This window comes from Cladophialophora immunda (assembly GCF_000835495.1).
Source record: "Cladophialophora immunda strain CBS 83496 unplaced genomic scaffold supercont1.3, whole genome shotgun sequence".
Lineage (NCBI taxonomy): Eukaryota > Fungi > Ascomycota > Eurotiomycetes > Chaetothyriales > Herpotrichiellaceae > Cladophialophora > Cladophialophora immunda.
In genome coordinates this window covers 1,620,041-1,880,220 of record NW_015622543.1, presented here as the reverse complement: position 1 = coordinate 1,880,220, position 260,180 = coordinate 1,620,041, and the positions used below count along the sequence as shown (strand labels likewise).

Genomic DNA, 260,180 nt, shown 5'->3' with positions numbered 1-260,180 from the left:
TTGTGTGGGAGTCCGCTAACACTGGAAATGGACCCGTTTGTCGGCCTTCTCACCAATCGCGGTTTGTCGCCTGCTTGGGAATTGTTCAAACTTCTTGATCCAGACCTCGTAGGCACAGCAAGAGGCCAGTTGCTGATATAGGACGACTGTGAATCTCCACGTCGATGTTCTGCTGGCCCTGGAGACCCTTCATCCGTTTCCTTCAAGGACGGCACTGATGGTATCTTTCTACCACCGGTGCCATAAGCGGCCACGATGTTTGCAAAACTCAGGTCTGAAGGTAATTGACTCAAGCGCTTGATAGACTGCATGTTCGAGTCCATAAAGGAAGAGATCGATTGAAGAGCATTGCGTGACTCATGTATCTCGTAAGACGATGGGGTGTCAACGCCATGGGCGGCCCTGGCAGTATGCGAATCGGCCAGACGTGCGGGACGAGTGGAGGCTGTTTTGGCTTCCCGTCCTGACCCCCTTCCCACACGTGGCCTGTCGGCGTCAATTGCCTGCTTGGCTTGAGAGACAACTTGACCAAATACGATATCCTGATCCGCATACCGTGTTGAGCGGAATGGTTTTGCCGCATGGTTGGTGTTGCTGAATGCTGAAGCTTGAGCAAGGATGAAAAACGATCCATCATGTATCTTCCTTTTCAGCACATTCCATCGCGTCCTTGCGGGGTTCTTCTCCATTTCCGGGCGATAGATGGATTCTCTGGAGAGCCTCGAGTAAAAGGTGCCGAGACGTTCAGCAACACGCTCCAGGACCGAGAGCAGATATGTGCTAAGACTGACCAGTCTGTGTTTGTCGGTACCAGACTCGATGCACTCGATGACATCGAAGGCGTCCATACCCATGCAAACATCTTCACGGATTTCTTCCAGAAAGTGGACGTCCAACTCAGTCACTGCACGGGCGTACTGTAAGATCCCGTTCTCTTGGAGCTGGGCCTGGTGGTTATTGCAGACAAATGAGCCGATCTGCGCGATTTCGTTGGCGGCGGTAGCAGCGGCAGCAGAGGCTTGCGCTCTGGTGATGACACCAATGACATCCGGCACTCGGGTTTCTGATGCCCCAGAATTGACCAGCGCGAATGTGAGCTTAAGATGCAGCTCCTGAAGCTTGGCCCCAAACAAGGTTGAAAATCCATTCTGCATCAGCCTTGACTGAAACTGATAGAATTTCCTCACACCACCCATATTGAAGAGGTCGCCTTGAAACCAAGTCCGCGCATCCTGCTGGATGTAGTCCACCTCGAAGTGTAACGTGGTAAGAGCTTCCACGCAACTGCGTAGGTATTGATACCAGAGATCGTAGATGCCGCTGATTTCGATCGACCGGAAGTCCGGTTTCGCTGCAAGGTGACCGACGAAGTATTTTGATAGCAGACTCATGACCTCTGGATTTGTGGTGTGAGCCACGTCGTCAAAGGTCTTTGAGGCATCCAGTCCAGCACTTGCTTGAGCAATCAAGGTGCCTCCGGGATGAATTGGAAGGAAGTCAGTGACATCGTAAACACCACCATGGACACCAATGTACATCCTAGACCCTTTACGGTGGCCAGTATTCAGTGCCAATCTGGACAGAGGAATACGTGGAGTGGCATAACTGATTGGACGCGGCGTCATGAAAATGTCCAGCATGAAGCGTCTTTCGGCAAATGCTTTGACCAGCAAGCTGTCGGCCGACTCTTTGGTTGACGCCCAGTTTTGGTAGATGGCCTGGCGAATTCCCGATATGATCGTTTCGTACATCGACACGGAGCCACAGATATACAGATGGCCTCCAAGCCCACCTTGACTCTTTGAGATGACAAGATCGCAGACCGTTCGCCCCTGTTCTATTATTGTCGCGTCGAGATACCGAGGACTCATCTGCTTCTCGACAAGATCTCGAGACACTGGATCGTAGATAAGACCATTTCTGTCCCTCGAGAACGCAGTGTGAAGTTCGATCTGGCCGTTTTGTACATATTCTCGAAGTTCATGCTCGTAAGAGAATCGCTCCCGCGACTGTACCCCAAGGAAGAGGATGTTCCTTCCAACACTGGTTTGAGCTCTTGCTTGCCAGAAGCCTCTGAAAGGTGCAATTCCCGAGCCTCCTGCAAACATTGCGATAGGGCCAGTCATGGTAACAGGGAGCTGGAAATTGATGGGTCTAGAGATTCCAATAAGGTATTCTTCGTCATCGAACATCTCTCCGGAGGAAGAAGGGTCCGGGTTAAGGCATCCACTGCTAACTCCATGGCGCCGGTTGTAGGGATTGGTGGACTGCAGTATAGATGCCAACTGGGACTCAGTGCGGGCAACAGTCAGGTCAACAGTGCTCGGAAGCAGTTCATTTGAGTAATTAGAGATGCTGTAAGTTCGCGGTACCTCAACGGGGATTAATTTCGGAAGCCACGAAAGATCGGACAGATTAAATGCTCGGTCCCATATCGTCGAGGAAACTTCTGCGATGGCGAGTTGAAGTAAGTCTCCTATGGAGCCCTCGACTGGCCACATCTCGGATCCCAGAACTTTTAGCACGCTTGATGATGAGGCTCGAAGTGCCATGTGGAAGGCCATAACCGTCTCCTTTGTCAAAGGCGCCAAGTGTCCTCGTCGTAGAATGTCTTGCACCGTTAGAGAGGGTTCGCCGTCAATTCGATTAACGGATTTCAGATGCCGAGCAAAGCGATTCCAGTCTGGACTTTGTGAAACTGGGACTGATTTGTGGAGGAGCTCGTCCAGACCTAGAGCGGCAGTGATCTTCCCTACTTCCGCCCAGCTATTGACTGGCATAATGGCAAGTCGGTCTCCGGGTTGGAAGGTAATGCCAGTGCCTTCGAGACCGAAAGTTACCATGGCCGTGGACCGCAGATGATCCGTATCCACGAAGGAACGGGATAGAATTCTTGCTTTGAATCTGCATTCTTCGAACGACCCTCGCAGCTCGTGGGGTTGCAGGGTGACTTTACCTCGGAACGGTTCTAAACGTTCTCTCATTGATTCAGAAAGAGTTTTGTGCACCTCTTCCCATGGCCTTCCTATGTTGTCGGATGACCCAGCATTCCCGTTCGTCTCACTCCGACCAGTTTTGGCGACGACTTCCAGGAAGCCATAGACTTTATCTGTATCAAAATGAGTTAGCCAGCAGTTGCATTTTTGGAACAGGGCGACTGACAGCGGTGTGTTCCGAACCAGCCGCGCTCCGACAGATACGCCTCAAGAATGCCCTCCATCACACCCATCAGGCGTGGGTCGCCAGACTCTTTCACGAAGGCGGGGATCTGATAATGATACTCGATAGCGGCAATGAATGCTCGAATGTTCATTGGCAGCCAAGCTCTAAGATGGAGGGCTTCTCTCCCGAGGAAGCTGTCGTACTTTCTTCTCCCAATAAACGCATCCATCAATAGGAATACTGGCAAAGCAAGTCCGGACAATGCAGGAACACGTTTAGAAAGAGGAGCGCTGAATTTTGCATATCTCTGACCCCACTAGAACATAGTCAGTACTAGCCTTGAATTAAAGGAAGGGCGAATTACCTCGACTGGATTCGCAAAATTTTCGCCCGAGTTTGGATTGACGCTGATCTTCTGGAAGACGTGGACGAACCTGTCCACTATCGTTTTCAATTTGATTAGCTCTCGAAGCAGGCCTTCTTTATCCTTCACCATGACTCGCTCTTGACATCTTGTAATCACCTCGACTCCTTGAGTGAAGCATCCGTGCGTCTCGGCCATGCACAGGAGGAACATTGCCTCACCGCGATCGTTGAAGACGGGCCACCGTAGGTCCATATTTTCGCATCTTGCGACATATGGGTTGATGCTGGTGGGATCTCGAAGCTTGTAGTTGTATACGGAGACATCATACTGGGTCAAATGGGGTAAAACTCTCCCCATCCTTGTACATATCTGGCGAAGAGGGATAGCAATATTCCTAGGAATCCCTTTCGTCTCCTCTTCTTCGTCATCTGCTTCTCCCGACAAGTTCCGAAAGGTTCCCGGCGGCGCAGTTATGCTGATTCCCTCGTGGCCATCGTTGCGTTCTTCATACCGGTAAACGCTGGCAAGTATACCCAGGCAAACCACTGCAGCCCAGAGGGCTTGATCCGGTATGACGTCTTCTGTGCCATAGACGAGAGGTAGGGCCAGGATGGATTCGCGCATTTTGCCCCGCGCTACCACTGCCGGCATTCTCTCGCAGAGATCAGACCATATTCTTCCAGGTGACATTGAGAGTGCAGCAGGTGCCGCCGAGGGGTCTGGAGGGCAGAAACCGTGCGTGCTTGTTAGGTAACCGTCCCTCCATCCGGTCAGAGGGCCCAATTCTTGTGCACGCCTGAGGACTTGCCGGGCAGGAGCACCCAGAGCTGAAGCGAGAACATCAAGATCTGGGGGATTCAGATGGTCAGCATTGGTGAGACCATTTGTGGCGCTTGCCGACGGTGCTTCAGGAATGAGCAATTCTGTGATGGTTTTTCTTTCCTGAGCGACGAGGTGCTCTATTGATTGGCCGTCTGCGGGAACCTGTAGACATTAGCGAGTGTCTGAACTGGGGTTCTGCTTTGATCACCTACTCCTTGAGGTGTGTAATGTGACTGTGTGGACATTTGATAAGCTGCGAAAGCGCAGCCTCGTGGACCAACTCGTTGGGCACCAGCCGGGCATGACGAGCTTGGCCCTCCCCTATGCCCGCTAATGGGACATGACCTTTCTGACATGCCGGATGTCCCTCACCTATAACAACGGGCTTCGCTCAAAGCAAAAGGACACAACTGAACAACAAGAAGGATGATAGCGCAACAAATGCAAAGGGCTCACACGATGTACAGATTATATCGCAATGAAGACCCAGAGGCGACCAGCACCTGATTGACGAATGTTCGGCTGTATTTGACACAGGGCAAAGGAACGAAATTGGGTATGTGTGCTTTTAAAGTCTGGAGGGAAGATAACGTGATTTCAAGACATGAGGACATACCTATATAACATTCTCCTGAGAATGAAAGCATTCTGGGCACAATCACGAAAGGAGAAAGCCTGAAAGCAAAGGATCGGAAGGCCCCTGCCAATCGTTACGTGATGAAATCAACAAGTGGGCTTGTGCTTGCTCAACTGTTGGTCGTGGCAGCCGGCTTGGATATTTTCAGCGGTGACATTGTGGATAAACCGGTGCCCAGCCCTTCGTGCAGGAGGATCTCTAACACAAGGCTGCGGCCAAGTTATCTTGTAGACGACAGCACAGGATTTGTCGCCAGGCAAAGCGTTTGCTTGTATCAGGGGTCAGCGCTTTCGGATATGCGAGCGACGGAAACGAGATGAATATTGGCAGCCTCATTGGGCAGGATGGGTCCAAGGTCTCCGGAGTACCAAAAACTGCGCAGGCCACCAAGAGTCCACTGATGCAGAGTCGAGGGATAACCGGCGTCTGGGTGACTGTTGACAGCCACTGAACGTGGTTTGAAGACGGTTCCAGGGGTCCAGCACGGGAGCGGCCAAGAAGGCTTGACTGCCACAAAGTGTTTGAGGTTTCCCTCACCCCCTGACCCCAGCTTGGCGGGCTTGAACTTCAAGTCGGTGAGTCGACGATGGTAGCCGGCAGAGCTGAAGGGGGGCGTCATGAAGCTGAGTGACTCTCAACAGGAACGTCTATTGGAAGGAGGTAATGCGAGTCGCAAAGGAGCTACTTGTACTCGGTAGAGGCCAAGAGAATCTTCCTGCGCAGCCTGTATGCCCCGCCGTAGCGAGAACTTGCACACCTTCAACGGTGAAGCAAATATGCATGGATTCTACCTCTCGCTCCGCACTCATTCATTTCTGCGCACATAGCGGATGAGTATTTACCAAGCAGTGACGATAGTGAGAAATGCGCCATGTCCAAGGATGCAACCCCCTTCAGACCAGTAATTCATGAATTTTTCAAGTGTTCCGGCGGAGATTGGGTCCGCGTCTCGTGCCAAATCAACGATCACATAACTATTTATTCCTAAATCTTCCAGCTAACGACCACTGCCATTTCTTGTCAATACCAGAATCACCGAAAGACTCAAGGGCAGTTGACAGCAGAGCAGAGTGTAGGATGTGTGAGAGACCCAGGCGGTGAGCCTCATACATTTGTGCAGCTTAGTAGCAAGGCAAAGACGGACATATTTCCTTGAAACCTATCGAGCATGCTCCCTTGACCGCCGGTTCGCTACACGGGGTCTGAATGGAATCGAATATTCATGTCTACAAGAGACCTGCTATCTCTCTTCGGTGCTGGCGTCCGCTTGATGCCTCACCAACGAATTTTGCGGACAAATCTCGCAACCGCCAGGCCAAAGGCTACCTGAGAGCAGATAGAGTCATCGGACTTGGAGATCAAGAGGTAAGTGTGTCATATCAAGCTTCAGAAGTGTACAAGTTGGTGACAAGGCTGAACAAGGCTAGCCACTTTATCGCTATCCCCCAGCGCTAGGTGACAGTCGTACTTGCAGCATATGTGGTCTTTTTCTTCCCATAGCTGGGCCAACATCTGCGTCCCTATGCTATGCGCTCCAGGAATTCGTGTCAGTGAAAAATTTACTCCTACGAGATTTCTGGCCCGCCAAGGGGTTAAGCTGACACGTCGTTACTCCTCTCGGCCGTCTGGATTATGGGAGGCGGGGATTTCCACCAGCTTCACTGTTCTCAGTCTGTCTCATGACTAGCCGATGGACTCCTACTCCAAGAAAGATGTACGGTGAATGAATCTTTGAGCATGCCAAGATGATCGACGTGGAATGAGAGTTGGACTATACCTGTTCCTTGCTTATGTGACCCAGATTCGCAGTGCAGTTCCCCAACTTCCCCAAACATTGAGCATTTGCCGACGTCCTGTTGGAGTTGCGGAGAGCTGAGAGCCACAGCATGAAAAATACCTGCACATGAGGTTTTGGAAACTTGATGCTTGACACTTTTCAGGCAAGCCTTGGATGATGCCAATATCAATTCATGGAGAGGTAGGCTACCGGCGACACCCCGTGGGGATGGGACGTGTCGTACCACTAGGAGAAACCCGATCCAGACGAAACTTGGAGACATAAATGGCCTTTGGGTGATATATTCAGCCATGTTGGTTAGAATGCGAGAACGCTGATTGCGATGTTCACTTACGGCACGGCCATTTCTGACATCTGCACCTCTTGAAGCTCATGTACAAGATGAAGGTTCTTGTTGTCCTAGGCTCGCTTCTCGTAGCAAGAGCGTCGGCTCAAACCCAACCACCAGGTGTGACACAACCCATTGTTGAGGACTGTGGCTTCGGCGGCTCTGTGGTTTGTGTGAACAAATACGTGAGCGTCGTTTCTCTGCATATTCTCGGACACACACCTGACTGACGCTAAAGGCTGCCGTGCTTCCCTATCATTTCAACCGCTCAATAACGTCACTAGCTGCCGACTATGACTTCCGCAATACTACAGTGCCAAATGCTCCGTCTTTCGAGCTACTCCAGAACGCCTCCTTCGTGGTGTTCGACCGAGAACGTGGATTGCAATACCTGGGCCCGCAGCCGACGTACGAATTCGTGTTCCACGTCGGCGATTCAGTGCACGAAGCTCCTGTCTACGTGCCAAGTCTGAACAAGTTGTTCATGTCGCAGCTGCCGCCTGTCGCAGCGCCCGTGAGCACGATGTACGAATATCTGCCGCAACTTGTGGTCGACCTCAGCCAGGAGCCATTGACCCTCCAGGAGTATGTGACGGATCCCCCGATATTCGCGCCGAACGGGGGAATCTACCACAACGGGCAGATCATCTGGGCATCCAGTGGTGGCTTTGACAATCTCAATGGGACGGAGCAGCGTATCGCGCTCCACACCGTGGATCCCACCACGAACAAGTCTACCGTACTTTTGAACAACTACTTTGGGTTTTACTTCAACAATATGGACGACGTCACCGTCCACCCAACGTCAGGCGACCTCTTCTTTACCGATCCCGACTACCCTTGGTTCAACGGCCGCGTGGACACAGCTCCTCAGCTACCTACTGCCAGCTATCGCTTCAACCCCACAACAGGTGCATTATTCCTGATTGACGATACCATAGAACAACCCAACGGGATCGCCTTCTCGCCCGACGGTAATACTCTGTACATCACTGAGACAGGAGCATTGACAGGAAGCATCGACCCAGCAGTAGGGCCTGGAACAAAACACTACAACACGACGGGCAAAAGATCAATCTACGCCTTTGACGTGGCCAACAACGGCACGAAAATCAGCAATAAGCGTTCCTTCTACCTCGCGCAGGACTACATACCGGACGGCCTCAAGGTTAGCCGCGAAGGGCTGGTCCTCACGGCTACGGGTCACGGTATCGACGTGATCGACGACATGGGCCAACTCTTACTCAGGGTGCAGACGAACCATTCCGTGCAGAATCTACAATTCACCGGTCCAAATCTGGATACTGTTTGGCTGATGGGCAACCAAGGTATCAGCAGGGTGCATTGGAACATCACCGGCCAGATCCCAAAGTAAGGCTCGAGCAATGGATTGAGGATAGGCTTCGGAGTTCGAGTAGAGGATTCGGAGCTGTTATCTAGGAGATAGTACACACATCCCAATTAGACCAGTTTCTGACATCTGCTGAACATGCAGACAGACCTCTATCGCAATACTGATTGCTGCACCGATTGCACCGACAAGGCTGTGGTACTAACAAGGCTCGGTGTCCCTGCCCCACTCCCCGCGCTGTCCTCACTGGGGTATGTATGCGGAGAGCCGAGGTGCGAGGTATTGTTGTAGCACGGGTAACCCCTTGAGGTTGAGCCTGCTACAGTCAATGTCCGTGCTCGAGGGAAGTACATGTATAGTTGGTCTGTCGCGACGATGCCGCACCCCTCGCAAAGCCGCACCCAGAGTCACGATTGACAGTTGTCTTCGATATCTGAAACCAAAATGGCCCCGTTTGTTGAAGCCCTGAGAACCCGAGGCCCCTTTTTGGGCACCTTCGTCACGCTGACCTCGACACTGTCAGCCGCCATTGTTGGCGCCTCGGGATATGACTGCGTCATCATCGACATGGAACATGTCCCCACCTCAGCTCTGGAAGCCACCCATGTTGTCCACACGCTGGGCTCGGCGTCCAAGGGCACCTGCCTGCCTCTCGTCCGGGTGCCGTCCCACGGGGTAGAATGGATCAAATGGGGCCTCGACAGCGGCGCCGCCGGCATCGTCATCCCCATGGTCAACACGGTCGAGGAGGCCCGTCTAATCGTCCAAAGAGCTCGCTATCCGCCCCTCGGCCAGCGAAGCTATGGGCCAGCCTATGCGCCCTTCGCGGACCCGGCATCCGACCGTTCGGCGGGTCAGTACTTCAACAACACTGCCCCAGGACTGGCAGTCATGCCTATGATCGAGTCTGCAACAGGGGTTGAGAACGCCGATGCCATACTGGCGACGGAAGGTGTTAGTGGCGCATTCGTGGGGCCTTTCGATCTGCGATGTTCGCTGGGTCTGCCAGGTGGTGACGGGAAAGAAGATCGCTTTCTCGACGCCCTGAAACGGATCGTCGCCGCAGGGAAGAAGGTTGGCAAGCCTGTTGGTATTTACACCGGCTCCAAGGAGCAAATGGAGCGCAATTTGAGCCTGGGCTTTGAGTACATTCTCTACCAGGGTGACTCGTCCCTCCTTGCCAACGCGGCCAGGGCTTCGGTCGAGGAAGGAAGATCAGTCATTAAGCAGGCAAAGTCTTCGTGATCTCGATCATGGTCAGAATAGGCGACTGCCGTAAGCTGATAACGCATGTTCCCTATCAATTTGGGCCACTCTGATGAGTTCTCTTCTGCCGTGAAAATATGCTGGCCCGTCTTGAGTCTGCCCACCTGACTAGCCATTCAATCATTCTGAGTTCGACCGTTGCAAGGCTGAACGGAGCTGTATAAAGCGGGCTCAATGGTGGAGTATGAGTGGGCGCTAGCTGGTCACTGGCTGTTCTGCCAACAAAACCCATTCTTCGAAGACAGAGGCTGCAATTCGCCGAGGACAGAAGTTTCCGAAGCCCTGTTCTTGCTTCCTTTCGGCTAGCTCTCTGCAGGAGCAACGTCTTTGGGGCACACAAGGCGGTGATGGGTTGGGCAGCAAGGCGCATTCAGCCTAACCGACTGTCTGAGTGCTACGCCCCAACCGCCGCCACGTTTCGCCCCGTGAGCCAATGGTGCGAAGGCTCACAAGGCAGACAACCAAGCCAGCCTTACACTGAATTCTAAGGGCAATTATCTGCTTTTCTTCTCCTTCTCCCTTCGACTGAGTATGATAGCGTGAGCATTAGCCTGGCCCTCAACAGACACGACAGCCTCGCGCTCAGCGGGGTGGAAGAAGTCAGAAATCCACAATGACCGCTCCGTATAACCCGATCCAGGCGAGTTTCGATAACGCAGCCCGAGATTTCAAAGCTAGCCTCGGCGACAAAGAGTTGGTTGATCAAATCCTCACCGTGAAGACAGTCGACGACGTGTACGATTTCACCGATAAGCTGCAGAAAGAGCAGGCGAATTCAGGTCGACTCAGGAATCTGACCAAAATCCAGCCGTTCCTAGAGACGCTTCGAAGCTATGCCGGTGTGATAGAGGTCTTTATCCAGACGAAACAGGACGTGCTCTGTCTCATCTGGGGCCCAATCAAGTTCCTCCTGCAGTGGGCAGATAATGTGAAGAAGTCCTTTGACGCCATCCTCGATACTCTCGCAGAAGTCAACCTGCTTTTGCCAGAGTTTCAAGCTGCCAGAAACCTCTTCGAAAGCAATGACTTGATCAAGGATGTCTTGGTCCTCTTCTTCCGAGACATATTAGACGTCTACCTCATCACACTGAAATTCTTCCGCAAGACGCGTAAGTGTTTTCAGCCCGTTCCCATGATTCATACGCCATCAATAACAATTTTGAGCAGGCTGGAAGTTTGTGTTCGATGCCCTGTGGACGAAGCAGCAACGTGAAATCAACGTGGTGAAGATGCAGATCGAGCGCCATGCCAGGCTTTTACGTCGCGAGGTGTCGCTGGAACACATCCAAGAGGCTCACGATACATACCTGCAAACTCGGGATCACCATGAACGAACAGAAAAATCTCTTCGTCGACAGGAGTACCGGGCGATCAAAGCTGACATAGCTCCGCAGACATATGAGAAGAGGTTGGATACTTTACATGGCCGTACCTGTGAAGGGACGGGACAATGGCTGCTTGCAGATGCCACGTTTGGCAAATGGTTGGATAAGGCGAACGCAACAACACGCACTCTGTGGTTGCAAGGCATCCCTGGTGCCGGTGGGTGCCTCATTTGATTCATGTGAAGATCTTCCCTCTGGAAGCTGATAAAACTGTGAGGATAGGCAAGACGTTTCTCGCCAGCACCGTTGTCCACGAGACCAAGAATATACAAGGGACAAGAACCATTTATGCATTTCTGAGCGACACACTCCGAAGTACCCTTTCCGCACTTTCCATCCTGCACTCGTTGACATTTCAGCTGTCCGCGGGCCAGGACGATCTTGAAGAAGTGGTATGTCAATCTAACCACGAGGAGCTGAAGGGTAGCGTCAATGTTGCGAATGGTTTATTGAAAAAGCTCCTAGGCTATGCTGGACCGACATATGTCGTTGTCGATGGCTTGGACGAAATCGACGAGCGAGAGGGCTGTCGACTGTTGAAAGAACTCCTTAACATTTCGGAGGCTTGTCACGAAACTAGGCTCCTTATCAGCAGCAGAGCCGAAGTGGATATCGGACGTCTGATGAAAGACAGTCCGTTTGTCCGGGTGGACAGGGAAAACACTGAGAGCATCCAGAAGTTCGTGAGCCAACGCTGTCAGGAGTGGTTCTCTTATTGCAGCTTTCTGCCTGAAGCGCAGGTCGAGATTGAGCTTCTATTGGCACCCCTCGCGGCCAAGGCCAAAGGTACATCCATCACGGCTCAAAATACATTATGACTGACGCTGTTGAAGGCATGTTCCTTTACGCAGAAATAGTCCTAAGAAGCCTGGCTTATTTGGACGATGTGAGCCAGATCAAGGACGAGTTGACAGTTCTTCCGGAAAACTTGAACGCAGCGTAAGATCAAGGACTCGCTCTTGGGAAGAAACATGCCTAACAAACCGGGAAAGGTATGCCAGGATCCTCAGCCGTATAAATTGCCTTCACCCTCCACTCAAGGAGAAGGTGCGGACAATCCTTGGTTGGATTGGCTGTTCACCGACGCCTCTCACGGTTCCCGAGATTGAACAAGCCCTGGTCGTCAATCGTTCTGGTGTTGATGGTGATGGTAAGGTCATTGCTAGCCTCGATTTACCCAAGATCTGTGGGCCCATCGTGGAAGAAGTTGACGAATATGTTCAATTCGTTCATTTCACGGTGAAAGAGTAAGTCCAGACTCTCTGCAGCAAGTGGCATCAGTGAGAAACATATAAGACTGAACGGCGATAGATACTTCTTCAGTCCCAAGATCGACGGCTTTATTGGGCTACAAGATGCGACCTTGAGCCTGGCGACGTGTTGTGTCTCCTACCTTTGTCAGAAGCACCATGAGGCCGACTTGACAGACCAGGAAATAGCGGACAACATTCTCTCTGGTTCATATCGACTTCAAAATTTTGCTGCGGCGATGTGGCTTGAGCTGGTCCAGTGCTACTTTGATTTGAACAAGCAGAAAGAGCCGCCTGACAGCCTTATCCATGTCCTCGAAGTGCTTGTAAGGGAAAGAAGCTCGGAAACATACACAAGCGAAGGCGAGGAAAGCGACCAGCCGACTTTGAGGACCCTAGAATCGAAGTCCCCAGAATTGTACAAGATGTTGTGCAAAGCAATCCACTTCCGTCAGCTCTACTTGGAGCGGGATCTTGATGTGAACCAAGGTAATAGAACAAGTCCGCCATCGGAAATGTGTGTTTAACGATATCAACTGACTGAATGTCTTAGGTTCGGACTGGATAGACTTTGACCCTTTGACAATATCAGACCTCTCGGTATGTGTCCGTAACCAAATGAGGAATTTTTCCTGTCAACAGACCGGGCATCAGAACTGTCACTGTGAAGTCATTCGAAGACACTACGGTCTACGCCCCTTCAAATGCGGGCTCTTGAATTGCCCAGCCTACAGACGAGGCTTCGAATCGCTATCCTCACTGAGAACTCACGTGAAGCGACATGATCGCCCTTGGAAGTGTAGCCACCAAGCCTGCGAGTTTGCAACAGGTGGGTTTCTGTCACGCAAAATGCGAGACGCTCATTTGGAGCGGTATCACAGTGCAGAGAAGTCCAAAGGACAAGCCGAATATGTGGGCGCAGAGGCGGACGAGCTCAAGGCTCTTCTATTCGACCTAATAACAGCAGACAATGTGGACGCAGTGCGGAGTCTCGAGACTGAAATTAAGCATTTGCGATATTATCTGGATTATGGTAAGCTGTGCAACCATGCGGCTTCGGTTGGATCATGGGCTATGACCGAAATTTTCGTACGACCGACCGAGACCGAGGCTCGCCTCGTAGAAGGACTGAAATGCTCCATCGAGGCCACAAATATGGAGGTTTTTAGGCACCTGTTGCCGCGGCATTTTTTGCGTCTTGAGTACGACTCATCTGTGTTCAAGGCGGTGATAACCTCGGAATCAGAGGAGGTATACGAAGAATGGGAAAAGCAGATGCGCGTGACCACTCTATCCGGATCTGCGTCCCATTTTAGTCGCTATTATTTTGGCCGGCAGGGAGAATCTCTGCTGAGAGCTACTGCTGGCATTCCTCACAAAGAAGCCAAGCTGCTTGCCTTTTGGGAGAAGATTGATTGGGGCAAAATTCGGAACTTCCGTGAAGATTGTCTGCGAACAATCAGTCGTACAACGTGTTCCGTTAATCTCGCGAAATTCTTGATCGACCACGGCTACGATGTAGATGCGACGTCAGGTGGAAGTTTCACCCCTCTGCGATATGCAGCTCGGAACGCAACTGCTGCTGGTGCAGACATGATGAAGTATCTTCTATACTGTGGAGCAAATCCTGAAGCATCACATAGACAAGCAAAACGGAAGATCAGCGAGGAAAGAGGTGCAATGAATATCTCAAAGTGGCTTGGGATCTCTTGGGACGGGCTTGTTGCCCAAAGCAGAGAGCACCGGGAAAAAGCTGGGAAAGCTGGGAAAGCTGGGAAAGCTGGGAAAGCTGTGGCAGAGCTGGATCTTGATTCTTGAATAGTGCTCTGCGGCCTTCACCTGCGGAAGGTCACTGCAATACGAGCCAAGAGATATATTTCTGGGTCAGAAAACCCAAGGTCGAAAAGCTGTGACAGGAGCAACGAGATATAGATATTTCCAAGTGATGTTGAGCTTCGCTGTGGACTTCCTAATCAAGCAGAAAAGGAGGATATGAGTTCCTGTCTTTGATGTCAGAATATTCCCGTTGAAGCGAATTAGTATGACTGACCTCCCAGCGATGGGCTTCTATGGCAATTTGAGACTGATTCTCGAAGTCAATTGACTGGTCAATGATTTTCAGTTTCTCTTTCTGGACCCATTGAATATACTGCGATCAGTTAGCATACGCGCCCCGATCAAATGCACATTTTCTCACTCACCGTCTCAACAGATTTCGGGACGATATATCTGGTTATCACGACATTTCGGTCCTGTCCTATTCTGTGCACTCGATCCACGGCCTGAGCTTCAACCATGGGATTCCAATGCGGTTCAACCAGATGCACATAACTCGCAGCAGTGAGATCAACCCTAGCGAAATCACCCAATGTCAGCTTCCTCTAAAGTTCTGCATGAATGTTTTCCGTCGCAGCTCACCCTTCCGCAACAGCACCAATACTCGCGAGGAGTACCGTGCAGGTTGGGTCTTTGTTGAATCGACTGATGGATCTGCTCCTGTCTTCGAGACTTGACTTTCCATCAATCCTTGTGAAGCCGAACCCCGCATCGCGAAGGGCTTGCTGGATCATATCCAGCATTTTTGTCCAGAAACTGAATACAACGCTAGACAGCAATGAGCAAAACCCCATGATGGAAGGGAGATTCGGTACCTTTTGGTGGGCCGGGAGGACATCTCAAGCACCTCATAGTTCTGTTCCGCACGCAAATTCTTCAGGAGGGCTTCCACCTTCGCCGAGGGCCGTACGGATGCTTGAGTCGGGACAGAGTAGCTGAGATGATCACCGTGACTGGACGTCAACGCGCATTTCGGACACCTACTACTGATGCTGTCTTCGCCATCCTCATTTTCCAAAGCACAATTTGCACACATCGAGTGCCCACAAGTGGCTTCGAAGAAGTCAAATGTACCGCCATCAACCACTTCAATGTCTGAATTGCAGATATAACACATCTTCCTCGTACTCCGAAGCATGCTCCAGTCGACCGATCGATTGTCTCCCGCCTCCCAGGCCTGCAAGGCAGATCGAGGTAGGAGTGCTGCTCCATGGTCGCAGATCAGGCGAAGGAAGTTGATCAAAGAGAGCACATTATCCTCCTTGCACAACTTCTCTTTGGGCGACTCGGACTCCATCCTCGTTCCACCCTTGGCAATCTTCGCACATCTGTCCTTGAAGAAGTTGTACAACTGCTGGTCATGTTGATGTAGTTGAACTTCAGAGATTCTTTCAATGCGTTGGGGAAGCTCACAAGACTCTCCGAGCATTTTCTTCGTCCGTCGAATACACGTAGCTCGGATGAGATCTTGAAGCCTTTTCAGATTGCCTTTTCTGTCGCTGAGAGGTTTTGTTATCCAGAAATCAAATTTGGATTTGTCCCCGAAAGGTGGCACCCGAATAAAGCTCAGAAGGGCCCCAAAATCGTCCAGAGAATTTTGGATGGGTGTTCCGGTTAAGCACCATCGCCGCTCGGCGTGGATGGCGCAAGCGGCTTTATATATCAGCGAAGAGCGATTTCGAATATGATGTGCTATCGATCTGTGAGTAACAGGCTTCTCACAAATGACAGTGACATCAAGCCAACCTTCGTCCAGAACAACCCTGGTCCATTTTGTTGAATAGAGTGGTCCTTGTACACTCCAGTCAGACCGCAGTGTTTCATAAGTCGTCAAGATTACGTCCAGTTCTTCGAGCATGGAAGACAAACGCTGGCGACCTGACCCATGAAATACTGCAAAGCGCAGTTGACCCGGGTGAACATGCCTGAAGTTTGGTCAGATCGGTTTAGCGAGTGTCAGTCATTCTGTCAGGGTGACATACATATCGATCTGTTGAAGCCAACCAGGAATTGCTGAAATATTCATTAGCCACGAATTGCTGAGATGATGGAAGGAACATGAATGTACTGGATTTCGGTGTTACAATCAGCGTCGCCCGAGGTACTCTTTGCATTTGGACCTTTCTATCATTGTGCTTATCAAGGGATGAGCAGATCAAAGCTAGAACGCTCAGGGTTTTCCCTAGGCCCATTTCCTTGATGGATTGTCAGTCCGGCATTTGAAATGAAGTCGAGAGGACCTACATCGGCCAGACAGCCACCTAGCACAGCAGCTGGAGAATCTTGGCTCTGCCCGGTAATTATGTGACGATATCTAATGCGCATGTGTCAGACAATGGGGCACGATTTGTTGCTGTAAAGGCATTGAAGACTGACAGTGCTGGCTTGTCGGGTTTCGCGACTAACTCCCAAATCGATGGTATTGGCGCATTCTTGACGATACCAGACTCTTTCCAGACCATCGTAGAGAGCGCGACAAGTTGGTGGCTGCAGGCTCATTAGAATAATAGAATCTGGCTGCGGAGGGTAGCTCCTACATACTTTTTCAAGGTGGTCCGTAGCCGAGGACTGGGAACAAGCTCTTCAGGGACCGAGAAATCAGCAGCGGTGTCGAATACCCTCATGATCTTGCTTTTGTCGGTCTCGTTCAGCATTTCGGGGCCTTTGCTGACAGGGCTCTCAGGGGATATCGTCAATTCCTCCAGTGGTGGCAACCGGGCTCCAGGACGAACAAGATAGTGAGGGTTACAGTATTCTGTACCTGGCTCACATTCACCAATCCGAGGGTGTTGAAGGTACGTGCGGCCAACCGAGAGAAAGTGACCGATTTCGTCCTTCTCAGACCTGTATCCGTAGACAGTGATGCGCACAGAGTATTGGCGGTTGACGACATAGCTCTTAGCTTTGCGTGATTTGACTGTTTTGTTGGTGCCTGCTCCAACAGAATGTACTTCCAGATTTGGTCGTATTTCAATAGCAAGCTCTTGGAGGAAATCTCGAAGGCACGGCAGCTCGAGGAGACCGACATACTTGTTCGAGTCTTCGAGATAGAGCTTGAAAATGTTCCCATACTGCTTCAAGTGCACAGGCATTGTACAGTTTTTCTGTTCAGGGACGAATGAAGATATAATATCCTCCACAATCTGTGATAAAAATTAGACTCAGGACACAATGTAATGGGATCGTCTTACAACTCCAAAGCAAACGTCGTATCTTGGCTTCTCAAGATCCACCGACGATCCGGGCGAGCCTGAACTTGACGTGAGAATCGCCACTGCAATAAGAGAGGTATTGGCTGACTTGAATGATTGTCATCGTTGCCTAAACAGGTGCTGTAAGGCTTTGGGATTGACTCCTCCAACTGCGTAGATTCAAGCAATGCTTCACCCGTCACCGGAAAGGTAGTTTTGAGACAACTTCCCGGGGTAGCATCAAGACTGGGACAGATACTCAGTGCTTCTGATGTGGAAGGGTCTTCTTGCTCGAGGAAACCTGGATCAATATCGTCGAAAATCGCTGGAGTGTTTGGTAGAGTCCAGGTAGATGTGTCTAAATGCAGCAATGCCGCTGTATGGACCTGCGATCCCTCTCCGGCACTGTCTGATATCTCGTTCCAAGAATCCCAGTTCAAATGATTCAAGTCAAACAGTGTCTCCGCCACATCACGATATTGATCAGGCTGAGAGCGGCGTTTCTTGGAAGTTGTTGAATCCGGATCTATATCGTCAATAGCTGCTCTCTTGTCACCAGTTGATGGGCGTGGTGCCCAAGATCTAGTGGTCTCTCCCATTCTGTGTCAGAACTCACATAGGGACATTGTATGGGAAGCAGGATATGTTGACACCAGATCGTCTTTGTGCAAGATGCAGATAGTGCCAAGCCAAGACTGACAACAAACCAGGCTGAGGTCTGCACAGCCACTTAAGATCATGTTACCTCCCCAAATCCCCGGTCCGCCTTGCAGTTTGCCCGCTTACTCCTTCCATAGGCCTGGAAATGAGCACAACATAGAGCGTTGGCCGCATGTTGCGGGTTGGCTGGGCCTATCGTCAACAAGATGTCGTCTCCAACCAGCCCTCTGCCCTTCTAGAGTGAGCTAGCAGAGAGAATACAATCATGTCGGCATGCTCACTTTCTCTAAAATGAAGCCTCCGCTCATATATATTTTTGAGAGCCCGTCGTACTGCTTGTGCGCCAGAGACACTACTCGAGACCTTTGTCCTTGGACACCCTGGAATATCTACAGAGATGCTCAAGGAGGCGAGTAATTGGTCGTGCCGTTTGTAGCAACTTAGCCGATCCGAGTGCGGAAAGAGTCAACAATGAAAGTGAAGCGTGCACTTCAACTCCCTCGACGACCACGCTTCACAAAAGAGCACGACACGACACGACAAGACACAACAATAATGTTAAGCTGACACTTCGACAGGTGAGTCGTCTGTTCCCGTCTTCCTTTTGGTAAGTGAGACAACTCCAAGAACCTGACTAGAACTCTGCTGATCCCCCAACCCAGCGGATTTGCGCATCATGTCAACGACCGCGACGTCTCTGGTTCCCTCTCCCTCTTCTTCGAGGTCTAGCTACAATCCCGCCCTTCAGAATGCACAAAAACCCGTGTCACAGGTCACAACAGCCGTTACAAGTGCCCCCAGCAATGTCTCGGGAAGAGCGCAGAGTCTCAGCCTTTCTCTGTCGAATCCTTCGCCCAAACCTGCAGAGCTTCCTACTCCTCCGTCTACACCAGGAAAGTTCAGACACCCGTTGACAACAGAGATTCTGAGGAGGAATGCCGCTACAGCACTTACAGACAGAAGTGTTAAGGGTGCGGTGACCAATGCCGCTGCGCTGCTTGCCACATTCATCTTCAGTGATGTATACTACAGCAGGTATGTTTAAATTGGGGGTTTCAAGTGTCAATGATTGACTTGCAACCAGTGTTCCTCCTCTACTCAAATCCAGCGGCATCACGGACCCCGCTCAAATTTCGCAGACTGCCCTTTTCATCATCCGCCTTCTCTTCTGCCTGAATATAATCCTTCTCCTCCGACCCATCATGCCCTACATATCCAAGAAGGACCAAATCACAGATATCCCTTTGACACCCTCCCAACGGTCTCTCTTAGGCCTCCGTCCGTCCGTCCACCCAAGCCAAAGCCCAGCCGGCTCACCGGCCAGCTACATCACTCCTCCGCGCTACCGACGCCTCTCTGGCTCCTTTAGCGGCAGTCCCACAACGAGCTCTCAACTGGGTTATGGTTCTGCTTCGATCGACCGTCGCAGTATTTCAGCAAACTACTCCTCGTCCCCTCTGTCTACGTCCCGCTACACTCTCGGCTTCTCGCCCACGCCGTCACAATCCCTCCGGCGCACAGCCTCGGGTTCACCATTTTCCCCTTCTCCTACTGCGAGCCCACTATTCCACAAAGCTGTAAGCCAGAACCAGTCGTCGCAAATCCCAGACAGTGACTTTGGCATGAGCACTCGTTCTTCATTTGGACCGATCAGTGGTAGTAATGGAGGCCTCAGTCGATCACAGAGTATGCGTGAGAGAAGACCAAGACGAGAGAGCCTAGAGCCGAAGTCACCGTCCCCCACAAGAGCCTCGCAGGTCGTTCCAGGGCTGAACTATAAATGGTTATATGACAAGGGTAGAAAATTACCCAAGAGCGATTCCTTCGGCGTCTTCTGAGGTTGAGCGGGCGCAGCTTTGGTTATGTAGCGTTCAGGTTATCCAACATTCCACCTTCCACAAGTGGCGTTTTCTTCACAGAGCGACTGTGTTTCCCATTTAGAGATGGAGAGCTTACTCATATCAGGGAACGTATTCCTCTGCATTGTACAAATTTGGAATGAAATCACAAGCCAAGAGTCGCGGTTTGCAGACAGGACTTCAGGCTTCGATGTACAGCAGTACGGATCAGGCTTTCCTGAGGTGACGATAGAGAGACATGAAATGGTCTCCCGATTGTTCATCCCTCTTCCCGCTCCACGTTTCTCTCGAGCCAAAAGGGAAAAGCATTTTCATGTCCTTCATGTCGACTATAAATCGAGGATGAGGGCTCGGCCTCTAACAAACCACCCACGCACGCCAGACGCCGTACTTGATTCATACCTACCTAGTAATCGCCGGTGTCTGAAAAGGGCTCGCTCGTCCACAACCCCCGAGAACATTCGCCAAACCGGGGAAATAGAGAAAGATTTAAAACAAGGAGGGACGCCCATGCCTGAGAAAAGGGGACTTTCTAAAACGCCATCGTCGTGAACTGCATGTCTTGCTCTTCATCTCTCAACGCTTCATACCGCAGCACCAGCGCCTGGTCTACCCTGACCGACCACTCTCAAGTCCCAGATGTTGCAAATGCTCAGCGAGATCAGACTTCTCTTGTGGTGCCTCTGCCTGGTGCAGCACCGTCAGTAATATTGGTCGCACTGACACTTCTCACTCCACTTCCCACTCTAGAGACCAGACCGCCGAGGTTCAACCCCTGAACCCCTTGCACAATCCGACTGCCCACAGCGTCCACCGCTCCTCTTGGCTGGCTTAAGCTTGGGCCTTCTCTTCTGCCCTCGGTCGCAACCTGGAATAACTTCACGTTTGTCCCGTTCCAAACGCCAACCGGCCCAGCCATCACTCCACTTCCCGTCAACGTAGCTGCTGTGCTGGAGGTCGGTGAGATGGTCATTTCCGCGGTGAATATCAGTGACCAAAGGACGGACATGTACCAGCCGAGGGAGAGCGGCGACCACTCGAAAAGGTGTACTCGAATGGGGGATGGGGAAGCAAGGATCGCGGCGATAGCGGGGTGCGTGGCTGTGGAGGGAATCTGAGAGCGGAAGTCGGTTGGACTTGCAGTGGGGGAGTTTATCGTCGCGGGCTCGTCGCCTCCAGTAAGGGATGAGCGACGCGAGGAAGCGACCGAGGGAGGGTTTGTGGTATCGCCATGAGTCGCTCCCGCATTGCTAACTCGTGGTGATGCCAACGGATGCGTCGAGAGAACTTTGATTACAGTAAGTAGAGTGTGAAGCGGCAGTTCGGGTAGCCAGCTCTCTAGCCATTCTGTAGTGGCCGTGAACGAGCCACGGCCTGCGACATATGTCGAAGTACCCGAAAGGCTGGTTGTGCTGTTTTGTCGGGAGAATGTTGGGGCGTTCGCAGGCATCTTACCCCTGGCCTTTTCTGACATGCCCGAAAGCTGGACGGGAACGTGGTCTTCAGGTATGGATGACGAGGCTATTGAAGGTGTCCGAGAGGTCTGCATGGAGTGTGTTGACTGAGAAGGAGTCGGTGGCTCTTCATTGTCCGAGTCGTCCGAATCTCCTATGGCGAACGTTCCGTCCACTGCACTTTCTGGGTTTGGCGACATTCCACTGCGAGGTACCGGCGAAGACAGGTTTTCCATGGTAGATGATCTGGATACACCATGTGTGTTGTCGCCCAGAGCGCTCTCCTTGCGACGTTGAGCAGCTCGTTCAATTTCTGCTTGACCTCCTTCCAGCGTAAACTGTCTCAAGCCCTCGATACGTTTCCTTGACCGCCAGACAGCATATATCAGATTGGCATTGGACGCATACTGGTGCTCTATTATGGTAGTGATAGATTCCAGTAGTGCCCGGAGTAGGACATGGTTGCTCTCATTCGCAAGAAGGAAGCTTGGTGTGGACATTGACACGAGTAGCTGCACCAATCGGGTGCTTGCTGCCAAAGACAGATGTTGCACGTATGCTGCCATATTATTAATGATGGCTAGCAAGGCAGGATAAATTGCTTCGAGTTTGCCCTTGCTCCCTGTAATGAGTGTGTGAATCGACGTGATCAGGAAATCCGCATAGGTGCCTTTGAAATTTGCCAAACGAATGGATGGAGGCAACGTATCCTGTGCTTCAAACTTTTTGTTGAGATTGTTCCCAAAGGTTGACTCGACGCTCATGGTTTGGAGAACGAAAACGCACATTCTCACAATACCTTGCTTGGACGCGTCGGTCTTGTATTCGATAGCATAGAACAGCATGAGAATGACGAAATCGTGCGCACGATTGGACTCTATGATAAAAGCCCGGAATCTTTTGTTGCACTGGAGTACTTCCCAGAAGAGCATAATCATTTCTGGAGCCCACTTGACCGACTTCTGGCTTCCAGGTAGGTAGGAGGTCGTAGCCTGCATTGGTTGGCTTAAAACTCGAGTCATACCATCGGCGAGAAACTGAAAATCCTCCGGTCTATGTAGTCGACCGAGATAATGGCGGTAGAAGTTCTTCGGAGAAGGACCATTTCCGCTCTCTGGGACCGGATACAGCAGAAGGACGAGGAGGAGTTGCAAGCTGTAGACGACAAGGGTTTGCTTGGAGTCCTTGCGAACCACATGGTCGTAGGGAAGACGCCATGAGCCGAGATTGGATTTGATCGTGGTATTGATCAAAGAACACAGAACGGAGAGAACAATCTGCTTGTCTGGACAGGTGGCTAGGTATGTGATCGCTCGGACGCCTTGAACAGGAAGAAGATTGGAATGCGTGTACATCGCCTTGCTCGATAGGGTCAGAAGAAGCCTGAGGACCTCGCATCGATTGCTCTCGAGTTCTTTGTTGGTGGGTATGGAGGATTTGCAGCCCACACCACTCTGCCAGATTGCGTAGGTAACCTTGCTCTTTGCCTGCGGTAGGTCAGGGATCGTGAAACCGGCATAGAAGAGGAGATCGGTCAAAGTATCTATAAGTTCTTCCGCGAGTGGTTTCACATCCTCGAATTCCTGCTCACGATTGTCTGTAGGAGTGTTTCCCTCGATCTGATTGTCGTCGAACAGCACTTCGCCTGAGACCTGTGACCTTCTCGTCCGGCGCCGCCTCAAGCCCCAGAAAAACTTCTCTTCCCATTCTGCCAAGTCATCTACCTCATACACGTATGGCAGGAGTCGGGTCAGGACTCGTATACAATTAAGAGCGTCCCTTTCCGGGGCAAGATCAGGATCTGGGAACGAGGGGTGGTTCTTCAACACGATCAGGCGCGATGTAACGGCTAGGATCAGGGTTTCGAGGTTCTCGAGCGCAGAATCTCGGGTCCTGCGTATATCGGTATGGGAGAAGAGGCTGAAGACATCCTCGGCGGATTCAGGTAGCTCCCAGAACTGCGATTGTCAGCGCGCTACTTCACAACTAGTATAATGTCGCTCACATTTGTCCAATATGGGTCATTGGCTGCAATGTTTCGCTCCTCTGAGAGTCTGAAGATGCCTTGCTTGAATACCAATTTCGACTCTGACGCACCCATGGCTCATACCGTACATTGCAGATAGGCTTATAAGCGACTTAGGCACGGGACAGAAGAGTGACCTCTACAGCGCATTGAACAGGGCTAAAACGAAGGTGGACGGATGGTGTTGTGTAACTCACCACATGGTGAAGTGAAGAACCACAGTTGCGGGAGTCGGCAAGTCGGAGTCTGAATGACGACGAGCCAAGAAATTGTGGGTCGAGCAACATTGCGCATGTCGCAAGGCTGTCGTGCCCCTGGCGTTGCCCCCGAAGGACCACCAAATAATAGGTTGTGTATTAATGCCTGATGCTAGCTTGGAGATAGATTCTCTGCCGCTGCGATACTCTGTGGTTTGCGAACGTAGCCTATCGACCGATTCAACCCCTATCGAACCGAACATGGGACAGTTTACACCATGGCTTTCTCCACCCGAAGTTCACTACTGCTCGATTCCTCCGGGACATTATCTGTCTTTCGAGCCCCTTTCCGGTTACTATAGCTTGCGAGGGCTGGGAAGAAATATCCAGGGTGTAGAAATGTCTGAATGATTGTGGCAGAACCGACCTGGCTGGATCGCTCATCAGAGCCTTGTCAAAGTTTGGGGGTAGGGGCAGTACTAACACACTGTCAAGCCCGATAAAGAGACCTTGGTTCTGCATGATTGGGTTGCGCCAGCCATTAGCCATCTCGGCAACTCGATAGACACATCGAATTAAGATGGCGAGGTAAGCGATTAACTGGGCCACAACAAAGACCTGGAACTTCACATCGTGAATTAGAGAGCGCGCGGGATCGGGAAGCGGCTGAGATTTCAAACGTCGAATCGAGTAGTCGGTAGTGGTCGCTCCAAATATCAAGAGAGTCAAGACCTGCCAGGAGATGCCAGTAATCATGAGTCTGTCTCCGACATTTCGGAAACTCTCGTCGTCTCCGGCGGATCCTGCAATCCCTCCACCGGCTGCTTGTAGCGTCAGGGCAAGAAAATCGGCTGTAATGAAACCCCATGTGTAGTATTTCGGTCTGATCCTTGATAATTCTCTGCCGAGCTGCAAGACCAGGTGCTTCAGAATCAGATATATCGCGGCAGCGTTGAAAGCGGGGGCAAATGTGAGGCAACAGATCTGAATCTCGAAGCCGACAGAGTCGAAGGGATTTCGGTGCATGAGACATCGGCCAACATAGCCGATGCAGCTAGACACACATGCAAGGCACATTGCAAGCATGTAGGACCAGGTCCTATAGCGCCAGCCGAGGCCGAAGTTGACAATGAAGCAAAGGCCAAACAGGGCACTGAAAAAGGCGTTGGATGCTAGAATGGGATAGTACCCATAAATCGAGGCTTTGACGGGGCATTGTTCAGATACTTCGTTGCAGTCGAGCGGATTGACGTGAGCTGGGTTGACGGACATTATGAACGTTCGCTGGAGAGATTCAGCAACAAAGTCTATAAATAAGAAGGTATCCCTATTTTTCGAAGAAAATCCTGTCTCGCAGCTCTGTTAAGGGCAGATTGGAGAAGGGGAAATGGCAGTATAGAAACCGGCAACTCTAGGAGGAGTGAAGTGCCCCCAAGAGAGTATTTAACTTGATCCATGGTATCCCCTGCGACGACGTACCCCGTACCCCCATGTAAACAAGGCAAGGGATACCACAATAGTGTTTGCGCATAGGCCAAGCAGGCATTTCGCGCAACAGAGTTGTTTTCGATCTAGCGCAATTGTCGTATGGGAAAGTTGTCGAATCAAGATGGGCCATCAAAATCATGAATCATAGAAAGTGTTTAGCCAAACCAAAATACGAGTTTCAGTCCGATCGCTGGAGCCTGTGCAAGCCTGTACGAACCTGACTCGGAGGACAATGACAGTTTGTATCGGCAGATGTCTATCTAGCCTCAGGGCCTCTAGAATGACATTGTATGGATACTCACCAAGGGAGATGGCTGTGGTTTGATTTTGAGGTGGAAAACATACAGTGTCATGACGAGAATACCAAGGCAGACTATTCCCTTTACAGAACATTCCGCGAGGCTCAGGCGAGGCTGGCAGTTAGCCCAATCGTCGTCGTCCAAGCCTTACGGCCGAAGACCTCGCGAGGACTTCTGAGTTGTGTCAGATCAATACCGCAGCATGATATAGTGTCTGCACGGGTTCATGTGTTCATATCCTGGTAGAAACGTGGTTGAATGGAGCTTCATTAGGCACCTAGGCGCAACTTGGGGTTGGTAAAGTCTTTCCCATTTTAATCACTGCGCATTTGTTGTTGTGTTAGTCCAAGCGTAACATTCACGGCTGTTGTTTCTTCTGCCCTATACGGAGAAGATGCAGGCTGGGACAATACATGACCGCTAAGGTCGCTACCTCTTGGTTCATTGCTTTCAACATCGTCGACGAGAAGATGGTAAATAGCTGCGACTGGTTCGGATCGGATAAACAATGTTGCGGTCCGAGGCACCGACTGCGGCTCCGGGTTTCTCCCTTGTTCCCTTCCACGGGAGCATCAATCAGGATGCAACTTCGAACAGTTGAGGGTGCAAACACGCAAGGCTGTGGAGTTGATTGCCCCTCGGGATGCTGATAGATGGCATTGGCATTCCTTATGCTGAGGTGATCCATCGGCAAATGTCGAGTCCGTGCTGTCACGGCCTTAAGAGTCCTGGGAGCTTAATTGCCTCGGTCCCCGGCTGTGGTCGAGTCCCCCACAACTCTGCATGCGTCTCCTGCGCCCATCGCATTTGTGATCGCAACCACCTCGGGTCATTTACGATCTGGTATTTGAAGGAAGGCAAGGTGTTCTGGCTTATATTCGCTCTCTAGTTCCCCCTTGTTTTTCTCCTGTTCTGTTCGGCTGTTGTATTGCGCACGAGTTTGACTAGACCCTCAAGTCCTCCATTACCGCTGACTCCTTCACGTGCGAATCCAAGACCATAACCACAATGGTTTTCAACACCGAACTTACGCGCCGACTCGGCATCAAGGGTACATTCTAGAGCCCACTCTGCACGGGAAGCTTGCTCACAATCGAACAGTTCCCGTCGTACAAGGTGGAATGCAATGGGTGGGATATGCCGAATTAGCATCTGCTGTATCCAACGCAGGCGGTCTTGGTATCGTGAGTCTCTCTGGCACGCTTCGACAATTGTCAATGGCACTAATCAGACCCTAGCTCACAGCTCTTACCCAACCTACCCCTGAGGACCTGCGCAAGGAGATCCGGAAATGCAGGACCATGACCAAGAACCCCTTCGCCGTCAACATCACTCTTCTGCCCACGATGAACGCTCCGCCCTACGGCGAGTACGCCCAAGTCTGCATCGATGAGGGAATCAAGGTGGTGGAGACAGCAGGCAACTCGCCTGGCCCGGTCATTAAGCTGCTGAAAGGCGCCGGCATCATTATCCTCCACAAATGTACTACCATCAGACACGCTCAGTCGGCTGTGAAGCTGGGTGTGGACTTCCTATCGATTGACGGCTTCGAGTGTGCTGGCCATGTGGGTGAATCAGATATTACCAATTTCATCCTGCTGTCAAGAGCAAGACAATCACTCGGAGCACCGTTTATTGCCTCTGGCGGCTTTGCGGATGGCCAGGGATTGGCTGCCGCCCTGGCCCTGGGTGCCGAAGGCATCAACATGGGCACCCGATTCATGTGCACTGTCGAAGCGCCAATCCATGTGAACATCAAGCAGGCCATTGTGGATGCCTCGGAACATGACACCGAGCTTGTGTTGAGAAGATGGAAGAACACTTCCAGACTATTCAAGAACAAAGTTGCCCAGGAGGCTGTCGCGATCGAGAAGAGCAGCACAACGGGGAAATTTGAAGAGGTGGCCCCATTCGTGTCTGGGAAGCGTGGGCGAGAGGTCTTCATCAACGGAGACAAGGACTTCGGCGTCTGGACTGCTGGCCAAGTCATTGGATTGATTCACGACATTCCCACGTGCCAGGTGCTTCTATCGAGAATCGAGAGCGAGGCCGTGGAGGCCATTGAAAGGAGTCGGAAGTTCTACCAACCACAGAGCAGACTATGAGGGGCGCTCGCATCATCATGTTGGGCATGGGCGTTTCTGGTAGGCAGATTCGAAGACGAAGACTTAGTTAGATGTTGGGACTGTCCGAACCCAACTCCTGTGAAAGACTCAATGTCGCACCAAATCGACTGATTCTAAAAGTATGAAATTGGGGATGTTGACCGATCATCTCAGACGCTGACCGAATCGTCCTAGAGAACGGGAAGCAATCAGAGATAATATTATTGACCTGCCAAGTGCGTAAAAACACCAACTCTGATTCTTGGCCATGGTCTTTCGCTTACTTCCTCGTATCTAGGCCTTGTAATACTGGGTTTGGTACTTTCTCTGGGAAACATCTTTATAGGGATCGAGAACTTTGCCGCCTATCACTCAACTTCAATTGGCTCCATACGATGGACCTCGTATAGCCAACCCCATGAGAACCTTTTTTCTTTCTCTACGCTCAGATCCCGCTTCCCTAAGGCGTCCGATATTATGACAGCCTCTTCGGAGAAATAGCATTTTTGCCTCAATGAAGTCCGCAAAGATGGAGGCGGCCTTAGCTGACCGGCATAACGATGTCTACATCCTGCGGGCAGCGGGAGTCTTCACGGTCGTATGTTCAGGTAAGCAGGTGGGCTCACTCTCACTTTAAAAGGGAGGCCTTTCTTCTCAAAGCTGTCTCCCTTGATCGGAGTATGCTTCTAGACTTTCTCTCCTACTGATCAGTCACCACAATGGGAAGCATTGACCGTCCTCCAAAACCCTATTCAGTGTTGGTAGTGGGCGCCGGCATTGGCGGTCTGTCGGCTGCTATTGCTCTGTCACGTAGAGGACTGGACGTGACAGTTCTTGAAGGTAAACCAGAGCTGAACGAGTTCGGCGCCAGCATCAGCATCGATTCCCATGCAGTCAGGGTGATCAAGGACTACGGACTCGAGGAGCAGTTTAGGCCCTGCGTCACCGAAAACAGATATATCGATCTTCGGGATGGCGCGAACAATGAGACCCTGGGCGCCATCTTCCACAATGAAGGAAACCACAGCAGCGTCCTCTGGGGCACGGCGAAGTGGAGCATCCACCGCGCGGATTACCAACAGCTCCTCGCCAAAGGCGCTCAGGGTTACGGCACCAAGATCCTGTTCGATGCAGAAGTCACCAGTGTCGACGTTGACACCAACACGGTGCACCTCAAGGACGGACGCTCCCTTTCGGCCGACCTCGTCGTGGGAGCAGATGGGCTGCGCTCCGCGGTCCGCGGCTCCATCCCTGCAACGGCCTCCGTCGAGCTCATACCCTCGGACGAAAAAGCCTACCGATGCACGGTCGACAAAGACGCCATGGCATCGAACCCGAATCTGATCTGGCTGTTGACGCAGGGCACCAGCCAAGGATGGTTCATGCCAGGAAAATACATACTGTCTTGGCCCTTACCCCCGCACAGGCCGTATGATGTTGTCGTGTGCATTGGCGATGGTTGCAATGTTCCCTACGGCTACTGGGGGATCAAGGCCGATCCGGCGCAAGTCGCCGCCGAGTTTGGGGACGCCTGCCCGACGATACGAGACCTGTTGGCCAACATCGGACCTTGCGTCCAGTGGAGGGTGGCCGAGCTCCCTCCCCTGAGCACCTGCCGGAGCGAGAAGGGCGGAGTGGTCCTTCTCGGGGACGCATGGCACGCCATGCTCCCTCACGCCGGATCGGGCGGCTCTTGCGCGATCGAGGACGGCGCCGTCCTGGGTGAATGCGTCGGCTGGGCGTGGGAAAACGGGCGGCCGATCGCGGACGCCACAAGGGCGTACGAGGCGCTCCGCAAGCCGCGCGTCGAGCGCATCCAGGCTGCGAGTCACGACGGGGTGGTGTTTCTGAACGGCGACGACGCCCCGGCGCGCAATGCCTTCTTGGCCAAGCAGCTCAAGATTGACCAGGCCGAGTTGGCGCGACCGGAAGAGGAGAGGAGGGCGCAGCCTCGCCCGCCAGCAAACATGCATGCGCCTTTCCCGAGTCCGCCTTTCCTGCAGTGGTTGTATAGCTACGATGCCATCAAAGAGACACGGCAATATCTGGCTCAACAGGTAGCTTAGGCTGTCAGGGTTCGGTGTTTGTCGTATGTTACTCGGTGATGCCGGGTTGCTAGCAGATATCAATATATCTAATGACAGAGAGTGGCTGAACCGATGGCAGCGTAGTCGTTGGTTGTAGTGTTTTGATTTGTCATAATTTCAGTTCATGAAGCTATATATCCATCAGAAAAGTGTCACTGTACAACAAGTCGACCTTACGCCATTCAGATTTTCAAAATATTACCCCTTCCATTCCTTGCAGTGTAGCTTCATGACACGTATCAGGATTTCAAGTCAGCTATCCATGTGCTAATCGCGCATGCCTTGCACAGCAGTGTGCAATATGACCCTGCCGTCCATCCTTTGTCCTAGCTCATCTCTTCTGGTCTCGATGTTCCACTGGTCACCGTTGACGACCGCCAGGACTTTGAGATTACACCGTGCCGCTTCCACCAGCTTCACCAGGAGCTTGAACAGCGCCTTCCGGTGGTCCACCCCTTTGAACAAGTCACAACAGCGGTCAGCCCTGTCGAGGATGATGTGCACCTGATCCGACTCGCTGAAGAAGTCGATTGCCCGAAGCGCGACGCGTTCGAACGTGGAGAGTTTCTTGGTCTCATTATTACTCGCGGGCTTTCCCTCTGCAATGTGGAATTGACGTAGATTGTTCAACTCTGCGCGAAGCTCATCACATTGGCTTTTGTTTCGTAGGACCGTGCTCCGCTTGCTGAACAGTTGCAAGAGGACCACTGAGAAGGCGTGGCAGAGCGACTCGCCCCTCGAAGAAAATACGTAGCACCCATGAATGCGATCGTTGTCCCCGTTGCTGAGATCTGCGATCAAAGTCATGGCCACAGGAGAGACCCAACAGTGATCCAAGTAACGTATGCTGTTGTCGTTGTGGCCCGACAGGATCAAGAGGCAGGGGTGTTTGGAATTGCTCCAGGACTGATACTCGTTGCAGGCGCGGAACGCTTCGAGCCGTCTGCCCTGCATCTGCTCAAAGTAGGGAGCATTAAGGTGATCATCATTGTACAAAGCCCTGCGATATTGTTCGAGTTGTTTGCGATGGTTCTCGCCTGAAAAGCTGGAGAGGCCCAGAGAGTGTTGGATTTCGGTGAGTACGTGATTGTCTTGGGCTTTCAGCAGCTGGTCTACCTCCTCTTCCAGTCCTATGCATCATCGTTAGTGTCTTTATCGTTGAATATGCGGAGTACTGACTCAGAATGGTTGCTTTCTGCTCCAAATTTAGTTGTTTGATCAGGTGGATGTTCTTGTCGACCAGCTCATCGCATATCCGTCGTATCTCCTGTATCACCTTCTGTGTCTCTGTAATCTTGTCGCGAAGATCACTTGGCGAACCCAGGGCGCTCAGCCACCGCCGAAGTCCCTTGCGTTTATAATACTGCGTTGCCTCGATACAGAACTCGATGAATATCTCGTAAGCGGACACTATTCGACCTTGAAGCTTTGTGTCGAGCTCGTGGTTGTCGTTGTATATGTGTTTGTACAAATTTAACCCAGGTAGCCGATCGGTAATCTCATTAATGGCTGATGCTAACGACATTTCCATCTCGTTCTTGCTGGCAGCGACCTGATACTGGCATTAGCTCATTCTTGCAATAGCAGAAGCAGGTGGTCCCACTGCGAAGAGAACAGAAATCGTCCCGATAGCAACTCCTCCATATGGTGCAGCGAAATCCCTCACAACATCCAGGATCGGGGAGAAGTCTTTCACGAAGCTGCGGACCACAGACGCTGACTTTTGGTAGTTCCTCGACCATAGACCACAGCCCCTTTCATGCCTGTCATCGAAATCTTTCCTGGCTTCGACGGTGCTTTCCCAGAACGCATAGAACTCCGTCACTGAGGTAATTTTGACAGCATTCTTCTCGGCTCCCGAGTACGCCTTGTTCGCTACAACTAGCTCCTTGAATCTGGTTTGCTTAATCTCTGAGGCCTTGATTGTCTCCCTAGGGAAAAGATGGCGTCGTGAGCCGACAAGTGGATATGCGCTGCAACACTCATACTCACAGATCCTTTTCAGAGAAGCGCTTGCTGCTGGAAGACGAGATTGTAGCTTGACACGTCATGGCAACAGTCAGACCCTGACAGGTTCGAAAATCCGCACTCGCGAGTCAACCAAGCCCAGAGGACGTCTTCTGGGCCTCAAGAGCATGCTGCTTCCTTTAGACTTGTCTAGTGGCCTGACAATGCCACCTGCCGCGCGGACAGCAGGGGCCATTGAGGCTCATGGTTAGGGTCTGAGTCTCGGGCTGACACCTAGGCCACATTGCGGAGATCGAAAGGCGCTGGCCAGCTCATGCAGCCCAAGACTGACGGAGAGGTGCTCTACAGTGCTGAAAGTGTGATCGAGAGGAGTGCAATGGTGGCTTGGTCGTTTGTTAGCCAGGTTTCTCGCGAAATGGGAGTTGGCTCGGCCCCTAGCCGCCGTCAGGTTGCCTAACAGTTCGGCTGTACATAACTAGGCGGACATCAGGTAATAGCTCAAACCAACAGCCTCCCTCTCGAGCCAATCAACCATTCAACTGGACGAAATGCCCACTGCCCAGTCGCAATTCCTCCTGCAGCCAACCCATTCCGAACGCTCTGTTGTCGCAGACCTAGCCCCAGAGATATGCTTGAGGAGCTGGAGGGGCGCAGCGTTTCGGCCCTGGAGATCGTCCGAGACGGAGCTGCCAGAAAGTCAACAACTATCCTAGACAAGGATGTAAAGGAGGTGGGGATTCTACCTGACGCCCCCGGCAACTTGCGGACACAACTGTTAAATATGCAGCACAATTTCCTGGTGGTGGATGGCTCAGTCACAAACCGAGTTTCAAGAGCGCGCATACGCTGAGCGCGGGAAAGATGACTCAGGATACGGCTCCTAGTCTTCAGCCTCAATCGAGTCTGGAGGACAAATTTGCAGCCTTGGAGGCAAAATTCGTCTCTCTAGAGAAGCGCTATTGTGAATTGCAAGAGGAAACTGTTTTGTTGCGTAAGGCTTCGGCTGGGAGAACCGGTGAAAATGTGGGTGACACAACATCATCAAAAGTAACGTCTTTACCAGAAATGAAATTCTCCGGGCTGGGCTAACCTAGACAGGCCATTTCTATGAATGGAGTTGGAGACAAAGACACGGGCTCCAAAGACCCAGTTGGCAATAGCGATACAAATCCATCGCAAGAGGAGACAGGAGCAGGTCCCAAGTCTCGCGCGAGAATTGTTATCAATAGGACCGACTCCGCAACGCACGAACGCAGAGACTTCCCTGCGGAAGATCAGTCCACCAACGCTTCTGAGACTACAGACACCTCGTATGCATTCACTCTACGGAAAATTGTTGGAGATAGCGAAGATGATGATGGAGAGATTGACATTGTCGACCAAAACCTGTGGGAACTATTGAAAGGACTTCTTAGCCATTACCCATACCACACATTCCGCGGCTCACCAAGCACCATCGACTCACCTTACGAAGCCTTGGTCCTCAACTGGGACAAGCTAGAACAGGCCACCAAGAAAGAGTCTGGGAACGACGCCGACAGGCAAGCTCGATCGGATTTGAAACTTCTGCTTGACACGATCACCAACTCATCGGGTGATGCAAAGCTGGATAAGTATTTCAAAACCCGAGATTCACATAGACAGCAAAACTGTGTCACGTTCGACAATCTTTGGACGGTCTTCCCCCCTGGCGCCTTAGTCTATGGCAGACCATTCCAAGGCCAAGATCAAGTCTTTGTGGTCCAAGATAACATGGGGGCATGGCCGTATTTTCGAGACTCTGTACCCCGCGAGCAGGCCACATGGACTCTGCTGGCTTGGACCTACGATTGGAATGGAAGCATGTTCAAGAGAAGCTCTTTGAGGCTAGAGTTTGAATATTTCGATGGGACCAAGCCGATTACCTCCTTGCCATATTACCCTTTTGAGCTCCATGAGCAACAGGGGAATGTGAGGGACAATCTGATCCAGCAGGGCATCAAGTTTCGCAGCTTCTGCACGGCCACACAAGGGTCTCGGCTGTTCGATTACAGAGGAGATGCCCTGCTTGTCAAGAAAGGGTTCTCTGGAGTTCAAGCAGACGATGATTCGGTAGGTACCTCCCCGCGGACAGAGATCTATGTGCTCAATCCTGACTCAGGATGATGACCCTCGACCATTCCTTGACGCGGAACTGGAGTATCTAAGGCGCAGGCGAATTTCACGTTCGCAAAAGCATGCTCCACATCCTAAATCTGCAAACGTAAGTTTCATTAAGCATCTAACAGGAGATTGCTCAAGCTTTGTCTTTAGGTGAGCAGTCGAGTCATGGTTGACTTCGAATCATATTTCGTGTTCGGTCCGTCCGTTGCACGTGTTGGAGCTCTCTGGCCAGACGATGATAGTCCTCAGTGCAATTGCAATGACTGCCGGGAGAACGATCTTTTAAATGAGATCTTCCGAACCAAGTACGATGAAGAAGCATATCAAAGAGGCAAATGGGAGGATGAACAGTATATGCTTTGCCCTCCTCGCGTGCTCGGATACATCTTAGGGGACAAGCAGTGGGCTCAGCTACAGGTCTCCCTCCTAGCAAAGATCCCCGACAAAGACCCTGATGATGCTTGGTCTACAAGACTCAAGCTCGCTGACGACGGAAAAACCAAAAAGATGATTTTAGATTTGGTGGAGGGCCACGGGAAGAGCGACTTATCTGAGGACAACCGCCTCGAAGTCGACGACATCATCGCTAGAAAGGGGAAAGGATTGGTGATTCTCCTTTATGGTAAATCAAGCCCAGAGTAACCGTGCGCACGACCAGATATTGATATTTCACAGGGCCGCCCGGTGTTGGCAAGACTTCCACTGCCGAGACGGTAGCGCTGGCAGCTAGGAAGCCTCTATTTGCTATTAGCGTTGCAGACGTGGGCACAAAAGCAAAGAATGTTGAGTCCAACCTGAAGAAGATCTTCGACTTGGCTACCTCGTGGCAATCTATCCTTCTCATGTGAGCTCCTATTCATCTGTCTTCACTCAGCGTCTACCATGAGACTGACTTGGGTGGTGCAGCGATGAGGCCGACGTGTTTTTGGAGAGTAGAGGACAGGGTGTCGCTGCTAACACAGAAAGGAACGCATTAGTATCGGGTAAGAAGATGCGCCGGCTGTGGAGAGCTTGTATTGACCGGCTGCTGCAGTCTTTCTTCGTGTGCTCGAGTACTATCAGGGTATGTGATGCCTGTTAGGAATTATGGAAGACTGATGAAGTCTACAGGAATTCTCATGCTTACGACAAACCAAATCGCCAAATTTGACGTCGCCGTCCAATCCCGCATCCACGTCGCTTTCAAATACGTCAGTCTGAATGAGGACCAGACAATGGGAATCTTTGGGGGTTTCTTGGGACCACTGGCCAAGAAAGGTCTCGTCAAAGATTGGGATGACATCAAGGAATGGCTACTCGAAGATGTGGTCAAGATGGGCTTCGACGGTCGCCAGATACGAAACATTGTAACCAGCGCGCTAGGATTGGCCCGCGCCCAAGGCAAGAGCAGATTGGAAAAGACCCATATCAAACTAGTCCTCAACAACGTCAAGGACTTCAAAGACGAGTTCATCAAGCAGTTCGAGAAGTACAAGACAGAACAGGCGGGGGGGAGGGATGCACTTATCTGAGCAAACTGCTATGTCCGAGCCACGAAAGCGAAGGTAAAAGTTTGTGGATGATAGATTGGCAGGCTGTATGCGTAAATACTAATGCTGAAGTTCGATTATTGTAGGGAGAATTCCTGTCCAAAGTATATGCCCCTAAATACGGGAAGAATAGAGTGGAAGACCTGGTCCAACACTGCCCGTGGGGTGGCAAGGCTCGATAAGGCTGAACAAGGCTCTCAAACGGGATTAAAGCAGCAAGTGGAGTCGAGCCAAGAATCCCAGGCCGATTCGGAGCAACTTCGACTCGAACATTCGACATATTCCCGACGTCCATCAACGACAACTCGAGTTATCCATCATTGAAGTCGATCCATCATGTCGGAGGCCGGCTTAGCAGAGCGCATCGACGCCATCATCGCCGAATTCTTCTCGTCATGGAACATTTGGACGACTATTCTCGCGCTCGCTCTGGCAGTGTTCCTCATCTACCCGGTGCTTACAGGTCGTGACCCAGATACTCACCCATATCTGCTCGCAAGACAAGCACAGGTTGCACCCATTCGTCAATCAGGTGAGTCGGCCGTCTACCGCGCCATCGACATTCCACATGGCTATCCTCTCCGCTCCGGTCTGGGTGTCAAAGACCCAGGAACACCAAAGTGGAGTTCCGGCCGGCCTGGAGATCTACGGGATGTCTGGAGGACGGCAGTCCGTGGCGCGGTCAATGAAGAGGGCAACCCGACGGGCCAAAGAGGCAAAGTCTTGACAGTCCTCGGCCTGGAAAAGGTCATCGAGCATAATCTGGAAGACTTGACGCTCGGAATCAATGTCATCGGCCAGTACGTGAAGCGAAACAATGGCCAGTCTGTGGCAGTCTGCCTCTCAAATTCCGTGGAATTGTTGTCTTCCATTTTTGGTATGTTGAATAATATCTGCAGCCCCTTGGGTCCCTTGTCGAGTTTCTTACCGTCCCCAATTAGCTGGTTCGTTCTATGGCTTCTCGACAATTCTTCTCCCATACGGCCTGCCGCCTGACAAGCTCAACTCGCTTCTCTCCAAGGTGTCAGCCGACCATTTGATTGCCGAAGCTGGCACATTGGACCTTGAGACTCTGTCGTCGACAGCCAAAAGCATCAAGAACATCATTTGGGTCACCCGATCGGAGAACAAGCATATGGAATGGACAGAAGGTTCCCCCGAAGGGTTTGCGGTTAGCTCGTGGCAGGAACTTGTACAGAAGAACCAGAGACCCTCCAACTCGGAGGTTTTGCCTTTGGACAAGGATTCTCAGGTCCCACCCGTGTTGATTTTTTGCCCGACTGCTAGTGGAGGATTTGACCTGGTCAAATACACCTCAGAAGTGAGCTTCCTTTCTTCCCTCTCACCTTGGCCCTCCGCCTTTCCCGGCCAAGCCTCATCTGTCAATTGATCATCCTGGTATGCTGACCGGCCCCTCTTTCAGAACCTGATATCCGGCACCGCTGCACTTCTCGCTACCCTTCCACGCGCTCAAAAGCTTAGCCCGAGCGACTCGTTGCTCCCAACCACACCTCTAACAGACAGCTACACTCTTTGCTGGATCTTTGCCGCCCTCTATTCCAATGCAACGCTGTCACTCAATTCCGTTTCGGGAGATAATATCGATCTCGCTCATGCCACCTCCCAGACCTCTCCGACAGTTGTGCTCGCCTCTCCCGCGACCGTGCAAGCATACTTATCCCACCCAAACACAACCCTTCCTGGTGGATTGTCGAAGTACATGACTACACGCACTCTGCAGCAGGGGAATCTCCCAACAAAGCAGACGAACGCGTCCGACACCCTCTCGCATCTCCGTGTCCTTCTCATTCCTCAATCAGTCACGACCCCGGCATCAGGCCGCTTGTCGTCGTCGACACTGCACAGTATTCGCACGCACTTGAAATGCCGGATTGGATACGCCCTCACGAGTCCGTCTGTGGCGGGCGCGATTGCGCAGACCAACATCTTTGATTATCGTGATAAAGGCGATAAAGTATGCTGCGTCGGCGCGCCGCTTAGCAGCGTGGAGGTCAATTTAGCCGGGGAGGAGCCTGTCATGGGGTCGCGCACTCCACGAGGAGCAACGGTATGTTTCAATGCCTGTATTTGCTGCATCCAGCATTCCTCCTTCACACCTCTTCCTTTAACTCTAGGGAAGCGTTATGGTCTAGCTGTCCATCTCAATTCCAGAATCACCAGTGCTGATTTCTTGACTCAATGTAATACAGGTGACGATCAAAGGACCTGCGGTGGTGGGTGGAAAGATAACGCTCGAGAACATCCATGTGCAGGTCGATGAGGATTATACGTTGCTCCTGCTCTGAGCCAACCCCGTGCCACTCTATCGCGTCGACGGACGAAGTGGACCAGAGTTACCCCGTGTCATGAAACGTCCACACGTATTCAGATTCACATGAATGCGTGGGTTGGGGACATCTAGAGAGTGGATAGGCAGGCCGAGCTCGTTTCGGGAGGGTCCAGCAACTACAACCATACGAATGCAAGGGAAAACAAAATAATCATGCTAGTGGGAATGACATGAATTTGATAACGATAGAAAGAAAGAAAGAAAGGAAAAAAAGGTTGCTCATCATGTTCTCCATACCACTTGAATTGTTTCGTCAGCCAGCCAGCCAGCCCAAGCTCGGACCTTCAAAGTTGACGATCTATCTAGCTATGTGACTTTCTGCTTCACCTCCGTCTTGATTCCATGCTCCGTTTTGATGAGCGCCGCCAACTCGCGCCCTCTGACTTCGAAGAGATTCAACCGTAGAAAAGAAAAACGAAACGTGCTCGATGTCTTGGATACTCTTTCTGTTTTTGGTGAGATTTGTCTTTTTTCCGGATTTTTTTTTGCCCTTCTAGTGGAGGCGTGTGCTTTTTTCGTCAATATGCCCTTGCATTCCAGCTTCGTGTGACATGTGCCACAAACTCGGTGGTGGAGAGAGCTGCTGTTCATCAGCATGTATGTTGGAAAGTACTGGGCATGTTGAGGCCGAATTGCTTTCGCACGTCGTGAAAAGTGCGTGCTCCGAGAGTGTGTGGCCAGATCCATCCAAATCAACTGGGGCCCTGTTTCAATAATACCAGCTGGAAGTGCAGGCCGCTTTCGGAGGCTCGACATGGTACAGGCACTCGTAATTCACAACCAGCCCAGCGCCAACAAGTTCCGAAAGGAGCAATCTCGCCTCCGATACCGTGCAAATAAAGCCGGCAGCGACTTCTTCAGCGGTAAACGCCCTGGGCCGACCTAGTTCGCCATGTTGTTTGCCCAACCAAAGGTGCAGACAACGCGCGAGGGCGGATGTTTTCGGTGGAGGGACGGCATCGTTGAGGGGTGCTGCGGCAGAGCTGGAACGGCAGGCCGGAGCTGGAGGCGGTTCGGGCATGAAACTGGGTGTGTTCAGATGGCGCGATGTTGTATGGCCCCAGATATATTGGACCGGCGGAGCAGGTGGTTGAACAGGGTCCAACTGAGCCGGAAAAGGATCTGACGCAGAATGGTCGGCAGATGGAATCTTCCAACTGCTTGATGGTTTGACACCGGCATCCACATCATTCACCCACCCGTTGTTGGGCGCCAGATCCCCAACGAGAGTGCACCATTCCACGTCGTTTGCGCTATTTGCCGATCGACTGCCGTGGCAGTTGTCCGAGTTGTTCTTGATGTTGTCTTGAGAAACGACCCCAGCTCCACAGGGCTTCGCCGTAGTCGTGTTTGCAGTCCACAGTCCGTGAAGTACCATAGACACATCTTCCATGCCATCTCCAGCATTCCGAAACTCGTTTGCAATCAACGAGATGAGATCCCAAGACGATCCATCCCTAAGTCGTTGCGGGAGCTCCTGTCTCAACCAATCCCGGAAGAAACCTCTGAATGCTACAGGGGCTCCTTGATGCCAGCAGTAAATTTCGGCAATTCGAGCGAGGGTCTCCTTCTGACCAAGATCAATTGGCAAAATCTGATAGACGGTGGCAAGCAGGGGCATGTTCCCGTACTTGAGCGCAAAGTCTTCAAGCGTTTCCAGACAGATGTCATCAAGCCACTCACGGATACCAATGCCCGTGCCGTATTCACCCTCAAGTACTGCTTCGAATAGATCTTTCGGAAGGTCGTCGAGCTCGAAAATGCCACCTGCTTCCGGGGCAACTTCATGGGGGAACATGGATTCGAAAATTCGCTCATGCACAAAGTACTCCGTGCCTCTGACCATGACCGTGACAGGCTTGCCGCGGAATCGACTGCAAAAGCGACCAGAAAGCCTGAATTAGTTCACTGATCCCTCATCTGCCTCCTCACCAGCTCGTGGCTTACCTCGAATCGCCGTCTGACATTTGGTCCTCGAAAACCTCATGTGCAAATTTATTGCCAGAGTCGTTGTCCGAAGGGCTTTCGACTGAGTTCAAAGCCGGGTCGATAGGAACTGTCATGCAATTTAGCGTTGAGAGGTCTGAACGTAAGGGCAGCTTGAAGCTGCTGAGGGATCACACTCACTTGGAGCGACCGTAACCGGATCATCGCCACCGTTGGATGATTCAGAAGACTTGTTGCTGGCAAAGGCATCATTCAGATACTGTTTGAGGTCCTCGTCAGAATTGATGCGGTCAATCAGTTGCGTGAGCCTCTTGGCAGTTCTGTGGTCAATATCTGGTTTGACGGCCAAATTCAGATCACGAAGCTTCTGGAGGAGTTCATCATGAGACGGCGGCGGCGGAACTTCAGATATCAGAGTGGAGGGAATGGACATTGCTGTTGGGGGAAGTTGGCGCTTCATCCCGATCATGGCTTGTTGGTGGAAGCACAAGAGATGAGGGATGAGAGAAGATTGTGAGAGAAGAGTCGATCGAGCGACCGGATGGTAGTGAGGAGGTATTTATAGACGGGAGAGCTGGGATTCGGTGGCAGTGAAGACGAGAGATCACTGTTGACTTGCGCCGTAAGAATTGAGAGACTCTCGCAGTGAATTGCGATAGGGGATTCCAAGGACCAGTCAGAGAAAACTGAGCTGCGAGTGAGGCAGGAAACAAGAATTTTTGCATGTGCCTGAGTCTTTTGGTACAATCTCATCCAAGTCAATTTGAACAGGAGAAAACATTCACGGTTGTCTTACAAGATTGAAGCCGATCTGAGGCCAACGTGAAGGGTGTTGCCTCATGGTCCCCGAGAATTCACTTTGAATACACAAATCCCAACATATCATCTCTTCCCTTTCTTCGGTCTCGAACGTCCCAATTGACTTGATGGTCTCCCACCGGTTAGCATGGCTCGCTGCCTTAGATACTGGTCGACCACTTTCTGCACACTTCCTATGTCGTGCTCCGGTTTCCTCAGATAGTAGATTCTCGCCCTCCTCTTTCTCTTCGGCGCTCTCTGTGCTATTTCCATGCTCTGCACCAGTGGACTGTGCACCTTGATCTGCATTTCCATTCCGATACCTGTCAACTGGTTGCGCAACAGGACTGACGTGTGAGGCCCCGAGCCTTTGATTGACAGAATCACCCCCGAGACGGGCTCGCCCGAGGTGAAGGTTGCAAGCAGAATATCTCCAACCTTTGCGCGGTCCTTGTTGGTCTTGTCAAACAGCTTTGCCCGCGCTCCTGTGGGATCCAATAGAGCCAATTGTCGGCTGTCCACGATCGCAATGGGATCTTTGCAGGTCTCGGTTTCAGATCGGGGCGATCGATGTATTACTATCTCTCGTTTTCCTAACAAAGTCGTCAGCGCACCTAGCTTCTCAGTGAATTGCTTATCACTACCCACCTCTATCAGGTCTGTATCTTTCCGGTATTTGAGAGTGGTATCGCGGCGGTAGATCGGAGGGTACATCGAGCTTCTCAACGGGCCCGCGTTGCAGCGTGACTAGTGTGCGCCGAAAATGTTGTGGTCGAAGCTCTGGAAATATGGATCGCCAGCAGCATGCCGACATACGTGAAGCAACCGTCTTCGACATGTTCGAGAGCAGGTTATAAGGAATACACAGTGAATGGCATGGTCAGTTGCAAAAAGACATCGCAGCTCAATCGCGGACACTTTTCATGGATCAGGAAGAGGAAGGTGGAGCGACTTGGACTTGGGACTTGCAGAAAATCACCTTTTGGAGATTCAATGGTAGCGCAGACAGAAACTGCCATTTTCAGCAAGACAAACAAGAGTTCTCACAGCAGCTCGGTCTAACCACGCGCCTCGAGGGGGCACAGTAATTCTCCATGGCGCAGCCCGGTCAAAGCTTCCTCTACATTTGTAGGAGTTGCCGACGAAATATACCCAGTTCAAGCTGGGCAAAGTCGGCTCGGTCATTCAGCACCACAGGGTCAAGACCAAAAGGTACGATCACATTGATGAGATATCCTACAGCTCAATCGTCTGTGCTTACAACTACAAAGTAATACCGGCTTTCAATCCCACGTCCAATCCCGAGTTCGACGATCTCCTCTTGACATGGCGCCAAAAAGTCTTCATGCCAGCTGCGCTGGAAAACCACCATCGGGATCTGATTTACAAGGCCTCGCGGCATCCGACCCTCACCAACGAACCAGGAGTCACGGTAACAATGGATGACGATGAAGAGATCAAGCTGGAGCCAATGCATTTTTATGACAAGCCCAATGTACACAAAAGCATACTCAAATTAGTAAAGCTTCTTGAGGGAAACCACAACGACACTGATTGGAACAACCTGCCCCCGTTCCTTCATGGATTGGTCATGGCAAAGATCAATCTCCCCTCAAGTTTTTACGAGAAAATCACACGCAAAGCCTGCGAAGTGGGCAAAGAACGCATTATTTTACGCTGCGCGGAGAAGCCGGCGGAAACAGGCGTCAAGCTGTCGCGAAAGGGAGTGGCCCGGGAGTTGATGCTAGGTTTTCATAACCGTGCGGTCTCGGCAAATTTCCAGGGCGGTGAACTTGAGGCGGCTTCGCGGCGAGCCGAATATGTTGCACGAATGCTGGAAGATGAAGTGCACGGAGGTGGCAAGTTGACCAAGGGCGAGGTGGATGCGAGGAAAGACCCAGTCGTTCTGGCGGTGCTGCTGGAGCTGGCTGCTGCGAAGGCGGTAGACGCTCATGGTGGCCAGGACGAGGAGGGAAAAGTCGTCAACTATGCTACTAAGCTGCTTCACCTGGAAAGCAAGGCACTACATTCCCAGCTCGAGCAACAGACAGAGATAGAGCAGAACTACGCTCTGGTGGAGCTGTTGCCGATACAGAATTCGATGGAATGGGCGCTGAAGATCGAATCTGTCAAGAATTCGGATTTGGGGAAGCAGTTGCAAGCTGAATTGAGTAGCTTGACCAGTGTGGTGGAAAGCACAGTGCAAAGCATTCGAGAAAAGGTGGGAGACAAGTCAAGGAGGGCCTTGATCATGTATGATCAGCTTCATGAGTAGGGACAGACGACAGTCTCTGGCAAGAGTGCTACAGACTAAGCACATGGTATACCAGCAACGGGACCAGTTCTGAGGCTCATAAGATGGAGTGATGTTCATTATGACGGACTTACCGAGCTTCGCCGGCTCCATGCTGCGCATTTACACAAAATAATCGAATCATGTACTATTATTGCATCTCAATACACGACTGTATTTCCTAGCCTAGAATCCTTTGCTGTTTCGAGGCGTGCGAGAGTAGAGGTGGTTCAAGAATAATCTTCCGTTTGTCGTGGAGAACTATACTTCGTACAAAAGAGCGGCCTCGGCCCCGTTTCCGCCAATACCATTCAAGACACTTCAACCCGTCATCTCGAGGCCTCGGGCACGACTGTTGTCAATTCGTTTTAATCCCTATAATGACCGGACAATAAATCCTTGATATAGGCGCGTTTGCGCCCACTCTCATTTACCCTCGAACCCCAGGCCGGCTTCTCAAAATGGCGAACCCTCCTTCCTCCGACCCCTTCCTTGAAGTGCAGACCGACGTGCAGTCCACGCTCCAAAGTACACGGCACCTATTCTCCAGCTACCTCCGCATCCGTACGCTGTCGACGTCTGCCACCTCTCCAGAATTGCAGCAGTCGCGCTCAGAGCTGCGTTCCAACCTCGAAACACTAACAGCAGATCTCGCGGATCTGTTGGACAGCGTCAAGGCCGTGGAGTCTGATCCGTACCGCTTCGGCCTAGATGTCGCGGAGGTACAACGAAGGAGGCAGTTTGTGCAAGATGTGGCTGACGAGGTGGATGGGATGAGGAGGGAATTGGAAGGCGTCACTACAGATACACACGTCGCCGGAGGAGTATACCCTACATCGACCACTACTGCGCCCGGCGGAGGCAGCAGCACCACAAGAGGACCTAACGGGAGACTACCAAATCCCTCGTCCTTTGAAGATGATCACGATGACGAAGACGACGACGACCCCTACGGGGCCTTCGAGACTCAGCAGCAAGAGATGATGATGCGCGAACAAGACGAACAACTTGACGGCGTTTTCCAAAGTGTCGGCGTCTTGCGTGGCCAGGCAGAAGACATGGGCCGCGAGCTAGAGGAACAAGGTGCCTTGCTAGACGAGGTGGACACGCTGGCAGACCGGGTGGGTGGGAAGTTGAGCGTCGGAGTGAAGAAAGTGGGCGAGGTGATTAGACGGAATGAAGATAGCGTGAGCAGTTGCTGCATTGGCGTTCTGATTGTGGTTTTGGTGATATTGTTGATTCTAGTAATTGTCATTTGAGAGCAAAGGCGGCCCTAACTTTCGGTTGGACATCTCCAGAACCGATGAGCATACCTGAATGCTACGCGGTTGGTTCTTGCTAAGGACCACAGCGTTGGAGGGAAATCAGGAATCCTGAACGCCTGAAGACGACCCCGACCAGACCCCGACCAAACAGACGGCGTTTGAGGGAAGCCGCTGAGCCCATCCGTGGAAACCCGAAGAGAAGCAGAAGCCTCTTAACAAGCTTCTTCTGTGGACGACGATATCCCAGCCATATCCAGACGACCGGGACTAACATTTCAACCATTGCGCGGCTTCTTGTGCGGTCTGTGGTCATCCTCCTCTGCCTCCACCAATTCCGGAGCGTCGTCATCGTCACCATCGTCATCATCCTCATCGTCGTCATCGTCGTCATCGTCGTCATCGTCATCATCGAACTCGCCTTCTTGGGCAGCCGACAGGAAATAGTCCATGGCATCAGGCCAGAGATCCTCTGCCAGGGCGGCGGCTATCTCGTCGCCGCCTGGGAAGATCTCAACATCCAACATGCCTTCAATCTCATCATCTTCGCTTTCATCCTCCTCATCCGTGGACTCATCTAGTCCCTTTTCAGCCAATCTTTTTAATTTCTCGGCATCGACCACGCCCCTGAAACCAAACCAAGAAAAGAAACTTGGGCCGTGAACGTCGTCTTCTTCCTCCTCAAGCTGGACCAACTTTTCCCGGAGCTTCTCATGCTGCCACAGTGCCTCCCGGTCCACGACATCAATCACCTTGTCTCCGTTCTTGAGCTTTAGCGCCTCCTCTGCATTGTAAAGATCAACGGCGGCATCGAGAAGACCGCGAGTTGGATCCTTCTTCTTTCCTTTCCATTTGATCGGAACCGGCTTCGAGATGAGGTCACCAGATCCATTTCCGGTGTTACGATATTCGAATTCCTTGATCAAGGTGGTGTCCTCTATGAACTCATTGGGAGCAAAGTGGAAGGTGAATCGAATACTGCGAGGATCCCCTTCGGATTCCGACTGAATCTGATACCGGTCGACGGAGAAAGCATCGATGGAGGCAAGAAGCGGAAGGTCGTCTGGAGAGAAGAATTGTCGGATCTGCTCAGGTCCTGAACGAAACACGGTTGGCCAGAAATCTGGGATTCGCTCAAATAGGGCTTTTCTCTTTGAATAGAGAGGCCGTGAGAGGAATTCTTTTCTTCGCACTCGGTCAAAGTCAGCGAGCGGGATGGGCTCGATCGGAGTGGCTTCTTACATGAATCCAGCTCAATCCGAGCAAAGCCTTGCTCTAGATCTCCGAGGTCATTGAAAATTTCGGCGAGATCGTGTAGAGGTGGCGCCATGTTGTAAACCTCCACTGTAGAATTGGGAAGATACAGTTGAATATTGTCGCGGTCAAGGCTTTCATTTTCAAGTCTGGGAAGTTCACCGCAGCCACAAAATTTTGGGATATTCTGCCATGTCAAAAAGCGTAGGCGGTGAAGACTCAGGGCGGTGATTTTCCTGCGATTCGGAGCCACAGTTTTTCCATTCCGGTGTCGCTCCTGTTCGCACACTATCCTCCTCTGCCATTGACTTCTAACCAGAGGGCTACATGTCTGTTTCTTTATGATCCATATCTTTACGTTCTCGACGTTCAAGTCGATGCAAGCATGGAGGAATCGATACTCGTGCGGTCTCCAGCAAGCCAGTAATGCCAGCCACCTACCAAAAGGTGAGAAGATCGACATATCTTAGTACCCAGCGAGCCAGGTCGTTGGCATTCCATGTCCGTGGCTAGGTGCAAGCACAGGGTTTCATCACGAGGTTGTGATTGGGATTTTCTAGCCGGTAACTAAGTCCCCTTTACCCAGATAATGTGTTTTGTGGCGACGTGACAAGCCCCTGGTCATCTTACTTGTGACCCTTTTCGTTCAAGCCAATGTTTCTCGCCCAAATATCACCTTTTGACCCTGGGCTCGGCAAGACTCTTTTGGGTTCGGAGCGGGCTGGTCTCCAGGCGCATTCGCTTTGTTCCTTTGCCACGTTGCTCCCATGGGCCGCGAGCAGGCGAAGGGAAGCCTTTCGAGTCTAGAAAACTGCAAAAGCGGTGAGAATCTCCCGCAGAACAAGGGAGGGATGTTCGTCTAGCTGCCCTCGCTTCTCTGCCCCGACGCATTTCAGGTGGGACATTTCATTGGAAATGCGCTGCAACGAACTGATACTCATGCAGCACTGACGGTGATCGTTCCTCGTCTGGCCGCTAGGTTGTGTGTTAGGCCCGCTGCATGCACTCTCTTAGCTTAGTGAGCCAGGAAGGAGGGTTGAGGAGTTGATGCGTTCTCATCCCACCCTGGACTTCAAACCCTGGTTCCTGGATAAAGCAACCAACGGTTAACATACGAGCTACCGACTAAAACCTGCATGTCTTCACACCAGCAAGCCTGCACGCCATCGACAATGCTGCAGTCTCCGATGCTCATGCAATCAATATTGACAAGTTGCCTCTGTCGAAACCCTAGTGTTCACAATCTTCGCTCCTTGATCGGTACTCTACCGGTATCTTCTCGAGGAGGTTCATCGCAGGGGGCTCACTTACCCTCAGATAAGCTCAAGCGACTAACACGGGCACGACCCCCCGTAAGGCTTGAAATCACCCGGAAACGTCGTTCCCCAGCATGGGCCGCTTCCGTTGATAGTGGCGCTTTGGCAGCAGGGACTACTACCTACCGGCAATGCGCCGCGCTGATCCGCGACTCACCTTATGCACCACATTGGCCGAGGACTTCCCCCTGGACAGCCTCGAGATAATGTCTTTTCCCTGGTCAGTCTCGCATCTCTCGTGTCAGCTTGCGGTGTCATTCTTCGGCTCGTAGAGTAGGTCTGTTGGGCCTAAGCTCGTCATTTGACATCCACCAACCTCCAAGACAGACCGTCGGACAGGATTTCGAGGTGCAGGCCTGTGCAGGCCTGACTTGTCTCTTGCTGCTATTGCTCCGAACTCTGTGGAGAACCCCATGCTAAACATGGGTCCATCATGCGTGAACTCCTGCAAAGTCACGCATGTGCCCGTTTGCCAGCACAGACGACATGGGAAAGGAAATCAGGCTAACTTCGTGCCCTGGCTCTTTCACATCTCTCGCGCCTGCCTCGCCAAGCTAGCGTACGAAAACAAATACTCGTTTCGCTACGAAGCACCATGTGCAAAAGCCACTGCATGCTCCCGATAGGAGAACAAGGAAGACTCAAGTACCGCGACACCCGCGCCCAAGGGCTTTCATTTTCCTCCTTCGCAAGCGTTTCTTTCATTTCGCGTCTGTTTCACTTATTTTCTGCACGTTTTTCCCTTCCATAGTCGCGAGTTATCGTCCAAATGACCGTGTTCGCTTCAGATGCCGCTGCTTTGGAGGCAGCAGGAAAGAAGCAGGTGTTGAAGGTGGGGTGGACACCACAAAATATGCCTTTTTGCCTGTCGCTGACTTCTTGCTGTAGCGGGAATGGAACTTTTGGGCGTTGCTGGGTATGTCTGCGTGCACCCTGTGTACGTGGGAAGCCACGAGCGCTCTATTTGCTGGTGCTTACAGCAATGGTGGTCCTGCCTCTGTTGTATACGGGTTTATCGTGTCGGTGCTGGGAACTCTATGCATCGCAGGCTCCTTTGCTGAGATGGCGTCTATGTATGGCTTCGGATTGCTCACTCTGGAAGAAAACTGTCTGACTAGTGATCTAGCTCGCCAATTGCCGGAGCCCAGTATCACTGGAGTGCTGAGCATTCGCCTGCCAGATGGCGAGCAATCATCAGCTACGTGCAAGGCTGGGTTACCATCACTGGATGGGTCGCAGCTGTGGCATCCGTCTGTTACTTGATCGCGACCATGATTCAAGGAGTTGCAATCCTCAACTATTCCGGCTACGAAGCGAAACGGTGGCACGCAACACTTATGATGATTGGGTTTGCTGGAATTGCCGCTCTGGGAAACACTTACGGCAAGAAATTTCTGCCGCTCTGGGAGACCTTGGGAGGTTTTCTTCACGTGCTATTCTTCTTCATCGTCTTTATCGCCATTCTCGCCACTAGCACGAAGGCCAGCGACAAGGACGTCTGGGGCACATTCATCAACGCCGGCGGCTGGAGCAGTGATGGTGTCAGCTTTTGTATTGGGTTCCTCACACCGGCCTTCGCACTTGCGGGTGTGGATGCGGTCGTCCACATGAGCGAGGAAGCGTACAATGCGCCTCTCAACATTCCTCGCGCGATGATTTGGTCAGTCACAATCAACGGATTGGCTGGCTTTGCATACATCATCACCATTCTTTACGCCATCACTGATACAGATGCGGTTTTTGCGACCCCTACCGGGTACCCTATAATCGCGGTTTTTCTGCAAGCCACCAACAATCAGAAGGCGGCGACCGCGATGATGACCGGAGTCATTATTGTTTTCACCATGAACCTCTTTGGGTGCACAGCATCAGTCTCCCGCCTTATCTGGGCATTTGCGAGAGACCATGGTCTTCCGTTCTCCGGCTTCTTCTCACACATCACTCCTTGGAACAAATGTCCAACGAATGCCGTCCTCGCGATTTTCGTCTCCGTATCCCTGCTCTCCCTTATCAACATCGGGTCGACCACCGCTTTCAATGCCCTGATCTCTCTGACAACACTGGGCTTTTACTTCTCCTATGCGATCCCGACCGTCATGTTTGCTATCCGGCGATACAACGTCTCCAATCCTATCAATTTCGGACCTTGGACCTTGGGCAAGTTCGGTCTTCTGGTCAACGTCCTTGCGGTCGCATTCTGCATTTTCCTCATCATCTTCTTGCCGTTCCCGCCTTATCTTCCAGTCACAGGACCGAACATGAATTACGCCTCTCCCGTATTCGGATTCGTCATGATTTGTGCTACTGCCAATTACGTCCTGCGAGCTCGCAAGAAGTTTACCGGCCCTATCAAGGAGGTGAGCAGCGAGACTAGCAGTGAGGAGGTCGCTCATGAGACTGTCCTTCCGGAGAAGCAGACTGCCAGCTCGGAGTCTTCTTGAAGAAGAATCCTTGGTCCGTCAGCTCGTGTTGGATTGCTCGGCCCTGGCTCTTGACACCTAACATTTGATCAAGGTGTACAGTGATTTGGAGGACGGCTCAAAACTCACTTTGCCTGATCTGCACTTTGTACATATACTCGTACATACATCATCGTTTCCACAGAAACGGCAATTCAAAGTTCAAGCCAAAAGCAAGCATATTGAAAGATCTGACATCGTCACCCGGGACACTGACTGCTCTTGATTGTTAATTTGATGGTTTCCTACTGCATGTTACTCGTGCGCCACGATTGGCTCACTTGATCATTTGGTTCTCTGACGACGACCTGAGCGACGGAAAGGTGACATGTTGGCCAGGTACCACATCTCTGAGGGCCCAAATGGAGTCCAAGTAGACCCACAGGATGTAGGAAGGAGTGCGAGGCTCAGAGTACGCATCGTCCTATGGTGAATAACCAATGAGTACCTCTCCAACAGGAACACTGTCTCGCATGAGGAAGACGAACTTCCATAACAGGGCCCATCCTCTCTACGAGGCGACATTAAGTACTTGTAGAAAGAGAAGCATGGCGGAGCGTTGTATGGGTAACAGCTGTGGACTCTCTGTTTTCAAACACGATTAGTCACAGGTGCTGGTCGGATCGACGCCCACGTTATGTTGATCAGAGGATCTGTTCCTGTCAGTCATTTGATCGTGGTGATCAACAGCTCCACCTCCGATCCGCGACTACATCTCCTCAAATTAGACAAGATGGAGGACTTGATGGACATTTTGTGACGTTCTGGTGGGATCAGGACCCGGTTACGAGTGTAGCGCAATCTTTGCCGGTTGTCCACCATCCCGTCAGTGTGACCCAAGTAGATTTATACAGGTCGTTCACGGTGACTGTTACTAGGTTGAAGGATCGCCACTTCAATTTCCACCAAACAGAAATCCAACTGCTCTAGCAACGTCGCTCTTCGCCGTTCAGTATATAAATGAACCGCCAGTGGATGACACGACCTGAGGGACGACTGGACGTTACATGATGATCTTGTAAAAGGATTGTCAGTGCGTATTCGCGCGAGACAGGACGAGGTAGTGATATCTGACATCTTACTAATGATCTCGCTTGACTCGGCCCCAAAGAAACATGTGAGTCTTCGATATGCCCAGGGAATGACTTCCGAGTCCGAAGGGCAATTTTATTCTGGTGCCTGCTCCTCGTCACTCTTCCTGGGGAGCCAATTTTAGATCGTGCTCGCAATGCCAAGACTTGGGGACACAATTTCATTGTTTGCTTTAGTTTCGTTGGCACTTGTGGGCTTGACGATCTTGTGACCAGGTCGAAGCTGTACAGAGATCCGGTGCTTAAAAGGGCACGATGGCAGCTGTCTGCGGGCTCTAGATGCTGGGCTCTGTCCTCCGTACATGGCGCAACTGTGGCTGTAGGGCAAAGTGCAGCCACAGATCTCCTGTGCTCCGGGAGACCGAGATGGTGATCGGACGGTAGTGTCTGAGGCTCAGAGTCTGGACATGTTACAGGGGATATGGACCCAAATGGTCGCTGTCCATTTTGCCGGTTGCCCCTGAAGGGGACAGCCTAGTCCGCATTGGGAAACATCATCACTCCTGGCGCGAACCTTGGCACGTGGAGTCGCGCTCCTGGCCAATCGCATTCCAGGCTAGTCACTACCTCGCGTTCCACTTCAACATCAAAAGCCTGGCCAGGAGATTTGAAGTCCATCCCACAAACACCCGTCTGCAAAAGTCGCTTTCTCAGCGCCATCATCTGCGAGGCTTTCGCCGCTTACGCCATCCGATCGTGAAGCGCTGCTGCCCTCAAACTCGCGCCCCCTTCCTCCTCAAGCCACCCGAATGCAACATCATCCTCCTGATTTCCCCTCGATCATGCATAGGGCTGCCATTCGAACCTGCTTCATCCTTCAGGAATGTCACCACAAAAGCGCTTCGATCGTTTCCGGCTCCATAATGGCACCGAGGCCTCTTCTACCGTAGTATAGCCGTCAGCCCAATTTCGGTATAGACCCAACGGTAAGGGTGTTCCAGGTTGATGGGTGGAGAGACCTTTGGGCATCCCTTCCAAGGGCGCCTCGTCGCAGAGGGAATGGTACAGCCGCTTCGTCTGGGACCTCGTACATACATATGGGTCGCATTTTGACTTTGCGATTTATTGATTTTCCTCTTCTCTCTCTCTCCTCTACGCTTCCATTCATTACGGTGTTGATCTTTGCGTTTTGCAGGCTTTTGCTTGCGTCCAGTCCTTCCTTTGCGGGCCTCTTCAGCCCATACACTCCTTCGCTGCGTGATTTTTTGCCTTTCCTTTTCCAAATTCGCTCTTTTTCTCCTACTGCAGGTATAACGCCTACACCATGCATTCCAACATGTTCGCCGCCAGCTTGCTGGCCACGGCGGCGTTCATGTCGACTACAATGGCATCACCCATTTTCGGAGGTCGCTCTACTGCCGTGAAGAGGGCCTTCTCTCAACCAAGCCTGGCTGTCTACTGGGTGAGAAGAATATGAAAGGGGGTATTATTCTGCTTCGGTGCTGATTGTGTACAGGGACAAGGACCCAACCAGAAACGCTTGGCCGACTTCTGCGCGGATACTACCATGGACATCATTCCCATTGGTTTCGTCAATGTCTTCCCGGATCAAACTGGCGGCCCGGGAACAAATTATGGCAATGCTTGCGGCTCTGTCACCTGGAAGGCGCCCGACGGGACCCAAACCAATGTCTACACGACATGCGACCAGATTGCAGAGGATATTGCTGTCTGCCAGGCTATAGGCAAAAAGATCTTTGCCTCGATTGGGGGTGAAGCTTCTGGGAACTTCATCGCCTCATCGGACTCCGCCAAAGCCTTTGCCGACTTCCTCTGGGGTTCATTCGGCCCTCTTCAGGATCCTACCTTGGTGCAATATCCCCGACCGTTTGGCCTGAATACCGTTGTGGACGGCTTCGACTTGGATATCGAGTCGGGAGGTGATTTCGGCTACGCCGACCTGGTCAATGAGCTGCGAGTCAAGTTCGCAACGCAAAGCTCCAAGACCTTCTATATCTCGTCCGCACCACAGTGTGTGGTACCAGATGCTCACCTTGACGACGCGATCAAGAATTCAGTGATTGACTATGTGTACGGACCTCCTCCGCTCAACCCCCGAACAGTGATGCAGTGCTAACACAAACCAGGTTCGTCCAATACTACAACACCGATCAATGCTCAGCAGCGTCGTTGTTCAGCTCGGGTTCTCTCAACACCGCCACCGACATCACCTTTGGCTGGGCGCAGTGGCTCAAAGACAACTCAATGAACCAGAACATCAAGATGTTCTTGGGTCTGCCGGCGTCAAAGACGGCCGCTAACCCCAACCACTACCTCGACCTGGACCAAGCGCAGGCTCTGATTGAGGAATATGCCTGCTCAAGCACCTATCAATCCCTCTTCGGAGGTGTGATGATCTGGGAGGCCACCTACTCGGACAACAACCAGCTCAACGGTAAGAGCTACGCTGCCAACATCAAGGACATCTTTGGAGAGCTCTCTTGCGCGCCGCCGACGACGACTACCACCTCATCGACAACAACCACAACAACAACCACGAGCTCGACAACTACCACAACCACTACAACTACCACCACAACGACCACAACGACGACGACAACAACCACGAGCTCGCCAATTCCTACCACAACACCTACCACAACCACTACAACCACTACAACTACAACGACCACAACAACGACTCCGCCTCCACCGACTACCACACCGGCTGCTCCTACTTCGAGCTCGCCCTCGACCTCGTCTCCGACTACGTCAAGCACCACTTCAGAAGCTCCTCTTCCAACGACAAGCTCTGAATCCACGACTACGACCACGACCACGACCACTTACAGCCACCCTCTTGGCCCCATTGGTGGAACGACTACGTCGAGCAGCATCACAACGACTTCAAGCATCCCTCTTGGACCTATTGGCGGGACGACCTCGTCGAGCAGCACCACGACGACTACTAGCCTCCCTCTTGGCCCTATTGGCGGAACGACCTCGTCGAGCAGCACCACGACAACTTCTAGCATTCCTCTTGGCCCCGTTGGCGGAACGACATCGAGCAGCTCAAGTGCAACACCACCGGCTGGAACCACCAGTTCGTATAGCCATCCATTCGGCCACAGCTCCTCGACCACTTCCTCGCTCTATGTCAGCCCTGCAACGACCTCTAGCTCATCTGCAGCCTATACGAGTGGCTGGCAGTGGGGAGACTGGACTTCCACCTCTAGTAGCCCCGTTGCTGGTGTGACGACAAAAGCCTCGACCACAAACGATCCTGGAAACTGGGAAGACTGGGCGCCAACGACCAGCACAACCTCTAGCGCAGCTGGCGAGTACACAGTTACCGTGTGGACTACCGAATACACTGACATCGGGCCCAATGGCTTCACCAAGCATCCGTTCCACTGGACCACCTCGGTTCCGGTGGCAGCAGCCACGACGACTGGGCCGTTCGTATGGCCTACTCAAGCCAATGGATGCCCGCGGGGATTCCACACCACTGTGACCGTCTGCTCCGTGTGCGCTCCGACTCTGACGACGGTGACTTTGACAGTCCCCGTCCCCACGGCCACCGATGTCATGACTCAGACTGTCGTGCCCGTCCGGCCCACTGGAGCTGCCGCAGCGTCCTTGCACCCGTCCGGCACGGCTGAGACTTCAGTCGCTGCTGCTTCCGCCTCCCCATCCTGGACCAACTCGCAGCCGGCTGGAACCCTTACCTCCGTTGCGGCGGCATCGACCTCAGCAGGAAGTAACAGCGGATGGCTCGCACCGTCTCCTTCGTCTGGTGCCTCGGCGTCCTCCACTCCGGTCGCCCCCATCAATGTGACGCCCTTCACGGGCGCCGCGGCTCCTCAGAGCCAACTCCCGGGCACCGTGTTGAGCGTGGTGATCTGTGCCGCTGTTGCGGTGAGCGGACTGTTCTTGTAAAGCGTGCATTTGTAATGGATGGCTGGAATTTGGGCGCAGGCCAATGCTGAGTTGGCTGGCGATGTGAGCATAAGCGAAAAGGGACAAATGTGACGAACGAACCCATCTTGAAATCTATCTACTACAACATATACGCCCACCTTCGGCATGGCAAGCAGGCACAGGCATGTTTTGGATCTTTTCGAAAGTCTTTGTTGGTGATCCTTTTTCAAGCGATTCTCTTCGTATATGTGGATATGAAGAGATACAACACAGTTAGTCCCGGTATATAGCTGCAATCAATCGATCAATGCCGCTGCAAACAGTCATAGGAATGGATATCAGTTGATTGCTCGGCATCCGAAGTGCCCCTGAGGTTGGTCTGATGTATCCAACCGCGAAGTCGACGTGCACGCCGCGTATCAAACTCCATCAACAGAGCATCTCAATAGAATTCATCCCCAGGTCGTTAGACTTTGGGGCGCGAGATTGGCGAAGGGACTGGCCATCCACAATAAAAATAGTAGCATTTTGGTCATAATACTCGTACATCAGTTGGGTTGCACGTGGTGGACTGGTGGACGGAAGGGGAAAATTGTTGATGTGCGCCGAGTCGGAATTCCAATGCCCAAAAATCCTCTCATTCCGCCTCGTACCACCGTCCCATCACCTCCGCCGCTCACTTTCCGAGGGCTGCCCCTTCTTTTGTCGCGTATAGTCGCTCATTCTTGTAGTTTATTCTTATGCGCACGCTCCTTTCAGCATGACAGTCACCCGCACGCAGGCGGGTAAAACGCCCCGGTATGGGACCCCAAACCAGAAATCGTGTGCGGTGCGCAGGTACTAATTCACCGCAGAAAAACAGTGCGTCCGGATTATGTCGAAACCCCTGGCACGTACGGGAAGCCTCGACCGCGTAAATCCCTTGCCGTTGTCGACGATCATGGCGCGCAAGTCTCTTCCCGGCTTCAGGACGACGATGACACGGTGGCCGCTGCAACGCGACGCGTCAAGAGTGTGGAACCGGAAGCAATGAATGGACATGCCAATGGACATGCCAATGGGCACATCAAGCCGACGGCGAATGGGCACATCACCAAGACAGAAAGTCAAGAGAAGGTCTCTGCTGAACGACTGGTGGACGGATGGCGCCCTGGAATGGACCCCAGGGTCGATGCATCCGGGCATCTCGAATTTGGAGGGTCATTGGGCGTGACTGCGATGATGGTCGGCTTCCCGTTGTTGATGTACTACATGTGGATCGGTGCAACATACTACGATGGCAAGTTTCCTACTCCGAGAGAGGGCGAGTCTCTAAAAGAGTTCTTCTATGGGCTCTTCCGCATGGCGTACTATGGTGCATGGCCGTCAACAAAAGCCTGGGTCATATACTGGGTCTTCTGCATCTTCGAGAGCGCCTGTTATTGCTTGATGCCGGGCATCTGGACCAAGGGCAAACCCTTGCCTCATGAGAACGGACGCAGATTGGATTACTACTGCAGTGGAATGTGGTCTTGGTGGGCCACCATCATTGTCGCCCTGGGTCTTCATTTTTCTGGCCTCTTCAAGCTCTACACCATCATTGACGAGTTTGGGCCCCTGATGTCCGTGGCGATCATTTCCGCCTTCGCTGTGGCAATCATCGCATACGCTTCAGCCATTTATCGCGGCAAGCAGCACCGGATGACGGGGTACTTGATGTACGATTTCTTCATGGGTGCGGAACTGAATCCCCGCATGTTTGGGACTCTCGACTTCAAGATGTTTTTTGAGGTTCGCATGCCTTGGTACATCCTTTTCCTCCTCTCGTTGGGAACGGCTGCACGGCAATATGAGCTTTACGGACACGTCTCGGGCGAGGTCGGATTCTTGGTCATGGCGCACTTTCTATACGCAAATGCGTGCAGCAAAGGCGAAGAACTCATTGTCCCAACCTGGGATATGTATTACGAAAAATGGGGCTTTATGCTGATCTTCTGGAACATGGCCGGCGTGCCCCTGACCTACTGCCATTGCACCATCTTCCTGGCCAACCACGCTCCAAGCACCTATGTGTGGAACAAATATGCGCTTGCTGCTTTGTATGTGGCCTACCTGTTTGTCTACTGGGTTTGGGATACCACAAACAGCCAGAAGAACCGCTTCCGGACAAAGGAATCGGGTGGTGCCATTACCCGGAAAGCATTTCCACAGCTACCCTGGCAGACGGTTGAGAACCCCAAGGTCATCCGATCAGAGGATGGAGGAACGATTCTTGCGGACGGCTGGTGTAAGTGGTCTGCGGTGCACGTTGCTTGCTTGACTAATGCTTTGGCAGATGGCTACGCGAGGAAGATCCATTACACTTGCGATCTCTTCTTCGCCCTTTCTTGGGGAGCCGTGACAGGCTACAAATCACCCTTCCCGTGGTTTTATCCTCTCTTCTTCACGGCCATGATTATCCACCGGGCCACGCGAGACATCCAAAAATGCCGGAAGAAGTACGGCAAGGCTTGGGAAGAGTATGAGCGACAAGTCCCATACCTGTTCATCCCTGTGAGTCGGACAACCTTCCATATCCTCCATCCTGATGCTAACAGCTTCATAGTATGTATTCTAGTTGCGTGAAGACAACGGTGATGTTCCTCACTGGCGATTGCCGCTTGGCGTCCACGGTCTTAGCGTCTTTAAATATCTGCTCTTTGATCTCCTGGATAGAAAATCTTCCTCCTCCGTCCTGTTCACTCACAGAATCATGGTATATAAATAACGCGCTCCGCGCCCTCCACCCCCGTCGACGACGACATCATCTCCTCGGCGTCTCGGCGCCGAGAGATATTCACTGTCGTCGTCGACGGAGTTTTCTGCCCGTCGCCCACGTTAGCACGACTTTTCTGCCGCGCCCTCTGCCTGGAGTCGAGTTTTGACCTTCTTTGAATTCTCTACCATCACTCACCTTTCCGTCTTCTTCATCATCTCTCATCTCGCCATTCATCACCTGAACTTCATTCAAAGAACCTCGTCATCACTTGAGCGACAGCGACAGTCCCTGGCTGCTCTGACAACAAGGCTACAGTCAACCTGGTACGTGTCTGGCCTTCTCAACGGTTTTGCCCCAGTCAAGCGATCGCTGTCATGCCTTTCAGAGATTGCCTGCTGAGAGGACATTACTGAATAAGCTCATTCCTGTGTTTTGTCGTCGATGTATGAAGTTACTGACCTGTGCCATAGCTCAGGCTCAGATTTCTCAGACCAAACTCTTACCAAACTCTCAACCTCTACTCAACTCGACTCGACACTGTCACTTGTACACATACCAGGACATCAACCGTTCTGCCTACGAGCGAGTTCCTAAAGATAGGGAAGAGTTTGCGTGGTGTCCAGCCCTCTCAGAAGACAACAGGTCCAAACAGTGAGTCTCTTTCATCTTCACATCAGGATAGGAGTTAACAGCTTTGTCATAGGCACCTCAGCTCAAATTCACTTATAGACCTCTTCTTGACCAGCAACCATGAGAACCTCAACCTTGATCACGGCACTTTTCGTGGCAGTCTTGTGTGGCTTCGCCATTCAGACCGCAGAGCCTCCACCATTCCATGGTGTTGGCATCTTCGCCACAGTGAACACCTCAGCCCAAACCAGCAGCAGCGATGACTTCTTCGCCAATCTGCCCACCAAGTCTTTGACTCTGGCAACTGCCGCGCCTCCACCTTTCCTGACTCCAGCTGGCTTACCTTTGACCCTGTCCACCTTCGTCTTACCAAGCGCTGCGATGCCTACGGTGTTGGCTCCTCCAATTGAAACCGTCACTCTTACAGTCACCAATGTCAGTACAACCTCGACTCTGCAGAGCAGCAATGCCACGACTGGTGCGCTTTCGACCTCCTCGTCGTCGGTCTCTCCTCCGATCGTCCCTCTTACCACGATCACGGTCTCTCCTTTGCCCGCGTCTCCAAGCGCAATACCTACCGGCAACAGCTACACCTCTGCAAGTTCAACCACAAGCAACCTTGGAGTGACCACGTCTCCTGTGCCAACGCCTCTTACCACGGCAGCATCCGGGCCGGGGGCCGGCCAGCGCAAGTCGCTGAGCCACGCCCAGAAGATTGCCGCGATCGTGGCGCCCCCGCTGGGGCTGTTCCTCGTCGCCATCGGCGGCGCCGTGGGATACTGGCTGAGGACCCGTCGTCTGGAGCGCCAGCGGGCGGACCGCCTGGAGCAGCGGGCCCGCTGGTTCCGACAAGACCACAACGACTGGATCCGGGCGCAGATGAGCGCGTTCGACGAGGACAAGGTGGGCCGGAACCCGTTCGCGACCCCGACTCCGAGCAGCAGCAACACGATCTGTCGCCCGAGAACGCGCCCTCGGCAGTTCTCGGGGTCGACCGTCGTCGTCACTCGCCCGGAGGAGGCGGTCGTCGATCGGGTGGTTCGGCGGCGCGGCGGCGTCGAGAACCTGCGCGAGTGAGGGCGCTCCGGCAGGGAGGAGGGGGTGGAAGAGGGGTGGGTGTGGGTGGTGGTGGTGGTGGTCTTTTTTTTTCGGCGTGGATAGCCCGCCTGTCTTTTTAGACAGGACGTGACACGAGGTGTCACAATGACACAATCAAAATGATTGTTTTTACAACAGACGCGTTCCTCTCTTCTACCCCGTAAACATCGTCGTCGACGAGCATTTGCATACATCGCGCGCGGTGTTCACAAAGCTGTAGGTTGTCGGAGAAAGAACATTACAGCGCTGTCCGACGCCCCATGCATTCATTGTCTATATCTACACAAACGTGAACCTCTCATTGTTATCACATAGGCGCGATCTCAGCCCATCGTCGCCACCGGTACCGCGCCCTGTCGAACGCCAGGTGATCTCGTCGTCGTCAGCTATGATGCCGCTGTCGACCCCCGGCCGCCGTCCGCGCCAAAAAACCCGCGGGCGTATTCGTCCACCCCAACCATCGCGATGCCCTGGCTTTCACTCCACGTCCGCTCCTTGGGCCAACTCAGCCCCCTCCCCTCGGCGAAGACCACGCGGTACCGCTTGATCATGTCCGCCGGGTCGGCCTCGCTCTCGGCCCTGAGCTGGCTGAGCGGCCACACCTGGCGGATGACCTCCATGCCCGCCGGGGCGACGATGCGCTCGATCGTGTCCGCGAACGCGCCGTACGTCAGCGTGTCCCCCGCAATGTAGACGGGGGTGTTCACGGGAGAGTCAGGCGTAAAGAGCAGCGCGGCCGTGCATTTGCCAATGTCCTCGGCCGTGGTGGCGGTGATCAGGTCGTCCCACGAGTTGAGCGCCGTGATTTGGATCTGGGTCTTTCCCTGTCCTGCTGCTGCTGCTGCTGCTGCTGCTGCTGTATCTTGACCGCTCGCGTTTGTGTTGTTTTCGATCCCCGGTGCAGGTGCAGGTGCAGATGGAGAGGGAGATGGTACCCTCCTAACCACGCCCCAGAAGTCCTCGAACAAGAAACTCATAAAGATGCCGCAGCTGAGAATCACCCAGTCCGTCTTCGTTTTCGTCCCTGTCGTTGGACTCTCACTCCGCTGCGCCCTCAGCAGCTCCCGCACGCCAATCTGCTCGCTGAACATGCCCTGCCCGCCCGCGCGGCCGATGACGTCGTAGTCGACCCCGTGCTGCCAGGGGACGTAGTAGGGCACACCCGCCGCGAGCACCGCGCGGGTGACCTTGGTGACGGTGCCAGGGGGCAGGGCCATGCCGCCGGCGTGGATCACGGCGGTGAAGGGCGCGAACAGCGCGGCCAGCTGGGCCTGCGAAGACGCCTCGATGTCGGCCGCGACGATGGCCGCGAGCCCGCGCGAGCGCAGGACGGCCTGCTGCGCCTGCTGTGCCGGCGTCGGGTGGTGCAGGCTGCGCGGCCGGACCAGCAGGGTCAGGCGCGAGGTGGCGGGCGAGAAGCTGCGGTGCGCGAGGATGGCGTCCAGGATGGCCAGGCCTAGTTCGCCGGCGCCCAGGACCAGGATGGACTTTGTCCGCGGCGGGAGCTGGGCCGTTTGGTGGTCGTGGTCTTGGGATGCCATGGTAGGTAGTCACGGGCTTTGTTTGGGCTGCGACAAGATGCTTCTCCTTTTCCCCCTTGACGTTTAATGCTGAGAGAGTTCAGCCCTGGGTTGGTATAGGTATCGAGGTGTAGACAGAATAGATCCCGCGTCGTCGCTCTATTCCACAAGTCAACTGACAAAGCATATGTATGTAGACCACACAGTTCAAGCTCAGGGGGAAAAGAATTGGAACACATTCGAGCATGGAGTATCGAGTGTCCCTTAAATACCGACTCACCTGTGCATCCTCTTGCCTTTTAGCCCTCCAGCTCTGCTCCACCCACCATCGGTCCCTTTGAAAGAAAGACACAGTCAGGCCAGGCAATTAGTAACCAGGAGGAACGTTCCGACACTTGCACGCTGGATACGCAACTAACAGGCTGGCCAACGATCATACGCAAAAGCCAAGGCCCGCGTGTATGACAGACACCCCCTTAACGCCGGGATCATCTTATCAGGTACCTATATTCAGCGGATAAGTGAATATTTCATCAGTCAGCAACGTGTCTGGGACTCTGGGCGGTTTCTTGGCCGGGGCCGGACTTTAGCATCATCTACCGAGCACAGCGAGTCGTTGCACAATTCGGCCGGCGTTGAGCCTGGACAAGATACAGAACGAATGCTTGTGTTGCTTGGTGGGGAATTGGAGGTGACGGTCAACGGGTATAGCGAGGGGGTCGGAGGTGGAGGACAGACAATGCTGGGTTTGCTGATCAATCAAAACCAAACAGAAGGGAAAAGGATGCACCGCATATGTGCTTTATTGGCGGGGACGGGGCTATTCAATCACACCCTATTCTTTGCACCGCTACAAACTGCTGCACTATTACCACCCGTTCGTAACGCCATCTTTCTTCCCTTGCAAGACGAACAACACCCAGAGCACAAAGCATTTCCCGCGCAATATCCCAGAGAGATCCCATTACCCAAGGCTCCTTCCTCCACGTGGCTGTCTCTCCAAAACTGCAACGGAGATCCCACCAGCCACCGTTGATTCCTGTAAACAGACATTGCCTTTTTGCCCATCCCAGAACTTTTGATATCTCTCAAGGCGCCGGCGCTGGTCGTGGCGGCTTCCTCCCGTAAACAACATGCAATCGAGTATACAAATGGTAATCAGGGTTGTTCAGATCTCTTCTTGCCCCAGCCAGGAGGACCTCGACTTCTGCAGGCTCCCAGCACAGTACTCTGGTGAACAGTGCCAGACTGTAAGCTTGCATTGCTTCGGTCATTATCATGTTCATATTTACACCCAAATTCTTTCGACGGGGCTCTTTGGGCCATGGGGACAGTGGAACCTGGACAACTGCATTAGGTCTCTCTACAAAAGCAGTTGCCATCTTACCTTGTGAACTTCGTGGACCACATCTTGAAACCCTGCTCGGTCCACCAGACCCTTGATTTGTGGGCTTATGTTCATTGTGCGGCCGAATTTCTCTGCCGCGTTGCTGAGTTCGGTTTGCCACTGACATGGAGAGTCAGCCTCGGTCGCTGCTCCCAAGATCGATGCTTGAAATCATACCGTATGCCAGAATGAATGTTCAGGAAGACTATTATCGTCCGTGCTGCCCCATGCTGTACCTCTAGGTCAATAGGGTCGTTCTGCTTGGCACCGCATTCGCCTCCTCACCTTCAAAATCGATGATTTCGACCCATCCCCCTGGTCTGAGGTGTTCTATGCACTGCTGAAATAGCTTTTCCCAGTCCGCTATACTGCCGCCCTGTAGTCTCACATCAGTTAGGTCCAGATGATGGTGCCGTTGAATGTTTGCTTGCTCCATGATTTGACCAAGCTCGGAAACACCAATGGGTTGAACATCGACCTACCATATGTCCAAGACGAATAAAATCAAACCCGCGCTGGAACGTCCACTCTGATTCGCAGTCGTCTATGAGAAATTCCAGATTGGGCGGGATCCAAGTCGGCTGAATCGGGGATGAATCCGTGGCGACAACCTCTGCCATGGGGAAATTGTCGGCCATCTGGATTGCCCTGGGCGAGGAATCAGCTGGAGAACAATGGATTTGTGGGCCGATAGGCTAGACGAACCAAATTCCAGTGCCGGTGCCTATGTCGAGAATGCGTTGGGGCGTCTTGATCGGTGCTTTGTAGAGCTCTCCGCCGAGAACCATGGACTGAACGTGGTGAAGAAGGTCGAGTCTTTCCTGCTCTTGCTCGTCATTGGGAGCAAAATACTGCCCGGCCTTGTAGGAATGGTACCGGCGGCCATTCTCGTACTGAAAGTCAAATACGCTCGAAGACGCAGAAGTATTCTCGGAATAGGCGCCTATGCTTTCAGCATAAGCAGAATCGGTGTCACCGCCGGCCGCCATGAAGACTATTTCTCAAACGGCCGTGGTTCCAGGCTCCAGAAGAGCGCGGTTCATGTTGCTGGCGCCTCGTATGCAACGATCAAGAGATCTAGAGGGAAGGAAAGCGCGACAGAAGAGATTATCAGACTGGGGCCAGGTATCTCAGCCTGCACATAAATGCGGGCCAGCAGGTCCCAGATCCTGAGCGGCTTTCTGCGCCCTTTGCAGTCTCAGACATGCCGGCTCCACCAAAAATTGGGTGACGGATAAGCAGCGTCGACGGACGGGCGAATAGAAAACCTGTTCACACACCTGAAGGTGATGGGCGAGCAGCTTGACGCGATGGCTCGTAAGCACTGATCAGCCATAGTCGCTGCCCCAACGTTCGCCGTTAAGGGCGTCCCTGTGGGTGTTGTTGTGAAGGACAGGCACACTGCCCCGGGTTGTTCAACCCTCCACTTAGTGGGGAACTCGCGTGGCAGAATGGCTCTTGTGTCGATTGTCCTTCTAGAGCGTTGCGTTTGTGGCGCTAGATGATCGAATCGAATCGGTTCGTCTGCAGGAAGTAACGGATGCTGATATTGAGGAGCGCCGTTGCTGCGGGAGTTCGCGGTGCGCACATTGCACATGGCTGTCGTCCCACATATTTGCGAGTTGTAATTCCGGAAAAGATAGCCTCCCAGCTATGAGTGGACCACCGTCCAACTTCCTAAGGAAGAAAGATGCATCTCGCTGCAGAGTGGGCGAGAGGGAGAGGCTTGTTCGGCAAGGATGACGGGAGCGCAGGAAGTACTGGGTACCTCTAAGAAGACCCGCCCTTATGCGGAATATGCAGCACCTAGAGTATTGTGCCATTGCCAGTGACTTTGATTTCCAAGCTGGTGAACAGCGGGGCGATGTAGTGAGAGTGGTGAGAGTGAGAGTGGTGTGGTGCTTGGTGCAATCGTGGTTGGTGGGCGCAGGCGTGGATGCTTGTGCGGCCACCACCGTCGATGGGTGCAGCGTTCACTCACCTCCACCACCAACCACCAACCACCTCAACTACTCTCGAATTGAGATCGGGACTTGGGCCTCCGAGAACACCATGCCAGGTACCTTACCTGTGGATTCGATGTGCCTGGTGTACCACTCAGTAGAGCCCTCTCCGAGAGAGCCCCATGCCCATTGTCGATTGCAGATGAGAAGACAGATTTGGCGTCTTGAACGCTCTTCCGCGGTTCGGCACGTTCTCTTATCTTCTTGGAGAAGCACATCCCAAGCATCCTGCTGGCCATCACTCTTGCAGGCACATCGTTCCCCTTTTGGTGCCTCTGTTTGGTGAGATGCAGCTAACCACCTGCTCGCAGACTCTCGAATTCTGCGGCCCTCCATCATGCCTTGACCGCAGGCCCCTGTCCTTAAGCGAAAGTCTGCACACCAACCCTGCATCCCGGCCTGAACTCCCAAGATAGGCAGTTCGCTTCCTGTGTCCTTCTGTCTCGAGAATGGGGAACCGGAGCGTCTCCAGAAGTGCACGCTATCGCCCAAACCGTGAACCACTCCGTCCGCACAGGCTGCACCCGCATGTGAAGCAATTTCAACCCTTTGCACAAGGATATTCTGCTGTCCTTCATCCTCCGTACTTGATATGCCATCAGAAGTGCGCCCTGAGGACGGATAATCCACGGCCCAGGTATGGCTGTCATCTCGTACTCGAGTCTCGCTGGTCTATTGGTATTGGCAAGCTTGGGCGGCCTTGCAATACTCGTTATCTATCGCTTGTTCTTCCATCCCCTCTCCAAGATACCTGGGCCGAAAGCTGCAGCGATCTCTCGCTTTTATGACTTCTATTATGATTGTATCCAGGGTGGAAAGTTTGTATTCAAGATTGAAGAACTCCATAAACAATATGGTATGCCGTTATACAGAGGTTTTGCGGCGGTCACCAACTAGTTCGCAGGACCCATTGTACGGATAGGCCCCAACGAGGTCCATATTCATGACCCGGACTTTTTCGACGAATTCTACAATGTGACTAGCCGCCTGGATAAAGATCCCTGGTACTATGCTTTCATCGCGTCGAAGGATGCTGGCTTTGGCACCTCCAATGTCGACCTCCATCGTGCCAGGCGAAAGGCGATGAGTCGATTCTTTGCAACCTCAGCCATCTCAAACCTGGAATCATCTTCGCGGGAAAAGGTGTCCCAGCTTTGCCAGCGTCTGAAGAGTATGCGTGATGAGGGAAAGCCCGTCAATCTTTCCAATGCCTTTCGCTGCCTTGCTGCCGACTCTGTCACCAATTAGTGAGTTCTTGCCGAGACTGGAGGTTTGGTCCAGAAACATCACCCTGACAGTACACAGTTGCATGCCGAAAGCCTTCAATCTCCTTGATTCAATTGACTTCGCCGATGACTACAATCGCCAGGCGCGTGTCATCTCTCACATTGCCGCATGGCACCGTCATATTCCAATCATCATTCCTATATTTATGCGGATGCCGAGATGGCTTGTCGCAGCTACCTCGACGGAAGGAGGAGTGATGGCTTTTGACTTCCAGACAGTATGGTTGTATCCGAGTTGTTCTTGGCTGGGAACTGACCCCGTTCAGGATTTGGCGCGACAGGCGGCGGATGCTCTGCATGCAGAGAAACGAAGCGACAAATCCGTGCTTGATGGCATCATTAACTCGGACGCCATTCCAGAGAGCGACAAGACTGTGGACAGAATCACGCAAGAAGCCCGCACATTAGTCGGCGCCGGGAGTGAGACCACCGGAAATACTCTGGAGACCATTACATTCCATGTTCTCGCCAACCCGGACAAACTTCGCCGCCTTAAGGCAGAGTTGGCTGGAGCGGTTGAAGCATCCAAGGGGAAAGGAGACCCTTTGACCGATTACAGCACGCTGCAACGTCTGCCTTACCTTACTGCAGTGATCAATGAAGGATTGCGGATTGCATGCAGCGTTTCGGGCCGACTCGCGAGAGTGAATCCTCGACAGGCGTATACGTACAGCTCGTATGAGCTACCTCCTGGGACAGTCATCAGCATGGCGATTCGAAGCAACCATACCTTTGAGCAAGTGTATCCCGAACCATTGTCATTCAAACCCGAACGGTGGCTGGTGACTGGCGAGGAACTGAAAAGGCTCGAGAAGTACTTTGTTCCTTTTGGACGTGGTGGGAGGAGCTGCATCGGCAAGGAACTTGCAATCATGAATCTCTATCTGACCATTGCAAGTTTCTTTTATGAGTTTGATGCCGAACTGTTTGAGACGACGAGGAAGGATATTGAGATTGAACACGACTACTTTTCTCCATTTCCCGCTGTAGATTCGAAGGGTTTGCGGGTCATGCTCAAGTAGTCCCAACAGGGAGCAGAGAGCCTGTTCATAGCGAGCGGTGAAGGAGCGTCAGGTATTCCACGTATCAGTGTCCTGAAGATGGTTCTATGGCCCTAAGCAGGGTCGTACCAACATAACACGATGAAGCATAATGGATGTTGTTGCCTGACAGACGGTCAGAAAGTGAAACGGCACAGCTTGCGAGATACGAGGTACGGCTGAAAAGGCGTGGCGGTGCGTATTAATATCGGGTCGCCTAAGCATCTTCTCCATTGTTGGTTGGTGCCGGCAGCCGGAGGGAGCAACTCTTTATAAAATCCATCTTTTTCCTTCACATGGCGTAATCGTCTATCTTTCTCTGTATATGTGGCGTTTGTGGGTAAGACATTGTGCTGCCTGACGCATTGCTTGTTCCTTGTAGACTTTTGACACCTTGACCGCTTTTCTTCTTGGCGAAAGCTCTTTGGAGACATCAGCATCCATCGCATCATGGGCCTAGAACGCAATTTCGCAGGCGATCACAAGGCGCACTTGGGCTACTGGGGGCCTCCTACTTCTGTTGCCAAGTGAGTCTCTCGAGAAGTGTCGATGGTGGGTGGCTTCATGGTGGACTGACTGACGTGGCGCACAGCTTTTGTGAAGAAGACTACGCCGTCACTCTCTACATCGGCGAATTCGTCAACAGCTTCACGAATCTGGCATACGGTGCGCCGCCTAGATGGAGAGTCCCATCGTACCAGCATCAGCTAACTATTCGCCTTGCAGTGTACTGGGCATTTCGAACGCTGCTCCCTGGAGAGAGCTTGCTCACCCAGCCCTCTAACCTCGCTCTGTTCTTTGTCGGGGTTTTCTCTCTGGTCTTCCATCTCACCCTGAAATACGAGACGCAGGTCTGCGACGACCTGTCCATGTTCTGGGTGTGCGCCGCCCTCGTCTACGAGTTGTACACCCTGGGCTGGTCGAAACCCGCCAAATTGGCCTTCGGTTCGAGCCTGACCGCTGTTCTCGGGGTCATCAGCGCCTACCATTACGCACTCCATCAGCTGTGGCTGCATAACACAACCTTCATCGCCCTGGTCACCGCGATCTGGCCGAGAGTATTGTATCTGATCCGGACCAGGTTCAAAGGCGAGCAAAAGCGGTATTGGACCAAGCAATTCCGGGTTGGCGGCTTGTGCTTCCTCATGGGGTTCGTCGTGTGGGTGATTGACGCAGCTTATTGCGGCGCTCTACGGGAGACCAGAAAGCAGCTGGGGATCCCTCTTGCCTTTGCCCTGGAACTGCATGGGTGGTGGCATATCCTAACAGCTCTCGGAGCAGGTTATTGTATTCGGGTGACCAAGGTCCTGACCCAAGAACACTCGTCCCCGTAACGTGCGATAGAGCCTCAACGGTCCCAGAGCACCCTGCAGCAACACCGCAACGGTCCAACAATTGCCTGATGAGTGGACCAGCCGAAGCGCTATCTGAGCAGCTTATCAGCACATCCACATCAGTGCCACTCCAGAGGCCATGAGCTCATCCTCGACCCAAAAGATCTCTGATGGTCCATTCAGATATCGCCAGGCGAACAACGAAACCACCCGATAGGCGCTTCGGAAGGAACCCCGGCTGGTCCTGCCGCGACAGATCACCTAGCAAAACTGGGGAATGATATCAATGGTTATAAAAACACGTCAGAAGCACTTCCAATTCTTTTTCTCAATGGCCACGGATGTTGTTCGATTGTATAATGTTTGAGTCGAGCAGCAATTCTTCGCGACCCAGCGGAAGAACAGCCTTCTGTATCATTGCCACGACTTCTGTGGGTATGTTGCGTGTCAACCCCGCCCCTCGTTGCCCTCTAACGTCACTTCGTCTACAAAAACCTGTAAGATGATAGATGCTTTGACTATTCGGCATGCCGTTTCGGCGATCCTCGTTCAGGGCATAACAAATACTTGTTTCGGCACACCACACCACAATTCGGCATTTCAACTTTGTTGTTGTTTCCGTCTCGCCGTGAAAGCCTTCAGTGCCATTACTTTCCACGATGCCGTTAATTTCGTCTAGAGCCAGCCCAATGGCGTGTCGCAGCTTTACATCTGGTGCAGGTTCAACTTCAAGATTCTATAGCAAATCTCGACGAGCCCTAGCGCCATCTGCCTGTCAACAATACCGAGAGTTCTCACGAAGTCGATTTGCTTATGCGGGCACCAGCTCTGGTACTTCATCGCCCAAACAAGCGGCTAAAGAGGGCGGCGCCGAGGCTCCTTCAATCAAAGAGAAACTACCAGATCCCGAGCGCACCCCCTTTCGCTTTCGAGAGTTTGATCTGGAAGGTAAAGTGTTCGTGGTCACGGGCGGGGCGCGGGGACTTGGTTTGGCCTTGTCGGAAGCCCTGATCGAAGCTGGAGGACAAGGTCAGTACACGCCCTGAGTTGGAGACTCGCGGTTGACATTGGTCGGGTGCCTAGTATACTGTCTCGACCGGCTACCGGAACCCGACAAGGAATTCTTCACTGTTCAGGAACGCCTGGGTCCCAAGTATGGAGGCTCCTTGAAATACGACAAGGTGGACGTCCGCGAGGCTGGCAATCTAGACCGGGTGATCGAGGAAATCGCCACGCACCATAATCGACTGGATGGCTTGATTGCTGCCGCCGGAGTGCAGAATGTGACACCGGCGCTCGACTACACGCCGGAGAAGATCGAGGAGATGATGAACATCAACTACAAAGGAGTCTACTGCTCGGCCGTCAGCTGCGCGCGACAAATGATCAAATACAACTGCAGTGGCTCTATCTTACTTGTCGCCTCCATGAGCGGGATGGTCGCCAACAAAGGTTTCAACTCGTCGGTTTACAATTCTAGCAAGGCCGCTGTCTGCCAGCTGGCCCGGTCTCTGGCGATGGAATGGGGAAAAATCGTCAATGGGAAGCCTATCCGCGTCAATGCTTTGTGTCCCGGTGCGTATTTCAGGGGTATCGCGCTTTTCTTTCCCACCTAACGCTTTTGGCATGGCAGGAAATATCATGACCCCGATGGTTCGGAAGAACTTTGAGGATGACCCCCAGTTGAAGGAGCTTTGGGAGAAAGAGAATATGGTAAGATCGCGCTCGCTGATACCACCTGTTACTAACATCGACTCGAAGCTGGGACGCATATCGACACCCGCGGAATACAGAGGGGCAGCTTTGTTTTGTCTAAGCGATGCGAGCTCTTTTATGACTGGCTCGAATGTGAGTCGTAGAGTGTGGCCCGTAACGAATTCACCCACTGACTCCTTTCTCCCAGCTCGTTATTGATGGAGGTTACACCGCATGGTAGGTTGCTTTTGACAGCGGCTTTGCACGTCTCTGCGAGGCAATCCGATTGTACCAACAGACGTGAATGTGGCGGATCTATGTAAAACCATCGTGCCAGTAGCATGCAATGGATATGCGTCCCAACATGTCGAGGCCCTCGCGTGGATCTGCATCCGTCTGAAGATGCTGATATATGTCGGGATGACAGCAGTCTCTTATCAGCTGCCAAGTTGAGACAACGCACCCACGGCTGTCTATTCGATCATCGATCCAAATTATCCCTAATCATGAGCACGGCTCATTCGCTATAATCTCGACTCTGCCAACGGCTGGATCCTGAAGTTCACTCTAGGAAAATGCAACCTGAGCCGCCCTTCGCCCACGTTTGGTTTACTCGAAATGACCACTTCCTTGACGCCTATCGAGACCAACTCGCCCTTGTCGTGATGCGTGAATCCAGACTCGATGGGGAAAATCTCGACCGTTTGGCCCTTCTTCAGTTTCAGCGGGTCGAGCGGGTCGACGACGCCCTCTGGCTCGAAGAAGTCCGAAGTGAGAATGCGGTCGATGGTCTCCTCGATCGACAACTCCGCCGGCGCGCCATTCTGCTCCTGCTTGTCCGCCATGGCCTTGCGGAAGCGGTCGACGTAGGCAAACGTCTTGGGAAACAGCGTCGCGCTGACAACGTCCTTCTCGAGGTACTCGAACATGTGCATCCTCTCCTGGAGCGTCCAGTCGAACGTCCAGATGCCGTGGATGTCGGCGAGGGTGGGCCCCGGGGTGTCGAGGAGGTAGTCCCGCCCGTCGGCCAGCAGCTCGTTCTCCATCAGGTGGAAGTACATGCGCGCGTGGGCCAGGGCCTCGGGGCGGCCCTGTTTCAGCGTCTCCAGGTCAAAGGTCCGCCCGGACATGTTGGCCCGGTCCTGCAGCCACGCCTTGTCGTGCACGACCTCGGCCGTCGGGGGGATCAGGCCGGCGGTCCGCCAGAACGGGCCTCCGTCGATGAGCCAGTTCTCGAACAGATGGCCCAGCCCCTTCTCAAAGGGGCTCTTCCCGCCTATCCTCGACGCGGGGAATAGTTCTTCGAGCTTGTCGATGATGAGGCGCGTGTCGCAGTATATGTCTCTTCCGATGGCGAGGATGGGGATGCGTCGGTACTGGATCCCGAGCTTTTCGAGGACAGGACGCGGGAGACGGTTGAGGACGATGCAGTGGAAGTACTTCAGGCCGCTCAGGGCAAAGTACCAGTCCATCTTCCTGCCGAAGACAGAAATGTCGTAGGTGAAGAGAATGATGGGCGGCGCCATGATTGCTCTGGTCGTCAGTCACGAGTCCTCTGATACCAAGTGTCTCTGATCTATCTCTCCGTGCCACGGACGAGAGTGTCTATCGCGTTACCTCAATTAACATGAACAGTCTCCACTTCCCCAGAATCTACCAGCCCGACAAACTTATCAAGAAACCGTCTTCCTGCCGAGTCTCCTCCCCTGTGGCGCCTTAGCGAAGATTAGTGGGACTTTGGTGACTGTACAGCTGCCACCCCAGATCGAGGACGACACCATCCTCCCTCCCTCCCCGCATTGAGATCTTCGTCCCGAGACGCAACCTCGGAAGGGCTGGGCGTGCACACCACCAGCACAGGCAAACCCTACAGTCAGTTTTGGACGAGTCAGGCCATCGCAGTCGCATCCCAGAACCCCGCAGAAGGATTTGCGGCACCTGTGGAGAGGAACTGGGACTCGTGGTCAACGGGCTTGACTCGAGTCGTCTGGGGACGCCAATTCGCATCGGATGAGACTCGAGAGGCGTTGAGTTTCAGACACATCCCGTGGTTAAGGAATTATTCTCGGTGCATAAAATATATAAGAACAGGGGAGAGGTAGGTCCTGGCAAGTACCCAGTCCCAAGGTAAACAAAATAGCAGGTTGCAGTGGTTCTATAATCCTTTTCCCATCCCCCAAGGCCTGCACGGCCTGTCCTCGCAGAAGGTGACCCTCAAACCTCTAGACCACCTTACATATCGATACACAAACTTCGCCAGCTATGGCCGACCAGCAGTTGAAATGGAAGATCCCGGAGAAGCGAGACTTCCTCGGTGGTGACCTGGTGGCGCAGAGCCTGGCGCAGCTGGGCGTCGAGGTCTCGTTTGGTCTGCACGGCGGCCATCTCGACGCCTTCTTGATCGGCTGTCAACTGGCCGGCATCAGACTCATCGACAGCCGGCACGAGACCACCGCCGTCCAGGCGGCCGAGGGATATGCCAAACTCTCGGGCAAAGTGGGATGCTGCTTCGTGACTGCCAACAGCGGGTATGTTTGATATGCGTGGTCCCGGACATGGATGCCCTCCGCCCTTCCCCGGAGCCCATATTCCATATATACATGGACGACGACACTTGAAATTAAGGAAAGCATACTGATATGAGACCCGTGGGTCTTGATGCAGGTTCGCCAACTCTCTCCCAGGTCTCGCCACCGCGTTTGCGGACCGCTCGCCCATCTTCATGGTGACATCGTCGCCGCCGCTGCGCGAGGCCGAGACGAACTCCCTGCAGGGGTTCCACGACCAGGTGGTCCTGGCCAAGCCGCTGACCAAGTTCGCGCACCGGGTGACGACGGTGGAGGAGATCCCGCGCATCGTCAGCTACGCGTTCAAGACGGCCATGTCGGGCATTCCAGGCCCCGTGGTGGTCGACTTCCCCATCGACATCCTGTTCCACCCGCCGCGCATGAACGCGCTGTCCTACGGCTCGGTCATGCGCCCGACGGCGGTGTCGCCAGCCCCGGACCCGGCCGCGGTCGACGAGCTGCTCGCGCTCTGGAAGGCGGCCAGCCGGCCAGCCATCGTGGTGGGCACGGGCGCCGCGCGCACCACGGACCGCAACGCCCCCAAGACCAGCCCCCTGCTGCGGCTGGCCGAGGCGACCAACACGCCCGTCTTCTACTCGCAGAAGTACAGCCCTGCGATCCCCTTCGACCACCCGCTCCGGGGCGGCAACTCGGGTGCGCTGGCCCGGGTGCGCTTCGCCCAGGGCCAGCAGGCCGACTTTGTGCTGCTGCTGGGCGCGCGCACGGGGTTCCTGCTGGGCGGGCGGTCGGGCGCCATCGTGCCCAACTCGGGCTGCAAGCTGGTCCAGGTCGACCTGGACGGCGGCGAGATCGGCAGGTCGCACGCGGTGGACCTGGGGATCGTGGCGGACGCGACCAAGTTCATCGCCGCGGTGCTGGACAAGGTGCAGCACGACAGCGGCAGCGGCAGCAACCCGCTGGGCCAGAACAAGCACGAGGCCTGGCTCGAGGCGATCCACGCCGTCAAGACCATGAAGACGCAGTACGCCGCGGACGCGGTCGTGCGGCCCGACGGGCGCCTGCACCCGTACTTCGCGATGCAGGCCATCATGGAGTCGCTGCCGGCGGACGCCATCGTCATCATGGACGGCGGCGAGGCCGGCGTGTGGGCGATGGAGCACCTGGAGCGCGCGCGCCCGGCCACCGCGCTGGTGGCGACGGGCTACCTGGGCTTCCTGGGCAACGGCTGGGGGTACTCGATGGGCGCGGCGCTGGCATGCCCGGACCGGCTGGTGGTCAACCTGCACGGCGACGGCAGCGCGGGCTTCCACATCCAGGAGCTGGACACGTACGCGCGCCACCACCTCCGCATCGTCACCGTCGTCTTCAACAACTTCTTCTGGGGCATGTCCGTCGCGGGCCAGGACCTGCTGTACGCCGACGCCGACCCCACGCGCGCCGTCTCCAGCCTGTCCCCCAGCTGCCGCTACGACCTCGTCGCCCAGGGCTTCAACTGCCAGGGCGCCATCGCGCAGGCGTCGCTCGACGAGGTCCGCGCCGGCGTCCGCGCCCTCACCGCCCAGGACCGGCCCGGCCTGCTCAACTGCATCGTCTCGCGCGACCCCGTCACCGAGGTCACCAAGAGCATGGTCGGCAAGACCGACGACAAGAACTGGATCGTCGTCCCCTACTACGACAACGTGCCCAGGCCGTACTACCGCGAGCAGGGTAGTGACGACAAGAACGGCAATGGCGTTGCCAACGGGCATTGAGAGCGCGAGAGGCAGCAGAAAAAGGACAAGGCAAAAACAGAGAATCCACCAAAAATCGGAAAGCCGTAATGACGAAACCTGTGGAGGGGGTGTGACTGACTTGCTTATACATACCAAGTCTTGTCGGAAATAGAGGCTGCAGGTTGAGGACGAATCATGCGGACGAGGCTGAGCATGCAAGGGGGCTTTGGAGGAGAGATGAGGCTTTTGTTTGGATTCAAGTACTCCCTATATCCCTCGCTATGCGACACGAACGTTGTACAAGAATATGTCTTTCAGACCGATTTTCATGTGGCTTCTTTTCCAACAATCCTTTGCACTTGAGAGTCGTAGGTTGAGTTATACATACACCCGGGCATCAACCTACAAGGGGCAGCCATAAAATCTGGACACCTTGCAGCCTGCAAAGCCCGGTGTGCCCATCGGTGAGAGTTCTAATACACATGTCAAAAGTGAATATTGGGGAATCGAGTGCGCCTGCCCTTGGTTTCCTGTACATCCATCTGACATGTCGCTTTATCGCTCCAAGATTTCTTTTGACGTCTTTTGGTGTTCTCGCTGTTCGTGAAGACCGACCCTTGAGCGTGTAGTGGCAGAATAAACGATACAACCCGAGGCTGGCGGCCATCGCTTGCAGACGAAAACCGCGCTTTTTCTAGATGGAACCACAAGTGTGGTTGATCTTGTAATATCCCCGGCAATCTATTCGTCAAAACAACGCTGTTCTCACTTCTCGCCCCTTCCTTTTGGAGTTGACGCTGAACCCGGGTTAGGGACTTGCCCGCTCGCGACGGCGTTCCGGTATGATCGCTGGATCTCTAGGTCCTGCCTTCGCTGGGCCTCGTACCTTGCTGCAGCATCCTTTTGCTTTTCCAATTGCTTTTCTTTCATTTTCTTTTCCATCTGTTCTTTGGAGGAACCGGAAACGTTCTGCCACGCCTTCTTCCCCATGGATTTCACCGAATCAACCCCCTTGTCGATGAGACTGCGATCTGCTGTAGGAGTTGGCTCAGGCGCAGCAGTGGTGGTTCGAGCAGTAGTAGTGATCACGGTCGGCTGGACGTTCATCCGTGAATATGGAGTGGTGGTATCTGACGCGGATCTCTGGTGCGGCAGCGGGGTCAACTTCAGAAGACGTCTGAAAGACGCGCTCTGCAGCGCGGTAACTTGTAGCTGGGTGAAAAAGCTGTTGATCAAGAAATAGATCTGAACGGAGGCTGGTTGGAATGCAAGGAAGCCACCCGTGATGAGAGGAATAATGTTTCGCACCACTCCCATACCGGGGAGCTGAGACTGCCCACCCTGGGATCTTTGAGTGGTAGCTAGGTTGACCCATGTAAGTGCTGCGGTAGTTATAGGCAAGATATAGATTGGATCAGTCACGGCAATGTTACTTAGCCACAGGAAGTGTTCGGCCTCGAAAGCTGGCACGGGTAACTGCGAGCAGCTCCTCAGAAGATTCCATGCTCCATAACCGAGCGGGATCTGAAATAATATCGGCCGGAACATCTTGGTGAAAGAGAGTTTGGCGTCTTTCCTGAGCTCTCTCATTTGCATCTGTGCCTCCAAAACCGCCGTGCGATCATGGTTTGCCAAAGCCTCTTGACTCCTTGCTTGTATTTGTCTTATCATGGGGCTGATTTCTTGGAATTTGGCAGTCATGTCTGACGCCGAGATTGCAAAAGGAAGGATTGAACCTCGGATGAGCAGCACAAGGGCTAATATCGACGCCGTCCAGGACAATCCGCCAGTGACATGGATATGCTCCAGACAGAACTGCATGAGAGCAGTCGGACCCGTGCCAAAATCTAGGCCACAGACATCTTTCAAGTATCCTAAGCCTTCTGGGACACTGGCTAGGTCCGGTGTGTCACCGGCTGCCGCGCCTACTGCGGATGTACTTTCTTGAGACTGCAGAACTGACTTTTCCACCTTTTGCAGAGCGTCTGATTCGACTACGTTCGCAATTGACGGGTCAGCAGCGTCCGAGGTGGAGTGCGAGGCCTTGACTGTCCGTGTTGATTCAATTGTCGGTTGCGACGGGAGCGCTGAAGCTTGCGCAGTGGACTCTGATGCTGGTGAAGGAGGAGTCGATTGGGAGGAAGGGTGTTCAACTTCGCCGGAGGGCTTGCTAGAGCCCCAGCCAAAGAGAGAAAGCGATCGAACCTGCTGTGACGAGTTCAATCGAGTTGAACAGGTATCCGGTCTTCGTATTGACCTAGAATTCAAGGTGTAATGGGAAAACTGTCGCGATTAGTATCACGTCAATTGACAACTCGCAGCAGTAGCATCGTACATTTCGTCCATTTCTTGACCCGACAACCACCTTCCTTTGGGCCCCACGAATCCCGCGACCCGACCACCTCAACCCCATGGATATCGACATGCTGGTCACGGTGTGCTGCAGGAAGTGTCGCGCGTGGGAATATCATGTCACAGCTTTCAGATGCGAATGGACCATAAAAAGTTACAAGTGGATCATGCGAGGGCAGGTGCGCCGAGTTTGTCAATCCTCCGCACCAAAGCAGCTAGCGAAGGCAGAGTGGCTCACGTACATGGGAGATCGACCTTTGAGGGTGGCAAGAAGAGGTTGCTTTGATGCGGTGTTTTCTATTTCTAATATCTCAATCACAAGGAAGCTTTTTATCATGGTTGCTGCCATGCTCATGTTCATACTCTCATCCTGGAGCAGACTGCTGGCAGCTCCCAAATTTGCAGTTTCTGCTGAGGGCCGTTCCCAAAGCTCGTGTCCAGTCTCAACTCCGACGTGATGCAATGCTCGCGCTGATTTAGATGTATCGCTGAACAACAGCACCTCCTCTCTTGAACTCTGCCATATCCCCGAGCACTTTGGACTTGTCCGTGAGATCTGTTGTTGGGAAGGTGGTTTGCAGAACAAAGTCCCTGCCGCCCGATTCGGCTCGTCGAACGAAGTCATATACGTCTCCAATAGTCTGGGTCGTGTTGAAGCGCGAGGTCAGTCTCGTACCTGAGCCTAAACTGATTCTCAGTGTGACGGTTGGCTTCGACTCATCCACTTCGCTCGTCGGAGGAGCTGCAGAGGCAGGTGCAGGTGCCGGCGCCGTAGTCTCGGAGGTGAAGCTTCCAGGCATCGAAGGAACTCCAGGGGTGGGGCTGCCCAGACGTTGACCGGATCCTTCGAATGGCCTGTACTTCTTCTTAGGCTTGACGTATTTCTCTTCGTGTTGCTTGATTTCCACATCCACTTCCTGACCAGGCTGGACATTCATGATGTTCAGCGGTGCCCGTCCCTGCCGGATGGAGTTGAGAATCTCAGCATTCCTGGGGTCATCAAATCTGTACAAGTCTCCATCGTCTATACTGAAGCCATCCTGCCAGAAATGCAGCACACGTTCGACTCGCTCGGCTCTGCCACGAGGTTGACGCGCAGCGGGGATCTCACGTGACGGTGCATCATCGCCTCCCAGTGTGCGCGCTGAACCGGTAAAGAATGATTTCTTGGGTGCAGCCTCTTTTGGTGGAGGACCACGCTTCTGAGCCTTTTCCAGGATTCTCTTTCTCAGGTCGTCCGGATTCTGCACCGCCAGGCCTGACTTCTCGCCTCCAGCAAACAGATCTTGTTTGTCATCATCATCTGAGTCGTCGCCGTTCGCACCACCTGAAGAGAAGTCGCCGAGAGTAGCGAACTTCTTTTGCGTAGATGGGTTGTTGTTGCGCTGAGAGGAGCTCGAAGAGGAGGCAGGGGCATCAGGCACGGGTTGGGAATCTGAAGAGCCCTCCCCTAATCTCCGACCCGCGCCAAATGTAGGATGTGGAGGTTGGGATTGAGCTTGATGCGAGGAGTCTGGATCCTCTTCATCGACATAGTCTGATTCGTCGGCATTGTCCTCGGTGTGATCTTCTTGGGCGGCGTAGTAATTCGACACAGCAGCTTCAAGTTCCCAGTCGTTTGCGGCAAGGAACTGGTGAGCCTGTGTGAGCAGTTAGCAATTGGACTCAGAGGTGACACACGTCGGGTCTCTCACTTGTCGGGAAGATGTCCCCACGATCGCAGTGAACTGTGCGATCAAGGCGTTCTGTTCTGCAGGATCGGGATTCGCCATGGTGGTGAGGACTTTTGGAGGTCAGAAGGGACGATTCGAGACAAGAGGAGAGGTAAATGTCAAAATAGAAAATAGCAAAGAAGGTAACTGTGGCGAGAAGTTGTCGATATCTTGGTATTGTCTCAAGCGAGACAGTCGAAGAGTGACACTGAAAGGATTCACCGGTGAATTGTAGAACAGATGCAAATGAACCAACGGCGGCCTTGCGAGGCAGCTGAGAAAGTACGTCACACCAGAAGTCGCCTACCTTACGACTAGTTGCCCCCCCCAAGACGCCCCTCGGCCCCCAAAGCCCTCAGGCAAGTCTTTCGCCGAGAAGCTGGCGAGCCAGCACCTGCTTGCAGGCTCCTAATTGGGCGACTCTGAGCCAGCTGGTGCAGCTCATTATTACTTAAGCAGCCTTGCCAGGACGTGATTTGTTGGGGCGTGAATCTCGTGCCTGGAAACATCTTTGAGGCGACAGCAATTCTACCGAAAGCTTCCACTCATTGCCTTGAAGCTGGTAGAAATCCGTACATCGAATTTCAGCTCCCCTTGTCGAGCTCCGAAGAGGGGGCAATTCACACGTATCTCAACCCTTTTCAATTCATGTCGCTCCTTTGAGGAAGAATGAATACCCGACTGCGGCATTCTTGACTGCTCTTCCACATCTCTTTGCCATCCAATCCCCCATCTACAACGAACCGTCACATTTTCCGTCATGGCCTCTCGCCAGGACCAGTCGCCTTCACCTCCTCAAGATCTATCAGGGTCTCAATTGACCATTCCCTCTGACTCTGAGCCATATTCATCGCTATCACCCCCGTCTTCCTCACCGCCTCAATCGTCAGATAATAATGGCACCCAGCCAGTTGTAATATATCAGCCGCCAACGATATGGTCGATCCTGAGAGGAGCCGCGATAAACCTCGTCCTGCCCTTCGTCAACGGTATGATGCTGGGTTTCGGTGAGCTTCTGGCCCACGAGTTTGCTTTCCGGTTAGGGTGGAGTTCAACAAATGTAAGCCATTGAGCGAATCCCCCATGAACTTCGCCATGTTGTTCAAAACTTAACCTTGTTCTTCGCAGGTATGGCCGCGCCATCGATCATCTCATCCTATCGGACCCGGTGTCGAAATGAGAGACGACCCAAGCCAGAGAAGAAGAAGAAATAGCTCTTTGGACCCAGGCGTGCGGGACGCTGCTTCGTTGGAATAAAAAGCAACATATCTTTGTCTTCGCTTCTATCAAGACTACATATTGAAAGACGTGAAAAACTTTTCCGACCAAAACATACCGGAAAGTGGCCATCGATGATTTGAGCCGCAGTGTACATACCACAAAAAGAGCCCGGGTTCCAGTTTCGGCATAAAATTGGACAATTGAGAAAGCAGGAAAGAAGTTGAGGAAGGTCAAGGCCGATGGACTCGTACAGTTCGGCAAGCACAATCAAGTCCTGTGCATGGCCTTCAAAGTCGGAGCCTCTCTGAGCGTTCTCCTCGTTACCTCTTCTCATCGGGCTATTGTTTCATCGCTTTGTACCGTTACTGTTGCATAGCGTCGCTTGTCATATCTCTTATGTGATTTGTTGCTGCATCTGGGGAGCTCATCTACGCATTGCTCTCCAGCTTAGAGCACCAGCGTTGATTGCACTCGCTTGCGTCCCCTTTTGCCCGATCCCTGAAATCCTACCACTCGATACCTATCTCAGCCCTTTCACCCATCGGCCGGCCTGACAATTACCCATCGCTATGCCAGTCATACCTTTTCATCGGACCGCCTTCATTTCGGAGGAAAAGGGCATCGCCCTCGCACCCAGGGAGGCCGAAGAAAACAGCTATTGGATTTTCTTTCTTGTCTTCGGCAGCATCGTCGGGTTCGCCTTGCTCTCCGCAATGGCGGGATTGATCTCAGCCAGGTGTTGCAGCAAGCGGGGCGATCGAAAAATCATCGAGAAGCTAGCAGCTGAGATAGACGACACGCAGCGGACCCATGTTGTATCTGCATCAGCATCGTCCCGGTCCAGTCTCACCTTGGTCGAGGATCCTATCGTCGAGAGGAGAAGAGCGAACATGGCGTCTCTGAATGCTTTGGTTGGCCGCGAGGAAAGGGTCTACGCAGACAAGAAAAGGTCCAGGAGGAGCAGAGGCCGGAAGAGCTCGTCTGTCGCGCTTCCGGTCACGTTGGCCACCCTGAGGAAATGGGCCAAACGGTCTACTCTCAGTGGTGATCACAACTCACCGCAGCCATCAAATCATGCGAGCCCGATCTCGGGTCCCAGTTCAGCAGATCCAATCCCAGCGCATCCGATTCCGCTACACTGCAAATCCAGGTGCCAAATCAGCACCAGCACCAATTACGATGAACCCTCACGGGTCATCGAAGCTATTCGATCCCACACCAAACAGACCACAGCGGCGTGATTGGAGCCCTTAGGACCAGGGTGTGTGACATCAAGGAAGATGCTCAGATAGCTGAGAAGGCGGAGACCAAAGAAACAACGTGGGAAAGGGGCATCAAGAATGCTTTGGCAGGTCTGATGGAGAATCAGTGCGTCGGGGATATTCTTACTCGGGCATTGGCAGGTGAAATGGCGAATGATGGTGGCAAGCCTACCGATATGTGGATAGAAACGGGACCAACAATCGTCCATTCTTATACCAGAGCACCCCATGTTCGCCGTAGGTCAAGCACAGCATCTGATTCTCGTGGACGGAACCCCCTCAACTTTGCTGAACTGACTGGCCGGATCCGAATGAGGACGGGAGCCGAAGCATGGGGTACCCGTCTTGTCGTCGTCCATATGGGTTCGGAAGCGAATCTTCTTGCTCCCGGGAGGCTTTGGCTTGTTCCGCCAATCCTCCTGGACCATCGCCCGCGCCCTGTATATTTCCGCCGATTATTCGGCGAGAAGTGCTTCCCCATTCGCTAGCACCTGTCCACGCGAATATGCTTTTCTGTCTGGACCTCGGGACTGCTGCAACAGCGCACACATTTGTCAGAGATAGACGGGTTGATTCTAATCAGGGACATACAGAGTCGCTGTTGGACGCCCAGGTCACGAACAAATCGCGGGTAGGAGCCGCCATGATGCGGGACGTTGTCGTCGCTTTCCCCCACATTTCCCTGTCCCTTCGTCCCTGGACGGGACTTGTACCGAGGCTCTGCGTGGCTGGTCCAAATGAGCTAGTAGCTAGTAGCGATTGACACCTGCGGGCGAGGAGCCAGTCCACCGGATTGACGGTCCAACTAGGAGTTAATGGTTAGATGTGTGCTCCAGAATCGCTTTCCTCCGGGCTCCCGGGCTCGGAGTTGTGTGACGGGGGCCGGTGTGGATGTGGATGTAAGTGAGTCGAGATGCGTGTGGAGGGAGAACATGCTCCTTCAATGCCGCCTTGCCGTTCCCACGCGCCAGTTTCCCCATCGCTCACTCACACACATATATATCCCGATTACACCACATACTATAGCCTATATGTACCTACGTTTAGATATTTTGCGTGAGACACAATCCCACTTTTTGTCCATCCCCCCCGATTCGCCACGTGCAGCAAAGTATTGCTACAGTATTAGCTGGGTTGGGCACTCCAAGAACCTTTTCTGGGGGCGTTTATTTTTTTTTTTTTTTGGCCCGACGTTGACATCTCCGCCGCATTTAATTCCTGCTACAACTACCTAGGACGTACCTAGCTCAGTCTGTCCGGACGGGGAGTATTACGGCGGTGACGAAAGGATTAACCCGCGATCGGGCGACGCTATTGGCGACGTTGTATACCTAGGTATATATATACGACGGCGCTTTCTTGCATCTCGACCTGAACAAACTCATCGGGGCACTCACGAGGGACTCTTTGAGCGAGTTTCCACTGGACCTCCACGGATAGGAGGAGCAGGAGCAGCAGCAGCAGGTGAAAAAAAGGACAAGTAGGAGAGCGACGACGAGGACGAGGAGCTAGCTCGAGGGAAACTCCCAGCCAGTGAAGAACCCGAGGCAACAAACATGGCGCAGGGACAGCAGCCGCAGCATCCCATCCCCCGGAAACTGTGGGAGCATCCGGACCCCGAGAGCACCGACATGTGGAAGTTCAAGGTGAGCCTGGAGAGGGCCACCGGGCGCAGATTCGAGGTATGTTTGAATCCCGTAATCTTAAAGTGTTTACCTACATATATGTGTTTGCTTCTACGGATGGAGCTTTGGGATACGGTCTGTCTGTCTGTCTGGATGGATGGGGATGGAGAAGTGGATTTGCATCGTGGGAACGGGTGTCTTTCCATCCATGACTGTGCTGGATCCACGTAGTTCTCGGAGCGAGGGACAGGAGCATTTCTGGATTTCTGCGAGAATGCGTATGGACCAAGCTGACTCGCCACTCTTTCTACCTCCGCGCAGAACTACGACGCCCTGTACAACTACTCCGTCACCCAGCGATCGGCCTTCTGGCGCCACGTCTTCGAATACTTCCCCATCGTCTACTCCGGCACCGTCCCCGACCCCGTCGTCGACGAGTCCGCCCGGATGGACTCCATCCCGCGCTGGTTCACCGGCGTGCGCATGAACTTTGCACAGAACATCCTCTTCTCCGGCGACGCGAACGGGCGGCCCGTCATCGACGCCGCAAAGGCGGACGACAAGATTGCTTGCACCGAGGTGCGCGAGGGCGCTTTCTTGGAGCCTATCAAGCATGTCACCTGGAAGGAGCTGCGGCAGAGAGTGGGCAGGTTAAGTCAGGCGATGAGGGCGCACGGGGTGAAGAAGGGAGATCGGATCGCGCTGGTGGCCAGTACCTGCCTCGACACGCTGACCGTCTTCCTCGCCGCGACGACGCTCGGAGCGCTCTTCAGCAGCAGTTCGACGGATATGGGCGTCAAGGGTATCCTGGACCGACTCACCCAGATCAAGCCTCGATATCTGTTCATGGACGACTGGGCCGTGTACAACGGCAAGAAGATCGATCTGCGGCCCAAGATGAAGGACATCATGGCCGGGATGCAAGCCGTGGACGAGTTTCAAGGCATCATTTCGCAAGCTCGCTTCCAGCATTCGCCGGCTGATGTGTCGAGCGTGCCGAGAGCCAGGACGTGGGCAGATTTCATCTCCGCCGCCAAGTCTGACAAGCTGGAGTTTGAGGACACGGCCTTCGCGGACCCTTTCCTGGTGGTGTATTCCTCGGGCACGACAGGGCAGCCGAAATGCATAGTACACGCGATTGGCGGGGTCATTGTCTCGGGCCACAAGGAGTATAGGCTGCACAGGTGCATCAACGCGAGCTCGAGACAACTCCAATACACGACGACGGGATGGATCATGTATCTGGCCAGCGTGCAGGCTTTGATCACGGGATGTCAAATGATCATGTACGACGGCAGTCCCTTTGTGCCCAACCTGACAAATCTGCTCAAGTTGGTCGCGCAGGAGAAGGTGACGCATCTGGGCATCAGTCCGAGGTACCTGCAGACACTGCAGACCGGCGGTGTCATACCCAAAAAGGTGGCAGATCTGAGCAACCTCAAGGTGATCAGCAGCACCGGGATGGTCTTGTCGGATCAGTTGTTCGAATGGGTCTATGACGAAGGGTTCCCGCCTTCGGTGCAATTGGACAACATCTCGGGTGGAACTGACCTCGCAGCATGCTTTGGGACAGGCAATCCCATCCTGCCACTCTATGTTGGTGGTTGTCAGTGTCTTTCTCTCGGAGTACCGGTCAAGGTGTTCGATCAGACCATCGAGGGCGGCAAGGGTGTCGAAGTCGAAGATGGCGTGCCCGGCGAATTGGTCGCGTATCAAGCCTTCCCAACAATGCCCATCACCTTTTTGGGGGAGAATGGCCCGAAGCGCTACTTCGACAGCTATTTTGCACGATTTGACAACGTGTGGACACATGGCGATTTCATCATGATCCATCCGGTCACGAAGCAAGTCATGTTCCTGGGTCGGGCTGACGGCGTGTTGAACCCCAGCGGCGTCCGGTTTGGGTCAGCCGAGATATACAGCATCATCGAAGCCAAGTTCACGGACCAGATCAGCGACAGCATCTGCGTCGGGCAGAGGAGACCGCAAGACCAAGATGAGAGGGTGGTGTTGTTCTTGCTGATGAAACCGGGTCATCAGTTCACGCCACAGCTCGTCAGAGAAGTCAAGGAGGCCATCCGAAAAGCAACCAGCCCCAGGCATGTGCCCAAATATGTTTTTGAGACAAAAGAAATTCCGGTAAGTCCCCTGCATCTAGGATATCAGTGACGAGTGGTTGACATGATGGATTTTCTAGACGACGGTCAACTTGAAGAAGGTCGAATTGCCCGTGAAACAGATCGTCTCGGGCAAGGTCATCAAGCCTTCTGGCACGCTACTGAACCCAGAGAGTCTGAACTATTACTATCAGTTCGCCAAGGACGAGAACCTGGTTGACATGTCGGAGCCCAGGGCAAAACTGTAGTGCGGTTGTCGCGTTGGGGCCAGACCGCTGAGGCGGTTCAGACCAGGGAATGGCAAAGGTGGTAGAACCATAGATGTAGATTGGGCAATGGACACCCGCGAGATTCCGCAGCTGCAGAAGCGAGTTCGTGCTTTGAATTACGACCATACGCGACCCGTGGCCGGTGGTGACGTGCATGCAGTTCAGCTCTTGTTTGCACCGGCCTCGTGCCCATGTCCTCAATGGCTGCATGACGAGGAAGGAGTGGTAGCAGTGTTCGTCTCAGAGATGGTTTGAAGCTGAGTTAATTCGAGTAGAAAGCCAGAGAGGACACGGCGGTTATATCTTCGCGCGTTGATGGTGAGGTGAGACACGTGCGTCTCGACCCTCAAGTATCAGGCATGTCTTCATCAAGAACGTGGGAGTGGTGAGGCTGGCCGTGCAAATGGCCGACAATGGTGTATCAGCGACGAGGGCTGCTGGCGACGCCATGATTGCCTCCATCGGCCTCCTCCTTCCTGCTGTCGATTGGAGGTGGTGCTGTTGTTTGCAGGCGACAGGCCAGCTGCAGTGAGAAAGTGAAACCATCGAGGTCGCTCTCCGGGCCGCCAAGCCGGTCGATGGCCCAGGCCAATGGGAGGCGCGTTCTCTGGTACAACCTCATGATCAGGGCGAAGTGAGAGTGAACCAACACCCAACATGGTGGTTACCATCAGCGCAGTGAGTTAACGATGGGAACAGAGTCCCTCTAGCAACAGGATCAGCATCCTCATCCTATATCGTCTGGACCGTGAATAAGAACTCGGATCGCTTCGTGTGCAATGTATATTCACCTCGGAAATTGCTGGTCCTCTTCACTGACCTCCCCGTCGCCCGCCCGTCGCGTGTCTTCTCACACAGACTCCACTTGACGCGTCCCTTGCCAACATCATCCGCCATCCGCCATCCTCATCCCTCCCTCTTCCCACTTCCCACTTCCCTGTCTCTGCACAATCTGCACTTCACTATCCGCCCTCGGTCGCTCCCCAGCAACCCAATCGCTGCCTGAGGACGCGTCGTGATCAGCTTCATCTACTCGCCGACCTGCAGTAGCTCCCAAGCCTAACCCTGCTGCACCTGTCAACTTGCCTATCTCCTCGCTCTTCATCCAGGAGCTCGCGTTCGACCACACCCCGCGTCCAGAACGGCTCCCTTGACTGCGCCAGCTTGGTCATAGCGCCTGGTAAGCTCCCTCAACTGCCATATACCCTCTGCGTCCGCTCTCCTGCTGCCCAACGTTCCTTCCTCTCACAGCTCTCTGGGTGAATCCTGATGCGTGATACATCTGCACCAAGACAAACACGGCTGACATTGCCAGAGTCGTCAATTGAGGACCACCACGCATTGGCATTGGGCATTCACTCAGTCAACTAGACAATACTGAGGAGGCAAGCACTGAAATCAACCCACGTCGTCTCGATTCCTGCCCACCATTCGTCATCTGCCAACTCGGTCAGAATGGCTACTCTGGCTCCAATCACTACGCCCGCTCGCCAGCCATTTGGCATCTTGAATGAATCCAAGCTGAGAAGCTTGCAAAGCGTGAAGAACCGGCAAAATGGTAAGAGACATCCTCATTCACGTCGAGTCTTTGCTGCAGCCTGTGTCTCTTCAATATAGACTCAATTGACAAATGTTTCCTGCCAGCTATCACACCGAACTCTGCTCCAACATCACTGAAGCGACGAGCCGTCTCCCCCGAGGTCGAAGGAGGTTCAGACAGCGAGAACATTGATCCAAGCATTTTGGACTCACTGCACAAACGCAAGAGGTCGACTTTCGATGAGGATGTATCTCTGGCAAAGACACATCGCTACTCGTTGAACGTAACCACTCTCCCGACAACCAAACCTCGTCTTGGTACCACTGCTGCCTCTACACCACGCCTTGATACATTTGTCAAACCATCTACTACACCTGCGTCGGCACCTGCAGCAGGCCGCTCGCCAACACGTAAACGCTCTGGTCTTCTTCAGCCACGAAAACGTTTCAACCCACCTCCCTTTTCCAGTGCCACCCAGTCCCCATCTCTGTCCCTGTCCGCCGCCTTGAATGGCACAAAGAAATCCCGTGTTCAATCCCGCAGGTTCCAAAAGGGCACCATCGAAACCAGCAAGCCCAAGTCATGGTTCTTCGACATATACGAGGAGACAGAGGAAGCCCAAGACTACCGTATGAACGAATGGACCATGACCCAGAGTGCGACGGGTCTGGACATCAGTGATGATGAGAGCAAGAGTCTGCACAAGAAGTCGTCCTCTGCCGACAGAGGCAAGGAGAACATTGATCCCAACGAGGTAACGGCACCTGTGACTCGGTCTATGACTGCTGCTGCCAATGCCGCCGCGGCCACCGAAAAGGCCAAGGGGAAAGAAGTCAAGATGAACGACGATGGAGCAAGAAGCCCGCTTGCAGATCTCAATCCCGCAGAATTCTATGCTGAAGGCCTTGATGCCACCAGTGTGGTTCTTGTGCAAGACGATGACGAGGAGGCAGAAACTGATGTGGAAGGCGAGGAGACTAAGCAGCACCATGACTTTACCTTCCAACCCTCTATGGCCAGCACTTCGCTGTCGTCAACTGCGAAGGCCATCGAAGACTTAAATGCACCAAGCCTTGCTGAGATACTTGGCTCTGCAACGCCGAATTTACTGGGAGACGCACCAGTCGACAAGGCTGGAGCCCCTGGCTATCCTTTTACCCCCGTCCACTCTGCACGCGCCGACGCTGATGGTGACGTCGAAATTGAAATCTGGGAAAGCGAGAGTGCAAAGGATGAGAATGAGAAAGCTGACCTTCAGCTCGAGAATGCTGTCGACGTAGGCAGCCCATGCTCTTCTGTCGGCGATCAAAATGTGTTTGCGCTGCAGGAGCTGTGAACAGCGGAATTCCCATTTCCAGGCATATCTTGCCGAAAAGAACCCATGAGCGTGTCGTCTAGCTCATATGTTTGAGATATGATCTCAAAGAGGTCTCACCTATACCGTGAGGTAAAACATTGTCGCCGTCCCAAAGGCACCGAGCTTCATCCCGTCGTATTATGCCGTCACTGGTCGCCTGGTTTGGACTGCCATACTCCTGCCGTCCTTCGTCGACGACGACAGCATGGCGACGTCAACCTCTCCGGCGCTTGCGCTGATGTCCTGTGGACAAGATCAGTAGCTGTTGCGCTACTCCGAAGGGGTCGCAACTACGACTTCTATGGAGCTGCTCTCTTGGATCTCAGCAGATCCTATTTGTGGATGACAAACCAGGCCCAGATGTCATCTTGGACTTTGCATTCAGTCGACGACTGGCTTTTGGCATGTGTTAATGTGTGGTTATGTCCTTTTATTCTGTTTCTTGGTGATGCTAAGACCGCTGTTTTACTTTCAGTGTGGGCGTGTGATGGCGCGTGGGATACATTGAATGAGCTGTGTACCTTAAGTGGCCAGACATTCGGGAGGAGCCGTCGGTCTTGTATGTACCTCATGGCCAAGCCGGTCGAGATTTGCTGCTGGAGTCCTTTCCATAGAGAACACCCAGGGGTGGATGGTATGAACAACAAAAAGACCCCATGGCCAAAGCATATGACATTTTCACCCACGCCATGAATCCCTCTGAATGTCCAATTTGCTTTCATGAAAGGGACGACGCCTTGGAACTGGGAAGTGCCCTCTGTCCAAATCTCAAGCGTCTACCACTCATCTGATCATGGTGTATTTGGGCTCTCCCGCTACATCTCGTATATGTGCCCGCCATTTATATGTCTTTCGACGCATGTACGTATGTATGTATGTACGTATGTATGTACTTGGTATATTTTGGATACTATCTTTTCCCCCTCTTCCCGAGACCATGTCCAACATCAATATCAAGCTCTGCATCGACCACACCACCACCACCACCACCACCATTACCACATAAGAGACGACACGCATCAATCTACCGACCTCCGACCCGGACGCAAGGAAATAGCCTCTCACCGAGTCCTAAGAAGCGCAGTCATCACGGTCATCGTCACAGCTCCGACTCGGAGTCGGAATCGCAATCGCAATCGCCATCGCCATCAGCGTCGTCGTCGCCGTCTACAAGGCGACCGCGGCCGCCTCGTCCGGCACCCGTGCGTGCGTGCGGGAACCAGGGTCGCGAGGGACGCGGGGAGAGGCTGTAGTCGCGGTCGCGGTCGCGGTTGTGGGCGCCGCCGTCGGTGCTGTCATCGTCGGCAGTGTCTGGGTCAGGGTCGTATGCTGCACCGCCGCAGAGGTCTCCGCCGTCCGTCATGGTCCCGTCCTCGTCGTCTTTGTCGTCGGTCTGATCTCGAGGTGCGATCGTCGCGGATTCGGCGTCTGGCTCACCTGGGCGTGACGACGTTGGATCCATGGCGTCTTGGCCGTCCTGCTGGCCTGTTAGCTCCCTGACCGGCGCGTTCTGCATCCCCCCCACTCCCTTGTGCTGAAGGTCAGATGTTGCGTCTTGCTTGCGTGAGGACGAGCTCGCCATCTTGACCCCTTCGCTCGACTTCGTGTTCCCCTCGTCGTCAAGTCCCGTGGCTTTGGCCGCCGCCTCCTTTGCCGCGTTTGCCTCGGTCTTCTTCTGCAGCTGCTCATCCCGCCATTCGACCACGTCCACCACAGCCTGCGCGGGGCACTTCTTCCGCACCAGGAGAAACCCCTGGATCTCCGCCGGCGACAGCGTCCGCTCGGGGAGAGCGGCGGCGAACCGCTCCGCCAGGTCGACGACCGAGGCGCCGCCGTCGGGAGCCTCCCTCGACAGTCCAAGCCATGGCTCTGGCGCGTTTCGATACTCGGCGTGAACGCCGTCGCCGTCCTTGAACGCGTTCGCGCTGGACCAATCGGGCTCTCCCTGGTTCGGCAGTATGTGGCTGATCTTCGTCGGCTGCCTTCTCATCTCGGCCGAGTCGACGCAGTACATGCGCAGAAAGAGATCCTTGATCTGCTGCTTGGTGGCCAGGTCGAACTCGATGGTCAGATCGATCCGCCCCGGCCGGGTCAGGGCCTCGTCCAGTCTCTCCAGGTGGTTGGTCGTCATGATGAGGACTCGGCCCTCCTGGCTCGCCACGCCGTCGATGGCGTTCAGGAGGCCCGCGAAGGTGAGCGTGTTCTTGAACGTCGGGTCTTTCCCGAACGAGTGGGGCTGATCTGATGCCTTGCCCGCACCTCCAGCGGAGCCGTCTTTGTCGCCTCTCCCTCCAGCAGGCTTCGTCGGTGGTTGGGTATCTTTACTCGATGGCAGCGGCTTCGTCGTCTCTTGCTTTTCTATGCCCCTCGCGCCGGGCGCTCTACCTAGGCCGGCGCTGTCTATGTCCTCAAGTAGCAGAATGCACCGCTTTGGGAGACTGTTGAAGAGCAAGATCAGGTCTTCTTCGGTCAAGGTGGCCTCGGACAGCGCGAGACAATATATGTCCAGCCCAAACACCCCCGCAAGGGCAAAAGACAACGAGGTCTTGCCAGTTCCTGGCGGACCGTGGAAGAGGTAACCTCGACGATAGGGGATGCCGCGATTGCTGTACCACCGCGCCGTCCGTGGGTGCAGGAAGTCGTTGAAGTCTTTCAGGATGGCCGCCTTCTGGTCGTTGTCCAGCACGACCGTGGCCATGGATCTGCTGGGCCTGTTCGCGATAGTGGTCCAAGCTTGCCCACGGCCCGATCGCTGAGACTTGGGGGTAGGGCGCTTGATTGTGGTTGTGGACGTGCGACGGATCAGGTGGAATTCTCGGGCCTCCTGAATCATGTTCTTGATTGGCTTGGGAGACAACCAGATAACCGAGATTTCAAGCCGTTCCCTCTCGTACACGGCACCAGTGAAGTCGCTGGCAACGCGATCGCGACTTCGGTACAATTTGAACAACCGGTGATTGTGGAAGAACCAGCCTGACGAAGAATGAGGTCGAAAAGTGGGCGGGGCGCGGGCAGACCAGTTGTTGAAGTTAAAGATCGTGTCCTCGGACAGGCTCTCCCGAAACCGCATCTGCAGGCCGTCATCCTCGTCATGATCTTCCAGGTCGTCGTAGTATTGTCCTGCGGTGTGGGCCCGGAGGGAGCGGATATCTTGCAGATACTTTTGGGCGCTGGCCCAATTGAGGACATGATTGTAGATGGGATCATATTCTTCCACGATCACCGACGAGCTGAGTGCTTTGACGGCAATTTGATACGCAGGTACCAGGCCGAAATGGAGCGCGGCCCAGACTGTGGTCAGGAGAGCACCCCACGATACAAACAAGGAGACATCGAGGCCGAAGCCAAGCAGGAAAGACGCGAGGTGAGAGGAACCAGGCACCAAGGTGTCGAGGACGGTAAGGGGAAGATGGATCGAGCTGGAGGAGACATTGGGATCCGACTGGTTAGGGAGTGCCATATGAAGCTGGGCGAGAGGGTGCAGCGAAGACATCTTGGGGGAGAAGGAGGAATGAAGATATGTGTGACAGAAACGTTTAAATAGTGATGGCCTGCTTGGCTTACCCCAGGCACTGGCCGTGGGTCTATAAGGCCTCGAGGTCTTGCCCATGTGGACTCGAGGCTGACAGTCGGTCGCTCGTACCCCTTTAGTCCTTGGGGAAACCACTTCAGGTGGAGAGGTTCGCTCCCCTCATAGGCACACAAGGTCCAGCGGCCGCCTGGATGGCAGCCTGCACCAAACCCACCTGTATGAGTAACAAGTGCAGAAGGAAGCGGGAGACAACAGAATTTGCCGGTTCGTTTAGCTCGCAAGATCCACAGACCTCGTACGGGCAGGCTCGCACGGAGGGACGCTCCATGGCGGTAGATTTCTCCTCACCGGTCAGACGCTCACGACAGACGGATGCTTATATATTTCTTCCGCCGTGGACAACACCGCATAGCCGCAGAAGCTAGCGATTCTCCTGCGAAGCTGTGGCAGCTGTTGGACCCATGCTCAAAGTGGTTAAGCGATGTGATCAGCGTGGTGAGAAGCCCACAGTCATTACAGAAACGAGGTAGTTGTGTAGCCTTGTAGCAAACGGTCGAGTGAGGCTGAAAGATACAAAACTCCCGCCTGCCAGAAGCTCCAGAAAGAGCAAGTCTGCCGAGAAGGGTGCACGTGCCCCGGATGTGGGGTGCGCGGCTAAGTTGCCACTTTGCTGTTGGTGCTAAGCGCTAAGTCCTTTGCATGCAAAGCTAGCAAACCACGTGCCGCTGACCGTCCTGAATCGGGGCTTCCGGGCCGTTATGTGTGCTGCGCCACCTGTGCGTCATTCGGAACCTCGGCCTGTGCCTGTCAAGCCTCGTGGCCCAGCAGCTCGAAACGGTCGTGGCTGGGATGATGATCCGCACCGTTCTATCCACCCATCGTGTCATCTCCGCAAGGTTGTGTGGCCTTGTGGCCCGGTATCGAGGTGGTTACATTCTGAAGGGCCATTGCAATGGTATTATCCCCAGCTCCTCAAATGTACGGAAACCAGTTACTAATTAGATAAGGCCCTTCCCCGGTACATAGACAGTTCGCGGACCTATAACTAAAGCGAAACACCATCAACAAAAAGAAACCTCCCTGGAACGTTTTGCTCTTGCCTTTGATATCCGACAATGGTTGGTCCTGTGTACCGTCAAGTTCATTGGGTATATCATAGCGCCGAATGCCATCATTGCCAAATGGGTGTTGCTGATACCTTCCTCTGTACATATTATCCAGCCTTATCCTATACCCGTGCTTCATGATCTCATATTTTTCATCACATTGAAAGCGGCCGTCTCAATCCTCGTGTGCTCTGTATCGTTGAGCCTTGCCTAGTCCAGTCGTTGGAACTCCCCCTCATGGAGAGTCTCGTCCCACCCCATTGCCTCAAAATACCTGTGCCGGGGAAGCCCGTACGTAATGTCTTGGTCCAAGTCAATGCTACTTTGCAGCGGGTGCCCAAAGAAATATGCTCCGTTGAATTCGGAGGCCTTGCTGGATACCCCCAGAAGAGCTCTCAACCTCTGGTCGAAAATCTGGTGCTGCTGACGACCACTGTGCCAGTGATCCTTTAGACTCTCCAGGACCGGAATTACGCTCGCAATCAAGGACATGACCGGGCTCTCGTGGCCCATCAAACTCGACACCAGCCCGGCCGCAGTGATGACATCCAACGCGGCTGTTATGGCGAAGCCACTGAAGGGGTTCAACATCACAAAACGAAGCCAGGGGTCGTGCTTGGTGTTGCTCTGCTCGCGTATTCTCTGTACCAATGCTAACAGCTGGGGGGCGTGTTCATGTGCTCGCCTTGCACGGGCACCAATCCGCTGCTGGTCCATCTCCAAGTAGTGAACGTACCGATCTAGGACTATGGCCGTGTAGTGATAGAGAATGTGGAAGGCACTGGCTTTCTCTCGTCCATCTCGGTCTTGGCGGACGTGTCTCTTCATAAGGTGGTCCCAAGTCTCGAGCCGGCCCAGGACATCCTGGCGGAAGGCGTCCGGCGTCGAGCGATTTTTCGTCGGAGGCTGAGTTCTACCCCTGCCGGCAGCGCTCATCACCTCACTGAAGATGGCCGCGATCTCCACCAAATAACCAAAAGAGCCGACTTCTGATGATTCGCGAGGGGAGCTAGGTTGGCTCTCTTTGTTGTTGTTGGGCGATCCAAGAACGAACGGGGTCAGTGTGACGTGTCCTGCTTCGTAGGCCGCCTCAGCACATGGTAAGCGGAGGTGGCAGTCAGAACGGTTGACAGTAGTAACGGACGCAGACCAGCAACAACTCAATCTGTCCATCAGGTAGGCCGCCCAGACCGTCCGACGCCGGCATTCGACCAACATGTCACGAGACAAGTCGAAATCCAATGGACCCTGATCTTCGATCGTCGGGACTCCCTCCTCAGTGTCGTATCTCAAACCAGACGCGATCCGCGTAGCAGAACCACAATGATCACTTGCCCGGTTGTATTCGCCTTGAGAGAAAGCGAAGAGAGCCAGGATCAGCTTGGCCTGAATCAGCTGCAAGCTGAACATTTCGCCGTTCTTGATGACGGCTTTGTTGACAATCTCGAGGAACACGTCCTGGTGGTGTTTCGATTGTGCGTGCGATGGCGCAAAGACGGTTCCCGTCGCTAGAATGGCATACAGCAACATCTTGTCGGCCTGTGACTTGGTCTGGCAGTTGCGGATCCAGTGTCGGAAATGGCCTTTTGGGAGAATGTAATATGTTACGCCCTTAACGTGCTCGAAATACTTATCCGCGCAGTCGAGGGTTAAGCTGCGGCTCAGGTGATAGGGGGGTCCGTGTCCCAAGAGAAGTTGTAGATGACGAAAGGCGAGGAGACGGACGCACCAACCGATTCTGCACCCAAACTCACGGGCAATTGGCCTTGTGATCTAGGGCGAGGAGATGGAGAAACACGAGCTCTCTCAGCCCGTGATTGATTGTCTCCCCCATCCTCGTGGTTCATCTGGTTATTGGAGGCGGGACACAGCATGTTGTCCAGCGGCATTGAAGCCCTGGGCATGGACTGTGAATAGGCATGCTCTTGAGAGGCCATATCTATGGAAGTCGTTGACCCTCTTCGCGGGGGATGACTGTCTCGGATCTGGTGGATGCTGCTGGAGAACCTTGGAGCTGAAGGCATTGACATCGCATAAGCCGACTGTCGTATCGAAGCACGTGGCCTACGCAGAAAGTCAGCACGGGAGAGGATAGAGAACACGGAATTGCTTACGCTGACCCGAACGCGCAGTCACGGTCGAGATTCTTGCACACTGTACACTTGGGAAATTTAAAGTCACACCTCATCTTCTTCTCCCGGCAATGGTCGCACGACAGCGAGGCGGCGCGCTTTTTCTGTTTGCCACCTTGAGCGGAGTCCCACGTGGAATTGGCGCCATTGCCATCCGAGTTCTTGGAACAAATGGCACCGTCCTCATTGGTGTGGTAGCTACCTGGCCCGTCGATGATTTCTTCGTCCACAGACGCCCGACCAGATGCGTGGCCAACTATTGCATTTGTTCCACGAGAACCAGGTGGGGCCGATTGGATGTCTGAACGACCCGTGGCTGGATAGGACCAAGAGTGACGATTCAAGGTATCAGACTGGACATGTGAGGAACGGGAAGTGGCGAAGGCAGGTGTGGACGTATGCACATCGGACGTTATAAAGGTGTTTGGTTGAGGGGCATGTTTGCCCACCGAAATACTGCTAGGCAATGCTTGTTCCCTTCTCACCTCTTCCCGACGGGACTGGCCAAATTGATTAGGATTGTGGGCTCCGGCTAGGAGTGAACTGAAGGATGGTAGACTTTGTTGTTGTGAAAGGGGGCCTCCCGTCGGCGGCTGAGCCATTGGGCGCGGCAGCCGTCCTGATGAGTCCGGTGGGGGTTGACGGCGTGGTGCGTTTGGTTCAGTATCGTGCCACTCTTGCACTCGGGATTCCAGAGGTAGCACAACGCCCGTTGCCATTTGCCCGCTTTTTGGTTGCTGTGAGCGGTTTCGTTGACCAGGAACGGCCCCTACGCCCGGGCACGCTGGTCTCCCTGACTTGGCCGAGAGCGGTCCGTCGAGCGGTGAATCTTCCGAGTCTGGCTTGGGAGACGACGAGATACCCTTGGGACAAGTGCTGATGGGAATAGTCTTTGTTGTCCTTCAAAACCTCGACGGCAACTGCCAGAAAGTGGTCCTAGCAAGCTAGATGTTTGCCGGATGTGCTGTTGTCCTTCAGAGCCGAGCACCAATAAATTCTCAAGACGTGCCTCATGGCAAGAAGGCCACTAAAACGGTCGCCGCGAGTTACACAGCAGGCGATAGATGGGAATGAAGGGCAGTTGGCCGTTGATGCAGATATTGTGCCACCCCAACAGCGCTGGTCTGTACCATATGGGCAGGTGATCTCTCGACCCGGTGTCCCGACGGGTTTACGAAGTAACTGTGCGCTGGTGAAGCGATAATGGAAGCTCAGCGTGATTTACTGCAAAGAGCAAGCTGGTAGCAAACCGAAACCCGAATGAAAGAAAGCCGTTGACAGGTTGAAGATAGCCTGGTGTACAAGGGACCCGTTGAGTGTGGGTGCGTAACTTGGGGGGCCTTCAGTACATTCAAGAGCTTTTTTTTGGCCCTTAGAGCAGAGATGGAACAAGAGGAAGTGGAGAAGAAGCCTGAAGAGCACACACATGCAAAGTCAGCGAGAAACTCTGTCGCGTGCGGTGTAAGCGTGGAAGAGGGGTTGGTTTATCTACCTAAGCAGATACTGGGTAGCGCCGCCCCGGTCCAAAAGAACGGGGTGTTCAGATCAGATGAGATTTACGGGAGGCGAAAAAGCAAAAGCTGGACCTTGCCGTCAACCGTCGTGGAGAGAATTGCGCTGATTTGTGGTTTTCTGTGGAGGGCGGACAGCACAAAGGTGACGGGCTGGATGGGTAGACCTAGGCCTCTGGGATCGGACAGTTAGGGAGTCAATTGGGGGGGGGGATGGCGGCCTCGTGGGCCGCTCGCATCTGTGTAACCTGGAGGCTACAAACCACAGAAAACGCATGCCATCTGACCCTTGCCGATCGCTTGCAGGGGATAATGAGCGCTAAATGGTGACGGGATTGCAGGTGGACTGAGGATGGGCCGGGGGGAGGCAGGCAATCCTGGACAGTGGAGGAGGGAGGGACTGGAGGCCGGGGGGGAGTTAAACACCAAGGGAGGGTTGATCAGGGTTTGGGTTTGGGCGGGTTTGGGAGTGGAGATTCCACAAAGCTCAGGAGGCAGTTGGAAGGGAGAAACAGAGTTTTAAGGGAAAAAAAAAAGAGGGTGAGATGGGAAATGGGTGGAGTGACCAAGAGTCGATCAAGGCTAGCAACAGGCAGGTCGGAATGCGAGGTAGTCTGTGTGTGTCTGTGTGTGTCTGTGTGTCGGTGCACGGTCCATGTGGAAGCAAGGGGAGCAAGGGGAGCAAGGGAAGCCAGGGCACGCAAGCAAGGAAGAGAAGGCAAGCTGGCGAGAGCTGTCATACGGCGAGGCAAGCAAGGGAGGGAGGGCGAGAGGGGGTTGCAGACGACGGAGTAACCCAGTTCATGGTTAGGGTCAGAAATTTGTTGGCGCGCCACTGGCACTTGACCTGGACGGGGATTGGGAAGGGCCATTGGGATTTGTGGAGAAGGTTTTTTGGGCTCAGCAGGTGGCCAGCTGGTTTGTCCAGGGTTTCCAATCCAAAAGAAGCGTAGACGAGAAGAGAGAGGGAAAGAGAGAGCCCGAGGGCAGCAAGTGACAGGATCACTGGGGATGACCAGGGTATGGATTGGGTGAGGTGTGGAAGGGGAAACGAACCAGAACAGTTGGAGGCGTAGAGCCATGTAGTCATGGAGTCATGGAGTCATGGATGGATGGGCACAATAGGCATTCTTTCTGGCAGCCCGCTAACCCATGTAACAGCCAGCAGCAAGAGCAGGTTGAAGTTGAACTGAGAGCAGGATGAGCAGGACGAGGTGGAGGGAGGTGACAAGCTGGACGAGCTGTCACTGCGACACAGGCGGGACAGGCGGGACAGGCTGGACAGGTGAGATGATAGGCCCGGGGATCACCACGCCCCTCCACTCCTGCCCCCCCAGAAACTATCCTGACTTGGGCTTCACTTCTACCTCAGATTCAGATGGGCGCTCCCCCAGTGCCTGCATCAACATCCAATGTCCATCCTTGACCACCACCCATCTCCCAGAAACGCCTCAACCTCGACAGTCAATATGACTCAGTAACTCTATGACACGCTTGACACGCTTCACACTTTGACACTTGACGCATTTCCCTTTCCAACACGGAGCATACCGCTCCCAGACCGCGCATCACAGCGAAAAGAAAGAAAAGGAACAGAAACAAAAAAAAGACAACCATGATGCAGGGCGTGAGGGCAGCCAGCCCATGGGTGCTCCCCGAACAATGATGCATCCTTGATGGGCCGCTCAACAAATCGGATCGGCCGCACCACCTGCGAGAGAGGGATACGATACGAATCAACCATCCTCCTCTTCCAGCTAACCGCATTACAGAATCGATTGGCGAAGCAATCCGAAACCAGTTCACAACTCGCCATGCGCACACACACACACCCCCCAAGGTTCCAGGCCAAGGATAGGTAGCAACCTTACGGGGTGTCGCCGTAGCCCCCTTTGGTCTCCTGCCTCACCTCTTCTGCTTCTGCAAATTCGTCTGCTATTAATACGAGCAGACTAGCGACTGACCCTCGCGTTCTAGATTTCCCTCAGGCATGACCACATACCGCGACCTCCAGTCATCTGATTCCTCCTTTGTAGCGTCCTGCCACAGCCCTCCCTCCGTCACAGGACATCACATAGTACTTTCTATACCATGCTTCAGGATGGCATCCCCGCCGCGGCTGGGTAAACGGGCCATCCAGTCGCCCTTCACTCTCCTCCAGCAAGAGGTGTGGACTTGGCATGCTGCTGGCTGGAGCCATGGGGTCCTCTCCGTCCAACCAAACCCCAGCCGACCAAGCACTAGGATTCCCTTCCAGCCCATTTCGCCTAACCACACCCCCTCCCCTTTCAAAACGGGGTACCGACCAGAAGCAATAGCCGCACAAGCATTCCATCCAACAAAATACCAATCTTACCAGGCGAACGAGCCGTGCCTGAAGGCTAAGACCTGAGAAGGAATCGAATCTGGGTACCGCTTGCTGCCTGCTCCTCCCAAACCATGTACCCCGTACTACTATACGATCGCTTATCTCGCGCAGCCAATGTCTGGAATCTCACAAACACATTCCGACTACGCGGCTAATTGGAACCCAATCTCTGAATCACATAACAAGACTAATTGAAATCAAGATCCCCTTCGACGCTGGCACTGCGAAGGGCTGGGGGCTGGGACGCTCGGTCCTGCCGTGGTCAAGAGACACACGGCAGGATGAGGCGTGCACATTCCTCTCCGCGAACTTGGCAGCTTCCTATGGGTTGCACTGACGAGCTGAAAGGGCCATGGGAGCCCCACAGCCTGGCGAGAGTTGACATGGTGGTTGACACTTTTGGTCCAATGGAGTTGCCCTGTGTGTGGCCTCAAGGAGAAACCCATGCATCCAGCTGTCAGTCTGCAATCCCGGGACTGCGAAGTCCAATAGTCTGGAACACCCACCCGCCCTTGGCGCTGTGCATCTCTCCCTTTTGATGCCTTCAACAGTACGGGGGTCATGGCTGGCAAATGGATGAACTGCCAATCTTTTCTAGTCCGGAGCTTGCCGTCATGTTTTGCCCGTCCATAGCGGTCTGTTCAACTCTGCCAGACGGACCAGCGAGGAGGCGCGACAACTCGGCGACCAGACTAGTCCTAACAATGCTAGCATCAGAGCGGTACAAATTGGAGGCTACTCCTCCACTCGCAGTCTTCGATGCGACACGCCATGGCAGAGCGGGGGCGCCGGCAGCATGCCCCGATACTTGAGGGGCTGGACTGGAACCGTCGACGTAATGAGTTGACGCTTGGGACTTGTTAGCGGCATTGCGCGTCTGGCGAACACGAGCCCATTGCTCACTGAACCCAGCTCTCCCTGCCGTGGCTCGAATTTCAAGCCTCGTAGTTCTCTCGTCCGGGCCTATAAGAAACGTGACAGCTTTGACCACAGCTTTTTTTTTTGCGGCGAGGAAATGCCCGTGGCAACCAGAGGCCCAATCATCTAGAGCCATTAAGCGAGCGTCCAAGCTGGGGCGCGTCTGGAAGGCGTTGAGCATCACCTTTTCACTTGTCTCTGGCTTCATTTCAGCTCTTGTCGTTCCGTTTGTCCCGGCTTGACACACACCCTGCATCCCCTTGCATTGCTGTCAGGAGAAACCTGGCCAGTTGCAAGACCGGAGTCGACAGCGTCTGTGGCAAATGTGACATGTAGGCATATGCTCCACGCTCAATTGAGGGTTCATTCCTCGTATCCCCTGGAGAGCACATGCTCGGCACAGCCGAACGACTATCATAAGACGGTTGTTTTACGTGCTGGTTGCTGAGACGAATATCAATGTTGAGCACATGTAAGATACGTAATCGGTCGATGAGAGTCCCTCTCGATCCGGTGGGCGTGGAAAGAATAACCGGACAGCAGTGGAGGCCACGGTTGACGAGCAGCAACCGGCTAGGCGATAGATTCTAATTCGCGAGTTGTCGGATAAAGGACATGGTTCTTACCAAATCTGACCCTGGCAAAGACCAGTTCTGAGATGAAAGATGAGTGGTGCTGGGAGCCAACTTCCGGGCCAGGTATGTCGTTAGCATGATGCGTCCCTGTCAGTCTTACAGCGCAAGCCGCTTCCCGGTGACGAACCCATATCCATCTCAGGCGGCAGCTCATGCAGCAAGCCGGACGGGCGATCTGTTGGCAGCAAAGGGGTGCACAACAAATAGGAGCGAAATTTAACCCACCCAGCGTTATCGTGCAAGCACCATCCTAATTGGGCCTTTTAGGTATGGCGCCCTGTTGGTGCAGCGAGAACGGGCTTCCCCGGCCTCTCAGGCTTGTTGTGGGCTGCCCCCAGGTGTCCTGGACTCCTGGTGGCAATCGCAGCATCTTGTCCCTGCAACGCCACGGGTGCCCTTCTCTGGAACCTGCATGGGCCTCCCACACTAGAAGCTGCCTCTTTGCCGGAGATACTCGGTGCTGCTGAGTCAAAGGGGGGTTTGTGCATGCCGCTATGCAAAAGGCAGGAGTTCGAAGTCCTTTTTTGCCTCTTGGACTTGCTGCATCGAGCAACTGGGTCTTCCGAATTCGCTCGGTGGAATGCGACCTGGGAGGAGGGAGCGGATGGATTAACCAGCCATTTCTGTACCCGTCATGTTTAGTTTGCCATCAGGGTCAAATGAGTTTCGCCCACGCCCGGAGCAGACAAGCAGGTAGAAATGCCAATCTTCCCCATTTTCCATGCTGCTCATGCTTAGTGTTACCCTTCCCTTCCCTTTAACCACAGAGGTATTGGTTCCGGAGGAGCATGGGCCAGCAAGGGCCGTCCCAACCCCGGATCGCCAGTCCCGGTCCGCGGGCCCCTCTGGACCATGGCACACCCGGGAATCTGCCTATTTGGACTTAACTCGAGCAAGCCAAGGGCCTAGGAAGAGGCCCCCCAAACTTACCTGGCCCGAGCGCTGGTAGGCCTCGTGGCCTCTCGTAACTTGGCACTCTGGGCACCAAACCCTTGTCAATTTTCATGGGTGTGGCTTTAATCATGCGAAGTCCTTCTACTGAGCTCACGCATAGGCATAGCCATGAGAGATGGCGGCGAAACATCTCGTCCTGCAGAGGAGCCTGGCTTTATGCGTACAAAGTTGAGATCATAGCTGGGTGCGAAGATCTAGGGGTCCTTTTGTCGGAGCTTTGCACCTGGTGCACCCATTGTGTGGTTGTGACATCCTAACAACGGTGATCAAGGCTGCCCGGCGAATGAGAGCTACCACTAGTTTTCGATCCGCTCATGATGTTACCTCCTGGTAAGGCTCTCCAGACCCCGACCGGAACTCCTTCCTCCGTTCGAAGGATCAATTGGCTTTCTGAAGTTACTCGTATCAGGGATCGCCTGTGGGAAACCATCCAGGTGCCTAGTAGTGAGCAGTGCAAGCCGTGAGTGCAGTTGAATCCATGCTGCTTGAGAAATGACCGACGGGTATAGGGGTCAAGCCTCTGGATTAGCACAAAGGTTCAAGGGGAAACTGACAGCGGGTTGAGAGGGATATTCACACACCACAATGGCTGCAAGTGTTCCTTTTTGGAGGGGAATCGACATCCACAAGCTCTTTTCGGATGGCCAAGCGACCGTAAAGGGAAGGGCCGCAAAGTGCGAAACCAAAATGGTCGCAGGCGACGAGCGTTGTTTTTGCGGAGACACTCCAGAATGGACCCTCCTTTTGAGACAATCAAGACCAAACGTCTGAACGCTAAACAGGTGGTAGGTAATGTGCAGTGGCGATTCAATCGGCGCGTATCCCTTGCTCCCGCAGACATCTCTTGAGCCGAGTTTGGACGGGTATCCCTTGCCAGAAGACTAATTCCCCAGTGCTTTGGCACACCGCAACATATCTGAGCCATTCTCGTGCGTTAGCGCCCCAACGTAGTTGCCAGCCGCAAACAGTCACTCACCTAAAAAGCCCGACTGGCGCAGGAGACGGGTGCATCAAAAGCTACCATGGAATTCTGGAGACCGGCGGTTTGACGATCACACCGCCCTTGGGTTGATTAGGCTCCCCCCCCAAGAAGTACCGGCATGAGAGGCAGCATGGATTGTCAATCACCTGAAGGTGAAGCCAAATGGCTCGAAGTGCAGGAGGCTTGTGTCCCTCTAGCGTGTCTTAGGGGTCCTTTGGCAGCTGGAGTAGTCGAGCGACGGGTTGGCTGGATTCAGGTAGAGCTCCGCAACTGTTTTGGGTCACCATGGGTCAGTGCTAGGAAAAGCATCATGTCCGCCCCCTAGACAGTCAACTAGGTCCCTCACCAACATGTGGCTGGAGGGATGCTGTACATTTGATTTGCCGCTTGCGAAGATGACCTGTCACATTCTTCGGATGAAGTTACTGCGGCCTCTCGCCTGGAAGTTTAAACTGAAGCGGACTCACCTCTCTCACCTTGGCGCAATGCATGCCATAGGCTGCTTATTCCTCCTTCCTGATATCATCTCGTAAGCCTGGATTCTGGACAATCTGGCGAGGTTCCTCTGCGTGGCTGCAGCTGCTTCGACATCGCCGCCGACGCAAGGCATGTGTAAGAAGGGATGGGATGGGATGGCGTGAGTGAATTTGCGCAGGTGACGTCATGACCCTGGTATTAATCTGGCAGGTGCGTCTCAGCGCAGTCACTTGGAGGGCTTTGCAGTTGGGCGGCTGCACAGCAAGACCTTTGGTCCCAAGCATCAATTCTGTCCAGAGAACAGCGGCATCAAGTCACCCCCAGATGTACTCGCTCCCTTCATTTCTTTTGACATTCTTCGACGTAGTGCTATCCAGGCTCCTGGCTTGAAATGTCACCTCCATTATGGACCTGAACCGCATCAATACACGTTGACAAGGTCTACCCATACGACATCTGTTGGGGAAAGCATTCAGCTACGTCTCTCCGTCGTGTCTCCCCGAGATGTAGATGCCTACGCTACTAACTACTCACGGCCTTTGGTTTGGGAATCTCTTTTGCAGGCGTTTCTCTGGTGTTGACCCCTCTTGTTGACGATTGACAGTGATGTTGGCCAGCGCGTCGGCTGCGGTTCTGTCAATGAATCTCCGCAGCATGACCTTCCCCGGCCACCTGACCGAGCCTCCTCCTAGCTCGACGCTCCAACTTTACAAGAGGGCCTCAGGATGGACTCCTGCGGAAAACTTTTCCCTCCCGACTTATGTTTGGCCACGTGAGAAGATTTGAAGCTGGCCGATTCGCAACCATCCTTCCGAAGCTATGACCCAAGGGTACAAGTACGAGGTATATTGCGGCAATATTGCTTTGACACGCTCGGTCGCCGAGACGAGACCTGATGACAACGTTTCCTCCTCCGAGTCTGCAAATCCCGGGTGCTGTTATTCGAAAAGTAGGCAAATGGCTGGTCAGAACTACCAAAATATCCTCCAAACCTATCGCGCGGTTACCGTTGAAGGGAGATCAGTGGGCAAGGTCTGCGGAGAAACTTTGCTACCAAGATCCACCGCACGCACCATGCCCCCTCTAATCTCTGGGAGTACCAAGTTGATGCTCATTTCGCCCGCATCCCCTTCTTCCTTTACTCCTTGGAATCCGTTTTCTCCCTGCTTTCTTCGGGATTTCAGCCCCACTGCATTTCAAAAGCCCAGTCTCACGCAAAAAGCAGGTTGGCGCGGCCAGTCTACTGCTAGCGAGCTCCAAAGATCCAAGCGACGCCCATCTTGCCAGCTACTCCAAATAGCTGGTCGTGAGGATGAGTGGGAGCGGGGCGGCTGTGTGTTGCACAACGTGGTTCTAGGTACCGAGCTCTTCCTGGCAGCGCTTGGGTTGGGAGCCCTTGCAGTGATCTACAACGGGCACAGTAGATTGAACAGGGAATATTGTCCGTCTGTTATCTTTGCCCACTATCATTTCCGCAGATGCCGAGGACATACTGGTACTCCGTACATCGTCTTGCGACCGGCATCAATCGCGTCGAACAGGCCCTCCTTGACACAGGTTTCGTGTCTATCGATGATTGCCCCCGGCCCGTCTGTCCCTACCAGACGTGGCCCGAATCCTGCCTGGAAAGCTGGGAGGTTGTGATAAGTCTGCCTGGATCTGCGGAGACGTGGGCGGGCTAGGCCGTCCATGTGGAATCTTTCCCACAATCTCTGTTAACTATTATTGGCCCTGGAAACCTTTTCCCAGGTCGAATCCCAAAGCCACACTCTGATGGATCGCCCTCCCCTCTCCAATGATTGCTTGTCACAGCACCCGGAATACCTGTTAAGCGTGGGCTGCCCTACGGCAAGTTCCGGACACAGATCTGTTGCTATAGGGGGCTTGACAAATATTGGCCTCATCAGTCTATTGGACAAATAGACTCGCCTCACATTCGCGATGTTGCAGTTAACATACGGATCGTCGTGAGAGCCGGGCCCTCAAAGATCGATCTTCCCTTACTCTCTCATACTCTCAGCCTAGGCGCGTGGAAAACTCGGCACCTAGCCGCTTCCACTGCCCCATCCATGGATTCCTGCTTGCTATAACGAGAAGACGGCTGGAAAATGGGAAAATCTGGATGTCAAAGTGGGTATACCCCTCTAGCTAGATTATGAGGAGGTCCCGTACTGGGACATATCTCTCAGGAGGAAAAGTTCTGCGGACCAAGCAATTATGGCGCAGCCTGACGCCTCACTCTCGCCCGTGTGGCCCACTCGCTTAGAGCAGGCGGCACAGAAGAACCTGGCTCCATGTGATGGAAGCCGCATGTTTGGTGAATGATGATCCGTTACTTGAATGACTCCGTCCTATTACAGTCAATCGCCCCTTGCAGATCTTGTCGTTGCATCTGATGCGAGCTGGGTTGTAGTGGACCGCAGACTCATGAGAGGCTCGGTGAGAGTTGCCTGGAAACCATCACCTTGGAAGTGGAGCTGATGGGACAGAACGGAATCTATGTAGGAAGGGCAGGGAAGGCGACAATGCGAGCGAGTGTGGTGTGTCTGGAAATGGATGAGTTGGAAACGACGCAAGCCTCCTAGCCAGGGAACGGCTCAGCTGGACGCGTCGTCTCTGAGTCTGCTTCCCAGCCGTGTGAGCAGGCTTAACCAGTTGTGCAAAGGACTGTCCAAAGGAGGTGGGACGAGTCCCTCTCGGTTGGTCTGGTCCTATCGCAGTGAGCGCGGTCGTCCTCTTGTCGAGGCTGCGAGCAACGAGTGCGAGGGACTCCGTGTGCCACTGACGGCTACAGTGCATGAGCCACGGCACCCTCCACTGTTCGCCTTTTGGGCGAGACGATGGCGAGTCAACAACCTGCAAGAACCAAAAGAGACAATGGTCAACTGGGAGGGGGGGAAGTTTCATGTTTTCCGATTCTCTCACTGTCATGTCTGCCTGAACAAGGGAAACACTCATTCGAAGGGAGATTGATCGTAGACCCTCGCTGAATTATCTGCTCGATCCATACGGCAAAGGCTCATTCGGTGTTCAAACCCCAGTTCCCCGCGGACTCGTCTACTCTGAAAGCGTGGTCTTGCTTCGAACCAACCCCCATAGGCATTCCCGAATCCCCTCGCCAATTCAAAACCAAAACGATGTTTCTAGTTCTCGTGCAAGACCTCTTGGAATTTCTCGTCGACGCGCTCGGGCTTGCCGTGCTCCACGCCCTTCTGCCCAAGCTTGTCCTTGGAGTACTGCGCAGCGTAGGGGTTGAGGCGCAGCAGCACCTGTCTGTTGCGGAGCGGGTTCTTCTTCTGCACGCCGGTGCGCTTGGTGGTCGCGTAGCCCTTGGGCTCGCGGAGCACGGACTGGATCTCGGAGCTGTTGATGAGGCGGGTGATGTCGGCGTTGGCGACGACGTTGGCGGGCAGCAAAAAGTCCTTCTTCAGCGTCGAGGGTTCGCTCGTCGAGCCGTAGATGGTGTCCAGGGCCGCGAAGGCGCCCGAGGTCCAGATGATGAAGCGGCCCAGGTGGCCCCCGGGCGCGAGCTGGAGCAGGTTCAGCGCGAAGACGGACGAGGTCTCGACGCCGGGGATGTTGCGGAACGCGCGCACCAGCTCCTTGCCGTCGACCTCGGGGTTGTACACCACGAGGGGACCGCGGCGCATGCGGTGGCGGCGGTTTCGCATCTTGCCCTTGCCGGCGCGCAGCTTGCGGGACTTCTGCACCTTGACGATGTCCGGGCCGGCGCCGACGGCCTTGAGGAGGGCCGCGGCGGCGGATGTCTTGACCAGGGCGGCACCCTCAAAGATCTTGCTGGAGATGACGAGGGGCACTTCGGGGACGGTCGAGATGCGGTGGCCTCGGGCCAGGAGGAGGGCCGGGACGGAGCTGGCAGCAATGGCAGATGCTGTGGCGAAGCGCCTGTAAAAAAAGAATGCACCGTTAGAAACACTGTCCCAAGCAGTAGCAGCAGCAGCAGCAGCAGCAATAGCGATTGTGTTGTTATCACATACTTCTGTCCCAAGTTGATCTTCTGATGCCACTTTCTCCAGACCTTCGTGGGCGCGAACATGCGGCCGGATCGACATTGGTTACCGAACGCAGCCTGGCCTGCTCTGTGTGTACCACCGCCAGAGACACGAGGGATACGTGCGACAGCGCGGCCTGTAAGTTTTCTCCCGTGTCAGTTCCCCCCCCCATTCATCTCTTTTACAGCCGACATTAGATTGGTCCCAACGCACCTGTGCCCCATGACTCTGCTGATGTCTGCTCGCCTGCCTTCTCGCTCACGGCATATGGTTGTCTCTTGTTCTTGGCCATTCCAGTGTGGACGGTCCTGATCTAGCTGTTAGCTTTCCATTGTGGTGGGAATTGAGCAAGGGTGTTGCGTCCGGGGATCATACTGGACAATATCAGGACGGATGGGAGAGCTGAAGACGGCTGGCAAGGGATGGGTCTCTCCAGTGCTGGAGCCATCGCCGCCGACGATGCCGACAGTAGGACGGTTCGACATCTTGACTTGCGGTATTGAAGAGGTTGTTGAGAGAGACGAGAGGTTTGCTGCTAGTCGGCGAGGAAGTCCCAAGTCTTCAATTGCCAAAAAGCGCAGCGAAAATTGGGATTGTGCAGTGGACTAGTCCGAATGAGGCATGAAATCTTGGCGAGTGTCGAGTCTTGGCACAGCCTTGCTCAAGCCTCGACAACTCACCATAGTTGAGCAAGCTTGCTGGCTCCGTTCATGAGATTTACAGTGTGCCGTAGTGATAGGTGAAAGGTGGACTATGATCCGAGGTGTCCGGGATTTCTATCGAGTTCATTCATCCCTTCACCTGCGCTGAAGCAGCTGTGTTTGTGAACATCGACGCCATGGAGAAAGCCCGCACGAAAAGCCCGGCGTCGATAAGCATCACAGAGAAGCAATCGCAAGTCAAGGCCAGACCAATTCTATCAGACCATCATCTCACGCGTTTTACTTCGATCGTAGTGCACCAACTATTCTTCTTCCTTTGATTCCGGGGATGGGAATGCAGACCTACGAGGTAGAACACGTCTGACCGACTTTGCCCAGATATATCAAATCAAAAATGCAATCAAGGGCCAGAAGAAGGTACAGGCATCACCGGACTGTCGCACGTGGACATCATATGCTACCAAATAACGGAACAATGGCTTGGGTCATTTTGGTCACTAGTAATAAAGCAGCTAACAAGTCTGTATAACAGCCATGGAAAGCGAAGAGTCAGAAACGAGGGAAAACTTGCAACGATCAGAAGCACAGCCTGATGCTGCGTTGCAATATATGCTCGAAGAGACGTTTCATGTACAATATTGTTTGCTGAGAACTGTGGTGCGCGGAATATATAATCAGACGAATGACTGCTGATATCCTCTGTAGAGACAGTGTGGTGTTCCCGCCAACAGCAACCCCTCCTGTGCATGAGCTGATGTTGAGAGTTCGCATTGCTGCAATGAGTAATTATAGTCTCTCAAGTGTGAAAAAAGCATAACAGCACCGATGCTCATGATCAGGCGAAGAAAGATCAGGATCTGATGACTGTGTGCGCATCATCCGTTGCGCATGGCGTATCACTTTCACCCGCTGTATAGTCAGCGGAAGTGAAGACAGCTAGGACTTCATCAGCCCCCCATCCTCCTCCTTGATGTCCTTCATATCCGGCGAAAAAGTATCGTTAATATCAGCTGACACTCTTGTGACACTCTGGCGTCTTCCCTCCGCCTGCTCCTGCACCTTTAGATGCATAATGCTAGCCTTGCGTTTCTTTTCGTCCACAAACCCATCATCAGCACCATGATCAATGTCTTGATCAAGGACCTCATCATTGAGCATCTTGGGATTGAAGGACAGGGCGCCTTTCGGAATGAATGTTGAGGCGAGCACAATAGCCATCAGCACAGTGAATTGCACACCGCCCACGTTCCTAATAGCGCCGTGGATGTTTCCGCCGTCAGAACCGCCTGTCTCCGCATATACATGATCAATGTATCGACCTAGAAGAGGAGAGCATATGGCATAAATGACGATGTATGTCGAATAGAGGAAGGCCATGACAGCGCCCAAGGCCGAAACCTCTTTGTTCTCGGCCTCCAAGCGGGCGAGCGAGGCCTGGATGTAAGCGGCGAGGGACACATCACCGGCAGCCCAACCAAATGAAATGGGAATGAAGGTGCCAGCAACCCGCCAAGCTTCGTTAACATCACCCCTCTTCGGGTACCAGTAAGGGAGATACCATACGATAAGAAGCATCAGGGCATCAAGTCGGAGCCATGGCATTGGTGTCTGCACGAGGTTGGTGAAGAGAAAGACAAATCCGGCACCAAGAAGCTCGCCAAAGTTACTACCTCCCACTTTTAAACGTTAACATATGTGATGTAGTGAAATATATTGCGGGTAGACGAAGATACATGCCTGGTAGGAGGTAGAGCAGGAGGCTCCGAAGGCAAAGGAGGAAGGGCTGGGGTTCAGCACTCACCCATGATCTGAGACCAGGCAGAGTTTCCGAGATATCGTCGAGCCACAGCAGGCGCAATACCGTTTTCGAGATATCGGTGGCCATACAAGGCAAAAGAGTAGCCTGGCAAGAGCCAGATGAATTTGCGGGAGCTGAAAATAATCTTGAAACCGGTCCAGATCGATTCGAAGAAGAGCCAGAAGCCCATGCCGACCGCCAGGAGGTAGTTGCTACCCGCCTTCAAGGGCTTCTTGTAGTTGAGGTTGGAAATGAAGAACCATACGATTGAAGCGGCAGCGAAGAAAATGGGAGTGATGATAAAGGAATAGTTGTTGCCAAAAGAAGGGATCAAAGCCAAAGCCGTGCAGAAGGCGCCGGCAGTGCCAGAGATTTCATAGAAGATGTGGACGAGCGAGTCCATGCGTCGAAGTTTCTGGACGTTGCCTCCAACGATGTCTCGTGGAATGACACGACGGATCAACTCAACCATTCCGTAGGCAATGCCGCTGACGCAATAGATGGGGATGATGCCGTTCGCATTGTAGGTACCATAGTACCCAAAATCGTCTTCGTCGTGGCTGTCCACCCAATTGTCAGGCTTGAAGCGCCCCCCGGTACTAGCATCCACGATGAGAAGAATGGCCGTCATGACGCTGAAAACCAATATAGCCGCGGAGAGGACCAGTTTGGTCGGCCAACGTTTGATGAGAGGCGCAATCAGGATGGAGCCGACACATTGGAAGGCTTGATTTAGGCCGGTTAGTAAACCAACACGCTCGAAGGTCTTGGGAGTGCTGTCGGTGAGCCAGGCTTCGTAGTCATATTTGTTTGTGGCAAGGGCAACGATTGAGCCGTTGAAAGCCTCAAGTCCAAATTTGTACAACATTATTCCGACGACGTAGATGGCGATATTCCTCTTCTCTGTAGGAGTGAACAGCGTCCATGACTCCTTCAAGGCCTGGAACACCATGATTGCGGTTCAAGCTGAGCTGTATTGAGAGCTTCAAAGTCGCAACTTAGTCGCCCGACCACGATAATCTGATCAGATCCGGGACTCGCGACATGCTTGCTTTATAAGGCGAAGCATTCTCATGCTTGCGCCTCAGCGGCGTACGTCAGTGAACTGTACCCCGAGGGGAACCGCCTCAACCTCCTGCATCGAACGAATTGCATTCGTACCTGCCGCCATGTGCAGAACCATATCATACCCATGCAACTTCAGACATGATATCAAGGAGGTCTGCGCTACAGGGAGTATCGACACTCCAAAGAACATGCCTTGCACTGATTGGAAAAGGAGCCGGCGAGAGAGGGATACCAAGATGCCCAGAGTTCCGCCGAGCCAGCCAAGCCAGCTCTGAGAAAATGCCGACGATTTGACTTGTGCTGGCGGGCTTGGAGCGGCAACACATTGCAAGAAGCTCAAAGAAAAGGACAAGCCAGACAGCTGGGCAGTCGAGGGGAGGAGCGAGTGAGAATTCGACATTTAATACACGTGGTATGGGCGACCATAAAGGAAGTACACGTCTCTCCTTTCGATCCACCAGAACAACAGCTGCTCGTCTGGACGTGACTGCGCTGCCACAAGGAGATCCCGCAACACGGTTTCGCTGACACTGTCGATCTGTGTCCGGCACTGTCAACATTCTTGCGTTGGAGGTCATGCCCCCAGCGTTCCGAGTTTCTTTAATGGCATGTTATGTCCACATTTTCGCAAAGCCGGCTCAGCACTGTAGGATGACAACCAGATTTGAGCTTTCAAGAGAGCCATAGAGCAACTGAAGCCAGATAGAGCTGTTGGATTGAGATATTATTGAAAATCAATTCTAGGCTCGAGGGCTCGTCTCATGGCACATCTTCAACTGAGGTTGCAAGTGGCGGGATCCTTCATTTAGGGGAGTCAAAGGCAGAAGCTTGGATTCCGTCGATACGTGGATCACTTGACTTTACCCATGACTGTGTCCATGCCGCGTTCTGCATACGTGCTTGCCGCTGCTCGCTTGACTGCTGTGATCATGCCACGATCCCAATCGTCACGAGTCTTCAAGACCCCTTCCACCCAACTCAATTGGAGGTCCCAGAACTCGCGCTTGAACTGCTCATACACCCGTACAACGTCATTCTTGTCAGTTTCCAGCAGTTGTACAGTATAGTTCACGGCTTTCCACTTGGGTTTGATGGTTTCGTTGAAGGTCTCAGGGTACTTCTCGAAGAAGGCAAATGCGGCGAGGACATCGTCCCTAAATCTTGCAGCGAATGGTTCGCCCCGCCTAAACTTCACGCCTCGATTGGTGCGTATTGAGGTGAGATAGCTCACCAGCAGGGCGTCTGATAGCTCCTCAATCAGAATGTCGATTAGCGAGGGATGGAGTACGGCACTGTAGTCTCCGATGTAGTCGTCGTACGTGGTAGTCATCCTCTGCATCGCGGATTGCTCATACCACTTTCCTGGGATGAATAGCTCTGTCAAGATGGTACGGAAGTCGACTCGGAATATTAGTTGAACAAATCGGTTGATGCAGTGAGTGGCCAAGTCTACGTAACCATCTCGGAGGGCATCCAGTTCCGTGGTTCCATTCGTAGACATGAATTTCGCGGAGGGTGGAGTGGGCAGTTTGACGAAATCTTCTCTGAATCGCGTCAAGTATCCCTTCTGGACCGTGGGATCATCTAGCACATCTCCGGCAGCATCATCCACGCAGGCAATTTGATCATTCGCAATCGCGAGAAGCCAGTCTTGGAGTTGTTGCAAGGTTTCAAGTTGTTCCGTTGTTGGATTCTTGTATCGCTCCAGCTCTTCATCGACCAGCCTCTCCCACTGCTGCTGCCTAGATTTCAGAGCACCGAACATGGCGCTCATAACGCCTTCGACGACGTCTTCACGCTCGGAGTCGCCGGCTGCAACGGCTTGCTCATGCAGCATGCGCCACATATCGCCCATTGTTTTGGTTCTGAAATGCCCGTCTGGATCCTGTTCGATGGCATCTGGCGCTTTGGACAAGAAGTTCTTCCTGTCGGTCACGTACATTCTATCGATCCAAGAGTTGAGAGCTTTAGTGATGATGTTTCTGTAGTCTCGGATGAGGTCGCCTTCACGAGAATCAAGGACATGTGGTTTCATTTGAGCCTGTGGGACGCCCAGCTTGTTCATTCTCTTGTAATAATCATCGATGAAGTGGACAATCCCCAGCATCTGCGGAGGACGAAGATCTTCGGCATCCACAAAAGATATGAGAAAATCGCGCATTTGCTTGTGGTAGATATCCACATAGGTGTTGAAAATCTTCCACTTTCTCGGGAAGAGATTTTGCATCCCCTGCTTGACAGCGTTAATGTCTTCAAAGAACCACCTTGTCTGGCTCTTAAGTTTGGAGGGGTCTTCCTGAAACTCCTGCCGCGTCTGTTGAAATTTGCCTTCTGCAACATTTTCGATGGCCTGCAGGAACTTCTCTTTGTATCCACGGATCGCCTTTGGGCCGATGTTGAAAGATGTAAATTTGCTCACAAGATCTTGGTGGTCTTTCTGGGCATCTTGGAGCGCCCTAACCCGATCGTCGTTCTTCTCCTCCGAAGCAAGCACGATGGCTAACCTCACGATGATGCTGGTGTCATCAGCTCGTTGAACTAGGTCGATGAGATTCATGCAAATGAAACCAATATGCTCATCGAAAAGCTCAACGACGTTGTCCAGCTGTTGAAACCAGTCAAGCAGTGTCTGTTCCAAACTTGAGTCTCTTGCTCGCCGGATCTGATCCAACGCTTCATCTCGAAAGTCGCGCAGTCGCGTCAAGCGCATGTAGGCTTCCAGGAGATTGGGCTGTTTGTACAAATCGTTGTCGTCTCCCTCCAGGAGTCCCTGGACGTAAGAACAATCTCTTTCGAAGCTATCCAGACCTGCCTGCATCGCTCGGGTGGCTTCGAAATTGCGATGGACTCTTGCGAGATAGTCCAATTGCGGGAAGTTCTTGCGGATGGCCTGAGCCTGCTCGCAGAGGTCATAAATGCTCTTCATCTCTTCTTTAATCTGCCCCACAAGTTTCTGCCCTTCGGATAGAGTGGACATGCCGTTCTGGGTAGTGTCCAAATGGTCCTGTAGTCCTTCTCTTAATCTGGCGTCCACGTCCCCCTTTTTGCGATTGATTTCTGCCTTTAAACTGGTGATCTTTTCGAGATCTTCGGGCGTGCGAAGGACATCCTGGATCCGCGGCATGCCCACCGAGCCGTTTGCGCTGACTCTGCTAGACATGGTTGCGGTAGCATCCGGCTTCGAGGGAAAGGATCAGAATTCGTGGGACCGCAGATCGTGTCTGGGACTATCTACAGTCCAGATGCATCAGTGCATACAGCTTCAATAAAGCCCCGTGAGATGTTTGGGCTGGGATGGACGCGAGACAGCAGGAAACATTTTGACAAGATCGTGTAGGGCGCTGCTGAGCGGATTGGATCTCAGAGTCCCAAGTCAGAGGGCCTCGTTGAACTTGCTCCCATCTCACCCCGAATTGGGACGAGCGTGATGCCGCCCTGTGCTCGGCCCCAGCTCGTCCGAGTGAGGTCCGAGCACCGAGTATTAAAGGATCTAACCTAATCTGGCATTGGCAATACTGCCCCATCTATCTACGCCACCAAACATGCAGTTCGAGGCTGCTGACCCCTGAACTTGTAGACCGGACTGGCAGCGCGACCGTTCGCCTCTCTAGTGGTCGGGACAAGAAGGTTGAACTGATCCATGTCTTGGAAAGCAAGAGTGCTACGCTGGGGTGGCCCGTGGGGTTTCCCCCGGCCGCGCCATACCCCGGGCCGTGGATGAACTGCTCGGCCGGCTCACTTGACTGATGAACGACAGCATCATTCACCAAACCTCGTGCCAAACAATTTGGATGACGTATATCATTGGCGCTTCAGCCGGCCTGATGATTTATGCGTCTGAGTATCTGACTGTCTTCTCTTCTTTCAGATCACACCTGCACCTTCGATCAGCTTTTGACCAATCTGATTAGCCCAGCTCCAGCTCCATTCGAGGATCTCAAACAGAACAACCGCAGTAATGGCGTCCACGCTTCACCCGGCCAAGGCTGCCCCTATGCTAAAGATTCCCAACGGTGCTTCTGCAAAAGTTTCAATCATTGATACCACTTCCAGGATTCAGGCACCAGTTGGCCTGTTCATGCACCCAGCCATCCCTGGACATGAGCACCTCAACGCCCCAGCGTTCAGCTTCTTGGTAGAGCAGCAAAAATCTAGCCGCAAAGTCCTATTTGATCTGGGATTGAGAAAAGATTGGCAAAGTCACCCTCCAGCTGTTCTGAAGCTCATCTCGGGGCCTGGCTGGGCAATGGAGATTCAAAAGAATGTGGCCGAGATTTTACAAGAAAATGGGGTTGATGTCGCAGGCGGCTCGATCGAGGCGGTCATCTGGAGCCACTGGCATTTCGACCACACTGGCGACGTTTCCACCTTCCCTTACAGCACCAAGTTAATCGCAGGGGCGGGAGTAAAGGATGCTTTTCTTCCGGCTTACCCTAATAATAGCGAGTCGTCTCTTCTTGAGAGCGATTTTGCGGGTCGGGAGTACGAAGAAATCGACTTCGACAAGAGGCCTACACTTGAAATCGGCAACTACAGAGGTATCGACTATTTCGGAGATGGGTCCTTCTACGTCCTTGATGCACCTGGCCATGCTATTGGGCACGTAGTTGGTCTCGCCCGTGTGACATCAACTCAAGATGGAGACCCTGAAGATACGTTTGTCCTGATGGGAGCTGATACTGCCCATCATGGTGGAGAGTTCAGACCAACTGAATACCTTCCCATTCCCAAGGACATCACGCCGTCTCCCTACGTCGCTAAATACGCTTCGGCTTGCCCCGGCCATATCTTTGAGTCGATTCACCCGCGCAAGAAGGGAGCTGACCCTTTCTACCACCTTCACGATGAAGTTCCACACAACAAACAACAAGCAGACCGTTCGTGTGAGCTGATGCAGGAGTTCGACGCTGCGGACAATGTTTTCGTCATCATTGCCCACGATGCAACCTTGTTGGACTCACGGGTTGGAATTGACTGGTACCCACATGGAGACCTTAAGAACTGGAAGGCCAAAGACTCCGACAACAAAGCTCGCTGGCTGTTCTTGCAGGACTTTACACAAGCTTTGGAATGATGGTTATAACTGTGTCTCTGGAGCATATGCCGCCAGCAGTCTAGCCTAGCTACAATAACTTATTGAGGCTGAAATAAACAATGATTGAGTTTGCAGCAGATGATTTGAGGTAGCTATAACGTAGTAAACCACTGCAGTTTAAACAATAACACCATGAGCATACATAGGTGACGTCTGATCGGAGATCCACTTCCGGTCTACAGTCGTTCAACCCTAGGATCACAATTAATCCAATACAGCTGAAGAAGGAAAATGGTAGTGTGTTGGGGGTGGGGGGGAGGGAGGAGGAGGGAGGATACACTGTAAACTCTGAGCAAACGTGTTTTCATAAGTGTTTCCATCGATACCACTGGCTCTAAAGCTCTTCTGGAATCATTACAACTCTTCCCTTGATCTTGCCATGGTGGAGATCCTCCAGCAGAGCGGGAAAATCTTTCAGACTCCCAGTGACAACTTGAGGGACAATCACGTTTTTTTGGATCAGGTCAAGGCACGCTTCCACGTCCTGTATGGTGCCTCCATAGCTACCCAGGATATTGAGTTGCCTTCGGACCACTATTGGAGATGCTAATGGTAGCTCCGGGCTCAGCAGTCCCACCAGGACTATCGTTCCAGAGAGGCGGACTAAGATTCCTGGCAGTCAGCTCAACAAGGAAAGGGGTTTGCAGCCGGAGATCAAATCTTACCGCTGAGCACGCCTGCTTTGAATGTTTCAGGCACTGCAACAAAGTCAATGACCTTATCGATCACTAACTTTTTGTCTTTGACCCATCCAGCAACGTCGGTTGTGTCGGCGGGGACGACGTCTTCAGGCTTGACGCCCACTTTCAACGCCTCATCCAGCACAGCCTGTCGCTGGTCCACAACGATAGCGCGTGCACCGATGTGGGTGACAACTTGGAGAGCGTTGAAACCCAGCCCACCGAGCCCGAAGATTAAAACTGTATCCTCCTTCTTTACAGCCGATCGACCCACGACTGCATGGTAGGAAGTCATGCATGCATCGGTGGCTACGGCAGCAGCAGCCATACTGACACCTGCAGGGACCTTGACTGCTGCAGTCTCCCGGACTTTGGTGTAGGCGGCGTTGAAGCCATCTTCTCCTCCGCCGTATCGCGGGCCTTGCAAGCAGATCTGAGGAACTCCATGAGAGCACTCGTGACATGTTGATTTACCACAGCCAGGAACACACATGATGGCCACGACATCGCCAATCTTGAACTTTTTGGCGTGCGGCCCTAGAGCAACAATCTTTCCACAACCCTCATGGCCCTAGGAGAGGTCGTAAGAATATGGAACGGAATCCCGACAGAAACACAGGCCGCTGATAGTCCCACTCACAAAGGTGAATTTGTTCTTCTTGTCCGGGAACTCTGGTGGAAGAGTCGTCATCTCTCGCATTGAGTAGTCGCTGTGACACACTATGTTGTTGACCTCAGCACAAGCTAATGGAGACTAGATAGGTATAAACTTGCATCCAGCGGCGAGAACCTTGACAAGGATCTCGTCCCCTTCTGGGATTGGGACTGAGACTTCAATTCGAACCTATTCTTATGCTCAGCGGGTCCACGTCGGGCTTTTTGAGTTGGAAAAAGAGTGGCAGCTTTGGTCAACTCACGGGCGTCGTGCTGGGAAGATGCTTCTGCCATGCTAGCATTGTCTTTGGTAAATTCGCGGTTGTCATGATTGATAAGACCTTCTTTGAAGATCACACTCGTCGAAAGATGGTATAATGATCTTCGACGAATACAAATGATTTGTTTTGGGCAGGTTTTACTATTAATCTTGCGTTGCGACTAAAATGGTCGTCCGGTCTGTATAGCGATAGAAATCATATTCCACAAACCTCACGACTACTCCAAAATGCGGAGATGGTAAAACCAAGTATCCTGGGTGGGCAATGGCTGTTCGGCCCGTGGCAAAAAGGGGCTCACAGAGCGCCCAAAAGCTCGGCTGTACGTGCAATGGATCAACTTCCGGAACTTTCCACTCTTGACGTTGCGATTGACTAGGCGTGAAGAGGTCATATACGATGATACGCTGTTCGATGGCCCTGGACTCATAGTGGAGAGTCTAGGCTGGAAAACCAGTTCCGTAATCTCCCACGTATATAGCCGCGGTCCAGATTGACGGCATTTTGAGACTGCCGCCGGCACCCTCCCTCTGCCATCCCATTAATAGCTTAGACAGGCACCGCTAGAGAGAATTTCCTTCATTCACACATAGCATAGCCAGCAGTCCTATACCGTTGACTTTGGACGACATTCCTGTCGACGATATTGAACATACGAAAGTCTCTTGGACAGAACTCATAAATTCTCCTTCCCACTTTCGCCATGCCTGTCGAGACCAAGACGAGAGATACCAACGAGAAACCTCCCACATCGGCATTTGTGACCAATGGACGGGCAGGCGTGGACTCGATCAACGGCAATAAACAGATGGGCGTCTTCGCCGGGGGACAAGTCTACCTCGATCCGGTCCTGATGCGCAAGGATATTACCATGGTCCACGTCAACTTCCAGCCCTGCGCACGAACCCACTGGCACAAACACGAGGGAGGACAGCTGCTCAAAGTCACTGCCGGCTCGGGCTGGGTCTGTGACCAAGGCGAGAAGCCCAGAAAAATATCGGTTGGCGACATCATCTGGTGCCCTCCCAATGGCATCCACTGGCACGGGGCGGACGACGGGAGCTTCATGTCCCACGAAGCCATCTCCTTCGGCGGGTTGGAATGGTACGATCCGGTCACGGATGAAGTCTACGCCGCAAAGAAGTGATATTGGACAGGGCAGTTTGAGAGCCTAATTTCGGACACATCACCCTCAGATTAAAAAATTGGTGGAATATAGATGATAGATTTGAAGTTCTCAACTCAGCACTTTCCTCTGAGGACTAAACCTCGAGCTCATGAGTTAGTAACAACTTTTCGCAATTCTCCTTGAGCCCTTACTTCTCCAACTCGATTTTTGGTCTCAAGCACTATGAGGCGACACCCTCGCCGAACCCGAACATCTACAGCCTTGGGTGTCAGAAATCCAGGTGGTGTCGCCCTTTCACCGGAAATCCAGCTTAAGACAGGCACCAGACGCAACCATACAATTATTTTCTGCCATTAGAGCCTGTTTCATAGGATAGAATCTTTCCTCGCGAAGAAAACCTCACGTAGCTCGGTGATGATGTTATTGAGTCCTTCAAGAGCAGATGCATAAACTGTGCATGATTGACATTTTAGACTCGCCAACGCTTGACGTCCTTTGGTGGTTGATGACGCACGAACAGCCACAGTTGAGACGAAAGCGAGGATATCTCATTTCGATTTGTTGAAAGCATCCATTTCGTCATTGATGTGTAGCCAGATGGACGAACAATCGAGACCCTAGACGAAGGAAACGGCTTATTAGAAACCATGATTTGTAGGGTAATGCGAGAACTCACGGTGGTCCTTGGATCCTGATCAGCCCTCATATACTCTTTAAGGGCTGTTTCTCCCATCGTTGCGTCGATTCCGACTGCCTGTGCGGCTTTGATCGCCAGGGAAATGTCTTTAACACACAAGCGAGATGTAAATCCAGGTCGGAAGCCATTACTCGAGGCACTCCGCGCAGTGACTCCCGGCACCGGTTGCGAGAAATCGAAGATCCAAGAGTCGCCGCTCGATCCTTTGATACATCTATACAGGATCTCCTTGTCCATTCCGTGGCGTATCCCAAAAGCCATGCCCTGGGCGGCCGCGGCAAGGTTGCAGAGCCCCATGTAGTTGTTGGCAATCTTGCTCACCAGTCCTGCTCCGAGAATGCCGCAGAAATTGATCCGTTCAGCCGTGCTCATCCAACCTACCGCGTCTTTAACGCGTTGGGTGAGCGTATCTCTGTCTGCCGCATTCGGATACCCGCAAAAGAATGACAGAGTGCCAGCCTCCGCGCCGCCGACACCGCCAGAGACCGGCGTATCGATATACCTCCCCCTGCCGGCTTCCATGACTGCCTTACCTATCTCTTGAGCCGTTGCAATACTGATAGTGCTGCACTCTAGGATTAATCGATTTTGATCGGCACGAGCGGCGATGACCCCGGTTTCTTCATCCAGATAAACTGCTCGACAATGCTGATCCATAGGCACCATTGAAATGACTGTTTGAGAATTGTTCGCCACCTCTTTCGAAGACTTCGCAATCATTACGGGACCAAAATCACCAAATTTATCCGCGAAATGTTGACATGCGGCACTATTCACATCAAAGATGTGGAGCGTTGCAGAGTGCTCCATCTTCTTGCGAACATTTCCAGCCATGTGAAATCCCATGTTGCCAATACCTGTGTATGTTAGTGCATTCTGGTTTGATGGCATCCGCCGAGAGCACTCATACCGATGAATCCAATATCTGCCACCATGATGAATTTGTGCCGAGGATACAAGTTAAATCGAAGAATATTCCTGCAGAATAGAGGTCATAAGCGCTTGACCCGTTGACGTTGAAATCCTATTCTATTCATGGGAACCAGACATGTGTGGCCCTTTAACGAAATTGTTCAATAGTCTTCGGGTGTATTCGCGGAAAAGTAGCATACCAGGCCTTGTAGCGCATCCGAACCCGGGCAACAGCAATTTTGAACCAATGTCATGCTCTGTGCCAGCCGGCCCGATCGGCCCAAGTCAGGAATCACGTATTTGAGCCGGATATTTCACCTGACGCGAGGAGGCACTAAGATGGGCCCACGCAAGGCGTTGGGCCTCGAACCTTTTATCAAGGACCCACAAACGCCTTCACAGGGCATCGGATAGATGTACTCACAAACAAGCCGGGACTGCAAGCGCGGTTGAATATAACACCTCGGGATTTCAACGTCGAGACGGAAGTCGAGAACGGTGGAGCTTGAGGTATTCCATCTTCCGTAGTTAAAGCCTTTGAAAAGAGCGGGGTCCAGTTTCGCATCCACCAGCAAGCTTGAATTCCCACAGGAGTTCAAAATGATCATCTCACTGGTGCTAGGGAGGATCTGATTAGGACCGTATGAGTAATTAATAAGCCCTCAAGCGCTGCAGGAAGCCCTCCGAGGCCTCGAAACAAGATTGGCGGCGTTAAGCTGGTTTACGAATTCGATGACGCACCTTGGCGCTCTGGCTTTCCTATGCTATTTTGGCTAGTCTCTTCTTTCATAGGTTTACCATTCTCAACCTCCAAGATCCTGCTGGTCCATGATAGGCTCGTGATATACTATCGAGTAAACCAAGAGCGCACGAGGCAAGAGTGCCCTATTCACATTCAACCTCAGTGCTTAAAGGGAGGACCGTGGGAAAATCAATCTAGTATCTAATGTTCTATGTACCAAGCTAGATCATTCTCTGGGTTCAGTTCGTACTCTGTGAAGCCAGTGCCCATGAATGACCAGCGATTGCCAGTCCAGTATTCGATGTCGAAATCCTCCGCACGTATCTCGCTGATCAGTCTGCGGAACAACAAGGCACTCCCTGCAAATGCCGCGGTGATCCGACCGTCAGGCACATTTCGCTTGAACCAACTCGTGCAACTATCAGACCAAATGAGGGTCTTGTGGACTTCGTCTCCATATTGGATTAGTTCATCCACGACTGCAGCCTTTGGAGTAATCGACTTGATGTTTTCGGTGGCAACCTTGCGTAGCCACTTTAGGATATAATCGGCGGTCCAGTTGATCGATTCGAGCAGTGAGCCGTGGGCGATGACGGCGTTGGGCCCGAGGAATATGAAGTAGTTAGGCATGTCGCGCGCAGCGACTGAAAGGTAGGACTCCGGGTCGACCGACCACTCCTTGTTGAGATCGACGCCGTTCCGTCCGAACATGCTCCACGAGGGCTTCAACGAGACGTCGAATCCAGTGGCGCAGGCGATCACGTCGACCTTGAACTCTCGGCCGTCTGCTGTGATGACCGAGTCTTCAGTTGCCTCCACCACCGCGCTTGTCACCAGCTCGACGTTGGGCTTCGTAAATGACTCCAGATAGCCCTCTCCAGGAGTGATTCGGCGACAACCCAGACCCCATTCTGGGATCAGCTTTGCGCACAATTCAGGGTCGTGGTGGAGGGCTTCTGCCATTTGCCTACGGGCCGCTTCTGTCACCGCTGCGTTTTCTGCCGAGCCCTTGGAGAACTGTTTCTTCCGTATTAGCTATCCTGAAAGAAGTAGAATCACTGTCCACCAACCATTTTAAAAGATGAGTTGATTCCATGAATGATCTTCCGACGATAGTTTCGGTGGAACTCCTTGTCCTCGCAGAATCGAGCCTTGTCCTCTTCAGTGAAGGGAGGGTTTTGGCTGTCATCTTCACGACCGAGCAAATTTGCCGGTGAGAGATGAGTATAAACGTAGTTGGGACTCCTCTGAAAGCTGAAAACGGTCGTCCCAGGTAGACGAGCAAGTGCAGGCACAATTTGGACACCCGAAGATCCATTTCCAATGACGGCGATCCTCTTGTTGGAATAGTCGTAGTTTTCGTCCCAAGCAGCCGAATGACATTTGTGGCCTTTGAAGGTATCCAGGCCTTTGATGTCCGGCCATCGCCACTTACTATCAATGTCAGAAAATGCCAGAGACAGGGATTCATCCTTGACACCTACTTCAATACACCTTGACCTGATACTAGAAAGTCGGCATATTCTGTGATCGTGCGTCCACCATTTTCAACTGTCACCTTCCATTGTCCGAGATCTTCGCGCCAGATAGCTTCCGTAACCTTGTGATTGAGGTGCACATCTCGAAGTAGGTTCCATTTCTCAGCAGTCTGTTTCATATAGGCGTAGATATCCTGTCCCGTAGCATAGAAATGACTCCAGTCAGGTTTCGGATCGAAAGGGAAAGCCTGTCATCACAGTCAACTCTGCGTGGCATCGAAGATGAGAGAAGCGGCGTACATATACATGAGCGGGCACGTCGCATTGTACCCCAGGGTATCGGTTCACCAACCAAGTGCCGCCAATGTCATCCCTTGCCTCGAAAATCTTATGCGATACTAGCTGCTGGAACTCGGGAAATTGGTGTTGTAGCTTGTGTGCGAATATCAGGGCGGAGAAACCACACCCGACCGTTATGACCTTGAGTTTTCTACGTGGAGTGAAAGCTGGCGTGGGACGTAGAATTAGGTTGGCCTTGCGTGAGGCTGACTCTTCATGGATAGGTATTCGGCCGGTGTCGCCCATCTTAATACCGTGCTGAAAAGGCAACAGATTTCAGGATTGAAATTCTCTCTGTCAATGATTTGCTATTGTTTCTAAACAAGATAATCGACTTGAAACAAGTCTGAGAGGCATTTGTCTTCAAAGAGCAGTTTGAGGGTGACGTTTTATTCATTTCTCTCCAGCGTCCCATATTTGTTCTTCATATCTGTCCCCAAGAGGAGGATCAGATGGAAACATCTCGCCACAGCCTGGAGTCATACCACACTTAGCCAGACCATGAAAACATACCTCAGAGCTACGAGCGGGTCGCCCTTATGCGTATGGCGCATCGGAAACCGAACGGGCCGCGGCAAGTAAGTTTCGTCGCAGAAACATAGAATCCACGGTCCTCGGAATCTCGCCCTTGAGATTGAGCAGCCGCAAGAGATTGGCGCTTCATGTTGTTGCTTTTAACGATACATTTCAAAGATCTTCAATGACGGGAATGATAAAGCGGCCTCGAACGTATCTCGGAACCAGGTGGAGATGTTACAGGTTTCTGTAGATGGGAATCTTGGAGTGCGTAGTAACCAACCTCTAGAATATGCTCTAGACAGGGAAACATTTGCACTGCTTTTTTCCTTGGCTTTGCTTCCTTATCTTGATTGGCTCTGAGAGGCAACTGACTAGAAGAATGTACGTGAAGCACGGCTCGAGCTGAACCTAATGAGAAAGCTCGTAATAGACGCTAATGTTTTGTGAATGCTATTGCAGTATGAATAACTATTGGACTCCATGGCTCTCTCGATGCCTATGGCGGAAAGTTGGTCTGCTTATAGGTCAATGCAGCCTTTTCGACTTGGAGAGTTATCTGCCCGAAGTGAAATGTTCCAGATGTGCTAACGTCTGAAAGAACAAATTTTGAATTGTTCTTTACCACTGAGTGTTTGTTTTTTGTTGGCTAGGGTCGATCTAAGAAGATGGTATTGGCTCCTGTGATCTCGAATCTTGGGCAGACTTACACTAGCGCGGTGGTTTGTATTAACAGCGATTTTGTTCATGTCGTTCAGCAATGTCCCCTCTTTGTAGTCGTCTATATCTATGTCGAGGAAGCTGTGGGGGGCCATGCTTCGTGGCATGATACTGAATGCGCGACCTGAGACAATGGACATAGTGTGTGAGCCTACGTCACTTTTGAGCGCTCCAGGTACTCTCACCATTGATACTCTGGTCCGATAAGATCCTCATGACACAGCGTGCCGCGTCCTCAACATCTGCAAACTCGGTTCCAGAAGACTCGAGCCATTTCTTTGCAGTTGGGCTCAGGATGGATGTTTTCACGAACCTGTCATCGATCAGTCGTACATTACCATAGGGTGCAGTATGGCCTTTTACCATGGCGCTATATAGTTGGTTCGAGTGCCAAATTGAACCTCTGACCACCTCAACGACTTCATGATACCTCGAAGGCCGTATTTTGAGGCAGTGTACTGTGGTGCACCAGGAAAATCGATGTAGCCTGCGACACTTCCTTGGAGGATCAGATTCTGGTCCTGCCCTTGACCATTCAAACCCTGCTTGCGGAAGTAAAACAAGGCAAGTTTGATTGTATACAGTGCGCCAACGAGGTTCACGGCGAGGACATTCAACTTTGGCTCTTCCGGCTCATCGAGGCTGACTGGGAGGGTACTTTTAGCGCAGAACTCTCGATCAGCTCATTTGGGCCTGGATACTTCACGTACGGTCATTGAAATGAACAGAGTCACCGCCGCTGATACCTGCGTTGGCGATGACTATATCAATCCGACCCGTGGGAGATGCCGATAGTGTTGATCGAAACACGGCCAGCTGGTCCGACCAATGATAAACGTTGCATTTGAAGAACTTGATTGAGCTGGAAGAGGTAAGTCTTTGTGTTGACTGTAAACGGGGTGATCTTCACAGCTCCTCCTCAAGGGCTTTCCCACGAGGTTCGTCCATGTCCGCAACTGTAACGAATGCTCTGATCACCGTCAAGGCCCACATTGCTAGCATCGGATCAACGTGATACTTACCCTGCCTTGACGAGGTGTCGGACATAGGCTTCACCTATTCCGTTGGCGCCTGCGAGAAGTCTTAATAATCTTGCTGATCAGGAAGCCTTGAAACGAGTTATTTACCTCCAGTAACGATAGCTGTCTTGCCTTTGACCCGGCTCTCGTCGAAAGCGGCGCCGACATCGACAGGCCCCTTGTATTCATACGACATGGTGAAATCTTCAATGCAGTGATGTGAAATATGTGGATACGAATGCCTCAGAGCTCAGTCTCTAAGTGGTGTCATGTCACGGGGTTAAGAGACTTTATAGACGCTGGAATTTACAGCGCGCAGCCCAGCCTTCTCCTGAAGGTACAGATTCCTCGGACCGACAATCGGGTTACACGGCCCAAGAGGGCACAGCACATCAATGGGAATGGAAACACGGCAGATTCATCCCTGAACTTGGTGAGGACCTGAGCGTTCAACAGTCGTCATTTTAGATTGCCTTTCCTTTCCCGCTACCACAATGGAAAACTGGGGAAGTTCCACAACTACAGCTGGTACATTATATGCGTGCAGGAATGACGACCTGTTCTGAATTTCTATGAAGATGCCTGTGGCGCCCTCTGTGATGATGATATCTCGCTGGTGCAGGACATAATTGCGCTAGATATCTCCAAGCCTCATGCTTTCTTAGGATACTCTCCGGATGACTTTAATTCACCAATAACCTCGCTGGCTATCAGCATAGCATCTCGACCAGCAGGAACACCACAGTAGATCATTGCATGGCGGATAGCCTCACAGATTTTCTCCTCGGAAAACCCATTGTTCACGGCAGCACGGATATGGATGCGAAGTTCAGGTCCCCGGCCCAGGGCTATTAACATAGCGATATTCATCAGGGACCGCTCCTTCCATTCCAAGCCTGGCCTTGCGTATGCAGCGAAACATGTCTCCCAAATGTATTCCATGCTCGTTTTTGTGAAAATGTCGTCCTTCTGTGCCGCTCCTGTGTTAGCCGTGAGACATACTTTATGATCTGCGAGAAGCTGTTGAGCCTCAGGCTTGTGGGAAATGTCGCTTCTGAGGTCACGTACCATGTTACTGAGCACATCCTGAAAGAATTTTTCTCCCAGAAATTCGCCACTGAGCTTTCTGCCGAGGGCAGCTTGTTCTGAAAGTTCGCCAAAGTTTGGTGCCATGTTGATACTTCGGCAAAACGTGAGTACGGGGAGGTAAATTCGTCAAATGCGGCTTCCTGTTCAGCAGTTGCTGCACCGGGGGTGACAGCTCGAAGCATTTATATCACAGTAGCAACCATGGGAAATGCTACTCACAAGATCAAATGAAATTTCCCATTGCCTATCAATCAAATTCGAAAGGCGCCTCTTCGTCGACGGACTCTAGTTAGTTCCGTGAGAGGGCTTACTTAATACTTACCGTAGTTGTTACGGGCCGAACGATAATTTAGGCAATTCCGACGGCCCGGGCTTCTTCATCCGCGGCATTTCAGGACAGCGTCCAATACATTGTGGGTGGGACGAAAACAATTCAAAGATGCCATTCGAGAGACGTTGGCGATTGAACTTTCGCCGAACTGGCTTCTGCTCAAGGAACGTGGCCTCGTTGCGTCTGATCTTCCACCGTAATTAGAATGGTGACCCTAGCTCCAGGCCAATCCACCATTTCCCGATTGTCCATCCCGTATAGTCGAACATCTACATTTAGCGGAAGTGTGCCGAGAGGCTGGTGTGTATTCTAAGAGGCCCACCCGGCTTCAAATCGACCTTCGAGCAGGCTATGAACGTCACTGTATGAATGTAATCGATTGTACCTCACACTAAAGACAATTACTATGATCATCATTGTGTTGGCTCCAAATAGCAAATATTTCATTGAGCAGTCTCAACGTCGTCACTATCCTATCTACAGTGGGGGATACATCTTGCAAGCCACTGAGTGTAGTTGACTTCAGCAGAAGTGTGTTGTATCGTTTCAGTTCATAAGGTAAGATGGATGGCTACTCGCATCTATTGAAGTCTTAGCGAGTTCAAAGGCCTTTTTAGTTGTCCACCCCTTGAAAGCTTTGCCAAAAAGAGTCTCTAGCTTTCCCCGGATGGTATCACCTCCTCTGCCAGACCACAGAGACCTGATATCGATTCCGTTGAAGTCCAAACACACGAGTAGCCTCTGCCTCGGGAATAGGGTCAAGGAAACTGATAGTTGCCTCAACCGCACTACGAGACAAGTACTTGGTTACTTCCCCACCTGTGGTTGGTGTTATCAAGGAAGTATCCACCGTCTTCTTATATCTGGCACAGAGAAAAAAATACCACACCTGATTCCACCTCCATTATCCAGACGGTTGACAATTCTGGGCCTGGTTCGGTCGTAAGCAAGATAGGCAAATGAAACTCGGTACTCCACAACCCCGACCCATCCAGCTTGCCACGATCTGGAGACCCCGCAACAGCATTGACTCTCTTAAATAACGAGACTCCCATCACCCGCCACTGGTGCCCACAACTCTCCCCCCTTCCGCATCCTCACCGCAACCTCGACTCGATCCCAGTGGTTCACCAATCTTCTCACTCGCATTACGACTACAATCTCAAATCGAGTCCTCGCCCCAATCGTGATTTTACCATGATGCCCGGGGTCGTGGAGCCTCCGGTTCGCAGCTTCCACCCACCCAGCCAAAGGCGGAACGGCATTCTCTGCCCCCCACGTGCACGAGCAGCGTGCACTCTTTGCCGAGCACGAAAGATCAGGTGTGATGCTAGAGGCAGTCAGCCGTGCACGAATTGTGTCTTCGAAGACGTCCAGTGCATTCTATTACCGAGGCAGCGTCGCGCCAAAAACCAAACCAGTCTCACGAAACGTCAGAATGGACTTTCAGCGGAAGACTCGAGTGAGATTCCAGCCTTATCAGCAATCGATACAGCTGACATCGGACCATATCACAATCAATCGCGGCAAAACCTTCCATCTACTAACAACGTGGATCAAACCAGTCCAGATTCTGGTCCCACCATCATAAAACAAACATCCGCTGGCCTTGATAGCAAGTCTGCTCAGGATAGCGAGGACGAGATCGATTGGTATGAGGCTGCACTGAACAGCGTTCCTCCTCCGTGTTCTCCGAATTCATCTGCATCTTCGACATTGGATCGGACGTGGCCTGCTTCAGAACCGTCATCAGCTGATTCCCCAGTAGCACGGTTTGTGAAACCTGCCCCCTCCTGCCTTTCGAGGGCGGACTTGAATTATCTCCATCAGAAAGGCGCTTGTTCTCTTCCGGATGCAGAGCTTCGGGACGCATTAATTGAGAGCTATATCGACTACATCCATCCGTGTTACCCATTCCTTGATCTAGACACGTTGGACAAAGCCCTTTACGGCAACTCAGATCAGCTGTTTAGTCTCCCCGTCCTCCAAGCGGTAATGTTTGCGGGAGCATCCTGGGTCGACATCAAGTTACTGAGGAGGCGAGGCTTCTTGACCAGGAAAGCTGCCCGAATGACATTTTACCTGAGAACTCGGGTGAGTGAGGCTGCGTTTTGTCCAATGAAGTGTTTAATTGACTCTTTTGGAGTTGTTGTATGATCTAGATTATGAGAAGGACCCCATGTGCAACATCCAGACCCTCATTCTTTTGTCACTTTGGTGGGAAGGACCACCGCAATACAAAGATGGCTGGCATTGGCTGGGAATCGCCCTGTCTCTTGCCAGAGCCATTGGATTGCACCAGGATATCAACAACCAATATCTGAAGCCAAAGGCTCGTGCATTAAGACGGCGCCTTTGGTGGAGTTGCACCATCAGAGACACGTGTGCCTCGATGGCAACGAACCGAGTTCCGCGGATCCGAGACTCAGATTTTCGAGTGGCACCTCTGACTCTGGACGACTTCGAAATAAATGTCCATCCAAGGCCCGACCACCACAATATGAGGGCAAAATCTCTATATTTTCAGAGACAACAGGCATCGATCTGTATACAAACAGCTAGCATCTGCAGAATCATCACCAGGGTGCTGCTCAAGGCTTATCACGAGACATCAACCGGAAACATTGATATTTTGTACTTTCATCCTATTCCTAAACAACGGAAAACTCATATTGAACCGCGCGAGTTGAGAGATATCGAAGATGACTTTCGACAATGGCTGGAGAACGCGCCTTCGGAGGTCCTACACCCCGGCCCGATGCCTTCACGATCGGATACACACGAGCGGGCACTATTCGTGCACCGTGCACTGCTTTCCATTTTGTATCACACAGGCTTCGTCTTGATACATCGACAGAGGACACTTCCATCTAACGGACATGTACCCGACGAACCGAATAAATCTCCACTCGCCGAAGGTACACCACGGGCCATAGTCCGAGAAGCTGCCTTGCAGGTGAACAAAATCATCATGGATGCCTATGCTGCAGACGTGATGAAGGAGATGCCCCCCACTGTGATAAGCTGCCTCTTTCCAATAAGCGTCAGCCATATTACCGACATGAAAAGTGAGGACCCCATGGTGCGCTATGAAGGACGCCAGAGGCTGGAAGAATGCAGACAGGCCCTTCGGGAACTTGTTGACGGCCACCTTTCTGCAGAGTGGGCAGTTAATTTCTTGAGCTATGTCGAGTCCCGGCTTAATCCTGTACAGCATCCAACAACAAAAAGGGGGCCAGCTGTGGTCCATGGGAAAACTCTATCGACTGTCCCAGAAAAGATGTCACTGGCTGGATATGACCAGTGTCAAGGATGGGAACAGAATCGAGGCCAGAACACTGAAGGTGACGCACCAATTCAACCTTCGGGTAGTGAAGGGCCAAAGTCCACAAACCTGGCATCTCCAAACCTGGACGAGCAACCTACCGCAGAGCACAATCCCTTCTTGTATACCCATACACCAGCTGGTTTTTCGGACCTAGTCTTCCCAGATACGTGGCTGGGTGGGCCAGATGCACAGAACAGTACATCTGGTGGTACGTGGGTTGACAATGACATTATATCCCTGCCTTTTGCATGAGGTTTCATGCTTGGGAATAGTTGTGATTTCAACAAGACAGTGTTTCTATCCATTTTAGCCTCTACTGCTACCTTCGACAATCCTGAAACTAGCCTCGAGAAGCTGACTCGCCTGAGGGCATGGTACTTCTTCTCTTGCACCTCCAACACATTCCCGCCTCCTCAATACCCTTCTCCTTGAGACCGAGCTTGATCCAGCAACCTCCGAGAATGCACCGGCTGCAGTCCCCATACTCGGTATTCATTTTAAAGTGTGCTAAACTAATGGTACAGCAAGTGGGTCTGCATCTTTTGCCCGAATACCCCGCCGGCCCGCCGGCCCAAGAGACAAAATGAACTTGGATCTGCATGTGAACAGGGCCACTTTTTCTTTCCGGATCACTGATCAAGTCATACGTGGAATTGAACGCTCGACAGCATTTCCCGAGGCTGAACTTGAAGGACCAAAGACAACCAGGTATTTACTGGGGCAATTGCCGATATGCTGCGTCTCTGACCCCCAATTTGATTGGTGCGGAAGCAGGATTAGAAGCATGGCGAATAAATGTATCCTGAAATTGACTAGCAAACGGTCAACGTGTTATGTTCGAGGCACGAATTTCAAAAATCCTCCTTTTTCTATTCAAGTCATCAATCATTTGTCGGTAGCATCGTAAACTTCCCATGTTGTTAGGTCATAAAGGCAGGAATGCTGATCTACTACCAGCCGTGACTCTTGTCGCTTTCAGTGAAGAGATTTTCTCTCCTGTAGTCGAAAACAATACCATATCGAGAACATCATTCAAGCAATATTCGCGTTTTGAGATCCACAATTTTCCCACGACACGGGATTTCGAGAGAAGAGAGAATAGGCTTGGGCAAGTCTACCTGATGGACTTCTCTCGCTCCCCGCGGTCCGGGGCCCCAAGTCTGGAGATGTGATTCTGTGATTGTGAAACTCAAGACACTTTCTCGTTGCAAGAAAGCTCGGGTTGGCCCCGTTAGCCGCTGCACCGCCGATGTTCATCGCTCTAAGGTCCCGGTTTGCTTCTTCCTCTCATGGAATTGGTACCCTGTTCAGGCTTTGACCATCGGCAATTCTGGTCTTACAGCTTCCGGAAGGGCTGAGTCGAGGCCACGATGCATGGCTTTTGAGCTCTTCGTGTCCCCTTGATTCCCGAGCCTTTGGACCGGTTGACCCGTCCTCTCATCAACCGCGCAATTCCTGCAAAATTTCCGGTTTCGATGCGGTATTAATACTGAAGAGTCCTTTCCCTATAGTCTCAACCTCGACAGCATCACCACAGAGTCTCCCTGATCTTCCGACCGAGACAGCTTCCCCTTCGAACCCGGAACAATGGGTCATCCTTCTCAACGCCAGTTCAAACCGATCAATGCGTTCATAATCGTGGTCATGGCCCTGGGGTCTCTGGGATACGGTTATTCAGCCAGTGTGATATCGACAACGTTAGCACAGCCCTCTTTCTACACGTACTTCAACCTGAGCTCTCGCTCCAACGAGAACGACATCATCGGACTGATGAATTCCCTCTACCAAGCTGGAGGGTTTCTGGGGACTTTCACGGTCGCATTCTCCGCAGACCGCTGGGGTCGGCGTGCAGGAATCGCAATCCCTAGTGCCCTTGTGTTGATCATGGGAGGTTTGCTTGCCGGAAGCGTCAACCTCGCCATGTTCATTGCTTGTCGGTTCTGGGCAGGATGGGGTTCCTACGCGCTGGTCTCTGCCATTCCAGTCTGGATGAATGAGGTTGTCCCCGCGCATAACCGCGGGTCCCTTGTCGCAGTTCACGGCGCGTCACTGCTTTTGGGATACTGTCTGGCGGCTTGGGTTGGCTTTGGGTTCTGGCATCTGCCAGCTACCAACAATTGGCAATGGCGGGGGCCGACGTTACTTCAGTGTCTCCCCGTTGCGATTCTCCTGCCCTGCCTGTATTGGTTGCCAGAAAGCCCTCGATGGTTGGTCATCCAAGGCAGGGACGACGAAGCGAGCCTCATTCTCCAGAAGCTCCACGCCCCTGACGAAGCCGACCAAGAACTCCTCCAGATCAAAGCGCAAGCCGAGACCGAGGACCGCCTCGACAGCTCCTACTGGGCTCTATTCACGAAGCCAAGCTATCGCAAAAGATGCATCTTGGCATTCATCACCACCGTGTCGATCCAGTTTTGCGGTCCAATCCTGATCAACAACTATGGCCCAACCATTTACAAAAGCTTGGGATTTAGTGTCACGAAGCAACTTTTGTACCAGTGTGGGTGGCTGACCCTGGCCTTTGGTGGTGGCATGCTATCACTTTACGTAGTGGACACTATGCCCCGTCCCGTCCTTTTCGCAGGCGGCATCACTGGGTCTCTCGTGTGTCTCTCTGTCGAAGCGGCTCTTGTCGCCACATACGCAACCTCACCTGAATCCCTGGCCCACCCTAACAAGTCTGCCTTACGGGCGGCCGTTGCAATGTTCTACGTAAGTTGGTTCAAAACCTCTGAAGCCCGCCCTTGCCTACACGGTCTCAAGAGACTCCACTTGTTCTGACACATCCTCTGACGGGCTCGTAGGTCTACATTATCATTTTCGAATCAACCTTGGACAGCGGTCAATTTGTCTACCTGGGAGAGCTGTTTCCAACTCATCTTCGAGCCAAGGGAATCAGCTTCGGTATTGCCGGCGTGAATTTGATCAACATTGTCTGGCTCCAAGTTGCACCGACAGCCTTTTCAACTATCGGCTGGAAATTCTACCTTGTTCTCATCCTCCCGGGCATGGCCTTTGCAACGTTGATCTTCTTCTGGTTCCCAAACACGCGAGGAATGCACCTTGAGGAAGTTGCAGATCTGTTTGGTGACGAAGTTGACCACTCCACTGCGCAAGTTGTGTATAGTGAAGAAGAGTCGAAGGGAAAGGAAGATCGTCTGCTGAATGATAGGGAGCCAGATGCGACGGGGGCACAGAAACTCTTCAGTCACCACGAGAAAGTGAACTCGGTGTGAGTCGCCGAGATTCCTTTTTGCACGGGATCGAGGGAAATTCATCTCAGATGTGGTATTCTAGTCACAACACCTTGTCGCCTGGGCTCCAGACTTCACAATGAGCCTAGATAAGCAGGTCGTAACAGCTGTATCTCCACACAACAACATACGAACACAAGTAGTAAGACAGCGACTGATCTAAACTTTTTCCATTGATGTTGAATAGCATGGCTTACACACCTGGAGACTCAGCGAATGTAGCTGGCGTTGCCTCAATAGTCCCAACCTAACTCTGGAAGCGCATTTCGAGACCCTTTAGGTGTGCCTTGATGATCAGTAATGCCGGCACGAGCTTTGGATTGCCCTGCTCGCTACTTCATCTGCTTCGGCGATATTAAGGAGTGAACAACTACCCGTGTTTCTGCACTGAGCAACACTCTGTTATGCGTCGGCACAACACATTGGAAATAAAAGAGATGGTTTGGATGAGCTTATGGCTAGCGTGAAAACTATGGGAATCCCACAGTCGATCAGCTTCTGCCAGGGCAGTCAGACCCACGGACAAACGAATGTGCCTTCAACATATCCCCCACTCAAGCCCTCCGCCATCGATGAAACTCACACCGAGTTCGAGTTGTCCGCGCAGGACCATGCAGATGAGCCACCAGAGGCCTTGTACGAATCAATGATGCCAACGACGGACCCGTAGGTGCCCCCGATCATCAGGAAAGTTCCCGATATGACCACAAAACAGCTCCAGCATACCATCAGCGTCAGTTTGGTGGTTCGCTCGGCCTTGAATCTACCCCAGTTATCGTACAGCCACATACAGCCCATCGGCTGGAACGACATGAGAGTGCCAAGCAAGGCCCCAATAAGGGACACGAGGCCACCGAAGACGGGGATGGCACTCGCAATCACATAGGCGACAATCGCATTCCCGGCCGTGCAGCTCAGCCAGGTGATCCAGTGTCTCGGAGTCCCCTCGGTGAGGTGGTGTGTGCCACGCAAGAGCCGCACGAAGATATACTTCGCGGGCAAATGGATGACGAGGGTCGTGGTCACAATCAGCCCCGGAAGAGCAAAACCATAGGCAATCTTTTTGAGTAGGGCACCGGCTGATCCAAGCGCAGGAGAAGCCACATACGAACCGGCGTAGTAATAGACCACCACCCCGATTGTAATGTATGTCGCTGTGACTACGCTCTGGCAGATCAGGAGAGAGCGTGTATACTGTCGAGGATCTCGCATTTCGGAAACGATCGAGAAGAAAGCAGGCGTGCCGGCGTACGCGAAAACCAGGGAAGAGCAAGCCGAGATTGCGTCGGTGAATGACGGGTCGTTCGTGACCTTGTAATCCGAGACAAAGACACCTCCTTTAGGTGCATCGGCAGGGCGATCTTGTACGCCAACAGCGACAGTGACGGTGAAAACTATAAAAAGGGTCAGCATCTTCAAGACGGAACTCTCACGAATAACGTACTTGCAGTCAAGATACATGCCACTCCTACCCAAGCGAGCCACGATATCTTGCTAAGTGTCTGGATGCTGGAGAGGCAGAATCCGATAATCGCAGCGACGGCCACAAAAACGGCCGTACATGCTCCGTGTGTTGAGACTGCATTCAGGCCAATTGAGATGCCGAGCATGCCGGCGCCAGCGACGAAAATCCAGTCTGGACAATATCAGCAGGAAGAACGAGACTCGCAAGGTAGGATATACACTCACAAAGGACGAATGCCACACCAAATACCTCGCGTCCGATGCGGCCAAACAACAATTGGCCGACATCGTCGAGGCTGTAGACGCCCCGGTGTCGAAGCTTGAACACACCGACCATGTAGTCCGACCACGTGGTGATTACCGCAATCACGATTAGACATATGACGCCGGGGACCATGCCGAGGACGTCAAAGACCGCTGGAATGGAGAGGACGCCGAGACCGATCTGGGTTTTCATCATGAGAACGGCCGTTCCCATCCAACCGACCTAGGAAAGGCTGTCAGCTTGTGCCACATATTATTCTGCGAAGCAACGAACATTGCGATAATTTGGTCCCCCTTGGACAATCTCTCCAAAGACATCGTCAACGACGGAGACCCGTCGCCCGGTCACAGAAAGGCGGCGCCCGTTTTCGTCGACGCTGTAGGATTGATACTCATTCTCTTGAGCACCTACAGACTTGTCGTCAATCCCTTCTTTGTTCATGTTGGCACGAAGATTGGGTGGTTCGTAGTCAAACAGCAGTTTTCCGATGATGGGGGTCAGAGTTCTCCATCCCGGGGTAGGCTGCAATACCATATTATAGTCTCTGGCCTGCGGGAGCGGATGCGGAGGACGGCAATCATCCTGGATTGATTGGTGGTCCCAAAGGCCGACCGATTTGGCGAATCCGGGGTCTAGCGTCGTCGGGATGCCATCCGATCTCTCGAACGGCGACAACCGTCACACAGCCCTAATCCATTACTGGATGTCAGAAGCGTGGTCAGAACCAATCCGCGCATCACACTAAGCCTCTTTGCCGGAATCCAGTCGCCTGTGGTCGGCCATCTTCACTACTCGGATGCGTACCCGGTCCTTCTGCCCGCATGGAGGCCGATGAACAGCCGACACGAAGAAGCAATTTCAGTCCAGATCTCGAAGGATGGATCGCAGGCCAGTGTGGGACAAAGGGCTACTTCCCCCTGCCTACCATCTGGCACGGTCAGAACGTGGATGAGACGATGCAACTTGACCCGGTTCCCAGGATGGGTTCTCCTCGGGTCTGTAATTGACGTAAGTTGCCGGGTACGGTAGACCTGCTCTCCCAGTGACGAAGATTGGATGAGTGTGATATCGTGAACGCTGTTGGCACTTGGCCCCTGGAGGGACTGTTATCGAGTGCAAACCTCCGCTCTCCTTGGCTGCCCCGGGTCCCAATTGAATGGAGGTGGCGAAACGTGGGGGAGGGGCTCGGGAGCGGAGACGGACCCAGTTTCTTCGCCCCGCTGGGACTGCAGACTGCATCTCGCTGGCGGTGCCATCTTTCGTCGCTTCCTCTTGCCCAAACACACAAATTGGCACAAGCACAGCGAATGTCTTTCTTCAGACGACGTTGTCGTGCAGGCGCCGACTGACAGCAACGATCAAAGGTGCGAGCCACCATGCTTCCGAGATAGCACATCGCTGCCTCTGGACATGTCCTCCGACAACTACTACCAGAACGCCGTAAGGAAAAGGCCTTTCGATGGCCGCTACACAGCCACTTCCGTTATCGTCACCCTATCGATTGGGCTCGCCTTCTATAACTCACTGGAGATGGTACTTCTGATTCTGACCACCTTCAAGAGAAAGACAGGCCTATATTTCTGGAGCTTGAGCATCTGCAACTATGGCGTCATCTCCTACACGCTGGGCATCACGCTGAGTTATTTCAACATCTGTGACTTCTGGCTTAGCGGGCTTCTCCTCGACACAGGGTGGTTGTGCATGATTACATGCCAATCCCTTGTCCTCTACTCGCGCCTGGGGCTGATACTCGATAATGTCAGCATTCTGAGGGCGGTAAAGTGGATGATAATCGTCAACAGCGTGCTCATCGAAGGCACCACCGTGGCCCTGGACTGGGGCCACGCATATTCGCCCGATCCAGCATTTGCTCAAGCCTACTTCTACATGGAGCATATACAAATGACCATCATCACTCTCCAAGAACTGATCATCTCCGGGCTGTATGTGTGGAAGACGATATCTCTGCTCAAAGTCATATCCAAAGAAAACACCCGGAGCACGATTTGGCAACTCCTCACCATCAATGTCATGATCATTTGCATGGACGTAAGCCATCAAACAGTCCAGAGTATGTCTAGGGCTGACATTTCTTTAGACGGCGCTGGTCATGTTGCAATACAAGCGCCTGCAGCTTTACCAGGAAAGTATCAAAGGTTTCGTCTACAGCGTCAAGTTGAAGCTCGAGTTAAACATCCTGTCCAAGCTGGTAGACCTCGTCCAGCGAAACTCGATGGACAGATCAATGACCCTGGAAATCATTGATGCGAGTTCGATCGCTGGACAGACACAGGCTGCCGTTCGCCGAGAGTCGTGGATCCCAGAACAGGGCGGCGCGTGGTCTTCAGCCACCGATAAAGGGACAGAGAAGCACATCGAGGACGTGCACGATAAAAACATGACGGATACGCTCCCACACTGCCGACTCCCCGACGACGTTGACGGCATCACGCGGGTCCTGTCTCAGAACTCCAGATACACTGCGAGGACAGCCAGCAGAGAGTCCGACATCCTGTATGCAGAGGTACTTCGCTCCCTGAAGTAGGAACCATCAGGTTTATGGGATCCAAACTCGTCGACAATTTCTACCGATTTAGTTCAAAGGGGCTCACCGATGAGAGACCACTTGCATGATCTCAAGAGCTGCAAGTTTTAGTGCGGACGAGACTGGCTTTTCTTCGGGACGCAGTTCCTGGAGCACTAAAAGGTTGCCCACAGTCGGGAGCAAGCGTTAACCCTAATATCAAAATCAAGAATTTGCCGCGGCCCCGGGCATGTTACCCTTGGTCATATATTGACGATGCCTTTTAAGGCCAGAATACTACTTTCATATGAGATTTATAAGTATATGGCTGCTAATTCGCGGGTTTCAAAGCCTATTTATGTAAGATGAATGGGACGGACCGGAGACTCGGTCGCTTTTTGCGGCGTTCTGCCGTATTGCATCTTGCACTGAGATCTGTTCGCTTTACGTTCTGATGATCAAATCAGAACGACCGGCACGGCTTGAACATACAGTACAAAACTCGTGACTAGCGACGGAAAATGACATAGCAGCGAGGAAATTCCTTGCGTGAACGCGCCGCAACGAAGTAATCACCAGGAGTTCAGGGTTCAAAATGCCAGGAAGTTTCTTGGATAGATCATCAAAGTCTCAATTCACGAGCGACGTCATGCTTAGTCGATGCGCACCAGGAGACAGCGTCACATTGGAACGCCTCAAAGGGTGCCAATGCAACTAGGACACTGTATATTGACGACGGCGAGAATAGGGCAAGGAGAATGACAAGAAGTCCGGTTTACGACGGTGAGTAATGCCAATCCTTCATTGTGGCAAGCTGAAGAACAAACTTTCCGGGCTGGACTTTCCAGGTCTTGGATGGTTGTTCTCATCCTGATTGCCGTCGCTCTCCGTGTCAATCCATCGGACTTCGGCCACTGCATCCGAGGCGGCCTTGTTGTTGCATGACCGGGAACCAAGGCCGGGTTCAATTAGTCGGAGCCTCTCCCGTGATCATTTCGAGGAAATCTATGATTGATGCTTTCGGAGGGAGTTCTGCTCCGCGGTCAATACCATGCGTGTGGTGTTTTAGATTTCCATTATGGTCTTATTATTAAGGGGCTCGTCACTTCTTCTGGCTTCCTTCTGGAAGCCCATCAAAGAAACCAGCAAAATCTCGATTCCAGATACTCGCATGTCGAGACACCTTCCGCTCTCTGTCGGCAAACTTTCACGAAACATGTCTTTCTTCGAGTCAGCGCCACACATTCCTAGAGACGCCATCTTTGGATTGACCGCCAGGTACCACGATGATCCGTCCCCAGTGAAAGTCAATCTTGGGTAAGGAAGCTATCGCGACGAGAAAGGCTCTCCTTGGGTTCTACCTGCTGTCCGCCGGGCCAGACGAAGGCTGACAAGCCCAAATCTGGACCATGAGTATTTGCCAATCCTTGGGTTGCCCCGAGTTCAGAACATCGGTCGCCGAACTCGTCCTGGGGACAAAAGCCTTCGCTGCGGTGCGGCATAGGGTATGTTTCTGCGTTGTTTTCACGTACATTGTGCTGATTCTGTCCGTAGATAGCCACTTCTCAGAGCCTCTCCGGGACAGGCAGCTTGCATTTAGCAGCTGCATTCATCAGAAACCACAGTTCTCTGAATGGCCAAGTTTTGGTTCCAGATCCTACATGGTCGAATCATCATTTGGTGTTTTCTTCCCTTGGCTTTCAAGTCCGCACTTATCGATACTACCATCCTGAAACAGGTAATTCGACGTCGGAATCTCGACACGAGTACTTTCCATTTCCATCTTTGGACCTGAGCATGGCCCTGAGCCTCGCCGCTTCAACCTGATACGCTCCTGCACATGACTGAGCATGGTGTAATTTGTGACTCAATGGAGGAACATGATGAATTCTACGGGGTCCTGGGGCCCGTCTGACTATATACGTTCGAGTAATTAACAAAGGGGTCTCGACGCTAGTAACAGGCCTTCGGCCGAAGAATAGCGCGAACAGTCATTACATCTGTTGGCGTTCCTGTCAGGCACACTGCCAGTCACAAATTCGGCCTGAGGAACGGATCAATCGCGCCCACATCTGGGCCAGGGGGCCTTGTTCACAGCACCCGCCTGTAGTTGCTAATTTATCTCCTCGGCCAAGTACCCATAGCTTGGCAATCGATTTTATGGTCACTAAAGTTTCCTTCTCTAAATTGGGTTAGTCTGGGTCAAACTTCGCCATCATCTCACTGACCTGCGACCAGCCGGACGGAAGAACCGTTGCGGTTTATGTCAGCTATACTCGAGTTCGCTTTGTCCACACACTTGGAATGAGCTCCGACCGAGTGATGCTAACGCTTAACCTATTCCATGCTTGGTTTTCCGACCCCAACCAGTGAAACGGCGGGACTCTAGATCAAGCGCTTAACTGAGACACAGCCCCGAGGCTGCAGGGGAAAGCAATACCATGATTCTGATAGATAGGGGCCATTTCAGCCTGACGGAAACGCCTTGTGCTCTGCATAGTCCTCACTTAAAGTTGATAAGTGCCTTGGAGGTATGCCTTGCACTCGACCCTTCACAGTTTCTGGCATACCCTATTGCGATAATTGCGCAGTTGCACAATGGCAGACAGCGAAGGGAAGCAGCAAGCTCCCATCGCAGCAGAAGTTCTTCCAGGGCCCGCTATCCAGCAAATACCTGCAAGCGCACCTCTTCTTCAGCAGACCGCACACGTCCCCAAAGGCTGGCCAACTTCACCGAAGACCATCAAGTCCTCTATCGGCTCTGTCCTAACAGATCTTGTTGTAGATAGTCTATTACTCGCATTTTCAGTTGCCTTCTTGGCTTTTGGTCTGGTAGTAAAGCTTTACGACCAAGCTCCAACTGCACTCCACAAACACACAGCCAACACACTGCTGAGCGCCACCAAATATGTATGGCCCAAGATCAGAGTGACACATTCTTCCTAGCTAACGTCTTCCGAGGGTCCGAGTGTTTTCCCTATCCTTTTTGCATGTATCCTAGGCCGAGCAGCGCACGCCATCCTTGTCTGGCGCCTGGAAAAGGGAGAGCGTGTTGGTATTTTAGATTTGCTAGCTGGGAGCACGTCTCTGACAAGCACGGTAACTTCGCAACTCAAATTACGCATCGCCAGCTTCCTAGGCGTGGCTCTGATCGCCATTTGGTCGCTGTCACCGGTCGGTGGTCAGGCCTCGTTCAGACAAATGACCATTGGTAGCAACATCTCTAGTCAGCCATCCGAGTTCACATATATGGTCTATGGTGGCACTTTCGACCAGTTCGATGATTCGGATCGAGTTTCATATTATGCGATCGTCAATACTCTCTTCGTGGCCTCCATCATCTCGCCGGAGTCAACAAAGTCGTCTCCACGCGATACTTGGGGCAATGTCAAAATACCTATGATCGAACACTACGAAAATTCTTCGACTATAGATGACGATGGATGGTTCATAACTCTTGATGGAGAGCAGAGCACTTACTCTTCCATTGTTGGAATTCCAATTGCTGGCGTGGACTCGACTGACTTTATCAACTACGCCACAAACATCGAAACGGCATACTTTCGCCTGGACTGCCCCGTCGTTAATGGCACGTGGAAAACCAATCTCCCTGTCAATAACTCTGTGACTGGTGACGGGGCATATATGTGGTGGTACGACAATTCCACTCAACGCATCCAACAAGCACAAACAGATGTGGAAAGCCTTAAGCCGCTCAACTTCACCTATGTGGTATTTTGGCCTGGGGGAGGGGGTGGCGAATTTGATTGCACTATCACAACGACATATGTTGAGGTAGAGATATTGTGTCCTACAATGTCTACTTGTGCTGCCTCTAAGGCACGCCGGTCTCGCCTGCAGCATCCGCCAGCTGCCTTTACCCAATTGGATCTGAACTCTTATGCCAACTACGGGAACTTATACCTCTTCGCCTCCGCATTTGTTACATCCATCACAGCGCATCCGTCGACATCGACGCTGGTGCAGACATATCTTATTGATTCGAGTAATCCTGCCGGGATATCACTGTTTAACAGCGACTATGTCCAGCCTTCCCCCAAAGAACTCCTCGCGGTGCGGCTGAACCAGCTGATGAACGCTTACTGGACGTGCATAAATGGTATATACGCAGTCTCAGGAGGCATAAATCCGCAAACGACCTACTTGGGAAACAACAATGCTTCCACAGACACAGTTTTGGCAAACTCTACTACCGTCAAGGGTACGAAAAGCACAAAAACAGAAGTCATCCAATGTCACGACGGCTGGGTTGTTGCATTAGCCCTTGCTTCTATTGTTATGATTGTCGCGAGCTTGGTTCGCCCTATTGTTCGCTGTTTCCTTACACAAGCTCCGGATGTGATGCTGAATATCTCGAGTTTGGCGACAAGAAACAATCCATATATGGCATTACCCACCAATGGAACTTTCATGGCTGCATCCGATCGGGCGAAGCTGCTCAAGAATCTGAAGGTGCGGCTTGGGGATGTTGAGGGCGCCGCTGATATTGGTAGTCTCGCTATCGGATCCCTTGGCGTGGCTGGAGTTTCAAAGGTTGCGAACGTTCGAAAAGACCGCCTGTACGAATGATTGCCTGCGCATTTCCGTCATATATATATATCTAACTCGGGTATATCGATCAATTTGCGCCGGGAGCAAACGAATTTCAATTTCGCGATGACGGATGTTAAGGTCGAGATATCCTGTCTTCTAATGTCTACTTGTGGCTGCTGTAACAACGGCACCACAGAAGGTAGGGATATCACGGTTAGGCGGTTGAGAAGGATCACACAACGATGTACGGAACATAAGGTAGGGGATGGAATGGTTGTGGACTGAATCCTGTCTGTCCATCTGAGGTTTTCGAGCGTCTCTTTATGCTCGCCGTCCTCCTCGCTCATTCTCTCGGTGGTGCTCGGGGTCGCCAAAGCTCGTCGGCTACGCTGTGAGTCTGGACTCGTACACCTCGTATGCTTATGGCCTCTACGTCGACCGCCGAGACCCTGCTGCGTCTCTCCTGCGCTCAGGACAGCCTTATGCCGCCTTCCATAGCCATTGAAGTAGTCCTGGGGTGTTGGGTGTTACAACTATCTCTCCTTGTAGGGCTTTCGTCCTCGTAAGCCGTTGTCTAGGCTGTAAGTTTCCTCTTTCTCTACTTTTCGAATCTCTGCACCAGCTTCGGTGCATAAATATCATCTTCCAGAACCCAATGGCTGTATTCCGAAAGCCATCCTGTCCACTTGATCAAGCAATGGACCTTTCCTTTGATCATCCGTTTATCTCGGATCTCTTCGCCCTCGTACTCGTCCTCGACATCCTCGAGTTCTGGCAACGGTAGCACCTGCTGTCCTCTGGGGTGGTACTCCTCAAGCGGCTGGATCGGGAATACGTCCTATAGCCTCGAATACTGCTCCGGGAGTGCCAATCAATATGCCCGCGAACCGATCACCTCTGTAATTCGGAATGGGCCAATCAATCGGGGCTGCAACTTCTTGTCTTTAAGCCTTAGATTCCGCGTTGACAATTTCACAAGATTGCCTCTCTTAAATGTCTTCGGCGTGTGCCTTTAGTTGTAATACTCGATCTGGCGCTTCTGAGCCGCGGCGAACTCGCCTCTTCACCCGGACGCACCTTCTCGGACTTTTGATGTAGGAGCAGTAGATTGAGGCGGAAGAGCTGTGGACGAGGTGAAGGGGCGCATCGACGTCGCAGGCTGCGCTAGAGTCCTGGAAGATAGTGTCGGAGATGTTAGGGATCGTAGCTCGGGGATTTGGAAGGGCGTGATTAAGAGAGGCGCCAATTCCGGCTCCTTTGATAGTCACATACGGCTCTAGGTCTTGATAACCAAAGGGCTAAAGGGCCAACCCACACTGTCATCGTCCGTGGTAATACCAACCTGATTTAGAGGTTCTCTGCCACTCAAGATGGTCTGATGGCCGTGGTCAAAACTATTATCACAGATTTGCCAGTCAGGGGAAGTAGGGTCGGAATCGTCAACAGTCTCGGGAAATTTCGGTTTCTGAAGGAGAATTGGAGGTATCGGTGGGCAGTCGAAAGGCTTCGTTGCTACTGGTCTGTAACAGAGAGGGCCGCCTACGGAATAAATAAGTGATTGTTATTTGGGAAGAGGGTGCACGCCGCCCACACTGCTGCGCTCAAATAGATAAAGCACAGATCCTACACGGCTAAGAAAGCTGTAATATTCAAAAAGGGGTCCAATATCCTTGCCTGCGGATCTTAAATACTGGAATAATCACGTCCCTCCCTGCCCTCTGCTTCCTCATTCGAGCCGGCTATTGTCTGCGCCCAAACCAGCAGCCATTCTAGTCTGATGCGTCCTATACACATAATTTCTTCTTCTTCTCATGCAGACATATCTCCGAACCTTCCTCCACTCTTGTATCAGACGCATCTTGGTCGAGTCGTATATGGTCACCAACTTCATCGCCGCCTATTCAATGTAGCATAACCTTTCCACTTGCCAAAGCTACCAATAGAGGATTTCCTCGCGACAGAGAATCCCCGTTGTAAGCCAATGAATACCCAAACGCTGAAGATCTCCAAAACCAAGACCGCAATGCTTGCGGAGAAGGTGTATTTCTGTCGAAGCAAGACCCGTTAGATATCAACGTCGGCAAGGAAATGGTACTGAACGAAACGGAGGAGACGGTGAGCCCACTTACTTGTTGTATGCACCAGCTAGTCCAGCCGATCGCCTTTCCACCGGTCTTCGCTTTGGACCGATGACAAGTCCAACTCCACAGATCCAGTGGTCTTCCTTGCCGCTCTTCATGGTATTCACGACTTTTAAGTATATTGCCGCGCCAAGAAACGCTGCGATCAGGAGGAACGAGCTGAGATACACGAGGACGCTGTGCAGACGTCCTTCGCGGGGACCACGGAATTATGGAGTTACATGTTAGCTCGCTGATGCCAACTATTAATTGATTTTTGGCCGGTCGTTGTGGAGGACGGGGTCAGAGATACTGCCAAAGGGGGAGACAACGACTTACGCACGGCGTCAGAGTCAATAACGCGCAGAGATGAATCAAAGTTCCCAGGATGCCGGCGCCGAGCATGGTCTAGGTAGGCCACACATCAAGCTGTGCCCAGGACTTGATCCTTATCCTCCTTGTTGTGTCAAGGTGCACATCGTTCCTGGTCGCCAGCCACTTGTACACGGTGTAGGCCTTAATGCTGAGGATCGAGACAACAATGAGAAAACTGAAGACGCGCAGGAATATGCGTAGGTAAGAACGCAGCTGCCGTACAGCAGGTCTTTTGAGATGGAGCAGCATCTAAGTACTTCGTGTTGCCCGCATTTGACAAGCGGCGGGTGTCCTAGGGTGAGTCGTCGGTAGGGTTGAGGAGTTTCTCGGCATAGTCGTCGTCCGCTGCGTCCCGCGTATGGCGGAAAGGTTCGTACGAGGATGTTTGATGAGACATGATAGCCAAACGTAAGCGATATTTTGCGAGAAGAGACAGAGAGAACCTGCGTGAGCGCATATTTTTGTCACTCCCGAGTCCATCTTGAAGGTACAAGAGCCTCTCCTTCCTTGGCTCACCGACATCCATCTATATGCGGCTCTTGAGGCTGAATATCTGAGACAAAGCCAATATTCGAGCGATCCTATCATTCGCCGACTTGGGTCTCACCGTTCGGATGATGGATATCAAATCCTGTGTTAACAGGTGATCCCAAGGACAGCGCCTTCAAGGATAATCAGTACTCCGTGGCCATACCACGTCTTTAGTATTGCTCGGCCCCTAGCTGAGGTGTTCGCCCTCGCACGTCAAATCAAACACTTGGCAAAAAGGCGGTTATGGCATTTGAAGCCGAGGAATTTGCTCGTTTGGGAAGGTTATCCCTATTTTGGTCGCTGTCACGAGCTAGCCTCGCGGCAGTCAGCTAAGTAATTCTTAACAGCCCTCCTATCCCGTACCCGCTGGCACACTCGGAGCAGGTTATAGGCATGTATCAGAGGGATCCACAAGGTCTGGGCCAGGCTAATTCGAAATGGATCCGTACTATTGTCGAATAGGCAATTGCCTTTGGAATTTTCACGACCTGTAATAACCAGGAATGTAACGAGAGTATGTACCGGTAGAGAAGATTCCATTGGATCGCAAATATCAGTCTTTTTTCATATTAGGGCATTGAGATGCACAGTCCGTGGACATGAATAGTTGTGAAGTACGAGAGAAAATTCTTTGGGCCGGCTAGACTGGTGGACAATGTTTACTGTGAGACTGGTCCGAGGCTGTAGTAGAGTTGGAAGTCGCGCCCGCGCCCCCTGAATTCTCCGACTTGTCAGCTCTGCAGGCTTTGGCCGGGCCCAGGACTTGTGTGTACGTAGCCAGACACAAACAGATTGGATGGATCCAAGCCGTACATGCTCGTTTTGTGGATATGGTCTTGCAGTCTTGAATGGAGGAGCTGCGGGGATGGCAAGTCGTATTGACGTCAAGCTTGAGACAGCAGCAGCTCCTGGACGCCGCTGAAAATGGTTACCCTGCCGAGCTGCAAGAGAAGCAGTTTGAATGATTCCTTCCTGTTGCTTGCATATCCTTGACTTGCACCGTCAGTTGCCTCTCTGTCATTTGCCTGTTTGCTCAGTGGCTCTCAGCTTGGAAATTCCCCAAACTGTCTGCGACCGCCTATTTAGGGCCAGCCCTTGCCGCACGCTGGTCCTGAGATTTCTCCTCTTCATCTGCAGCACCAAGTGTCAGCTTCTTTCCCTGCTAGACGTGTTATTCCTTCCGACTCACATACACGACACGTCCTCTTCCACCATGGCACCAGTTGCGAAGAACCCGGAACATCGACTGCAGGCCCTACGTCCGGTGTTAAATATTGTGGCCTTGTCGCGCAGAAATCGATGCTCTAACCGTTTATCGGGTGTAGGTCTCTGTTGTTCATCGTGGATCTGAGACAGCTGCGGATACATCGAACCCTTCGAACCACGTTGCAACTACACTGGTTTCAGAATACTGCGACACTCATCTATCGGTCTGCATGAAGCAAGCGTGCTCCCCGACAGCCCTCGAGAATCGGGACAAGTTGTGTTGCAACGACAGACAGTACGGTCACAACAAAGCCGGGGCTATTGTCAGAATACCAGCATGAAATAGTGTTGGTCAAATTTCCTCACCTTCCTGTCCTAGCATTGTCTCCTGTCTTCTGAAATTATCAAAAACAAACAAACAAGATAACGGACACTATACAATCAATGCCTGCTCTTGGCCTTTGCTTCCCACAACAATCGACAATAAGAACCGCCGGTTGTCTAGCCTCAGCCATGACGAAATCAAACGCAACGTTCAGCAAAGGTGTGAAGGCTCTCCGCTTTCCTGGACTTTCTCTTTTCCCGCAGCAAGATTGGAGGCAGAGGCTTGATTGTGGCGATGGACCGGCGACACCAGACTTACCGGGGCTTGGACGGCGGACCTACACCAACAGCAAATGATCTGTTAGATACGAATCCACCTATAGTGGGCATGGTGCCGTAACACCTTCATCGGCAATATATAAAAAGACAATGACAAGATCACTGGCCAAACTTTGGCCTTTTGGCTCAAGTGTAGACAGCAGGTACCCCGCGAGAGGCAGCCTTGGGTCGACAATTTGCAGCACTGTGAATATTCACGCGGTGGTAACAGAATGTTGCCTGCACAGCATGGCGAATGCTGTGCCGTCTGTGCTGCCTTACGCGTGCGTGAAGTACGCGCGCTGCAGACATTTTTTGATGTCTATGAATGGCCGCGGACCTTCAATGAGGACCTCCGCCTGCGACAACAGCCAATGCAGCAAACCAGTGCCGCACAAAAACTCCCATAGGGAAGCCATCTGTGAGAAAACCCTCGACTGTATTTGTTCGACGACTCAAAATTGAAATCCTCATTGAACCCCGCGAGATACAAATCTTTCGGCCACTGACGGATCACATCGTCCTCGATCCGCCATATCCCTGTCACAAAGCCCCTTTGAGCCAAGGCGAAAACTGTGCTTGACAATGCTTCACCAGAGCTCTTCCATAACGATCCAAGATCCATGATCTCGGGCTCGACTGGACTCCTGAACAAACCAAAGCATGCCTGTCTGGGCCTGACATTAAGGTCTATTGATTGAAGCTACGTGAGGGTGATCAGATCAAGCCGACTCCTGGATTCTTTTACGCTGAGGACGACAAAGCTAAGGAAGATTGGAGAAACAACTGACATGGAACGCCGCTGGCTGAGTCTCGTCGAGGCAAGGAAGGCACGAAGGTGAAGCCCGAGGACGTCAGGAAGTTTGAGATTGCAAGTCGGGACATCTTCCCATGTATTCTCAAGTGGGGGGAGGCAGCACTGTGCTACGACCAAGACACGGGCGACTTGGTGCTTGCCAGACTGCCAAACACTGTTAAAAACAAGGAGATCCTCGATGCTATCACTGATGTGTGCAAGAAGACGGTTAGAGAGAGGAGAGATGTCCGTCGAGATGACCCCGGCAGCATGGGGATTGGCGGGGCGACAGCTGGGCCTCAGGGCTCCCCATACCAACATCCTCAGCAGGAGCCATCTTCGAGTCAGGAAGCACACTGACGTCGAGAGTGCGAGGATCTATTTCGAAGAGTCCAGCATGGCTTCCACAGTCTGGAACATTATCAAGCGTCGAATGCCTCAGCAGGTAGTGGATGATTTCGATGAAAATATGGCACGCATAATTCTGCGGCGTATGGATGGCGGTGTAGCCGGAAACGAGTACAGTCTATGGTCGCCAGACCAAAGGAAGGGATTCCGCTTCACACTACCTGAGGCAGTCCCTTGCTCCATTGGATGTGCGATGAACTATGCTCGGTGAGTACGCATCCTTCGGTAAGATGTTATTGCTAATAATCAGTAGATTCCCGCACGTCGAGAAAGGCGCAAACACGTATGTCTGTGCAATCGCCACCATCAGTACGGCGGACCCAGACACCAGCGGCAACTTCTTCGTGGCGTAATACGGCATTCTGTCTCTTGCGGAAGAGGACACCACGGCTTGGCACGTCAGAGACTACCATGGCACCTCGCTCTACCACGGGCTAAAATCACAGCAGGGGGCGAATAGGGCGATATCTCACCGGACCCCACCAGATCCGTGAGGCTGAGCAAGGCTGACTTTATAGGCGACGAGGGCGTTGACGCCTCAGGCAATGCAATACGCCTAGCGTTCAACACACACATAGTGCGGGGCCATCACGCTCATGAAGACCGACTCACCCTCGTAGGGTCAAGGAGGGAATGCGCCGTGGTGCCTTCCTAGGAACCCCCTAGAACCCTCCCTTGGGCCCTCGTCAAAACTTGATAGTCTCGAGGAGGGACGACCTTTAGGCCACTACCCCGATGTGGTCAGTAAGATGAGCAGGCCTAGCTGGCCCCAAGCCGACGTTGAGCTGGACGCGAGCCGGCCTGAGCAACGTGACTCAACGGAGGAACATGATGAATTCTACAGGGTCCTGGGACCCGTCTGACTATCTACCTTCGAGCAATTAACGAAGGGGCCTCGACGCTAGTAACAGGCCTTCGGCCGAGGACTAGCGTGAACAGTCATTACATCTTCTTGGCGGCCTTGCCAGTCACAGCGAGAGCGGCGCGAGGTCACGTGGGCCAAGAGGGAGGAGAGCGTCGAGATTCCGGTGATGAAACAAGAACACTAGATATGGAGTCGTATCTGGAGGCATTACGCCCGGCCGAACCCAACTCAATTCTCATACTCCATGCCTGCGCCCATAATCCGACGGGCTGTGACCCTACACAAGACCAGTGGAAAGAAATCGGTGCGGTGGTCAAAGAACGGCAGCTCTTCCCGCTTTTCGACGTCGCATATCTCGGATTCCGATCTGGAAATTTCGACAAAGACGCATTTTCTATCCGGCATTTTGTGAACGGCCTTGGCCTGGAAACAGCAATAGCCGTCTCCTTTGCAAAGAATATGGGATTCTATGGTAAATCTTCAAACCGGGACCAAACGAGTTTCGCACGGCTAACCACTCGCGGCAGGCGAACGAGTTGGAGCGACACTTTTTGTGACCAGCACCGAGGAAGTTGCACATAAGTGTGAATCCATGTTGGAGCGATTACAGCGTTCCGAGATATCGAATCCTCCGGCATATGGTGCGAAGATTGCTGCGGAAATCCTGGGCGATTCGCTGCTCCGCAATATGTGGTTCGAAGATTTCAAGACCATGAGCGATCGGATCGCGGCGATGAGAACATCGCTTTAAAATCTCCTTGTTGAGAATGGTATGTCTATCAAGATATTCACATCTGCAGAACGCTGAAGAATGATCAGGTGCACCGGGAAACTGGGATCACATCCTACAACAATCGGGGATGTTCGGGTTCCTTGGTTTGCCATACCGCGTCGTCCTCCAGTTAAGAGGTCAGTACCCCCGTCTACTCGTGCCAGGCAAAACTTCATCTAACCTATTGAGCAGAGCAATATCACATCTACATGGCGGACAACTCTCGTATTTCTATTGCTGGACTGAACGAATCGAACGTTGCATATGTGGCCCGAGCAATTACGGAATGTTTGCAAGCAGAGAGCCAGACTCATGAGATGTCGCCGCTGGTCTCACATCTATAAAGATACGTGGAAGACCTTTTATATCTATATCACTCTACAAAAGCTTAGAGTTGGAGGCGGCGCATCTTTAAATCTGTCCATTGTCCTCGAGGCTATTGTTACCAGAGTGGTCGGCCTCGCCAACTGAGTGCGAGTTTCCAATTCCCGCTCCATGGGGAGAATCTCGAATCCCGGCATGTCATCCGATCACTGTGCATAGATTCTGGTACAATTGACTTTGCATGTTCAGTTCTCCTCTTCGTTGGTCTCTTCTACCTCCTTTTCTCCGCCCACGCGTGGTCGGAAAATTCTCGTCGTAGACCGTCTGTTTCAAGAATAGTGTCTGAATACTTTGCTCTGAGCAAAAAGACGGAAAGATTTTCGCCGATTGCTCCGCGAATATTGGGCGCTATGGTAACTATCAGGAAGGTTCCTGATAGTCTGCTTTAACAACCTTTGCGCGGTATTCCTCGGTTTTGAAGTTTCCTCTTCGATGTTTCCATGTAGAAGACAGCCAAAAGCCTGGTGCACGCAGCATTCTCATCTGGACGCCCCGTCGGTCATTGCATTCTTGCGAGTCTCGCGGGCCCGGGGGAGCTATGTCCTGACCAAATCCAATGTGGATCTTTGTCTTAGACATGTCAGCAGTGATCATCCTCTCGATACCACAGCGCAGTGCTGGCTGCTGCGGCTCACGCAGTCAATCCGTTCTTTAGACGAGGGACATCTGACCCGGTGTCCGACCTCTTCCACGTCCCGGGTTGAATGTGCTTTTCTCGAAGTTCTCTGTTGTGCAAGTGTCGAAGAACCATAGCGTTCGCGATCATCGCGGCGCTCAGCACCGCGCAGGTGATGTATCCTTTCTGGTATCTCGGGCTGTCGACCTGCTTCCACACCAGTAGAGGAAGCCAGGCTTGCACGCTGCCCGAGATCTCGTTCATCGAGCCGGTGACAAACGCTCTTTCTTCATTGTCGTACGTGCAGATCTCATGCGCCCAGGCGTAGCACAGCCCGCTGAGCCCGCCGCCCGCACCTACCAGAATAAAGCACGTCCATTTCCAGCCCATGGGTATATCCCAGACCGCGAGGCTGATGTAGATGACGATGTTCAGGACATTTGCAAAGATTATGGGCGGCCACCTGGCCCCGCGCAAAAAGGTGTCGGAACTCCACGCGTACATCAGCGTGGTAACGACTTGGACGGCGGCGCTTGCGGAAGGGATCGAGTTGATCTGGGTGATGGTATACTTGGGATGCTGCGAGTCCTTGAGAAACAGCGAGAAGAAAGGCTGCGGGATGGCGTTGTTGTTGACGAAAATGGTGAACATCGCGACGACTCCGTAGATATGCCAGGACGTGAAGATTCTCTTGATCTTGGCCCACGTGAACGGTCCCCTACCCGCACGCCCTTCAAGCACCATCCTGTGTTGAGCTAGTTGGATCTCTTCTTTGCTGAGATAGAATGCCCGGCAGGTCTCGGGGACGTCAGGGTAGAAGAAGTAACCAGCAGTTGCAACGGGGACTAAAAAGCCAAAGGTCAGGAATGTTGTCACGGAGACGTAGTCTACCTCAGTGGCAATCCGATGTGCTTACCAGCGAGGCAACCATCAACGATGAACAGCCACTGCCATCCTCGGAGACCTCCCTTCCCTTCCAAATGGTAGACCGCCGCCATAAGATAGCCACTGAACATTCCCGCCAGGGCACCGCACGCGTGAAAGATGCAGGACCGCTTGGCGAGTTCGTCTCGTCGGTACCAACAGCCAATCAGGTACTGAATGCCGGGGTAGAAGCCGCTCTCTGCCAGGCCAATCAAGAAGCGCAGAGCATAGATGGGCTTGATGGTGTTGCAGGCTGCCATGCACATTGTCAAGGCCGACCAGACAATCTGGATGCACGGGATGTACACCGACGCGCGGACGCGCGTCAGAAGGAGGTTCGCTGGAGAATGGTCAGCAGTCTCTCCACGACCAGCGACGAGAGCAAGCCGAACATGGAATTGCGCCGATCACGTATCCGACGGTCCACAGCGTCTGCATGTAATTCAACTGATTGCCGTAGAGCTCCAGGTCTTCCTTCATGCCCGAGACGAAGGCGTTGCTGATGTTGAGCTGGTCGAGGTACTTGAGGAAGAACCCAAACCCAGCGAGACTCAGCATCGCCGCGTCGAGCTTGAAGAGAAACCTCCGCTCGGCAGGGTCTTTGTCCAGCGTGTCCCACAAGTATGACTTCCACGTGTGTTTGCGCCGCGCCGCCGGGTCTTGCGCGGCGACGTCGATGGAGATGTCGAAAGCGCTGGAATCTTTGCTCGACAATCGATGTTCCATGGTTTCCGCTGAAATCAGATCCTGCTCTTTCTCCATAGCTTCCAATTGTGAAGAATGCTGTGTGTTGGTCATAATGAGTCCGGCCCAACTAGAATTTCCCTTTCTGGAGCTACCAGCCCAAGTTCCAAAGGCTGGCTTAGATGATCACAACATGTATTCTGCGATGTCCTCCAGACTTGTTGAAGAGAAATGCGTGACGAGTCGCCGAAAGATTGATCTATCAGGACAGCGCCAGGGTCTTCATGACACAACTTGACGATACTCCAGAGTACAGACACAGATAGTCCCAGGCAGCGACATCAACTCTGTGGTCGTGAGTCAGTTTCGGGCATCGGCGTGATACAAAAGGTCGAACGAGGAAGAGCAAACCGATTAGAAATATGATCTCGGGAGGAGCCTTCGGAGAATCGGAGGCCCCAACTGACCTCTACCGGTAGTCAATGGCCACAAAGCAATGGTGGATGAGCTCAAGATTCAGCTAAACGCTGGGCGGGGCCATAGCAGAAGGATCGGATCTGGCCAGACTTGTTTGGTTGGTCTCTCTCCAGGAGATCTATTAGCTAGACCAGGTGGAATGTTCCGGGATATTACTGAGGATAACGAACAACACACGCCACCTCCACTGAACGAAGCGAAAGGGGTCTCTGGATGGATAGGGCGACCATTTGCCGTCGCCATCCAGCCCGCGAAAGGTCTATCCGGCTCTTGATGGACCAGGTTCTTCGGTTGTAGACGACACTACAGCCTGTTATCGTTCAACTTTCCCTCAGCTTTCCAGACCGGGTTCGTCTTTCCCCACCGAAGAAAAACTGGACGATGCAGCTAAAGGCACGTGGAACTAGGGCTTGGGATGAGATACGTGGAGCTCGTTTGGCTTTGACATAATCGTGCAGCAATAGATATGAAACTTGTGTCGTTCTAGGCGGTAGACAATCGAACTCTCTTCATCCTTCCATTGACCGCCGTGTTTCGAATCGTGTCGGCAGCCAAATGCGGACCCTGCATGCTTCAATCGAAGCTACTAGCACTGGCACTGTACAAGAGTCGTTATCACCCTCGTAATCCTTGTTCATTCATTGTTGACTTTGACTTTGACCTTGTTCGCTTTTGCTTTTGGTACATTCGTCTCAAGCATCGCATCGTAAGCCTGAAGATGCTTACGTTAGTCCAGAGTACATGTGAAGCTCCCTGCAGCTGCAGCCGTAAACAGAAGGACTCCGGTGTAGCCCCGCAACAACGAATTGAACGTCCATAGCCAGTTTGTCTGCAACGAAAGTGCTTCAAGGCCATATCGTCGGATCCCGTCGACTCCAGGCAGCCTCAAACTCTACTTCCAACAAAGGTAAATATCCCAATGGACGTGATTTGTGGAAATTTACCGACTAGACCGACTTCGTGTCCTGTGCTAGATCGGCGAGTTTCTCACAAAAGGTCGCCGAGGATTCTACCTGCCTAGAACCGATGGGCACTAAGCCTTTTAAATAAGTGGCGTGGACGAGTCTCGGAGATGATTTGGCTATCCTCCAGCTACTTCACCACCTCATCTTCTCCTCAAATAGGAGGAACCGCACAGGCGTCGACCCCAGGCATGGCACCTGAATAGTCTGGTGCCACCTCGGGCCTGAAAGCTCTCGGGAACCATCCGACAGAGAACCCGAGACCGTGCAGAGGGAGTACGTGTCCTGGCGACGGGGTCGATGTTACGGCCTCGAGATCAACAGGTCCGAACACCTCTGCAATCGCGCAAAGTGGCCGCACCATCGAAGTATCGTGTGACTTCTCGACCACGGAGATGTGACTAATCCTATCTCCAGACGAGGACTTCTACAATCTGCCTATCATTTCCGCGTTCGAACTCTCCTCTTGCGGCAAGGTGTAAGACCCTATCTTCCATCTCGAAACAATCCATCAGTGGCATCGACGCGGTCCTGTTCCATCGTCCACTGGACCTCGGCTTACTTGGACCGGCCGAGCTGAATGCGCTTGCAGTGGGTGAAAGCGACTGGCGCTGCTCGGTGAAGCTTTTTATTGCAAAGGTAACAAGCATCGTGGCAAGGTATTCTCATCAGCAAGACGCACTATCCTTACGTGGTCATTGGACGTCAAATTCTCGCCTAAGGCTTTGAAAGCCCATCAGAATCAATTACGACAGCCTGGAGACTCCGTACGATCTTTCCCTGGGACTTGGTTTTGTGCCGTCAGCCACTCCAGGTCTATGGATGAGGAAAACAGACTTGAGGCCCTGCCGCATGCGCATGTGAGATGAGCGACACTGGGCCTGAAAAAACCAAGGAAATTCGCAGTCCATCTTCATCACGAGTTATCCAACAGCCGTCGTCAAGGCAGTCCAAAGTCCCTATCACATTCATCAATCACGATACGAAGTCATGGCGTGCGACGGAACGCCAATCGCAAGAAGCCCTTTCCCACGCAGCTTTGGTTTCGCATAGACGGCGAAAGTCCCAAAACCTTGGATTGACGGTTTCTAGCGATCGATCAGAAGCCCCCCTCCCGGCCGCGTTCAGCTCGAGATGGAGCACAGTCTCGACCTCAAATGCTTCCGATAAGAGGAGTGGTGGTTCTATCCTGAACAGTACAGACAAGAAATGGAAAGTTTTTACTCCCCGGAGTATCCGTCAAGAACACGAAAGACGGACACACAACACCGGAGACGACAAGTCGACCGATCTTTTCGAGGCCGCATATGTTCTCGCTTGCCGAGTGCTCGGCAGCAGCAATCCTTTCGATGTAGCAGCCCTGCCTCTGTCGCCTCGAGATTCACACCTGATCAAACTTGCACACTCCTTTGGTCTGTTCTCAGGCGGCTCGGCCACGGCTAGCAAACTCGTTTCTCGGGACATCATGGATGGCTGGGTCTCAGATATTCAACTCTCCTTGTCCAACAAAGCTTTGCTTCATGCGCTCATCGCGCTGGGCGCCTCGATCTGTGCTGGTGGAAGTGGAGAGAGGAATGATTCCTACATCACCTACGCCGCCAAACACAAATTAGTCGCCATCTCGAGCCTCCGCAATATCTCAACAGAGCAGCTCCGAACTTACCGTAGCCTGATTCTGATCCGGCTCCTAGTGGCTTGTGAGTTTTACGTCGAAGATATCGCAGCCGCGGACGTGCACCAAAATGCGCTGCATCACCTCTTTAGCGACATGGCGAGGGCTAGTGGCATCTCCCACTTATCGATCGGCACAAGCGACATCTGGACGGCGGCGATTCAAGGCCATCGAACTCGATCCAGGGAGGGAGACCACGACCCTGGCCCATGGCAACAATGTTTCTCGGCCGCTGCGTTCAGGCTCGTGAAGGAGTACGCATCGGCTCTCGCCCACAATTTGCCGCAAGCATCCTCCATCGACATCTCACTCCGATTTAACGTCAAGCTTTTGGCGATCGTGGAACGAATCAGGGACATTACTCTTGTTGACGGGGCCGCCAAACACTACGCGTGGAACACAGAGAACCGCGACGTCGAGCATGAAATCAAGAGGTGGTTGCACTTTTACCGCACTGAGACTTCGAAGCTCCTGAACAACGTCGCGGTGGATCATGCAGAAGCGTTGTCGTCGAAGAACCTGGCCTCCAAGTTCGTCGGATATCACGCGCTGAGTGGCGCCGTGGCACTAGCCCTGCGCTTTCAGTGGCTGTTGATCAGCCACATCGGTTCCGTCTCCCAGATTCGACTTCGATATTGGGACTTGAACGCAAACGCGACGCAGCGAAGGCTTCTCAAGGCGATCCGAATTTTCGAGGAAAGCCCGGTCCACAAAGAGCAAGAGAACATGTGGTTTTTTGTCCTGTTCATCCACGCTGTGTCTGTGCAGTACCTGAAGCATATCAATTCGTTCGTGGTGGTGAAAGAGGAAGGGTCCCTCGCGGACAGTGACAGCGCGCTTAGGGAGACCCTCGAGAGACTCAAGCGGGAGAAGCTTCGCCGCGGCCTCCAGGACGCGTCCGAAGCAAAGGAAATCCTTCTTGGATTTTGGTATCACAAGTGCTATGATGATTCCCGCTTGGGAGCGGTTTGGCAGGTCCTGGTCGGGTAGGACGGAGTGCCAGGCCGATTCACTAGGCTTCACTGCGACTCTCTTGCTCCGAGCAGACTATTCATCCCAGCAATTACAGAGCAGCTTTTCATTTCTCCGACGCTCCGGCAAACAATGGCTAACTGAATCCCCCAGCGTCCGCGGAAATAGTCGCGGCTTTTCGAAGCAGGAATTGCGTTGCCGAAAGCAGGGGTTTTACGATGTATCCAATCGCCTGCCGTGGGGAGATCGTCTCCCTGCGATGTAGCGTGCTACCCGCCAGATTATACTTATCACTGTGCGAGACTGCTTTCTTATTCGTTGACTTTACTTAAGTCGGTTAATTCAGTGTTGACCGTTGTAGTCATATAACATGAACCACTCCCAAAATAAACCGAGGCGGGAACCGTGAGAAGTTGGTTGGAGTAGTGGAATTTCTCTTCACACGAACCCGTAGCATTGAGTCCCATACATGCACTTCTTTGTAAGTGCTAAACGCAGCGATGCGGATCTAGGTCCACTCCACATTCAACGACCGTAAGGCCACAGTCAAAAAAGGGGATCACCGATGAGGTATGAAGCGATACTATCCCATCGATAGCTAATTGGTGAAAGATTCACAGGATGAAAAATTGACAGGAAATGGAAACCCCGGTGAAGGGAGGGGAAGATAGTTATTGATACGGCCTCTATAGACAATATCCCTGCCGGCAAGGCTCTTTGGTTGATGACTATCCGAGGAGTCAGGATGATCCCTAAAACGTCCTCAATATGTATAGGACCCGCCTCTAGACCAGTATCTGAGCGTGGCCGGCCTCCGCCAAGCTCATGGCATCCCAACCCGGACATCGGAATGCTCGTTGAGCCCCCACGCCTGGGAGCTGGAATCGTGCACGGTGGCACGCCTCATGTCGCGACGGTATTTGCGGAGAAACGGTCCACCCACAGCCCGGTGCATGGTGCACGTATTGTCCCAAACGACCAAGTCCCCCGGCGTCTGCCATTCGATCTCGACCGTGTACTCGGGCTGGGTGGCGTGCTTGTAAAGCCGGTCGAACAACTCTGTGGATTCGTCCGGCTCCAGCCCTTCCAGATGGTGGACGTGCGATGCGATGTACAGGTTCATGCGGCCGGAGCTCTCGTGCTGCTGCACCAGGTAATGCCGACCCATTGGGTAGTCGAGGGGATCCAGGTCTCTGAAGAAGTCCGGCGCCGCCAGCTTGCGGGAGTGGTGCGTCGAGTGCGCCGCCACGTAGTTGTTTTGGTGCAGTGTTTCCTTCAAGTCCTCGGGAAGATCGTCGTAGGCCGTCCTGGTGTCCGCGAAGGCGGTGTGTCCGCCCATCCCTGGCGGCGGGAGCTCGTGGGCCAGCAACAACGAATACCCGGCCCGCCGGGGGTTGAAGCTCGAGTCGACGTGGAACAGATCGTTGCCCTGGTTGGTTCAGACGAGGCTGGTTAGACATGTGTAGGAAGGCAGGAGCCCCTTGAGGGGGGTTTGGAGGCCCACGGTGCTTGGGGCGGTCTTACCTTGTTCGCTTGGCCTCTTGGGCTCCCCGGGTCGAGAATCGTGCCGTCTACCTCCACATTGCTAACGTCAAAAAGCTCGTCATATCTCAGTCTGTTCTTGCGACCGGCCGAGATGTACGGTTTGACATCGTCGAGCTCTCCGAACCGACGGGCGAATGCTAGGTGCGTCTCGTCAGTCAGGTTGGTGTTGCGGAAGACAACCACCCCGTACTAGATGACCAGATGCGTCAGCAATCCATTGCCGAATATTGCGCGCTTACCAGATTCCGAATAAAAAAAAAACATAGGAAGAGTGGTTGCTCACTTTGGTCACCGCACGGAGGACTTCATCGAAGGTCTCGTCCGACAGAGATTGTGAAAAGTCCACGCCACTGATTTGTGCCGCAAAGGTTGGGTGGAGCTTCTTCACGATGATGTTCTGGAAGCCAGATTCGGGCTTTGCGATAACGCCTGGCATGGTTGAGAATGCAAGAGCTGTGTTGGTACAAGACGATATGTCGTATATTCTCGAGTGAAGGAGTCGATCGTTATGTGACGACGCAGTTAGCGAACATTGTAAACATTTCTCATCGTGATCGATGGCTTTTATATTCTTGAAGCCCTCTTCGGCACAGAATCTTGGCCTCAGCCTTCAGGAGAAAGGAGTGTTATTCCAGCAGAATGCCCATCTTCTGTCGCGTTTTCCATCTACAGCCGATGGAGCTCCAGTGCTTCCTCCTTAAGTGGGGGACCACAGGGTAAGCTCTATGACGAGTAAGTGATGGGATCGGTAAGAAAAAGAAGAGTTAAAGTCAATGGACAACACTTACAGCCCCAACATGGGCGTTACGGGGTGACTTGTTGCAGCAATTCGCCCGAGTAAGATGCCGTCGACTATAGACGGGACCTTGAAATGAGGTCAGAAGCGATTTTCTCGCGAACAATCTTGGCCTACACAAGGACGCCTCCGTCAGCGTTTGGAGCATAGCCGTCGGTTATAGATGGCATACAGGATCAGACGCTTCTGGGGTGACAGAGACCCCAGAGACTGATTTCTGGTGGTCTGGGTCAGATTCCGGAGCCCCATGGAGAGAATACGAGCCCCCGTTGATTCCTGAGATATAAAGATGCTGGTTTCAGTACAAGAAATCTCAGGCTTTGAGCTCCCCCTCCAGTTCTGGACACTCTTTGCGAATATTCTCTGAGGCCGTTTCTGTTACCGAAGTATTAGCACCTTTGTCTCGTTCACCCCAAGATGTGGTTCAGCTTCAAAAGCCGGCGAGTCTACCTTCTCGCGACAGTGGCGTATATGGGATCGTTCTTGTTCGGTTTGTTCGGGTGCTTTCTCGGATTTTGCGATTTGGATACTGAAATTTGACAGGCTACGATGTCGGAGTCATGGGGAGTGTGCTGGCTTTCGACAGCTTCAAAGAAGATTTCGGGCTCCCCACGAACTCCTCGGGCTTCGCAAGCGCAAAGGCTGCAGAGATCAGTTCCAATGTCGTCTCCCTGCTGATTGCGGGATGTTTCTTTGGAGCGCTTGTGGCCGCCTTTCTGAATGAGAAGTTCGGACGTCGCTTCTCCCTCATGGGCTTTGCCGCTGTCTTCCTCCTCGGTGCGGCCTTGCAGACGGGCTCACCGCGCAAGCTGAGCTACATCTATGCGGGCAGGGTGATTGCGGGACTCGGGGTAGGGGGGATGAGCTCGATCACCCCTGTCTTCGTGGCTGAGAACTCACCTGCACGAGTCAGAGGCCGCATCACCGGCTTGTTCCAGGAGTTTCTGGTCCTCGGCACGACAGTGTCATATTGGCTGGACTATGGAGTAGCCAAAAATATACCGAAGTCTTCCAAACAGTGGAGGATCCCGTTGGGAGTGCAGCTGGTCCCAGGAGGAATTCTCCTGGTGGGAATGCTGTTCCTCAAAGAATCTCCACGATGGCTAGCCAAACAACGCCGAGACCAGGAGGCAGTCGCTTCGCTTGCCCACATCCGGTGTGACTCTCCTGATGGCGTGGAGGTGATGAGCGAATTAGCAGAGATCAAGGCATCCATTGCTGAGGAAGAGGAGTTGTCCGAAGGGGTGACGTGGAAAGAATGCCTGCAACCGAACATGCGTAAGCGGTTCATGATCATCTTCTTCCTCATGCTCTGTCAACAGTTCACGGGCACGAACAGCATCGGATACTTTGCACCACAAATCTTCCAGACCGTGGGGTTGTCCGGTACGGACTCTTCGCTGTTTGCGACGGGCGTGTATGGTGTTGTCAAAGTGTTCGCGACTGGGCTCTTCCTTTGGTGGATCACTGACAAGATCGGGAGAAAATGGCCTCTCGTAGTTGGAGGGGTTTGGATGTGAGCCACGGTTTACTCTTCTTGCGTAAGGAACCAACTTGCTGACTGGGAGCCAGGGCGGCCATGATGTTCATCCTCGGGGCTATACTGGCGACTCACCCACCGAATCATGCCGACGGCGTCTCGCATGCTTCCATTGCCATGGTCGTGATGATCTATCTGTATGTGATAGGATATTCTTTGTCGTGGGGACCAGGGTATGGGCTTCCATAAAATCCCCTATGCAAGCAGCCACTGATCCCCACTCGTCAGGCCATGGATATATGTGGGAGAAATCTTTCCCACCCGCACTCGAGCTTATGGCGTTGCACTTGGTGGTGAGTTGAACCACTTTCGAGTCTCCAAAGACTGAGATATCTGATTTTCATTAGCCGCAACACAATGGCTTTTCAATTTTGTCATTTCCAAGATTACGCCCGCGGCAATCCACAATCTTGGCTGGAAAACCTTCATCATGTACGGGGTCTTTTGCTTGGGTAACGCCGCATTTGCCTTCGTGTTTATTAGAGAGACGAAGGGTCGTACCTTGGAAGAGATGAACGGAATATTTGGTGCCGTGGACCAGGGACCGCGGGCCAACGAGATCAACTGCATTATTGGGGAGGAGAAAGAAGGCACCGAGATGAACGAGTACAAATCTGGCACCCAAACCCAAGTAAAAGGAGACTAGACGGCCCTGTGGCTGGGTGCTCAAGGGATTAGATTGGGTGGGAAGCCTTATCAACCCCATGTTAAACTCCTGGATGGCTCCTGGATGGCAAAAGGAAAGGCCTGTTCCCGTACCCAGCGAGCCTCTAGTGATAATTCTCACCGCCCGGATGGTCACCTCGAACAACGCAACGAGGTGAATCCAATGGCACCTCGAAGTCTGCTGAATCGACTTGAAATGCTAAAATCGCAGTCTGCTGACGACGCCAAAACAGAATCTCGACGACCAGCACAAGGTACAAGGTTGTCCTGCATCCTGATCTTTTAGCCACTATTGTCCCCTGAGTCCGCATGTTCTTGGGAGCAGCAAGCCTTTCATTGGTCCCTCGAAAAATGAAGGTTGGCAACCTGCAGGTGGGAACAACAAATGGAAGGATTGCCATCTATAGCCGAGGAGTAATCCTGCCGACTACAGCCGGATACTTGCTACTCCAACTCTCTAGGCCTGTGTTTCATGAATTCCCTGGTCCATGAAATAATGAGAGCTGTGGATTTTATTGCAGGTGCATGAACATGACTACCGGAACTGGAAAGCGCATTTATCGCGCATGTGAACGCTGTCGGGGAAGGAAAACGCGATGCGACCTGTACGTGTTTCCGCATGTGGCTCCTATTATGCTGATAATGTCTAGAAACAGCGTGGGCGAGGTCGGCAAGCCACCGTGCCTTGAGTGCTTTCGGGTCGGCCATGATTGTACGCTTGCTTCCTCGCGGCGCGGCGGTGACTACAGCCTGTATAGGGCTCGTCGGTCACGAACAGGTCTGCTGAAGGGCGCCTCCAACAGTGTGGTCGGCAGTCCTGGCCAGCAGCGCGAACAGACAGCAGCTATACCTCGTGGCGATAGAGAAGCCGCCGAAGGAAACGTTTCGGGTGACCTAGACGAAGAACCTATCTACGCGGAACTAAGAAACCCGTCGGATGCACTACAAATCCTCACTCGAGCAAGATCTCGCAGCTGCGAGGAGACTGGCGAAGATGGACAGCAATGTTCCAGCTTTCCCTCACCTCTCGACGACCTTGGGAATGATGACGCATATTCTCCCAATATGAATGTACAAGAGAACCATCCAACAGCTACGCCACCAATGCAAAGACAACCCACGACTGAAGAAGGCATAGCCGCCTACAAACTTGTCATAAAAGGGGTTTTGAGGCCAGAGGATATTAAGGAACTTATCAGCCTGTAGGTTACATGATTCTTCACACATTTCTGAACCTAATTCCCTCTCAGGTACGCTGAGAGATACCATCCCTTTCTTCCAATCGTGCCCAAATATGTGCTACTGGCGCATAACATCAACGAAGTGGCAACCAACGAGCCATTTCTCCTGACCGTCATCATGACTATTGCGTCTAGATTCGATCCTGCGTGGGATGAAGTCCACCACCACTGTTGGACCTACACGAAAGAATTGCTTCTTGATATCTTGCTCGCCTTACCGCACACTCACCACGTTAATTCGGTCGAAGGCCTCTTATTGCTGTCAGACTGGCTCCCCGATGTCCGGCTAGACTACCCTTCCAGCGTACGCTCAACGAAAGGGTCCTTCACGGAAGACGGCACTGCCTGGTCTCTGGTGGGCCAAGCAGTAAGACACGCCTATCTCCTCCGCCTTGACAGGACTTCTTTTCGTGAAGAGTTTGTCGGTCAAACAAAAGATCAGATCGACCGCAAGCGTCTTGCTTGGATTTGTATGAAACTAATTGCCAACCTTCTGGAAGAACTTAGGTTGGGTAACTGAAGAACAGATGTCTACCTGGCAGACCGTCAGATATCCGTCCGAATGGGTCAGTCGTTCTGGTCTAGAGGCCCTTCTCTGTCCACGCGATTCACGGCGAACGACTTCCCTAGCCTCCTACCTTCTTCCAACGACGAGGACTACGCCTCTGTGCTTCAAGCCACCATCGAACTCACGCAGCTTCTACACAACTCGCACGATATCCTGTACTCTTCACGAGCACGGACTCTTGGAATGACCTTGACGGGCGACTACAGCCGCTATCTTGATGATTTGTTGAAGGCTCTGCTGATGTGGCACTCTACATGGAGCGAGTTCCCATTGGGCCCCAAGCTCAGATGCACGCTCTCTCTCATGTATGAGTATTTGTGTTTGTATGTCAACGCATTCTCCTTTCAGGCCATCGTTACGAGGGCCTCCGGCTTGGACAAAGGCCTCACTGAGGAGCAATCATCGATGAGAAGTAAAAGACGCCACCTCTTTCCTCGGGGAGTCATGGCCTCTCCAGACGGTCGCTACGTGTTTGAAGCTATCCGAGCCGCGAAAATGGTGTTGAAAATCATTGGGGAATGCGATTCTACCATGTGTTTGAGATATCTGCCTACTCGATATTACTTGTCAGTCAACCCCCCGATATCTTCACTTTGTCTTTCCGCTCGCACTTCTACAGTTGAGTGCAACTGATTACATCGTAGGTACGGCATTTACTCTGGTGTCTTCCTTTACAAGGCAGAAATATTTGGCGCACTCACCTCTAGCAGTGAACAGCTAGAGGTGAAAGCCTTGGTGAGGAAGTTCACCTTAGCGTTACGGATGGCAGCTTTAGGCAAACGCCATATCGCACAGCGGTATAGCGAGTTGATCAGAGGCCTATGGTTTCCCACTGCGTCCAGGGTCACGGGCTCCAATTCGATGAGTGGACACAGGCTTGCAGGGGAATGCGACCACGTTTCTCAACACGAACGCTTGTCGCCACGAAATACCACTTCAGACGACGCCGCCAGGCATTCAGAGCTCGGAGAGTTTGACCACACTGCCTACAGTGACAGGAATACACGAGACGCGGCGGGCTCTAGTTCCTCTCGAGAGCAACAACGGCCCGCTGGTTCTAACCCGGACGACCTTTCCTCCCATACACCTCAGTCGGTTTTCGACTCAATGCCAGTGCCCGACTCATCAATGATGCTTCTGCCAGACAACTTTTTCTCTGCCGTGCCCGCTCTTGGCTTTGCAGATCACAGCGACGCGTTCCTCGAATCCGTCTTTGGGCCGAACGAGATGAACATAATCCCCCCTTTCACCGACAATTTGCCAATCTGGTGACAGCAACAGCAACATTCACTTCACGATATCCAAAGCCTTCTACAACGATTGCTCGGCCTTGAATACCCTCCGGAAGTGAAGTGAGGTGACATCAGGCATCCAGATCTGTCAGGCGCGGCCAGTCAATGAAAATAGACATCCATCTCACCGCACACCTGCAACCTTCTTCTTCAACTCTCACCGTTGCCTTGAACACTACACAATCCCAGAGTCAAATCCATCATGATGGCTCAACCTCCCGATTGGCTTCCATCGTATGTCCTGCTGACCCGTATCACAAATCTACCTGATACAAACTTCTAGGGTGTACCTAAGTGGCGCGTTCACAGACCTGACGATTACCTGCGCGAATGAGAAATTTCAAGTACATAGGGTTGTTGTCTGCTCTCAATCGTCGTTCTTCGACACAGCATGCAGCAAGCGATGGGCGGTATGTGCTTGTCTTTCGTCGAAAGGGAACTAGTTCTCATGTCTGACCGGGTGCTGAGCAGGAAACCGAACAACCAACCGTGGACCTCGCAGAAGATGACGTTGAGATTGTGAGAAGGATGATTGAATTCTTCTACCGAGCGGAATATGCAGATTTCGAGTTCGAGGGCCTCAAGCAACACGCCAAAGTCTTCTCTATCTCGGTCAAATACGACGTCGAGAAGCTTGGTGAAATGGCAATTGAGAAGTTCAGGGACACAAGCAACCGGCGTTGGAACCAGAAGGACTTCTTGAATTCCATCCCGACCGTCTATCTCCACACTCCCGACGAGGCACACAAACTACGTAACAATGCCGTTTATGTCGCTTGTACCCATTTTGCTAGTCTGGGCAAAGGCTCCGACGTCGAGGCTCTCTGGCGCGAAACCTGTACATCTGTCCCAGCATTCCCATTTGACCTGCTTCAAATTTTCCAGCGACTCCCGAACTGGAGAATGAGTCTCTCGTGAATCTGGTCGGAACTTGGAATGTATTTACCTTGGATAATGCTTGAAATGCGACCGTGGGGTGGCGTCCATAAAAGGTCAGTTTTCTGGAAAATTCGCCTCTTCCTCATGAAGCTGAAATATCTCTTGGGCATCTGATCAGTTATCACTTTTGTCTCGGTCCTCGATTCGTCAGCCTCATGGGGAATTTATCGGCGTCTTTCGACCGCAAAGTGACAGGTCTTATGGGATGTGGCCGCAGTGCTGCAGCGATGCATAATCCTTAGTGGATAAGAACAAGAGAGAAACATCGAGAGAGATCTGACGTCGGTGACACAAAATGGTGACTGATCAAGAGCAGTATACACAGAGATGCACAGCAGCACATGATACAGAAACTCTCATCGTTCAAGTGAAAACGTAACAAGGGCGGTACAGCGGTTACGTGCTCCGCGAAGATAGAGCTAGCTCTTCAGAATACCAACGTCCTTTCCTCCAGCCGAACCTTTCCAAGACACATCGAGTTCGCTTCCACGTTGCATCCCACGTGTCCACTCTCAAGAGGTCCTGCGGGTTGTGTTCGGTATTCTGACAACTCGAAATTCCTGCAGTGCCACCATCAAGTACCTTCCTACCCTCCTGCAAGATCGCATCCAAATGCGCATCACCCTGTGCTCGCAATGCGCATTCAATGGCCGATCCGACGACCCGAGCCCGCCTTTGGCTCCACCAGCATTGTTGCTGCGGAAGGAGTATTGAGACGGCGCGGTAGAACAGGGACAAGACGAGAAGGGCATGTGGATGGTGGTGCTGGACAAGTCGGATGAAGGTATCGGTGGAGCGTGTCGGAAAGGCAAAGATATAACGTGCGAGGTCCGAGAGCGGCGGGAAATGACGACCTCCAGTTCCGTCGACTGCATTGGAGACCTGTGTCGGATTGGGCGCCAGGTCAGCCTCTATCGGAAATCGCGTGCCAGTGGAGGATGATTGCTGGCCAAAGAGGCCCAAGATAAGCACCAATCGCGAGGTCGCATCGAGGAAGCCGATCAATTCAAGATCCTCTTCAGCATCATCACCACCACCATCATCACCTGAGCCCTCCTGTCTTGGGAGGGCCTCCTCGTGGCCTGTCCGGAGATCAAGAAAGAATCGCTCCACCGAGCCCGGGAAGAGGGACTTTGGATAAACAACGACTGGCCTTCCCGATGTTGCGCGGTGTTTGCAGTACGCCTCGGAAATGAGAATCTCCAAGTCCTGTGACGGCTTGGGGTGCCCAATGGTGGCTTGCTCGAGTGACTCGCGAGGGCGATACCGGGCTGAGGTCGCAAATATGCTTTCCCCCCTTTCGATGAAATGGTTGGCCTTCATAAACAGCGTTCGCAGGCCCTGGGATAAAGAGAACAGTGGATCCATGTTCAGGTTCAACCTCAAATCAGAGATCGCTGCCCTGGAAGTGTCTTGCGCTTGGATCACGCCCTCATCTGTCGCCCAGGCATAGTGCACCAGGAGTGTCGATGTTGCGATCAAGGCGTCGACATTCGAGGCCGTGACCTGGTGTGTCAGAGCATGTCGGAAGAGGTGCAGCGTTTCGGAGAGGTGCAGGATTGAAGATGACCGATATAAGGGATCACCAGGGCTGAGAAAGCACAGATGTTTGGCCGCAATAAGGAGCACAGCGTGCATAAGAAACTCATGCTGGAACAGAGCTTGTCAACCGAGGGTGAACATTCCCGGCAAGACGAAACTTACTTTCAGTGCTAAAGCCATGACATGGCCACGCCAGATAGATACGCCGAACACAAGCGTCTCAGCTGTCACGGTGTTGAAATGGTGCAGCAGCTTCATCTGCAGCATGTTCACATGCGAATGAAGTCTGTGCTGGGGACCAGCGGCCAGGGATGGTTCTTGGGGCCGCAGTATTTTGGTCCTCGATGCCGGGATCAGATTCTCGAGGCTGCAGTCTTCCTCCCTGCGCTGGCAGTTGCCGCATCGCGGACGCTCTTCGTCACACTGACGGCAGACGAGGTTCGTCAGCTATAACCCCAGGACGTGTTCAGGCTGCGGCACCGACCTTTACTCTCCGCCTCCTGCAGGCAGTGCAGCCCCGTCTCGATTTCAGATGGCTCCGCCGCCTGTGTATTCGTCTAGCCTCGGATTCTTCTGCAGGCACGGCGCCGTCTGTGGATCCATCGAGAGACTGCAAGACTCCCGGCGTCGCCATGGCAGATGCCACCGGCGTGCGTTGAAACTGCTCCACTAATGCGAAAGAGCTTGGCTTTCGAAGCGGACGTGGGCTGGCACGGCCAGATCAGTGAGGATAATCAAGACATAGAAGATAGTAGCTCCATAATCTGCTCGCAGCAGAATCACAAACTTGGGCCCGTTCGATAGTTGAAGTTGGAACAACAATTCTTGTTGCCTGGAGTCTGGCGAGGCACGAGAGTCGTTCGTTCACCGACGAATCCGATTGACCGGAATACGAGGCGAGCCCCCCTGTCAGCACATTGAGCTAACGATGGCCAAAAGTAAATATCGTTGCAGGTAATTGGATCTGATGGTGTCAAGCGAGAACTAGTATGGATCAACGCGGCTGAGCGGGAGAACAAGGGGCCCGAGTTGGGTTTCCGCCCTGTCAATCTTCTTGTAGTACGAGGTAAAACGAACTGCATCGCCCGTTCACCATCACTATACCTTTTCAACTCTCTGAAGATTCCAGGGGAGATCCTTTGATTCAATGAGCCATGGCTGCACTTCGTATATCGGACCCTTGCTCAATCAAATCCCCGGTAGACCGTCTGCGCATCGTGCGACGCCGGGGCTGGTATTGGAGCTGGAGATCGCATAAAATGGCAGGCGTTCTGCGTTCCTTGAGTCGATCGACCCTCGTAGGCTTCAACCCTCGCTCAGTTCATCAGTGTTGCCACTGCTTTGTTCGGCGACGTCCACAATTTCCTTATTCACCAAGCCGACGTGCTCTTTTCTCAGACCCGACGCCCAACGGGCCTACCCCTCGATGAGATGGCTGGCATGGCCGAAAAGTCTGAGCACAACGTCGACATACAAGACCACAGCATACGCGATAGCATCCTCACTTCCCAGCTAGAGGTACCGGACGTCAAGGTGACGTATTGGACGTTGTTTCGATATGCTTCCAGACAGGAGATTTGTATTCTGGCCCTGTCTGCTTCCTCCGCCGTCGTGTCGGGAGCCGTGCAACCCCTCATGACGGTAAGGAGACTTGAGAGCTTCATTGTACCTGCGTCTAGGTAATAGTTACCAGGCTGACATGATGATAGCTTGTGCTAGGATCTTTGGCTGGACGGTTCACAGGTTTTCAAGCGGGATCAGCAGCTACATCAGACTTCAATCATCAGCTTTCGAGACTTGCTCTTTACTTCGTATATCTGGGTGCGTGGCCTTGGAATCTGAACTCGTACACCTGCTTATTGACAATCCTCCACGTCAGGAATCGGATCCTTCGTTGCCGTCTTCATTGCCATCCAAGGTTTCTCCTTCGCTGGTGAGGCAATTACGCGGAGAACGCGTGAAGCATACCTTCAATCCATTATGCGACAGAACATTGCGTTCTTTGACAGTATCGGGGCCGGAGAAGTGGCCAGCCGCATAAGCGGCGATATGAACATGATTCAGGTGATTGCTTTTTCAATCGGTCTGCCGTCTGTGAAGAGAATACTAAGACATGTCAGGATGGTATATCTCAGAAATTGGGCCTTACCGCCGCAGGAGTTACGACTTTCTTCGCAGCCCTTGCGGTGGGTTTCATCAGATCTTGGAAGCTGACACTCATCATGCTATCGGTGACCGTTCTGATCATTCTCATCATGGGGGGTGCTGGCAAAGGAATCAAGCAGTACCAGGCGCAGGCAAACGATGCTTACGCCATCGGAGCCACCATCGCTGAAGAAGCCTTTACTTCCATTCGAACCACCACTGCCTTTGGTGCACAGGACTGGCTGGCCAAACACTTCGGCATGCACCTGGATAACGTCAAGCGGTTCGATTTCAAGAGCAAAGCTTTCTTGGCCTTTATGATCGCCGCGATGATGGCCATCATGAACTTGCAGTACGGCCTCGCCTTCTGGGAAGGATCGCGCCTGCTACATGATGGCAGCGTTTCGGTGTCGAAGATCATCACGGTCGTGTTCTCTTCCATGCTGGCTGGAGTGTCCATCGGACACGTGGCGCCACATTTCGGTGCCTTTGCGACGGCGGTAGCTGCTGGCCAGAAGATATTTCAGGCTATCGACCGGGAATCGCCCCTGGATCCGATGTCCGGAGCTGGCAAAAAACCCTCGACTGTGGAAGGCGAGATCGTCTTCAAGAACGTGCGACACGTTTACCCGTCACGCCCAGACAAGGTCGTCCTCGATGAATTGAGTTTCTCTATTCCGTCCGGCAAGGTCACCGCTGTTGTGGGCAAGTCGGGATCTGGCAAGTCGACTCTGGTGGGCCTGATAGAACGCTTCTATCGTCCTGTCGGCGGCGAGATTAGCCTCGATGGACTCCCCATACAGGAACTAAACCTACATTGGCTTCGGGCCCAGATTGCCGTTGTTGGTCAAGAGCCCATTCTGTTCAACACCACAGTGTACGAGAACATCCGCTTCGGACTGTGTGGAACAGAACTTGAGCATGTAAGCCCTGCTCAGCAGACCCGCCCCAACGCTTCTAATCTCGGAAATCGCTAACTAGACTCGGGTTTGACGTGAGTAGGCAGCAGGAGAGAAAGTGACCGGTCTGATTGAAGAGGCTGCGAGAACGGCAAATGCGTATGAATTCATCTCCAACTTGCCCGGCGGATTTCAGGCTCGCGTTGGGGAACGGGGAATGCTCCTTTCTGGTGGCCAGAGACAACGAATTGCAATCGCACGCGCTGTCGTGTCGAACCCCAAGATTCTTCTTCTGGATGAAGCTACTGCCTCGCTGGACCTGCAGGCCGAGAGCCTTGTAAGAGCCGCGCTGGACGCTGCCTCCAAAAATCGAACCACTCTTGTGATTGCCCATCGACTGTCGACTATCAAGCACGCTGACAACATAGTGGTTCTCAACGCAGGGAAACTCGTCGAGCAAGGTACCCACGAAGAACTGATGCGCAACCGAGGAGACTACCACTCGATGGTGGAGGCTCAGCAAATTGACTCGATTCAGCCGTCTGCCGATACGGAAATCCTTCGCAGTGGCGTTGTCGATTCTGAGGACCAGAACGCGGCGAACCGGTTGTCGACGCAAACTTCGACAGACGAAACGTGCCAAAAACACGAGAACCAGAAACATTACCATCTCTGGGAACTCGTTAAGTTCATATGGTCTCTCAACCAAAACGAACAGTCATGGATGACACTCGGTTTTGTTGTCTCGATGGGCACGGGAGCAGGATATCCCATCCTCGCTATCCTCTTCGGGAACTCAATCATCTCGCTGGTAGATCCTAGTGCTAGCACAGGTGGTCACGACATTGATTTCTGGTGCGGGATGTTGCTCATGCTGGGACTGACCATCCTGGTCCTGTACATGATTCAGGGCATGGCCTTTGCTTGGGCGTCGTCTCGGCTGATCCGGCATACCAGAGACTTGACCTTCCGCGCCATTCTTCGTCAAGATATGGCCTTCTTTGATGTAAAGGAAAACGCTTCTGGAGCACTTGCATCCATGCTTTCCACCGAGGCCACCATGATAGCCGGTATAAGTGGAGCAACACTCGCGGCGCTCCTGAACTTTGTGGTATCAATCATTGCAGCGATCGCCGTATCCTGTTCCTTTGGCTGGAAACTCGCCCTTGTGTGCACCTCGACGATGCCACTCCTGCTCGCCTGCGGTTTCCTCCGGACTTGGGTCATGGTGGACTTGGAGAAACGGACTCGACGTCAAACAGAAGCAGCGGGGTTCGCCTGTGAGGCTGCATCCGCAATCCGTACCGTGGCTTCGCTGAGGATGGAACGAGATGTCTGTTCGCAGTACAGTGCAATGCTAGGGCAGCAGCTGAAGCAGGACTTTCGATCTTTGCTCCTGTCTTCCATGCTCTACGCCACTTCGCAATCCCTCATGTTCTTTGCCAGCGGCCTGGCCTTCTGGTACGGAGGCACCCTGATCGCAAAGGGCGAGTACTCGGTGAAGCAGTTCTTCGTGTGCTTCGTCGCCGTTATCTGGGGATCACAAGCGGCTGGCGCCATCTTTTCGTACGCCGGGGATATGAGCAACGCGAGGGCGGCTGCCGCTCGGGTGAAGACTCTCCTCGGTCGAACACCGAGTATTGATTCCTGGTCGGTCACAGGAACGCCCGTACGGCATGGACTCAAGGGCCAGATTGAACTGCGCGACGTGTCCTTCTTCTACCCGACGCGCCCCAGTCGGCTGGTCCTCAAGAACGTCAGCATCACCGCCGAGCCGGGACAGTTCATTGCGCTGGTGGGAGGCAGTGGCAGTGGCAAGAGCACCGTCATCTCGCTGCTCGAGAGGTTCTACGATGTCGCAGCCGGAGCGGTCTACGTGGACGGGAACGAGATTTCGACCTACCAGGTCCAGGATTACCGGCGGCAGCTGGCGCTCGTGAGCCAGGAGACCACACTGCACATGGGCACCATCCGAGACAATGTCCTCGCCGACAAGGAGGACGCGTCGGAGGAGGATCTTATCCAGGCGTGCAAGGACGCCAACATCTATGATTACATTGTAAGTCAACCGACAAGCTGCCCTCTGCCTTGAAGAGCAATCCAGTTGACCGCGGATCCTAGCTCTCGCTTCCCGACGGGTTCGACACCTCCGTGGGTACAAAGGGCAGTCTGCTGTCTGGCGGCCAAAGGCAACGCATCGCCATTGCCAAGGCGCTCCTGCGCAATCCTAAAATCCTGTACGTGAGCTCCATCCCGCCCGCCCGCTCCCAAAACCTCTCCTTTTGAGATTTCCCCCGGAGCCGCACTGACCCGTGATGCTCTCAAGACTCCTGGACGAAGCCACCTCCGCGCTGGACTCGTCCTCTGAGGCCACCGTCCAGGCGGCTCTCGACCGTGCCGCAAAGGGCCGTACCACGATTGCCGTCGCCCACCGCCTCAGCACGATCCAGCATGCGGACGTAATCTACGTTCTTGAGCGGGGGAGCGTGGTGGAGCGAGGGAATCACGCAGAGCTGATGCGCAGAGGCGGGAGGTATGCTGAATTGGTGCGGTTGCAGGAGATTGGGATGGAGTGATAGTCCGCCGTTCACTGCGTCCGGTGGAGGGTTTGCATAAGGGGAGGATGGAGAGGTCAGTTTTTCAAGTTCCTAAGTGGAGGGTCGGTTTCTTCGTAGTTGAAAGTTTTCTTATTTTATCTTCGTCTCAGATGTAGCACCTTGCCAGACAAATATAACTTTCGAACCTTGCGACAACATCCGCCTTCATTCAGTTGGGAACGCGAGCGCAGCGCATGCCGTCACTGTCGAAGTCCGTAGAGGCGTCGTTGGTGCAGAATCCGAAAAGTAACGATCATCGTCGGAGGTTTCCGCTACATGTCGGACAGGATTTGTCCATAAAGCCAACAGGTCACAAAATGTCCAAGAACATTCAGCTCAGACCGGAATCCGCGATCGCGCAGAAACAACAGGTGTTGCATTGAACTGGCCGAGGAATGCAGCGCTCGTTGCTATAACCTGGCTAGCAAACGCTCCAGAATCGTTGCTGTTGTTTTGCTTTTTCCCAAGGGACCGAATATAGCAAGACTTCTCGGACGAGGGAGGAGAAAAGATCTGGTACATCGCTTCTTGTGCATACCTACATTCATGGCAGACTCCACCACTCATCCGGTGGGCGACAACCCATTCCTCAAACGAGCCTATGCGCTCTCCAGCGCGGCCGACGCACGCGATCTCTACAACGAGTGGGCATTGGAGTACGACAAGGATCTCGAGGCGGAGGAGTACGCCGCCCCGAGGCTCGCCGCGCAGGCGTTGGCGGATGCGTTCGACGGCGACCGGCGAGGCGAGGCCGCCCGGCTGAGGGGCCTCCAGATCCTGGACGCGGGCTGCGGGACGGGGCTGGTGGGCGTCGAGCTCGCGCGGTTCGGCGCCCAAACCGTCACGGGCCTGGACATCAGCCCGGGCATGCTGGCGGTGGCGCGCGGGACGGGCGTCTACGGCGCGCTGGAGCAGGCCGACCTGTCGGCGCCGCGTCCGATCGCGAAGCCCGACGACTTCTTCGACGCCGTGCTCTGCGTGGGTACCCTGACGCGCGGGCACGTGGGACCGCAGGTGGTCGAGGAGTTTGTCAGGGTCGTGAAACCGGGAGGATGCATCGTCGCCACCGTGCTCGACGACATCTGGGAGAGCGCCGGGTTCAGCGCCGAGGTCGAGCGCTTGAGGGCTGCTGCCGCTGGTGCCAGCAGGATCGAGGTCTTGCGGTCGGAGGTGGTGGGGTTGAGATCGACGACCAATGTTGGCGGGAGGCTGCTGGTGCTTCGAAAGGTGTAGATATCTTGGACGAGGTTCTATTGTCGGGTTCGCCCTGGGAAGTCCAGAAGACTGCTGTGTGTGTGTGTGTGTGTGTGTGTGTGTGTGTGTGTCAGGCGCCTATATTGCGAAAGAGTTGTGCTGGAAATGTAGTGGGCGGCTTTGCATGGAGGTGAGGTTCACTTCTGGCTGTGGCATGCCTCTAGTTAGGACAGAAGCAGAGCCATCCTGTGCTAGGGCAGCCGAGCGGCCCTGCCGTACGGTCACAGCTGGCCTTGTTTAGGGGCGCGTGAATCGGCCAGGAGGGAAGAAGCGGGCCTACAGCCCCTAGAACACAGGCTCCGAACAGAATGGAAGGCCCTCTTGTCACATTTTACCCGCCTAGCACGATAGATGCTACGGGTAGGCGGTGAGTTAGATGTCTCGCCCAAAATCGGCGCCCATTGCAGCCTAGTAAGCCCACCCGCCCGAAGTTCTCCCTCCCTTGTTCAATGACGATGCTTCTCGACACCAACGTCTCACTTCGAGTCTCTGTCGCTTTCTGCCCTTCGTTCTCCAATGTCTGCCACCCTGAAGCATCACTTCACAACACCTTTGCCTCGCACAATTCCGTCCAGCTACGCCCTTCGTTGCTGTCCTGTTCATGGCAACATCTCCACATCACAAGAACCCAAGGTCGGAAAACAAACCAGGCTTCCACAACGCTTCAAGAGCTCGAAGTGAGTCACGGGCATTGTTCTAAAATGGCCTCCTGGACAGCTGTAATCAATTCCAGATTCTTCCCGACACCGAACACACGTCCATCTGTCAAGAGCCAGGCCTTCCACGCGCTTTGAGACTCTGGTCGTATCGCAGCACGGCGTTTAGCAACACCTGCGTTCCCAATGCACTGTCAAACAGCAGTTGTTAGCATGAGATAACCCTGTAATATGATGGCAGAGACCTTGACATACCAGTCCTCGGGCGTTGAATACTCACTCGGGTGGTGCGATATCCCATTCTTTGACGGAATAAACACCATCGACGTGGGGCAGATGTACGAAGTATTGACGCTGTCGTGGCCAGCCCCGGCCGGCAGCTCTCTGTACCCGTCCTTGCCCACGAGCTCAATCGCCGACGACCGCACCGCGTCGATGCAATCCTTGTGAAACTCCACCCCGGCACTCCTCCAAATTTGCTTGATGTCGACGGTGCAGCTGTTGCTCTCGGCAATAGATGCGCACAATTCTCGGACGATCTGGGCCATTTTGTCCAGAGTGTCGTTGGAGAGATGTTCGATGTCGACGCTGAAAGTGACTGTCCCAGGGATCGTGCCGGGCGATTGTGGTTCCGAGTTGATGACCCCGACGGTGGTCACGCCCTGGTTTTCCCAGGCCACGGTGTTTATGCGTGAGATCATCTGCGCTGCCGCGAGAAGGGCGTCGGCGCGTCGATCGATCGGCGTGGTGCCACAGTGCTGGCATCGCCCGTTCACCGTCACGATGAGCCAGGTCATTCCCTGGACCCCCGTCACAACGCCGACGGACTTGGAGTCTTCTTCCAGCACGGGCCCTTGTTCGATGTGGTATTCGAAATGAGCAGAGAGCGGGTTTGCTGTGTGGGTGGCCTTGACGGGGCCAAGGTATCCGATTTTCGCGAGCTCATCTTTAAACCGCAAACCATCGGAGTCTACGTGGTTGTACGCGTCCTCGAGCGACACATTGCCTGCCCAGACAGCACTAGATAACATGCCCGTGTTGAATCGAGCGCCCTCTTCGTTCGTCCAGTCGATCACTGCAATCGGGGCATATGTGGTGTAGTCGTTTTCATGCAAGACTTTCAGGATCTCGACCCCGGCTTGCACACCTAGGATGCCGTCGTACCGCCCTCCCGCGGGCTGGGTGTCTAGGTGTGATCCGATGCCGATGGGAGCAATGTCGTTGTTTTGACCCGGCCTGATGGCGAAGAGATTTCCCATCTCGTCGATCTTGACCGTTGCCCCGTACTGCTGAACCGTGTCGACAAACCAGTCACGGACGGCCTTGTCTTCTGGGGTGAGCGTCAGTCGTCGAACACCTCCTTCGGGCGTCGCCCCCCACTGTGCCGTGTGGTGTAGAGTGTCCCATAACCTCTGCTGGTTGACGGTCAGGGTCGAAGCAGAGTACAGTCTGTTGCGAGAGGCGAATGATCGCACTTGAAGAGTGTTCTGACGGCACTGCCGTCTCATGTAACCTCTACAGGCATTTCTGGACGATGCCACAAATGATCCGTGGAAGAGTGGAAGGGTGAACCGGATGGGATTCATTGTTGTTTCGTCTTATTCTGCGATTTGGATAAGTGCATTCGTGCCCTTGTAACAAATGGAAGCCTTCCCACTGTCCTTTATACTATCGGCAAACTCGCATCGTACGAGATGCCCACTATGATCTCCTAACTTACTGAGGAAGATTCTCCTCCTCAACGGTGATCCGCGATGACAACTACAAGTAGATATTGGTAAATCCATCTCTCTCCCAATGAAGCAAGCCTCTGCAGCGTGCATTGAGCCATGTCAAAGTCCTTTTCTTGGTATTCTGCAATGGCATCAAGAATATGCAAGGTCGTCGGGGCGCCTCTTGTTGTATATGCGCCATGGTTGGCTACAGATACAGTGCCGATGTCCACTTTATTTAGTGTCGACACGCCATGTCCCCCTCTTCGCCCTGTAGATGCCCTTGCCGCCCTGCTGGCCCTGTAGCAGTTCATATTCCCGGACACTCTCCGTGTAACCGTCCTTCTTCTGGAGAGACCTACTCTCTCTTTCCCTCTCCAGATCTTCGTGGTCGGTGCTGCATCTCCACCGCATTCCTCTGCCATCATCATGGACTCCACCTGGGCCCTTTTCCGCATGGGCGACTGATACAGTGCCGAGATGGAGAAGAGGATCAGCATGGGTCCGTTGCCTTGTGACTTGATAGAGGTCGCGGGCCATGATACGACGGTGAGATGTGCTCCAGCATCATTCCACGGTTCTCGTGCTGCTTGAATACCTGGCGCCTGGTCGGTGTATAAAAGGGCAACCTACTTCATGTCTCCCAGCGAGGGGTCCTGCTGCTTGTCACTGTGTCATCGCGATAAATTATAAAACACCAGGTTCAAGTACCCCTTCATATCATCTGACAAGCTACAAGCGAGCCTCACGATGGAGCTCAAGAGAGCAGACTTGCGCCTCAACCACCCTTTCATCCAGAATCTGATTGCTGGGTAAGCCTCTTCCCTCTTTTCTCAGCGGCACGAATGTCGAGGTATTTTAAATAGAGTGCTGACATCCCGACCAGGTTGATGCTCCTCTGTCTCCCTGGCATCTATCTCGCCTTGACAGGTCTCGGAGCCGGTGGAGGCAAACCGTCGTCTCAAACGGTAGCTGCGAACGTCAATGCCATCTTGTACGGCGTCTTCTTCATCACCGGGTGGTTTGCCGGCTCGGTGATGAATCTCATCGGTCCAAATTATACGGTCTTTCTTGGGTCGATTGGATACAGTCTATACACAGGTGAGTTATTATCCCTCACACTACTCCTGGTTCCTTGTTCCTGTTCTCTAGCTACTCACGCTGGTTGCAGGTGGTCTCTGGTACTTCGACCGAACGGGAAACTCGTGGCTGGCATACATGGGTGGAGGCATTGAAGGAGTATCGGCTGCGCTTCTGTGGGCGTCCGCCGGCGCAATTGCATACTCGTACGCCGAAGAGAAGGACAAGGCTCTGTTCATGACAATCCAATGGTGCATGTGTGAAGGTGAGCTTGCCAAATGTATGCATTGACGGAGATCCTCATGTGCAGCAGGTGGTTCGACGGTCGCAGCCCTGGTTGCCCTCGGCATCAACATGCACAGCGCGCGGCAAGACGCCGGTGCTCCCACCCCAGTATACGTCGTCTTCGTGGTGATCCAGGTCTTAGCTATGGTGCTGGCCCTGACACTGCTCGTGCGGCCCGCGAAGGTGGTGCGCAGCGACGGCACCAAGATTGCCATCTTCAAGCAGCCGTCTTTGAAGGGCGAGCTGCGTGGCATTCTCGAGATGATCAGGGATTTCCGGTTCATGATGCTGCTCCCGGCCATCTTCGTCGCCGAGATGGCCCTGGCCCTTCAGAGCTCGCTCAACGGCTACTACTTCAACCTCCGCACCCGCTCGCTCAACAACGTCATGTTCAACTTCATCCAGCTGCCCGCCAGCTTCGGCATGACCTACATCCTGGACAATCCGCGATTCGGGCGCAGGAAGACCCGGGCGCTGATCGGGATATCGGTGATGAGCGCGATCACACTGGCCATTTGTGCCGCAGAGGCGGCGTGGCTCGCTGAACATCACCTGAACCGGCACGAAGCAGGGCCGTCTACCGACTGGACGGATCCCGCCTTCGCCGGCGCGTTTGTCATATATGTCATCTACGGGAGTGTCTACAGGTAAGCACCACCCCGCAGTCAAACCCTACACGCAAACAATCTCGATGAATCCACTGACTGGTACAACGCGGCTGATTCCTATCGGCAGCATCTACCAAATCGCAACGCAGTACGTCATCTGCGCACTGACCAACGACCCGGAGCGGCTGGCGCGACGGGCGTCGTGCTTCCGCGGCACGACCGCGCTAGGCATGATGTTCAGCTTCATCATCGACGGCAACGGCGGGACCTACATCACCCAGCTGTCCTTTCAGTTCGCGTGCTACTTCGTGGGCATCCTCTTCCTGTACACCGTCACCGTCTTCTACGTCGGCGACACGAACTACTTCCACGAGGACACGGTCATCGTGCCGAAGCATATCGAGGAGGATGCCGCGCGGCTGGGAGGGAGGGTCGGCGGCGAGACGGGCAGCGTGGATGGGGAAGAGACGGTGGTTCCCAACAAGAGTATTGCGTAGAGGCACCTGGCGGTATGGATACAAGAGTATCTAGGTGCTTGGAGCAACCAGTCCCCCACTGATCCCGGGACTATGGCTCTTGTGTGTCCAGCCTTAGTTCAGCAATATAACAAGTGGGATGCGTTGCGCCATTAGATCTATACCTATGTATTTGAACCGGTAACCTGTCGTGTCTGTAGGCTACGACCCCAAAAACGCCACCCAAAGCTAAAACTACTCCATGTTCAGCAGTACGTTGGATTCGGCGGACATCGTATCACAGAACGGAGTCATGTCTCTAGCCGAAACAGCCCTTGGGATACCAAGAGCGAGATAGCTTGCATCTTTGGGTGAGCCCCGTCCCGTGCCCCCCGTTAGCAGAGCGGACCTCACCGTCCCATGGCGCGATAAGGATTTGGATAAGAATACTGGGGGGACTTGTTCTGATCTCCAACTTCTCCATGGCATACATCCCCGAGACCACTCTGATTAAACAAAGCCGAATATCACGACTCTCGCGTGCTTGTCATTACCCTCACCATAATATGCCGTCGTACTCGCGCCCTCGCCAGCCGCCGGCCTCGCGAGGTTCCAAACTCGGCTACTACCGTGCCTCGATCGCCTGCGTGGGCTGCCGCAAGAGCAAGACGCGGTGTCTGCTGACGCCGAAGAGAGAGCAGGATAGCTGTCTGAACTGCCGGCGCAAGAATCAACCCTGCGCTTTCCTGACGGTGGATAAGAAGCCGCCGGACTGGCTCTGGTCGAAGCGGCGAAGGCAGGCCACAGGGTCAGAGTCAGAGTCACAGTCACAGTCGAACTCCTCGCAGCTGTCGGTATCTGTGTCACCCACCCACTCGGACATGAACCAGGACTGTGCTTGGGGCGACAATACCGAGACGCCGGTCCTTCAATCGAACCAGCAGCCAAACTCGGCCTGGGATGTGGATGTGGATTTCCGGTCGTTCTCGTTCGAGACGCTACTCCCTGCAAATCTGGAGGGTCACGTCGACCCCGACGGCTGCATCAGTGGGAATGCAGAGTGGTTCGTCTCGCCCGAACCCATGGGCATGCTGCCCGGTGCCGACCTCCCTTGTCCACAGTATTCATATTCGAGCCCGAGCCTGGACCCGGGTTTGGAATGGGACGTCAATACTATGCCGCTGGGAGATCCGAACTGGTATAACCAATATCTGCTCCAGAATGGCCAACTTCATCCGCCGTTTGACCCTGCTGCCGTACCTCTGTCGACCCCATACGATCATCATGGACACCACTCTCAAGTCACCAGTGAAGGTACATGAGCTATGAGCCACGAGCTCGGAGCAGAAGCGTACATGGTACCTGGCTACGGATAGAACCGGAAATGTGGATGCCCGGAATTGTTTGCCCAGCCGTCGAACCCATTGTGATCAACGCCGGCAAATGACCCAGAAGCACGCCCTCCGAGAACGAGAGGAGAAGATTCGACATGGTAGGGCATAATCCAAAACGACAGACCGGCGGGAAGAAAAGAGACTTCTGACCTTTGGCATCATGGAGGATGAGACGGACCTTCTCTCAGAGACACACTGCATCCGCAAAGGATGGGCTTGGAAGTCCAACATGACAAAAGCCGCGACCAACCCCAAGCGGCGGACGAAATATGGGCAACCTTCTGCCATCTACCAACGCGACATCTTCCAGTTGGCCCTCGGGAAGTCCTGACCGCCTTGGTAGGGAAGAAACATACAATCATGGGCGTGTTTAAGAAGCGGGCGTCCGGCCGATGTTCAGGGTATGAGGAAATAACGCTCTGTGTCAGTTCACCCTCGTAAGGCTGGGAAGGTATATAGCGCTGACCGTGGCGAAGATTGAGAAGGATGTCGAACGAACGGACGAGGCGACGAGCGCAAAACGGTAGCGTTTTTATGGATGGGAAAAGCAGGCCGATTTTCTCCCGCGCAAAACTCCATGTTCACTCTAATGGAAAATTCTACCCATTTTTCTTCACGGATACAAGGGCTCTCTGCGTGCTTCGTGCACCACGGGGGTTCACATAAAACTGTTGATGTCCGCAAATATGCTCTCCAGGTCCAACTCGTCCAGCTGCATTCCACCCTCAAACGTCTGCCAGACTTCGTCGAAGAAGGGGAATTCGGGGTTCGACACATCCGGGTCCGGGACAGTGTTGCTCCTTCCAGTTCCGAGCCCATAAGGCATGTCAGCAGGTGGCATTACGGGCCTGTTGATCGAAACATCCTGGCCCACTGCGGGCAATGAGACCTTGTACTTGTGGACCAGCCTCTGGAGAGATTCGAGCAAGGTCGTGGCGATGGCCGTCTGGGATTGGGCCTCCTCCAGGATCTGGAATGCCTGCGCCAGCTCCGACCTGCGTCGATCCTCATGATCAACGGCGGCGGCCTTGTTCAGACAAACGTCCAACAACAGGGTGACGATGGCCAGGAAGAGGCAGTACAGCGTCCCGCCGAACCTGAACCGGCTCAGCGCAAAGGGAATGGCGGTTTCCTTCTCCAGGCGTCGCTCGGCCGCGATGATCGTTCGCGCGGCATCGAGACAAATCTGCCGTGATCGGGCCAGCCTCGGCTCGGCCGGGCTGCGCGACAGGCTTGGGAGGTGAAGCTTGCAGCGCCGCGCTTGCACCATGCCAGTGAGGATGTAAGCCTGGACAATGATTGCGGGGTCTTTGGAGGCTCTGTCGGCGCTCGTTGAATCACCGTCGTCTTCAAGGTTGAAGAAGGGGGGGAAGTCACTGATGAACTTCTCAAACTGGGCGTCGACCTCCATGATCTCGTCAGAAGTGGCAATTTCCCAATTGTCGGTTGAGGATTGGTTGCTGGCCTGGTAACAGAGCTCTCCAAGTCGTACTCTCTGCAAAAAGTACGACATTGATGTGGGTTGTGTTATGTGCAATCCGACGAGGGGAAGACCCTCCACCACATGTTCGTCCGGGATGTTGCGCGGCTTGTTGACCATCATCTGCCGTGGCTGCACGGTGCAGATCCCTTCATGAGGTCCCGGGAATCTGCTCAGAATCCTTTACCCAAGTCAGCAAAGGATCTCATTACGCCCTCGCCAACAACGACGTACCAGTCCAGCGCGGCAAGATACCACCAGACCCTTCGTCCGACCTCGGCTTGGATCGAATCGATTTGTGGACGACGCGATGGGTGGTCAATCCGGTGCAGATATAATTGTCGCGCTGTAGTTATAGCTCTAGACACCAGCTCAAAATATCGGAGCGACGTGCCTTCCATGTTGCAGACTAGGAATGATACAAGTATCAGTGCCTGAACGTCTTCGATAGAGCCATTGGTAGTCCTGCGTGAGTGGTCGAGCATGTCCAAGGTTGCAATCACCCAGGAGGCGGATTGGTTTCTCGCATCGTCCACCGAGCGATACAAATTGTGGTCGTCCTGGGTCGTCCATATAAACGTTGCACTGGCCACGATGCTCAATAGCAAAGCCACACGGCCGGGCTGAATGGGCTGACGTTGATCCAGCTCGTGGTAAATGCCGTCCGCCAGCTTTCGTAGAGATGGAGCATGGACGACATGGTGAATGTAAGTAATATCGCGGAGATACTTGTCCACGAAGACCTTGGCTTCTTCGCGCCGTGGGAGCCAGACGCATTTGACGGGCTCAACGGTGTAAGAGGGGGTAGGTGGATCCAGGTATGTATAAGAAGTGGTCCTTGTGATCTGCCGAACCGGACACGTCCGGCACACAATCTTGTCCGGGCAGAAAAGGGCCTGAGATCAGTGAGCATATGGCAACCCAGGTTTGGTAGTCTCAAATCAGGATGTGACAAAGAGTGAAAAGCGGCAGCGGACAGTGGGATCCACAGCTTCGATATGGTTAAGCAGCACTTACCGCCGAACTTTGATCCATCATACCCGACTCGAGCAGTTTGACGTCGTCAGCAGCAGTGTCTGATTGTAGATTTGGTGCCGGAGTGGTGTTCTCCTTCGTCCAGCTAGCTAGTTGGACATTGTTGGTCGCGCTAAGACCTTCTTTGGCCGACCACCGCATTCTGGACGAATTGCCAGAGCTGAAACGGATCAACGCGGAGGGGATTTCCTGTTGGGTTTCTTCACCAAGAGGCGGCCCTCTGGCTGGGTCGTAGAGCTGGCAGGTTAGACCTTTCACGGCGCAGTTATCGCAGGGGAACTGGCGACTGCATCGCAGCTTCTTGGAGCGGCAATAGTGGCACGACACAGGACGAGGCGGACGAGGCGGACGAGGCGGGCGACGCGGACGCATCACACGTTTAGTATCTGGCCTTGGTTCCATGTTCGTCTCTCCGTAGGCAAGAGCTCGTCGATCTACCATGCAGAGGGTAGAGGATCGACGTCACGATGGTCTCCAAGATTGCAAGGCTGACATTTTCTTGAAGACCTGGACCGGACTGTGGATCCTCATTGTTACAAATGAGCGAATCAGCGTGCTCCATGCCCGGAAAGTCCGGAGGACGGAAATTCCGGCAGATGTGATTGGCTGCATCCAGATCACATTATACCAAGGGCATCGTATATAAACTGTGCTAAATCCCAGTCGAAGTAGAATTCTGTATTGATTTCACTCTGTACACGCTCTGTCTCACCATCATGGAAGCCATAGTCGATCAAATACAATCCCTGGCGAAGGGCGCCGGCGAGGCAGAGAAGTCTCGCATCCTCGATACACTGCTGCGTCTCCAACGAGAACTTGAATCACCAATGGATGTCATTATGAGGATATTCAATGCGGTGCGTGCGCATTGGTGCTGAGACTTTCAGAGGAGATTGCTGACTTACAACTTCAGCAAATTTCTCTCTCGGTAACCTATGTCGCAGTGGAGCTTGGCCTCTTCCGGAAGTTGACCGATTCTGGTTCGACTTCGGTCAGCGGGTCTCAGTTGGCTACAGAAACCAAGGCATCCCCGGATCTGGTTGGTAAGTCATTCTTCAAAGGGTGTGGGCTATTACCCTAGCCAAGCTGATAATGGTCTGAATCCTGTAGAACGCATCCTCCGATACCTGGCATCTGCCGGCTTCCTCGACAACCCGGGCTCAGGTGAATATCGACCCAACAACCTCACCTATTTCCTGGCCAGTCCCGTCGCTGATGCTGGTATCGCCCATGCGTAAGTTCTTTTCCCTTTGAGGCCACTATAACCCTTTCTGAATGACTCAATTGCCGTTAGCCTCGACACTTGCGGTCCTGCGATCCAAGCCCTCCCGTCATTCCTCGCTGAGACACAGTACCAAGACATCATTGAGAACACAAAGACACCGTTCCAGAAAGGGCACAAGACGAGCCTTGGGGCCTTTCAATGGCTGTCTGAGCGCCCGAAGAACTTCCTTGCCCTTCAGCAGATCATGACCGCCATTCAGTCCGCCGCCTGGCTCAACGGTCTCGATGTGCTCAATCAAGCTGCCCTGGACGTTCCGTCCGGATCCGAGAGACCTTTCTTCGTCGATGTGGGAGGTGGCCACGGCCACCAGTGTAAGCAACTGCTCGATAAGCATCCAAATCTCCATGGAAGTCTTGTCCTAGAGGATCTCCCTCAGGCTATTGACAAGTTGCCCCCAATCGACGGGGTCAAAGTGATTGGACAAGATTTCTTCGAGAGGCAGACTGTTCGAGGTATGTTTGCCACCTACCAGTGCAAAGTTGTAGCCCAATTCCAGTGGCTAACATCGCGTCCCCGACCAGATGCAAAGTTTTATTATCTTCGTCGGATCATGCATGATTGGCCCGATACCGAGTGTCTCACAATCCTATCTCGTCTCTCCGAGGCGATGGCGAGCGATTCAATCATCCTGATTGACGAGATTGTCCTCCCCGATGCAAACGTGCCGTGGCAGGCTGCGATGCAGGATATGTCGATGAATATCCTCTTCGCTGGCAAGGAGAGGACCCGCAAGCAATGGGAGAGTTTAATCACCACTTCGGGGCTGAAACAGAAGGAAATTCGCACCTACAGCCTCTCGGCGTGTAGTTCCGTGATTGTCCTGGAAAAAAGCGTTGGATGATTGTAGCAAGCTGCGTTGCCGTCTTGAGGACTTATCCAGTCAATAGGTAGAAATAGGCATGGCATTAGTTAGCGCCACTACTATCTCAACTGAAGAAAAGATGGTGGGGAATGGAACTCCTTGTAACTGTGAGGTAAAGGCATAGGCACTGTGACGAATTGGATCGTGACGGCCTATTAATTTGAGCTCCGGGAAGGGGGTTTGGGGTCCACCGTAGACATGGGCCGACAAGCATCACGGCTCGGCGAATAAGTTGAATGTGTGAGTGAGGCAGCGCTTTCCATCCTTCCCCTTGTCAATCCCCAACGTACAATCGTACACAGGAAGATTTTCGCTCAGCTAATTTTGCCAAATCTCGTTGAAGACAACCATGAAAGGCTCTCTACCGATTCCGCGACCAAAGTCCTGGCCTCCTCGAACGATTGACAATGAATTGGGAATAGCAACGCTGTCTCTGGGTAACTGGAGAGAGCATAAGCTTGGTCCTCGCCTCGAGGCGGCCGCCGAAGCTGGATACCATTGGATCGACCTCTTTGACGAATGCTGGGCAGCTTACTTGGAGGAGCACGGGCTGGATGGGAAGAAGCTGTGGGAGGCCACCCCGGAGAATCTTCAAGTCGCTCACAAGCTTGGAGAGCTGGTAAAATCGTTGGGAATGCGGATCTCCTGCACCCAACCGCTTCGAAAGATCGAGGGGATCAAAGACCCGGTGGAAAGGCGAGCCACCCTCGACCTGGTGGCGAAGCGATTTCCCTTTATGCGAGCGTTTGACACTGATCTGGTGTTCATGTGTGCCAGCATTCGCTCTGACAGTGGGGTGACTTCGGACTTGAAAATGGTGGCCCAAGACCTCGCCGAGATGGGGGACATGGCCGCCGCGTTTTCTCACGCAGACGGCGGTCGGATGTTGAGGATCGGTTACGAGGGCCTTTCATGGGCAACGAGAAACACTTGGTCAGCGTCCTGGGAGGCAGTCCGGGCGGCAAACCGACCGAACGTCGGTCTGGTGGTCGATGCCTTCAACGTTTTGGCTGTTGAATGGGCCGACCCCCCCAACCCGGCTGGGCATGGGCGCGTGTACGGAGCCATCGAGGAGTCGGTGACTCTACTGTGTCTATCGCTTGCGTCTCTCGTGGCATCTGTCCCTGGTGACAGGATCTTCTTCTTTCAGGTGGGGGATGCCGAGCTGGTCGACCCACGACGCCTTTACAGAGAACCTCTGGACCCTGAGACCCCAGCATTGCTACCTTGGTCGCGAGGCCATCGTCTTTTCCCATTCGAGACTTCCAGAGGCGGTTACATGCCCGTGGAGCTCGTTGCTGCTGCGGTCCTCGCAACAGGATATCAAGGACCCATGTCACTGGAAGTTTTCAATAACTCACTTAACGTGGCGGGCAAGAACGTACCTCCTGAGCACGCAGCCCGCGGGATGGTCGGGCTTCGAAAAGTTCTGGAGGCCGTGCAACGGGTGCCTCCGTTCTGGGATCCTTCAGTAGAGGTATCGATTGAAGACTTGGTGCTTCTGTATTATTCCAATCGACAGGTAAAGCCCAATATATAACCATAGCGAAGTCACTGGAGGAAATCGTCCTGTCTCCCTCTCTCCCCCGCCCCCTCTTTTTTTTCAGTGGGCATTAATTCTTCGGCCACAAAGATAGTTGACGAGTGCCAAATACTGATCTTGCGGATCGAAAATTCTTGACCCCTAAATAAACCTACCTACGTCACCATCGATCGATTTGGTGGGAGATGTTCTCACAGTCTCGCGGTGCTGCAAGGGACGACACCACCGCCGTGCTCGAATTCATAATCTCGGCCCTGTCTCCAGCCCGCCCAGTCGTGGAGTAGAGCCTCTCCTCCTTCTCCAGGCGCCAGTGTTCTGATCTCCCAGCCCCCTCCCGCGGGCCCTCTTGCGGGACTGTGAGACAAGGCGACCGCCGCCCGCTGTTGGTATCCTGACGCCTCCAACTCCTGGTGTGACAGCACCGGGAGACAGCACGCATCGGTCCCGTCGAAGATATCTTCCCACTCCTTACGCGTCCTGCTCTGGAACGTCTCCCTCAGTACTGCCTCCAGTCGTGGCCACGTCTGGCGGTCCTCCCGTCTCCCGCCCCACGCGCTGGACTCGCCGTCGTCGCCCAGCCGTAGTTGGAGCCCGCGACACAAAGCGGCGAAGAACTGAGGCTCCAACGCTGCCACCGACATGTACGTGCCAGGTTCCTTGCATTCGTAGACGTTGTAGTAGGGACAGCCGCCGTCGACGAGATTCTCTCCACGCGGTCGGTCCCACTGGCCCGGGATCTTCTGCGACAGCCTCGGCGCCGTCGCTAGGTACGAGACGCCGTCAACCATATTCGCCTCGACGATTTGGCCCTTGCCGGTGCGGCTGCGGTGGATCAACGCCATCAGGATGCCCGTCACACACATGTGGCCGCCACCAGCAAAATCTGCCAGCAGGTTCCCCGGCGGACTGGGAGGAAGTGGTGTTCGCCGGACGCCCCTGGCCACCTCAGGCACGGTGTCGTCGTCGTCGTTGTGGTTGTGGATAGCCGTGGGACCCAGCATCGCCAACACCCCAGACACGGCGAGGTAGTTGATGTCGTGGCCCGCCATGGTCGCGTACTTGCCGTCTCTGCGGAACCCCGTCAACCGCGCCACAATGAGCTGCGGGTTCGTCTTGAGCAACACGTTGTATGGATCCAGGCCCAGCTTCTCCAGCACGCCCGGCCGGAAGGGGTCGATCAGGACGTCCACACGGCCGTCACTGAGTAGCCGGAGCAACACCCGTCGTCCGGCCGCGGACTTCAGGTCCAGTTTGATGGACGATTTACCACGGACGAGGACGTCAGGACTCGGTGTGGCCGGCGGTGTCACCCGGTCGACGCGAAGGACGCTGGCACCATAGTCGGAGAGCAAGAGCCCCGCAAATGGTCCCGGTGCGAGACCGGCCAGCTCAACGACTCGGATGCCGGAGAGACTGGACATTCCGTTTGTTTGTGCGTGCTTTCTTCTCGGGGAACGCTTTTCCCCCACCGTGAGGAATCTGGATGTGATGTGACGTGCGTGCTCCGGGTGGGATTCGAAGGTAGTTCTTTTCTATATTCTGTGCTCCTCTCTCTTTCGCTGTCTCTTCTTGAGGCGAACCGAAGGAGGTGAATAGACTCTTATTTAAGCACCGGCACCCAGTGTCGTGAGATTGTTCGTCGTCCACATTTGGAGGCGATGCCAGGTACTATAAAGACCCAGTTTCACATCCAGACATCCTCCGCAAATGCCGCCGGTTATAGGCGCCTGGGCATATCGGAATTGTAGCTTTTAATTCCTAGTGCATGAGAAGGGAACCTAGAGCAAATTATGAATCACCAATTTTTCCGTGTCTTTGATTACTACCCTACCAGCGGGGATGAAGAATACGATTTAACCAGCTTCAGAGATTGTTTTGTGAAAAGACTTGAAAACACATACATGACCTAGAATTCTTCACGCGTATCACAGTCGGCTTGCTGGGGCATTTCCGAGAGCAGCAGCATGATCGTTTTCCTGATCCAGGAGCCGAACGACGCCCTCCTGTACACAGCTCGCCAGCATGGTGCCTTCTCTCGACCAGATCTTTTGCGTTGCGACGCCTCGGCCATCGCCGGCCCAATAACTGGCTATCTCCATGAGCATCCATTCGTCTGCGCGGACGGCCTTCGGGTCATGGAAGAACATGGTGTGGCTCAAGGTGACCATCATTTTCACACGCGGCCGAGACCGGCCTTCTTTATACTGAGAGTTGAGCGTGGACTGGCCCATTTTCTGGACGTTCGCCTCTTCGTCCGACCCGGGAATCAGGGAATGCTGCGTGGCTTCCTGCTTGTGTTGCCCCAGGTCCCGGGTCCCGACCTCAAATTCCGTCAGCGGCGGCTTGACAAAATCCCATATGCTGTGCACATGAGGAATGGTGCCGATCAAGTAGTTGTCGCAGATGTATGCCAGTGCCGCGAGATGTGTGTGGACTCCGCGGCTGCTGCCGGAGGGGGATGAGGATATCTTTTGGCTGGCTTTGCTCCAATGATGGATGCGTTTCTCGTGCGGGTTTTGGGCGTTGATGTTGAGAATGCCTACCTTTTTCGTCCGGTATGGTGGCGTTTCTGGTCCGCCAGAGGAGGCGCATTCTTGTTCGGATATCGGCTCTGGTATGTCTCTCGGCTTCAGCTCGGCGTGCCGGATCTGTGCCTGTTGCGATGATGTGCCGTCTCGGGCGAAATTGATGATCGATGTGAAGATTGTCCTGTCCTGTTGAACCGCCTTGACCGTTCTTGTGATGAAAGAGTTCCCCTCACTGACGCGCGAGACCTGATAGACGATTGGTTCATCGGCCCTGCCTGCCCGAACAAATTGTCCATGAATGGAATGTACAAAGAAGGATGATGGCACCGTGGCCTGAGCGGCCTGGAGGCTCTGGGCAATGCAGATCCCACCGTATATGCCCCTGGCGCCTGGAGGATTCCAGAGTGGTCCTGCATTGGTGAAGATATCACTGCCACCGTTCATTTCAGGTGGCAGCTGTCGCACTTGTAGCATTTTTTCAATCAGTGACTCCGATTTCAACCCATTCTCGCGAATGCTGTCTCTGTCGCCCATGGGAGGCGACCTGACCTGGCGGGAGCGATGGTGCGGTCACTGTTGTGTTGGTGAGATTTGATGCACACCCCCTCGAAGTCGCCTTCTGTCACATACCATCGGAGCGAGATAAGATTTCAGAGACGTTCGTCGTTGGTGGCATAGTGTTATTTCAGCTTTTGACGACCATATTACTCGAAGAGCGAGAATATGCACTCTGTCTGTCCCGGAATTGGGCAACCGAGAAAGCATTCGGAAATACGGAGCCAACGGCTATCTCAGAGTTCAAGCAGCCAATATCAGGCAAACAGTCGCTCCAGAGTTCATACATACAAAGCGTGGTGAGGCGTCCGGCGCTTAAATTTGGCCTGCGGTTCCGGGGATCTGGTGTCATGGAGGGGTTGCCGAGGCTCGCTCGAAAAGGGGGGGATGGAGGGGAACTTCGACATCGCAATCGCAGTCGTTTCCCCCATGTCATTCCAAGGCAGCAGTGCTCCTTCTTTCCATCATCGGATGTCCTACTTGGAAAAATGGAACAAGGAGCTCTTGTAGCTTGGGGCGGGCCACAATCGGCACTGCCAAAGCCCAGGACTCGAGGAAATTATATCAGCAAGGCTTGGTATATGCTCATTTCCACGTGGATCGTGTCTTTCTGGTTGTAGGCTCACATCAATCTAGCATCCCATGTCGTCAGAGCAAGACAAAGGTACCTACCTGAATATATCTCCTTGACCTTCCTAACGAAGTGGATGGTCGGCCCACGCACACGTGCTGACACACCGTTGAAGTGTGCTGGAGGCACTGTTTGCGCTAACTGCCGGCGTCAAAACAAAACATGCACATATCCTGCCCGTGCTAGGATTCGGAAACCCAAGGGATGTCCAGCTCCTGGGCTTGGTGCCTGTTCTACGACAGACAGGTGAGTCCTTCTGCATAGTCGGAGACCTCTCGAAAATCCCACTAACATGTCCCATGTTAATGGCAAGATCGCCGTTGACCCCGGTCGTTCAGATCATCTCCAACGAGCAAATTAGTCATAGCACTGATTCAATGATAGATCGTCTCGAGAGTCTTGAGCAACATGTCGATCGAATGGACAAGGCTTTGCACGCAGGCTACGTTGCTCAGCCCGACGAAGCTGAAGCACCACAGGACACTGAGATATTCGCCCGGTCTCCTCCTGAGCACTCCCGCCCCGCCTCGTTGAGCTCTCACATCAATGCTTTGAAGAAGACATTGCTTCCCGCTTTTCCTCTTCTGCAACAGGCCCCACGCTCTGCTAAAGTAGGTGGGCAATGCAGCGAGCAACTGGTAACAAAGCACTATCTTCGGAATTGTCCTTCCTTGATCCGGCTTAAATTTCTCCTTGGGTTATATTTTGAGCACTTGAACCCTTTCTTTCCATGCCTTGACGAAGGGGAGTTCATGCAACGTTGGGTGGAAATTGAGAATGATCTCGTCCATGACGGCAACAGTCTCTGCCTGCTTGTGCGGCCCTCATCACGGACGTTCCTCATGTCCATGTGCCTGGTCCTCGCTGTCGCCACATATCTCGACCCTTGCAGTCATGGGGAAGACCAACCGTCCATCTCACCAGGATGGAAATACGTTTCAATGGCCGAACATATTGCTGAGGGCGACCGTTATCATTCCACCCAGCTTTTGACACCCGACTTGGATCTTGTGCGTTATTATGTGGTGAAGGCCATGTACATGATCCATACCGAGAAGTTAACCGCGGCATCTCATGCAATCAGTACGGCTGTCCACTTAGCTTTCGTCTTGTCTCTCAACGATGAATCAACATGGGACGACTGTCGTTCCATTGCAGCGACTAATGCACGGAGACGGCTGTGGTGGACCCTATTTTACCTGGATCGCAGGATCGCCCAGAAATGTTGGAGGCCGTACCTCATCCGAGAGAGTGAGATCCGAGTCGACGACTCCATAAAAACGACGGAAACAGAGACATCAATCAGGACGACGAACGGTGACAATGATGGTGACACCGAGTCCCACGTCCGGACGACAGATAGAGCCCTATCGTCCAGATATGTCCAGACCGAGATCGACTGGGCTAGATTATGGGCGTTGGTTTGGGATTCTCTTTTCGCCGTGCGGCCGACATCAACGGGGCGTGACAAACAGGAAGAGATCGAAATCTTGGACGCAAGGATCCTTCATTCCCAAAGACAAACCCACGAAAGTTTGCACTGGAATACCTCCCATCTCCCGAACTATCTGGCGGCTTGCGAGCCTGAGGCGCAGGTACGGGCAAGACTAGTAACATACGTGGTAAGCTTATTCCTCCCTAGAGACTCTGAAGGCAGATCCTCTTCATCCTTCTTTCGTTAAGTTCAGATGGCTGAAAGAATCCGGAAATCGAGTGTGGTTTATAGAGAATCAACCTGCTCCGCCTCTTGATCCGACAATCATGGAAACACACCACTGCAACCGACACTAGAGAATCTCGAGTGTGTATTGAGCTTGCCAGTGATACCATCGAGGCTATTCTGGCCTACATGGCCTCGAGAACAAATCCTATTCCGTTTGGCCTAAACGCTGTCGAATGCGTGGTGGAGTGCATTTGCCATTTAGTGCCGCACGTCACTCTTACTAGCAGCAATATGAACTGGAGCAGCGGAGACGACGTGGCCATGCCCTCCCTGACGCGAGCGATTGAATTTCTCCAGAACCTTTCCACCACACTGGGGGCGGCGCGCAGGGCGCTAGACGCCCTCGGAGAGATCGTCGACAGAGGGTGGCTGCAGGTATTCAGGTCAAAGAGCGAGCTGGAGCTTGACTATTATGCGCCGCTCTTCCAAGGCACTGCAAAAGGTGGCGTTGACAGCGGTGGTCCTGGGCTTTTTGACGAGCTGTTTTCACTGGAGTGGTCAGATGCCTGTGGCTCCACCTTGGATGCGGGCTCATTCATCTAGATGAGCAATGCAATGTGGGAGCTGGATCGAAATATAGCGCAGTATAAATACATTGGTTCCAGACTCACAACGTTTGGCTGTCACTGCGCCCCAGTTAGCCATAGTCCTCTGAAAGATCCTTGTTAGCAGTTGACGGGGGAACACTCCGTATACTAGACCTGGCGAGCTGACCAGATAGCCCAAGGACTTATGGCTAGGCCATCAGAGAGAAATGTAGGACGGCATCCCTCTTCCTGATCCAAGGGGATATTATTATACACGAGAATCAGTGAGAGGCCAGGTTGATCTGCTCTATGCTCTTCCGGATCCTATCCTTTCACAGTTTCTCCTTTCACCGCGCTTTTACCGGCTGTGGAATTAACCCCTTTTCCGATCCGGAAATCTCTAATTCCATCACTTAGGGCCGCCTCTTACATCTGCCTTCCCAGTGCCAGTTGCCCGGCGTATTATAGGGAAAGCATAGAGACACCAAGACATATTCAAGTACTTATTGCATCGGGGGGGTCAATTGAAGTGTTCTTGGTCAGCTAGAATACCGATTTGTCGAAATTCTCATCATGGCCCCAATCACTTCGCCCCTGAAGGTACACTTCCGCCGCGACCGCTCCATCACCCAGCTCATGCTGGAAAATATCTGTAATACGGACCCTGGCAAAGTCATTTGCGAGGACACTTTGTCCGACAAGCGTTTGACTTATGGAGGTGTGCGCGAGGATGCTTTCCGGCTGGCAGAATCCTTGCGCAGGGCGTATGGACTTCAACCCGGCGATGTGGTGTCTATTATCTCCAGAAGCTGTGTGAGTTCCCCAAACCTCCTCTCTCAAGACTCTCGGTGTTGGTTGGGGGGTCATCTTGCTGAATCTTCGGTGGCTTGGGTGGCTGAGAGGGACAGGTCGACTATATCCTTGCCACTCATGCAGTTTGGGCCGCCGGTGCCACGGTGAGGTGAGTTTTGCCTAGCATCAATGAGTAAATTCTGGTGATATAGGAGAGCCATCTGAATTTTGACACACAAAAACAGCACGATCAACCATTCAAACACGACGAAAGACATTGCATTCGCCATCGGGATCGTGAAGCCCAAAATCATCATTGTCGACGCGGCCGTCAAGAAGAAAGTAGATGACGCCGTAAAGCAAGATCAGTTTCAGATCACGATCTTGACCCTCCTGTCCCGCGTGCCTGGCCACGCTCTGGTATGCGGCTCCCTGCGGATTACTTCAGTTGCCCGCCTCAATCCCTCCCCTTTAACTTTGTCATTTTGTCGCTGACTCTCCCGACTGGTGACGTGACAGTTTCCAGACGAGCTTCTTCTCGACCCCGGTGCCAGGATTTCCCCCGAAGCGTACGTACTCGATGGGCAAGACGCACATAAGCGGTGTGCTGCCATTGTACTTTCCAGCGGCACCACCGGTCTTCCCAAGGCCGTCATGCTCTCTCACTATAACCTGACAGCCATCTGCGAGATGCTTCGTCTCCACGACCGGAACAATTGGAGAGGGGACATGAGAGAGGTGTTCTTCCCGGTAAGCACTTATGGAGAGTTCACCTACTTTGCATATGGTGTGAACGTAGCTAACCTTCCGACTTGATGGGTCACCCAGCCTCGTAAGTAATAGTGGCTGAGTGTCTGGTTATGATATTGCCCTTCTGTCGGTGAATGAGCCTCACACAAATTTCCTAGTTTCTCACATCTACGGCATGTACGTCTGCGCGCTGCTCGGGCCGTGGCTAGGATGCTACATTCAATTGATGCATGCATTTGACATGGGAATATTCTGCCAGGTAAGTGGAAATTGGAGAGAAAAACAACCCCCCTTGAGCTGATTAACACTTCTTTCTATATGACACTCACGACACGAATGCTTATTGTTTCTAGTTACTGCATACAAAGAGAGCCACATTGGCTAGACTGGTTCCAACAGTCGCCCTAGCGCTCTCTGAATCTCCAATCGTGTCAAAGTACAAATATCCGGATCTGGAGTACTTTTCTTGTGCTGGTGCCGTGTTAAAGGTTGTTCCTCTCTATCTATCCCCTCGGCAGCGTTTGACCTGCCGAAATTGGCCCATCAAGTACATACTACAAAACGGAAGTTCAGATTTATGAACGACGATTGCTGACAATTCGCCTCTTACGCCTAGGCCCATGTTGCCTCCAAACTCCGCGAGAGGTTTCCAGGCGTCAGCCTCTGTCAAAGTAAGTAAGATCCTAACCAAGCCTAGAGAATAACAGGACGAACAAAGAGGCGACCACTGATTGCTTTCTTTACATGTGCATACTTCTTTAATGCTGACACACCATGGTATAGCGTACGGATGTACTGAGACGTCCTCATGTATCACCCAAAGCGGCGTTCGGGACCGGGATGCTCCGCTAGTAGCAACTGGGACTCTGGTGGCCAACATGGCGATTCGATTCATCGACGATAGCCTTCAAGAAGTGGCGCCGGGCACGCCGGGAGAGATTTGTGTCTCTTGTCCCACCATCATGATGTATAGTGGAAACCCTTCCCCGATCTCAGCATATTCACTCCTTCAAGTGAGAGAGGTAAACCAAATCGGCTGACGAGGCGAATTGTCCATGATTGGATGTAGGGGGTACAAGGACAACGAAAAGGCAACCCAAGAGAGCTTCCTAGAGCCGGGCTGGTACCGGACCGGCGACGTTGGCTATTTGGATAAGAATGGGTATCTCATCATCGTCGACCGGATAAAGGATGTGATCAAATATAAAGGGTACGTACAGAGCTTGTGCTCCCTCCCCTCCCCGGTCCGCCCGCCCTCCTACTTTCCATCGGCTCATGACCCGTGTTCATGACTCGGAAAAATATAAAAAATACTGAGGCATTCTTTATTGTCATGTCAACCTAATCTCTCTCTACTCTCCAGATTCCAAGTCCCTCCGAGCGAGCTCGAAGAAATCATCGGCCGCCACCCGCACGTCCACGACGTCGGGGTCGTCGCCGCCTGGGCCGACGCCGAGGCCACCGAGCTCCCACGGGCATTTGTGGTCGCAGATCCCGCATTAGCCGTGAGCGCGTATCCGCGCCTCGCCGACGAGATCTGCAAGCTCGTCGCGGATCAGGTGGCTGGGTACAAGAGGTTGCGGGGCGGTGTGAGATTTGTACAGAGACTGCCAAGGAACCCGACGGGGAAGCTGTTGAGAAGACAGTTGAGAGTTGAGCAGGAGAGGGGAGAGAGTGCCGGTGGGCAATTGAAGGGTAAGATATGACATTTGAAGAGTAAAGGATGCTCTCAACCAGTCTCCTTTTTATAAGATGTGCCTAGAGACTATCATATGAGATATGAGTCGTATGACCCTGTTTTCATCAGTAACAGATGCAGTCTTCTTTCCTAACCACTGGAAGTCATTTTCCAGAATGGCTCCCCCTAGGACGGGTAGGGTAACAAGAAACAAGAAAACGAACACCTCCAGGTACAAAGGCCGTTTGTTTCTTCTCAAGTCTAATTCAATTCCGCCAGAAGTTCGTTGAGAAGACCTAGTCGCCTTACGGGGCCTTGACTTATTCTAGAAACATACAATGGGAGGAAAAGAGTGAACCAAGCGGCAGATTTCAAGGCACTGGCAGTAGGAATGACCAAAGTAGAAATTCGTTAATTGCTGATTGGCAAAGGACGTCACATCTGCGAGCATTCATACCGGTCCCCACAAAAAACTCAAGCGCCCTCTTGGTAAGGAGCACGAGGCTGATGGACGTCAACCCTATTCTCAGCAAGCAGCCGGTTTAAGCCTTTAATGACCAATTGTATTACGGTGACAATCTGGAAGTCGACTGGAAAGTCCGGTATCTTGCCATGGGGACGAACTCTCCTTCTCTCCCTCTCTCTGTTGTTTCAGCCAGAGTAACGGAAATGCTTGTTCCTCAAATCCGTTTCGTCTCTGAGCAAAGCAGTTTGTCAGTGCTCAGCATCTATCGCCAGCCTGCCGTCCAATATAAGGAGAGTTGTTCACGTACCTGAGACCGGACATCTCATCCAGGTTCGCTTCACCAGTTGTGTAGGCCGGGTTCGTCAGAGCCTTCTTGTCACGGGCGCGGTTGACAAGTCTCATCATGAGCCAGGTGGAGAAGGACAAGGCAATATAGATAGAAAGGAAGCTAGAGGACGAAAACAAGTCAGTTTCAAACTCTCCTTGTGATTCAGCGACCGTTCCAACGACAGATGAAAAAGCGAGAATGCTTGATCCGATCAACGTACCTTAGAATGAATGCAAGACCCGTGTGATATCGAGGACTCTCCGAACCGAGGAAGGTCTGGGGGGTTATAATGTTGACCACGCAATAGAGGAAGAAGGCTGTCGAGGTCGAGATCTGCTTCCTGGTGAACCCCGCAGTGTTTGTGCCAATGACGGCCATGACGACGGTGTAGTTCGCTCCGGAGCAAGAGATGATGATCACCGAGGCCAGTCGTCGCCCTTGGTACTGTGTCTCCGCCGGCGTGACATAGAGGATGACCATGCCAATCAAGGCGATGACGCTGGCGATGGCGACCAAAGGTTGCTTAAAATTGCGGAATCGGGGCAACAGCGTCGGAGGAGTAGAGACAATCATTTGGGTTACAGCCTCAACAACGCGGTATGTCAGTACAAAGACAAGAAGACGAGGAGATCGGTGGTGTTTTCATCCGACAGGGTGTCAGTGGTCGCTCTCGCTTACCTGGACCGCGAAGTTCGGCGCCGTATATAGCTGGGCTTTCAATGCAGTGTATCCAAATCCCTGAATCGAGGGAGAAGGGCCATACGTCAGCCGAGATGCTCCATTCCTTATCTGGGAGGCTTTCTTGGTTACCTTGATGATGATTCCCAGAAAGTTCGTGGTGACATTTCCCGCGGCCTGCGAAAAGAACATTTGCAGGACCATCATCCAGAAGCGGTAGTCGAGCAGAGTCTCCTTCAATTGCTCCCATTTGAAATGGGCTAGAGTGGTTGGTAACCTCCGAGTCAGCTTCCCTAATCTGCTTGTATTTTGCGGGTTTATAAGATATGGGGGTGTTCGTACTGTTTTTGACACCAAGTTGATCATCCACTAGGCGCTTGATAGCGATGGCCTTTTCTCTCTCGGTCAACCATTTGACCGACACGGGCGAGTCTGGCATGAAAAAAAACTGAGTGATGCGATTTAGCGAACGCATGCTTTAAATTGTGCCCCGAGTTTCCTTACCAGTAGAATGCCGGTGATGCAACTCAGCAAGCCCAAGAGCAGAAAAATTAGCCGCCAGCTCACCTTGTGATAGAAAAGGATATGTCAGCATCGAAACGGTGACGAAGAATTTGATCCTAAAGATTTCTCACCACAGGGCCCGAATCAACATGTCCAAGACCTAGAGAAGGGGTTTCCATCAGCCGCTGAACCGATTTAGCACCAAAATTCCAATCAAAAGCCCTACCCCAGTAGATGACAAGAAAAGGAACTGGAAGGATGCCGTTGGTCACCGTCCACAAGCCAAATCGCAGGGACTGTTCTTGTTGCCGATACCACATCGTTGTGCTGTTCAAATGAGTCAGTGTAAAGTGAACTCTTCCAACCAAATAAAGCAGCAAAGGAAGGGCTCACATGAGAAGCAGACCAGGAACCAAGGACGACTCAAGGACTCTAGCATAATTGATGATTTCAGCAGGCTTCCGGCTATAGAAAGGACATGGGGAGATTGCATTGTACCCTAGGAGAAAGCGGAGGCCTAGCAGCGTTGCATAGTTCTGCGCCCCAACACACCCCAACAGGGTGCCGCCCCAGATAAAATATGCACAGCCGATGAATTTTCCCGCATGGAAGTACTGGAGGCCGCGTCCGGAGATGAAGGAGCCAGCCAGGTAGCCAAAGTAGAAGATCTGGCCTCGGCGGTGTTTAGAACGGGAATCCTGAATATTGACGAAGTATGGTTTATGTTGCTCACCGAAACACACCATGAATACTCTTGGCCCTTGAGGTTGAGATCTTCACGCAGACCATATGTTGCTGCTGCTCCCAGTCCAGACTGCGAGACAGGAGAAAGTGAGCAAACCTTAGCCAGTCGCTCTGAGGTGTAAAGGAGAAGCAAGACCAACCTTATCCACAAACTGAAGACCACAAGCCCAGGCTGCCAGTGGAATGATGCGCCAGTCGATCTTCCTCAAGACCGCGGATTTTTCTAATGAGAGACCAATGCACTCAGTACAGTATCCTTTTTCGCAGGGGCTGGAGCCTTGGATATCCTCACCTTCCTCGGTATACTGGGTATCTTCTTGAGCCTGCACGATACTGGCTCCAACATCCAAGTCGTCGGCCGCAGGAGTAGCAACACCCACTTTGCGTGCTCCGATTTCGTGGTCGACGGCCTCGACCTCTTGAGCAATGGAGGATTTCTCTGCTGCAGGATCCATTCTCTAGAAACAAAGACGCGCAGCCGAGGCAATCAATAAAGGACTCTGGGATACTCAATGTCAAGTGTATGATGCCGGGGGAAGCAGTCTGGGGAATGACAAAGGCGCTTTACACCTCTATGGCGTAGATTCGTATATCTATATGTATCGTAAGGGATTCACTTACAAACACGCTTGGACATCCAGAACGTTGGCCACTCACACCGCCGAGTCTTGGTCGGCGTTGCAGATTTAAACAGCGGGGCCACCGGCAGATTTGAATAGCGAGGGGGGAGGTGTGGTGATCTGGGGAAATGTATACCAAGCGTTCGATAGCCTCTTCGTGTCAACCTGGGGCCCCATCTCCGGGGCAGCGGCATTTTCACACAATGCATGGAGCCCCAGCCAACGTTGGCGCATACGGATGCCTCTACTGAGACTGGCGTGCAGTGTGGGGACTGGTAAGGCTCGGCACCCGGTGCATTTTTCTAGATGCCGGTCGGAGGGGGTTTTATTCTAGTTTTGTGCTAAAAGACGGTGGCTAGGTCAGGTGGAATTCACGGGTATTCGGTCAGTAAGGCATTCGTGGCTCCGCGGTATTATTTCCACTCTGTACGATGCTCTATCTATCTGTCGACCTCTCTTCACGATCTGTCACTTTCTTGCAACGGGCGCCGGCCCAGGCTTGGTCTCGCTTATTCCCCGGTCAGGCCATCTCTATAGACGAGCACTCGTAATCAAATCTCTGTCTTGAGCTGCTGGCGGAGGCAGCTTGAGCTCCTTCAATCCCAATTCACGGGCAGCAGTCCGTGCGGCCCAGAATCCAGTTACAAAGGCCAGGGCCAGACCGCCGGCGTAACCCAGATTACTGAATCCACCAGCATCTACGCCAGCAACAAGCAGGCCTGGGATCGGTGTCTTACTGGCAGTTAACGCATGACCGTTCTTGTCGATAGCTATTCCGCCATATGAAAACGTAATGCTGCACCTTGTTAGTTTCTTCTGGGGGATGTGAAATCACTCAGGACTCACGATGGCTGAACTTCCATGGCATAGAACCCGCCTTCACCATCAAGGAGAGAGTCTGGAGGCGCCCCTCCCTTTCCAACAGGCGCATCAAGAACGACATCGGATTCGGCTTGCACCACGGCGCGGTGATATTGCTCAATCGTGCGTCGGGCCTGAATGCCGTCCACCCCCCAGTCTTGGAGAAGCTTCATCAACCCTTCCAATGTGGATGCACCACCGACATTGCATCCGTGAGCCCGAGCCTTTTCCAGGCGATCAACATCCCCCGCGTTGGGAAAGAGGGCTGAGACGCAATGTTTCCGTCTTGCTCGCTCACTAAGAGAACACTGACGGTGAGATGATCATTCGGTTCCGGGCTGGTTGTGGATGAAACGGGTTGACTTACTCGAACAAAAGGAATCCTCGACGCTTCTCTTGCCTTGCTAGATATTGATTGACGATTTCATCTCCAAGTGTTTCGTCGGTGAATCGTCGACCAGACTCGTTGATAAGGATGCAATATCGGCTTTCTTTCCACCACATCAGTAGGCGCCCATGGATACGAGCAGGTACCCCCTTGGGGGCTTACGGTATTGTGCCAGCGGAAGGTAGTCGCCCGGATCGACGTCTTCACGTCTGAGCGGAGCGGCCATCAAGTGTCCGTAGTACGTCCCCATACCACGACTGGTGCTCGCTCCAACGGACGATGCCACGTTCAGGCCATCCCCCACCGAACCGCTGTTTGAGCGAACAAAGATATTGTCCGCTCCGGGTCCGAGATACTTGGATGTCAGATCCGGCGATCCTTGGAATCCACCGGTGGCTAAAATCACCCGTTTGGCTCTCACCTCAACATATGCGGCCGACGAGGATCGGGGGTTCGACCGCCGCAGAATGGCCCCGATGATCCGGGAACCGGGAACACCGTCTTCTTCTTGAGACAACTTCACCACCTGCGTGTTTGTGAGAATTTCAGACCCTGTCCCACTATTCTTGATCCGCGATTGGTGCAGATCCAGAAGATATGAGATTTTGATGGGATATCCAATGCCTGACCTCGATTAGCAGGAATCCCGGGCCCTCGTCCACCATGCCACAGACCTATTGTCATGATAGGTCCAAACCGGTCCAAGGTGGGCACGCCCATCTGCCTCATCCATTGAACAGCCGGCAAATAGTCAGAGAGCCAGGAACGCTGGAGGTCTGGATCCCCATCAGGTACCCAAGATCTCAGGCTTTCGTAGCTTCGAGGACCCCAGCTAGGGCGGTGTCAGCAAACAGATCTTCGAGGACAAGGGGACATCCAGAGAGGCTCATACAACATGCCAGCAGAATACGCTGAAGAGCCACCAAGATGAGGCTGCTTCTCGACCACCAGAACCTTTGCTCCGGCCTCCGCCAGGAACGCAGCGCATGCCAACCCTGACATGCCGCCTCCGCAAACAAGGACATCAGCCACCATCATCTCCATGCTGTGCATATTTTTTGTCCGACGCCGTCAAGGTTTCTGTGCTCGGGAAGGAAAGCGACGCAGCCTGTCTCACAAAATCATAGTATATCAAATTCCATTGCCACGACAAACAGACTTTTGTAGGTATACAGTAATTCACGCCCGGGCGGCCAAGGAAGCCAGCCTTGGTCTCCGGCCTGTTAATCTGGGAGCCCGGGCGTGCCCTCTAACCTCAGCCCACCACCCCAATTGGCGCACCAAAGGACATACGCGCACACGCGACGCCCAAGCGTCCCCCACAGATTGCAGTGATCGATCAGCAGACACAAGATGCTAATACTAGAAGAAGCACACCTTTTACTGGGTGTCCTGTGCCTAAAGTCCAGATTTCCGATGTCCAGACGTCGTCGTCTCAAGGCCTCGATAGAAGGTTTCATAGGTAACAGACACAATACATTGAGGTTCGATAAGGGCTAAGAGGTGGGCAGATAATGGGACGGAGACCAAGAGATGCTTTCGGGCCTCGCGGATTTCGTCGAGATCAGGGTTGATATTGTACCGTAATCGGCGTGCCTCACTTTTCTGTATTTAGAGTGCTGTTCGTAGTATTTGCGCTTCCGCCACGACGACAGTCACTGCAATTCCATTCGCCCAGAGCTGTAATGATGTAGACGACATCTTCCTCAAATCGCCTTTCTAGCACACCGTGTCCGCGAACACTAAAGCTTCTTCACACAATCAATTCAGCTCACAGCTTCGCGCCTAATGAAGCTGACCGTCAACACTACTGTCAGCTTCACCATGGCCTGCAGACAACAGTATTTGGCACGCTCACCTTCAGCTGGAGCCTTCAGACCGCACTGAGCTGAGACTTGTCGCCAGGAAGCCATTCCACGCCGTGCCCACTGATCAGGTATTCTTGGCAATCGAGCTCAATGTCAGTCGAGTCGGACGGGGGGAGATCCTCTGAAGGGCTGTGGCACTCACGAGCGATCTTGTGTCCACAGGTCTGTGTGGAATACTTCCATGGAGACCCAACCTCGGTATCCCAGGTCGAAGACTGTCCTTGCCACCTCCACTACAGGAAGCGTGCCTCCGTGCTGCGGCTCACAGGGAAATATTCGACAATTCCTCGATTGCGTCATGAATGGCGGCTGATCAAGATCGCGTTGTGGATATCCGATCTGATCTGGATCGGCTGTGGTGGCGTCGCTCAGCTGAAAATATCCAATGTCGCTGGGTGTCACGGTACGGCGCATCTCATCCAAACTCGCCTCTAATCTGCTCCGTCCGTCTACTTGGAGTGGGGCAGCCTTGTTGAAGGGATCTCCGGCTTCTTTGGCCGCGATATGGAAAGTATCCAGACAGAGACGGACATTGGGCAGTCCGACCAGGGCGACGATGTCTCGAGTCTGCTGCCAGGTGTCAATATGGATGCCCCACGCGGTCGCCTCGTACGCAACTATCTTGTCGTATTTCTTGGCCAGGAGACCTAGTCTCCGGATATTCTTCGCTATTTCATGGGGATCCGATATCAGGGGTTTCTGCAAAGGGTAAATGCAGGAGCACATCTGGATCATGGAGTCAACTGAGGTACTCAGCAAGCAAATGAAGGATGTGCGCCCGCACTTGGAGTATTGGAGCGTTGAGGATCTCGCAAAGTTGCAGCCAGAGGTCCGCTTCCCTGAGGCGTGACTCAATGTCTCCTTGCTCTCTCAGTCCATCGTATGCGCCGAAAGGATTCAAGGCAATGATTTTCATCGACAGAGCCGATGCCTTGTGTTCTATGTCCTTAGCTGCTAACTGCAGTTTCTCTTCGCGGCTGTTCTTTTCGGCAAACCGGGACGTGAAAGCATGAGTCTCGAGACATTCAAACGCCAATTCGACCCCGTCAAAGCCATGTGTGTGGGCAGCAAGGAGTTTCGAATAGATGTCGTGACCTGCGAGTGACTTTCCTAATGCATTGGTGGCAATCGCAACACGCACCGTATCAGGCACCATGACGATGATAAAGGGGATAGAGAAGATGAAGTTGTCCTAGCTGTATCATTCGCTCTCGGGTTCAACAATACTGTCTTGATAAGTTGAAGCCTCGCGGTGCTTCACCGGGTCCTAAATCAACCCACCGGAAACCCCTTCTTTGACCAATAAAGGTGTCTAAAACGCCGCCGCCGTCGATCGTATTGCTGTCATTTGTGGTCTTGCAGGGATTTGGGTGCATTTCACCCGGATAAGGAAACGACGACCATGTCGATAAGCGAAAATCAGGCTTCTTCTATCAACACCACCTCCAGCTCACGGGTTGTCATTGTCACCGGTAACACAGAGTTTCCCTCCAAGAAGACAGAAGCTGATTGTGGGGATTTCCACGATCGTAGGCGGCGCAGATGGTTTCGGGGCAGCAATTGTCGATCGATTCAGTAAGGAGGGCTGCGAGGTGATCTTCATTGACCTGAACAGAATCAAGGGTGAGCAGAAGGTCCAGAAAGACCCCAGCCTTCACTTCATCTGTGGCGATGTGACTCGCCGCGAGACCTGGGAAGAGGCCCTCCGTTGGGGGAGAGAATCCTTTGGGAGAGTTGACGTTGTCGTCAATAACGCTGGTGAGTGGACATGGGAAAGGGAAGCTGTGGCCGTCTGTCTGACTTTCTGGATCAGGCATCACATACAGCCCATCAGTATGAGGAGCCAATGCCATATTTTTCATTTTTCATCACACCGGGTTGACTTATCTCCTCTAGCCCGTCCACACCAAGCCCATTGAACAATACGATAAGATCTTCAACATCAATCTCAAGGTATGGCAGCCTCAAAAGGACTTGTGTCAAGCGTAACCAAGGGTCAACCTGCAGCCTGTATTCCTCAGTGCCCAAGTGATTTGTCCCTTCATGCTTGAGCAGGGGAGCGGAGTTTTCATTAATATCACGAGGTACGTTCTGTCACCAGGGGATGAAGACATCCAGACGAAGGGGGCCCACTCACGAAATGTGACCTCCAGCACGGGTTGTACCCGACCTCGACCGGGATTCGCCTTTTATAACGCTTCAAAAGCCGGAGTCAATGTGAGTGTTTGATAACAAAAGACATGTTGGTGTGGCTAGAAGTACTGACGAAGGTCACAAGGTCGCATCCAAAACAATGGCGCTCGAGTATGCTCCAACCATTCGATTCAACTGCATTTGTCCCGCCGTGGGAAACACGTCCATGTGAGCTCCCGACTCTTTCTGCCTGGCGCTTCCAACAAGCCCTGACCTCCAAACGCACTCTAGGATCCAAGCGAGCATTGGGGATGGAACAGAGGCACAGGCGAAATTACGCCAACTGGAAGAGATGTTGCCGATGGGGAGGGTGACAGAGCCAGAAGACATTGCCAATGCAGCGTGGTTCTTGGGGTCGGACCAAAGTTTGTTCATCACGGGTACCACGATCGAGGTAGATGGTGGTCGAGGAGTGTAGATCAAGTTCGTCTATCTCATGGGTAGTAGATATGTGTAAAGATGAAGCCAACGATGTGAAACAATTTCCAAGCAGTGTTGATGGGCCCTAGGCTAGATCACGCCCAGGGACCCTTATAAGGGGAAATTGGCCCCCGACGGATAAACACAAATCCCCCGGCCAGCACTGGGGTCACGCCCGAAAAGCTTCTACCAGGGGGCTCCATGCGTGCAGTGTGTGGCTTGCTTTGTTCGCCCAAAGGTGCCTAGACCCCAGACCTCCCAGGTATACCTTCCGGGGTCTCAACCATATACCATGCCTCTCAGAATCACACGGTCCGAGCACCAATTGTGAGGAATACACATTCCTTTTTGTTCAATCTTACTCACCGTTTTCCATTCTCCATCTCCACCCCCGAGCTCGCCGCCACCGGAAACTATGGAATGAGCGTTGAATGTTTTCCCTTATGCCGCCGTGTCCACGCCTCAATTATCACATCTGACCGTGCGCCGTATGTCGAGCTGACTGCGTAAGCTGCATTCCCAACCAAATCCCCCAGATCCAGGTGCTCTCCCAATATGGTCGCCGCGTGCGAGGCATGCCGAAGCCTGAAGGTGTGAAACGCCCTAGCTCCTACCTTGAAAGTTGAGACCTGACTTGGCTCGATACAGATGCGCTGTTCGAGGTCGGCACTGCCAGAGGGCTCGACCGACACCCAGGACCCATGCGACAGATGCAAACATCATCGTCGTCCGTGCAGAGCGCCGACTCCTCGTCCTTCGGGTCGAAAACCAGGGTCTCGGGGACGCTATCACGGTGTTGAGAAGGCTTTGCGCAAGATTCAGAGCGAACTCAGGAAATCAAAGGCATCGACCTCGTCAGATCCGCCTGACCAGGCGCACCTCTTCGGACTTCTAGACCTTCCTGAAAGCAGAGAGGAAATCTTACATCTCATGCTGTCGAAAATGGGCACTCAGAGTCACTCGGAGGTGCAGAATGATGTGGCCGCGCCCCTTCATGATCCCGAGGAGAGAATCACCTCGCTGGTGTCCGGAATTCCTGCAGTCAGCCCAACACGTCCTCGCGAACATCATTCCCTGGAGGCCTCGAGGACTACGCAGAGCCCACCTGGAAATGCATCACCCCTGGATACGAACGCATCGGTCAGCGATCCTCTAGGCCTCGTAGCTGATGCATGCGGAGAGGCTCACGACTACGACCAGCAATCAAATGACAACATTCCGTCTCTTGCGTCCGACCCGGGATCCAATTTCATCGCAACATCCTCTGGCGAGACTGAGCCTCGAACCATGTCCCGCCACCTCTTAAGGCGGCCCGGTTATGTTTCCCTGGGTCTAAAGCTCAATCGGAAGACTCTAGAAGATGGTCTGGACGCCCTGTTCTCCCAAAGTGCTGCCGTTTGCAAGTACTCCGACTATTTCAAACCTTCTGATGCGGCCAAGCATCGGGATACAGGACCAGACCTGGACCCAGTTGAGTTGGGTTTGGTCTCTATGGAAGAAGTTAATTACCTCTTCCCTCTGTACGTGGCTTGTATCTTTGGAGTGATCATCAGTACCCAGATGTTGGGCTGAGTGATTGACTGACCAATTTCCATAGGTTCTTCGAGAGATTACATCCCATCAACGGCATCCTCGATCCTCTGTTGCACACTCCAGAATTCGTGCAATCTCGGTCTGCCCTGTTGTTCACCTGGATCTTGGCCATCTCAGCACAGTTCGATCATCGCTCTGGGTCTATATCCAAACGGCTACGTATTCATGGCGAAAACTTGTCGAAACAAGTCTACGCAAACGGATATAAGTCCGTTGAAATTGCACAAGGCTATTATATTTCTCTGCTCTCTGCAGTGCCTGCCAACACCATGGCCGAAGAACGTTCATGGCTGTACACCATTTACGCCTTTGGCGTGGCCGCAGAACTGGGTCTGGATCGCGAGGCCCGCGCACATGGACAACTTTACCACATCGCCGGAATAGAGAAGAATTATCAGGGTTTGTCGCACCATTATCCGGCGGCTGAAGCGCCAGATGGCAGATACCACCCTCACTTTCAACAACAAGGGGACTGTCCTCAAGATGCAGATACGACGTATGCGGAAAGGCTGGCACGCAACCGAGAGCGAACCTGGCTACGAATTCTACTCTGGGAGCGGGCGCACAGTGCCGCCCGCGGCCGCATGAGCGCATTCCCGGAGACGGGACTGACCCGGAAAATTGAAACCTGGCACCTTCACCCATTGGCGGACCCCATGGACAAGTATACATGTGCGTTTATCCTCCTGCGTCGACACCTTGGGACGCTCCAGAATGAACTCAAACGACAGATAGGGTGTCAGCACGCCTCTCCGCACTGGGTGAGAGAGCTTCTGGATTCCACCTTGGAGCCTTGGTGTCGCACGTGGCTCGAGATCTCGGATGTACGTGCGTCGCCTCCCTCTCCACAAGTATCCAACACCTTCCTTCGCTTCGTGTATATGCACGGGAGACTGTGGACCTTGTCGTTCGCTCTTCATGGTCTTGCCGATGGGGGTCAGGACGCGGCAGCAATCAAAGCCGACTGCTTCGAAGCCGCGGTAAATTGCTGCGAATTGGCGGTTTATGACCTGCTCGAGATCGGCGAACCCATCTATTGCATGCTGGCCCCGACGTGGGCCATGATCTCCTACTCGGCCGTCCTGGCGCTACGACTCTTTCCGCTCCTGTACGGTGGTAAGCAATCCGGCAATGAAGTCGAACTTGTCGCCCTTCTATCCCAAGTCGCGTTTCAACTTGAGCGGGCCGGCACCACCCCGTCTCACCGTTTCGGAATTGCGGCCATCCTCGGACAGCATCTGTTCAAGATCCTGCGGATCAGAGCGAATGCCTTGGTCCGAGTGGCCCAGATTGGGCCCTCTCATTCACTACCGGCGCCGAGTGCCGGGTTCGAAAGCCAGAGGCTCGACGATCAGAGCTCTCAATCCAATGCGCAACATTTCGACCCATTTCTCTCTACTTCGGATCCATTTCTCACTCTCCCTTTCTTGCCTGGAGGCGATGGAGACGACGAGTCTGCTGAAGGCTTCTCGGATGTCCTTTGGGATTGGGTCGGCCATGGTTTTGTCGGCATGGCATGAGAAACATGAATACCGGGGACCAAATACTTGATTGCATTTCATGGGCATGCTCAGTTGCAGGGAGAAACAGAGTTTAATAACTACCCTAGACAGGGGTTGGTTCACCTATTCCACTGACCAAAGGGTTTGCGGTATCCGCGTAATTCTCTCTACAATTTGCTCAACCTGATTTCACCTTTGATGGCCTTGGTGACAAAGAACGGGTCTTCCCTCAACGTCCTGCCGAGCCCGATCATATCAACGTCACCATTTTCTACGGCCTCGGCCATGCGGTGGCTATCGCGCCAGCCGCCCGTAGTGCCGATGACGGCGCGCGACAGAACCTTCTTCATCTCTTGCGCCCATTCGACGAAATAGCTACCCCGGGCCTTTTGCGAGGGCCGTTCGGCCAACTCTGTCATGATGTTTCCACGCCAGGCTGGCGACGCATACGTACCACCCGAGATGTCGAAGAAGTCGACCCCGGCCTCCTCGAGCCATTTAATCACCACACATTGCTCGGCAAAGGATTGGCCGCCTTGGATGACTGTGTACAAGACGCATCAGACCTAAAAGAGGAATTTGGAAGCCCAGGGAGAGGCCGAGAAGAAGAGTGCGAGCAATGTTCAAAAGAAACTCGGCACGAGTTGATGAAAACCCTCGGAAATGTTGAGGAGCATACTCACAGTCCTGGCAGTTGAATTTGACAGCAATAACGAATTGATCGGACGGCAGCTTTGCTTTGATGGCATTGACGATCTCTAGGATGAATCGGGCGCGGTTTTCAAGGCTCCCTCCGTACTATGTATATGCATACGCAGCAAGGGTTAGCCTTTTTGCTCCCTTGATATGTTGGGGTCTAGATTCAGGAGCCAAACAAACACGCGCACTTACCTCGTCTGTCCTCCGGTTGGTCAAAGGCGAGAGAAACTGGTTCAGAATATACCCATGTGCACCATGGAGCTGGGTCCAAGAGGATCAGAATTAATTATATCAGGCATCCTTTTGGTCACAGAGAGCAACGGCTTGCTTCTGGATTTTCGGATAAAACAGAGAAGTGAGTAATGACTGACCATGATCCCATCGGCACCAGCTTGTGCCAGCACGTCGGCCGCCCAGACATAGCGGGCGACGAGCTCCGCGATCTCCGCCTTGGTCAGAGCGACAGGCTTGCCATAGGTCTTGTTCAGACATGGGCCGAGCTGCACATCGGACGCCGACTTGGGCCGCGGATTCAGAAACTCGGGCACCTGCCGGCCTGGGAATTGCAGTTGGGGGAGACACAGGGCGCCGCGGGACCGGGCGGCGCGGATGGCAGGGCCGAATGCCGCGACGGGGTCCCAGGGGTTGCGCGGGTCGAGGACCGCATTGTTGTAATTTTCCAGGTTGTCGCGGTCGATTGGGATGTTGCCAAAGCAGATGAGGCCTGCACCGCCGTCGGCGAGCTCTGTGGACGCAATCGAACAAACAGGACTTTTAGTATCCGGGACCGAAGAATGTGAATGGCACAGAGAGATTCTTCTCCGGCATATCTCTCTGTTGAGGGGGGATGATGATGGTAATGATCATGGATATGCTTGGAAAAACTGGGGAGGGGCTGTATGCTCGCCGTTGGCTGAGACTTACCCTGGTATAATTCCACGTATCGAGGCTTAGGGATGCCCGTCTTCTCAATATCCTTCTCGTCATACGTCGACGCGTACTCGCTAAGAGGCGTCCGATATATTCGATTCTTGATGACCTTGCCGGAAAGTTTCAGGGTTATGGGCTATAGTACATATCAGCGGCACTCCCAGGAATAGATGTAGTGTTTTTATAAAAGATCGAATGCCAAATGTTATTCGTCTTTCCTTTTGTTTTGAACGATCAAGTGATTTTCAGGCCATATAGACGCAATACACACCTGTGCTAAGACTGATAGAGACATGGCCAATGGGGGAGCCTAGTTTTTTTCTTCTTTTCTTTCCCTCTGAAACGAAGATGGATCAGGGTCCTCTGGGCGGTAAGCAAGGCTCAAGAAACTTGACTCTCCTATAGTATTCCCTTTCGCCACGCGCCGCTTTGTTGTTCGCCTTTGCTCCTTTATATTGGCTGACCGTCTGGGCGGGCAGAACCCCCGTTCGGGATACGTTCAAGGCTCGGAATTCTGGAATTACGAAAACGGGGATCCCACGCACGGAAGGTACATTAGAGGATCTTCGGGGGATTTCCGCTCGCACCACGAGCAATAGGTCCAAAGACCAGCTTCACTTGACTCTGTGTTTCATCGTCGCTGGCACAAACGTGGAGAAAATGACCGGGGTCGGGGAGCCGAGGAGGAAAAGAAAAAAGGGGGGGTGGGGCCTTGGGGTCGGTGCTCAAATCTGGACACCGGTACGGCAGCAGCAAAATGGGAAACGTTGCTGCTGGCAGTCTCGCCGAATCTTTGGCAGAGCGGAGGCTCCATCAGGCTGGTTTTCGAATATCCGTTGCTTGTAATGCGATGTCTAATACCATAAAGTACACGGTTAAAGTACGTGCTAGGTGGTATCCTGGTGTCTGCAATCTGGTTCCTCGAACCAGGAGACAGGACGACTTTTCCTTATTCTGCTCTCCCATCCCCCCTCAAGAAGCGATGAAACATCCAGAAGCCGATGCAGAGAGAAGGCGCAAACAAGCGCACAACTGACCCATGCCCTCGAAAAACCGTGCACCCCGTGGCTTCGTCCAACTCTCCCCAGGATCTCCCTGTGATAAGGGATGCTTGGATTCGTGTATTTGATGCGACAGGTATATCCAACTATGCGTTTTCAAAGCCGAGACGTCTGCTGCATGAAACGCAGGACTTGGCGGACATGACACGACGCAGGCGCCCGTTCGAGCCAGAGAGTCTGTTGCGCAACACCCACACGGACCAAGACTTCAGTCCCCAGCATGATAGCCCAGCCGCGCTCCTCCGCCAGTCTCAATAGTCTCGTCCGTGCCGGTTGGTAGCACATGTCCAGGACGGCTCCTTTGTCACCGTCGCCGTCTCTGCGGCGCAGAAGTGCCTTGCAGATTTGCCATGACAAAACCTCGCCGGCCTCGCGAGGCTCGTCATCGGGGACGGTTCCAATCACGATTTCCGGGGCCGGTAGTCGCTGTGCTTCCGCCACACTGTCGACATGGCGCACCTTGATGCCGGGGATGGACTTCTGGATGCCTTCAACAAGGTCCGCAGCCTCCGATTTCAGCCGGTTGGTCAGATAGATCTCGCGGGGCTGGAACCACGTCCAGAGGGCGAAAAGGGCGCTTCGAGCGGCCCCGCCAGCGCCGATGACTAGGGCAGGTCGGTCAGATGCACTGTCGGAGATGGCGCGGGAATTATGCAGCAACGTCTCTCGAATGCCGACACAGTCTGTATTCGTCCCAATGTATCGACGTCGTCCTTGCTCGTCGAGCCGGATGAAGACGGTGTTCACGGCTCCGATGGCTCTGGCCTCCTCCGTCAGGTCATCCAACGCAGCCATGAACGCGACCTTGTTGGGCATCGTGACCGACGCCCCGATACAGTCGGATTGATGCAAAACGTCCTCGAAGCGTTGAGGGTCTGTTGTCTCGCAAAGCTCGTAGGTCCATGGCACGCCTGCGGCAGCGAACAATCTCGAATTGATTGCTGGTGAGTGAGAATGAGAGATCCGGCCACCGAACAGGTACGTGCAAAGTCTTTTAGATTTGGAGTCCGGCGTGAGAGGTGATCTTCCATAGGCATAGGATTGATCCAGTATGCTCATCTGATCGCGTGATGTAACGGAAACCGAATCCATGGAAGCGCAGGACCCGGAAGAGACAAATCTTGGAGTATATGCACACAGGATCTGCAGACAATGTTTCACAAGAGCTGCAGGGTAGAGCACCTGTATGATAGTTTGTTACTGCGTACAATCGCCGTTAATCAGTGCTTCTTAACCGAAGGTCGACCGCATGCATCCCCACAGTAATATCAGTATCCGAAAAGACGGTCATCCGAGCGACAAAGATGGTGGTTATCATACAAAGCCCGGTGACCAGTTTAATAGGCCGGCCCAAGGAAGAGAATCAAGGCGGGAGTGTAGGATTCCATCGCAAGAGCGATTGAAGAAGCGGAAGGAATTGAGAGAAGCGAGATTTTAAATAGATCTCGATGGGGGGGAGCGAGCCGCTTGCGTATCCAACCTTCATATTCGCTTATAAAACAAACAAGACTCTTTACACAAGAAAATGCCCAGTCCGTCGAAAGTTCGAGTCGCACTCGTTGGAGGCGGAACGATTGCTCCATTGCATGCGAAACACATCCTCGCATCGCCGTTATGCCAGCTTGTTGCCATCATTGATCCATTTCCGCCGGGTAAAACTCTGGCTGACAGCTTGAACGTGGCCCATTATCCAAAAGTGGCAGATCTTGTTTCGTCACACGCGACGAAGCCGCTAGCTGTCGAGCTGTACATCATCTGCGTACCATCGGCTCTGCACGTCCAAGTCGCCACCGAGATATTGAAGACGGCCAAGCCCAAGGCCATCTTGGTGGAGAAGCCCTTTGCCACGGAGTCGGCGTCGGGAGAACAACTGCTTGCACTGGCGAATGCCCAAGGGTGCAAGGTGGCAGTGGGCCATCACCGACGGTTTCACGCTGCCATCAAGGCTGCCAAACAGGCCATCTCGTCCGGAAGGTTGGGTCGGCTTGTCGCCATCACGGGTGTCTGGACTTGCAAGAAGAACGAGGGCTACTTCACCGCAGCTCAATGGAGAGCGTCCCGGACCGCCGGGGGCGGGCCAGTGTGGACAAACTTTGTGCACGACATTGACGTGATGCATTACCTTGTTGGCTCCAGGGTCACGCGTGTATGGGCCACCAGCACAGTGACTCAACGGCAGCATGCGGGAGTGAGCGAGGGCGACCAAGTGGAGGAAGGGGCGGCAATCATGTTCCAATTTGCGAATGGCGTCGTAGGCACCTTTGTCATCAGCGACAATGTACCCAGCCCGTATGGGTGGGAGTCGGCAACCGGTGATAATCCACTCTACCCCCAGGCCGAGACGGCGGTGGACTGCTATCGTATCTTCGGCAGCCAGGGGACCGTAACGGTGCCGGACGGGAACCTCTGGACATATCGACAGGAAGACGCGGACCGGAGAGACCTGGAGATTGGATGGAACATTCCCATGAGCCGCGAGACCGTGGAGGCCATGGATCTCATCCCTTTCCAGCAACAGACGGAACATCTTGCCCGGCTGGTGGCGGGACGAGAAGAGCCAGTCTGTTCGGGAGAAGATGGCCTCGCTGCCGTCAAGGTATGCGAAGCTGTTGTGAGGGCTCTGCATCGCGATGATGGACATCCAATTGAGCTGTGGACTTCTTGAGGCATTCGTAATTCCTCAATTAGACTCCCTAAGTTGGACTCTGCGGCCTTCACAGACCCGATCGAAGAGGAAAAAGGGGTTGGTGTATTTGTTGTGCAGAGACGTCCTTCAGTGGTAGTCACGGATTAATTAAGCTTTTGCTTCACGGAGAGAATACAGTGCTAGTGATACCCAACATGTTCCTCCTTGGTTACTGTTCCTACGTTCCTATAGAGCCTCCTAATATCTATGCGCGTCTAGCGGCGATACGCCTTGTACTGTAGCTAGGTTAGCGTGCTGTAGATAGTGTCGCAACTAGAGATCGGCCCCTATGCGTTCTTACACGTGCATATTAACATCCCCATACAGTAGAAGAGAGTGCGAGGGGACATAGAAAGAGAGGAATGGAGCGGAAGGGAGCAGACTCCTTCTGAACACTTTCTGGGAGCCACCGAGTGCCCGTTGGTAGAGGTCTAAAGCCTCCTGCGGCATTTTCTTTCCATCGAGTAAGGAGGCCAGACAGTAGACACTCGCCAAGGTATCCGGATGGCCTACTCCCAGCACCTTCTCTCTCCCCAAAAGAGCCGTCGACTTAGACCTTCCGCCTCTTCACGTTCTCCTCAACGTTGTAAATATAACGCTAGGTTAGCTATGCTCATTATTGTAGAGGGATGGTTCATCCCCCGGACCTTCTCGTCCCCCGCCAGAGCCAATCGATGTAGATCTTCGAGTATAGAAGGGCCAAAAAATAGGGTCCCCACTAGGGGCGGTACCCTAATGTAGTCTAGCGCTAGAGTAGAAGTCATTGTCTAATAGGGAAGAGGTAGGCCTTAGGCGAATAGTGGCTAAGTGACAGGCGAGTAAAGGTGAGAAGGAGAGTTGAAGGTGAGTGGGAGGTGAGTGGTGTTTAAAAGCGGCATAGGTCGGGTGGATGTCGAGTCCTCGTCTTTTGCCGCCAAGACAAGGCTGCGAGGCTGGCTCCCCGATCGACTCCGTTTTCGCGCTCTCATCTTGAAACTTCCCTACTTGCTCAGTATTACTACTGAAGTTCAAGCCTGACAATCGTACTTCAATACATCCAGAAAGCTCAGCCTCCTATAACTCAGCTCACGACTCTTCTTCTTGTACACTGCCATCACCTACGATTTCTATCACACGTGTAATTCTTTTTTTAACCCGCGGCCTCCAGAACCCAGCTGCAGCGCCCGATCTTCCACCAAACATGACCTACTTCCGCATTACCTTGATCCGATCTGCCATTGGCCTCCCAGCGAAATCTGGAAACGTTCTCAAAGCACTCGGCCTACGCAAACGGATGGCAACTGTGTTTCATCCCGTCACGCCTTCAGTCGCTGGCCAAATAATGAAAGTCAAAGAGCTAGTCGCGGTGTCGGAAGTGGATGAACCTCTGACGAAACAAGAGATACACCAGGAACGAGTCCCGGACCCGGGCTTCTACGTCGAATCGAAAGCGCAGGACCTGAGCAAATAAGGGCGCATTGCAGCGAGCTATGGAGAGACATCTGCACAAGGTCCGACGAATAAACTCGGCCACTTCCCCCCGTCCAGCTCTGCAAAATGCCGCCGCAATTATCAACCACGCTGGGTGGTGGAAGGCAGATTGCTGCTCTCGTCGACCCCGAAGAGATAAACTCAACTACTACTTCGCCACGAGCCATTGCAATGCATCCACTTGATTTCATGACCTCTCCGCGAATACTACCCTCTCCTCGCACTTACTCCGAATCGTACTGTGTGGATATGTGAAGCCACCATCGAGCAGAGCTGCAGCTTATCGGAGTCACGGGAGCTGGGAATTCTACAAGACGAAACGAGAGCTGAGTGGAGCTGGTATCTATACCATGAACGATGTATTCACAACACATCTCGTGATCAGTCTCGGGTATGAGTGGTGAGAGTTGTGATGTTCTGGCTTTGAGCCGCTTTAAAGAAGCGCTGGGGCAAGCAGTCGTCCGTGAGCTACAGCGCTTTTGGCAGATGGATGCTAAGACTTGGAACAAGAGGAAGTTGATTGAGGATCTATAACGGATTTATGGATGCGGTCTTGTGACCGCGGTGCTGTCAGGTGCGACACTGGACAAGTTCAGCTCAGCAAATTTGAGCAAGCCAGCCAGCCTTGGTTTGTTTGAGTGGTTACCAAAGGATATCTGGAGCCCCTTTGATAGCTGTACAACTAGTTACTTCAATGCTTTGATATACTTCGAATTTTAAAGTAGACTACAGTTCAAGGTGCAGGTTCTGTAGGAATTTTCTGGCAATGTTTGGCAGTCTCGTGGAAGCACCGCAACCGAAACATTCCACCAATCATGAAGCTCCGAGCTTGAAGTCTGCCGAACCGATTGACCCTGTCGTCATTCGTCATTCGCTGCTGTGCACCTTCGACTTTCCAGCTCAACTCAATGGCAGACACTTCATAGAGATCTTTAGCCTGACCACGAACTTTTTACGATCCTCTCCAAAGCGTGGGCGCGGCAGATTGTTCTTGTCTACGACTTCTTTGTTGTAAGGAACCGCGTCAGACTTTGAGCGCCCTTACAATCATGAAAGCAAGCCGACTTCTCCTCCGCTCCACGCGACCAAGCGTCCTCCTTCGCCGACCATGTCCCCCTCCTTCACAACGTCTGGCCATTCCTGCTTCGCCTTCTCTCCTCTCAGTCTCCCGTCAAAAAGCCCCTTTTTCCACTACCCTCACTAGACCTTTGAAGGGGCTGCAACCAGACAGCAGCGACCCGAGCCCTCCCAACACTGAACCGACACATGGCACCCCAGCCGGCGCGGCCCAGATCTCGGATTCCGAGTATCACGAGATCGCTGACCAGTATCTAAACACCCTGGTGCTGGCTATGGAAGAGCTTGCGGAGAGCAGCTCGGAGGGCATAGAGGCGGAATTCTCGGTACGTAACAATACGACGACTGTGACTGTCACGTATACCTTTCACCAGCGCCCGCCCTTAACCTGACACTTTCGCTTCTAACTCTCCTTGACTTGGGGCACACAACTAATGGACTGCTCTCCATTCTCCTACTCTCTAGGCCGGCGTGCTCACAATCACCCACCCGAAGCACGGCACATACGTGATCAACAAACAGCCGCCGAACAAACAGATCTGGCTCTCCTCCCCGGTATCCGGCCCCAAGCGCTACGACTGGGTCGTGCCCGGCGACTCGCAGCAAGAGAAGGCCGACTCAACCGTCGACCTCGGCGACGACGGCCAGAGCGGCGCCAAGTGGATCTACCTGCGGGACGGGAGCAATCTGAGCGACTTGCTGAAGAGGGAGCTGGGCGTTGAGCTCAGGCACGACGACGAAGGGGAGAGTGACGTTAACGAGGGTCGCGACGGACCTGCGAAGAGTGGAGCCAGCACTGCACCATAGGGTGGTAGCATGATGGGATGGTGAGGGACAGACGAGACAAAAGACACAAGGTGCGAGGTTCAAGGTGATTGCCCAGTTCATTCAGACCTGAAGAAAGTGAAATGAGTATTTTAGCGCAGCTGCGATATGAGCTCTTGGTGTGCCGGATATTAGGAGGGCTATTCTACATCCAGTGTCAAGCGGGCTAGCCAGGTCCATGCTGGATTCAAGAAAGGTGATGATGACAACAACATGAGACAAATAAATGGCACTTTTAGCTGGTGGTGGTGGTATGATGTCGATGATGTCCCAACTCGATATAGGACGTCCACAACATTAAATCCATTCATCCTTCTCGTTCATTCAGAATCTTTCCGCCACGCCATAGTCACCGCTCTCCCCCTTTTTCCGTCCTTTACTTCCTCTTGCGCGCACTCCCACCGCCGCCAGCCTTGGGCTGCGAGGCAGGAGCCGCCGGCGCAACCCTGGGAGCGGCGGGCTGCTGGGCGTCACCGGCCGCAGGGATGCCGCGGCCAGCACCCATCCTCCGGCTCATGATCTGGCGGGAGATGAAACTGATGCCCAGCATCATCATCCACGAGGGCATGGTGCCCAGCGCCCACATGAAGTACCCAAAGGGCTGGAGCACGCCGACCTTGGCGAGCAGCCCGTCAATGGGGTGCAGCAGGCCCGTGTACTCGGGGTATTCCAGGTACCGCGACTTGGAGGCGCGAGGCAGGCTGGTGATGTCCGAGACGGTGATGGTCGAGACGTTGAGCGGGATGATGTGGAGCGGCGTCTTCGCCCCCTGCTCCGACTGCTTGGGCAGCAGGAAGTGGTAGATGACAGGCACGCCCGACGCCCACGCCGTGCACAGCACCTCGTCCTTTTCGCAGTCGAGCAGACCCAGGATGAGCGGAGGGGAGCCCGCCGGTTGGGGTAATGCGGTCAACAAGGGGACGGATTCCTAGACGCAGCGAGAGGACAGAGGTCAATTACCAATCGCAATGAAAGTCGCAAGAGTGTTCTTTGAGTTGGGCAGGGGTGGTGGTGTACATACATTCCACACGGTATCGACAGGACCACATCTGCCAAAGCACGTCTTATTGCCTCCCGTCAAATATATCATCCATTCCTCCTCGGTGTCCGGCTTGGGGGACAATTTGCGCTGCCAGTTGCGGACATTGATCTTCTCGACCTTGTTCTCAGCGACCTTGGCCGCGCCCGCCTCGACTGGGTTGGGAGGGACAGGCACCGAGACCGCAGGTGCTGCGCCGCCGCCGCCGCTGGGGATGAAGGACTTGGCCTTATCGAACCAGCCTGCGGCCTTTTCTTTCAAGGGCACCTGGTCTGCTGCGACCAGCAGGGGGAGGAGGAGAAGGGAAGCGACATGCATGGTCTCGGTCGGCCGGTGGTCGGTCGAAATATCGGAGTATGGAGAGGGTGAAGACAAGGGCAAGCAGTGAAAAACTAAGAAGAATATTGCGCAAAAAGAAACCCACAAAGCAATGGGAAAGCCCCCGACAAGGGAAAGGAAAAAGCAGATCAAGTTCCTGATGACGAAAAACAGGAGAGAGATTCGACAGGTGTTGGTTTTGACCACGCAGTACCGAGTAGTCGAGACTGCGCTGTTAGTTGTCCTCAAGCGTTGAGCTAGGTACAGAAGCTGCCTACAAGGACCTGGGTAGGTCTCTAGGCAGGTTCCAGCACCACAGTAGTTAGTCTGCTCGTAGCTGATAGTTGCCCCTCAGCAACGGCTTGTCAATTGGCTGATAACAGTGGTTGGGGGGTCTTTTTTCCCAGTAAGCAGGTGATTTAGCCGAAATAGAGCCCCGCCGTAGAGGGCCACGAGGGCGCCATCCTCCACGTGCCGTTTAGTTCGGTAACCCCCCTTAGCTACCTACTTGTAGGTACCTAACCCTGGGGGATGGGGAGCAGGGGTATGGGGCTAAGAAGCACCCGTCCAGCCATTTACCCAAAGTCGGGGCAACCGCTATTTATACCTCTAGGTAAGGTAGTCAGGAACTGAAAGGCGTGTAGGGCCAGAAACAAATCGACTATGGTAACAGCCACCGTCCTCCCCAAGAGACCTCCCCCATCGCAGAGTCACCACCCATCCTTTAGAAAAGAAGCTTCAGGCGAAGGCTTCGTCGTCTCAAGTTCAGGAGGGAGATAACGAGTCCCTCGAGTACAGACTACGGAATCAAGACTCTATTGCAAATATCAATGGATGCGATCCGAGCTTGCGAGTTTGGGGACGATTCGCTCCGCCACTCGACGGAGAGGGTTCAATTGGTGATAGTTTGCCGCCTGGAACGAACCTGAGGAAGTATCGTTGCTCGAAGAGAGTGGTGAGATCCTCACCAGCTCCCTTCCCTGTAGCTCGCTTGGATCGACCACGAGTCTGGGAAGATACCGCGAATCCTTGGTCGAAGATGTTCTCACCTTTTGGCAGAAATCACTCTAGGTTCTGCAGCATTGCGGCTTCGAACTGCACCCAAACCCCGGCTATGTTCAGATCGCCTGAAACGTAAATAATGTCAGCCAATGCACCAGATTCTTTATATTTGCAATCGAAGGTGAGACCGCTTACCGGAGGGGATTATCTGCGAGAAGACAATGCCACCAAGTCCCTGATTTAACGCGCGGGTTTGGTTAGTGATACTCATTCCATCCCTTCCAGTCTCTGCTGCGGGTGGAACTTACTCGTTTGCGGTCGACCCACCAGTACAGGTTTGGCAATCCTAGATACGAGAGACGGGCGTCAGTGTGTGCAAGGCGAGGCTTCCGCAAGATGCCTGTGGAATGGTAGGACGCGAAAACATACCCGACCACCAGCCTGTGCCCGCGCTATGCAACATGCCGTCTTTTAGGTGCAGAAAGAAGGTCAACCCCCAGCCCTGTGGGACATCGGGTGGTTCGGGATAGATTTCAGGGATCGGATTGACCAGCCATGGCTTCGTCGAATTGATGCCCTATGGAGAACCATGCATGATCAGATTTTGAGAGTTCAAGATGGATCCCCAGTGTCCTTCTCACCTGTCTGGCAAAGTTCGGCATGTCTGGGATCTGGTTCGTGAACATGGCCTCGACGGTCTCCTTTTTCAGGATCCGGTTTCCTGTGCCAGGATGAAGACCATCGTTTAATAGCGTCGCGACAACCTCGAGAAAATCCCCCGGCGTAGAAAACAGCCCAGCACCACCGGCGTGGAAGGTGCTGTTGATGTCCTCCTTACTCGAGGCCGTCAACGGTCGTCGGTAGAGATGTCCATCACGATTCAACCCGTACGCGCCATCGACCGATTTAACGTTCATATAAGCGAGGGCTTGCTTCATCTCGTCGGTGGGGAACATGCTGATATGGCTCAGACCAAGGGGCTTGAAAATATGCTGGTGAAAGTAGTCATTCAGCTTGAGACCCGAGACGCGTTCGACAAGTTGGCCCGCCCAGTCGATGTTAATCCCGTACTCCCACCTCTCGCCGGGTTGGTGAATAAGTGGCTGGGAGAGATAGTCGTGATACGAGCCGGAGAACTCGTCAAGGCCGATGGCGCCCGCCCATTCGTTTAATGACTGCGAAAAGAACGTATAGCCAAACCCAGCTGTGAATATCAGTCTTCAATGCCCCGTAATTTGTCAAGCTTTGAACTCCGGCTCTTGAACATACCAGTGTGTGTCAGCAACATCCTCAACGTAATGCTTTTCTTCTTGGGCACGAGTCGGCCATTGTCCAAGACTTGTACGGCTTTTAACTCCTATCAAGAATATCAACACCCCCGGGCTCCTCTCAAATCTCCCTAAATGCAGCTCAAGGTCTCACCGGTGCAAGCTTCTCCACCTGGTCCGAGTCGTCAAGACTCAACTTGCCCTGTTCGACCAGTTGCATGCAAGCAATGCCCGTAATCACCTTGGTGCAGCTCGCAATCCAGAAGACATTGTCCGCTGTCATGGGTTTGTCGATGCCAGCGCCCATTTTGCCAGATGCATGCTCGAAAATACGCTGGCCATTCCTGTTGACCGCCGCGCAAACCACACCAGGTGGCCCTTGAGGGTCTGAGGTTATTGCGTCGATCGTAGCTTTGAGCTTTTCGGCCGCTTCAGATGCGATCTTCGCCATGACGAATGCCGCGGATGCGTTAGCAGATCAGTACTGAGCGAGGTTGATCATGGCCCGCTGATGCGACGGGGAGAGATAAACCAGAGCAGTATGTTCCTGCATTCTCGGTTAGCCATATCGGGCGGAACCGGGTCGACCGCAACCTCCATTTGTAAAGAGTCGATATTTATGCACGTCTACTGGGTTATAATGATACTGTTTGCGGATCCGGGTCGACAGTGTCACGGAGTCCAGAGTCAGGGCTGTACGCAGATTGGAACCTTCCATCGATCTTGGACCACTTCGAGGTCGACTCGCCAAGATGTAGAACCGTGCGAATCGATATTGTAGATGAGCATTACAAGCGAGTGCACCTCTTGAAATCATATCTGCCCTCACTTCAATAATGAGTCGCTGACAGCAGGGGTGGCACAACGCCGTCAATAGAACATTATTTTTTTCATTGCAAATTCGCCTTGAGGTCTTTTCAGATGCAGACCATTCGCTTTGCCAACCGTGAATTAAAATTCCATTTTCCACGTTTTGCCCTGAATCGACCACTGTAGACCACATCCAACATCGGACTGTCGTATCCAGAGCCGACCAAAGACTCGCTTTTACACATGTTTAAAGCACATAGCATTCGGTTTCTAACCCCACCAGAGAAGGACCTCATTCGAGGAAATTAGAAACATTTTCTACCCCAAATATTAGTCCATCGTATGTCATTCTGGCAAACCCAGAGCCTCAAGAGTTCATGCATAGCCGGTTCCGTTTCCCCTCATTTACTGATGCCGCCAGGAACCGAGTTCGCCTGTACGAGCAAGCAAAAGGGCACAACTACAGGTTGGGGTATTCTGCGAGACGTTCGATGTCTTGGTATGGGATAGGCCTGTCGGTGTTGTTATGAAATGTCAAGTGAAGTCGCTCTCCGCCCTTTATACTCCCCAGATATTTGTTTCTTGTCGTGTTTTCTACATTTCCGCTCAACATACTTCATGAAAATGGGTCAACCATCTCCCATCGGCTCCATCAGTTCGCTCACTAATAAGATCGCCCTTATAACGGGTGCATCGTCTGGATTAGGTCGTGCTATTGCAGAGGCATATGCTGCGGCCGGTGCCTATGTGGTCTCGGCGGACCTAAAACCTGAGCCACAGCAGCAGCCCAACATTGCGCAGATCCTCAAGGATAGTGACCTAACAACTCCGACAGCTGACCTCCTCAATGTGAAGTGGCCCAGTGAGAAGAATGGACTACGGAGAGCCGAGTACGTCAAATGCGACGTGACAGACGAGGAGAGTGTCAAAGATGCGGTCGCGTTTACGGTGGAGAAGTATGGCCGTTTGGATATCATGGTGAACAATGCCGGTAAGTACAGTGATTGCTTCGCAGAGTCGGGTACTCGACTGCTTTTCACTCCCTCTCTTCTTTCTTGCCAAAGCCACGATCCTGAAGCCCAATCCAGGAATCGGTGCCGAGATCAACAAAAATCTGAATCCCAGTGGAGTTCGACGGAGAATCCACGAGACTCCCCTCGCCATCTTCGACGCCACCCACGCTGTCAATGCCCGCGGCGTCTGGCTCGGCTGCAAATACGCCTTGGCCCAGTTCCTCTCGCAAGAGCCCTCGCCCGAGTTCTCGCGCACCGCCACGGGCGCGACGTCCGACGTACACCGTGGCTGGATCATCAACCTAGGGTCCATCCTGTCGGTCTCGGGTTACCCGTTCTTTTCCAGCTACTGCGCGAGCAAAGGGGGAGTGCTCCAGATTACGCGAACGGCCGCGCTAGAATATGCAAAAGACGGGATTCACGTTAACGCCATCCTGCCAGGCTTCGCCGACACACACATTCTTGAAGGCATGTACGCGAATGCCGAAGGTGGCAAGGAAAGTGTAGTCAATGCTTTGTGAGTTTATATACAGACCTAACCCCCTGTGTTCTGGATAGGCTTGTGTGGGACTGCGATATCAATGGATGTCTCCAAAGCTGACGACTTGAATTACCAAATCTAGATCTGATGCACTCCCGTGGGGCCGGGTGGGTAGGGTAGAGGACGTCTCGCGCGTTGCGGTCTTCCTTGCGGGAGAAGGCGCAAGCTGGGTGACAGGAGCTGGAGTTCCTGTGGACGGTGGATGGCTGGCGCGATAAATCCGACTTGAACCTCTGCAGAGTTCTTCTCACTCTGTAACCATGACCACCGAAGGTAGTCCAGGGGGCTAGAGTCATGGGAGAAAACTATGAAATCCTAAAACTTTTTGGCATCCACCCTTCCTTAAAAAGATCGATTCCCAAATTCTTCTCATTTACGGAGCTATGATTGTTGTGGCTTCATTTAGAAAAGATAGATTCCAAGGACTGAACGAGAGTCATTTCATGACGGTCTGGACCGACTGAAAGACCGAAAGAAAATTGCACAACACTTGCCATGGAAGTTGTCATATTCCTACATTCTCCAGATCAATCTAATCTAAACAACCCAACCGCCATCGACCGTCCACGTTGCGCCCGTCACGAAGCTCGCCTTTGGGCCTAGTAGGAATGCCACCACCTCGGCTATCTCCTTGGGCTCTGCCTGGCGGTCCAGACACGTGTGGGCAGTCGGCATGGAACCGCCACGTGTGGACTCCAGACCCTTCAACATGGGCGTCGCCACCAGGCCGGGCGCCACGACGTTGGAGCGAATGTTTGAATGTTCACGGGCCAGGGTCTTGGTCAGTCCAATGACGGCATGCTTGCTCGCCACATATGACGCCTGGCCAGCAAACCCAATCAGGCCGCCTACGGACGCCGTGTTGACGATCGCCCCGCCTCCCGGAGCGTCCTTCATGATCCTCGCCTGTGCGCGCATGCAGTTGAATACGCCCTTGACGTTGACGTCGAACGTCTGGGCGAACCCTTCGTCCGTTTCGGTCACGAAAGGGACCTCGCCTTGGAGAAAGCCCGCGATGTTCGCGGCCCCGTCGAGGCGGCCGAATGTCTCGACCGTCTTGGCGATCCACGCGTTGACCGAGTCACTGTGCCGCACGTCGACGACGCTGGCCATGTGGCTATGTTTGGGGTCACCTGGTGGCGGCAGTTCTGCAAGGGCAGCATCAAGCGCTGGTCCATTGATGTCCGAGAGACTCAGTGTTGCACCGAGCGAGGCGAGGCAAGCGGCAGTAGCGAGTCCAATCCCGCTGGCGGCGCCGGTGATGGTGATCTGAGACTTGGAGTCAGCGAAAGCATGATATGGATGGGGATCAATATCCGAGACGCACCACTCTGCCTACGAAATCGGATGAGGCCATGATTGATCGGCAGCCGGCTGTCTGGTCTTCGACGGTACAATGTTACCTGCCTACTTCCCGTCACTCTATTATGTCGAGAATGTCCAGAAAAGGGACCTCGTATCTTCATGCATCAAACAGGCGAAGAAACTGGAAATAGACGTCCTCGTATAGATTCGCTAGGATGATGACTGCCAGCTTGTGTATCAGGCTCCTCCAGAAAAGATGATTACGGACAGCTCATGTGTGTACGGCTTCACCTGGGTGAGGGGGAGGCGCTCGGTTAATCTCTGTGGATCTCAGGTCAACCAATAGCTAAGCCTGAATTTAGTGGGCACAACCGGATCCGTGTGCGCCACCAACCTTAATTGAGACTTCAGACGTGCTCGGACCTGCGGAGTCTACCTTGGAGAAGGCACCGCAATGGCTTCTTCTTGTCGACCCGTAATCCACGTCCAGCTGAGCATACGCCATGTGGAAAGCATAACACGGCGGGAGGTCATCATGGGCTCCCCAGCCATCTCCAGAGCGAGAACCAAACATCGTCCTGAAGTATGAAGCAAAATGGCATCCGACTTGACATCCCGTTACCAGCCAGAGTTTGCTCAATGGTTCGAACCCTTGAAGGAGAGCTTCCAAGGGGCAGACGCGAATCTTCATGATCTGCAACTACGCCGACGGACCTATGAGGCCACCATTGAACAAATCATTAGTGCTTGGCCAGAGTACCCCAACGTCGAACGTGTCCTCTACCATGCTCAAGCAGGGGATGGCCATCAGATTCCTGTGTACGCCTTTGTTAAGAGAGTCAGGGCAGTCGTTGCTCCGAACCCTTCGAAAGCGACGGCGGGCGTCCTCCATATCCACGGTGGAGGAATGATCTTGGGCACCGTGGAACTGTTTACCAAGTTCATCGCGCGGCAGGTGGAGGAAACGTCGGTCCCGTTCTTCAGCGTGGAGTATCGACGGGCGCCAGAATTCGGGGGCACTACACTCGTTGATGATTGCTACGCAGGCCTCGTCTGGCTGCGGACCCATGCCGCGCAGTTCAACATCGACGTCTCCAGAATTGCAGTTGTGGGAGAGAGCGCAGGTGGAGGTCTGGCGGCCGGCGTGGCGCTGAAGGCGCGTGACCAAGGCCTCCAACCTCCGCTTGCCAAACAGATCCTCATCTACCCAATGCTCGATGATAGAAACATAATCCCAAATCCAGAAATGGCACCGTGGGTGTTTTACACATGGGAGGAGAATGAAGTTGGTTGGGCCGCCGTTCTCGGCAAGGACAAAGCGGGAAATCCCCAAGCAGACGTGTCGGAGTATGTGGCTCCTGCCCGAGCCAAGAGTGTGGCCGGTCTCCCATCGACCTACCTCGACGTTGGCTCTTTGGACATTTTCGTCACCGAAAGTCTCGTGTACGCAAGTCGATTGATGGCGGAGAACATTGAGGTGGAATTCCACCTCTATCCAGGGTTACCGCACGGATATGATCTTTTTGCAAGCGGGCTAGAGGTTTCAAAGCGGTGTTTTGAGAACAGGAAAAGAGCCATAATGAGTCTCTAATCCGATCATCAAAGCCAAGACACGAGAGGATATTGGAAATTAGATCACTAGATCAGAAAATGACGCTGATGATGATACCACTCCTCTCTCTCGTTACTTACAGTTGCAATAGACAAACGCTGGTATAAAGAGAATTCTCCCTGAAAGGGGACTAAGGCCAATGCTAGGTCTTCGCAGACTTTGAGCTGGGAAATTTACGGCCTCATTCGAGGAGGAGCGGATAGGCAGGAACGGGGGCATGCATTGTACGAAGGCCCAGCCGTCCATTGAGAATTTCCTATACTGAATCCACCTATCAGCTATCTAAGACTATCGAATGCTCTTGATACTGTATGTAAGTCTGTAGTCCAGCCAATAACATTGTGAAGACCAAGAGAGGTCTAATGATATAGCGGTGAATGTTCGTACTCGCGTACGCTTCCGGGTTCTCGAGCCTTATTCTGGGATTTGTCAAGCCCGGACCCGTTCATACCAGGTCCCGATGACATGGATCCACTGTTGACTACTCTTCATCTTGGTGGAGCTACCCCTGATACAGCACAAGACAAACAATAAAGTACGGGGAGAAACCTCCCGGGGACCCCAGGTCTCTCCAGAATTTACCCCTATCAAACCTTTTGTGTTCGTTCCACCCTAGTCAAAACAAGAAGGATGCCTGGTTCGCACGAAAAAGTCGACACTCATGACCAAGAAAAATCATCTATGAGTGAACGGGTCAAGGTCGAAGTGGGACCAGACAAACCTGGGAGCACAGAAGCGATCGAATTCGCCCCCGACCATGACGAGGACGCTGTCAAGGGTGACAACTCCGATGGAGTGGTTAACTGGACCATGAAGAACCTCTTGGCCACGTTCTCCCTTTCTGCCCTCTACGTCGGTACGTCCTCTGAAAGAACGTTCTTGCTTGGAGACCTCCAATCCGAGAAGAAACTGACGTGTTGTTCACCCCGGTCCGCACAGGTTCCCAGTTGCCACTCTACCTTGGCCTTGGATCTCTGCCTTATATCATTGCAGATATTGGAGGATCCGACATTCAAGTCTGGTTCTCGACTGCCTACGCGCTCTGCCTCGCCTCCATCGCTCCATTCTCCGGCTACATGCAGGATGTGTTTGGACGCCGAACCATCTCAATCACCGGTGGAATCGTTTTATGCATCGGGCTGATCGTCTGTGCGACCTCTCACAAGATCGGCCAGGCTATCGTCGGGCAAGCCCTCTCTGGCACAGGAGCTGCTATTTGCGAGTTGACTGCATTTGCTGGAACTGCCGAGCTCGTACCGGTCAGGAAGAGAGGCATCTACATTGGTCTTATTATCTTGCTCATCTTACCATTCTCGCCCTTTCCTATCTACTGCACCGAGTTGAGCACCCACGCCACCTGGCGATGGGGTTTTTGGATTTGTCTGTAAGCTCAACCCTCTCCTCGTCAGAGTCCTTTGTCCAGTCGCTCACCCAACTGATTTTGAACAGGATCTGGAATGCTCTCTCGGTGGTCGGGATTGCTCTCACTTATTGGCCTCAGTCGCAACTCCGTGGCGACAAAATGTCGAAAAAAGAAATCGTGAAACAGATCGACTATATCGGAGGATTTCTTTCGACTGGGGCATTGACGCTTTTGTACGTGAAGCCAATGATTCCAAGCTGATGACTACGCAGAGACTCAAATGCTGACCATACCGACCAGCCTTGTCGGGCTCACTGCTGGTGGAGTGACTAGTCCATGGAAGAGCGGTCGAGTGCTGGCCCCCCTCGTCATCGGCATCCTAATGATTCCCGCATTCGGCATCTGGGAGTGGAAGTTCGCCAGTTTTCCAATGCTACCTCATCGCCTCTTCACCGGTCAACGTGTGGTCGCCATGAGTTTCCTGGTTACCTTTATCTCCGGTATCTACTTCTACGGGATCCTCAACTACTCTCCGGTTATATACCTCTATATCTTTGACCCGGACCCAGTGAGCGCCGGAATTAAGGGTATGATTATTATCTTTGGCGTGACTGCTGGGGCCGTGATTCCCAACATGCTTCTGTCGGTGTATAAAGAGCGCCAGCGAGAAATTCTCGCCGTCTGCGCACTCCTGGCCACCGTCTTCGGGACTGCGTTAGTAACAGCTCACCCTGGAAACGCCGTCCAGAGCATTGCGTTCTGTACTATCAGCGGGTTCGGTATCGGGGCAATGGTCGCCTGCTCCCTGACTACTGCCGTGACTGCGGCACCGGATGACAGTATCGCCACCTGTGTCTCCCTATCTATCAGTGTCCGCACCGTCGGAGGTTCAGTTGGTACGGCCATCAATACGAACATTCTCCAATCGAAGATGGCCAAAAATCTGCCGAAGTACCTTGCCCAATATGCAGTCGCAGCCGGTCTACCGGTGTCATCAGCCACCGCCTTTGTCGAAACCTACCTTACGGCGCCTACAAACATTACGGAAGTTCCGGGCGTGACCGCGAACATCGTGAAACAGGCCGCTTTGGGACAACGCTTCGCATATGCTGCGAGCTTGAAATGGGTCTGGTACGCCATGCTTCCCTTCGGAATCCTAAGCACTATCGCAGCTCTTTTCCTAGGAGACGTCCACTTGTTCATGACCAACCGAATTGCCGCCAAAATTTCTCACCACCACAAAACCCCAGCCCACAACACAGAACATCACCTGGAGAACTCTGAACCGAAATGAACCAAGAAGTTGTCCATTTCGTTGCCCTACACAAAGGCTTGCGCTACATGTATAGTTCACATATATATTTGGTTAGGAGGCGGAGGCAATCGGCCAAAAACAGCGGTTTAGAGCTTGAACGCAAGGCTCTTAAGACACACTTATGGCACATTTCCCCCTGGTAATATATTCATGCGGATCCATTGCTTCAAAATTCTGAATCTTCACGCACAATCTGTACTGGAATCTTTCTCTGAGACAGCCCAATACCTCACTAATTTGAAGAAGAGATCACTATTGGATTGACCCAAAAGATTGCAGTCCCTTTTCCCCCATTCTCATTCTCTTCCATCGTAAAGTCACAAATTACGATGTCTAGTCATTAGACTAATAGATCTTATTCATCGAATGTGATAACCATTGATCTAAGCGTAGTTGATGAAGATGCTACAAAATACCAATACTTTTTGTGATCTTGTGCAAGCAATGGCCATGGTGCCGTGACATCAAACTATCAAGGGAGCCCCCTTCCGCTGAGACACTCCTTGAAAGTTACAACTCCCTGCACCCCAACATATTGCAGCCTTGCAGGCCCAGCCTCGGGCCTGGAGGGATATCGACCCCGCAGGAACTTGGGACGGATCCGCTTTCGTATACTATCCACTACCAGGTTCCGTCTACCATCGACGGTCCAGTAATTGCCGCGGCAAACATGGGCTCAGACCACACACCACACGCATCCTGGTGGAGAGGGTTCGACGGGGCAAAATGCTGTCCAGATACTGATATATTTGGGAGGAAAGTAAGTCAACGACTAGTTCTTGTCACCCAGAGAACGACGAAACTGAACCAAACCTTACGAGAAGCAAATATGGGTTCAGCATCTGAGATGCTTCGGCTCGATGCTCTGATTGTCGGGGCCGGCTTCAGTGGTATCACGGCGCTGTACAATCTGCGCAAGCAAGGCTTGAATGCCAAAATATTCGAGGCTGCGAGCGACTTTGGTGGCGTCTGGTATTGGAATCGATACCCTGGCGCCAGGGTCGACTCGGAATCCCCGTTCTACCAGCTCAGCATTCCCGAGGTCTGGAAAACTTGGAACTTTGCGCAACGGTTCCCAGATCGCCCCGAGCTCTTCCGGTACATCGCACACATCGACAAGGTCTTGAACATCCGCAAGGACACCTTCTTCAACACCACCGTCGTCGAAGTAACATGGAATGACGACGAAGGGGAATGGACGGTCCGAAGTGACACCGGACGGACGGCGAAGTGCAAATACCTCATCCTGGCAAGCGGGCTTTTGTACAAGAAATATCTGCCAGACTTCCCTGGCCTCGCCGACAACTACAAGGGCACTGTCGTCCATTCGACCGCATATCCGGAGGACTTGGATCTGAAGGGGAAGAAGGTGGCCATCTTCGGAGCGGGTGCAACGGCGGTTCAGATCACGTCGGAAGTGGCCAAGCAGGCTGAACAGCTCACGGTCTTTGTCCGCCGGCCCAGCAACGCGATGCCGATGCGTAATCGAGAGCTTACGGCGGAAGAACAAGCGCAATGGAAGGGCTACTATCCTCAGTTGTTTGAAGCGTGTCGCTCTTCCTTGAACGGGTTCCCGTACCGTCGTGACCAACGGAGGTCGTACGTCGAGGCCTCCCCCGAAGAACGGCAGGCGTACTTTGAAGAGATCTGGAGTCGTGGAGCGTTCAATTTCTTGCTGTGTAACTACACCGACCTTTTGACCAGCCCCGAGGCGAGCAAGGCCGTCTACGACTTCTGGAAGAAAAAGACTCGCGCCAGGTTGACCGATCCCGCGAAACAAGCCATCATGGCCCCGGATGAGATGCCGTTCTACTTCGGCACCAGGCGCAGTCCGCTGGAGCATGACTACTACGAAATGTTGAACAAGGACCATGTCCATATCGTCGACATGAAGGCCGTGCCGCTGCGGACCTTCACGGAAAAGGGAGTCGTCATGCAGGACGGCAGCACTCATGAGTTCGACGTGGCCATCTTTGCCACGGGATTCGACACCTACACCGGGTCGTGAGTTTTATTCCCAACAAATCTGTTCCAACTGTTGCGTCGCCGAGTCGAGTCCAGAAGCGCTGATCCAGACTTTCTTGTAGGATGTTCCACATGGGACTCAAAAGTCGAAGTGGAGTCAATATCAAAGATTTGTGGAAAGATCAAATCCACACCTATTTGGGCATCACCATCAGTGATTTTCCGAATTGCTTTCTCATTTATAGCCCTCAAGGTACGTCTGAACACTGGTGGTAGCAGTCGTAGTGCTACCCGCCAAGTGTGGCCGTTTTATCATTGACCTGAATTTGCTGACACTTTACCCCCTGTTCGACAGCACCGACGGCGCTCACCAACGGCACCACACTTATCGAGGCCCAAACCGACCTTGTCTGCGCGCTGATCGCGGAGGTGGAGAAAAGGCATGCCAAATGGGTCGAGCCTACCCCCGAGGCGGAGACCAGATGGGCAGACTTGATCGCCCGTGACCTCGAGCCGACCCTCCTCGCCCACACGGATTCCTGGTGGAACAGGGGAAACGTCGGAGGCAAGACTCAACCGCTCTTGTATATCGGGGGGCTCGACCAATACTCCAAGGATTGTCTGAAAGCGATCGAGAGCGGCGAAGGTTTCGAGTTCAAGGTTTGATGCTGGGCTGCATTTTGGTGACAAGGATTGCCTCACTATGCATGTAAGGTCTTTTTCAATTATATGGGATTGCCTCAGATAGCTCGTTTCCACCAGGAAGTATATACAGACACTAAATACGACATCAAGAGCTCGTGTCCCGATTTTTGCCATAGCACCCTTAACCACGTGGACAGCATTCAAACGACGGCACCAAACGATCCAATCTTGACATTAGACAAGCAGAATATCCTCTCCAGAAATTATGTTGCTTGAATACTCACTATGTTCACACGCCCAAAGAGTCGCCGACTCTGACAAGACATCGATCCCTGGTTGTTGGATATGATATTCGCAGGAGAGTAGTCCGACAAACTAGTCCCGTTGTTCAAGTCCAACAAACTCACTCAGCTGCGATCTCATCTTTCGAGAGAACAAAAAACATCGGACCGATTTCCGGCCCAAAAGTTCCATTGCGTCGATGCAACTCGAGCACTTCCTGATAATATCCGCCCGATCCGTGTTGCCTTCCAACCACTCCCGTTCATTGTTACTGTAGACCGGGCCGGCGCCTGACGCCCAAAAGGACAACCAGTCGAGCCAGACGTCAAAGGTCTTTTGAAAGGCTTCGCCGAGGATGTCGGTCCAGGGCTCGAGAAGCATCGCGGCCTGGCTGAGGGCGGGATGGACCTGGTTGTTGTTTTTGGCATGCTGGGACAAGGTCGCAGCTCAAAGAGAGACGGCAGCTATCTCGGAGATGACATTGACCCCGGTCTTTGTGATTTCCAGCGTGAGAGCCGAGGCGGCACGCAGAAACCGCCCCTTGGTAGAGGACTGGCGACGGTGGTCGATTTCTTTGATGCAGTCCGCGATGAACAGCGAAGCCAGGTGGAAGTGGCAGCCAAGGATGACGTACCAGGACTGCACCTGGAACGAGAGCGTGTGGTGGTTGCGGATGCATTCCTGGATGAAGTCTCCGTACGTGTTGCGCCAGAATTCATAGACCTGTAACGTGGACCGGATGTGTCGTTCGGTCAGATCCTGGTCGACGGGCTGGTCGATGATGGCCTTCAGACTGCCGAGTTTGCGCCACATCAGCACTTTGGAAGGACACGCCTCTCGGATGACAGACTCGGCATCTGAAATCAATGCCTGGAAAGGTTGGGCTGGCATGAGGTCCACATCCCAGATGTGAAGCTTCGAGGCGGCGTGGCTGTCGCTCCTTCTTTCATCGGCTCGCTGCTGCCCTGGTTGTATCTCAGGCGGCGGAGCATTTTCAATGCGGGCAGACTGCGGCGCTTTGTAGGTGTGTACCTCATGATCTGGGATGACAAGGGGCTTGTCGTTGATCACCGACACACTGGTGTCGCACATGACACCAAACCACCAGAGGAGATGAAATGAGCCATCCATTTCCTTAGCAGCCCTTTGGAGTGCCGGATCTTTGGTCTCAGCAGCCGCCGAGAGTTCAGAACTGTTCTTCCACCTTGACAGACGCTTCTTCCACTGCGCAAGATGCCGCAGAGCCTGGGCTAGGTATTTGTGGCGAAACATGCGCTCTTCAGGTTTCACTTTGGGCGTCTGACGAGAGAAAGGGCTATCTGACTCGGTCGCCGGATCGCCGAACCTCATTGCTACCGAAATAGGAGATGGGGCGGGACTTTCCAGTGCTTCCTTCTCGAGGTCGTTCAAAAAGGATGGTTGCTGAACCATGGAAAATAGAATCTGTGCAAAGATCGACCGGAAGCTGTCAATATATGCAGTAGTCTCTACGTATCTTTGCGCCTCGTGCCAAAGGCTCTGCTGTAGTAAGCGCTCGAATCCGTACGAGGTTCCGATCTCGTCGATCATGGCATCGGAGAAACTCGCATTTGGCGATCGAGGAGGCCAGACTGATGCATGGGTCCATTGGCATGCGAAAGCCATGATTGCAAGCTGGAGAGCTTTTGCCGCCACAATCTTTTGTCCTGACGTCAGCTTTTTGCCGCGAAGAGGCTCTGAGGCTTGTTCGAGTTGATGAATGCGTTGAAGATATGTTGGTGGCTTGTATTGATAGAAGTTCTTGCCATTTCTGCGACAGTAGAGTAGCGAAACTTTGCCACTACTGTAGGGACAGTTGTACTCGGAAAGGAAACAGACCATAGAGCTCTCCATGCTGGTATGGTAAATCTGCACCAACTCCGTTGATATCAGGCGCTTGTTGGTAACTTGGACGATGTGATCGTCCAGTGTTGGTGAAGCCGAGGTCGTTTTCGGTATCTCGCCAAACGCGTCTGAACTGTTTTCTTGGCTGAACGAGTCGCTAGGATTGAAGGTCTGGGGCAATTCTTCATCGGTTGGGTCAAACCAGTCCAGGTCAATGTCAGGCTGTGTCGTTCTCTGCGCTGGCATCACTTCAGGCTCAAAGGTGTAGGATTGAGGCGGGGTGGCAGATGACAGCGTCATCCCCCCAGAATTTGAAGGAAGTGCAGCTAAATTGGCATGCGAGGTATTGGAGGGCATTTTGCCGCTTCTGGGGGTATTCGTGCATGGTTTGCTACATGATTGGGCTTGAGGGACATCATGGAACCACAAGTTATGTGTAAAGGTGTCTGCCCACAAGTCGTTCATGTAGTTTTCCTGTTGAAACGCGATGGCGTCCCAGTCCACAGGTTGCTGCAGTTCTTGATAGAGCGTCGCGTCCGTCGGCGTGGTATCTAGAGTCGGGCGAGGAATGGATGTGTACATGCCGTTGTTACTCGGCTCTCTGACGGGGTTCGTCTCCCGGGTATTGTCGTTGTCCCTCGACGCCGGAACATTTCGTCGCTTAAGCCTTCGAGGAAGGGTTGTCTCTGGCACATCCTTGAGCCATTCGAACGTGCATCGTCTGCCCGCTTTTACACACGCCGAACAACCCCGGAAGTCGGTTGTCGTGTTTTGTGGCTGCAGTGGAGTTGCGCCTCGATTGAAGGCGTCGCAAGAACGTCGAAGTCTGCGACATGCGTCGCAACTTGTAAACTGCTTGCGCCGAACATGGCGATCAAACACTGGCACGCGCATGGCTTGAGGTAGGTATGTCGCTGGAGTTGGAGCGATCTGTATATCCATAATGATGCCAGCGATCCCTTGATCTTGCTACAAACTGATATTGCCGACCAAACGAGTCGAATGTCCAGAACAAGTTTCAAAAGCAGTTCCAGCCACAGGACGGAATTTGAAGGTTATGATCACTGCGCGTTCTTGATCGAGGAACGGCGGTCTTATTAGAACATGGGTTGGTGCAGATTCCGGAAGGCGCAGAGGCCCCTCGGGCTCGCTTCAACCCCGCCCCGGGCAAATAAGGGGTCTTGGGGGGTGGGTGTGGGGAGGGATCAATTCTCCTACATCGATCTTAAGGCTTCGACCAGCACGGACCAGATACGTACATACTTTCGTCCATTCGCTCAAGCAACATGACCTCAGTACATTGTACCTATCCATTCACGTCTTCCTCACCTCGACTTGGATCAATCTATGGAAAAATATTTGTTTCTGTCCCAGCATTCTTCTTGAACAGCGGCCTTATGGTATGCGTGGAAGTATGTCCCTTCCATCCAATATAGCTATTTCGAGTTTTGTTTTAGTCGGTGCCAGAACAACAATTGTGTCCTTTATCCCTCCAGAGAGCTAGAGATCCCAGCCATCAGAGTAAGAGAGCACACACTCTCCTGACCGATGCTTTTGAAGAGTTGAACTGCAATTGTATTCGGAAATGTGGGTCCAAGAGACGTTGCTCTCATTGGCTGCGCTTCATTCTCCCCGCATCACGGATCCGTGAAACTCTAAATGACGGAGGGGCGGGGGCCGAGGGGCGGAGGAGGAGGAGGAGAGGAGGGAGGTTGCTGAGGTTACTGAGGTGAGTGACCTCCTCAGGTCACTTAGGTTACTTAGGCCACTCGGTTCACACACAGTCACTCCACCTAGAATCCGCGTGAGACGTCCATTTCGACCTCAAAGGGCTTAATATTCGAGAAGTTGCGTGGAAGGGTGAGGTGTAGAGGGCAATTTGCGTTAGTAGGTAACGCAGGAGCACTTCCACACCGGACCAATTTTGGCGTTCGGGTGAAGAAGTATCATCGCTGCGATGTTCCACATCATCCTTCTCGCACGAAACTATGTCACCACCTGTCCGATTGTTCCCCTTGAGTCGAAGGCGTAGACCCATGTTTTCAGGGGCCTCTGAGAGAATGACTGACGCATCGGCTTCTTTAGTGATCTTCCGCAACTTGATAATCTTTCTCTGCAAACTAGCAAACGTATATTCCTGTCCTTTTCCATAATGCAGCGTCATGCGCACGCCAAAGATACCGACTAGCGAGTATGCTTGGTCTTCTGGTCGCTTCGTGACACGATTTGCGGCCCACGCCAGCGGGGTGTCAACGTCGAAATCTGATAAGGCTCTTCCCCGAAGAGCTTGCTTGTCGATGCCTGTAATGTCACTGATCAGCTGTTCTAAGCTCTCCTTCTTGCCGATCAGCGAGCCTTCGACGGAGAAAAATTGAACAGACACAGAAGCAATCAACTTCTGCAACGTCCAGCTTCGTGTGAACCATTGGCTTAACCCAAACGCTTCTCTCCAGTGAGGCCCAATATTGCTCTCACCGACGTCCCGGGCCGGAGACGTAGTCGACACATCCGACAGGTACACATAATGCATTGCCGACTTTTTATACCAGTCAAACATTGAGTTGATGGCTTCTTGTAGATCAACCATGTTTGTTCTTTCTATACAGCACGTGTCGACTCATATAAAGTCAAGGCCATCTCTTCGAGCTTGTCGTGCGCAAAAGCTGATTTTCCCATAGCCAGGCTTGCTCTTACCGATGTTCTCTAGTAGATCTCGAAATGTAGGCTCATCGCTTTCGTCGGCACACCAGGTATGAGATAGCGCCGCGTAGCGTGGTACATTGTCACCATATCGGGTAACTAGACGCAGGTTTGTAAGGTCGGTACAGTCGATGAGGTGCATCGCGTCGTTGGAGTGTCGTTTGACAGAGGCGATGGATTGATGGACAACAAGGCTTGCCGAATCTAACCAGTAATCTTCCAACGGGCGTGGCAGTGTCGGAGTTCAAGGTCAACAGACCTTCGTCGATTGAGCTGGGGAGACTCAGCTAGGTGGCAGCAGGCACCACCAAGGATGATGCGAGCACGTCGCGGCGCAGTATTGACAACCATCTTGCCTTGATTGCCGTGAATTTTTCACTCGCACGCTCACAGCCACGTAGGCTCAGCTCGATCATTATTGTGCTTGTTCGGCGAAATCATCGGATTAACAATGGTCCGTCTACGCCTGTGCCGAGTGTTGAGGCTCGTTTCAAATGACGTAACAAGGACGCGTCTTTCAATGGTGAAGAATGTAGCTTAATGGCTTTCCTACCAACGAATATACATTACCTGGGATTATTCATCGATCCTTTGAATCAAACCTCCATCTCTAGGGAATTTTTATTTGTACTTGGCACACCCGCGTGAGGCAACAGAAGTACATCCAGCCAAAGGTATGATATGATTACAAGCATCGCCACATGGACATAGACAAATACTGCACACAATGATCATGCAGCCTTCTGAGCCGCCGACATCTGCTTCAGGAACTCGTCCCAGTCTCCCACTTTGACCTCCCACTGCCAGTTGGGCTTGTCCTCCTGGGACAAATCGAAGAGAGCTCGCGCGATGTTGTTCGGGTTGATGACAGGGTCTTCCTCTCGAACGAGCCCGCCGATGTTGACGCCGGCGACATGGACCCCTCTCGCTTCCACCATCTGCTTCAGGCTCAGCATCAGGTTATACTGTGCGGCCTTCTGCATGGAGAGTGATGCAAAGTTTGCCAGCGGACGATCCCACAGGCCGCTGTTGGTGAACAGGAACGATGGATGGGTCCCTGGTTGCTCGGCCGCGGCGGTCAAATGTGGCAACGCCCATGACGCTGCTACGAAAAGGCCAAGGTTCATGCTCTGTGTGCCGAAAACAGTTAGCGAACAACAACCAACAAAGTCTCGGTAAAGGCGACGCCTCTAAAATATTGTACGGGTGTCTCTGCTCTCACCTTGAAGTCCTCCAGCAGGAAGTCCGGACTGGTCCCACCGATCCTCGAGGGCGCGACTCTTGCTGCGTTGAAATATACCACTTCCGGCGGTCCCAATTCTGTACCGACTTTGCCCAGCGCTAATGCCAGGGCGTTGTGGTCTCCAACATCAACGGGATAAGCTTTGACCTTGACACGGGGATTTGCTGCTTGTACTCTAGCAGCTTCTTGACCAAGTCGTTCAACGTTTCGAGAGAGCAATGCGACGTCGAAGCCCATGGACGCGAAAAGCGCCCCCGTCGAAGCTCCTATGCCAGGTCCACTTCCCAAGATGACGATGAGTTTGTTGCCCGACATGGCTTTTTGATGGTTATTACGCGGTCGATGGCTGCAAATCCTATACTAGGAGGCCACAGAGGTGGTTTGTGAAAGACCGGAAGTCCAAGGCAAGGATTCCCAACAGAGGTATATAGGTGAGCTTAAAGTTTATCCTATACCCCTGGCCGGAGTGGTGTGATTCCAAAAACGAGATCGAGATGGGGAATCGCAAACTTCATTCTTGCCGTGGGAAGAGCTTGAATGGGGTGTTTTAATATCTTGTCAACCCATTCCTAGCCCCCAAGTCGCCTCTTTCCGGGTGATCCTAGTTTGTATTAACCCACTGAAAATGCCCAGCGGGAGCGAAGCCTGCGTGAGCAGAAAGACAGGACGGTCGCCACTGTCTGTGCACTCGCATTCATTAAAATGCATGGCTGACAAGCTCCCTAATCACCTGAGGGGGCCTAGCGCGGCTTGGACGATAACTCGTAGTCCTCAGATTCCGCCCCCTAGGCACAGTATCTCAGCCGCGCTGTTGCAACCCATGGGTTCAAGGTTCCATTTGGAGCCTACCCTATAACCCTCAATGGAGGCAACATCTAGGACCCCCAAGGGCGTACGGCGTGCCTGAACTTTACCCTCTGCGGCAAGTATTATACTTGCAGACTTTCGGTGCGTAAACGGAAAAGTCACCAGCAAGTTGGGGAAACCCAAAGCGGCCAAATTCCTGAATGTGGCCCGCAGCGAGATGACGGCGGATGACGAGGGAAGCATGCCTAGGTAGCTAGTTCACTGTTGCGTAAGAATCCCATGGCTGACTAAGTGGTGATATCCTATGGAAAGATCTTGAGCTTGTTCATCCATCTGGGTCGAAGCACCTCCGCGGACAATGGGCTTTTTGCGTACCAAGTCAGGATGTGATAGGTGAGAGGAGCATGAAGTGTTGGCAATTTCGTTTTCACCTGGACACAAAGAAATAGACAGGTAGATTAACTAGGTACCGATTTCTAGCTGCAAACACACGAGGCAATCTGTGTCGTCGACCCTCCGAACCCGTTCATAGAGTTCGACGTTCTCGCGGAAGACGGCGTGAGCATTTGCTGCAACTTCTCTGCACCATCAATCTCCAGGTACTCAGCCAGATGGGGTTGATCTCGAAAATCCCGTTGGGCCCAGTCAAAGCATCCGAGACCTGCTCGGTTCTGACACCCTGCTGCCTCCCAGAAAGCGCAACGGACCACATTCGATTCCGACGAAGACTCTCAGGAACACTTGGTGGGCTCGATTCATGTCGTGGAAATCCCTTCAGCATTTTAGCCCAGGAAACCCGAATAGAAACGGCCTTTGACTGCATGAGCAGTCCTCAGCGCAGCTTGCGCGCGAAAGAAGGACGTTCAGTAAGTCCCTCGACCCATCCGAGAAGATCGTCGCGTTGACCCTTCCTATGTCATCCGACAAGTTAGCTGACCGCAGACATCTCCATCTTGCATAACATGTGGACTTACCGACTGTGCATATCGTCCCCTCTCGGCTGCCAATGCATTGTATCGTCGCTCCAGCTTCCTCTTCTTCTCCTCGAGATTCCTATTGTCGTTTGCCAATATACTGGTCTGGCGCTTAAGATCGCAGATTTCATGCCTGAGTTGAACCACGTACTGCATTATCATCGTATCGACCTGTTTTTCTAGCGCGGTGCTCGCCTCCGTGGGTACGACATGGCCAGTTGTGTTCCCTTTTGGGATGGCCTTCAATCTGGCAAGCTCTCCTGCCATTTTCCAATTTTGGCATTCGAGGAACTGGAGATGGGGACGAGTTTCGTTGTAATAATTCTCATTCTCTGCTCGCAACGTTGCAGAGAGTGCTCTTTCTTGTTCCAGCTCGCGTTGCAATCTCCTTTCCTTCTCCGTCGTGTCTGCCACATCTTGCTGTTTACTCCCCACAGCAGTCCGGCAAACATCCTCTGGCTGCTTGCAGAGGTCAGAAGTGGTTCTCTGTTGGCTCCTGTGCGATTTGTGTGAATGTCGAACGCTTGGCTCAGAGTGGTCTGCGAAATCCGAGTTCCATTGTGCGGTTTTTTGGTCATAAGATTGCTTGCCCGTTCTGGAAGACATTTTTGTCTGCACCTTTTAGGGTTGACCTCGATAAAGGTATTGCACGGTCCTGGGGGCTGGAGGGCCACTGATATCGATCAAGGCCTCGCTTCACAATAAAGCTTCGGCACAAATTCTGTTTGTTGTTCACATTACAGTACAATTGACAAGCCAGTGAACTGCAGAGTGCGATGTTAGAAAAGACAAGGCGCGCCCTCGAACGCCTTTAAATACTGCTCAACATGCCCCCCTTCTTAGGTGGGCAGAACCAGGGAAGCCATCGAAGACCAAGTGTGAACGCCGGGACGCTTCTTTGTCCCAACCATGCCCTGTAGAAGGCCGCTCTTGACAAGGGGAATAGAGGCCGCTGCGGCTCAAACAGCCCAATTGATCACGCGGATATGGACAAACGACAGATGCATAACAAAACATCATCGGGCATAAAGAAGACAGGGAGTGTGCACACCATCAGGCTACCCAGCCTGTCCCAACTGGCACAATCACCAGTCCCTGTCGCCACCTTCTACACCGCCTTCTGGACACTCATTCCTATCAGGTCGGGCTCGCAGCGAGGTTCGTGGGCAGAAACGAATCATGTCCTGCTCGAACAGCGCATGCAAAGGTCTAGACCTTGGTTGCTGACACGGGAAGAGGAGCCAGACATCAAAGGGCTGTCGTTTTCCGTCGACGTGTTAGGCTTCATGAGAAGGGTTGCATCTGGCAGCACATGATTCTTGGTGTTTGCAAAGGAGCCTCAGACGCGTCATGGACCGTGCATGATGCACCACTCCCGGATTGGACTTTCGTGTTTCTCTGAGTAGGGCTAAGATATCCTGGAAGCAAAGGCGCAAGTGCTGCTCAGGTCGATTGGTGATTGCATGTTCCACGTATCTTCAAACTTCGTCAACGTGCAGCTGACACAATGCAAGCCTGCCTGAACTGGGAAGCACATTGCAGATCAAAATGATAGATTCCAGCTTCGTTATTGGAGAGTAGGCAAAGAGAAAGGGAGAAAAGGCAGCTGATGTCCATTGAACCCCTTGAGTTCATGGAAGAGGAACTGTTCGTGGAAGAGCGAGAGACTTTGATAGGCTTCTACCTAGGTATCAAGAACCCACAGGCTGAGGCGGTGAATGTTCTCGCTTGGGTCATCTGGCAGTGCCACCTTTGGCCGTTGTAGGCTTGTAATGCTGTTGATAGTGACAGGAGAGGCAGAAGGGTGGTGGTGAGCGGTAGGAAGAGACTGCGACCTTCCCATTCAATCCCCGACGATTTGCCTGCGCCCTGGTGGCCATGGCATGGTCTGGTGCCCCTCATTTAGTGCCTCTCAATACCCCACGTTTTTAGCCACTGCGCTCATGGAATTCGTGGGGTCTCCGCAGAAACGAACCGCCGAGCCACCTGCGCCGGGAAGGCCACCTGTCGAACCCTTTCGTCCTCCTTCGCCCTTCCCTTCACTCAGTCACCGCAGCCCAGCCATCACACCACCACAACCTCCACACAAGGCCTTCGAAATTCTTCAATCACTCCAACAAACAACCTACAAAACATCCTCTGGCTACTTTAGGCACATCTCCCTTCTCTATTTCCTCTCCCAAACACATACCCACCCACAGCCGGCAAGATGAGTGCGATTCAGGACACCGAGGCCAACGAGCCCATCCAGGTCCTCTTCACCATGCACGATGGCATGGACCTACTCGACTTTGCGGGCCCGCTTGAAGTTCTCACTCACGCACAATACAACGCCAGCGACCCAGGTAGATACTCTCCCCCTTCCCGGGCCCCGCATCACGCGACCGCCTTTCCACACCAGACCAAGCTGACACGCGAGCCACCGCAGAAACCAAAGCCTTCGATGTCACCTTCGCCGCCGCGCAGGAACACGTCCTGACCGCCCAAGGCGTCACCTTGACTGCCCACATCTCCTTCAAGGAAGCGCACAAGCGCCTCCGGGAGTTCGACGTCCTCGTCGTCCCCGGCGGCAAGGAGAAATGCATGCAGGTGCTCAAGGACAAGGCCGAGCCTACCCAGATCATCAAGGCCTTCGCCGAAGCCCAGACCGCCGACCCGGCGAGGGAGCGGACCGTGCTGGCCGTGGACACGGCGGCGCTCTTCTTGGCCAGCCAGGGACTCCTGCAGGGGCTCGCGGGCACCACACACCCGGACTTCTACATCAAGCTGGAGAAGGAGTGCCAGGACGCCGCGGCGCGCGAGATGGGCGAGCGCACCGACGTCATGGAGGAGCGCTACGTGGTCAACAACGCGCGCTTCGACCTGGGCGAGAACCTGGACGAGAACCCCTACGTGTTCAAGAAGAACCGCAAGGGCAGCACCGCGCGCAAGGGCTCCCTGGCCCGGCGCGAGAGCAACCTGAAACACGAGAACCTGGTGCGCCGCCAGAGCATGAAGCTGGGCGGCATGCGTGTCATCACCAGCGGCGGCACGGTCAGCGGCATCGACGCGAGCCTGTACCTCGTCAGTGCCCTGGTGAGCCACGAGACTGCCCAGGAGGTCGCCAGGGTCATGGGATACGACTGGGTCAAGGGCGTCGTCGTGGACGCTATCGATGTCTAGATGTTTCCTAGACGGGACATAGACTGTTGACTAGAAGGATTAAACGAATGCGGTCTCTACGGATGCGTGAGGTTGCACTGACTCAAGATGTGGGTGGGCGGACCTTGAGAGAACCATAGCAGCCTATGGATCAAAGAAGGCCAAGGGCAAGAATGTAACGATGAAAAAGAGTAAATGTACTGATGCTAGGACGGGAAATCAATCTTTTCGACACAATGGGATTTGCTGTATGGCACGACAGACCCCTGACTTTCCTCCCAGATTGAATACGGGGCTGGAGAAAGAAACCCCAACACAACATGGATCCTTCTCGACCACTCCACTCATCCAAACTATTGCCTTGCCTGTCTCTGCAGACTTCAATGAAGGAAGAAGAATACTGTTTCGTCATCTCAAATCCAGCGAGCCTGGTATCTCTGCTCAACCGCCCAAATATACTTCATGGCGAACTCAAGGTTGGTCGCCGCTATCTACAATCACACAGCCTGGCACTCCTTTCTCTTTCATCTCATTGATCTCGTTAACACATGTCAATTCTGAACAAATTCAACAGTTTATCTCAGATTCCAATCTATTGCTAAGCGCCACGTCGATTACCCGTGGACATCAGCGTGATTTTCTTCTTCTTTCCTTTTTTCGAGGAAGGGCCTCCACCACCAGAGCGTGAGCCACCATTGTTCAAAGACGCCTCAACCATGGCCACTGCGTCGCCCTCGTCAAGTAAATCTTGCTCCCACCCTTGGAGCCAGCCGTCGTCGGCTTGTGCACTCAGAGGTTCAGGGGCCGCGAGCAATGGCGGGGAGGTTGGAGCCACCGCCGTTGTACCCCAGACGGTTCGAGGCGCGTCAGGACTAGTGCCTGGTGTGGCCAACGTCGCAAACGCAGATTGAGCCCGGGCATTACCCCAAGGCGGTGTTGTAGCTAGACCAGACTCGCCTGGCGATGAGCTCGCATGAGTTGCCCGGTCCACCAATGGTTGGAAATCAGATTCAGTAAAACTCTTGGGCACAGAACTTGGCCTGCGCGGACGTCGGGCGGCAGCCCATCTCTTGTCGTCCTCTTCCTTTTCGGCTCGGATTCTATCTCTCTCTTCCCTTGCCTCTTTTTCCAGGTTCCTCTTTCGTCGCTTGCTGATGTCATCCTGGAACTGCTCTAGAACAATTGGGCTGATGACATCTGTCCAGTCACATTCCAAGAATGTCACCTCGCAGCCATATGGCAAATGAGCCATGTATTTGGCTCTTTTGCGAAGGTCATCGTCTATGATGTGCCCTGTAGATATGTGCTCTACCCGTGGAAGGATGGTTGAAGGAAATGCGGAAAAGTCGCCAAAAGCAGCCTTCAGAATCCGAATGTCTAGTGGTGAAAGGAAGAAGTTGGGTAATGCATGGTAGAAATAGAACGGGTGCGACGGCGGTCGATGAGGTCCGTGAGCATGTCTCGAGGGAACTGAAGCAGGCTTCGTCGTAGAGGCGCTTTGAGCAAGAGTCAATGACTTGACAGCTGAAGACAGGTCAGAAACCTCCTGTTCGGGCGAATCCCACGACTCCGGGATCTCTGGTTGCTTTGTGGGAGAGTTTGGCGCTGCCACAGGAGGATTGCCCAAGCCGGACAGCTTCTGTTTGGCATCTTCGATGGCCAGGACGGCTTTCCGGGTCCAAGTGTTATCATCACCGAACATCAATTCGTCCTCCTTTTCTTGAGTATCGAGGTCCGCAATCTCCTGGTCATACTGAGCTTTCATATATTCTTCACCACCTTTCATAAAACGAGCGTATTCCATCATTCCAGCCACATGAAACCAGGGAATGTCCTCAGACCGGCCGCTGCCCTCAGCAGTATCCCTGGGCAACGCCAGCGTTGTACCGGGCTCACGCCTCAGCAGCCTGAGCAGGATGTCACCACCTTCTCTCAGCATGCTGACGTCGTTGCCCTGGATCCACCTGACGGGTCTTGCATCAGATATGTAAATGCTATCCTCGCAAATCGGGCATTTCTTCCACCTCGGCCGCTTTTCGGGAACGGGATTCGACTCGTCCGTGGAATGCATATAGCGGATGAGGCAGGGTAGACAGAAGATGTGACCGCACTTAGCCATGCGTGGAGCGACTGGAGTGGATAGACAGATTGGGCAGCTGGCATCTTGAGTCTCGGCGGAAGCCAGCACTTGCAAGACGGCATCCCAACTGACATGGACATCTGCGTCGACTGTCTGAGCGTGGTATTCTCGGTCAGGGCGGACGACGAAACGATAGTTGGCGTGAACATAGCGGGCTTTGTCGATAGCATGATAGCCCGAACCAAGCCCCCAAGTAGGATTGCGTCTCTGGTGTCGATGATTGAAGTGATGCTGATAATGGTGCTGAGGGCGGGGAGGCAGGGAAAAGTTCATAAGGTGGGTGATCGAGGTTTGACCCTTGCGCGAGTTGATGGACCTCATAGCTTGAGTCTCATGCAGGACATCCTCATCAACGAGACGAGGCTTCCTCTGTTGCTTGTGCTGCTTCTTCAAAGGTTGGTTCCCACGCGCCTGCGGAGTCTGACGCGTTGCAACGGCTGCGCCAGAACTCCCGGAGCTGTTAGAGCGTTTGGAAAAGGAATTATCGGGGGGAGCGAGCGAGAAACTGGAAGAGTTCGAGGACAGAGGGAGTTTGCTTGTGGGCGGAATGGAGGTGGCGCTGGATGACATCGCTGCTGTTGCTGAACTGTCTCCTCAAGCCAGCAGTGAAGCAGACTAGAGTCCTCGACGGCCAAAGGAAGATGAACGACTGCACGACAATAGAAGGGGGGGGTGATAAACGGATGCAATTGAATGGGACTACAATCACCCCCAGTGAAGGGGTGGTGGTAGTTGAATGAGGTTGAAACAATCGACGACAGCGCAGGGTGGAAGACTATGGCGATGGCAAGTCATGGCGGGGGACTGCACCACGATCATGACTCTGGCACCAGTCACAGCCAGTAATTAGTGGTGGTGACTCCCGGCCACCGTCTCGCTGGAAAGGGCACCAGAGGCACCAGAGGCACCAGAGGCACCTGAGGGGGCCCAGCAGGCTTACCTAATGGCCAGGCGAGAGAATTGGAGAAGGGGGCGAATAGCGAATAGCGAATAGCCGGCCTGGCAGTGGTTCGTGGTTAGCGCCCACCGGCCGACTGCGAAATCCGCCGAAGTTGATTGCCAGTGAACTGCGCATCACAGAAAGATTCCAACTTGGACCTCTTCTCCCATAATTTGCTTGATCATCGCACGAGGAATCTCCATCCTCACCTCTCTACTCCTGCTCGCTTCCTGCCGGTGAGCCAGCTGTGGCCGTGTCGCCCTGTTCTGTCTGGGAGCAGTCGCCTCGATTGACCTCGACCGACCGCGCTTTCCCTCGCCTTCCTTCATCTTCCCCTGGGCGCAGGAGCCCTGGCAGCATCGCATCACCGTCAACTCCAACTGTCTGTCGTCTCTGCGCCCTCTCTGAATCATGGAGCAGCAGAGATCGTTGGTTTAGGAGACCGCAGATCGGAGAGAAAAGAGACGCGCTTCGTCCCACTGTTTGACATCATGTCCTGGCGAAGAAGGTCCTGAACGCGACTTGATTAAAACGATGCAACAAAATCACCATCCCTATGGGCAACATCCCATGCCCATGCAGCCTCCCCAGAGGCGCCACGATGTGCCCTACGCGAACATGCCGCCTCCCATGAGGCCGCATCCGCAATATCAGCCATTTTATCAACAGCATATGGCCCCAATGATGCCCCAATACCCTCAGCACTACCCGCCCAACTGGTATGGATATCAACAACCCCACATGCATCCTATGCATGGCAGACCGCCATATTATGCTCAGCTCCCTGTGCCGCCGCCCCAGTATCCTCCTGCTGCTCCTCCTCCCCATCACGGGCCTCTGGTTGTATCCTCCCAGCCGCACGTGCAGCCTGCGCCGCGACACCCTCAAGGCCCAGCATCTGTGCCGCCGCAGCCAACCTCGACTGCCCCTTCCATTGCCTCAAACCCGGTTCAAACACCACCTTCTCCTCCGCTCAGTACCTCAAGCACAGTGAATACAAGAAAAGATAACATCTCCCCAGCGATCTCTCCTGCGCCCCAACGGGTCCAGAGCCCGTCCGCCGATACTCCCAGGGATCCCTTTTATCCCCCAGTCCCTTGGTTATCTGTTGAGGACGAGGCCTTCCCACCGCGTGCTCCTCGACAGAGACGGCGGATTCCTCGCTCCCTCCTTGCCGCGGAACCGGTGGTCTACCCCTTGGTAGAGCCCACCCCCCCGGAACCAGCTGCTCCAGCAACCACTGAAGAAGAGCCGGCACAAGAGCAATTGGAGGCTGTGCCACAAGAGGAGGATGAGCCCGCAGATGTCTCCGCTGATCAGCCTGTCACACAAGCATCAACACCCTTGCCATCCGATGCTCCATCAGATGTCGCTTCTACCCAGCCAACAACCCCTTCTTCTGCCGTTCCGGGGCCCCTATCAAAGTCCCAGCAGACTCCGACTCAACCAAAAGTTCGACCCGTTGGTCCCATCCTCCCAGCCGTTCCAGTCCTGCCGTCTAGCCCGACCGCAGCGCGCTCTAGCCACCGTGATTCGGTCGTTTCGACACAGTCAAAGTCGTCCGAAGCGGCACAACCGTCTATAGAGATAAAGGAGCCTGAAGTCATTTCGTCAGAGGCGTCAGAGATGAAGGCAATTTCTGAAGCTGCCGCTCCCACTGTTTCGCCTCCGGCTGCTCCAAAATCTTGGGCCAACCTTTTCAAGTCAAATGATGTGCGGAGTGGCCCGTTCACGGCTTTGGATTCCAAGGCAGCCTCGACCATCTCTGGAACCGCAAAGAGTGAGACCCTATCCGATGTGCTGAACGACATGAACTCGATCACTGAAGCACCAGCTAAGATCTCTTTCCTGAAACCGCGTGGTCTTGTCAATACCGGCAATATGTGCTACATGAATTCTGTGTTGCAAGTCCTCGTTTTCTGCTTGCCGTTCTATGATTTCATAGCAAAATTGGCTGACAGAGCTCCACATACATTCAAGAGCGACACTCCCTTGATCGACGCAATTATAATGTTTGTACGAGAATACCCCATCATCTGCTCTGCAAACTCTGTGGATCAGCTCCGCCTACGCTTGAAACCAGATGATTATGAAAACTATGGCGACTCTTTCATTCCAGAGTACGTTTATGCTGCAATAAAAGATCTGCCTCGTTTTCGAGAAATGAGGAGGGGCCATCAACAGGACGCTCAAGAGTTCCTTGGCTTTTTGCTGGAAGAATTGCATGAAGAGTGTGCTCGCGCCATGAGATCTACTACAGCTTCAAGCTCCGGCCGAACGACGCCTGTTGGCAGCGTTTCCAATGCCTCCGAGCACGCTGATGCCGAGAATGGCTGGATGGAAGTAGGCCACAAGCAGAAGCCTGCAGTCACCCGATCCTCCGGAATGGTTGCGGCAGAGTCTCCTGTGACCAACATCTTTGGTGGCAAACTTCGATCCGAACTAAAGGTTTCCGGGAACAAGCTGTCCGTCACTTTGGAGCCATACTCACCCCTACAGCTTGATATCGGTTCTCCTCAAGTAAACAACATCATTGACGCTTTGAAAGGACTCACGAGACCCGAAAGCATGCAAGGCGATTTTTACACTCCGAGAGGAGTAAGAGCCACTGCGACAAAACAAGTCTTCATTGAAACTCTACCTCCGGTCCTGATCCTACATCTCAAACGATTCCATTATGACAACACCACGAAACGTGCGGAGAAGATCTGGAAAAGAGTCGGCTACCCCTTGGAACTCGAAATTCCCAAGGAGGTGTTCCCCCTGCAAGTACGGAACAAGTACACGGCTCACGGCGGCCTACCAAAGTACCGCCTTACAGGTGTCATCTACCATCATGGCAAGAATGCCAACGGCGGCCACTACACTGTTGACATCCGCCGCCAAGATGGCCGCGAATGGATCCGCATGGACGACACATTACTGCGCCGTATCAGGTCCGAAGAAGTTGCAGAGGGCGGCAGCGAGGAAGATCCGAAGGTCCTTGCAGCAGCGCTCGAACGCCACACAGCTGGCGGTAATCGATTCGAGCAATTTGACCAAGACGCCGACGAGGATGTCACTTCGGACAAAACGTGGAGCCAAGTCAATGGACATTCGAGATCTAAATCGACAATGAGCGCTGTGGTAAACGGAACTTCCACGCCGAAAGACTCATCCGGGAAACAGACGCCAAACCCCAAGTACGCCGTCAAGGACAACAAGGTTGCCTATCTATTGTTCTACCAGCGGATATCCAATTAAAGCTCGGAAAAACCTGTGCATGAAGTGCATGATGTCGTCTTCGCCATACTCCTTTTGTCAACCGAACTGGCCGTCGATCACGATTATATCATGCCTTCTAGACGATGACGAGTCTTCCCGTCATATTTCGCGATCGTTCTTGAAATCATTGCAGCGCCTTCTTTGTAGATAAAAGCGAGCATTCATCGATAGGAGGAGGAAGATACAAAAGTCAAGCGGCAAAAGTTCACAAGCCACTAATGTCAAAAGCGATGTGCCATGCATGGCGGTGAACGGAACCAGTGACCATAAAAGCGGCCCTAGTTAATGGAATCGAGTGCAGACTATCATTCATATCACCTCTTCGCCTTTCTCCATACCGAGACCTCGAAGATTCTTGGGAGCAACCAATTGACCTACACAGAGATTTACGTCCCCAGCTCGGTTATGATGCTCCAACGTTAGCCCTGGATGGAATGCGCCTGTATCAGTCATGTCATTGGGATGGACGAGGTGAGGGAATTTCTGAAGGAATGTGGGAAACCGACTGCTGGAGGCCCGGCTGGCAGAGGGCACTTTCATTGTGCATTGTGCAGCGAAGGAAGGGCTGGAGACAAGGAGTGAAAGTTGTGACCCGGGAAGCGGACATTGGACTTCGCGATTGTATCCATGATTGTTCTTACTGGTTAGTTAGTGCCTCATCCCGGACCGAGGGTTACGGGGCAGTGCTTGGATGTGTCGAGGCGAGGGCTGAGGCTTTGATCGCGGCTGACAGGATGTTGGTCTTGGTCAATACTTGCCCAGCCTCGATAACGCGATGTCATTAGGCTGCTTGCCGCCTTGTGTGGACGGATGGTGGCAACTCCTCAAGTACTGGGGGAGTATCAATACAGTTTACCTTTCTACCCCTGGTTGCTTCTTGTCTTCGTCGTGTTGTGAGAATTCTGCATTCCGGCCAATTGCTACCCAGACGACCACTAACCACTATAGGGCTGATGAGGGGACCATTGTAAGAGGGAAAGCAGCAGTAGTAGTAGTAGCAGCAGCAGCAGCAGCGCCTTGATTCGGCAAAGGCACTGCGCAGCGATAAGCACATGGGCAGAGAGAAAAGAAACGTAGTTCCTTTTTGGGAGGTGGATGGATTTTCATTTTCAAGCGACGTTTCTCCCAAATGCGTATCCGAAATAATAGACAAAATACACAGCCCAGGCCGAGGCCAGAAACATGCTCTCCGCCCGGTTCCCCGTCGACGAGAACCGCCATGCATCCATGATCAACGCCTTGTACGCGGACGAGGGATCCCTCTTTGCTGCCGGGGAGGGATCGGTCCGGTGGGATTCTGGGGATTCTTCCTTGGAAAGGGGCTGCTCGTCCGTGTGGTCATTACTTGAATGGGTATCATGTCTTGATTTTTTGTTTTCTTTTGCCTTTTCGCTCTCGATGTCGGCTTCGGTTTCGGTTTCGGTTTCGGTTTCTTTGTCAGCGTTGTGGTCTTGGGCATCGACTCCCGCTTCGGTATCGACTTTTGGCTCCGCTGCTCCTTGACCGCCCGCTTCTACCTCCCCCTCTCCTTCCCCCCCTCCTCCGGGTTCTTCGGGTCGTTTGTCTGGGGGACTTGTTGGCGGCTCTGGTGGTCGGGGTGGCGGATTTGGCAACGGGCTTCTTTTGTTTGCGTGGTTCTCGCTCAGCTTAAGCTCTCTTCTCTCTTTCCTTTTTTTGGTTGGGGCTTTGGTTTTTTTGCTTCGATGTTCTTGCGGACAAGAAGACCAGGTTTGGAGGGCCACCGGCGCTAGCCAGAAAGTAGCGGCAGGAAGCCTCCCCATACCCGATCCCCCTTTTCCCGCCCAAATGAACTTGTGGTACACGAACGGGCGAACTTACTCTTCAGCGTCGCTCTTGGCGTTCGGTGCATCACTCGGGCCACTGTTCAGACTCTCGACCCCCAAGTTCGTGTCGTTGGTCTCGTCGGTCTCGTGGGACTTGGCCGCACGCTCGACCGCGCTGAAGACGCTGCCGTTGAGCAGCCTGCCCCGGATCCGGCTACCCTCGCGAACGTCGGGGATGCTGCGTTCCTCGATGTGCCATTGCTGGATTGCTCGGATGATGTCGACGGCCAGTTGTCCGTTGCGCTTCAGAGCCGTCGCCCAGTGGGCAGGGATCTTGTCGCTTGTGGTCAGCTGGCGCGCGACCGAGGAGACCATCATTTCGCGCATCTCATTGTCCTCGTCGGTCTCGGCGTAGATGTACTGGACCCTGCGGAGGCCGGGATATGTGGAGGTGCTGTGGTAGAATTCCCTGACCGCTTCGACCACTTCGATGCTGAGCTTCTTGATCTGCAATTTCTCCGAGAGCAGATACAGGTCAAGTAAGGGGCCGACGTCCTTCTCTGTCTTTGGCGGCTGGAGAGACTTGGAGTACAGCCAGCCCACCAGAAGCTCAAATGGATAGTCGTCCTCGTCGGTGAGGTTGTAGGTCTTGTTTTCCCCGGACTTCTTCTCTTCATTCTTGCCGTCCCCACGGAAGACGGACGAGAAGAAGGGCGAGTGGTAGCAGAGGAGTTCCTCGTGAAGGGACCAGCGCGTCGAGTCCTGGCCGACGTAGACGTCTACCAGCGAAGAGGTAAGAAGCCTACAGATACGTGAGTGACTTTTGTTCCCAGACCCGGAAGCCATGCGACTGCCGTCGATCGCCCTGTTGCATCTACTCACTCATGAAGAGACTTCTCCTTCTGGTCGTTGTTCTCGCCATTACCGTTCTCCATGAGTGCGGACGGCATTCGATGGAGTTTCAATTAGTCAAAGGGAATAGAGTAAGACCAGGGCCCTGAAAGGCGGGGGAAGGATACGAATGCCGGACCGTCAAGGCGTATGCGACAGCAAAGCTAGGAGAGGAAGAACAAAAATGCGACAGAAGGAAAAAGGAGAGGTTCCGGCTGCTACTTTAACAGCTCGAGGGAAGAGGCCATGTTAAGAGACAGAAACACGAGAACCCGAACCCTGGAGAGAAAGATGGCGGGCTGTTCAAGTCATCGACCCTTCCACCCCTCCCATGTGCGCTCGCCCAAAAACGAATGATGGACGACGTCAGAGGGTTCAAGCCACAATTCCACAGAATGGCCGTGCCCGTGCGGGTCATTGTGCTGAAATGCCAGCCTCGAGTGGACGGGTGAGCGAGCAGCACGGAGGACCCGACTCGCCGACAAGGGACGAGGTGTGAGATGCGGAGTGGTTTTGCATTTGCTCTAGGTATGCGCATGCGTGGAGGAGGAGTCGCGAGCGTGGAAAAAACAGGTTTGTGGCGGTGGAGATGGAGATGGAGAAGCGCATGCAGATCACGTGGCTGGTGCAGCACGCTAACCCCCTTTCGGGCTCACGAACGACTGGGTGGTAATACGGAGGACAAGGTCGGGTTACAACAGCATGAGCAATTGGGATTTACAAAGCATTACAATGATAAATGAGGCGGAGTTCTATCTGGTTTTGTATTCGTTGGCCTCTCTTTTTTCTATCCTCCAAAATCAACGCTCAATGGTGCTCATGGGTACACTGTCCTCTCGTGGCCTTATTTCACAACTACATACTACATACAGCGGCGAGCTACCTCGTCCCCCTTTTTCATGCCCGCAGAGGATTATCCTTTCCTGTCTAGCACACTCCATATTCCCACCTTCCCATCCACACGGCGGACTCTATCGTCTGTTGAAATTCAGATACCTCGACCCCAGGAACAGCAAGATCAGGTTGCTCGCAATAAAGGCCGCAAAGATGCCGAGATCCCTCCAGCGGTGGTTGAAACTCAGCTGCAGGGGCTCGTAGAACTGATCGCCAATCTTGTAGGCACAATACTGACACACGTCGCTGACATTGTTGACAATGTAGCCTGCCCCTCCGCGTTCGAAGAAGTTGCGCATGTACTCTCCACAGTCCTCCCCGGCGGGTGAAGGGAACGGGTTGAGCTCCGAGGACTTGCAGACCACGGCCTGCCCGTGGAGTTCCGTGGTCACCATCCCCGACACCAAACGCGTGAAGGGGTCGAGTTGGTATAGCCAGGCACGCCAAAATCCGGGGATCTGTGGCTTGGGGATCGTGACGCCGCAGAACAGTGCAAAGGTGATGACGATGAACGGGTTGATCAGGCTGGAGATGAAGCTTGACGGCGTGATGGCGGCGATCATCTGGCCCATGGTCACGGAGAACAACTCGGTGATGAGCACCATGAAGAACTGATATCCCGCCCTCGAACTGTCGTTGTTGAATCCGGGCAAGTAGTAGATCGGGATGAAGAACCCGACGGTACAGAGAAGGCTGTATGGCATCTCGGCGCAGACCATGGCAAACGCGAACGGGAATTGGCTGTACGCCTTCGCCGCGGATTCGCGGTAGAAGATGAGTCGGGACAGGTCGTACATGGGTTCCACCTGCGCCAATATCAGGGCCGGGATGATGGTGACCTGAAAGATGACGAAGACCCGGTACTGCAAGCTGGACCGACTGTCGTCGAGCTGCAAGAATGCCAACCCCGAGAGCAGCGCGATGGCCACGTGGTTGAACAGCCTGGTGAAACCATAGTTCGGCGAGCGCCAGAATGCCAAATGTGTCCGCTTGGACACGACTTTGATTTGATGCCACAGCGGGGAGGCGTATTCTCTCTCATCCAACTTCGGTTCATTGGCGACTTGGCGTTGGCGTTGGGCTTTCATGTCGACGATCTCGGCCTTGACCGTCGCGAGCTCGTCACTTTCGCGCCAAATATCGCCCCAGTCCTTCTCGCCGATGCGAGGTGCAATGCCTGCTCCGATGGCGTCCAGCATCCATTCCGCCGGGTTTGCATCAGGAGGGCAGTCGGCGCCGTATTTGTGGAAATAACCCAAAAGAACGTGTGCGTCTTTGCCGATGTCTCCAAAGTAGACGGTCTCTCCACCCTTTTGTAGCAGAAGAAGCCGGTCGAAGTTCTCAAACAACGCGCTGTTGGGTTGATGGATGGTGCAGAGAATTGCCTGCCCCGCGGCAGACAGCTTGCGGAGGAAGCGGACAATGTTGAATGCAGATTGTGAATCGAGACCGGAAGTGGGTTCGTCGAGGAAGAGCAACAACTGAGGCTTCGCGGCGAGTTCAACTCCGATGGTCACTCTCTTTCGCTCCTCAACTGAAAGACCGCTTTCAGGGCTGCCGATGATCGCATCCGCAAGGTTCTCGAGTTCGAGCAGGCAAAGAACCTCCTCCACGTAGGCGTACTTCTGTTCCCTGGGCACTTCGTATGGCTGGCGAAGATCGGCGCTGAATCGTAGAGCTTCCCGGACCGTTTGGGTCGACTCGTGGACATCGAGCTGCTCGGCGTATGAGGTACCTCTCTGAAACCCAATGCCTGGCTTTTGACCATCAACCAGGATATCTCCGCCAATCACGCCAATATTCTTTCGAGAAGCAAGAACATCAAGTAACGTCGTCTTTCCGGCGCCGCTAGCGCCCATCAAAGCCGTTAGTTGTCCTGGACGTACGTATCCGAAGACATCCTTCAGCAGCCGCAGTTGCCCGGCGGGAGTGGGAACGTCGTAGGTGAGATTCTCCCATGTCAACACCGCCTTTGACGTGATGTTGAGCTCCGAGCTGTCCTCGGCATCTTGTTTTGTTTGTCGCCGTCGTTTGCGTTCCTGCAGTTTCTCATTCAGGGCTTTTCTTTCTTTGTTTTCCTTGGTGAAGTACGTGACCGTGCGGCCGCCTGCGCCATATTTGATAGACTCTCCGAGCATAACGTTGGTGAAGAGGAAGAACGCAATCAGCACGACAATGATGCCAAAGTTGCGCCAGAGATCCGATGGGTCATACGAAAAGCCCTTTTTAACATAGGCGGTGCCCGATACCTCGATCGATCCAGCTTGAGAACCCGGGAGGGTGCAGACTTGGTGGTCAATATTATTGTATCCAGGCCCGGAAGGTATTAGGGACTCATCGGTACAGCGCATTGTCAGTCGCATGAACTCGTTCATCATCATCGCTGCGAACCCGAGACCGAGGGCATTGATGTAAAATATCCACCTTAACCACACTTGCTGGCTTTGATACTGGATGATATAGCCAGAAGTGATGACGAACAAGGTGATGATGACCGCAGCGAACTTGATGGCGTAGTCGAAATCCGGACATAGACAACCAATTGTTCGAAAGAACAATGTCATCGAAAGATATCCCGTGATAATGATGAGCACGAACGTAAAGAACGCGCCTGGAGTCCGCACTAGCCCCGTCATGAAGTACACAATGACGCTGAAGACGAAGATCTGGACGGACGCAAATGCCAGATCAACGAGAATTTGTGCAAGCCACAAAGCGCCGGGTCGGTGGAACGTGTACGCCCGATGCTTGTTCACAATCGGCCGTCCGAGCATAGTAGACGCAAGTTCCGAAAACGCCTGGAATGCATTGAAGAGCAGAGCAATGAAGAGGACACCGCCCCGAGTAAACGCTCCCGCAGAAGTTTTGGGCTGATTCAACCAGACAGTACCGACGACAATCGCAATGGTAAGGGACGTGATCCACGAAACCGCCAGAGAAAACTTGTCTTGCCATTTGATCAGGAATTGTCGTTGCATCAAGGCCCAGATCTGCAAGTGGAACGGAACCGAGTATACCGAGTTTTTGGGGGTGTGTTTGCGCTTGGCCTCGCGGTGTGCCGCCACGAAATCATCGTAGATCTGCTTTTCTTCTTTGATCGATTCTCGATAGTCGGCCATTTCTTTCTCGAGCTTCTCAGCAAAGGTGGATTTGTTGAAAGCATCCACAAAGGAGTCGGGTGTCGACGGCGCGTTTTCAGGAGATCTGCCTGGCTTATATTCTCGCTCAAACTCGTCGGTACATCCAGTCAGGTAGTCGGGCGTTGTCTGACGAGGCTTCTCCAGGAAACCCAACCCTTCAAAATACGCCCTCGCTTCCTTCGCAGGACCGAAGAAGACTTGTCTTCCTTGATCGATCACGATGACCTTGTCGAACTGACTGTAGATGTTCTCAGATGCCTGATAAAGCGAAACGAAAGTCGTTGTTTTGTAGATGTTGGTCATGATTCGCAAGGATTTGGCGTAATCGAGGGCAGTCGACGCATCAAGACCGCGGGTGCTGTTATCCCAACAACAGACGGTGGCTCGAGTCACCATCATCTCAGCGATCGACACTCTCTTTCTTTCTCCGCCAGAAACGCCGCGCATGAAGGGGTTGCCGACGATGGTGTTGATTGTGTGCTCGATATTGAACATTTTCAGTAATAGTCGGATCACCCTGTCCTTGAACTCGGCTTTGCTCAGGCCTTGGGGGCGTTTGCCGGGCGTTTTCGTGTCAAGTGCAAATCCGAGCGTTTGGCCCACTGTCAGCGTGGGATGATGTACATCGTCCTCCTGGTTGTAGACTGCCTCGCCACGGTAGAGCTTCTCGAAAGTCGCAGCGTCAAAGGGGCCGTAAAGAACCTCTCCATCTATGCCCGTATAACCATATCGTTGGTTGGCCAGTACTTTCAGGAAGGTGGTACAGCCGCTTCCAGGTCGGCCCAGAACAAGCACCATTTCGCCCGGTTTTGCAACGCCCCGGAAGCTGTGCAAGATGTTGAACTCGCGACCCTTTTTGCCCATTCCGAGGATGCTCATAATCGTCCCCGGCACGTTGAAAAAGTCGACGAAGGCATCGGGGAAGACCTTGACAAAGTTCTTGATACCACCAATACCGCGGACGGTGAGGTGGTCCCAGATCACGCCTGTTGAACCCTGTTTAGCTAAGGATAGAAGCATTCCCTCTTCCCAAACTCACCGATATACTTGGGCTTGATGCCTGCAGCATTGTCCGCCTCCCTCGCGCCGCGCAGCGTGGATTCCAAGTCAAAGGTGTCTTCTGAAGTCTCATCAGACGAGCTGATCGCCTTCTCCACATCCCTCGCCCGGGCGTTGGAGGCCTTCGAGTGCGTCCGGGAGATTCGACGGCTGATGGCACTCAGTTCTCTGCTCAGTTCCGCAAAGTCCTTCTCCGCCTGTTCAACGTTGACACCAGAGGCTGTGCGTTGCAGACCGTAAGAGTCGGTTGATATCCGAGGTCTTTCATAGTGCTTTTCACTGGCAAACGCCTCTCTGTCTCGTATCGTGTCATGCTCCTTTTCACCGTATTGATGGGCCTGTTCTTGAAGATGCTGATTCGTGCCAGCACCATGTTGTTGTGCCGGGTGGTCCAGGCCTAGTTCTTTGGAAAGGGCGTCGACCATGGTTTCGCGAGCTTGGGCCTTTCTTCCCAAGTCCTCGGATAAATTCCAAAAGCTTTTTTTCTTCGTTCGGCTATGTTCGCCCCTTCCCCCACATCAACCGGGGATGTGTTGGGCGAAGCTTGCTAGGCCCGATTCAATACAACAACGAAAGGAAAATAGGTGCTACAGCCGTCCTAGAACACGACCAGCGAGACAGGTCGCAGATATGATAGCCTGAAAAGAAGATCAACGAAAAAGGGAAATAAATTTGATCTCGAAAAACGGCGGACTTCTGGCCACTGACCGCCCGCCTCCACTTGGGCCTTGGGACGGTGCGAATAGTGCAGAAACCGGCAGAGCGGCATCCGGGTAGTGCGCCAGTCAACGATGACTCCAGCCTCCGCTGGTTTTGGGAAGCCATGTCGGGTATCTCGCAGAGCCCAGAGACGAGTGGGGTGTCCTGAATTGCCTGAAACAGCTGGCATCGTTCAAGAACGACCTCCTGTATCCCCATTGACGTAGGCAGTGTAGGCTCTGTCTATACGAGGTACACCGTCCTTGAGCAGTGGCAGCACTGTACGAGGTACTCCGTATATCACCATGGGGCAACGCTCGGCGGCCAGATTCCGGGGTCTCGCGAGTCCCTGCTGGGTTGACTCACTGAATGCCAGCTGCTGACACGGTGATTGAACAAATAAGAGGATCGCGAAAATCCGTTGCGGAGCCAAGATACGAAACATCTACGGAGAACTCGCTCAGCTCCAGATATCGTCGTTTGTTGGGCCGAAGTTTGGTGCGAAACCCCCAGTCCCGTTTGCCCCATCAGGCGAGCTGGATCCCCCATTGCGCATATGTTCGAGTCAGAGACTCCATTACAAATCACGGTATCTGACTTACTTTTTGCCATCGAGGCGGATTTTAGGAATTCCGGGTGGTAACCACTTGTGCATGCCGTGCGTGCGACTACCCAATGTGGGTGTGGAGGGACGAACTTCTTTAGACGTATGATACAAGTAGATCTCCCGCCAGTCAAAGTGTTTGAGCTCAAATGCCCTTGTCTGTCTTGTTTGGTCTTATATATACGTGTGCCGTCCCCGCTCCAACAAGAACCTGGTCCTTTTCATTTGTGCACTAAGCGAGAGCTCACTCGCGACAGCTCCTTGATGAATTTGGTCCGTGGTGCAGCAGGTGTTTCGCCACCCTCTTCTTCCACATTGTGCTTTCCCACGATATTGAGGAAGACTTGGTCTAAAGTGGCACGACTGACGCTGTAGTATTCAATTTGCAGCTCCGCCTTGTTCTTCTCGAGAGCCGTAAACAGAGACGCAATGCCCGACTCCACGCTAATTTCGCCATCTTTGCTCGCGTACAGTCCTTTGGTTGGCACCGAGAATCGGATCTGTCCCGCATACACTTTGTTCTCGATATTTGCATCGGGAAAATTCCGCAGGATCCAGTCTCGGATGCGCAGCATGTCTTCATCCGAAGCGTGCGGGGCGCTGTTGTGGACGAGGTGGACATAATACGCGTCCCCGTGCTTTCGGCGAAGGTAGTCCGTGGTCCCAAGCGCTAACATCTTGCCTGCCATGATACCAGCTCTCGTTGCAAGGGCGTCTGCTTCCTCCATTGAGTGGGTTGTGAGGACCAGGGATCGACCAGGAACCACCGATTCTAGCGTCCTCCACATGACGCGCTTGCTCGCCGCATCCATGCCTGATGAGGGTTCATCCAGGAGGAGGACGCTTGGATTGCCCATGAGTGCAATCCCGAGGGACAACTTGCGCTTGTTGCCACCAGACAATTTGGCCGCCATCCTATCAGCATAGTGCTCGAGGCCAACCGCACGCATTACTGCTTCAACGTTGTGGCGGGGATCGCTCACACCACGGATTCGGGCGTAGAAATGCAGATGCTCGGAGACGGTCATGGTATCCATCGCGTCGAACTGAGGGCAGACTCCAAGTCGAGAGCGGGCCTGGGCCCGATGTCGGATCACGGAGATATTGTCGACCAAAATGTCGCCTCCTCGACGGCTGGGCTGGATGTCACCTCGAATCAGAGATATTGTGGTCGACTTCCCGGCGCCATTTGGTCCAAGGAGGGCGAAGACCTCGCTGCGAGGCACCCCAAACGTGACGTTGTTGACAGCGAGCGTTTTGCCGAATCGCTTGGTCAGGTTCAACACCCGGAGACCGTCTTGCGATGAAGACACCCGTGTAAGTTCGTTGGACACTTCAGCTTCTACGGTATCTCTCTCTTCCACCTCCTCTTCTTGTTGCTTTTTGCGGAAACGTTGAAACAACCCACCCGAATCCCACCACAGAAGCAAGCCAAAGAGCAAGAACGACTGCAGAATCAAGTACAAAATAGGGCCACCAAACGTGGTCATGGATCCAGCATAAGAAGCAAATTCTCGATTTCTGCAGGTGATCGAAAACACATTGAGAGTAACAAACAGTGCGCGGGTCAGGTTGGCCACGGGAGAGATGGCTGCAATCGTGAAATGACAGATATTGACGTTCCTGTCGATCTTGTCGATCGGTGAATAAGTGAGAACCGACATATAAGCAATGAAGTACAGCAGGAACATCACAGCCTGGCCCCCACTTGCGAATGCAAAAGCTGCGAGTTGCGACCGAGAGAAGAGGGATATGACATAGGACAACAGTGTCGAAGCCAGGCCATACAAAAAGAATACCACGAAGAGGTATTCGATATGGTACCAGACGTCGGTGACAGCCCGAAAGATGATAATGGTAATCGAGCTTGTGACCAGGACAATGACGAAGTCGAAAGAGGTGTAGGCGAGCCACAAAGGTGCCGACCGGACGCCGTTGCTGTAGTGGAGACCTCGAACGTTGCGCAGTCGCTCAATTGTCGGATATAAGGCGAAGAAAGACGGGTAAACTGCCATGGCGAGCCCAAAATACGTGATCAGCTGCAATGCCTTCCCTACATCTGCACCCCACGGCACGTCAAAGGCCTGGTATTGATTGGAAATGGAAATGTTGGTCAACAACGTGTCCATGGCATTCTGGATGATGACCGAAAAGGCAATATTTCCGTTTCCCTGCCAGGCAAACGTCGGGGGTGAAGTATTGTCGCCCAGGAAAAAGCCGCCCGGGGTCACATTGGCGAACCTCGTGTCGATGTAGTTATTGAATTCGTCGAGGGTATCCACGAGATGAATCGAGTCTAGTAACTTGGTGGTATTCGCTGCAATTCCTGCGACACCCGAGCTCCCTGCCAGTGTGGAGGCAAAAAGCTGGATAGCATTCTGACCAAGCCGATCTCGCGGTCCTGCCACAAGATCATAATTGATCTGTGATGATAAGGACTCAATGTCAGACACCAGAGCTAACGAGGCTGGGCTGCAGGTCGTCTTCTGAAAATTGTTGAGGAAGAGGGTGACGAGCCCAGCAGCAATGATCGGAATCAGTAGGGCCGCAATATAGGGAAGGGTGTTCCGGCGGAGTACAACCCATCGTTTCGAAAACAGTACCAGAGCTTGCTGAGGCATGCTGATGCGACGTCCATCCAGAAGCTGAGGGGGTTCTCCCGACGATTCATCTCTGATCATCGCTTTTACAGTGTTGTCAGGGTCGATCTCAGTGCTGCTGTGACTCCCAACCTCCTGGAGGATGTGGTCGGTCCCTGTCTTTTCAGCTGGTCCCTCCACCCGTCTGACCTCTTCAGCAACCTTCAGAAAAACGTCTTCGATGGTAGGGCCATTGACCTGATACTCCATGACTCCCTCACTTTCAATCCGACGCAGAAAGTCTGCCGCCTTTGCTGAGTCCGTCAACGCATAAATCGTCTGGTCATCTCGTCGAACATGATTGACATCCTTGTATGTCGGAAGCTGCTGGGACCCGTGGGTGTGGTAGACGTGGACTCGGTATCCTGAGCCGAGTTTGTGTTTTAACTCCACCGAGGTACCTGAGGCCTTCAGAATGCCCTTCGACAGTATTGCAATATGATCGGCCAGGAGCTCAGCCTCATCTAGGAAATGTGTCGTGAGAACAATCGACCTTGACCCGCGTTCAGCAAGCAGAATATCCCAAATCTTTCGCCGGGATAATGGATCAAGACCGGAGGACACCTCATCCACGCAACACACGCGCGAGTCGCCGGTGAACATCATTGCCAACTGTAACTTGCGCTTCTGGCCTCCAGACAATGTCTTTGAACGGGCACCGACTTTCCGATCGATATCGCATGACACCAGGAGTTGTAGGTTTTCTGCTTTGGATGATGGCTTCTGGCTTTTGATCCTGTTGAAGATCCGGACATGCTCTTCCACAGTGAGATCATCCCACAGCACATTCTTCTGGGGACAGAATCCTAGCCCCGTGTTTGGTTCGGGAAAATTGACAGTGATCTGTCCAGAGGTGATAGAATTAAGGCCAGCAATTGCATCCAAAGTGGTGGATTTGCCGCTACCATTGGCACCTAGGAGCACCACGATTTGGCCTCTCGTCGCGTCCAAGGTTAAATTGTCAACGGCGAGTACGGTCGTAAGTCGTTTTCTCGTAAATATTGCGCGTACTCTTGCGAACCACGACGGTGGATATTCCTTGGTGAATCCAGACAATGAGATGGCAGTAGTGTCTTCCGAATATGTGGTCTTTCGACTTTGCGACGCTGTGCCGTACAGCGTGCGTTCTACATAAGCACCAAGGACTGGAAACACAATGATCTGGATTACCGAAAAGATCCACAGAGCGATACCGGGTAAAGCAGATGTGTTCTGCGGCGCTCGTTTCACCAGGTTCGTGGCAAGGTCCTGCCTCTCCCAGCGAGCCATAAAAATCGTAAAGTATACGTAATTCATAGGGGGGAAAAGAAGAGAGAGTATAGCGACAGAAGCTGTTCCGGCTTTGCTGGCGACCTGCGCGATGATGGCAAGCAAAAGACTTACGATGACAGAGGTGATACCACTAAGTTGGGCTTTTTTAAAGAATGCGCCTCCCAATATTGACAACGACGACATGGATAGCCCCGCTAGAATATTGAAGATGATGACGATGGCTGGTGAGGTATTGCTGAAGACTCCTGCGCAGAGAATGATCGCCATGATGATCCAGCCGGGTCCATAGAGCAGGTCGAATGCCAGATGGTTAGCAATGATTCGTGCCATCTGTGGTTGCCAACGCTTCAGATTCGGCATCATGCAGTCAAGAAGCTGAGCCATGCCGTTTTCTCTCTCCGAGGCGATGACTCCAGTAAGCTGATACGTGACTCCCACCACCCCGATGAAGAAAGCGACAGCTAGGATGTCGATGATACCTCCCATATATCGGGTCCGGATACGTTTCAAGCGCTCCTTTTTGGTCATCGAGGTGTAAGGATATTCATCCGCGGTATTGGGAAGGACTGTAGCTCCATCAGTGCCGGCTTCGACTTGAGAGATGGCACGGTCGATGGCGTGTTGGAGAGGAAGCAAGTAGATCTCGACATCGTTCTTCGAGGAGTCGGTCACGATCTTGGACTGAAGGCCGCCGTCTGCACGAATGGTGTAATTCCAACGAGCAGCCTCTCCCTCAGAGGGCGAGGAGAAAAAGACGGCACCCGCTATGCATGACGAAGTTCCCCTGATTGAGTTCCGGCACACGGTCAAAAGCTCCTCCTCTTGGGACAAAATCTCGACGCGGCCACCAAACGACCCTGTATCATTTACCACCTTGTCAATGACTGCTTGAATGGGACCATCCGAAAACCCGCTGTTGACGAATACCAGTTTATCTCTGCCACCGGAGACCAGGTCAAGCGCTTCGGACAGACTTCGAATGGGCGTTGGGTCACCGATGCCGTAGACGCTGGGGGGAATGAACAGAAAGCGCGCGTAGGATCTAAAAATGTTAGAAGTTGTCGCCAGAAGATAGAGGAAGGATCAACCAACAGAAAGCCGACGAAGATACAGGGCAAGAGAAACGCTCGAATAGTGGTTGAGAACCAACGCCGGACAAACGCAACCAGGAGGTTCTTGAGAGTCAGGGTCACAACCTGGCGCACAAAGAGGGCCATGGTGCAAGCTGAAGAAGCCGAATGGAGGATAGTCAATTGACGGCGCTCGTTTGCTCAGTGCAGCTGGTATTCTGTGCCCGGCATTTCCATTCACCTGGGTCGGCGGAAATCGTGGAGGGGTGAAGGGCAATCAATATTCACACGAAGAGAAGCTGGCGATCCAGGGGCGATATGTACCGTGTCCAAAAGAAAGACATATTGCAAGACCAGCTGAGCACCCTCCCAGAGCAGTGGTGTCGGCCAGAAGAAACAGTGTTGCCTGGAGCGAGACTGAGAGTGGTTTTGTCTGAGAACGCAGCTTGGTGGCTTCACTCGATCCCAGCAGATGCCGCTGCCGCCGCAGTTCCATGACACCACGACTGGGCTTGACCCCGGGAAAATCAACCACGACCTACCTATCCAGGCTTAGAGCTCGTTGGTGCCATGAGGTTCGCATCTTTAGCGAGGCGCCACTTGACGAAGATCCAATGGGCTCGGCCCTCCGCCGGCAACACGCCTTGACGGATAAATGCAACCACCCGTGTCACCCTGTCCAATTACACCACTTGGGGTCGACGGTAGGTGCGGTTGGTTTCGTCTGTCCCAACTGACAACGATGCCGGCTGCGAATCTCTGGAACTGAGTGTAAATAGACAAACAGAGTCAGCAGCGGGCAGATGTCGGGCTAATTATCAACACGGTATGGAGTATTCCCCTTTGGCCCTCTCTAACCCAAAACTTCCAAGCAAGGCGAGTCGATCCGGTTCGTCGCTGAGCGCTGCAAGCCGAAGGGACGCTATTCGTCCCCATGGCAAATGCCCGTACGTGGATTATATGTCAGCAATTCAACCCTTGACGGTGGTGGCCGTATCGTGGCTAGCCTTGTGTTCATACCGGTATAACGACCAGAGAAAGCGGTTACACACTGTATCAGCCCTAAGCATCCACATTCCAATCCTCGTGTCAGAATATGGAGACGACGTACCCATTCTTGCAGCCTAGACATCAAATGCAACATTATCATGGGAGAACAACATCCCAGC

General features: G+C 53.2%; 74 protein-coding genes across 80 annotated transcripts in view; 39 read left to right on the top strand and 35 right to left on the bottom strand.

Moving 5' to 3' along the window:
* PV07_05156 (uncharacterized protein) overlaps positions 1-4,596 on the bottom strand; it is a gene marked incomplete at its 5' end in the record, with an annotated part of 5,287 nt that extends 691 nt beyond the window's left edge. The window contains 4 exons of the mRNA XM_016392034.1: positions 1-3,109; positions 3,163-3,478; positions 3,527-4,513; positions 4,564-4,596. The exon at positions 1-3,109 is cut by the window's left edge and continues 691 nt beyond it. Of these exons, the coding sequence (XP_016249553.1) occupies positions 1-3,109; positions 3,163-3,478; positions 3,527-4,513; positions 4,564-4,596 (4,445 nt within the window). The remainder of the gene's footprint in view (positions 3,110-3,162; positions 3,479-3,526; positions 4,514-4,563) is intronic.
* Positions 4,597-10,344: 5,748 nt separating this feature from the next.
* Positions 10,345-14,184, top strand: PV07_05155 (uncharacterized protein; the record flags this gene model as incomplete). Its single annotated transcript, XM_016392033.1, has 8 exons — positions 10,345-10,840; positions 10,899-11,273; positions 11,339-11,902; positions 11,950-12,055; positions 12,109-12,363; positions 12,428-12,855; positions 12,920-12,966; positions 13,021-14,184. The coding sequence occupies 8 exons, from the start codon at positions 10,345-10,347 to the stop codon at positions 14,182-14,184; spliced, it is 3,435 nt and encodes a 1,144-aa protein (XP_016249552.1).
* On the bottom strand, positions 14,123-18,132 carry PV07_05154. 2 transcript variants are annotated; one of them, XM_016392031.1, is made up of 13 exons: positions 17,503-18,132; positions 17,394-17,452; positions 16,744-17,345; positions 16,579-16,689; positions 16,447-16,516; positions 16,271-16,397; positions 16,185-16,215; positions 15,949-16,127; positions 15,018-15,894; positions 14,785-14,970; positions 14,568-14,718; positions 14,417-14,515; positions 14,123-14,366 (listed from the first exon to the last, which is right to left on the bottom strand). In XM_016392031.1, the coding sequence occupies exons 1-13, from the start codon at positions 17,990-17,992 to the stop codon at positions 14,340-14,342; spliced, it is 3,009 nt and encodes a 1,002-aa protein (XP_016249550.1). In that variant the 5' UTR covers positions 17,993-18,132; the 3' UTR covers positions 14,123-14,339. The 2 variants fall into 2 exon arrangements, with proteins under 2 accessions (XP_016249550.1, XP_016249551.1); XM_016392032.1 differs by having other exon boundaries at positions 17,394-18,132.
* A 410-nt stretch (positions 18,133-18,542) lies between these two features.
* PV07_05153 lies at positions 18,543-20,200 on the top strand. Of its 2 annotated transcripts, none has more exons than XM_016392030.1 (3): positions 18,543-18,631; positions 18,716-19,088; positions 19,138-20,200. In XM_016392030.1, exons 2-3 carry the CDS (start codon positions 18,730-18,732, stop codon positions 19,889-19,891), a joined length of 1,113 nt encoding a protein of 370 aa, XP_016249549.1. In that variant the 5' UTR covers positions 18,543-18,631; positions 18,716-18,729; the 3' UTR covers positions 19,892-20,200. The 2 variants fall into 2 exon arrangements, with proteins under 2 accessions (XP_016249549.1, XP_016249548.1); XM_016392029.1 differs by having other exon boundaries at positions 18,543-18,660.
* On the bottom strand, positions 20,177-23,590 carry PV07_05152 (uncharacterized protein). Its single transcript, XM_016392028.1, has 2 exons — positions 23,372-23,590; positions 20,177-23,324 (listed from the first exon to the last, which is right to left on the bottom strand). The coding sequence occupies exons 1-2, from the start codon at positions 23,465-23,467 to the stop codon at positions 20,574-20,576; spliced, it is 2,847 nt and encodes a 948-aa protein (XP_016249547.1). The 5' UTR covers positions 23,468-23,590; the 3' UTR covers positions 20,177-20,573.
* Positions 23,591-23,749: 159 nt separating this feature from the next.
* Positions 23,750-25,387, bottom strand: PV07_05151. Of its 2 annotated transcripts, XM_016392027.1 has the most exons (2): positions 24,074-25,387; positions 23,750-24,020 (listed from the first exon to the last, which is right to left on the bottom strand). In XM_016392027.1, the coding sequence occupies exons 1-2, from the start codon at positions 24,859-24,861 to the stop codon at positions 23,861-23,863; spliced, it is 948 nt and encodes a 315-aa protein (XP_016249546.1). In that variant the 5' UTR covers positions 24,862-25,387; the 3' UTR covers positions 23,750-23,860. The 2 variants fall into 2 exon arrangements, with proteins under 2 accessions (XP_016249546.1, XP_016249545.1); XM_016392026.1 differs by having other exon boundaries at positions 23,750-25,387.
* A 759-nt stretch (positions 25,388-26,146) lies between these two features.
* PV07_05150 (uncharacterized protein) lies at positions 26,147-27,746 on the top strand. Its single transcript, XM_016392025.1, has 3 exons — positions 26,147-26,427; positions 26,478-26,560; positions 26,615-27,746. The coding sequence occupies exons 1-3, from the start codon at positions 26,385-26,387 to the stop codon at positions 27,479-27,481; spliced, it is 993 nt and encodes a 330-aa protein (XP_016249544.1). The 5' UTR covers positions 26,147-26,384; the 3' UTR covers positions 27,482-27,746.
* Positions 27,747-29,666: 1,920 nt separating this feature from the next.
* Positions 29,667-31,664, bottom strand: PV07_05149. Of its 2 annotated transcripts, XM_016392023.1 has the most exons (4): positions 31,561-31,664; positions 31,172-31,499; positions 30,748-31,120; positions 29,667-30,698 (listed from the first exon to the last, which is right to left on the bottom strand). In XM_016392023.1, exons 1-4 carry the CDS (start codon positions 31,617-31,619, stop codon positions 29,836-29,838), a joined length of 1,623 nt encoding a protein of 540 aa, XP_016249542.1. In that variant the 5' UTR covers positions 31,620-31,664; the 3' UTR covers positions 29,667-29,835. The 2 variants fall into 2 exon arrangements, with proteins under 2 accessions (XP_016249542.1, XP_016249543.1); XM_016392024.1 differs by having other exon boundaries at positions 31,172-31,664.
* Positions 31,665-32,364: 700 nt separating this feature from the next.
* PV07_05148 lies at positions 32,365-35,297 on the top strand. 2 transcript variants are annotated; one of them, XM_016392022.1, is made up of 8 exons: positions 32,365-32,559; positions 32,635-33,627; positions 33,677-33,778; positions 33,829-34,300; positions 34,354-34,522; positions 34,585-34,661; positions 34,712-34,741; positions 34,789-35,297. In XM_016392022.1, exons 1-8 carry the CDS (start codon positions 32,398-32,400, stop codon positions 35,187-35,189), a joined length of 2,406 nt encoding a protein of 801 aa, XP_016249541.1. In that variant the 5' UTR covers positions 32,365-32,397; the 3' UTR covers positions 35,190-35,297. The 2 variants fall into 2 exon arrangements, with proteins under 2 accessions (XP_016249541.1, XP_016249540.1); XM_016392021.1 differs by having other exon boundaries at positions 32,365-32,583.
* Positions 35,298-35,491: 194 nt separating this feature from the next.
* Positions 35,492-37,857, top strand: PV07_05147 (uncharacterized protein). The gene is made up of 4 exons (XM_016392020.1): positions 35,492-36,084; positions 36,149-36,528; positions 36,631-37,275; positions 37,418-37,857. The coding sequence occupies exons 1-4, from the start codon at positions 35,544-35,546 to the stop codon at positions 37,511-37,513; spliced, it is 1,662 nt and encodes a 553-aa protein (XP_016249539.1). The 5' UTR covers positions 35,492-35,543; the 3' UTR covers positions 37,514-37,857.
* PV07_05146 (uncharacterized protein) lies at positions 37,787-38,387 on the bottom strand. Its single transcript, XM_016392019.1, has one exon. The coding sequence runs from the start codon at positions 38,311-38,313 to the stop codon at positions 37,864-37,866; it is 450 nt and encodes a 149-aa protein (XP_016249538.1). The 5' UTR covers positions 38,314-38,387; the 3' UTR covers positions 37,787-37,863.
* Positions 38,388-39,500: 1,113 nt separating this feature from the next.
* On the bottom strand, positions 39,501-39,973 carry PV07_05145 (uncharacterized protein; the record flags this gene model as incomplete). Its single annotated transcript, XM_016392018.1, has 2 exons — positions 39,501-39,613; positions 39,685-39,973. 2 exons carry the CDS (start codon positions 39,971-39,973, stop codon positions 39,501-39,503), a joined length of 402 nt encoding a protein of 133 aa, XP_016249537.1.
* Positions 39,974-40,386: 413 nt separating this feature from the next.
* On the bottom strand, positions 40,387-41,140 carry PV07_05144 (ribosomal protein L19; the record flags this gene model as incomplete). Its single annotated transcript, XM_016392017.1, has 2 exons — positions 40,387-40,895; positions 40,951-41,140. 2 exons carry the CDS (start codon positions 41,138-41,140, stop codon positions 40,387-40,389), a joined length of 699 nt encoding a protein of 232 aa, XP_016249536.1.
* A 168-nt stretch (positions 41,141-41,308) lies between these two features.
* PV07_05143 (uncharacterized protein) lies at positions 41,309-42,784 on the top strand. The gene is made up of 2 exons (XM_016392016.1): positions 41,309-41,514; positions 41,574-42,784. The coding sequence occupies exons 1-2, from the start codon at positions 41,397-41,399 to the stop codon at positions 42,575-42,577; spliced, it is 1,122 nt and encodes a 373-aa protein (XP_016249535.1). The 5' UTR covers positions 41,309-41,396; the 3' UTR covers positions 42,578-42,784.
* A 119-nt stretch (positions 42,785-42,903) lies between these two features.
* Positions 42,904-44,264, top strand: PV07_05142 (uncharacterized protein). Its single transcript, XM_016392015.1, has one exon. The coding sequence runs from the start codon at positions 43,057-43,059 to the stop codon at positions 43,852-43,854; it is 798 nt and encodes a 265-aa protein (XP_016249534.1). The 5' UTR covers positions 42,904-43,056; the 3' UTR covers positions 43,855-44,264.
* Positions 43,376-45,244, bottom strand: PV07_05141 (uncharacterized protein). The gene is made up of 2 exons (XM_016392014.1): positions 45,100-45,244; positions 43,376-45,049 (listed from the first exon to the last, which is right to left on the bottom strand). Exons 1-2 carry the CDS (start codon positions 45,185-45,187, stop codon positions 44,136-44,138), a joined length of 1,002 nt encoding a protein of 333 aa, XP_016249533.1. The 5' UTR covers positions 45,188-45,244; the 3' UTR covers positions 43,376-44,135.
* Positions 45,245-46,976: 1,732 nt separating this feature from the next.
* PV07_05140 (uncharacterized protein) lies at positions 46,977-49,075 on the top strand. The gene is made up of 3 exons (XM_016392013.1): positions 46,977-47,259; positions 47,316-47,500; positions 47,554-49,075. Exons 1-3 carry the CDS (start codon positions 47,197-47,199, stop codon positions 48,866-48,868), a joined length of 1,563 nt encoding a protein of 520 aa, XP_016249532.1. The 5' UTR covers positions 46,977-47,196; the 3' UTR covers positions 48,869-49,075.
* A 2,166-nt stretch (positions 49,076-51,241) lies between these two features.
* On the top strand, positions 51,242-52,733 carry PV07_05139 (uncharacterized protein; the record flags this gene model as incomplete). Its single annotated transcript, XM_016392012.1, has 4 exons — positions 51,242-51,379; positions 51,434-52,008; positions 52,065-52,372; positions 52,399-52,733. 4 exons carry the CDS (start codon positions 51,242-51,244, stop codon positions 52,731-52,733), a joined length of 1,356 nt encoding a protein of 451 aa, XP_016249531.1.
* Positions 52,734-52,820: 87 nt separating this feature from the next.
* PV07_05138 (uncharacterized protein) lies at positions 52,821-54,295 on the top strand. The gene has a single exon (XM_016392011.1). The coding sequence runs from the start codon at positions 53,506-53,508 to the stop codon at positions 53,854-53,856; it is 351 nt and encodes a 116-aa protein (XP_016249530.1). The 5' UTR covers positions 52,821-53,505; the 3' UTR covers positions 53,857-54,295.
* A 303-nt stretch (positions 54,296-54,598) lies between these two features.
* Positions 54,599-56,434, top strand: PV07_05137 (uncharacterized protein; the record flags this gene model as incomplete). Its single annotated transcript, XM_016392010.1, has 4 exons — positions 54,599-54,636; positions 54,693-56,104; positions 56,153-56,370; positions 56,423-56,434. The coding sequence occupies 4 exons, from the start codon at positions 54,599-54,601 to the stop codon at positions 56,432-56,434; spliced, it is 1,680 nt and encodes a 559-aa protein (XP_016249529.1).
* Positions 56,435-57,325: 891 nt separating this feature from the next.
* Positions 57,326-58,282, top strand: PV07_05136 (uncharacterized protein; the record flags this gene model as incomplete). The annotated part of the gene is made up of 1 exon (XM_016392009.1): positions 57,326-58,282. The coding sequence occupies one exon, from the start codon at positions 57,326-57,328 to the stop codon at positions 58,280-58,282; it is 957 nt and encodes a 318-aa protein (XP_016249528.1).
* A 331-nt stretch (positions 58,283-58,613) lies between these two features.
* PV07_05135 (uncharacterized protein) lies at positions 58,614-59,844 on the bottom strand (the record flags this gene model as incomplete). Its single annotated transcript, XM_016392008.1, has 1 exon — positions 58,614-59,844. One exon carries the CDS (start codon positions 59,842-59,844, stop codon positions 58,690-58,692), a length of 1,155 nt encoding a protein of 384 aa, XP_016249527.1. The 3' UTR covers positions 58,614-58,689.
* Positions 59,845-60,646: 802 nt separating this feature from the next.
* On the bottom strand, positions 60,647-62,954 carry PV07_05134 (uncharacterized protein). The gene is made up of 6 exons (XM_016392007.1): positions 61,916-62,954; positions 61,693-61,858; positions 61,496-61,586; positions 61,388-61,440; positions 61,211-61,330; positions 60,647-61,163 (listed from the first exon to the last, which is right to left on the bottom strand). Exons 1-6 carry the CDS (start codon positions 62,197-62,199, stop codon positions 60,912-60,914), a joined length of 966 nt encoding a protein of 321 aa, XP_016249526.1. The 5' UTR covers positions 62,200-62,954; the 3' UTR covers positions 60,647-60,911.
* Positions 62,955-63,756: 802 nt separating this feature from the next.
* On the top strand, positions 63,757-65,716 carry PV07_05133 (uncharacterized protein). The gene is made up of 4 exons (XM_016392006.1): positions 63,757-64,069; positions 64,118-64,460; positions 64,519-64,717; positions 64,766-65,716. The coding sequence occupies exons 1-4, from the start codon at positions 63,853-63,855 to the stop codon at positions 65,519-65,521; spliced, it is 1,515 nt and encodes a 504-aa protein (XP_016249525.1). The 5' UTR covers positions 63,757-63,852; the 3' UTR covers positions 65,522-65,716.
* An 85-nt stretch (positions 65,717-65,801) lies between these two features.
* PV07_05132 (uncharacterized protein) lies at positions 65,802-67,280 on the top strand. The gene is made up of 3 exons (XM_016392005.1): positions 65,802-66,066; positions 66,132-66,205; positions 66,266-67,280. Exons 1-3 carry the CDS (start codon positions 65,990-65,992, stop codon positions 66,871-66,873), a joined length of 759 nt encoding a protein of 252 aa, XP_016249524.1. The 5' UTR covers positions 65,802-65,989; the 3' UTR covers positions 66,874-67,280.
* A 282-nt stretch (positions 67,281-67,562) lies between these two features.
* PV07_05131 (uncharacterized protein) lies at positions 67,563-68,809 on the top strand (the record flags this gene model as incomplete). The annotated part of the gene is made up of 5 exons (XM_016392004.1): positions 67,563-67,902; positions 67,957-68,448; positions 68,507-68,586; positions 68,635-68,721; positions 68,777-68,809. 5 exons carry the CDS (start codon positions 67,563-67,565, stop codon positions 68,807-68,809), a joined length of 1,032 nt encoding a protein of 343 aa, XP_016249523.1.
* A 2,021-nt stretch (positions 68,810-70,830) lies between these two features.
* On the top strand, positions 70,831-73,096 carry PV07_05130 (uncharacterized protein; the record flags this gene model as incomplete). Its single annotated transcript, XM_016392003.1, has 2 exons — positions 70,831-71,096; positions 71,233-73,096. 2 exons carry the CDS (start codon positions 70,831-70,833, stop codon positions 72,845-72,847), a joined length of 1,881 nt encoding a protein of 626 aa, XP_016249522.1. The 3' UTR covers positions 72,848-73,096.
* PV07_05129 (uncharacterized protein) lies at positions 73,034-75,277 on the bottom strand. Its single transcript, XM_016392002.1, has 2 exons — positions 75,144-75,277; positions 73,034-75,091 (listed from the first exon to the last, which is right to left on the bottom strand). Exons 1-2 carry the CDS (start codon positions 75,231-75,233, stop codon positions 73,574-73,576), a joined length of 1,608 nt encoding a protein of 535 aa, XP_016249521.1. The 5' UTR covers positions 75,234-75,277; the 3' UTR covers positions 73,034-73,573.
* A 116-nt stretch (positions 75,278-75,393) lies between these two features.
* On the bottom strand, positions 75,394-77,135 carry PV07_05128 (uncharacterized protein). The gene is made up of 2 exons (XM_016392001.1): positions 76,855-77,135; positions 75,394-76,800 (listed from the first exon to the last, which is right to left on the bottom strand). The coding sequence occupies exons 1-2, from the start codon at positions 76,930-76,932 to the stop codon at positions 75,637-75,639; spliced, it is 1,242 nt and encodes a 413-aa protein (XP_016249520.1). The 5' UTR covers positions 76,933-77,135; the 3' UTR covers positions 75,394-75,636.
* A 222-nt stretch (positions 77,136-77,357) lies between these two features.
* PV07_05127 (uncharacterized protein) lies at positions 77,358-79,722 on the top strand. Its single transcript, XM_016392000.1, has 2 exons — positions 77,358-77,932; positions 78,001-79,722. Exon 2 carries the CDS (start codon positions 78,663-78,665, stop codon positions 79,332-79,334), a length of 672 nt encoding a protein of 223 aa, XP_016249519.1. The 5' UTR covers positions 77,358-77,932; positions 78,001-78,662; the 3' UTR covers positions 79,335-79,722.
* A 798-nt stretch (positions 79,723-80,520) lies between these two features.
* PV07_05126 (acetoacetate-CoA ligase) lies at positions 80,521-83,682 on the top strand. Its single transcript, XM_016391999.1, has 3 exons — positions 80,521-81,037; positions 81,302-83,119; positions 83,178-83,682. Exons 1-3 carry the CDS (start codon positions 80,912-80,914, stop codon positions 83,343-83,345), a joined length of 2,112 nt encoding a protein of 703 aa, XP_016249518.1. The 5' UTR covers positions 80,521-80,911; the 3' UTR covers positions 83,346-83,682.
* Positions 83,683-84,307: 625 nt separating this feature from the next.
* Positions 84,308-87,115, top strand: PV07_05125. 2 transcript variants are annotated; one of them, XM_016391998.1, is made up of 3 exons: positions 84,308-84,546; positions 84,682-84,924; positions 85,011-87,115. In XM_016391998.1, the coding sequence occupies exons 2-3, from the start codon at positions 84,822-84,824 to the stop codon at positions 86,240-86,242; spliced, it is 1,335 nt and encodes a 444-aa protein (XP_016249517.1). In that variant the 5' UTR covers positions 84,308-84,546; positions 84,682-84,821; the 3' UTR covers positions 86,243-87,115. The 2 variants fall into 2 exon arrangements, with proteins under 2 accessions (XP_016249517.1, XP_016249516.1); XM_016391997.1 differs by having other exon boundaries at positions 84,308-84,924.
* Positions 87,053-89,809, bottom strand: PV07_05124 (uncharacterized protein). The gene has a single exon (XM_016391996.1). It carries the CDS (start codon positions 89,754-89,756, stop codon positions 87,363-87,365), a length of 2,394 nt encoding a protein of 797 aa, XP_016249515.1. The 5' UTR covers positions 89,757-89,809; the 3' UTR covers positions 87,053-87,362.
* A 1,302-nt stretch (positions 89,810-91,111) lies between these two features.
* Positions 91,112-92,431, bottom strand: PV07_05123 (uncharacterized protein; the record flags this gene model as incomplete). Its single annotated transcript, XM_016391995.1, has 1 exon — positions 91,112-92,431. The coding sequence occupies one exon, from the start codon at positions 92,429-92,431 to the stop codon at positions 91,112-91,114; it is 1,320 nt and encodes a 439-aa protein (XP_016249514.1).
* A 131-nt stretch (positions 92,432-92,562) lies between these two features.
* PV07_05122 (uncharacterized protein) lies at positions 92,563-93,635 on the bottom strand (the record flags this gene model as incomplete). The annotated part of the gene is made up of 2 exons (XM_016391994.1): positions 92,563-92,965; positions 93,016-93,635. 2 exons carry the CDS (start codon positions 93,633-93,635, stop codon positions 92,563-92,565), a joined length of 1,023 nt encoding a protein of 340 aa, XP_016249513.1.
* A 9,327-nt stretch (positions 93,636-102,962) lies between these two features.
* On the bottom strand, positions 102,963-105,454 carry PV07_05121 (uncharacterized protein). Its single transcript, XM_016391993.1, has 4 exons — positions 105,267-105,454; positions 105,105-105,199; positions 104,877-105,027; positions 102,963-104,784 (listed from the first exon to the last, which is right to left on the bottom strand). The coding sequence occupies exons 1-4, from the start codon at positions 105,374-105,376 to the stop codon at positions 104,022-104,024; spliced, it is 1,119 nt and encodes a 372-aa protein (XP_016249512.1). The 5' UTR covers positions 105,377-105,454; the 3' UTR covers positions 102,963-104,021.
* A 1,035-nt stretch (positions 105,455-106,489) lies between these two features.
* On the bottom strand, positions 106,490-108,303 carry PV07_05120 (uncharacterized protein; the record flags this gene model as incomplete). Its single annotated transcript, XM_016391992.1, has 2 exons — positions 106,490-107,229; positions 107,355-108,303. 2 exons carry the CDS (start codon positions 108,301-108,303, stop codon positions 106,490-106,492), a joined length of 1,689 nt encoding a protein of 562 aa, XP_016249511.1.
* A 966-nt stretch (positions 108,304-109,269) lies between these two features.
* Positions 109,270-111,579, bottom strand: PV07_05119 (uncharacterized protein; the record flags this gene model as incomplete). Its single annotated transcript, XM_016391991.1, has 1 exon — positions 109,270-111,579. The coding sequence occupies one exon, from the start codon at positions 111,577-111,579 to the stop codon at positions 109,270-109,272; it is 2,310 nt and encodes a 769-aa protein (XP_016249510.1).
* Positions 111,580-112,377: 798 nt separating this feature from the next.
* On the top strand, positions 112,378-113,493 carry PV07_05118 (uncharacterized protein; the record flags this gene model as incomplete). Its single annotated transcript, XM_016391990.1, has 1 exon — positions 112,378-113,493. One exon carries the CDS (start codon positions 112,378-112,380, stop codon positions 113,491-113,493), a length of 1,116 nt encoding a protein of 371 aa, XP_016249509.1.
* A 5,314-nt stretch (positions 113,494-118,807) lies between these two features.
* Positions 118,808-122,874, bottom strand: PV07_05117 (uncharacterized protein; the record flags this gene model as incomplete). The annotated part of the gene is made up of 11 exons (XM_016391989.1): positions 118,808-119,623; positions 119,677-120,040; positions 120,091-120,332; positions 120,385-120,516; positions 121,650-121,783; positions 121,845-121,972; positions 122,023-122,305; positions 122,370-122,521; positions 122,570-122,629; positions 122,682-122,730; positions 122,787-122,874. 11 exons carry the CDS (start codon positions 122,872-122,874, stop codon positions 118,808-118,810), a joined length of 2,448 nt encoding a protein of 815 aa, XP_016249508.1.
* A 2,424-nt stretch (positions 122,875-125,298) lies between these two features.
* On the top strand, positions 125,299-127,678 carry PV07_05116 (uncharacterized protein; the record flags this gene model as incomplete). Its single annotated transcript, XM_016391988.1, has 2 exons — positions 125,299-126,192; positions 126,245-127,678. 2 exons carry the CDS (start codon positions 125,299-125,301, stop codon positions 127,676-127,678), a joined length of 2,328 nt encoding a protein of 775 aa, XP_016249507.1.
* A 9,784-nt stretch (positions 127,679-137,462) lies between these two features.
* PV07_05115 (uncharacterized protein) lies at positions 137,463-139,523 on the top strand (the record flags this gene model as incomplete). Its single annotated transcript, XM_016391987.1, has 2 exons — positions 137,463-137,843; positions 137,895-139,523. The coding sequence occupies exons 1-2, from the start codon at positions 137,532-137,534 to the stop codon at positions 139,521-139,523; spliced, it is 1,941 nt and encodes a 646-aa protein (XP_016249506.1). The 5' UTR covers positions 137,463-137,531.
* A 5,890-nt stretch (positions 139,524-145,413) lies between these two features.
* PV07_05114 (uncharacterized protein) lies at positions 145,414-145,918 on the top strand (the record flags this gene model as incomplete). The annotated part of the gene is made up of 2 exons (XM_016391986.1): positions 145,414-145,772; positions 145,819-145,918. 2 exons carry the CDS (start codon positions 145,414-145,416, stop codon positions 145,916-145,918), a joined length of 459 nt encoding a protein of 152 aa, XP_016249505.1.
* A 698-nt stretch (positions 145,919-146,616) lies between these two features.
* Positions 146,617-147,181, top strand: PV07_05113 (uncharacterized protein; the record flags this gene model as incomplete). The annotated part of the gene is made up of 2 exons (XM_016391985.1): positions 146,617-146,902; positions 146,958-147,181. 2 exons carry the CDS (start codon positions 146,617-146,619, stop codon positions 147,179-147,181), a joined length of 510 nt encoding a protein of 169 aa, XP_016249504.1.
* A 4,933-nt stretch (positions 147,182-152,114) lies between these two features.
* PV07_05112 (uncharacterized protein) lies at positions 152,115-154,044 on the top strand (the record flags this gene model as incomplete). Its single annotated transcript, XM_016391984.1, has 1 exon — positions 152,115-154,044. The coding sequence occupies one exon, from the start codon at positions 152,115-152,117 to the stop codon at positions 153,909-153,911; it is 1,797 nt and encodes a 598-aa protein (XP_016249503.1). The 3' UTR covers positions 153,912-154,044.
* Positions 154,045-154,645: 601 nt separating this feature from the next.
* On the bottom strand, positions 154,646-155,874 carry PV07_05111 (uncharacterized protein; the record flags this gene model as incomplete). The annotated part of the gene is made up of 4 exons (XM_016391983.1): positions 154,646-154,678; positions 154,732-155,322; positions 155,418-155,627; positions 155,722-155,874. The coding sequence occupies 4 exons, from the start codon at positions 155,872-155,874 to the stop codon at positions 154,646-154,648; spliced, it is 987 nt and encodes a 328-aa protein (XP_016249502.1).
* A 6,935-nt stretch (positions 155,875-162,809) lies between these two features.
* PV07_05110 (uncharacterized protein) lies at positions 162,810-164,808 on the bottom strand. The gene is made up of 3 exons (XM_016391982.1): positions 164,507-164,808; positions 164,185-164,445; positions 162,810-164,130 (listed from the first exon to the last, which is right to left on the bottom strand). The coding sequence occupies exons 1-3, from the start codon at positions 164,654-164,656 to the stop codon at positions 162,877-162,879; spliced, it is 1,665 nt and encodes a 554-aa protein (XP_016249501.1). The 5' UTR covers positions 164,657-164,808; the 3' UTR covers positions 162,810-162,876.
* A 645-nt stretch (positions 164,809-165,453) lies between these two features.
* Positions 165,454-169,642, top strand: PV07_05109 (uncharacterized protein; the record flags this gene model as incomplete). Its single annotated transcript, XM_016391981.1, has 7 exons — positions 165,454-165,663; positions 165,732-165,843; positions 165,902-166,086; positions 166,143-167,090; positions 167,170-169,125; positions 169,188-169,303; positions 169,393-169,642. The coding sequence occupies 7 exons, from the start codon at positions 165,454-165,456 to the stop codon at positions 169,640-169,642; spliced, it is 3,777 nt and encodes a 1,258-aa protein (XP_016249500.1).
* Positions 169,643-170,209: 567 nt separating this feature from the next.
* PV07_05108 (uncharacterized protein) lies at positions 170,210-170,987 on the top strand (the record flags this gene model as incomplete). Its single annotated transcript, XM_016391980.1, has 1 exon — positions 170,210-170,987. The coding sequence occupies one exon, from the start codon at positions 170,210-170,212 to the stop codon at positions 170,894-170,896; it is 687 nt and encodes a 228-aa protein (XP_016249499.1). The 3' UTR covers positions 170,897-170,987.
* A 5,292-nt stretch (positions 170,988-176,279) lies between these two features.
* On the top strand, positions 176,280-177,151 carry PV07_05107 (uncharacterized protein; the record flags this gene model as incomplete). The annotated part of the gene is made up of 1 exon (XM_016391979.1): positions 176,280-177,151. The coding sequence occupies one exon, from the start codon at positions 176,280-176,282 to the stop codon at positions 177,033-177,035; it is 756 nt and encodes a 251-aa protein (XP_016249498.1). The 3' UTR covers positions 177,036-177,151.
* A 466-nt stretch (positions 177,152-177,617) lies between these two features.
* Positions 177,618-180,052, bottom strand: PV07_05106 (uncharacterized protein). The gene is made up of 3 exons (XM_016391978.1): positions 179,605-180,052; positions 178,822-179,483; positions 177,618-178,768 (listed from the first exon to the last, which is right to left on the bottom strand). Exons 1-3 carry the CDS (start codon positions 180,022-180,024, stop codon positions 177,766-177,768), a joined length of 2,085 nt encoding a protein of 694 aa, XP_016249497.1. The 5' UTR covers positions 180,025-180,052; the 3' UTR covers positions 177,618-177,765.
* Positions 180,053-180,321: 269 nt separating this feature from the next.
* Positions 180,322-181,889, top strand: PV07_05105 (uncharacterized protein). The gene is made up of 5 exons (XM_016391977.1): positions 180,322-180,479; positions 180,536-180,665; positions 180,733-180,856; positions 180,917-181,359; positions 181,429-181,889. Exons 1-5 carry the CDS (start codon positions 180,339-180,341, stop codon positions 181,746-181,748), a joined length of 1,158 nt encoding a protein of 385 aa, XP_016249496.1. The 5' UTR covers positions 180,322-180,338; the 3' UTR covers positions 181,749-181,889.
* Positions 181,890-182,118: 229 nt separating this feature from the next.
* PV07_05104 (uncharacterized protein) lies at positions 182,119-183,309 on the top strand (the record flags this gene model as incomplete). The annotated part of the gene is made up of 1 exon (XM_016391976.1): positions 182,119-183,309. One exon carries the CDS (start codon positions 182,119-182,121, stop codon positions 183,307-183,309), a length of 1,191 nt encoding a protein of 396 aa, XP_016249495.1.
* A 6,540-nt stretch (positions 183,310-189,849) lies between these two features.
* Positions 189,850-192,524, top strand: PV07_05103 (uncharacterized protein; the record flags this gene model as incomplete). The annotated part of the gene is made up of 9 exons (XM_016391975.1): positions 189,850-190,089; positions 190,185-190,237; positions 190,314-190,488; positions 190,588-190,855; positions 190,977-191,077; positions 191,435-191,489; positions 191,602-191,785; positions 191,888-192,028; positions 192,182-192,524. The coding sequence occupies 9 exons, from the start codon at positions 189,850-189,852 to the stop codon at positions 192,522-192,524; spliced, it is 1,560 nt and encodes a 519-aa protein (XP_016249494.1).
* Positions 192,525-193,147: 623 nt separating this feature from the next.
* Positions 193,148-195,671, bottom strand: PV07_05102 (uncharacterized protein; the record flags this gene model as incomplete). The annotated part of the gene is made up of 11 exons (XM_016391974.1): positions 193,148-193,193; positions 193,270-193,410; positions 193,511-193,875; positions 193,969-194,228; positions 194,311-194,416; positions 194,473-194,535; positions 194,604-194,799; positions 194,866-195,140; positions 195,206-195,286; positions 195,357-195,439; positions 195,509-195,671. The coding sequence occupies 11 exons, from the start codon at positions 195,669-195,671 to the stop codon at positions 193,148-193,150; spliced, it is 1,779 nt and encodes a 592-aa protein (XP_016249493.1).
* A 6,348-nt stretch (positions 195,672-202,019) lies between these two features.
* PV07_05101 (uncharacterized protein) lies at positions 202,020-205,140 on the top strand. The gene is made up of 3 exons (XM_016391973.1): positions 202,020-202,157; positions 202,215-203,086; positions 203,164-205,140. Exons 1-3 carry the CDS (start codon positions 202,122-202,124, stop codon positions 204,677-204,679), a joined length of 2,424 nt encoding a protein of 807 aa, XP_016249492.1. The 5' UTR covers positions 202,020-202,121; the 3' UTR covers positions 204,680-205,140.
* Positions 204,829-208,443, bottom strand: PV07_05100 (uncharacterized protein; the record flags this gene model as incomplete). Its single annotated transcript, XM_016391972.1, has 6 exons — positions 204,829-205,205; positions 205,345-205,459; positions 205,553-205,621; positions 205,732-206,105; positions 206,285-206,426; positions 207,553-208,443. 6 exons carry the CDS (start codon positions 208,441-208,443, stop codon positions 204,829-204,831), a joined length of 1,968 nt encoding a protein of 655 aa, XP_016249491.1.
* Positions 208,444-208,876: 433 nt separating this feature from the next.
* On the top strand, positions 208,877-210,016 carry PV07_05099 (uncharacterized protein; the record flags this gene model as incomplete). Its single annotated transcript, XM_016391971.1, has 1 exon — positions 208,877-210,016. One exon carries the CDS (start codon positions 208,877-208,879, stop codon positions 210,014-210,016), a length of 1,140 nt encoding a protein of 379 aa, XP_016249490.1.
* A 1,016-nt stretch (positions 210,017-211,032) lies between these two features.
* Positions 211,033-212,237, top strand: PV07_05098 (ribosomal protein L30). Its single transcript, XM_016391970.1, has one exon. The coding sequence runs from the start codon at positions 211,218-211,220 to the stop codon at positions 211,485-211,487; it is 270 nt and encodes an 89-aa protein (XP_016249489.1). The 5' UTR covers positions 211,033-211,217; the 3' UTR covers positions 211,488-212,237.
* Positions 212,238-212,406: 169 nt separating this feature from the next.
* On the top strand, positions 212,407-215,149 carry PV07_05096 (iron donor protein CyaY). The gene is made up of 2 exons (XM_016391968.1): positions 212,407-212,910; positions 213,050-215,149. Exons 1-2 carry the CDS (start codon positions 212,557-212,559, stop codon positions 213,389-213,391), a joined length of 696 nt encoding a protein of 231 aa, XP_016249487.1. The 5' UTR covers positions 212,407-212,556; the 3' UTR covers positions 213,392-215,149.
* On the bottom strand, positions 213,479-215,011 carry PV07_05097 (uncharacterized protein). The gene is made up of 2 exons (XM_016391969.1): positions 214,431-215,011; positions 213,479-214,337 (listed from the first exon to the last, which is right to left on the bottom strand). The coding sequence occupies exons 1-2, from the start codon at positions 214,764-214,766 to the stop codon at positions 213,786-213,788; spliced, it is 888 nt and encodes a 295-aa protein (XP_016249488.1). The 5' UTR covers positions 214,767-215,011; the 3' UTR covers positions 213,479-213,785.
* A 679-nt stretch (positions 215,150-215,828) lies between the features above and the next one.
* Positions 215,829-217,536, bottom strand: PV07_05095 (uncharacterized protein; the record flags this gene model as incomplete). Its single annotated transcript, XM_016391967.1, has 7 exons — positions 217,191-217,536; positions 217,038-217,125; positions 216,410-216,972; positions 216,198-216,345; positions 216,077-216,114; positions 215,964-216,003; positions 215,829-215,893 (listed from the first exon to the last, which is right to left on the bottom strand). Exons 1-7 carry the CDS (start codon positions 217,485-217,487, stop codon positions 215,829-215,831), a joined length of 1,239 nt encoding a protein of 412 aa, XP_016249486.1. The 5' UTR covers positions 217,488-217,536.
* A 934-nt stretch (positions 217,537-218,470) lies between these two features.
* On the top strand, positions 218,471-219,618 carry PV07_05094 (uncharacterized protein; the record flags this gene model as incomplete). The annotated part of the gene is made up of 3 exons (XM_016391966.1): positions 218,471-218,837; positions 218,935-219,376; positions 219,483-219,618. 3 exons carry the CDS (start codon positions 218,471-218,473, stop codon positions 219,616-219,618), a joined length of 945 nt encoding a protein of 314 aa, XP_016249485.1.
* Positions 219,619-221,300: 1,682 nt separating this feature from the next.
* On the top strand, positions 221,301-222,296 carry PV07_05093 (uncharacterized protein; the record flags this gene model as incomplete). Its single annotated transcript, XM_016391965.1, has 1 exon — positions 221,301-222,296. The coding sequence occupies one exon, from the start codon at positions 221,301-221,303 to the stop codon at positions 222,294-222,296; it is 996 nt and encodes a 331-aa protein (XP_016249484.1).
* A 6,038-nt stretch (positions 222,297-228,334) lies between these two features.
* On the bottom strand, positions 228,335-230,692 carry PV07_05092 (uncharacterized protein; the record flags this gene model as incomplete). The annotated part of the gene is made up of 1 exon (XM_016391964.1): positions 228,335-230,692. One exon carries the CDS (start codon positions 230,690-230,692, stop codon positions 228,335-228,337), a length of 2,358 nt encoding a protein of 785 aa, XP_016249483.1.
* A 2,332-nt stretch (positions 230,693-233,024) lies between these two features.
* Positions 233,025-234,108, bottom strand: PV07_05091 (uncharacterized protein). Its single transcript, XM_016391963.1, has 2 exons — positions 233,673-234,108; positions 233,025-233,580 (listed from the first exon to the last, which is right to left on the bottom strand). The coding sequence occupies exons 1-2, from the start codon at positions 234,006-234,008 to the stop codon at positions 233,182-233,184; spliced, it is 735 nt and encodes a 244-aa protein (XP_016249482.1). The 5' UTR covers positions 234,009-234,108; the 3' UTR covers positions 233,025-233,181.
* A 1,255-nt stretch (positions 234,109-235,363) lies between these two features.
* PV07_05090 (uncharacterized protein) lies at positions 235,364-236,080 on the bottom strand (the record flags this gene model as incomplete). Its single annotated transcript, XM_016391962.1, has 2 exons — positions 235,364-235,411; positions 235,475-236,080. The coding sequence occupies 2 exons, from the start codon at positions 236,078-236,080 to the stop codon at positions 235,364-235,366; spliced, it is 654 nt and encodes a 217-aa protein (XP_016249481.1).
* Positions 236,081-237,511: 1,431 nt separating this feature from the next.
* PV07_05089 (uncharacterized protein) lies at positions 237,512-239,175 on the top strand. Its single transcript, XM_016391961.1, has 2 exons — positions 237,512-237,819; positions 237,903-239,175. The coding sequence occupies exons 1-2, from the start codon at positions 237,684-237,686 to the stop codon at positions 238,634-238,636; spliced, it is 870 nt and encodes a 289-aa protein (XP_016249480.1). The 5' UTR covers positions 237,512-237,683; the 3' UTR covers positions 238,637-239,175.
* Positions 238,821-241,553, bottom strand: PV07_05088 (uncharacterized protein). Its single transcript, XM_016391960.1, has one exon. The coding sequence runs from the start codon at positions 241,323-241,325 to the stop codon at positions 239,214-239,216; it is 2,112 nt and encodes a 703-aa protein (XP_016249479.1). The 5' UTR covers positions 241,326-241,553; the 3' UTR covers positions 238,821-239,213.
* Positions 241,554-241,842: 289 nt separating this feature from the next.
* PV07_05087 (uncharacterized protein) lies at positions 241,843-245,822 on the top strand. The gene has a single exon (XM_016391959.1). It carries the CDS (start codon positions 242,230-242,232, stop codon positions 244,936-244,938), a length of 2,709 nt encoding a protein of 902 aa, XP_016249478.1. The 5' UTR covers positions 241,843-242,229; the 3' UTR covers positions 244,939-245,822.
* A 246-nt stretch (positions 245,823-246,068) lies between these two features.
* PV07_05086 (uncharacterized protein) lies at positions 246,069-246,740 on the bottom strand (the record flags this gene model as incomplete). The annotated part of the gene is made up of 1 exon (XM_016391958.1): positions 246,069-246,740. One exon carries the CDS (start codon positions 246,738-246,740, stop codon positions 246,069-246,071), a length of 672 nt encoding a protein of 223 aa, XP_016249477.1.
* Positions 246,741-246,794: 54 nt separating this feature from the next.
* Positions 246,795-247,693, bottom strand: PV07_05085 (uncharacterized protein; the record flags this gene model as incomplete). Its single annotated transcript, XM_016391957.1, has 2 exons — positions 246,795-247,545; positions 247,626-247,693. 2 exons carry the CDS (start codon positions 247,691-247,693, stop codon positions 246,795-246,797), a joined length of 819 nt encoding a protein of 272 aa, XP_016249476.1.
* Positions 247,694-248,321: 628 nt separating this feature from the next.
* Positions 248,322-253,363, bottom strand: PV07_05084 (uncharacterized protein). The gene is made up of 2 exons (XM_016391956.1): positions 252,708-253,363; positions 248,322-252,654 (listed from the first exon to the last, which is right to left on the bottom strand). Exons 1-2 carry the CDS (start codon positions 253,150-253,152, stop codon positions 248,606-248,608), a joined length of 4,494 nt encoding a protein of 1,497 aa, XP_016249475.1. The 5' UTR covers positions 253,153-253,363; the 3' UTR covers positions 248,322-248,605.
* Positions 253,364-254,152: 789 nt separating this feature from the next.
* Positions 254,153-259,487, bottom strand: PV07_05083 (uncharacterized protein). Its single transcript, XM_016391955.1, has 2 exons — positions 259,034-259,487; positions 254,153-258,983 (listed from the first exon to the last, which is right to left on the bottom strand). The coding sequence occupies exons 1-2, from the start codon at positions 259,156-259,158 to the stop codon at positions 254,252-254,254; spliced, it is 4,857 nt and encodes a 1,618-aa protein (XP_016249474.1). The 5' UTR covers positions 259,159-259,487; the 3' UTR covers positions 254,153-254,251.
* Positions 259,488-260,180: the final 693 nt, after the last annotated feature.

What these genes read in the sequence shown, in the direction of transcription:
- PV07_05088 (XM_016391960.1), bottom strand. Translation starts at nt 241,325, where the DNA reads ATGTCATCCAGCGCCACCTCCATTCCGCCCACAAGCAAACTCCCTCTG.
- PV07_05106 (XM_016391978.1), bottom strand. Translation starts at nt 180,024, where the DNA reads ATGGAACCAAGGCCAGATACTAAACGTGTGATGCGTCCGCGTCGCCCG. An exon ending in TGATGGATCAAAGTTCGGCG is followed by an intron (nt 179,484 to 179,604) that starts GTAAGTGCTGCT and finishes CACTGATCTCAG; the next exon opens with GCCCTTTTCTGCCCGGACAA. An exon ending in TATCTTGCCGCGCTGGACTG is followed by an intron (nt 178,769 to 178,821) that starts GTACGTCGTTGT and finishes ACTTGGGTAAAG; the next exon opens with GATTCTGAGCAGATTCCCGG.
- PV07_05146 (XM_016392019.1), bottom strand. Translation starts at nt 38,313, where the DNA reads ATGTCGAGCCTCCGAAAGCGGCCTGCACTTCCAGCTGGTATTATTGAA.
- PV07_05152 (XM_016392028.1), bottom strand. Translation starts at nt 23,467, where the DNA reads ATGGGTGCGTCAGAGTCGAAATTGGTATTCAAGCAAGGCATCTTCAGA. An exon ending in ATGACCCATATTGGACAAAT is followed by an intron (nt 23,325 to 23,371) that starts GTGAGCGACATT and finishes TGACAATCGCAG; the next exon opens with TTCTGGGAGCTACCTGAATC.
- PV07_05147 (XM_016392020.1), top strand. Translation starts at nt 35,544, where the DNA reads ATGTCGGAGGCCGGCTTAGCAGAGCGCATCGACGCCATCATCGCCGAA. An exon ending in ATTGTTGTCTTCCATTTTTG is followed by an intron (nt 36,085 to 36,148) that starts GTATGTTGAATA and finishes GTCCCCAATTAG; the next exon opens with CTGGTTCGTTCTATGGCTTC. An exon ending in TGGTCAAATACACCTCAGAA is followed by an intron (nt 36,529 to 36,630) that starts GTGAGCTTCCTT and finishes CCCCTCTTTCAG; the next exon opens with AACCTGATATCCGGCACCGC.
- PV07_05153 (XM_016392030.1), top strand. Translation starts at nt 18,730, where the DNA reads ATGTCAACGACCGCGACGTCTCTGGTTCCCTCTCCCTCTTCTTCGAGG. An exon ending in AGTGATGTATACTACAGCAG is followed by an intron (nt 19,089 to 19,137) that starts GTATGTTTAAAT and finishes ACTTGCAACCAG; the next exon opens with TGTTCCTCCTCTACTCAAAT.
- PV07_05121 (XM_016391993.1), bottom strand. Translation starts at nt 105,376, where the DNA reads ATGTCGAACCGTCCTACTGTCGGCATCGTCGGCGGCGATGGCTCCAGC. An exon ending in ATCCGTCCTGATATTGTCCA is followed by an intron (nt 105,200 to 105,266) that starts GTATGATCCCCG and finishes CAGCTAGATCAG; the next exon opens with GACCGTCCACACTGGAATGG. An exon ending in AAGATCAACTTGGGACAGAA is followed by an intron (nt 104,785 to 104,876) that starts GTATGTGATAAC and finishes CTTTTTTTACAG; the next exon opens with GCGCTTCGCCACAGCATCTG.
- PV07_05087 (XM_016391959.1), top strand. Translation starts at nt 242,230, where the DNA reads ATGCAACAAAATCACCATCCCTATGGGCAACATCCCATGCCCATGCAG.
- PV07_05105 (XM_016391977.1), top strand. Translation starts at nt 180,339, where the DNA reads ATGGAAGCCATAGTCGATCAAATACAATCCCTGGCGAAGGGCGCCGGC. An exon ending in GATGCTGGTATCGCCCATGC is followed by an intron (nt 180,857 to 180,916) that starts GTAAGTTCTTTT and finishes AATTGCCGTTAG; the next exon opens with CCTCGACACTTGCGGTCCTG. An exon ending in CGAGAGGCAGACTGTTCGAG is followed by an intron (nt 181,360 to 181,428) that starts GTATGTTTGCCA and finishes GTCCCCGACCAG; the next exon opens with ATGCAAAGTTTTATTATCTT.
- PV07_05083 (XM_016391955.1), bottom strand. Translation starts at nt 259,158, where the DNA reads ATGGCCCTCTTTGTGCGCCAGGTTGTGACCCTGACTCTCAAGAACCTC. An exon ending in TGTATCTTCGTCGGCTTTCT is followed by an intron (nt 258,984 to 259,033) that starts GTTGGTTGATCC and finishes TAACATTTTTAG; the next exon opens with ATCCTACGCGCGCTTTCTGT.
- PV07_05097 (XM_016391969.1), bottom strand. Translation starts at nt 214,766, where the DNA reads ATGCATGTCGCTTCCCTTCTCCTCCTCCCCCTGCTGGTCGCAGCAGAC. An exon ending in CTGTCGATACCGTGTGGAAT is followed by an intron (nt 214,338 to 214,430) that starts GTATGTACACCA and finishes CGCTGCGTCTAG; the next exon opens with GAATCCGTCCCCTTGTTGAC.
- PV07_05128 (XM_016392001.1), bottom strand. Translation starts at nt 76,932, where the DNA reads ATGGCGAATCCCGATCCTGCAGAACAGAACGCCTTGATCGCACAGTTC. An exon ending in TGGGGACATCTTCCCGACAA is followed by an intron (nt 76,801 to 76,854) that starts GTGAGAGACCCG and finishes CTGCTCACACAG; the next exon opens with GCTCACCAGTTCCTTGCCGC.
- PV07_05143 (XM_016392016.1), top strand. Translation starts at nt 41,397, where the DNA reads ATGGCGCAGCCCGGTCAAAGCTTCCTCTACATTTGTAGGAGTTGCCGA. An exon ending in CACAGGGTCAAGACCAAAAG is followed by an intron (nt 41,515 to 41,573) that starts GTACGATCACAT and finishes ACAACTACAAAG; the next exon opens with TAATACCGGCTTTCAATCCC.
- PV07_05110 (XM_016391982.1), bottom strand. Translation starts at nt 164,656, where the DNA reads ATGGCGACGCCGGGAGTCTTGCAGTCTCTCGATGGATCCACAGACGGC. An exon ending in GCAGGAGGCGGAGAGTAAAG is followed by an intron (nt 164,446 to 164,506) that starts GTCGGTGCCGCA and finishes GTCTGCCGTCAG; the next exon opens with TGTGACGAAGAGCGTCCGCG. An exon ending in TCATGGCTTTAGCACTGAAA is followed by an intron (nt 164,131 to 164,184) that starts GTAAGTTTCGTC and finishes GCTCTGTTCCAG; the next exon opens with CATGAGTTTCTTATGCACGC.
- PV07_05089 (XM_016391961.1), top strand. Translation starts at nt 237,684, where the DNA reads ATGAGTGCGATTCAGGACACCGAGGCCAACGAGCCCATCCAGGTCCTC. An exon ending in ATACAACGCCAGCGACCCAG is followed by an intron (nt 237,820 to 237,902) that starts GTAGATACTCTC and finishes GAGCCACCGCAG; the next exon opens with AAACCAAAGCCTTCGATGTC.
- PV07_05098 (XM_016391970.1), top strand. Translation starts at nt 211,218, where the DNA reads ATGACCTACTTCCGCATTACCTTGATCCGATCTGCCATTGGCCTCCCA.
- PV07_05141 (XM_016392014.1), bottom strand. Translation starts at nt 45,187, where the DNA reads ATGGCGCCACCTCTACACGATCTCGCCGAAATTTTCAATGACCTCGGA. An exon ending in TCGGATTGAGCTGGATTCAT is followed by an intron (nt 45,050 to 45,099) that starts GTAAGAAGCCAC and finishes ACTTTGACCGAG; the next exon opens with TGCGAAGAAAAGAATTCCTC.
- PV07_05134 (XM_016392007.1), bottom strand. Translation starts at nt 62,199, where the DNA reads ATGGCGGCCGGCGGTGACACCGATTCTGCTTATGCTGAAAGCATAGGC. An exon ending in GGCACCGGCACTGGAATTTG is followed by an intron (nt 61,859 to 61,915) that starts GTTCGTCTAGCC and finishes TTCCTCGCCCAG; the next exon opens with GGCAATCCAGATGGCCGACA. An exon ending in TGGTCCACGAAGTTCACAAG is followed by an intron (nt 61,164 to 61,210) that starts GTAAGATGGCAA and finishes GCAGTTGTCCAG; the next exon opens with GTTCCACTGTCCCCATGGCC.
- PV07_05142 (XM_016392015.1), top strand. Translation starts at nt 43,057, where the DNA reads ATGGCGAACCCTCCTTCCTCCGACCCCTTCCTTGAAGTGCAGACCGAC.
- PV07_05127 (XM_016392000.1), top strand. Translation starts at nt 78,663, where the DNA reads ATGCCAGTCATACCTTTTCATCGGACCGCCTTCATTTCGGAGGAAAAG.
- PV07_05091 (XM_016391963.1), bottom strand. Translation starts at nt 234,008, where the DNA reads ATGTCGGGCAACAAACTCATCGTCATCTTGGGAAGTGGACCTGGCATA. An exon ending in TCCTGCTGGAGGACTTCAAG is followed by an intron (nt 233,581 to 233,672) that starts GTGAGAGCAGAG and finishes TTCGGCACACAG; the next exon opens with AGCATGAACCTTGGCCTTTT.
- PV07_05151 (XM_016392026.1), bottom strand. Translation starts at nt 24,861, where the DNA reads ATGTCCGTCAACCCAGCTCACGTCAATCCGCTCGACTGCAACGAAGTA.
- PV07_05084 (XM_016391956.1), bottom strand. Translation starts at nt 253,152, where the DNA reads ATGGTCGACGCCCTTTCCAAAGAACTAGGCCTGGACCACCCGGCACAA. An exon ending in CATCAAGCCCAAGTATATCG is followed by an intron (nt 252,655 to 252,707) that starts GTGAGTTTGGGA and finishes AGGGTTCAACAG; the next exon opens with GCGTGATCTGGGACCACCTC.
- PV07_05101 (XM_016391973.1), top strand. Translation starts at nt 202,122, where the DNA reads ATGGTCGCCGCGTGCGAGGCATGCCGAAGCCTGAAG. An exon ending in AGGCATGCCGAAGCCTGAAG is followed by an intron (nt 202,158 to 202,214) that starts GTGTGAAACGCC and finishes GGCTCGATACAG; the next exon opens with ATGCGCTGTTCGAGGTCGGC. An exon ending in GTTAATTACCTCTTCCCTCT is followed by an intron (nt 203,087 to 203,163) that starts GTACGTGGCTTG and finishes CAATTTCCATAG; the next exon opens with GTTCTTCGAGAGATTACATC.
- PV07_05150 (XM_016392025.1), top strand. Translation starts at nt 26,385, where the DNA reads ATGGTTTTCAACACCGAACTTACGCGCCGACTCGGCATCAAGG. An exon ending in GCGCCGACTCGGCATCAAGG is followed by an intron (nt 26,428 to 26,477) that starts GTACATTCTAGA and finishes ACAATCGAACAG; the next exon opens with TTCCCGTCGTACAAGGTGGA. An exon ending in ACGCAGGCGGTCTTGGTATC is followed by an intron (nt 26,561 to 26,614) that starts GTGAGTCTCTCT and finishes ATCAGACCCTAG; the next exon opens with CTCACAGCTCTTACCCAACC.
- PV07_05096 (XM_016391968.1), top strand. Translation starts at nt 212,557, where the DNA reads ATGAAAGCAAGCCGACTTCTCCTCCGCTCCACGCGACCAAGCGTCCTC. An exon ending in GCATAGAGGCGGAATTCTCG is followed by an intron (nt 212,911 to 213,049) that starts GTACGTAACAAT and finishes CCTACTCTCTAG; the next exon opens with GCCGGCGTGCTCACAATCAC.
- PV07_05133 (XM_016392006.1), top strand. Translation starts at nt 63,853, where the DNA reads ATGGCTGTCATCTCGTACTCGAGTCTCGCTGGTCTATTGGTATTGGCA. An exon ending in GCCGACTCTGTCACCAATTA is followed by an intron (nt 64,461 to 64,518) that starts GTGAGTTCTTGC and finishes GACAGTACACAG; the next exon opens with TTGCATGCCGAAAGCCTTCA. An exon ending in TGGCTTTTGACTTCCAGACA is followed by an intron (nt 64,718 to 64,765) that starts GTATGGTTGTAT and finishes GACCCCGTTCAG; the next exon opens with GATTTGGCGCGACAGGCGGC.
- PV07_05138 (XM_016392011.1), top strand. Translation starts at nt 53,506, where the DNA reads ATGACTCAGACTGTCGTGCCCGTCCGGCCCACTGGAGCTGCCGCAGCG.
- PV07_05132 (XM_016392005.1), top strand. Translation starts at nt 65,990, where the DNA reads ATGGGCCTAGAACGCAATTTCGCAGGCGATCACAAGGCGCACTTGGGC. An exon ending in CCTCCTACTTCTGTTGCCAA is followed by an intron (nt 66,067 to 66,131) that starts GTGAGTCTCTCG and finishes CGTGGCGCACAG; the next exon opens with CTTTTGTGAAGAAGACTACG. An exon ending in CTTCACGAATCTGGCATACG is followed by an intron (nt 66,206 to 66,265) that starts GTGCGCCGCCTA and finishes TTCGCCTTGCAG; the next exon opens with TGTACTGGGCATTTCGAACG.
- PV07_05149 (XM_016392023.1), bottom strand. Translation starts at nt 31,619, where the DNA reads ATGACGTGTCAAGCTACAATCTCGTCTTCCAGCAGCAAGCGCTTCTCT. An exon ending in CGCTTCTCTGAAAAGGATCT is followed by an intron (nt 31,500 to 31,560) that starts GTGAGTATGAGT and finishes TCTTTTCCCTAG; the next exon opens with GGAGACAATCAAGGCCTCAG. An exon ending in CGATTTCTGTTCTCTTCGCA is followed by an intron (nt 31,121 to 31,171) that starts GTGGGACCACCT and finishes TGCCAGTATCAG; the next exon opens with GTCGCTGCCAGCAAGAACGA.
- PV07_05140 (XM_016392013.1), top strand. Translation starts at nt 47,197, where the DNA reads ATGACCGTGTTCGCTTCAGATGCCGCTGCTTTGGAGGCAGCAGGAAAG. An exon ending in GAAAGAAGCAGGTGTTGAAG is followed by an intron (nt 47,260 to 47,315) that starts GTGGGGTGGACA and finishes TTCTTGCTGTAG; the next exon opens with CGGGAATGGAACTTTTGGGC. An exon ending in TTTGCTGAGATGGCGTCTAT is followed by an intron (nt 47,501 to 47,553) that starts GTATGGCTTCGG and finishes CTAGTGATCTAG; the next exon opens with CTCGCCAATTGCCGGAGCCC.
- PV07_05154 (XM_016392031.1), bottom strand. Translation starts at nt 17,992, where the DNA reads ATGGGAGAGACCACTAGATCTTGGGCACCACGCCCATCAACTGGTGAC. An exon ending in TCCCGAAATCTGTTGAGACG is followed by an intron (nt 14,516 to 14,567) that starts GTGAGTGAGAAA and finishes AACTGATCGCAG; the next exon opens with TATATTCAATGGGTCCAGAA. An exon ending in TAGAAGCCCATCGCTGGGAG is followed by an intron (nt 14,367 to 14,416) that starts GTCAGTCATACT and finishes CATCAAAGACAG; the next exon opens with GAACTCATATCCTCCTTTTC.
- PV07_05148 (XM_016392021.1), top strand. Translation starts at nt 32,398, where the DNA reads ATGACTCAGGATACGGCTCCTAGTCTTCAGCCTCAATCGAGTCTGGAG. An exon ending in GTGACACAACATCATCAAAA is followed by an intron (nt 32,584 to 32,634) that starts GTAACGTCTTTA and finishes TAACCTAGACAG; the next exon opens with GCCATTTCTATGAATGGAGT. An exon ending in TTCAAGCAGACGATGATTCG is followed by an intron (nt 33,628 to 33,676) that starts GTAGGTACCTCC and finishes ATCCTGACTCAG; the next exon opens with GATGATGACCCTCGACCATT.
- PV07_05129 (XM_016392002.1), bottom strand. Translation starts at nt 75,233, where the DNA reads ATGTCGATATCCATGGGGTTGAGGTGGTCGGGTCGCGGGATTCGTGGG. An exon ending in GGTCAAGAAATGGACGAAAT is followed by an intron (nt 75,092 to 75,143) that starts GTACGATGCTAC and finishes TAATCGCGACAG; the next exon opens with TTTTCCCATTACACCTTGAA.
- PV07_05124 (XM_016391996.1), bottom strand. Translation starts at nt 89,756, where the DNA reads ATGTCTTCGCTGCACCCTCTCGCCCAGCTTCATATGGCACTCCCTAAC.
- PV07_05125 (XM_016391998.1), top strand. Translation starts at nt 84,822, where the DNA reads ATGGCTACTCTGGCTCCAATCACTACGCCCGCTCGCCAGCCATTTGGC. An exon ending in CGTGAAGAACCGGCAAAATG is followed by an intron (nt 84,925 to 85,010) that starts GTAAGAGACATC and finishes GTTTCCTGCCAG; the next exon opens with CTATCACACCGAACTCTGCT.
- PV07_05126 (XM_016391999.1), top strand. Translation starts at nt 80,912, where the DNA reads ATGGCGCAGGGACAGCAGCCGCAGCATCCCATCCCCCGGAAACTGTGG. An exon ending in CCACCGGGCGCAGATTCGAG is followed by an intron (nt 81,038 to 81,301) that starts GTATGTTTGAAT and finishes ACCTCCGCGCAG; the next exon opens with AACTACGACGCCCTGTACAA. An exon ending in TTGAGACAAAAGAAATTCCG is followed by an intron (nt 83,120 to 83,177) that starts GTAAGTCCCCTG and finishes TGGATTTTCTAG; the next exon opens with ACGACGGTCAACTTGAAGAA.